This window comes from Hippocampus bargibanti, linkage group LG01, assembly GCF_051943395.1.
Source record: "Hippocampus bargibanti isolate YZ-2025 linkage group LG01, ASM5194339v1, whole genome shotgun sequence".
NCBI lineage: Eukaryota > Metazoa > Chordata > Actinopteri > Syngnathiformes > Syngnathidae > Hippocampus > Hippocampus bargibanti.
The window spans coordinates 33,897,696-34,123,365 of NC_142734.1; the positions used below are offsets into that span (position 1 = coordinate 33,897,696).

At 40.1% G+C, this 225,670-nt stretch overlaps 1 protein-coding gene across 2 annotated transcripts; it reads right to left on the reverse strand.

Annotated features, from left to right (window-relative positions):
- Positions 1–53,581: 53,581 nt before the first annotated feature.
- LOC148904005 (plexin-A1-like) lies at positions 53,582–216,194 on the reverse strand. Of its 2 annotated transcripts, none has more exons than XM_089012558.1 (33): positions 215,982–216,194; positions 190,542–191,838; positions 174,192–174,374; positions 140,836–140,967; positions 126,568–126,668; positions 125,922–126,045; positions 124,551–124,704; positions 124,145–124,244; positions 116,850–116,964; positions 106,675–106,875; positions 99,019–99,115; positions 95,278–95,501; positions 92,157–92,308; positions 91,153–91,273; positions 90,602–90,738; positions 89,160–89,327; positions 86,178–86,271; positions 84,526–84,762; positions 83,036–83,170; positions 76,478–76,712; positions 73,892–74,034; positions 69,083–69,180; positions 68,361–68,519; positions 67,854–67,920; positions 66,301–66,447; positions 65,518–65,677; positions 64,652–64,755; positions 64,471–64,567; positions 62,229–62,419; positions 61,505–61,674; positions 60,598–60,810; positions 58,136–58,286; positions 53,582–57,011 (listed from the first exon to the last, which is right to left on the reverse strand). In XM_089012558.1, exons 2-33 carry the CDS (start codon positions 191,685–191,687, stop codon positions 56,916–56,918), a joined length of 5,652 nt encoding a protein of 1,883 aa, XP_088868684.1. In that variant the 5' UTR covers positions 191,688–191,838; positions 215,982–216,194; the 3' UTR covers positions 53,582–56,915. The 2 variants fall into 2 exon arrangements, with proteins under 2 accessions (XP_088868684.1, XP_088868675.1); XM_089012549.1 differs by having other exon boundaries at positions 73,886–74,034.
- Between the last annotated feature and the right edge of the window lie 9,476 nt (positions 216,195–225,670).

Consider the following 225,670-nt stretch of genomic DNA (forward strand, 5'->3'; position numbering starts at 1 on the left):
TATAGAAGTTATCTGGGGCTATGTGGGTTTCTCACTGGAGAGGCATGCAACTCTCATTTTGCTGATTAAAAAAAAAAAAAAACATCAGCTGAGTTTGTTCATGAAAATTGGATCATCCAATGGAAATGACATGATTTGTTCTCAATCAATATTGTTCCACAGAGAATGATCCATTGATTATCATTGGGTGGTTGAATGGGTTGATGCATGGATGGATGAATGGAGAAATGATGCATAGGTGTGTAGGAAGAGATAAATGTTGGGTGTAAATATTTGAAAGAACACTGATGGATGTCAGATGTTGACTCATTGCATGGATGGTTGGTTAAACTAATGGATCGGTGGGTTTGTGCACGATGCAGGGATGGCTGTTTTGTTGGTCTGCTCATAAGTGACAATCCTCAGATACCTCTGAGATGCTCTCAGCTTGTTAGTGGAACAGATTGCTAATTAAAATCCAATAAATCGGGGAACCAAAGCCAGAACAAGATTTTATGAATTGCCCGGATGCTTTTTCTTTATGTTTCACTGTTTCTCTGTGGCATGCTGGGATGCTTTCATTTGTAATTCACCGTGACCTCGCTTCCAAACACCCTTTTCAAACTCCTCCATTTTCTATCATTTTCATCATCAGCATGACGACTTGCTTTTCCAACATTGTGCTGTAATTGATGTGCCGCCTTCATCGTGCTCCACGCACACACAAGCACACACAAGCACACACAAGCACACACAAGCACACACAAGCACACACAAGCACACACATGGCTTTTGTATTTGTTTTGGCTTCCTTTAGATGCTTTTATGAGTGGATTGTTAATATGTGGTGAAAGCATTCATTTGCAGCCTAACCACAGTGAAAATGGTATGTGGGATGAAGCGACAAGACAGCACTGCCTTGCTTTTGTTTGTCGCCTTCACAGCGAGGGGCGAAAGTGAAATATCACTCAGGTTTCATTTGTTTGAAAGCTCGAACAGGCGTTGAGTGTTTGCAATTAGCTGTCAATTATCAGATTTTCAATTGTTTGGCCATCTGTCCACAAACGGCATCTTCACTCCTTACGCAGGCAGATGCCGACAACACAGTGTTAATTTCATTCAAAGCCCCATTCCAATGAAGTTGGGAAGTTGTGCGAAAAAGTCAATCAAACAGAATATGTTGATTTGCAAATTTTGTTCATTCCATGCACAACAGACGGAACCAGTTGCGTTGCATGTTTGACCCTGACAACGTCCATTGTTTTTACACAAGTATGGGGCTACATTTACCACTTTGTGAGGAGCAATGTAAATAAATAGTCCCAACAATTGCAGGAAACTGTTTCCCAATGTACGATTGCAAGGAATTTGAGGATTTCATCATATGTGGTCCGTCATAACAGCGGCAAGGCCAAAACCCATCATTGCCTTCAATCCCTCAGGTGGCACTGCATCACAATGTAAACGATAATGCCATGGGGGCTCAGAGCTTCAAAAAACTATGTTCATAACGTTTATTCCTGTCGATAATGCGAGTTAAAATTCTGCCATTCAAAGGGCATGTCGTTACATGGCAACACCTAGAAACGTCAGCATATGTCCACGAGCATATCCAAGATGGACTCACACAATGTGAAAAAGTGTATTTTGGTCTGACATGTCCAAATTTCAGTACAAAAATCTATATACATATGTTTTTATTTTTTATTCATTTATGTATTATGCAGTTAATTATGTATTTATCCATGTTTTATTTATTGATTTATTATTAATTATGTATCTATTTATTCATTCTCTTTTTTTTCAGAAGGAAAAAAAAACCAATTAACACTCACTGATGTTTGTATCTGGTCATTTTTTCGGAGTTTCCTGGAAATGTTCGCAGTCTCTCAAAAGCCTTGTTTAGAACAGATTTAGTCGAAATGTTTTTTTTGGTCTGTGTTGCCGTCAATTGAACCGCAGGTCACTGCAAGCATCAGCAGGGTTTCTCCCTCACGAGCGTTGTGAGAAAAATCGTTGCTGTGACAGATGAGCTGTCGTCATTTTTCTCTGCTCTACAGATGTCTGCTTTTGATTTCCGTCTGTTGGCTTTTGTTTCGCTGCCGTAAAGTGAGTCAATTAGCTAACGAGCAGCAAACGAGGAGACAAGACCGATGAAACCTTTGTGTGGCGATGAAATGATAATGGTAATTATGACAATGTCTTTGGTCAACCAACAGGTCAGCGTCAGTAAGAGGCAATTGCAAGGATAACACACACGCAATATAAATATGTATCGACTGGATATATATATACCTGACAGAGAGACAGAGAGAGAGGCAGAGAGGGAGGCACAAAGAGGCAGAGAGAGAGAGAGAGACAGAGAGAGAAAGAGAGAGCAAGTGCGAGAGAGAGAGAGAGAGAGAGAGAGAGAGAGAGATTTTATGGTGCATAAGGGTATTAGGTGTATTAGGTGCACCCCCATTGAATGGTGTATTTTCAAACTTTTCCCGCATATAAGGCACACCAGACTGTAAGGTGCATCTTCAATGAATAACAAAAAGTTTTCCAAATATAAAATAGAAATAGATGAAAGTTTCCAAATATAAAGCACATCACATTATACGGCGCTACACTACAGGGTGGGGTTACACACTATTTCTTCTACTAAGGAAAATGGAGTCGGTGGCTGCTGACAGTTGTTACAAGATTTCCCCATCGTGGGACGAATAAAGCTTTTCTGATTCTGATTCAGATTCGGAAGACCTATTATGGCTCAACATGACGTGCACACCTGCGTATAAGGTGCAGGGTGAACTTTTGAAGAAAATTAAGGCTTTTTTTTCTATGCACCTTATACTCCAGAAAATACGGGGTGTATAAATATGATATACTGTGACAGATTACTCATGTCATTGTATAAGATTTTAAGGGGGAATGACAGTATTGCATTAAGTATTGCAGCATCCTTTGTCATTTTTTTCTGATTTTAAGACTTTCTCGGATGCTTGGTCCTCCATCAAATAAAAATGAATGGAAAACAATTTGTTCTTGATGAAGTATTTTGATAACTGTACATGACATGTTTTTAAATAGTAAATGGGCTTTCTCTTGTGTAGCACCGATGACACAGCTTTAGGAGGTTAAGCAACTATTAAAATGGGTGGGGATCATATCCACAATCTTTGGGTTGGAAGAGGACTGCGCATGCTGCCCACTTGCTTTTAAGTTAGCATATTCACATCTTAACAGTTATGGAAGTTAATAAGAAAAATATGGGGTTGCAATAAGTGAGAACATCTTGATATTAAAAATCAACTAAACATTTTTTGTCACGATCTGGTTGGCGACCAAGGGGTGGCGCTGTCAGCCCCACCTGCACCTGCACAGGTGCTGGTCGTCCCGATCTGTGGCGGACTGGTACGTTCTGGTTGGCGACCAACGGATAGTGCTGTCGGCCCTGCCTGCAGCCGCACAGGTGTTGGTCGTTCCAATCAGTGGCAGTTAAAAGGACTCCCGGCACGATCATTCGGTGTCGGGTCACTGCATTCTGTGTAGTGTGTATGTGTTTGCTGCACCCTGTCAGGTTTGTTTCGTCTTGGCAGATTTTTACTCATGGTTTTCTTTGATACTTTGTACTTTTCTGTTCGGATGACTTTGATGTTTTAGATTTTGTTCCTGCTGACTTTATTTTAATACAATTTGTCAAATATAACTTCCTGCTCCTTCCTGCATGCTTTTTTTGGGATTCACAACCACCATCACCACCTCGCAAACCGTTACATTTTTATTCAGTATTTTTGACCTACTATTATGTACACGGTATGTTATTTCCATGAGCGGGCAATGTCTTTAAAAAATGATTACAACATTGGAGAAAAATTACTGTATGAATGTGTGAAAATGGGCAGCAAAAATTTCCAGATCCAGTCCCTCTGGTGTGGAGAGGATCTCCACACCATGGCAGAAACTCCAGGTTCTATTGCCCCATAAATGATCATCTTCCCCAAATATACTTTGAGGGCAATAACCAACCACCCTCATTATGTTTTATTTACTGCCCATATTACTTCTGAAAAGACACCACTCCTGAGAATCCGCCTGCACTTTCAACGGGCCTTTGTTTTTATTGTGGCCTTTCCCTTTTGAACTCACCTGCCGTGTGATTGACAGCTGAGTTCCCTGCCTCTCACCAAAAGTCAGTTTGGAAAAATACTTGCTTTTAATTTATGCCATTCCCCAATTCTTTCTGTATGTTGGTATGTCTTATGTCTAATTTGGCAGCAATACAGTAGCTAGCAATCTGGTGAATGCTGCAATTTATTATTATTCCTTTTTTTAAGGGAGGGCAGGTAATGCTTTGGTTGACGCACTGGTCAAGCACCGCTCCCAAGGGTGACCTGGCCTTTTTCCTTGAATGATCCACCGCAGGATAATTTCATTCTCCATTGAGCAAGAGGCCACAAGGGAGTAAGGTCCATGTTTAGACCTTTTTACTGCTTTTGATTGACGGACTTCCCTGAGGGTCATTTGGTCGTGGGGTACTAAAGCTGGCTGAACTCATCAAATACGACTAACCTGTTTTAAGGGAGGCTGTGGATGATTGATTGATAGCCTGGGCGTACAGACACACGAGGCAACCATTAACTAGGCAGCTGTGATTTTTTTTTCATAGAATTATTTATTTATGTGATGATTGTTTTACTAATTCATGATACAAAAAAAAAACCCGATAACATTAACCCTATGAGGGACAGCAGTTACTACGGTGGACAGTTTATCATGTGATCAGATTACACGCTGCATGAAATTCATATAGTTGCAGATGCTACAGCACAAACATAATTTCGGAATGGTTCAATGTCATAGGGAAGAAAATATCTTCACCCATCACTCTCAATGTCCATCCGTTTTTATTTTGCAGAAAGATTCGACCTTTAACCTCAAGTCTGGTTTTTATGGAATGAGTAAATGCTTCTCCGGTGCAACTCTTGATTCCTGATTATTGAATGTAACAAGGCAGTGATATTCATGCGAAAAATTAACAAGTCTGCGGGCTCTATTTCTGTAGATTGGCGTACTTGTGCTTGGCCTTAAAACTGCCGCAATTTAGTTTCTGGGCATGGGAGAGTTTTTTATAGCATGTTAGGCAACATGCTGAAATGCTTCGTTCATACGAACAAATATTAACATACACACAGAGCACTTATAATTACAATAGCATTTTAATGGGCATGTGACAGAATTGACATGGGGGGATACTTGGTGTCAGTGCTCGACCATCCCTAAAATGGTGGACAAATAATTATTTTCTTTGAAAGATCATCATTATAGGATGAGAGGGGTAATAATTGCAAAGGATGTCAAACTGAAGGAAATTTTCCACCGAAAGTATTACTTCTGGGTTGAGTGAACGTTGGCACGTCTGGCTGCCGCTGCTCACCCGCAGCAAAGCTTATCCTGTGGCTGTAAAGGGTCCTTGAGAGTTTTGAAATGCATTATTATTTTTCTTATTATTATAAAGTTAATGGGAAATTCTAGCTGCGGCCTATTTCTTTCCGATGTCGCCACTACTGACTTAATTCAACATGCCAGTGCAGGGTTAAAGGCTGTGACACTGGTTGTAGAGACATCGCCCTACATTCTTATAAATCCTTGAAGGCTGGATGCATTATACATGTATGACAATGTTGGAGATGTTGAAAATATGTAAATCAATTTTTTATGACGTAATGTGCATAACAAACACACAGAAGCACAGCCACACACACATAATGACTGTTTCTATTATCAGTGGGACATTTTCCGCTGCTGGTGAAATGACCCTGCTGTCATTCATCTTCATCGCATTCCCTAAGGACAGACCAGGAAAAGATGAGGGAAGAGTGGAGCGAGAAAGAGATGATTAGATACTACAAGGACAATAAATACAGTGTCCAAGACTTTCATTGCGATACAAAAGGTATGGCATTGATTTTGGGTTGGGGAATTAATAAAAGCACTGCCTACACAATATGGCGTTACACGTTCAAGAGTTATGGAGGCAGTTGAGCTCTGGCTTGCAGCGAGTATGTGACAAAATATGGAAAAACAAAAAAGTGGGATGAATTCAAACAAAATTTACTGAAAAACGGCAATTGTCAGTCATACATAACACAGGCGCATCTTGGGGCATTACTGTCACTTTTAATGGAGTCTTTTCTCAAAAAGGTTTATTGTCTTTCTTTTACTCTTATGAACAGTAGTGGTTGCAACAAATCAATTGCAATGTGCTTCATTTTGTGCTGATATATTCCTGATATCCTATAGAATCCGAAATAATGAAAGGAATAATATGCAGCATTGATAACATCATGTTTCTATTGTCAGTGGCTTTGAATCCTTTTGGATGGGAAGTTGAATGAAGAGCGATGACAACAGAAAGCAAGTGACTCAAAAAAGAAAAAAAAAACATGGAATATATTTCATATCGGGCACATGAAATTGTGTCCTTTGAAAAGTCAACATATTCTGAAACTTTTTACACCAAGTAATACCCAAAAGACATTTAAATAAATAAATAAATACAAATGTGACACACAAATGTTACATATACAAATGTAAATGATACATACAAATGTTAAAGGACAACCGACGTCACTTTTTTGTTTTTTAACTGACATCAGAAAAACGTTTTATAGCATCTAAAATACCTAAAACACGGAGTATGATATTTTAGTCGAATGCAAAACACCAATAAAAAATGACTTAAAGTGTCCAAAATCTGCAAAATTGAGCTGCGAATTGGGCATTTTCAGAAAGTCCCGCCCCCTTGTTCGTGACGTCACGCCAAGACGTCTTGTCTTGCTCGACAATCAAAACAATGGCTTCAGATTCAGAGAATATGCTTTCTTGTTCCACATCCAGTGATGAATATGATTCAAATAGTTCCGAAGAGGAAAGCATACATGTTTGCAATCGATTAAAGAATTTATTCGTGCCATTTTGAGGCAACATTAGGGGAAAATCTCTCACTCAAAAAAAGAGGCACAAAATGGCGACCTCCTGTGGCCACCTCCGTTTCCACAGGCTGATAAATTCCTTATATGGCGCTTGGACGTCCTCTTCTGGCCTTCTGGTGGCTTTTGGGTGCAACACGAGGTCCCCAGACCAAACAAGTACAACAAGGACCGCTACAATGCGTCTTTTTTACGGGAAGGGTGGTCCTTTAGTGACGTCACGTACGGACTCGTCACCAACTCAAAAACAAGACTTCCTGAATATTCAGCGCAAATCTTAAAAATCTAGCTACATGTGATGGCATCTTTGTAAAATACGCTCAGTAGAAGTCATTTGAAGCCATTTTACAAATTATGGACACATCTTGTCCGGAGATGTCGGTTGCCCTTTAACATTAATCAGCATCAGAAAGCCTAGATTTTTTTTATCATTTCAAATAATGTACAGCATACCACAACTTTTATATGAGACAAATAATTGTGAACTGATCTTACAAAGACCATTTTGGCTCAAATCCAGTTAGTCTCAACTGCTGGTAGCCAATGACAATGCTGCCACCTATCGCTACTATTGTCACGGCAAACCAGCAAGTCATCCTTCAATCATATTTTTTTTATTGATGTGTATGGTCTGATTGATAAAAGCATAACGTACACATGCGCGGTAAACTATGTGCATTTCCGCTTGTGTTAGTGTATTTTTTTTCATTTCAAATAATGTATGGTGTACTACAACTTTTATACGGGAATTGTAATCATTAATAAGGGCAGTTATTAGCCAAGGTTGACAGGTATGACATGACAACTACAAAGTGAGAAAAGTAAGTCTTTTCTTTTTTGTACGAATAAACAAGGCTCACAAAATGATTGACTTTGTGCAGTCTCTCAGAACAAAGCTTGCACTGAGATATGGCCCTTTGTATCTTATACCACAAGATTATTGCATGCAGCCAATGTCAGTACTGCAAATCCGCACTGGCGATATCTAGGGTGGCTCGAATCCATCCCAAACGACTTTCGGTAAGAGGTGTGCGACTGGTCACCAGCCAAACGCAGATGCTGGAGTGATATTTTTAGATTTCAACACCCATGACTTCTTTTCGGCTCTTGCGTAATCAGGCCGGGCACGCGCATAAGGGTATGAGCCTCTATCTCACCATGTCATACTCACTTACTGGCCGGGGATGAATAATAGCACACAGCCTCCAAGCGGCAGTGGCACACATGAAGCGATAGATATGAAGTGACACGTGTTGAGGGCAGATTCTTGGGAAGCGTTCTTGTATGACATTCAGCGGGCTCATTGTCGTTAATTTATTGACGAAAGGCAGCAGGAGTTTTGCGCGGGCATCTCGAAAGACAACAAATCTAACAAATGGCCAATGTTAATGCCAACAGCTCTCCTAAAATGTGTAACATCTGAGCTGTGAAAAATAAAACAATGGCGCTAACTTAAATCAGAACCCCATACGGAGGTGGGTTGCCTTTTGGATGGTGACAAACCGTGCTTGAAGCTTTGAATCGAGCACAGAAAAATAAATGAAAAATAGGCAAACAAAAGTGAAGAAAAAAAGGTTATTTTACATTTAGAAATTATTCACACCCCTTGAAATGTTATCTCGCACCCATGGAGGGAGCAAAAACACAAAAATTGGGAACAGCTGTGGCATCAGGCAAACGATTAAATGTAGCCACTTTTACTTCTTCAAATAGGAAATGAAATGTACAATTATCGACAATTAACAATATGAAATGAATATGGTGGAGAAAGAATTATGGGAGGCAGTCAACGTTATTTTCTCAGATTGAAATTTTTCAAAAACTCACAACAGAGACTACGATAGTGTTGTTAACAGAACTGTCAAGATGACCAACGCTGAAATTCAGAAACTTATTGTCTCAGCTGAATGCTTGAAACTATGCCCCCTGAAAATATGATGTCATTTCATCTTGCAACTTTATTATGCCTACACATACCTTCATGTCTGAATACAGCCACTTAAAGCCTTCAATGGCTCGAATATATCCCAGTGTGTCAGTGTGGTGCTTTCGGTCAGATGAGATAGCACATGAGCTAACTCACGAGCCAACTCACAAGCTAACACATGAGCTACCTCACCAGCTAACTCACAAGCTTACTCACAAGCTAACCCACAAGCTAACTCATGAGCTTAATATATGAACTTATTCATGAGCTAAATCAGCTTACTCATGAGCTTACTCACAATCTTACTCATGGGCTAACTCACAAGCTAACTCATAAGCTTACTCATGAGCTAACTCGTGAGCAAATAGTGAGCCATAGCTCCTCTACGCCGGAAGCATCAACAATGGTGTCACTTCCGTGCGCTACAGTCACATTCAGTCCGTTACGTTCAGTCAGAACTTGCGTCAAAAAAACACAAATGTTCTGTAAATCTCTCTCTCTCATTCTCACACTCTCACACATACATGCACATATACACGCACGCACACACACGCACTCCTGTATCAATGGTTTTGTGAGGTCCGGATAACTCCACATAAAGGAGTGAGGACCACCGTTGCTGATGTTTAGATAAGAACTAGCGTTACATTTGAACACTAAATGTCACCCCATTTCCCACTTCAAATTCTTTAAAAACAAAGAAATAAAAAGTGGAGTTGAAACTGAAATGACAGCAGGAGCGAGGTTTCTGAATGGGTACATTTAAAGTCCTCACCCCTGTATGGAATTTGGTTAAAATATTGTTTTACTTTTTGTAGTATGAACTTTTTCGTAACCACGCACACACACACACACACACACACACACACACACACACACACACACACACACACACACACACACACACACACACACACACACACACACACACACACACACACACACACACACACACACACACACACACAGACACACACACACACACACATAAACACACACAGTTAGTAAAACGTGTGTGTATCCAAGTGAAATGAAAATACACACCAAAAAAATCTTTTTGGGTGAATTTGTGAGGACCTCTCTGAAATTTTAACAAATGCATCTATGCATCTATATACATATCCTCTAGATTCTGGAGGGTATGTATATAGATGTCTAGAGTCTAGAAGCCTTTAGAATGAAAAACTTGTGAGGACCGGCCAAAAGATCCTCACTTGTCAAAAATGTTCTCACTACGTATGGTATAAAATGTTAGTGGTCCTCACAAGACTAGTCATACACATACACATACACATACATACACACAAAGTATATACAGTACTAGCCTGTTTGCTGTAATACTAGAGCAGCTCATACTAATAGAAACATTTTCCGTGCATGTTTTTAACATATTTGATCAATAAACATTATTTTGATTGTGACACTTACAAAGAGATCTCTGTATTCACGCCACAGCGTGTTCAAGGCTCATTTCTAACATTCAGAACAGTTGAGTTTGGCTAGCCCTGCAAAACTTCGGACAACACTTGGGAAGACTATTGATCCATCACAAAAGTTGCAACCAGACAGAACCTACGCAAACGAAAACATAACCTTGGCGGAGGTAATAAAAAGAAAGCATGTTGCGAGCACAAGCTTTTTGCCTTCAATTCTCAAGGCCTGCATTATTTATCAAATGCATTTCGCATTTTCTTACCCTTGCGAGCGCATCAAAATGGAAGCTGGCTGACCCAAGGAGGCTAATCTCGCCAGTCAATCATCATTTTCACATAATGTCTTAGCCACTTTATATATTGGCTATCTGGTATGACATCAACTGTTAAACAATCCGAAACAAGTTTCCTGACATGATAATCTAGGAGGAGATGAAACATGTCAACACGCATGCACGCTCGCACACACACACAGACACATACATTTGCATCCTATTGAATGATTTTGAAGCCATGGTAGCATCTCATCGAGGAAACCGATTATCTTGGCATCTTGGTGTCTGACCTGGATTTGCAAGGGTTATTAAGGTGAAGTGTGTCCCCTCTCCCCCTCTTTCGCCATCAACACAGGCCATTAATGCAAAGTCATCGCTGAGCCCGCATCTAAATGTTTCATTACCGCAAGACGGGAGATGGCAAAATTTCATCGGCCATCTTTGATTGGCGTGCTCCTTTTCGGGATGCTCGGCAAGCAACGATGGGTGGAAAACATGACAAATTGAAATAAATGAGAGGGGAGAAAAGGTGGTGTGCGATAGCGGCGCCTCCTCTGGAGGAGATGAATGGAGGGAGAGATGATGACTGAGATACAAAGAAAAAGTTGTAGAAATTGGGTCCAAGGAAATAGGGGTGGGCTGAGTCAGGCGAACACAAGGGAGAGAGTGCGGCATTTGATAACGTTAGTTTTAATTTACTATGCCACCAAATGGATGAGTGAGGACACGATGAAATGATTGGAAAATGAGTCCTCAAGTGGCAATCTATGGCATTTTTCTCATAGTGAGCAGTGTATGCGGTTTAAAGGACAACCAACGTCACTTTATTGTTTCTTAACTGACATCAGAAAAACGTTTTATAGCATCTAAAATACCCAAAATGATATTTTTTTGTGCAAAACACCAACAAAAATGACTTAAAGTCTCCAAAATCTGAAAAATTGAGCTGCGAATTGGGCATTTTCAGAAAGTCCCGCCCTCAGTTCGTGACGTCACGCCAAGACATCTTGCATTGCTAGTGAATCAAAACAATGGCTTCAGATTCGGAGAATATGCTTTCTTGTTACACATCCAGTTATGAATATGATTCAAATAGTTCTGAAGAGGAAAGCATGCATGTTTGCAATCGATTAAAGAATTTATTTGTGCCATTTTGAGGCAACATTGGGGTGAAATCTCACACAAAACAAGAGGCACAAAATGGCGACATCCTGTGGCCACCTCCATTTCTACAGGCTGATAAATTCCTTATATGGCGCTCGGACGCCCTCTTCTGGCGGCTTTTGAGTGCAACACGAGGTCCCCAGACCAAACAAGTACAGCAAAATACATTGACGTGATGGAAGGACCGCTACAATGCGTCTTTTTTACGGTCATGGGGCGGTCCTTTAGTGACGTCACGTACGGACTCGTCACCAACTCAAAAACAAGACTTCCTGAATATTCAGCGTGAGTCTTAAAACGTAAAATATAGCTATATGCGGTGGAATCTTTGTAAAATACGCTCAGTAGAAGTCATTTGAAGCCATTTTACAAATTATGGACACAACTTGTCCGGAGACGTCGGTTGTCCTTTAATTTACTCTGCCACCAAATGGATGAGTGAGGACACGATGAAATGATTGAAAAATGAGTCCTCAAGTGGCAATCAATGGCATTTTTCCTCATAGTGAGCAGTGTCTGCGGTTTAAAGAAAGTAATCCAAATTTGGTTTCTTATCCCTTATCAGCATCTCTGATGAATTAGTTTGAGGCGCAGTTGAATTCTCTTTCCACTGGACTGCTTGCCATCCTAATTTTCTGTTGTGTGCATGCTATTTCTTGGCACGCAGACAGGTGGCTCCCCGCGGTGAACAGATATCAGACAACGGCTACTTGGAAGGGAACGTCAGAGAATTAGCCTTTGCGAATATGCATAGCATCACTTCGGTGGACGGGAAGGGAAAGCAACATTATTATTTGTGTGGCTGGCATACATTTGTTAGGATAAGAGCCTTTTTGTTTGAAGATTTTGATTGCGGGAGTTTGGGGAGGCAATCATAGCAATTACAGTGCGTGTGTCCTTAATGAAGCAGTTTGTTTAAAATCTTTTGCTCTCTCATGAAATATACATGCAACAGATTCCCCGTTTGGGTTGCGATGGTTATTTATTCCTTCTACGTGATGAATAATTAAATGTTCTTTTTTTTTTGCTAATGGAACTTTACAAACGATGAAGGTGGGACACTTGTCAGGAGCAGCCACTGTGGTATTTTTTTTGTCGTGAATTATACCTGCTGATGCAGCTAAAAATGCATCAGACGTCCGTCTTCTCATCGAAATAGGAGGCAGAAGAGCCACTTTTAGTGTAGCAGAACATACATTCCAGAAAATGAGTGTCTACTATTAAATTAGTTTACTGTTTGCCATTATTGTCTTCTCAACTCCGGTAAAAGATCATCAAACAACCGCAGCTTACTCAGAACACTGCAACTGACCAGAACAAACAGATCACAACATATTACGGCTGCCCTGAAGGCTTTCTTTGCCCAGCAAGCTATAGAAGAGACCGTAAAGTTCACCTACTGGTTCATTAATTACGGAATGGTTTAGGTCCTGAATACATTGCAGCACAGGTGTCAAGTCAAGGCCCGAGAGCAAAATCTGGCCCGATATATCATTTTATTCGGTCCGCGAAATCAAATTTGTCAAATTCCATGATGCTTGCTAAAGTCCGAACCAAAATTTGAAATTGTTCTGTGTAAATCAGTATAACAGTTATTAATTTTGACTTTAAATTTGAAAACTAGTTATTCATTAATTTTTTGCGCACTCTATATGTAATATGTGGAGGGGATCAAACATTCCAATGGCCTACGCAAATTCATAACGGCCCTCGAGAGGAACCCGTAAATGCAATGTCGCAATGCGGCAAAAAAATGAGTTGGACACCCTTACATTAAAGCAATACAAATGCAATATATACCCAATCGTGGGCTGAGATCAGCAGATCTGGGTCAATTTGTTCAAAGCAGACGGTGAAGCAAAATTTAGCTGTTATGCTGCATCCCAAAAAATAGCTGCAAACAGAAGGGAAGTCAGTTGTAATCGTGAATGTACATAAATCCAGGTTAACAAATATTGGATTGGATTTACCTTCATTTGTCTCACAGTGGAGAAATTTACATTTCACAGCAGCAAAGTTATGAAAGGAAGATGAAAGGAATGAAAGAAGTAAACAAAACTAAATACATGAGCTGCTGGAGAGGGAGCCACTCTCGATGCGCAATCTTGAAGTCAAAAGTACAAAAAAAATGCCACCAGCCCATTCCATCAATGGGCTCATATTAGTCATATAAGCATGTTTCACATTTTTATTCATTTATTCCCGCACTTAATTTTTTAAATGTCTCGAGTCTGTTTGTGAATATGTAAAGCGCATTGAGATACTTTGTTTATGAAATGTCTTCCGACTATAATAAATAAATAAATAATTAAATAAATGCTGAATGTCTTTGCCATGCCTTATTAATGCGACTGGGCCAAGTCTATTTACTGGTAGAAAATTATTAAAAATAAAACATTTTCGGACTCAGATAATTAATAAAACGAAAATTATATAAATTATTTATTCTTTCTGCGCGGCCCGGTACCAAATGACCCATGGACCGGTACCGGTCCGCGGCCCGGGGGTTGCCAGGTGACATTTTCTTTGTATCTGTAATTCATTAATGAAAATAAAATGTCTTCCATTTAACGGTTGTTCCATATGTTTGAAATAGCAATAATCAAGGTCCATCTGAATTTCTGTTTTAATTCCTAAGCATCCAAAAGCAGCTGTTATGAAAGAGCAAAAGCGTCGATGTCGTGACTTTTCGACTGGCGATTTGCAAATAACTATGAGTGTTTCCCATTTTATTGTGTCGCCTCTTACTTATTCCAACCAAGTAGCCTCCAGTGGCACGACTGAATGATGCACTCGGCAGCATGTTAAAGGTTAATGGAGCAAGCCAATGGCTCCACCGTTGCACATCATATTAAAAAACAAACAAACAAAAAAAAACATCTCATCATCACAAGGTTTGCTGTTTCTCAAGGGCAAACTGATCACAAGCAACATTTCAACAGCGGAGTGCGAATAAAAACAACTTATGAAGCTACTTTGTAAACACAGAGACACCCAAGAGATATGCTCTTCAGATTTATATTATTTTGAGGGATAAGTACCCACTACCATCTGTTGAAAAAAAGTTTCAGAACTGTTTTCACATTGTAATATGCTTTCCCTATGAAAGAATGTGAGCGTGAGAGACAATATGACGCTAACCTGCAAGTTCCTCTCCACCGCCTTTCATCCTGTCCGTACCTGCCACCGCAGGGTCAGCCCATTTCATATTATCCTGAATGATTGGCGGCTCTGTCTTTGCGCCACGGTTGAGTGCCTCAGTGTCACATGGAGCCTTATTGGACTGGATCCGGTTTCAAGGGCGAGGTCAAAGGTGAGCGATGACTCGAGAAGGGAGATGTTAGCTTATGATTGGTATATGGGTGACACCTTGACACAACCAGGCAGGCAAAGAAGAGGAAGGAAGCGCTCCCGAAGGTCAAGGTGAAACTTCATTCTTTATTGAATGTGTTACCTTGGTGATGGTATTAATATGCTACACATGCTCTGGATGCCAATTGTGTGTGTGGTTTTGACAGCAAAATATGCAAATTCAGATGATGTCTGAACCTGGGATTTTCTTGGCAAATCTAATTCCATTTTTTTTTTAAGAATAAAGTTGATCTTTATCATGAATTGCTTACATATTTGGTGAACTTTATATTCTCTCGTGGGATTGAACTTCATAATAATAATAATAATAATAATAATATATTGTTTTGCAAATATATTTTTTGTCATTCACGGTGTCCTCAAAAACTATCCTCGGCTCAACTTTATGCTGCATGTCCATAAAAATGGCAGAAGAATTTATGACACATTAAAATAAAAGTGAATTTGTTTTAAATTATTTTTCTCTATATACTGGAGTTACGCTTAGTGCGGACATGTCTTAACTTGCTAGGTTGAGCAAATAAATAAATAAATAAATAAATAAATAAATAAATATGAATATTATACTATATTTAATAATAATAATAATTATTATTACTATTACTACTATTATTATAATTATAATATATAATACTATATAATACATAATACTGATAATAATAATACTGATTGTATTATAATTATTACTATAATAATAATAATAATAATAATAATAATTATTATTATTATTATCATTATAATATTAATAAAAATAATAATAATTATTATAGTAACAATAAAATAAATAATAATAATAATACTTAATATAATATATAAAAAATATATTATAATAATATACTATATAAAAAGATATAAATTTATTATTATTATTATTATTATCATTATTATTTTGTTACGATTATGCTGATTATTATCATTAAAATGCTGATTATATCATTAAAAAATTTTATGACCTGAACAATTCAAAATCATCATTAGAAAGGCACACCACCAAGACTGAGCAATTGTAGCCTGAATAACAACACAAAGCCGGGTTAGAAACAAACTAAAAAAAGTGTATCCAAGAACAAATATATTAATGATCTTACAGTGGATTAAGGACTAAACAAACACCAAAGTAAACGCTGTTCACACTTAACGCCAAGGGACCTCGAGTAGAAAATAATCGCGCGCTAAAGTCGCGATTGGTATGAAGCGTATGTTCACAGTTTACAAGCGAGTGTGCCATCTTTGGAGCGGAGGCATACAGCTGGATGGTGGAATTGTAAAAAAAAAAAAAAACGTGTAAATTAACATGCCGACTGACACCTATGAATGTCATGACAATAAATTCTGCTATGCTACAAACACCTCATTGGTTACAATATATCCTGTCATGTCTGAGACACAGTTTCATTTTTCTTTTCCACAATAAACCGAGAACCATACTAAGATTGTCTTTCATGAATTAAATCGGTGTTTTGCTTATGCAGGATTGCCCGATGGAGTGCCTAGCAAAAACAGTCACCAACATCCCTTAAAGGACAACCGACGTCTCCGGACAAGTTGTGTCCATAATTTGTAAAATGGCTTCAAATGACTTCTACTGAGCGTATTTTACAAAGATTCCACCGCATATAGCTGTATTTTACGTTTTAAGACTCACCCTGATTATTCAGGAAGTTCTGTTTTGGAGTTGGTGACGAGTCCGTACGTGACGTCACTCAAGGAATGCCCCTGAGTGAAAAAAAGACACATTGTAGCAGTCCTTCCATCACGACAATTTATTTTGCTGTACTTTTTGGTCTGAAAACCTTGTGTTGCACACAAAAGCCGCCAGAAGAGGGCGTCCAAGCTCCATATAAGGAATTTATCAGCCTGTGGAAACGGAGGTGGCCATTTTGGGCCATTGTTTTGATTCTCCAACAATGCAAGACGTCTTGGCGTGATGTCACGAACTGGGGGCGGGACTTTCTGAAAACGCCCAATTCGCAGCTCAATTTTTTTGCAGATTTTGGACACTTTAAGTCATTTTTATTGGTGTTTTGCATTTGACTAAAAATATCAGACTGCATGTTTTGGGTATTTTAGATGCTATAAAATGTTTTTCTGATGTCAGTTAGGAAACAAAAAAGTTATGTTGGTTGTCCTTTAATTTTTTTTTCTTCTAATTTTTCTTTTCTGTGTCCGTTCAAGGCACTTTTAATACTTCCTCCATTTGCTCTCCACTCTGATTTGATTTCACCGCACATATCCACTCCAACCCATCCTCATCTTTGTGTTTTTCTGCCTCTTCCCCCGCTGTCCTCCTCTCAATTCCTTCTCTCACCATCATCTGTATGCCTATTCGATCTCACCAGTCAACCTCAGCCCTTCACTAATCAGTGTCTCATCCTTCTTAAAAGCTTCTCATTAGAGTCAGCTAAAAGGAAGACACAATCATCCTTGCTTCCTTTCCACAGTCAATCTCATACATGAGGTCAGGTGCAGCCAAGGGCTCCTCGCTTCAAAATCAAATCCATCGTCACACTAATGACCACTTGGGAGAGAGCAAACAAGTATGATTTGTATTAAAACTGACAGAGCTCATTGTCAAATGTCAAAATCGATAAGAGTTTGTCAACTTTAACGCCACGTTCCCCGTCTTGTAGCTGACTGTGAACAATCCAATTGAGAAGTGACATCGACGACTTTGTGGTGGCACACGAAATCGTGATCTCACAAGACTAAGAATAAATTGTTTGTCAAAGCAAAGCATTGTAGATTTGAAATTAACTTAGGCAGTGTGATAGTAGAGTGGTACCTCTTATTAAAAATGAATTGTCTGTCCTTAGAAGTTTAACTGGAAAATGTTGTAAATTGGGATGCGTTTTCCATGTAAATGATCTAATCCGTTCCAAGCCCCTGAAAATTATTTATTTGCCATAAATTTTGAACCCTGCATTTGCCAGTAATATTTGTTTACGATTTCGAATGTCATCACATACAGTCATCACATACAGTCAAACCTCTGGTGGGTTTTCAACCCAAAATTTAGTGTTTTTTACACCTCGGTTTACAACCGAAAATTGTTTCTCGACCAAACTGAGCACAATTGAATGCTCCCATAAACCCTCCTCCGCTTCTTTATACGTCACTTCCTTGTGTCACGTATTAATTGTGACCGACGCATTATCCTTTTGTGAGGCGTGTTTGCATTGTTTAATCACGATTTAAAAAAAAACAGACATTGATTACATTGATTATCATGGAAAATGTTTTGGTTTTCGACCAAATCGGTCTTCAAACAGATTTCTGGAACGGATTATGGTCGAAAACCGAGGTTTGATTGTATATCTTGTTTTTCCTCCAAGTAAACACCCGCCAGCATACTTGCTAAAACGACAGTAGGTTGTGGTACTGGTAATCTTAATTTTTAGATTTTCTGTTGCTGTGGCAACATTACTCATGTTCAAATAATGGGTACTGCATATTTTACTGGTTTTAAATCAAGGGCTCCTCAAGATATTTTCTGGGGCCATACAGCTAGATTTCAGGTGACTCTTATGTACAGACATTTTGGAAATGATGACCCTTTGATATTTTGACTCAGTTTTTTTCCCTCAATGGCAAAGTTATATATTTTCAGACTTAATCTGCTGAAGAGTTCTTCCAACGCTTGCAAATACTGAGCATAACGGTTAGAAAGCTTATGTTGGGATAATTTATTTGAGACATTTCAGAGGTTTGTTTTGATAGACACAATGGAAATGAAATCAAAGAAAAAGAAATAACTACACTATACAGTGAGACCTCAACTTACAAACACCTTATCTTACAAACGTTTCGTCTTACAAACGTCAAATGTATGAAAATTAAACCTTATAATAAGCACTATTTTCATAATACATACCCACCACGGCTGGCGGAGTGATCTTCGGCGGAAGCACACAAGCGAACAGCACCAGAGGTTAAGTTACCAACAGTCCTTATGGAAGGTGACTCTCCTTCGATAAGCCATCAACAACCATCAAAAAGGTAAATCAAACTTTATTTTACAGCACAGTTTATATCTTTAATTACAGTCCTCATGTAATGCGCCTCTCTTTCCAAACAGCAATTCCCGTTGACCTTCGACCTCCAACGACATACCATCAAGCCATAAATGACCATCACAAATGTAAATAAAGTGACTTTATGATACAATGCAGTGTATTTCTTTACATTACAATAGCACATTTATTATACATAGAATAAGGTATGTTGTGTGTAGTTTTAAGCCTTATTTAGTTGAAAAGTATATTTTATGGAAACCCGGGAACGGATTATTCCCATTTTAATGGTTTCCTATGGGAATTTGTTTTTTGAGATACACATTTTTCACCTTACACACTGTGTCTGGGAACCAATTAAGTTCGTAAGTTGAGGTTTCACTGTATCTCAAAAGTGAAGCCAAAATTTTTATTAACAATTTCAATCCATTATTCATATTTGAGATATTCTTGTTTTTCTATAAATCACTGACATCCACTCATGTGTCCGTGTTACCTAGCAACTGAACAACTCTTCAAAATATCACAATCTTAAAAGACAAAAAAAAAAAAAAACATTCTGCCCTTTTAAGTGTAACGCTAACAAAACATGCCCAAGGCACAAAAATTGTGGCTCAACGGTCCCTCTGTGAGCAGTCGTCTCACGATGAATATGGAACATTTCACATAAATATACCACGAGCGTATACAGTCACATAACACGTATCGCTTCACCCAGGAAATGTCAGCTCACACTGTGATCGATATCTGACAACCTTTTAAAGTTGCATCAGAAATGTTTAGCAGTTGAGTGGCAGCCATATATCATACTCCAAAATGGACTGTGAAATATCAAAGACCCCCCCCCCCCCTACCTTGTGAAGTTGATTTGCATTGAAAGTGTCTACCCCCCGCATTTGCCACCATCGTCTTCTTCTTTTCCTTTCGGCTTTTCCCTTCAAGGGGTCGCCACAGCAAATCAGTGTCCTCCATCTTTAGAGGTTTGATCCGCATGTTTGTTTTGGCCACGCTTTTACGTCGGATGCCCTTCCTGACACAACCCTCTGTATTTATCCGGGCTTGGGACCGGCACAAAAAGACTTATGTCCCTTTGTGGCTACAGAACAAGCAATAGACCTTATTTTATGTATAATAAATGGTATTATATATGAAAGAAATAAACTGTACAGTATAATAAAGTGTTTTTATTGACCTTTGTGATGGTCGTTGATGGCTTGATGGAATGGAGTGGCCGGTTTCATCAGCATTAAACACTTGATGAGGAACGTAGCCTTCTTCTTTCACCATCTTGAGGAATGATCCCTTGGAGGTGCTTTCTCTGTGATAATTTTACCTAGTTCCTCATCAATTGTGTTCTGTTTAGCTGGGTTGATAGCTTATTCAAATTGTAAAAGTGTATGATTAAATTAATTCATTCACTGCCAGACGATTTGAAGGATTGTCTAAAGGACAACCGACGTCACTTTTTTGTTTCCTAACTGACATCAGAAACATGTTTTATAGCATCTAAAATACCCAAAACACGCAGGATGATATTTTTAGTCTAATGCAAAACACAGATAAAAATGACTTAAAGTGTCCAAAATCTGCAAAAAAATTGAGCTGCGAATTGGGCATTTTCACTGTCACAATGTCACTCACATCTACAAAGAAACATCAACCCACAAGGATTTAAAAATATATCATATTAATTATTTTGTATGCATTCCCTGTGCATGTCTGACTTCCTGCTATGGCAACGTTATTGTAGGTTTTGCCCTTGCCTGACCTCGTAGAAGGTGTAGTGACATTTACAGTTCAAGGAAAAAAAAACTCTCGCTCAGTCAAGACAGGTTAGTCAGAATCAATTATACATGTTCTCATTCATTTACGATTGGCTGACGGCCAGTTTAAGGGATAAAATGTGTCATTTGCTTCACCAAATACTATAAATTGTCCATACGGGTGGTGTGAATGTAAGTATGAATGCTTGTCTAGACTGTATGTGCTGCCGACCAACGTCTCCCGCTTCTCCCCCACAGCTCATTCATAGCCCAGAGGAGGGCAAGGGTGATAGAAAATGAATAGAAGGCTATCTCCCACTCACAGAGTGATGGTCCGAGAATATGAAATGCTTTAGGTGGACTACTGCTGTGGCGCACTGCAATGCTTTTCTTTCTTCTGCATGATTCATACTTGTAACTGACAGATGCATCGTGAAATTGCTCAGATTGTCTGTTTCATCGCCGCCACGTCTGCGCGATGATTTGTTGGTAGGGTTAAAAAAGTAGCATGCATCTGACGCCCACATGGCTGCTTCCTCGAGAGCTTGAGTCAGAGGGTTCCGCTGCACATAGCAAAGACAGGACAGGGACTCCATGAGAAAGAATGGTCTTTTCGGCATGATAAGGCACACTTAACAGCATTCAATTACCTCAAAAGCAATTCAATGCCATTATTTTCTGATGCACTTTGATTCATTCATTCATTCATTTTTTCCAAACAGCTTTATCCTCACTAGGACATTTTGAGTTCTATACAGTCATAATGAAGCGAATACAGCTCTGGCAGGCCATAGATTTCATCGCTAGGCCTTCAGTAGTGCTACTTCGGAATCAATCAGCTGCTAGTGTGATGTGATGTTATTAAATGTCAAATAGAGGGTGCAGTTGGCCAGGAAATAACTTATGCGTTGTGTGAATTTTTACTATGTGGATTCATGATGACCTATTTTGCTAGCTTCGGAGATGTCCATCTGTTCTTGAAAAGTCCGTCTTGAAAATGGCTTTAACAGTATATCTGCAACCAAATTCAATTTTTCTCCTCCTCCTTCAGCCATTGTGGGTTGACAAAACTGCTATGAAATCAACACAATATATTTGCTGATGCAGCTTGCTACCGATACAGTATGCTAGCTCTGGCCAGTATGCTCTTCACAAATGACTAGTGACACTATGATTGCCTAGTGACTAGCCAATCATAATTTGCAAAAACGCTGACGTTGCCACCGCCTTCGAGCAGGCCTTCGGTTGCCATCTCCAACTCTGATTGGTTAAAGCAACTGTTTCATCGTCATTGATTTATATGCTCCAGGTACTCCAGAACTGATTGTGAAGGCCACAGATAGATTTCTGACCCTGGTAACAAATGATGGCTGAAATGTGATTGGCTAAATGGTAAAATATGAAAACATCTGGAAGCAGCAAAACAAGGGAAAAGCAATGAAAGGAAGCGTAAAAACATCATGGACAAAATATATTTAACATTAGTATGTGATTCCGATATTTTTAGGCCAGCAGAGAAGGCCTTGTATAACCTGTCGGCCTACCACTGGAATACAGTAATTCCAAAGTCATAGTTAACTACTGACTAATCGAAGGAAGAAGGAGACAAGGAATACTTCTGAGGATATTTCATTCATTATTTTGTTGTCATTTGGATGTTTAAGTTTCATTCTCGTATTTGTGATCAGTGTTCATGGTTCATATGGGAACGATTTTAAAATAGGGAATTCATTACGGGTGCACATTATAATCCAGAACACTTTATGTAGAAAATAAATTATGTGATTTCAAGGGAAATGTTATTCTCATAATTGAATCAGAAATACTTGCATTACTTGCAACTTTTTGGCGTGCAGCTTGCCATTTCAGCTTCCTGGATACTTCATGAAAACTCCTCTGTAATGACAAATGTTGCTTTTGTTTTTACTGAAAATGACACTTTTCCATGATTATCCCATCTGCATGGTTGATATCATAATCTGGAACATTCTATGTGATTTATAGGATATGCAAATTATGTTTCCACCAAGCTGTTCATCTTTGCAGTGTTTCTTAGTTGCTTTGGCACATTTTATTGATCAGAATCTAACTTCTCAGCATTACTTTTGCAATTATTCACAGCATAGTCGTTTCCACACAAAAAAAAGCTGGTTGCAAATTATTATTTTTTATTTCAATTGCTTGAAAGGAGTGGCCTATATTTTTAGAGAAAAAAAAACCCAAAATGAGTCGTGAAATGATCCGGCTTATTCGTTGCAGCTATTGCCTTGAGGTTGCCCCCTTTTATATCCTCACCCCCACCCACAAATCTCCTGAGAGGTTCACATTATTTACTTCTTAGTACTATCCTCACTTCCTGTTGATATATTAAAAGAAGGAGAGTAAGGCAAAATGGCATGGTGATGAAAGAGCAGGAAATGGTGAGATTCAAAGGGAGGGGAGCCATTTAGGTTGTAAAGGAGCGTAACACAAATGGAAGTATTAGAAGCTCTGTGAATGAAAAAGGCACAAAATGTAAAAGCAGAATAGGTATAAATGCATTGTAAAAGCATATGTGTGTAAGTGTGTATATATATATATATGTGTGTGTGTGTGTGTGTGTGTGTGTGTGTGTGTGTGTGTGTGTGTGTGTGTGTGTGTAAACCTGTGAGCGCCCTGGCACAGCATTTGGTCAGCCATACATGGCTAACCGCGTGTATACTCGCAAGCTTGAATGAGTGACATTTAAAGGACAACCGACACCATTTTTTTTTTGTTTCCTAACTGACATCAGGAAAACGTTTTACAGCATCGAAAATATCAAAAACACGCAGGCTGATATTTTTAGTCAAATGCAAAACACCAATAAAAATGACTTAAAGCAGGGGTGTCAAAGTAATTTTTTTGCCGCGGGCCACATTGTAGTTATGGTTTCCTCTCGAGGGCCGTTATGAATTTGGGGAACCCATTAGAATGTTTAAATCCCTTCAAATATTACATATAGAGCACACAGCAAATTAATGAATAACTCATTTTCAAATCTGAAGTCAAGAATAATGACTTTTATTGTGGTTGACATCCAAAAATATGACATTTTGGCTCAGATTTTAGCAATCATCATGGAATTTAACAAGTTTGATTTGGTTTCGCGGGCCGAAAAAAATGATGTGGCGGGCCGGATTTGGCCCGCGGGCCTTGACTTTGACACCTGTGACTTAAAGTGTCCAGAAACGACTTCAAAATGAAACCGGAAATGGCCAGTTTCAGAAGGTCCCGCCCCCTTGTTCGTGACGTCACGCTTTGCCCGAGAATCAAAACAATGGCTTCAGAATCGGAGAAGATGCTTTCTTGTTACTCATCCAGTTATGAATATGATTCAAATAGTTCTGAGAGGAAAGCATAAATGTTTGCAATCGATGAAAGGAGTCCTCCCATGTAAATTCGAGCAGTCAATTACAGTACTATAGCACCCAGAAAATGCAGAAGACGGCGCCCAAGCTCCGTTGGAAATGGGCTGATTTGTCTACTGGGAATTTGTGTCAGCGAATATCAAATAGTTGTCTTGATGCAACACACAATGATTCACCATCGCGTTAATTATGTATTTTCATTGCCTAGTGACTAGCCAATCATAATTTGCAAAAACGCTGACGTTGCCACCGCCTTCGAGCAGGCCTTCGGTTGCCATCTCCAACTCTGATTGGTTAAAGCAACTGTTTCATCGTCATTGATTTATATGCTCCAGGTACTCCAGAACTGATTGTGAAGGCCACAGATAGATTTCTGACCCTGGTAACAAATGATGGCTGAAATGTGATTGGCTAAATGGTAAAATATGAAAACATCTGGAAGCAGCAAAACAAGGGAAAAGCAATGAAAGGAAGCGTAAAAACATCATGGACAAAATATATTTAACATTAGTATGTGATTCCGATATTTTTAGGCCAGCAGAGAAGGCCTTGTATAACCTGTCGGCCTACCACTGGAATACAGTAATTCCAAAGTCATAGTTAACTACTGACTAATCGAAGGAAGAAGGAGACAAGGAATACTTCTGAGGATATTTCATTCATTATTTTGTTGTCATTTGGATGTTTAAGTTTCATTCTCGTATTTGTGATCAGTGTTCATGGTTCATATGGGAACGATTTTAAAATAGGGAATTCATTACGGGTGCACATTATAATCCAGAACACTTTATGTAGAAAATAAATTATGTGATTTCAAGGGAAATGTTATTCTCATAATTGAATCAGAAATACTTGCATTACTTGCAACTTTTTGGCGTGCAGCTTGCCATTTCAGCTTCCTGGATACTTCATGAAAACTCCTCTGTAATGACAAATGTTGCTTTTGTTTTTACTGAAAATGACACTTTTCCATGATGCATCCCATCTGCATGGTTGATATCATAATCTGGAACATTCTATGTGATTTATAGGATATGCAAATTATGTTTCCACCAAGCTGTTCATCTTTGCAGTGTTTCTTAGTTGCTTTGGCACATTTTATTGATCAGAATCTAACTTCTCAGCATTACTTTTGCAATTATTCACAGCATAGTCGTTTCCACACATAAAAAAAAGCTGGTTGCAAATTATTATTTTTTATTTCAATTGCTTGAAAGGAGCGGCCTATATTTTTAGAGAAAAAAAAAACCAAAATGAGTCGTGAAATGATCCGGCTTATTCGTTGCAGCTATTGCCTTGAGGTTGCTCCCTTTTATATCCTCACCCCCACCCACAAATCTCCTGAGAGGTTCACATTATTTACTTCTTAGTACTATCCTCACTTCCTGTTGATATATTAAAAGAAGAAAAGTAAGGCAAAATGGCATGGTGATGAAAGAGCAGGAAATGGTGAGATTCAAAGGGAGGGGAGCCATTTAGGTTCTAAAGGAGCGTAACACAAATGGAAGTATTAGAAGCTCTGTGAATGAAAAAGGCACAAAATGTAAAAGCAGAATAGGTATAAATGCATTGTAAAAGCATATGTGCGTAAGTGTGTATATGTGTGTGTGTGTGTGTGTGTGTGTGTGTGTGTGTGTGTGTGTGTAAACCTGTCAGCGCCCTGGCACAGCATTTGGTCAGCCATACATGGCTAACCGCGTGTATACTCGCAAGCTTGAATGAGTGACATTTAAAGGACAACCGACACCATTTTTTTTGTTTCCTGACTGAGATCAGAAAAACGTTTTACAGCATCGAAAATACCCAAAACACACAGGCTGATATTTTTAGTCAAATGCAAAACACCAATAAAAATGACTTAAAGCAGGGGTGTCAAAGTAATTTTTTTTCCGCGGGCCACATTGTAGTTATGGTTTCCTCTCGAGGGCCGTTATGAATTTGGGGAACCCATTAGAATGTTTAAATCCCTTCAAATATTATATATAGAGCACACAGCAAATTAATGAATAACTCATTTTCAAATCTGAAGTCAAGAATAATGACTTTTATTGTGGTTGACATCCAAAAATATGACATTTTGGCTCAGATTTTAGCAATCATCATGGAATTTAACAAGTTTGATTTGCTTTCGCGGGCCGAAAAAAATGATGTGGCGGGCCGGATTTGGCCCGCGGGCCTTGACTTTGACACCTGTGACCAAAGTGTCCAAAAACGACTTCAAAATGAAACCGGAAATGGCCAGTTTCAGAAGGTGCCGCCCCCTTGTTCGTGACGTCACGCCAAGACGTCATGCCTTGGCCGAGAATCAAAACAATGGCTTCAGAATCGGAGAAGATGCTTTCTTGTTACTCATCCAGTTATGAATATGATTCAAATAGTTCTGAGAGGAAAGCATAAATGTTTGCAATCGATGAAAGGAGTCCTCCCATGTAAATTCGAGCAGTCAATTACAGTACTATAGCACCCAGAAAATGCAGAAGATGGCGCCCAAGCTCCATTGGAAATGGGCTGATTTGTCTACTGGGAATTTGTGTCAGCGAATATCAAATAGTTGTCTTGATGCAACACACAATGATTCACCATCGCGTTAATTATGTATTTTCCTTCTAATTTTGCCATCAACACGGATCAACACGAAGTTTTCAGACCAAACAAAGTACCGCAAAATGCATTGTTTGTCGCTATCTTGGTCAGGGGCGTTCCAAACGTGACGTCACGTCAGGAATCGTCACCAACTCAAAAACAAGACTTCCTGAATATTCAGTGTGAGTCTTAAAACGTAAAATATAGCTATATGCGGTGGAATCTTTGTAAAATACGCCCAGTAGAAGTCATTTGAAGTGATTTTACAAATTATGGACACAACTTGTCCTTTAAATTTGCCCATAAAATGAAAAATTAGGGGTTATTGCAGGGGTGGGCAAACTTTTTGACTCGCGGGCCGCATTGGGTTCTAAAATTTGACAGAAGGGCCGGGCCAGGAGCATTTGGAGGGAGTGTTTGGGCCGGAAATACTCCGAACAAGTTATGTCCATAATTTATAAAATCACTTCAAATTACTTCGACTGAGCGTATTTTACAAAGATTCCACAGCATATAGCTATAGTTTACGTTTTAAGACTTGCGCTGAATATATGAAGTCTTGTTTTCGAGTTGATGACGATCCCCATGTGACGTCACGTTTGGACCGCCCCTGACCGAGAAAGCGACACACAATGCATTTTGGGTACTTTGTTTGGTCTGAAAACTTCGTGTTGATGGCGAAATTAGAAGGAAAACACATAAATAACGCCATGGTGAATCATTGTGTGTTGCACCAAGACAACTATTTGATATTCGCTGACACAAATTCCCAGCTGACAAATCAGCCCATTTCCAACGGAGCTTGGGCGCAATCTTCTGCTTTTTCTGGGTGCTACATTGCTGTCATTGACGGCTCGAATTGATATGGGAGGACTCCTTGAATCAATTGCAAACATTTATGCTTTCCTCTTCAGAAGAACACGAACAAGAAAACATCTTCTCCGAATCTGAAGCCATTGTTTTGATTCTCGAGCAAGGCAAGACGTCTTGGCGTGACGTCACGAACAGAGGGGTGGGACCTTCTCAAACTGACCATTTCCGGATTCATTTTGAAGTCATTTTATTGGTGTTTTTCATTTAAGTAAAAATATCAGCCTGCCTGATTTGGGTATTTTAGATGCTATGAACGTTTTTCTGATGTCAGTGGGAAACAAAACAAAAAAAAAATGGTGCCGGTTGTCCTTAAAATGTAGTATGTACAAACCTCATAGCACAGTAAAAACACTACAACCCAATTTATTAACTGTCTTTCAAATGTGAAAAATATCCCTGATCAGTTAATAAATTTGTCTCAAGGAATATGCAAGATATGGCATTTACAGACTATTTCGCAGATACTTGGAGGAGGAAATGGAAATAAGATTAAAATAACATATGCACTGTGATTTATCAAGATTGCGTCTGTTTTTAAGTTTCCATCGAAGGGGCAAAGAAATCAACATTTATTGAAAAATGGAATCACTTTCAACATTCAAAACATATTATTACACAACGAAATATTCAAGCTCAATAATACCTACTTGTGTTAAATTCCGCAAAATCATAGATGGTTTGTCCTGACCGCGCGCTCAACAAACTCCTCACTGACGCTCTCGCCGTCACGCGCAAACAATACACGAGTACCGTCGCCGAGCACACAAACATAGACTACCTGCAGTTGAAATTTGCATACTCGGCTCGGCAGCCAATCAGAAGCCTGCTTCTTTCTTCCGGACTTTCGCAAGCGTTACAAAGTCGTGCAATTGCATGTCATTTTCCAAAATAGATGCACAGAACCTCAAACTAGAAGAAAGATTCAAAAGAAGCTAACAACATATGTGACGCTACAAAACGTAAATTTACATTAAACCGTGACTGTAAAGTGTACGTGAGACTTATGAAAGGGGCTTAATGGCTCGTAGGAATCAATGCAAACGTTGCATTGTGCACCACGATGACAATCGACTACTGTAGCAAAATTTACAGCCATGCGCATTTGATGTAAATTAAGCAAGGTAGCATTTGAAGTTGGTGCATTCTTGATTAAAAAAAAAACTTTATACTTTGTGACAATGTTTCTTATTGGGATTGGTCTCATTTTGCTTCAAGCTGGGAAAAATGCGGCAGGCAACTTTTCAGTTATCTGCCCTGTTGTTCGCTAGCTTTTTGTCATGAGTTTTAGTCACTGTTTGTACTATAATTTGGGCAAGTTCGGCGGGCCGGATTGAAAAGCCTAACGGGCCGTATGTGGCCCGCGGGCCGTAGTTTGCCCATGCCTGGGTTATTGTCTTTATCCCAATTGAGGTGAATTTATGCAACATTGGAATTTTAAATATACAGAATGTTTTGGTCAAATATTGAACCAAAGTACTCTGTGGATTATTTCTCTTTATCAGTTCTGCTTCAACTTCAGAATAATGTTTTATTTAAATGTTACAAACATAGTTTCTGTTATGCCGGCTGTATTCATCAAAGTCAATCCTTGCCCAGAAAGTGAACATTGACTACAAGGGAGGAATTCAAAGGCAAACATGAACTCATCAAAGTCAACACACTGAGAATATTGTGGAGTCCAGCAAATTGCCTCTGTGTGTGAAATGTATGCTCCCCGAAAAAATTAGCCAATTCCGAGATCAAAATACTTTTTCGCTTCTGTAAATTGGAAATGTTTCCATTGTGAGACAAATAAAGGTTTGCCATTTTATTTTATCATATATATTCCGCCCCTCTAAAATGATTATAAATGTGAGCTGTGTCCAAATTTAATACTTGTCAATCAAAAAAACAACAACTATGTCTTACCCAATCTATTGAAATGCCTGCAGGTGAATGGAGCCTCTTACTAAACAGTCGCTATTGATTAAGTCTTAGCCTTTAAATGGGCTGTTGTAATAGCATTCTTCTTAATGTGATCTGGGAGACACCGCATGCAGCCCCCGCCGCCCCCACTCTCACCTCCTTCAGGATCTCCGTGAATCCACGCTGCGATTTTTGTCTCATGAGGAGTGTTGAAGGTATTCGGCTCTAATAAGAAAAACAAGAACAAAAAATATAATCCAGATATTCTAACCCTAACAAGTCATTTAATGGACAACCGACGTCTCCGGACAAGTTGTGTCCATAATTTGTAAAATCACTTCAAATGACTTCTACTGTGCGTATTTTACAAAGATTCCACCGCATATAGCTTTATTTTACGTTTTAAGACTCACACTGAATATTCAGGAAGTCTTGTTTTTGAGTTGGTGACGAGTCCGTACGTTACGTCACTGAAGGAACGCCCCTGACCGAAAAAAAGACATATTGTAGCAGTCCTTCCACACAATGCATTTTGCGGTACTTTGTTTGGTCTGAAAACTTCGTGTTGATGGCGAAATTAGAAGGAAAACACATAACGCGATGGTGAATCGTTGTTTGTTGCACCAAGACGACTACTTGATATTCGCTGACACAAATTCCCAGCAGACAAATCAGCCCATTTCCAACGGAGCTTTGGTGCCATCTTTTGCATTTTCTGGGAAACTACATGCTATCCCTGACGGCTCGAATTGATATGGGAGGACTCCTTTAATCGATTGCAAACATTTATGCTTTCCTCTTCGGAACTATTTGAATCATATTCATAACTGGATGAGTAACAAGAAAGCATTTTCTCTGAATCTGAAGCCATTGTTTTGATTCTCGAGCATGGCAAGAGGTCACGAACAAGGGGGCGGGACCTTCTCAAACTGGCCATTTCCGGGTTCATTTTGAAGTAGTTTTGGGACACTGTAAGTCATTTTTATTGTTGTTTTTCATTTGACTAAAAATATCAGCTTGTGTGTTTTGGGTATTTTAGATGCTATAAAATGTTTTTTTTTTGTCAGTTAGGAAACAAAAAAAAATGGTGTCGGTCATCCTTTAAAACATCTTTACATTGACATTACTTGGATAGCCTTAAGAGGGGAAACAAAATGATTGCCTTTCAATATTTGTTCACCAGAACAAATATTGGAAAAATATTAGGACATGTTGGGGAAAAAAACTGCTCTGCATTTTTAAATGCAGCCATCACTGACAACAAAATATAATCTTAAAATTAGTCAAACAAAATAATCATTTACTTTAGTCCTCATCCGCTCTGCACTCTACGAAGAGGCCTTCATGTGCATGAGGCAGACACATACAATAAATCAGCAGATGTACATCATTTAGTCTGGCTTTAACTCCACTCTACGTTCCTCGTTAATTTTCTATAAATACACACGTCACAGGGATTACATTTCACCCAAAGCAACAATAGAAGAGAAAATGGACAGCAATTAGCAAATCAATAGCTGTTTCGAGCTCCTGGTTCCTTGGAAGGTGAAACATCATCATTCTCCAAGTGAGGTTGGCAGTGTTGTTTCTTCTTACCACACAGCTATCGTCATTTTTTTTTCTGATTAGCAATACAATTCAACCATCCATGCAAAAGCACTGCGGTGGAAAATGGAACATTGATTTTGTTTGTACCAAGGAACTTCTTAAAGAATATCGGGATGGGTAAAAGTACTGAAATTAATCAAGCAAACAGTAAACACGTGATGGAATAAAGTTTATAATTCACAAAGCGAAGCAATGGATGGTGCTTTTTTTAAGTGGTCTTGGTTTGGCCTGCAAGGCCTATGGTATGTTGGCCTCAGGCGTTGGTTCTTGAGAATGCCGTAGGGCACATAGTGCGATGACACCTCATTCATTTCAACTAATTTGGAGCCACCTGAGTCCGCCCTAACAAGGAGCTTGGGGAACAAGAACTGGATGGAACGGGGATGTAAGGAATGTAAAGTAGACATGGGTGGAATAGAGATAACATGCAAGAAAGAGCAGCTTGGTCAACGGAGAAGCTAATGAAGAGATGTGGTCAAATGTGAAAAGGGGCTTGACGAATGGGAGATGACGCATCGGGGGAAATGAAATACTGCTCAACGCTATTAAAGGGACTGCACCTGTTTATTGCAATGTCATTCAGCTGCAGTGGATGAAGTATATCCTGTTATATATTTGAAAAACTCTGGAGTGTAAACAAAATCAAATGGCTTGGAATATCTCCCCCTACCATGTTTTTTTTTACAACATATCATTTTTAGTGGAAGTTGGAGCCTATTCAAATGGAGTGGGGCCGAAAACCAAAGTAATCCCTGGACTGGGCTACACTTAAAGCCTCTGGACAAGTTGTATCTGTAATTTGTAAAATCACTTCAAATGACTTCTACTGAGCGTATTTTACAAAGATACCACCGCATATAGCTATATTTTACGTTTTAAGACTCACGCTGAATATTCAGGAAGTCTTATTTTTGAGTTGGTGACAAGTTCGTACGTGACGTCACTAAAGGAACGCCCCTGACCGAAAAAAAAAGACACATTGTAGCACTCCTTCCATCACGCCAATGTATTTTGCTGTACTTGTTTGATCTGAAAACCTCGTGTTGCACCCAAAAGCTGCCAGAAGAGGGCGTCCAAGCTCATGCTGAATATTCAGGAAGTCTTGTTTTTGAGTTGGTGAGGTTCCAGAGGGTGAAGAGCAGAGCAGAAAATTGAAGGTTTTGTTGGAGACAAAACTGGCTGGGGGGCGTCAGAGCTGAAGCAGCTGAACGGAGTGACGTGAACATTAGCGTGAAACACCGTGTAACCCCCCTCCTCCAAAGGGAAAAGCAATGTGATGTGGAAAATGGAATTGTAACCCCTGCCCACCATTTTATTTCCAATGATCACATGACACAGACCCAATGTGAACAACCCATGCGTTGATGAAGGTGTTTTCAAGACCCCCCTAAAGTGGAGGGATTATAGAGATTTGCTGTGATTTAGTAGGTGGCAGTTACGAGTTAGGCTCAAATAGGTTTCTGCAAAAGTTTAATTCATGGGCAAGGAGAGGCCTGAATGAGATTGTCGAGTGCAGTCGATGAAGCTCATTTGTTTTTTTTTGTTTTTTGAAGAGGGCAGCCTGCATTGCATTCCTCTTTTCCTGCAATCAGATCTTTGAGCAAAATGGGAATGACGTAATTAGGAAACAGAGGATCGTTCCGTGGCGCCTAATGATATTAATGCATCTATGTAGACGTGCATGTGTATGAGTTGTCAGTTTCATGTGTATGAGTTCAAAGTTTCAGGACTAGCAGTGGATCAGCAATTTAACACACTTTGGTCCAATAGATTCCTGGTTCATCGGACAGAATATACAGTAGTGTACAATCACTTAAAGGACAACCGACATCACTTTTTTGTTTCTTAACTGACATCAGAAAAACGTTTTATAGCATCTAAAATACCCAAAACACGCAGTATGATATTTTTAGTCAAATGCAAAACACCAATAAGAACTACTTCAAATTGAACCCGGAAGTGGCCAGTTTCAGAAGGTCCCGCCCCCTTGTTCGTGGTGTCACGCCAAGACGTCTTGCCTTGCTCGAGAATCAAACAAAGGCTTAAGATTCGCAAAAGATACTTTCTTGTTACTCATCCAGTGATGAATATGATTCAAATAGTTCTGAAGAGGAAAGCATACATGTTTGCAATCGATTTAAAGTGTCCAAAATCTGCAAAAAAAATGAACCCAGAAGTGGCGAGTTTCAGAAGGTCCCGCCCCCTTGTTCGTGATGTCACCCCAAGACATCTTGCCTTGCGAGAGAATCAAAACAATGGCTTCAGATTGTTGAAGACTCAGAGCATGTATGAATGCTCAGATTTAGATGTACACCTCATTATATCAATCCTTAGAATATATTCCTTGTGAGCATTTTTTTTCTTTCAACATTCATCTCTTCTATTATTTTCATTGTTGTGGCTTTATCATCCACTGTGTGCATGAGATGTAAGTCTTGTTTTTAGACTTCTGAAGTTTGTTATTCTCCATTGTCTGTGATTCGTTAATTTTTACCGGTTTATATTTTCCTGATCTTTTCAGTCACAATTGCCAGTTTCAGTTCACCTCTTGGTGGTTTCCTTCGAAATTGATGATCTCATTTGATTGAGAGTCTCCAGCTAGCTTGTTTGAGAGTGCCACGCGTAATTAATTTGTTCTTTTTAGAAGCATTTGGGGCGGGGGGGGGGGGGGGGGGGGCACCGTTGTTACACAATATGCAGTCCTGACTGCCTAATCTCTCCGTCTCTGTTTACTTCTCTGCTGTGATTTGGTCGTCAGCAGGTTGCAGTGACCAGCGGAGCAGAGAAATTGCCTGTTAGCTGGGGGGTCGATTCTTCATCGGGTTCTTGTAAATTGCTTTGTATTGACACCCTGTCAGTAGCAGGGGTCCGCACGCTAAACCCAAGATTGGCCCTGGGGTGAGGTGTGTCTCCCCAAACACCAGCCAAATATCAGCCGCCCTTCTTTAAGAAGTTATAAAGTTGCACTCCATCCGTCCGAGGTTTAGAGGCAAAGTTTGTTGGCTTAAACGACAACCGACGTCTCCGGACAAATTGTGCCCATAATTTGTAAAATGGCTTCAAGTGACTTCTACTGAGTGTATTTTACAAAGATTCCATCGCATATAGCTATATTTTATGTTTTAAGACTCGTGCTGAATATTCAGGAAGTCTTGTTTTTGAGTTGGCGACGAGTTCGTACGTGACGTCACTAAAGGAACGCCCCTAACCAAAAAAAAAAAAAAGACATTGTAGCAGTCCTTCCGTCACGTCAATGTATTTTGCTGTACTTGTTTGGTCTGAAAACCTCGTGTTGCACCCAAAAGCCGCCAGAAGAGGGCGTCCAAGCTCCATGGAAGGAATTTATCCGCCTGTGGGAACAGGCTGATTTATTCCTTACTCTGCCGCCATCTTCTGCATTTTCTGTGACACCACACGTCAATCTTGAGTCAGTAAAAACGAGCCAGAAAACCTTCTTTAATCGATTGCAAACATGTATGCTTTCCTCTTCAGAACTATTTGAATCATATTCATAACTAGATGTGTAACAAGAAAGCATATTCTCCAAATCTGAAGCCATTGTTTTGATTCTCCAGCAATGCAAGACGTCTTGGTGTGACGTCACGAACTGGGGGCGGGACTTTCTGAAAATGCCCAATTCGCAGCTCAATTTTTTTGGCAAATTTTGGACACTTTAAGAGGCATTTTTATTGGTGTTTTGCATTTGAATAAAAATATACTGCGTGTTTTGGGTATTTTAGATGCTATTAAACGTTTTTCTGATGTCAGTTAATTTTAATGTAATTTTTTTGTTCCTTTTTTTTGTAGCAGAAGCCATATAATCTATTTTCGCACCAAACAAGAGTAAATCAGTATATGTACTTTGTGGAAATTGTTTTTGCCAAGATGGTTAGAAATGGTTGATAACCTTATGAGTCACACAAAGAGCTCCTCAGGGGCATGATCACCGTGTTTATTTTAAAGAAATGTTGTCCTGTGGTGACCAAGCAAACAAGACTCTGGAGAGACCCATAAGGGGTAAGAAATGTATTTCCCTCTGTAGTGTACAAAGTGGTGCTATTATTCATGTGGAGTGTTGAAAAATACCTCCCGTGGAGTGTTCTCCGAAAGGGACTCGGCTGGAATCAAATCAATTGTCAGCCTTGTATGGAATCGGAAGGCGGCTGAGAGGTTCAGTGATGATGATGGCGGCCAAGCGTTGAATGTTAAAACTGCCGTAACAGCATGCCGCTACAAAACAAATGCAAATGTGTATACTTACACTTGTCAAACAAACGTGTTTCAATGCTGCAACAAAGTTGGCTTTGATGGGAAAGTGAACAATTTATTTCATGATACGGCTCGGGTTGAACACACAGTAACACATGGCAGATATGATTTCCGCATCAAGGATATCATAATATCACCTTTCTTTTCTCATGAGCACTTTTAAACAGTAATTCATGCATTCATCACACTGAATTACAGTAATGCATTTGACCTTAGAGTTAGCCGATCCTCCATGAAATATCTCCAGTTGGTCCACAATGCCGCTGCTCACCTCTTGACGGGTACCCATAAAAGGGAGCATGTAGCTCTTACTTTGGCATTGCTTCACTGGTTTTCTATGCAATTTAAAGGACAACCGACGTCGTTTTTTTGTTTTTTAGCTAACATCAGAAAAATGTTTTTTTTAGCATCTAAAATACCCAAAACACGTAGTATGATATTTTTAGTCAAAGGCAAAACACCAATAAAAATGACTTAAAGTGTCTCCAAAAATTGAGCTGCGAATTGGGCATTTTCAGAAAGTCCCGCCCCCAGTTCGTGACGTCACGCCAAGACGTCTTGCATTGCTGCAGAATCAAAACAATGGCTTCAGATTTGGAGAAGATGCTTTCTTGTGACACATCCAGTTATGAATATGATTCAAATAGTTCTGAAGAGGAAAGCATATATGTTTGCACTCAATTAAATAATTTATTTGTGCCATTTTGAGGCAACATGGGGGGAAAATCTCTCACCCAAAAAAAGAGGCACAAAATGGCGACATCCTGTGGCCACCTCCATTTACACAGGCTGATAAATTCCTTATGTGGAGCTTGGACGCCCTCTTCTGATGCCTTTTGGGTGCAACACGAGGTCCCCAGTCCAAACAAGTACAGCAAAATACATTGCCGTGATGGAAGGACCGCTACAATGTGTCTTTTTTACGGTGAAGGGCGGTCCTTTAGTGACGTCACGTACGGACTCGTCACCAACTCAAAAACAAGACTTCTTGAATATTCTGCGCGAGTCTTAAAACGTAAAATATAGCTATATGCGGTGGAATCTTTGTAAAATACACTCAGCAGAAGTCATTTGAAGCCATTTTACAAAATTATGGACACAACTTCTCCGGAGACGTCGGTTGTCCTTTAAAGATCTTTTGAAGTACTGTTTTTGCGCTTTTTATTGTCTTTATTAATGTATTGTTTATTTTTGTACGTGTGATACTTGCACCATACACTTTGTATACAGCGGTGCTTGTTTTAAAGTGCTCCAAAAATACAGGCGAGTTTAGAATTAATTGCTATGAAACCAATTTTAAGGTTTTTTTTTCATTCCACTACTTTTGGAAAATTTGGCATTGATATCCGATATCATTGATATATATATATATATATATATATATATTATATTGATATGTATTAGTGTCGGTATCAAAGTAATTTCTGCAGATATAGTATCAAAGTCTGAATTTGTGTATGATGACAACAGTTCAAGTCATCCACAAGACATTAAATGGATATTTCATTCGGATACTCTTTGGAAAAACAACTCAAGTGGGCACAGTTGAAAAAGGAGCAGAAGTCAAGCCAACACAAAAATTGAACCAAGAACAGCTCCTGCCAAGGTAAACACACAGTGCGCAGCATGGAAGCTGCAGATGCAAATAGAAATAGATTAGTGTTGTTTGACATGTATCCCTTCCCATCTGAATGCCATCCTGGAGAATTAACTATCACAATCTGCTCGGAGCCGTTGTGTCACCAGCTGAGAAAAGAGAACATGTTTCCTCCTTTTGAGGAATATAAATTTGCTTCGCCTGCTGTAAAACAAAAACAAAATAAAAACAATTACCTTTCTGTGGAAATTTTGGGAGGGTCTCTTTCAGCTAGGCTGAATCTCTGAAAGATTCACCTTTGTGAAGAAGCCTTGAATCCAAACACATACATGTCTGTCATGTGGTGTGATGTTAGATGACCCCAAAAAAGCAGCCCGGAATGAGAAACAGAGCGGATTGAAAATAAAAAAAAGGCCTGAAAATCCACAAGAAAGAGTTTCAAATAAACCCCCAAAAACCTACGACAGAAAGAAAACAACATAACACAACAATCCAACAAAGACTGACAGGACCCATTACACGAAACAGAAACCAACTGATGAGACAACAAGGAACACCTGAGGACAAGGCAAAAAAGGGCCGAGGGCGCTGATTGGTTGACACAAGGGACCTGATTACAAAAGGTGGACATCAAACCAAAAAAATAAAAGCACCTTTAATTTGAACAGTATTCACTCTGAGTGTATGACTGAAGTGTTTTTGTTGTTTTTATTTTTTGTTTTTCAGAAGGCGAAGCAAAGGCATTGGCTGTCAAACCATATCAATAAACCTGAACCTCATTGATTGGCTATGAAAAGTGAACCAGAGGAAACATGTCCATAAAGCAGCAAGCTAAAATGAGCTGCTTGAGTTGTATTTATTTATTTAGGTACACGATTTGTATTTATTTATTTATTTATTTATTTATTTAGTTTGTGTATGCATGTGTGTGTGTGTGCAAGTGTGCAAGTGTGCATGTGTGCATCTGTGCATGTGTGCAAGTGTGCAAGTGTGCATCTGTGCATGTGTGCAAGTGTGCAAGTGTGCATGTGTGCAAGTGTGCAAGTGTGCAAGTGTGCAAGCCTGCAAGCGTTCATGCGTGCCAGCGTGCATGCGTGCAAGCGTCCATGCGTGCATGGCTGCATGCATGCATGCGTGCATGTCTGCATGCACGCGTGTCTGCATGTCAGCGTGCATGCGTGCATGCCTGCATGCATGCGTGCGTGCATGTCTGCATGTATGCGTGCATGCATGTCTGCATGTATGCATGCTTCCCTGCATGTATGCACGCGTGTATGCATGCATGCCTGCATGTCTGTATGCATGCATGTCTTTATGCACGCATGCATGTCTACATGTATGCATACATGCCCACATGTCTGCATGCATGCATGCATGTCTGCATGCATGCATGTGTGCAAGTGTGCAAGTGTGCAAGTGTGCATTTGTGCAAGTGTGCAAGTGTGCAAGCGTGCATGCGTGCATGTCTGCAGTCATGCGTGCATATCTGCATGTCTGCATGCATGCCTGCATGCATGCGTTCATGTATGTGCATGTATGTATGTATGTATGTATTTATGTATGTTTTTTTTTGTTTATTTATCTATTTATCCTCATCACACATGGCATACAGTCACCTCGACTATACTGGAATTTTAAATCATGAGTATTGCATTAAATTCAGTCTTCGTTTTAAATGCAATCAGAATTTAAAAACTAACAATAGTTTGTGTAGTTAAAGATATTGAACTCAATCTTTTTTTATTCTATGTTCATCTGATGTTTGGTTTTGACTGCGATCACATCTGTCGAGAAGAGGCCTAAATCAGGTCTGAGGATGGACCATGTTTTTTTTCTCATTTTATTATGATGACACATAGCTGAATGATGCCACTTAAGAGCCCAAAAACTAAATTGCTTCACTTGACCCAGGCGATATATGCCTTGGGATGAGTTTTCCGGCCAAGAAATAAATAATTAAAATGATCTATATCTACATATCCTGACCCACAGTTCATGTATCACCCTCATCTTAAAATATGTGGTTTGAAAAAAAAAAAGATTCCATCAACATATGCATAAGTGCTTTCAAATGTTTTCTGTGTACAAGTTAAAGTTGAGATGCAGTGATACAGACAGTTTCACGTATGCTTTCGTTTGTTTTCGTGTAAAACTAAACTCAATCAATAGTCGACATAAGTCAGTGTATCGACTTCATCTGGATGCTAACTTATTCTCCTGCTTGACTTTTCAACTCCTCGTCATATTTCATAAGGCGTGGCGGCTCCAATTGCCTAGAGACCTTCTGTGTTCTGACAGTACCCGAATGGAGACAACACCAAGGTCATGTCGGGGCTGCAAACATGACCGCGGGTGTATCCACCCACTGAGATTCTGGCAAAAAAAAAAGATCATTGCGTGGATGGAGAATAGAAGGAAATTAGACCGAATAGCTGGTAACCTCTCAGACCTCTCTGAGACCTTGAAAACCTAATCAATACTTGGAATTGACTTCATGATCCTAAAAGTGTCAACAGGCATGAAATAGTTAAAGGACAACCGACGCCTCAGGGCAAGTTGTGTCCATAATTTGTAAAATGGCTTCCTTCAAATGACTTCTACTGAGCGTATTTTACAAAGATTCCACCGCATATAGCTATATTATATGTTTTAAGACTCACGCTGAATATTCCGGAAGTCCTGTTTTGGAGTTGGTGACGAGTCCGTACGTGACGTCACTAAAGGAACGCCCCTGACCGAAAAAAGGACACATTGTAGCAGTCCTTCCATCACGCCAATGTATTTTGCTGTTTGGTCTGAAAACTTCGTGTTGCACCAAAAAGAGCCAGAACAGGGCGACCAAGCTCCATATAAGGAATTAATCAGCCTGTTGAAACGGGCTGATTAATTCCTCACAGGAGCTCGGTCGCCATTTTCTGCCTCTTTTTTGGTGATCCATTTCCCTCCAATGTTGCCTCAAAATGGCACGGAATAAATTCTTTAATCGATTGCAAACATATATGCTTTCCTCCTCAGAACTATTTCAATCATATTCATAAGTGGATGAGTAACATAACATATTCTCCGAATCTGAAGCCATTGTTTTGATTCTCCAGCAATGCAAGACGTTTTGGCGTGATGTCAATAGAAGATAAAGGTCCATGCACTTTGTATTTCATCATGCCATTCATTTAGTCATATAATATACTGTGACTGTAATGTGTACTTGAGAGTTTTGAAAGGCGCTTTTTAAATGAAATGTATATTATTATTATTCATAGAAATTGAATTTGATAGATTTGCTCCTCACATTTTTTTTTCTTATTTAGACTCTTGACAAAAAGATGACACTCATTTTGAGCATCTATTTCTCCTTTTTCTCTTGATAACTTGCTGGCAGAATTTGCACACTAAACCAGCCTTGACATTTTGCTCATTATTGAAGTAAAATAATGGATTAACGGCAGATTAAAGATGATTAATGCTTCATAATGGGAAGTAATCTGGCTCCCGCGTGTTTGAATACGTTTTGCTTCCGCACCTCTTTTCGCCGGATGACTCATCCGCCCCAAGTTGTGCATGTTTAAGTATTCATAGGATGTTGGTTTACTGAAATAAAGAAAGACTGGAGTGCCCGTATAAATTCAGAAGTCTTTGACACAAGGTTTTTCATCAGATTGTAGAAATTGAACAACAGAGGGATTAAGGTTTGGACACTTTAAGTCATTTTTATTGGTGTTTTGCATTTGACTAAAAATATCATACTGCGTGTTTTGGGTATTTTAGATGCTATAAAATGTTTTTCAGATGTCAGGAAACTAAAAAGAGGTGTCGGTTGTCCTTTAAAGGGCAACCGACGTCACTTTTTTGTTTCTTAATTAGGAATTGCCACGTCAATGTATTTTTTTTTTCTTTTGAAGCCAGACACAATCCCTCCCCTCCTTCTCCCTCTGGGTGTAAAGGGGAGAAAGAAAAGCAGAAGAGATTTTAATTGCTCTCCTCTCATCCACATCTGCCCCTGCTCATTCATCAGTACAGCTCGCCCTCTACAGAAAGAGGCTGGGGACGTGTATTTTTTTATTTCTATTTTAAGGGTGCCACGGGGAAAATCTCTCATGGGATGGGGTACGCGGACGGTGAATAAAGGGTTGAGGGAGAGGTATTGCCATCATGTCCGCGTTTGAGCGTGAGTATCCTCATGGGGGGGTGAATGGCTTCAAAGCCTTGGGGAGTTTGTGATTGGGAGGGAAATGGGAAATTGGGACTAACCGAATAAGAAGAAGAGGGTGGGTAAAGGTGGGAGGATTGTGAGGCATGAAAGGCACAGAAAGGACAAAAAAAAAAAAAAAATGGAGAAAATTGGACCAATATGAGGAGTTGTTGTTTTTCAAAGTTAGAAGAAACAAACGAGTAGCTGACTGCTCTTAATTGTGTAGCGAGGTTACCGTATTCATTCGAGTATAACGCGAGTATAACGCGCCTAATGCCTAATTTTCAATTAGAAATCGGTATAAAATTTTGTTTCACTTTTTCTCGGCTTGGTAACATTATATTCATTAAAATATGAAGAACACAGAATCGAAACTCTCTGGATCTTGGTAATTGTGCAAAACAGCAATGCTTAACTAACGTTTCAGTGTGGGCGAGGCGAGGAAAGGAAATGAAGCGTAGCTAAAGAAATGGTAATAAACAATTAAAAAAAAAAAAGGAATGCGCGTGATCCGGGTCTTTCCGTTTTTTTTCTTTCCGGTTTTAGAGCGCCATTCCCAAATTTGTTCGGGTTTTGTTTCTGATTCCGTGGGGGTGCTGATAAAGTGCTGGTCAGACCTCTGGCAATGTTTTCCCTCCCACAAAGGGCCATTGCCTGATGTACAGCTGCCCCAATTTCAAGCTCAGATGACTCCAGACCCATATAACTGAGGTATTAACTGTCATGATCTGGTTGGCGACCAACGGGTTGCGCTGTCCGTCCCGCCTGCACCTGCACAGGTGCTGCTCAGTGGCGGACTGACACGTTCGGATTGGCGACCAACGGGTCGCGACGTCAGCCCTGCCTGCAGCCTCGCAGGTGCTGGTCGTTTTAATCAGTGACACTTAAAAGGACTCCCGGCACGACCAACCGGTGTCGGGTCATTGTTTGTGGCATGCTTTGTCTGCAATCGCATGCATTGTATGCTGTGCATGTGTTTGTTTAACCTTGGCGGACTTTTACACTTGGTTTTCTTTTGATACTTTTTTTCTGTTCAGATTATTTTGATGTTTTACATTTTGTTCCTGCTGACCTTTATTTTAATACCTGGCAATCGAGTGGACATATTTTGCACATAATCTGGCAGTGAATGAGTTAATAACTGGTTTTCATTTCTTTATTATAGAGTACCTGGAAAGATAATATTCAGTGAACAATTGTTCCTCCAGGTGAAAAGCACCTATGATGCTTTTCAAGCCAATGCTTCCCCACCTCCCTAGAAGGGAGATGGTGGGAGGGGTAGGGGGTCATCTGCCATGTGGTGATGAATTGATCTGAAGCAGGAGGACACAATGTAGGTCGCGCTCCGGGGGTTGTCGTCCTCTGATGTGTACTTGGATTTATTTGTGCGTATGTGAGTCCCGCTGACTCTTGGGGCTTTGAGGGAGGCTGGGTTGCGGTGACTGCATGGCTGCATTGTGCTTCCCCAGGGGGTGGCCTTATCGTGTGGGCAATGGTGGGTATACCCACCTGCTATCGTATGATGCATGAGGAGATCGTTCCCCTTTCTACACCTGTTCCGGTCGCCATTTCTGGACTTTGTCTAATCCATTTTCAAGCACACAACCAGATACAAGGTGAGGATATTCAGCTCATTTATTAAAGGGCTGCTTGATTAATATATGATCATAAGATAAGCGAGGTGATAAACTGCTTGATTTCAAGGATGACTTTGTTGGATTTGCAAGGTCGCTTAGTTAAATACACAAGACTCCAAAGTTTACTCGCACTCCCCACATACAGTGAGACCTCAACTTACAAACACCTTATCTTACAAGCTTTTCGTCTTACAAACGTCAAATTTATGAAAATTAAACCTTATAATAAGCACTATTTTCATAATACACACCCACCAATTCTGGCAGAGTGATCTTCGGCGGAAGCACATGACCGAACAGCACCAGAGGTTAAGTTACCAACAGTCCTTATGGAAGGTGACTCTCCTTTCATAAGCTATCAACGACCAGCAAAAAGGTAAATAAAACTTTATTTTACAGCACAGTTTATTTCTTTAATTACAGTCCTCATGTAATGCGCCTCTCTTTCCAAACAGCAATTCCCTTTGACCTTCGACCTCCAATGCCATTCCATCAAGCCATAAAAGACCATCACAAATGTAAATAAAGTGACTTTATGATACAATGCAATGTATTTCTTTCATTTCAATACAATAGCACATTTATTATACATAGAATAAGGTATGTTGTGTGTAGTTTTAAGGATTATTTAGTTGAAAAGTATATTTTATGGAAACCCGGGAACAGATTATTCCCATTTTAATGGTTTCCTATGGAATTTCCTTTTTTTTGAGATACACACTTTTCGCCTTACACACTCTGTCTGGGAACCAATTAAGTTCGTAAGTTGAGGTCTCACTGTATCTTTATTTTTCTGTGAATATGACCAGTGGGTTGCACAATTGTTGTGATGGCAAAACAAAGAGACAAATAATGTGTGATTTATTAAAGGTTTTCTCATGTAAAATAATTTGCAAACTTCAACGCTTAGACACAATACATCTGCTTCGTGTAACAAAGAGGGTACAGAAATTGCTTAAGAATGAATGACTCTCTGTGTCGTCATGTTATTAGTTTAGTTTTTTGTTATTTTGACTTCAAGACGGCGCCGCGAGAGTAAATAAAAAGGACTAGGATTACTAAAAAGGCGGATAATGCAAGAAAGGGATTTGAGGGAAAAATAATTTCAAAGATCTTCAATGTATGCAAATATGAATTTCTTATATTGTACCTATTTGTCCTTGTCTTACCTTCCCCTTTTTTGTTTGTAGATAATCATTTTAGGGACAGTCTCGAGGGTTGTTTTAATTGGAAGTTTTTTTCCCGCACCATCAACAGAACCTAAAAACAAAGCAGAAAGAAAAGTCCAACATCCAAACATTGTCTCCAATGGGGATCATGTTTTACATTACCCACGTTTCCCTGGGAAACTGATTTATCTCTTTGAATTTCTTTTTCTGTGCACCATGGGCCTATACAGAGACTAATTACTGAGATGAGCTGTCCAAAAGGTGTGTGTGTGTGTGTGTGTGTGTGTGTGTGTGTGTGTGTGTGTGTGTGTGTGTGTGTGTGTGTGTGTGTGTGTGTGTGTGTGTGTGTGTGTGTGTGTGTGTGTGTGTGTGTGTGTGTGTGTGTGTGTGTGTGTGTGTGTGTGTGTGTGTGTGTGTGTATGCGGCTTGCCTTGGAAGCTGTGCTCAATAACACACTCTTTTCTCCCAGACAAAAAATTGGCATCACAAGCTGACAAGAGCGCTGGTCATCCAGTTAACACAAGAGAGGGGTGCACGCACAAACACACACACACACACACACACACACACACACACACACACACACACACACACACACACACACACACACACACACACAATTGTAGCGTATCCGCAGTGGCAGCTGTTTTGTTCAATAATACATGGAAACTCTTTCATAGCTTCTCTCCACATGCACTATACATTACAGAGGGAGGAGAATAGTTGATAAGGGATTATTCCGAGGCAGCACTTAGGCCGTGGGTGTGTCTGCTTCTCATCCATTGAGCTACACAAAAGATTTTTTTTTACATTTATTTATTTATTTTTAATGTGGATTCTGCAGAACCGCTTCTCACCACACGTTAAACAGACCTTGTCCAAAAAAAAGTAGAGGTACTAAAATAATGATATATTTTTTTCACAACTTTCCAATGGATATTTATAAAATCTTTAACTGGACAATAACCTCATGATTTGAATACAGTGGTGTATAGAATGAACACGAAATAAACAACAGCAAAGGACATTTTAAGTGCTATTCTGCATGTTGGTATTTGTTTATTGGTGTAAAGCAGGGGTGTCAAAGTCATTTTTTGCCGTGGGCCACATTGTAGTTATGGTTTCCTCTCGAGGGCCGTTATGAATTTGGGGAACCTATTAGAATGTTTAAATCCCTTCAAATATTACATATAGAGCACACAGCAAATTAATGAATAACTCGTTTTCAAATCTAAAGTCAAGAATAATGACTTTTATTGTGGTTGAAATCCAAAAATATGAAATTTTGGCTCAGATTTTAGCAATCATCATGGAATTTAACAAGTTTGATTTGCTTTCGCGGGCCGAAAAAAATGATGTTTGGGGCCGGATTTGGCCCGCGGGCCTTGACTTTGACACCTGTGGTGTAAAGTGTCCTTGAGAGTTTTGAAAGGTGCTTAGGAATAAAATGTATTATTATTATTATGATTATTATTATTATTAAATTTGTTTTACTTACTGCTGTATTATAATAAACCAAGAAGCTGATATACAACATTGAAAGGAATGTTTCCTTTTTTGAGTTTATAAATCCATAAATCATAAGTGTGAATATTCTTATTAATTTAAAGCGTAGCGGTTTGATATCCTCTTTCATTTGAGACGTAGGCCTCTGTTATTGACTCCCTGTCATTCACGATTGCCATGTGAGCAGCATATCATGCCCTGGAGCAACCATTACTTTCAAGATTAGAGTATGAATGATTCAAATGGACCAAGGTTGCGCTATTGATTGGAATCAGGAAACTGAAAGGACTTAGTGTTAGATTCAGATGCCTTTATAGATTATTTTTTATTGTTGTGCCTGGTGGGCTACACGCCACTTGAGAAGACCGAAATCAAGCGCTCTGGATGAATCGGCTGCGTATTTCATACATTTGAAATTAGAAAATATATGTCGTGGTTGGTAGTAGCAAATTTTGTTTTCCCAATTAACAAAACACCTCAGGTGGTATCAGCAAGAGCTGGTTAATATAAAGCTTATCATAATTAAGTCGGCAAGAGCCAGACATAATGATACCAGAGAATTTCTAGAAGACAATGGATGCTGGCGAGCGACGCCAGATCACACAATCAAACAAACATCTGTGCACCCGCAAATGAAAGACATGGTTGTTGAACGGTATCTGATGTCCAAAGGTAATTTATGTGAATCATTCAAGCATTAATCGGAATGATTTGATGCACTCAGACAAATCAATGTAACTTTTGTCACAATGCAAATGCTTTGTTGTTTGGGTATGTTGTTCACCATGATAATTACATATTTCTACCTGATTAGTTGATATTATCCTAACTGAAATTGAGTGGTTATGAATAGAAGTGCTCAGAAATGCTAAACCATAATGCACAACCAGGATAGGAAGTCCATACAACCTCCAAATTTATGTTTGAAATCTCCATTTACATTTTTTTTTCCTGCAATCCTGCCAGCTGTTTGTCAGATCCGGAAAGTCTAAGTTTAAAGGACAACCGACGTCACTTTTTTGTTTCTTAACTGACATCAGAAAAAAGTTTTATAGCATCTAAAATACTCAAAACACGCAGCATGATATTTTTATTCAAATGCAAAACACCAATAAAAATGACTTAAAGTGTTCAAAATATGCAAAAAATTGAGCTGCGACTTGGGCATTTTTAGAAAGTCCCGCCCCCAGTTCGCGACGTCACGCCAAAACGTCTTGCCATGCTGGAGAATCAAAACAATGGCTTCAGATTTGGAGATTATGCCTTCTTGTTACACATCCAGTTATAAATATGATTCAAATAGTTCTGAAGAGGAAAGCATACATGTTTGCAATCGATTAAAGTATTTATTCCGTGTCATTTTGAGGCAACATTGAAGGGAAATGTGTCACTGAAAAAGACGCACAAAATGGCGACCTCCTGTGGCCACCTCCGTTTCCACAGGCTGATAAATTCCTTATATGGAGCTTGGGCGCCCTATTCTGGCAGCTTTTGGGTGCAACACGAGGTCCCCAGACCAAACAAGTACAGCAAAATACATTTATGTGATGGAAGGACTGCTACAATGTGTCATTTTTTCGGTCAGGGGCGTTCCTTTAGTGACATCACATATGGACTCGTCACCAACTCAAAAACAAGACTTTCTGAATATTCAGCGCGAGTCTTAAAACGTAAAATATAGCTATATGTGGTGGAATCTTATTAAAATACGCTCAGTAGAAGTCATTTGAAGCCATTTTACAAATTATGGACACAACTTGTCCGGAGACGTCGGTTGTCCTTTAAGGGATGTTGGTGACTGTTTTTCCTAGGCCCTCCATCGGGCAATCCTGCATAAGCAAAGGACACCGATTTAATTCATGAAAGGCAGTCTTAGTAGGGTTTTTACAAATTATGGACACAACTTGTCCACAGGCCTCGGTTGTCCTTTAAGTACAGTAAAGTCTCGTTATATCGATATCGGATATATCGATAGTCCCGGTTATATTGATACTATTTCTATGCACGCACGGAGAAAATTACATGCAAACAGGGTCGGATATATCGATAGTCCCAGTTATATCGATATTTTTTCGGACTCCCTTGAATATCGATATAACGAGACTTTACTGTATGTGTTTTGTTGTCTCTAATCATCATAGTCATTTTGGCCGTTTATCAACATTGACAGTTTTAATTTTCTGGATTTTTTCTAAAAAACTCAAGACATGAACTTCTTGCACAGACATTTCTGAAACATCCCAGGCTAATAACCTATCCTCCCAAACACCAAAAGCCTTGGCATGCTTTCCTCTTTCTTTTTTTAAATTTGATATTTGCTCTTTGCACAGGGCATTGTGTAATCTCAAGGTGTCAGAAAAAGAAAAAGTAAAAAAAAAAATCAAAATAGGTTTTGCCTTGAGCAAACAATGAAGGGGGTCAAAGGTTGAAAAATGCAAATAGCGAACCACCAATCTGGCAGCAAGTAGTGTCAATAAAATTCTTATCGCTGTTAAAATTGTACAAAGAAGAGATCTTATACAACACAATACATTATAATCAACACGAGACATTTTGCTTTCCCCACCAGAAGCATTCAATTTTTTGAGAAATGCGAAGGCCATTCAGGTGTAAACGCTGAAAGTGAATCTGCATTATTGAGTAAATTAGAGAAGCCAATGGTTGTTAAATTTTAGGGGATAGCTTGGTGGACAATGGAAGAATGTGGAGATGGTCCTTGCATGATTTTGTGTGTGTGTGTGTTATTATTGAAGGCAACGAGAGCACGGCAGAGCCTTATCAGCCAACATGGGTCATGAAAAATGCATGGAGGTTGTGGTGTCAGTTTGCTGCGGTGAAACAGCGCAGATGATTTTATTTTATTTTTTTCAGAGCGCTCCATGTCTGCAATAGCACTCCCTCACCCCGCCTTTTGTAAAGACACAACTAACGTCATTCATCTGGCTGTCCTTATCCCAACCCGTATCTTTTTCAACGTTGTATTCCTTTTAGGTGTCACTGAGGGGTTGGCGATACAAAAATACCCATTTTTTTTGGCACATTGTAACACGCACTTACTGTTAAAAGATGAAAGATGAGTTTTTGGAATGTTAAATGTGTGCCGCCGCTCAGCTAAATTTAATTAATCAAATGATAAAATAAATCTCAAATTTACTTTGCCCGGTCGTATAAGGTATTTCACTTATATCATATAAGTTTTGACATTGTACAAGAAAAGTTGTTTCTGATGTTCATAGTTTTGTCTTTCCAGGCAGTTCATCGTTGGTCTACATTGCTATTCATGGTTAAAACATGTCATCATTACTATTTCAGGGAGTAATTTAGCTTTGGGCAAAATTTCAAATCCAAATTGAGCCATTCAGAACGGAAATTCAAGAGAGAGACAATCACCAATGACCAAGACATTGTTGGTCTTGTCAGCTGTGATGTTGTATTTGCGTCTGCTGACTGATATCATCATTGTGACACACACAGGCCCTCAAAGCTTGACCTCAAATGACATTTTGCCCTGATAAAATCTCTTTAAAAGTAATTAGGCTCTGGTAGAGATTGACAAACACGCATCCTTGACACAAGTCATCAAAAACTAAAAAAAAAAAAAAAAAAGTGATTCTTGCCCAAACATAACCGTTTTGTTGATCTATTTGTGTTTATTGTGGAAAGGTGTAAATAAAGCATCCAGTAATGTTGAGCAAACATATACAGTAAAGTCTCGTTATATCGATATCGGATATATCGATAGTCCCGGTTATATCGATACTATTTCTATGCACGCATGGAGAAAATTACATGCAAACAGGGTCGGATATATCGATAGTCCCGGTTATATCGATATTTTTTCGGACTCCCTTGAATATCGATATAACGAGACTTTACTGTACTTTATAGAAGTCCACCTGTCCATCGCAATCAAACACTATCGTTAGCATCACAGACACCACATTCAATATCGTACTGCCACTTTTCCTGATTCATCCATTGAAATGACACAATCTTTTAAAATAAATTCCATCTGGCCCATTTGCAATGTGGGTCATGGCTATTGAAAGAGAACACATAGCTGTACAACTGGATGTCCTCATGTCCGAATCTGTCTGTATAAATTGTGGTGGAAGACCCAAAAAACGCCCAACAAAATGTATCAATAAAACCTTTGTGGTTTTACTGAAAAAAAAAACAAGTCCTGACAACAAGAAGAAGAAGAACCCAAAGTCACAAAACAAAAAGATTATCATTGAAGCAAAAACAGGGTGAATGCAACACAACCAAAAATGAGCAATGATAGGCCCCTAGGTGCGCTGAGCAGGAAGTCCTTTTAAAGGAAATTTGACGACAATGAGAATAAAATCTTAGCGAAAGAACATGGATGGTTTGAAAGGGGAGTAAAATAAGCGATTTTCATAAAACAACTAAATCCTTCTTTAAACCGATGTATGTATGTATGTATGTATGTATGTATGTATGTATGTATGTATGTATGTATGTATGTATGTATGTACGTATTATTTATTATCAGTAACGATATAGAATTGCAGCACCGGGCGCAGCTGACGTTGAGCAAACAGGCAGGTTGAAAGTGAGCGCCATCTTATTTCCCCTGCTGGTCATCATTTATTGAGGCTGCATGAAGACAGAATGAGCAAGCTCTCCGGCAACGGCAAACTTGCTTTCCTGCATTGGCCTTATCTCACTGACAGCCTCTTTCTCTCTCTCTTTTTTTTTCTCATTATCGCTCATCTTTTTACTCCTCTTTGCCCCATGTCATCTTCTCCTCATCGCCGGAGGAACAGAGGGTGTTTTAGCGCAGTTTAATCTCAAACTGAGAGCTAGCAGCATTAGAGCCAAATCCAGCTTGACTTTGTCGTTTATCCTAAGTCGGGACACAGAAAGAGGACAGAGTGAGTGTTTGTGTTGAGCGCGATCAGGTTGATTGAACTGCCAGAAAAGCCCCCAGGCAGAGAAAAGAGGAAAATAAGAGAGAGGGAGAGTGATTTTTTTTTTTACTAGTGCAAGACGAACTGGGTAATCTGATGCCTTGAGATATTAGCTCCATCTCGAGGCAATGCAAAATGATTTAAAGCTGCCACTCTACCGACAAGCAGACACATTTAAATGAAGAGGGAGAAAAGGGGGAACGGTGGGTATCTAATCATGCATGGTCACTCAAAGTCAAAAAGATGAATACAATAAATGCTCATATGCTTTTAAATCTCAGTATGCGGTACGTCCATCACGTGGTCAACAAGTGAAGAAACCTGGCCAAAAGCTGACCTTTAAACACAGAGTAGGCTTGGGAAAAGCAAGACTGATGTGCTTTGCTTTCAGCACAAAGAAACACTGAAGGTTTTATAAAGGGAGTCTGTTTATAAGCTAGATAAGGATTCGTGAACTTCACCAGATCACGCAAACACTTCAAAGAAAAGATTCAGGTCAATAATTTAAAGATGACTCTTAAACCCACAGGTTATGGTATCGTTTGCTCCATAGACAGGAGAACAGTGATACCTGTACTTATGAAATTATTTGGTAGTGGAAAAAATTTCTTCAAGAGGAAAGTTTGCAAGTCAAGACGCGTTTTACATGTAAATGCCCTAATGCGTTCCATAAACCAAAATCCAGACAAAAAATGTTTTATAAAGCATAAAAATAAATCCAATTATGTAACAAATCCATGTTGAATTTACAGTTGACCCAATGAATATCCGGTATTCAAATTTTTTTGTGTCTGCGAATAACATAAATGTGCATTCTCGCTTTGTTTCATCAGGTGCGTCAGGTTTGGCAATCCAAACATGGATATAAGTCCTACAAACTTAAAACTTAAACAAATCACGTTTTTTTAAGGATAGCCTGATTTTTAACTGGTCATTAAGGACAAGAATCGAGGATTATAAAGACAGGTCAGTTCTATTCAGAATACAGACAAGGTGTCTGTGATATCCAGGTCACAGTCTCCCTGGAGATCGGAATCTCTTCCCTTAATATTTTCATAATGGGTTTTTTAATTTTGATTGATGGCCTAGCTGTCAAATCAACTTGTTCCCGAGAGGTTGAGGGCGTTTGAATGTTACATTTTCAAACTGGTAATGGACAGCCTTTGAGAGGGTTGAGGGGAATGCGACTTCATTTGAACGTGATGAGAGTTCACTTTTTGTCAATGGGAATAATTTCAAGAGAGACCCGTGCTTTGGTCAGTGACAATTTTTACATGGACAATGTAAAATGACACCAATTTGAGAACTCTATTCTTAAAACGGCGCTAAATACAATACAGGGAGGGATTTATGACAGCAATGCATGGACATCAAAGTGTTCCTCTTCCGTCTAATAGTCTTCAGTGACCACATTAGCATCACTGTGGGCTAAATAGCTGAGATATCAAATGCAAGCAATATCTTACTGTGCCAGAATATATTACCGCATATGGTACAAGTCTCGCATTGTGTGCCATTTTTCGGAACAAAATGCACTTGAGTGGAACTTTAAACTTATTCAAAGCTCCCAACCAAAAAAAAGGGGGTGGGGGGGGGGTGAACACGAAGGAAGGCTGACGAGTTAATAAGAAATAAGAAACGAGTTAGCAAAAATTATCTAATCTGTCCTTCATGAATGCCTATTTACACACAATAAATCTGCATACTAGAACAAGGCTCTTAGGTGTGAAAGAGCAGCTTGAATTTGATACCCCTGAAAATGTATCAGGTTTTAGTTTAAAATATAATAATAATAATAATCTATTTGTGTGTATCGGACACCCTTTGTTCCTTTTCAATGATATTATTTAATCAAAGTGAAGGCAGCACATGAAGAAAAAAGAACTTAAATGTTAAACTCGTTTGAGGAGAACACAAATGAAGAGGCAATGTTATTTGTTCAATAACCTGTTTGGAATTTGCTTTTAAATATACATGTTAAAGAAGAAGCTTGACTATGGAGTTAGATACAGTACCTAAGCCTTATTTGGATTTCACACGAATAATGAATAGGATGCACTTGTCTAGAGGCATTCGATATTTTTTCAAAATGCGTTCTAATAACAGTTCAATCTGACAGGATGAGGGATGCGTGACGGGAAATAAAGAGGTGAAACATTCTACTTTGTCGGATAAGGCTGGTATACAGAGGCTTATGGTCAATAAAATAGACGAGTGTTCAGATTTTACCCATTAACTTATTCACTGCCAGACGATGTGCAAAAACGTGTCCACTTCAGTGCATGAACCACCAAAACCCGAACAAATTTGGGAATAGTGCTCCACGTCATATTTTCAATTCCCAAATAAATACAGCGATGGCAGTGAATGAGTTAAAAAAACAATTCTGGATGCAACTGTCCAAATCTCTACTTTATATGTTCAAATGAGGAAGAGGGTCAAAGTTAAAGTATGTTCTACATTTGCAAAATTAGCAGGTTGGTCGCAAATAACCAGCTGCATGCAAGCATCGATCAATCATGTCACAATTTTAAATAACCATGTATGTAGAATCATAACTGAAAAATATCGTGTTTACATTATTTCATATATTTATTAAGGTGTGTTAAACTTGAGAAACATCCCAAATCATTAATATATATACAGTAAAGTCTCGTTATATCGATATTCAAGGGAGTCAGAAAAAATATCGATATAACCGGGACTATCGATATATCCGATATCGATATAACGAGACTTTACTGTATATATGAAAAAAATATGACTTGCGTATATACATCAGATGATTGGAAACTCCACAAAATGAGTATATTTGTTTACATTTTCACGAAAGCTGATTTGTTGATGTGTTATTGGAAATTCAAATGTGTAAATCAAATGGCTGTGATAATGCACTTTTGCAAAGGTAGAAAATTCCCAGTTTTATCTCTTCTGTCTCAATCTCTGACAGCTTGAAGTCTTGAACAAGACAAACGATAACTCCGATCTTTTCAGTAAAATACAGCATGAGTGAGGCTTTTGAAGGCTAGCCATTTGCTGCAGGTTCCTGATACACCCACAAATGTGGTTTAGTCCAGATCCCTTGTTTTTTTTGTCTTTTCTTTGCCATAGTGACATAAACTAAATGTGTGGGAAAGCACTGTGGAATAAGAACAGACACCCATTGCAGTATTTCTCATTTTCTTCAAAGTCATTTTAAGAACTGTGCCTTTGATGAAGTTATACATTCAGAGGATTTTTCCATTAGTTCAAAAATTCATCAGACATGGTTGTTGATGCAGTCTAGCACTTGTGCTCTATTTAGCAAAACAATCACAGGATGTACATTGGTCCACTTTACATAAACAATTTTTTTGCAAGCATTTTTTTCCACCAGTAATGATGAGACCAATATATTCTCTGCAAGTTCATCATATTGGAGCAGGGCATATTTCAGCATGTTGTGGAAAACATTCTGCGTTAAAGTTTAATACTCAAAGCTGTGTTTTAAAGGACAACCGACGTCTCCGGACAAGTTGTGTCCATAATTTGTAAAATGGCTTCCTTCAAATGACTTCTACTGAGCGTATTTTACAAAGATTCCACCGCATATAGCTATATTTTACGTTTTAAGACTCGCACTGAATATGCCGGAAGTCTTGTTTTTGAGTTGGTGACGAGTCCTCACGTTACGTCACTGAAGGAACGACCCTGACCGAAAAAAAGGACACATTGTAGCAGTCCTTCCATCACGTCAATGCATTTTGCTGTACTTGTTTGGTATGAAAACTTCGTGTTACACCAAAAAGAGGCAGAAGAGGGCGACAAAGCTCAGTGTAAGGAATTAATCAGCCTGTGGAAACGGCCTGAGAAATTCCTTACACGGTGCATTGTCTCCATTGTCTGCCTCTTTTTGGGTGAGACATTTCCCCCCAATGTTGCCTCAAAATGGTACGGAATAAATTATTTAATCGATTGCAAACATGTATGATTCCCTCTTCAGAACTATTTGAATCATATTCATAACTGGATGAGTAACAAGAAAGCATATTCTCCGAATCTGAAGCCATTGTTTTGATTCTCCAGCAAGGCAAGACGTCTTGGGGTGAAACCACGAACAAGGGGCGGGACCTTCTGATACTGGCCACTTCTGGGTTCATTTTTTTGCAGATTTTGGACACTTTAAGTCATTTTTATTGCCGTTTTGCATTTGAATAAAAATATCATTCTGCGTGTTTTGGGTATTTTACATGCTATAAAACGTTTTTCTGATGTCAGTTAGGAAACAAAAAAGTGATGTCGGTTGTCCTTTAAGTGACGTGGGTTTTCAATTCATGTAAAGTAACAGTTTGAGTCATGACATTGCTTGCTTGATTTTTCGAATTAAATCCCATTGAATTTGAGAGAAGAGGCCTCAAACAGATACTTGCTCGGAAAAATTGAAAAAAAAAAAACAAATTTTGGAACCCTCATGAAACCCCACAAAGCAAGAGAAAAGGCCTTCAGTCTGTTTCCCCCAAAAAAATAAAAAAATAATAAATCAAATCGAATACAATTTAGAAAGCACAAACCACATTCACATTTAAAGAAAGGAGTCTTCATGTTAACATTTTGACTGCAGATTGGAATAGAAGTGAAGCAATTGAGGAGTTTTCAAACTTTTTCTGACCATTGAAACAATTTCCCCCTAACAAAACTATATGAAATGTTACAGATGAGAGGATTTGCCTCACTTTTGCTCAGCAGTTCAGTTTAGCTCAGTTCTGGTAAATCTTGATCAGTCTTGTGTAGGGCTTGGGGCAACAACTGTTTCAGCTACTGACAGTTTTACTGACCCCAACATGTAATGTTTATTGCCGACTTATTCCTGCGACGAGGCGAGAGGTGAAATCAAGCAAACAATTGTCTCTGTTACATTGTTTCAGTCCAGTCTTCAGGATCTTTAAGCATGATTCCGGCATTGGTTGTTTTCTATCAGTCAATCAGCACTTCACCCCTGCCCCCCCCTTACACACACATACACCCCTTCAATGCTACCCACCTCCCAACATGGCTTTGTTGGTTGTGTAAGTGTCATTACAACACAAAAAAAGTCATAAAAGAACTGAACTTAAATGAACCACAGAAGCTTTCAAATGTGTGGCCAACACCTGCAGGATTCCCCCTAAAGGATTTTGACAAAAATTAATGTGGAGTTTCTAACTCCGCCCGCTGCCGTTATCTTGAAAGCATTTATCTATATCTGAGCTATATCGTACATCGCCCCAGAGGCATCTTATTATGGTGTAAACTTGGGACATTGGGCTCACTGTTTGCTGTGTTGTTTTTAAAAGCATGCTGGGACCTTCTGCTTGAGTTTGACTACGTTGTTGGATTGAAAAAACAAATAAAAACAAATACCATAGTGTTTTTTTGGATGAAAATCTCATGAAAGATAAGAAAGTTTTTGCAATTTATATATCTATTTTTCCATGTACCTATTTTTATGTCTGACTATCATGACAACATTTCAAAACACATTTTATCAAAAGAAAAGAAGTCTCTTTGCACGAAACAACATTCAAAGTAAATCATGGCACATAACTTTTTTTTTCTCACATCATCATCAATGTGAATCACCTTTGTTTCTTTTTTCACATTTTCTACATTGAAATATCAAATCCTGTCAAACGTATCTGTACATTAAATTCAAAACATATCTGTCAATTCAAACAACAACATTTGTACTTATGTTTACAGCTATAAATGTGTTCATATATCCTTTGCTCTCTTTTGATTTAGCTTTGTTGTGCAAATTCAGCAGAAACACGAGTGGCACAGCACTAAGGAGATTGGTGGGGATGGAATGAAATGCGACAATGGACTAAAAGCGGGGTTTTAACATGTAAAAAATAAAACAGTTTTGACTATAACGACTCCTTAGCTTTGGAGTTTTTAATCAGTGCCAGAAGAAGAGTTTTCCCACAGCAAAAGTTCATCTTCTTCTTCTGTGTCCACCCTGACGAGGAGTCGTACCGGTTCTGCCTGACCTTAGACCGGAAAATGACAACAAGATGGGAAAAACCCAAATTGGGATCAAGTATCCTGGTTTCTTTTGTTTTACGGCTTAAGCCTGTTGAAGTTGAACCTCAGTCACGTTGCTGATTGCGTCCATAGAAGTCAACCATTGTCTTCTCCGAGAATCTGTTCAATTTGGTTGTTCCAGGCTTGGTTTGCAGCTCAGTTAAAAAAAAGGAATCGATTAATTCCAGCTGTCTCTTCATGACCTTGTAAATTCCTATCATTTGTTGTTTGGCTTCCTCATGTCCAGAAGCGCAAAAATGTCTACAGGAAGGTTTCTTGCCCGGAGATCCAGGCTTAGTGCTCGCTTTTAACCCTCAGCTAGCTAACGCCATGGTGTCAATAACCTGCTCCAACTTGCCGCGTAGCCGCTGTCTTCGGGACTGCTCGTCTTTCTGTAACGCTGACAGGATCTGCACCCAAACGATGAAGGGAGACAAAATAGAGTTGTCATCATCTGACCTTCACAGCTTGTGTTCCATACTTACCCGGATATCAGACAAGTGTAACATTAGCCTACTCGGTGCAGTTGGGGCTGTTGAGAGAAAAGCTTACTTTCCTTACACACATTTTTCTAACCCTATTACTTTTTATCCTTTCAAAAACACTGCATAATCAGAAAATATAAAAAACCTAAAAAATATTTGAAACTGATCTTAGTTCAGGCTGTTGAGGAAAAGGAAACATTTCTTTCGCACATGTTTCTCACCCCATTACTTTTTCTGCATTTAAAAAAGCCACCTGCTCTGAAAATATAGAAAATATAACAAACATTCTTCACCGAAGCATGAGAAAAGCCATGTGCTAATGCTAATTTTAGGCTCTGCTAATAATTACGTTTGAAACTGATGTTAACAACTTGCCCGATGAATAAGGGTGATTTAGGGTGCATATGCGTCATTCTGCATCTACATTCATGTCATTATGTACAACATACTCTTAAAGACATCTCGAGTGGAGATTCAGCTACCTTCATCGTGATAATAGACAGTAATGAAGGGGAGCACATGGTTTGAATGGAGCCAGCTGCAAGCCGGCAAACACAACTACAGTAATACAGCTTCAATAGAGGGGATGGGAAGGAAGGAAGGAGATTAAGGGGAGGCTGCAACTTCTCTCCTCGCAAAACTGTGAAAAAGGGGAGGAAATCATGTATGTAGCTGCCCATCACGGGGTACAGGAGGCGAATACAAGAGTGCTCAAACTGCTGTGACTTACGGGATACTAAATAACGACACAGATATAATAATAATAATAATAATAATAATAATAATAATAATAATAATAATAATAATAATAATAATAATAATAATAATAAATACTTCCCATGGAAAACTATTGCAAACCATTGGCGATTGTAAATATGTGCTATCAAATGCAGTCTTGCGTATCTCAAAATGCCTCCTTTCACCCAATAAATGAGCTATCCGAAGCTTTTAGGGAATAATAAAGTGTTATTTTAACAGGCATTGCATAGCTTGCCCGTATTGTTACACGGAAATGTCTTCAATTGAAATGTATCACGGTGACAACTCACCTCGTCTTTGTATTTGATGATGTAAGAGTAGATCTCGTGGAGAGCAGACATGCTGTTGAACTGGCTGAGGTGCAGGCGAGATTGCTCTGCAAGGTAGGCACTCATGTCCTGATCGCTGATGGCTGGCATACGGGAGATATCGGAGTAATACCTGGAGGATGGGAAAAGCACAGTAAGGGTCTCGTTTTTTTTTTGTTTCTGTGTTTCTCTCTTCACCATATTGAAATATGGCTCCTAATAAATTTAGCACACATGTTCTACAATCTTCACAGAAGGCAGTGTGTGGCAGTGGAGGTGTGGTTTGATGGTAAATTTACTAATATATCCAACCACCCTACCAAACCACCCACCCAGCCAACCCATTCATTCATTCATCCATCCATCCAACCCCATCCATTCATCCGTCCATCCATCCAAATCCACCAAAATCCATCCATCCATCAATGCATCCATCCAAATCACCTAACCGACCCAACCCAACCATCCATCCAAATCACCCAACCCCCCACCCAACCATCCATCCAACAAACCCCATTCATCCATCCATCCAAACCCACCCACAATCCATCCATCAATGCATCCATCCAAACCAATCAAAATCACCCAACCCACTCGACCCAACCATCCATCCATCGACCCATCAATCATCCATATAAACCCACCAAAAATCCATCCATCATGTATACATCCAAACCCATCCAACCCACTCAACCATCCATCCATCAATCCATCCACCTACCCAACCCATCCATTCATCTGACCATCCACCCATACAACCATCCATCCAAACCCACCAAAAATCCATCCATCAATGCATGCATCCAAACCCATCCAACCCACTCAACCATCCATCCATCAATCCATCCACCTACCCAACCCACTCAACCCAACCATCCATCCATCGACCCATCAATCATCCATATAAACCCACCAAAAATCCATCCATCATGTATACATCCAAACCCATCCAAGCCACTCAACCATCCATCCATCAATCCATCCACCTACCCAACCCATCCATTCATCTGACCATCCACCCATACAACCATCCATCCAAACCCACCAAAAATCCATCCATCAATGCATGCATCCAAACCCATCCAACCCACTCAACCATCCATCCATCAATCCATCCACCTACCCAACCCACTCAACCCAACCATCCATCCATCGACCCATCAATCATCCATATAAACCCACCAAAAATCCATCCATCCATGTATACATCCAAACCCATCCACCCATACAACCATCCATCCAAACCCACCAAAAATCCATCCATCAATGCATGCATCCAAACCCATCCATCCATCCATCCATCCAAACCCAACCAAAATCCATCCACCAGAACCCACTCATCAACCCACCCATCCATCGATCCATTTTTTGATCTGCTTATCCCTACAAGGGCCGCGGGTTGCTGGAGCCTATCCTAGCTGTATTCAAGCATCAGGCGAAGTACACCCTGAACGGGTTGCTAGTCAATTGCAGTGCACACATACAGTAGATGAACAACAATCTGCACTCACATTCATACCTTGAAACAAATTAGAGTGCTCCATTAAGCAACATTTTAGAATATTGGACTAAAACGCAGCACCTAGTGAAAACCAACACAGGCACAGGGAAAATATACAAACTGTTTGCAGAATGTGAGTTTTCATGACGTATAGCTCAAGGTCCGATGCATAGCAATAGAAATAGTACAGCTAAAGCCAATTAACCCTCGCCAGCAAGGTCTTATCTCATCTCTGCATGACTCGGCTGTGTGTCTATGCTTTAATGATCTTGTAATTCTGTCATTCTCCTCATAACCATGACCAGCGGTACTGTTAATGTGGGAGCTGGGTAGGTTGGCTTGGTGGTGCTAAAATAATTTAACCATCAGCACAGTACTTCACAATGTCTTGCCTGGAGTTAAGGAGGAAGCAGCCTTGAAAAGCTACTTAGAGATTAATAGACTCACCCATGAAAGGCAACTACAGCAAGCATCAGTGGTGCATAACTTAACTGGAGCTGAGTAACATTTCGATGCTGAATAAAAGATGAAAGGGTGAACCAGGGGCTGTTTTCAGTACGCGGTAAATAATGTCACAGCTGCAACAAATCCTCCCATCACCTGTGTCGTTTTCCATCTCCGCTTGATGAGTATGATCAAGAAGAAAAAAAAAAATCAGAGGGAATTGGCCCTTTGCATATTGTATATTAATGAGCCGGGATGCAAGATGCTGATTTGAAAAGAAGCAAGAAAGCAGAAAATTGTTTTGCGATTTATTCTAGCCGACGCTGTATTCTGACTTCAAGCGACCTGTTTGTACTTCCCCAAACAAACAAGTCCAGATCTTTGACGAATATTTTTCTCTCATCCTCCATGGCTCACATTCAACCTTTCACTTGGGTGGCACATAATTTTATTTTCCATCATTCATACTCGGTTTGACCGAATGCAACTAAAGAGTTACCTTTCTACCCAATTCTTGTAGTTGGGGATGTCTTTAGCGTAGAGGAGCTTGTTGGATGGTGAGTCTTTCCCTAGCTTGTGTTCGGATGTTGAACAGGAGTCCATGAAGGTCTGGGCCACCACAGACAGGCAGGCATCTGTGATGCTGTTCTTTTGGATGTCAAATACAAATTGGGGGTTCTTGATCACATTCACCCAGAATCGCAGAGGGAGACTGCAAGGAGAGAAAAAATGGCCAAAGATGATTTTTATGAGCATTTTCAAATCTTTTCATCCAAAAATAATGACTTTTTTTTCCCTCAAGTGTTTTTATTAAAGGACAACCGACACCACTTTTGTTTCCTAACTGACATCAGAAAAACGTTTTATAGCATCTAAAATACCCAAAACACGCAAGCTGATATTTTTAGTCAAATGCAAAACACCAATAAAAATGACTTAAAGTGTCTAAAAAGTATTTCAATTTGAAACCGGAAGTGGCCAGTTTCAGAAGGTGCCGCCCCCATGTTCGTGGTGTCACGGCAAGACGTCTTGCTTTGCTCGAGAATCAAAACAATGGCTTCAGATTCGGAGAATATGCGTTCTTGTTACTCATCCAGTTATGAATATGATTCAAATAGTTCTGAAGAAGAAAGCATGCATGTTTACTGTTACTGTGGTTTACATGAAATTTGAGTTCAGACTTTAGCATGCATTATGGCACTTGACATGCTTGATTTGCTTTCGCTGGCCGAATAAAATGATGTGGCGGGCCAGATCTGACCCCCAGGCATTGACTTTGACACCGGTGGTGTAGAACATTCACAAAAATGGATCGTGTTGTTTATACACTACATTTTTTTTCATAAAAAATGCAGTCACTGCTGGTTTCGTGAGAAGGTTTTTTTTTAAAAAAAAACAATGTTTACCAGTTGCTTTTCCAGGTGTGTCGTACATCGTAGTCTGTGATGGAGTGTTTGTCTGCCTGTTCATCCAGGAAGTCAAACATGTATTTAATAGCCAGCGGCAAGACACTGCCTCTGTGGGCTGTGCTGAAGATGGTCTCAAAAAGGTCATCCACGAACTTCTGTAACGTGCCCTGAATAAGAAAGAAGAGTCAAAACTCCAATCAGATATGAAAACCGATAATGCATAAAGATGAGATGAGCCTGTGTCATAAAGTTTTACTGCCCATCATGCATGACCAAAGCTTCCATTTCACAACAATACACCATCTTTTTTTTTTTTGAAAGCGGCCTCTCAAACACAACCGTGTGTTTCCTTTTATGAGCATCACAGCCCAGCTTCGATTTGAACACCAAACCAATAAAGTTGAGCAAAAAGAAATTGGCAAATGATTCTCAGAGAATACGAGAATTTTGAAGATGTAATATAAATGATGGTTTGTGGCCTCTGCTGACTTCGGAGACACGTTTCTTCAACCATGAACCAACTTCTCCTTTTTAAAAAATGGAAGTCATTTGATCAGTAAACCCTTTAACTGGCGCTGTCTTCAGTGACACAAGTCCGTTTTAGTGTCTAATTTGTTCCTAATCTGTTGCGGCAGATATATATATATATATAGTTATTGTTTATTGTTTGCTTTGAAAAAAATTGTGTCAAAACACTGTACTCCGCTCAGTCGTCGCTTACTTTTGTAGCCAATAGCCTGGTCAGGTAGATCTCCGACACCATCTTGCTACCCCGGTCGCCCTCCCTTTGGTCCGAATGATCGTGGTTCTTCACCAGATGCCACAATTTAGTTCCACTTTCCAGGTCAGGAGTGATCATGGGTGTTCGGGATCGAAGACTGTCTGGACTACTTGCTGTTCTCAGCATGCTCTCTGGAACCACAAACGCAAGTACACAGGACGCGAGAGACCTTTGATTCATTCCAGTTCATTCTTCTACTTTCATATTTATGCAGAAAGGTTTTAAAGAGAATAGATGACGATTCCCTGATGGGTAGCTTGAACTGCACCCAGAAACGCAGAATGGTTTAGTTTCCTCTTCTTTTTATAGTACGCCACTCTCCCTTCCTCATTGTCTGTCCTCTGTGTGTGTTTTATTATTCATAGCAAGGGTGTCAAAATTGATTAGCGCAAAGCAAGGAGATGCGTATCTGCGACTGTTCTGTTTCGAAAGATAGCGGAGAAGACGGAAATGGAGAGGTGACGTGCACACGGAGAAGATGACAATCTGCAGAGGATGCTGCTGTGATCTTGTATCAGAGACAAAAAAGGATGGGGACAGATGAATGGAAATGTTGGAGATGAGAGGGAAATGTATGTTTCAGAAGTAGGGGGTGAAAAGGAGAGTAATAGCAGGGCAGAGGCTGAAAAGAGAACGATGCTTACTGTGGAGTCCTGTCTGTTGTTCTTTCTGTCAGCAGGGCGCAGGGACTTTAATTCCAAACCCATCACGAGCCACATTTATCCAACGCCCCCCCAGAGCAGAAAGTAAACTCCCCGCCCTCCTACATCATCGCCATTAAATAGAAAATACTTAAGATGTGGGAACATCATTACGCCTGCCATTGAGAATGAATTTTCAGCAGAGGTTTGTTAGTTTATTTAAATTGTGACTCAATGTGAACTCTGGGATACTTTGTTGTGAAATATACGCACAATAAAGAAGTAGGACGTATTAATCTTGACTATTTGCATGAATGATTCTTAATTCTACTATGGAGGTCATTCTGATGAATTGCTTTGTGGACAGGGGGGGCAGTCTAGTTTTTATTTAATGGGATAAAATATGAAATTATAAAAATAGATAATGAAAAATAGATATTTTTCACTCAATGATCTCGTCCATTAAAATGATTTCAGCAGAAAGTGGAGCTCTCACTTCTAATATCACAACTATTTGCAGCCTGGTTGGGCAAACTCCCGTTTACCTTCATGGACTTTGCCAAGTAGTGATAAAGAAGTGAAGCTTTATGAAGCACTTATAAACTAAGCTTCATGAAGCACTTGACACCTCGAGATCAGAGGTCCCCAACCCGCAAGGCAGCGGGCTATTTTTTTACTGGGCCACACAGAAAGTACGCATACATTACATTACTTTCATATTATTCATTTTAAAATCTTTTTTTTTTGTTGAAAATTTACCGGACTCTGTTAAATCTGATGACAGTATAAAGAGAAGCTTCTCTGTCATGTGATAGGTTACTGCTGAAATGGAACTACGGTACTTGCAAAATGAGTAAAACAAAAATAAACTTGTTTGGGAAGTTTCTTTAGGAATGGGAAAAGGACCAACCAGGAAAAGCAAATCTTGTTGAATTTTTAAAAGCTAAAATAGCGACGGGCAGCTACAGTCTTACAGAATATTAGCGGGTATCTGCCGTTTTCTTTTCAAGCTCAATAGAAGATGCTTTCCAATAAGGATTTTTCAGCGTTTTTCTTTCCCAGAAAAGTGCACGAGATGTGAATTGATTTGGAAATCTTTGACGTCAACTCAAATGACTAATCAGGATTTTGTGTGCGCGTTTCAGCTCTAATAGCTACTGTACTTGGAACGTGCTTTCAATTTTACCAGATAGTACTCCATCCCTTCATCTGTTTTTTAAAATAGCTTCTTTTTATCATGGTATTGATGTGGAGCTTCTGTCCGTCACTGGCTGTCACTCATCCTCACACGCTTTCACTTCTTTGTCAGCTAGGTATTGAGGTGTCTTCTTTTATAGCTCTCATTTACAGACCGCTTGGAAATAGCCGTTAAACAGCCTTGGCCTGAGGTGATGGCGTTGGATAAAAAAGGATTGCCATTGACTCAGAGGGGAAAAAAGAAGAATGGAGGCTATGATTGCAGGCATCATAAACAGAGGCAGCCAAGGAGAGAGATGGGTTGAAGTGAGAGATGGCGATCAAGTCAATAAGAAGGCGACTACCGTATCTGCTGAGGCTCTTGGTGAAGGTCGATGAGTTGGAGATGTTATAGGCTGAGTTCTGCTTTGGCACCAGTGCGATCACTGAGCCATCTGTAACCTACACATTAAATGGAAGCACCAAAATGTTATCACTCCTCAAGGCAAACCTGTATTGATGGGTTTTGCTCCACATTTATGCTACCTGATAGTGAGCCAGAGTGTTGAGTCTTTTCCAGTCATTGTCTATTTTTGTTGTGACGTCTTCATCCTGCAGGATAATTCGGGCAATTCGACCTTGGCGCCATTCTTCAGATGGAGGGCATTATATAGTATTGGAGTTAGGACAACATTTCAATGTTGAGTTTTGTGATCAAAACATATAATATTACATGTCTACCTTCATTATGCACACCAGTATGAGGATGTGGGGGTTTTACAGGACAATTCATGGAGGTGCTGCATACATTCGAATGCCAAATATGCCATTATTGAGGCTATAAGTCGAGCATTTTGCATGTAATAAATAACTATGAAATTTGCCATCAAAGTTGGGAAAGTGCATTAACTGAACATTTGAGGTATATTCAAAAAAATTTTTCAAGCATGCAATTGAAAGCTGTAATATATAGCTGTAATATACAGTAAAGTCTCGTTATATCGATATCGGATATATCGATAGTCCCGGTTATATCGATACTATTTCTATGCACGCACTGAGAAAATTACATGCAAACAGGGTCGGATATATCGATAGTCCCGGTTATATCGATATTTTTTCGGACTCCCTTGAATATCGATATAACGAGACTTTACTGTATTTTTGGGTTCTGAAAGCAGCAATCTTTCAATTATTACATTATTCTATCCAAAGGGGAAACAATGTGTCCCTCTAAGTAAACAGATTTTGGCCGAGCTATGATATTACATAAGGTAGGAAACAATTTTCTTGCTTGGGTTTCAGACCTTTATAATTGTGCAGCCTCACCTATGGGATGTTTTTGAGAAAAACAACCAGGAGTGCACATCTCATATTATTACTAAGTGCCTCATTTGCTCTTGTGTGCTTACCCAAATCCATATCGGAAGCCTTGGCTCTGAGAGAGTAGGGGCTGCCCTTGTAGACGGCATCGAGGAGTTTCTCTTTGACCTGAGTGACGGTGTCACAGTTGAGACACTTAACGGTCACCTCCGAGGCATTTTCGTTCTCTGGGTTCACACAGTGCAACGTCTGACAGATTAAAAAAAAACAAAGGAGGGTGGAAACAGTCACATGGACGTATAATAATAATAAAAAAAAAATCAACTTCAAAATCATGCAGATTTTCACTTGATTGGCAGATGACAGAGACGGTTGTTGAGGTGACCATAGATCACCTTATTTAGAATTATAATCGCATTGGTGGACCAGCAAGGTCATGTCACATGTTTGGACTTTGTTTGGAGTTGAGAATTAACTAATTCACTGCCAGACGATGTGCAAAAATATGTGCCAGGGTTTTTGCCATTTTCATTTAAATTGCAGGATCTACATAATATTTAGTTTTAGGACTACATAAACATTAAATACAACATTATAAACCTTGGACTCTTCTTCTTTCATCAGAAAAAAAGAGTTAATTCCCAAGTTATATGGGTCTGAAGTTAGCTGAGCTTGAAATGGGGGCAGCTGTACAAAATACAAAATACATTGATTTATACAGCGCCGAAGCTGTAACAAAGCACTAACGTGAGAAAAAAGGCAAATGCTGTCCCCTCGTTGAAAGGAAAAACATTGCCAGAGGTCTGACCAGCGCTTTATCGGCACCCCCGCAAGAAAAACTTATCGTAGACCGGCGCGTTAAGTTTACTGACCAGCGTTTTGTAGTCAATCTGTTGCCTGATGAGCTTGTCCTCGCTAAGAGAATAACGAGCCTCTCCTGTGATGGCGTCTATCGGCCCTTTCTCCATCTGTTGCTTGATGGCACAGTGAAGCATGAAAAGAGGTTCTCCCGCACACTCCTGGTCAAGGGGAGCACACAGATAAAGAGAGTACATATACGACATAATTAAACTCGCAATAGCAATCTGAAAAAATAACGTTTGTTCAGGAAGCAACATTCAAAGAGTAATGATGACTCATAAATTGTTCAGCCTTTGACCTTCAAATCTGCTTTCAATGACCATTAAAAGGAGGTTTGTTCACAGAATCGCAGAATTTATTTTTTTTTACACGTGAGGGATAAAACCATCTTTTGAATGCATCACGTCACCTAAATGAGAATCCCAATACGACTCAGGTGTCAAAGTCAAGGCCCAGGGACCAAATCTGGCCCCTGTCATGCGCTTAAAGGACAACCGACGCCTCTGGACAAGTTGTGTCCATAATATGTAAAATCGCTTCAAATGACTTCTACTGAGCGTACTTTACAAGGATTCCACCGCATATAGCTATATTTTACGTTTTAAGACTCGCGCTGAATATTCAGTAAGTCTTGTTTTTGAGTTGGTGACAATTCCTGACGTCACGTCACGGAAGGAATGCCCCTGACCGAGAAAGGACACATAATGCATTTTGCGTTACTTTGTTTGTTTTGAAAACTTCGTGTTGATTAGAAGGAAAACACATAAATAACGCAATGGTGAATCGTTGTGTGTTGCACCAAGACAACTATTTGATATTCGCTGACAAAAATTCAGCCCATTTCCACGGAGCCTTGTCGCCATCTTCTGCATTTTTTTTGGGTGCTACATTTCTGTCCTGACGGCTCGAATTGATACGGGAGGACTTCTTTAATCCATTGCAAACATGTATGCTTTCCTCTTCAGAACTATTTGAATCATATTCATAACTGGATGAGTAACAAGAAAGCATCTTCTCCGAATCTGAAGCCACTGTTTTGATTCTCCAGCAATGCAAGCTGTCTTGGTGTGACACCACGAACAAGGGGGGGGGGACCTTCTGAAACTGGCCACTTCCGTGTTCAATTTGAAGTAGTTTTTAGACACTTTAAGTCATTTTAATTGGTGTTTTGCATTTGACTAAAAATACCATCCTGCGCGTTTTGGGTATTTTAGATGCTATAAAACGTTTTTCTGATGTCAGTTAGGAAACAAAACTTTCTTCATTATATATCTCCTTCTGTTTGATGCAATTTTAACGTTTTTTTCACCTGCACTAAAGTTGATTTTTTTCTGCTCACTCCGCATCCATGGGAACATACAATATTTACTGATGGTCTCTGGAGAGACACATTTCACGCTGGGCACAAACAAACAAAAATGATATGGGAATGTTTTAAGGAACTAAATAACAGATGGTGGCCTTGAAGCTATGAGGGTGAAATTAGAGCGCAAATTGCTGAAAGTGCAACAATTTTAATCTACAACACTGAACTGAAGAAAAAAAAGTCAAAAGTTTTCCTTACCTTTAGGAACTTATACAAAAGGAACGTAAACCAATTGGTGAGCATTTTCTCCGCAACAGACTCCGTTCTGTTACACACACACACACGCATAAGAAAAACAACATTTTTATGCAAATAAATACTTTTGTAGCCATAAGCAAAAGGCGTGAAGCATGTTTGTACATGACATTCTTATTTTGGGAGGGCTGTGAAAAGAGGAAATTAAGTTTATCACGACAAAGACACTGTGCAGTAAACAATTAAATAAAACAAATACATTGAAAAACCTAGCAGAGGTGAATGAATGACAATGTATTCATGTCATTTGCTGTAATAAAAAAACATACAATTGGTTGGATATTTACCTTTGGGTTTTATGTATTTATTTGTGTATTTATTTATGTATTTATTTTCACAGGATAATCTCATTTTTGTTCCCTTTCCTCCCCTTTTTCCGCTCCCCACTTCCATTGTCACTACCTATACAATTCATGGTGCTTCGGACGAGTTTCGGTTCGCCTTCCTCACCTTCTGAGAAGCAACTTGGGATGGTTTTTACTCTCTAAATTTCTGTCAATCAGGTCAGACAAAAGCTGCTTGAGGACTCCCGTCGCATACTCCATTTCCCCCTGCAGAGCAGTCATGATCAAGGACGCCACATTCCCTCGATCCCGCATTGAAAATGACCTGGAAATACATTTTGAGTGTGATGTCAATCAAAGCAACTTTATTTATATTGAGCATTTCATACACAAGGGAACTCAACAAATGGCTTTGCGGGTTAATTGATTTCAGCAGTCATTAAGCCTGTAATTCACAACTATTCAAAGAGGAGTCTCTATCCAGTGTACTTCAAATCTTTTCCCCCCCCTGTCCTTGAAAGCAGGCCTTGCTACAATAGGGACCTCATTGTCACGAAATATCCTATTATGTAACCGCAAGAGAAAAATTGTAAGACAGCAAGTCATAAAGTTTAGAAATTATAGACTTGGGTCACAGGTGTGATGGTGGTATTCATGTACCAAAACATTGACTCCTTCTTCTTTTCCTTTCACAACGAATCAGTGTCTTCCATCTTCAGAGGTTTAATTCGTATGTTTGTTTTGGCCAAGCTTTTACGTCGGATGCCCTTCCTGACACAACCCTCTGTCTTTATTAATTCCAACTGTAATCAACTTTGCGCACCGGAGTACTCATTCAAAGAAGAAATATAAAATAAATGAAGAAATAGTAAAAACAAGTCCACAGACCTTTGTGCTTCCAGCGTTCTTATGAATGTCAAAAGGAAGTGCTTCTTTGTGAGCAGTTGGCCAAATAAAGTCAGGGCCTTTTCAACATTTGCCTGCACCTGAGGGAAAAGAAAGAGAGGCTGATTCACGACAGGAATAATAGCAGAAAAGTGCAATGGGAACACACAAGTATTCCTGACATTTCTTTTCCATCACATATTTTTAACAGCAACGGACAAAAGAAATCAAAATTCCGACTGGTAATTGAACATCAAATCAAACCTAAAGGAGTGAGGTGTGTCAAAGTCATTGAATGGAATTTGAACAAACACAAGTTAAGAGAAAACCATAAAAAAGAAAGAAATTGAGTGAGTACTGAGTCCCATTTTTTAATTTTTTTTCAAGCACAGAGTGACGGTAAATGTCTGGCGGTGGTGCTTTTTTTGTGTCCGTGTGAGAAATGATTTTAGCAGACAATTTGACATAATTGCCTTTCTGGCATGGCAGGGGGGAAGGCTCCTGTTTGAAAATTGTCAAGGGAAGAATGGTTGTCAGCACTGTCGAGAAATCTGGACACACTTTGACAGTGGGATTCAAATGACAACAGGTTGGCTGGAGAGAGTTACACATTTCCTTGCCTGAGCAATGCAACTTTATCACGTCAGTCTTGTGGTCTGAAGATTGATATCTCTTTCATCCATCTTTATTCATATATACATTTAGAACAAATATATTCTCTTCCATTACATGGGAGTAGAAGCAATTGACCCGTCACTCCACCTGAGGGCATTGTTTTAACAGAATAGCTTTGACACAAACACACACACACACACACACACACACACACACACACACACACACACACACACACACACACACACACACACACACACACACACACACACACACACACACACACACACACACACACACGCGCACACACACACACACACACACACACACACACACACACACACAAAAAGATACATTGTGGGGACCTCAATATATATATAGTAAGTATTCTCTCATAAGGAATTCTGTCAAATGGAAATTCCTTAATTTAATAAAAAAATAATAAAATTGGATGTATTACTTTTTTTTACCACTAAATGATAGCAAAGATCGATTCCCTACAAGGGAAATTCCGATACCTCGAACACGGAATTACAATCAATACAAAATTGTGGAATTTCATGCTCAATGTATGGAAAAAAAAAGTTGTCCGTTGCACTATTTTTCTTGCCGGGGACGTAGTTGCGGCAACCTGTGCAGAGGATGATTGCAAATCCCCAAGTTATCCACATTAGCTTTCTTTCAAAATTGCGCGTTGTTTAGTGTAGTTAGCAGTTTTATTAGGTCATTCTAGTCAGTAGCAAATTCGATAATCATGGCATCCAAACACAACATAGTCGTTACGAGCGTTGAAGAAAGAGTGAAGTGTATTAAACTGATCGAAGAAGGACATAAAGTGAAACGAATTCAAGAAATACTCTGAGGTGAATGACATCATTACGATGCCAACGACAACGACCCTCCTGCTGACATGAAGCCACCATCCAGCAAAGAAGCTATGGAGATGGTTTCAAAACGACTCCTGTATACAGCATACACACTATCGTAAATTCCCAGAAAAGGAAATTCTGTTAGAAGGAACATTTTGATATGTAGGACCATCTGTTCAAAGCAAATTGCAGTGTGGAGCGAGGATGGAGCGGGTGGAAGAAAGTGTCGAGGGTAATCTGTCACAAAAGAGCATCAACAAAAGTTAAAGGAAAGGTTCATAAGACAGGACTCAGACCAGCCAAGTTGAATGGTTGGTGAAGAGACGGTAGCAATGGGCTAAAGATGGGAGGCAGGGCTGGGGGTCGTAGAGGTGAGATTGCTGACATTCTCTTGTGAAGAGAATGGACGGGATCAACCAGAGGGTCAGCATAGATTGGAATGTTCTGAGACAAATCTGGAGAGGGTAGATTGAAATGGTTTGGACAGAGAAAGGACGTGTTTCAACCAAGGAAGGACACTGGAGATAGATTGGTGGGAGGATGCCCAAAATGTAGCTGCCAGGCAAAGACCTACGAGGATATTTGTGAATGTGTAGAAGGGAGACTTATAGATGCTGTAGCTACAGATAGAGCAGAGGATGCAGAAGACATGGACAGACAGGAGAGAAAAACTAACTGTGGAGACACCGTAAATACAATAGGGTTCAGCCAAAAAATGAAATCAGACTACTGGGCAACATGAATGTTAAGCACTCAACTGTCGAAAACGATCAATATATATTTTTTTTCTGTTATGTCCTCCAAAAATATTTGAGAATGTGCATCAACAACCGTATCAGCTTCCCATGGAGAGGGAAACCAAAAAAAGAAGTGAAAAAGGCATTGAGGCGTAACGTGATTGCACGTGTTTATGTCAGAGATGGTGACACGCTCACTCGTCCCACTGGCTTGTGACTGTCACCACTCAAGCACAACACACTAAACACCCCAAAGATGCCTGTCTGTCACTTACTGGCTACCGCCCACCACCTTCTCGACTGGTCTCTTTGGTCATTCTGTTTTTAATCCCTCACTCTGTTTTATTTTGTGTGTTTTTCCTCTTTCACACGCATAAACACACTGTTTCTACCTCTCATCATCATTTTGGCACCGCATCCTCTCCTGCGATGCGCTATAATGAAGTGTCGATGTCTGTCTGGAGAGCGCTGGATGGGAATCTTGGCACTACTTGCGTAGTCTAAGTATTTACTGTGTGATTTCATAACAACACCCCAAAAACAAGACAAAAAAATGACAACAAACTCAAGTGAGAAGAGAGAAGGTCTGCGCTTATCTGCGAGCCTGTTTGTGTGTATGTCATGGAGGTACGTGTATAAGTATAGCATAGCTGCTGTGTCTGAGGGGAGAGGTACGTCACCCAGAGAAATAAAGCCACTGGCGTTAGTTTCCACGGGCCGCTGGATTACACGCATAACCCACTGGGAAATACAGAGGAAAAGGAAGTCTAAGACATAACCGTAAAGCACGTAAACATTCCCATACACCCCAACTTAATAGGACCATGTCGACTTTCACATTTGGATCGAGGGATTTCGCACCTGTCAAGCTTGTGTACAAAAGTGCTGACAGTTCACCATTCAAGGCCCTGCTTGCGCAAAATGTTTTGCCATATTTCTTATCAATTCAGTAATTGTGGCTGTCACTTCTCACCGCCCCTGCCTCAACCACATTGCTCAAACTTGACATTAGCTAAAATTGGGAGCATGCGCCGACCGTGGTTATTTGGGCGGATGACGGTTCGAGCAACGTGGTTTTAACGTACGTTTTGAAAGAAGTGAAACCAAAAGATATGCACAATGTCACAGTTTAAACTGTTTTCCGACAACGTCAGCATCACTGCTATTCATAACTGTTAGTCTTATAAATTGTCAATTTTATTTCTAAATTGTGGGAGCAATTCACAACTGCACAGCACAAGCAATGACATTATATACTGCATCTGAGACAGGTGTTAATCAGCTACCTTTTTTATTTTCTTTAACTGTTGTCAGCTTTTTTTGGTGTCAAATGTGTAGACACACAGACACATTAACACAGCATAATTTGGAAATACAGTAAAGTCTCGTTATATCGATATTCAAGGGAGTCCGAAAAAATATCGATATAACCGGGACTATCGATATATCCGACCCTGTTTGCATGTAATTTTCTCCGTGCGTGCATAGAAATAGTATCGATATAACCGGGACTATCGATATATCCGATATCGATATAACGAGACTTTACTGTAAAATATTTCAAGTTTAATTTGCTCCGGGGCTCTTCCCACAGTTATGCATTTCAATTTATTCATCAACAGCAAACCAAGTTGCCGAATAGTCCGTTCATGTTACAGTCGAGAATCAAGAAGCCCACATCTGTTAGGAAGACAGAAAATGGAGACGATCGCATGAGCTAAATGACGAAAAACTTTAGAATCTTTTTCACTTGGAGATCCGCCTGGAGAAAATTAATTCTATCAAGAGCTTTCATGCTTTACATGACTGACGTAAATACATTCAGAAATCACTTGAAATTGAAGTGAGTCATTAACTCTGTCAACTCACTTGTCAGGCTTCAGCTGGAGCTCACAGTCGGGCCTTTTCACTTGCATTATCTGTTGTTCTACGTATGTTTGTTTGAATTATCGAAACAGTTGCAAATTCCCAAACGAGCTGGTTTAATTCACAGTTGATTGCGTGATTGTGATTGGAACTCTTCAGCATGCCACATACTACAAACTCTAGTTTACACAATGTGTAAATAGAGAAATTTATGTTTACATGCTAATTACTATTATCATATCATGTTATTTCTTGATTCCGAACGGTGTGACTTGTAATGCACATCAAACCTCAAATTTGACCCTATTCCTCTTACTGCATGATTGTTTCTTTCAAAATATTTATTATGTTTTGATGCTGGAAATCCTCTCTCCCAGCGTTAAACCAAAAATATGGTGCCTGTCTGTCCCGCGAGATCTCACTAATGATGAGATTAGTCGTTTGTGTTCACAGAGGAGACTGAAGGCATTAAGATGAAGGAAAGGATGCATGATTAAGATGAACAAAGTGTGATGTTTCATCTTCGTCAAACCTCAGATATGACCGTCTTTGGTTTATACCACAATTGGATAATAACTCATGTGCACGTCATTTTCATTCCTAAAATAAGTAGCTAAATGATGTAAACTAATATTAGTTCTTCAGTGTAGCAGCCCACAAATTGGTTCCATCCCATGTTAGTATGGTTTTATATGAAGATGAGATGGTGATGTACTGACCCGTACCTCCATCTCCTTGAGCACAGGGTGGTCCTCAATCCCCGGGAACAACACCCTCATGGCGTACGTTCGATAGTCCAAGAAGGGAATTCCGGCGCCATCCAGTTCTTGTGTGAGTTCGTGAATATCAGTCTGGAGTTCGGCAAAAGCTTCAGGGTTGAGTAGGGTGGGGTTTGGACACACAAGATATACATTTTACTGTAGTGGCAAAGTTACCGTATTTTCTGCACTATACGGTGCACCATAATTGAAGGCACACCTTTAATGAATGACATATTTTAAAACCGTTTGCATATTCAAGGCACTTTCTGACAACTCCATTCACTCCCAAAATCAATAAACGACTGTTTTATTATTTTCTCTGGCAAATCATTTGTGTTTTCATGACACATTCACTGCCAGCCATACAAAGATGTGTCCAATCCAGTGTCATGGTTTCTGTCAATTTCACCCAAATTGCAAGACCCACAGAATATTAAGTTTTAGGACGGCATAAACATTCAATTCAGTGTAAGGAACTTCAGACTATTTTCTTTAATCAGAAAAAAAAAAATGAGTCTGTAGTTATCTGAGCTTGTAATGGGGGCGGTTGTACAAAATAATAATAATAATAATAATAATAATAATAATAATAATAATACATTTCTGCCCCGTCGTGGAGGGGAAAAAGATTGCCAGAGATCTGACCAGCGCTTTATCGGCACCCCAACTACCCCAGCAGGAAAAAAACAAAACCTGAACAAATTCGAGAATGGCGCTCCACGTCATATTTTTGATTCTTAAATTCTGGAATGGCAGTGAATGAATAACAAAAGCAGGTTATAACATGTAGTGCAACATATATATCACATAGTGGAGGGGAACATTTCCTCCCTGCGGTAAACAAGTGAAAAACACTGCTATTACCGTAAATTAAATTTTAGTGCGATCACAATATAATAACACACCTAATAGTGCAAAGCAATAGCAGGAACAATAATAACTCAAATAATAACTCTAAATCAGTAGCATAATAATACAATGTTGTTCACACGTTAATGTCCAGATTCACAATATGACCAACCGTAAACACACAAAAGAAACACAGAAAGCTCATTTTGCATTACATATATAAGGCGCACCGGATTATAAGGCGCATGGTAAGCTTTTGAAAAAAAAAAGGCTTTTAAGGGTGCCTTATAGTGCAGAAAATATTGTTAATGCATTGAAAATGTCAACATTGTTACATTTAATTCATGATGAAACTGTATAGATGTTGCGATTGTCTCAAATGATTCCCTTTGGAGTTATTTGCAACCGTATTTGGAAACATCTGCTGGATGGCGAATGCATTTAAACAGCCATGGGCATTACCTTTGGCAATTGTACTTGGATATCGTGAATAAAATGGTCTGCCTTGGTCATTTCTAATGTGTGACGATTTATTCATGTCTGCTCAGATGTTACTTTCACATGGTCAATGTCGCAATGTGCGGTTCTTATAATGGTGAGCTGATGATTGAACTACACGCCCTTCGTCTCGCCTGGGCCAAGTCCGCCTCTTTTATCTGCTACTCCGCCCACACGGCTTTTTGCATTTCTAAAGGACAGCTGGGAGAGCAGACGGCAGGATGGGCTCTTTAGGGTGTTTTTCCCATCGACGTAAATGTTTTTGTACATTTTTAAACACTTATTCCAGATGATGAGTCAGCTTCAACGAGAAGAATGTGAGAAGGGAAGAAGGAAAAAAAAGATGATAGGAGAAGACATGCCAGAAGATATGTGAAATAAGTCGAACCACGTTCCAAGTGGCATAACTACAGTGAGACCGTTTACGTTGCCGCTTATAGTCACTCATTTGACTCAGAGATAAATACACCATTATTTTTATCTGTTTTTCCATGAGGCCATTTTTTTAACCGCTTTATCGTGACGAGGGTCATGGGGCATGGTGGAGCCTTTCCCAGCCGTCTTCGGGCAGTACGTGGGGGATACCCTGAACCGAATTTGAGACAATCATGGGGCAAACATAGAGGAACAACCATTTGACCTCACACTCATACCTAGGTGCAATTTTGAGTGTTGTATCAGCCTGAAATGCACATTTTTTGGAATGTGAGAGGAAACCGAAGCACCCGGAGAAAACCCTCGGTGGCCCGGGGAGAACATGCTAAGGCTGGAGCTGGGATTGAACCCCGTTCCTCACAGTGGTTTACCACTTTACCATTGTGCCGTCATGTTTTTATCAGTCATGAATTTATTTTGGAATTTTGTCATTTGGAAAATTACTGAGACAAATACCCCAGTGGGACAGTTATTACTTTATTGTAGGGTTCATGAAAAGGTTACATTTTAGATATCAATGTTTTATTTTAGGTTTTACTATTGAAAGCCATTCATATCTTCATCCATGAATGTGAAACCTGATTAGCCCATTCAGTGCCTTTATGACCATTATGACGGTTAAAGTTTGACCCAAAGAGACTTGATTTTGTCCATCTCCTCTGCCCCACTCACCAACCAACTGATGATGTTCCACTCTCCGATATAAGGAATCTCATTTGAATTTGATAATTCCATTTTTAGAAAAGCTGCAATATGTATTGCCCCTACCTTCTTTACATTCCAGGGCCACCCTGGACTCCAAGTTGTCCATCTGTAGCTGAAGACGTTTCAAGGTGCGGTCGGCATCTCTTGACTTTCTCTTGTAGGCTATCAGCACGGCGATGATGACCAATAACAGCATCCCACCGCCACCTCCGATGCCGATGATGGCGGGCAGGGTCAGCAAACTATCAGAGTAGATGTGAAGAGTACCCGGGGAGTACTCAAACCCGCCGGCTCGGATCTGAAAATGCACAAAGAGCATCTTTAATGATCGGAATGTAAACAGAAGTTCAAGCGACTGTTCCATATGAGGCGAGCAAACGCTGGAAGCTTCCTTATCAGAATTGACCGTATACGGCGTTACTCCAAGGATCATTTGGGAAAAGCATCTTACTATTTATTTACTTTTCCATGAGTGCATTTTCTGTTACTCTTGGGAGTCGAGTTCATCAAGATGAAAATACGCACAGGAGCAGCCATGAGTTCATCTGACAGGAGCAGATGGTTGGAAGGGAATAGTCGTCGGTCTAAGGAGATCGAAACTTGGTGGTCGGATGAAAGCGAAGTTGGTTGACCCATTTTCTTCCTGAAGAATCATGAAATTTTGATCTCCTCTGTAGTCAGTGTGGAGGCCTATGGTTGACAAGCGCGTACTTGGGGAGCCTTACATCACCTTAATTGCGGTGGAATCTTTTTGCCAGGAACAATTTGAGTTTTGACGTTTTATTTGCCTGCGGCGGATATGCTTCAGGCGGTGGTAGATGAAGATCTCAACAGATGACTTTCGCAGCTTTGTTCATCATCTTTGATGAAAAGGTTTCTTCAGCCGTCATCTGTACTTTTTTGAAAGTGTCGGACGTTTCGCTTCTTTTCCAAGATGCTTCTTCAGCGAACTAAAGTTTTACTGGTAGTATCGGCCCTACATATATATATCCCTAATGTCCAGACATGGTGGCGCCGATCGGCGGGGCTGCAGGGAGTAGTCCTCTGCTCCCCCCTACCTGAGAGTAGGGACCTATCATAGCAGTGTCCGGCGCCGCCATGTCTGGACATTAGGGATATATATAGGGCCAATACTACCAGTAAGACTTTAGTTCGCTGAAGAAGCATCTTGGATAAGAAGCGAAACGACCGACACCGTCAAAAAAGTACAGATGACGGCTGAAGAAACCTTTTCATCGATGGACCACTCCTGTACGACTGAGAGCTTACACAGATGTATTTATCATCCTTGGTATAGAAATAGAAATTCAAAGAACTAATGGTGAACCGCTGAACATTGTTGATAATGGAATGGAGCTCAATGAGAAGGGTCCAGAAAATTGTGTTCATTTGTTTACGGGAAAATCGAGCCATTTTGTATCACTTTTTGAAGGTCACGGTGTGAACTTGATCTTTTAGAAGGTCATTGAATCAAAGCTGGATGTTGCAGACACAATTCATATGCCTCATTAACTAATATACATACGAGATAACGACATAAAGCAATATTGCAGCTGTGTTCTCCCTGGCTCACGCTAAAAATACATATTATAAAGTCAAAACACCAGCAAGAAATATGAGTTAAGACAATGAAGACAACCATGACGTTACTCACACAGTTAAGAAAAAAACATGCACTCACTCACGTTAAAAGTAATCAAACAGAGTCATTAGCTAAATTTAAATACCTCCCCAAGCAGCCGTGGCAATGAAAAAAAGTGAAACACGTCTGTTTTTTTTCCTCAGCACTCCGTAAGTACGTTTGCATTAGAACAGTTTATCTCAGTAAATAAAGAAACACGCAGCATGGGAATCCATCAAATCAAGCGAACCACTGGGGGGGTTGATGCACGACTCAAATGAATAATGATGATACACTTTGAAGTTTGAAAGTGAACTTTCATGTCTAATTAGAAGAAGAAGGAAAAAAAAAAATCAAAGCAGAATGTGTAACATCACTATCTACATGCTATGCTATCTACGTGCAAATCAAATTAAGACAAAGAGAGACACGTGCAACAGCTTGTACATATCGGACAACGCAGACAGTTGAAAAGACCATATAAGGACGAGAATGGCATATGGCATAATCATGGCGCTAAACTTTTAGATCGATGGACCACTTCTGTATGACTGAGCGCTTACACAGAAACTAATTAATGGTTTTGTAAATTTTAAGTAAAAATGCATGCATCCTTTTATTCATAAAAAATACAGTAATGTAGCTTTGATCCAAGGTTAAAGACCTTGTCAATCTTTCAGGGAAGGTAGTTAGTAGTGGGGACTGCTTCTCATGTTACATCATTACACGTTTTAAGACAGGGTTGTCAAAATCCGGTCCTTGAGGGCCTTTGTCTTGCATGTTTTAAAAGTTTCTCTGTTGCAACACACCTGATTCAAGTGATAAGATCAGCAAGCTCATTTTAATCTGGTGTGTTGCAATTGTGAGACTTGGAAAACATGCAGGAGGGCGGCCCTCCAGGACTGAGGGAACAGATAACTCTAATGCGACCTGAGACAAAACGAGCTTGATACCACTGCTTAGGTATCAATGTTTTTATTCACAATCACCATGAAGAACAATTGAAAGTACAATAACAACTACAAATATCAATAAATAAACTGACACATTCATGTCGTGGCTAAGCAAATTCATAGCTCAGAATGGAACTATTTTGGCTATTTTAAGGAGAAATTACAAGATAAATCTTTAACATTTGGATGTTTTTTTTGCCGCACATACATCGAGTAAAAGTGCACCTTCAACAAGGCATACTAAACACGATGAAGAAGGAAAGAGAATATAACAATGACCGCTTTGGTAAGTGAAGCGTTGTCACACACAGCAAAGCAGTGGTTTATTATCAAAGCAGAGGTCGATATGTTTCGTGTTTTACGATCAACCGTGGTTGACGATACTGTAGCTCCTCAGATAATGCGAGTGGCGTGCGAGCGCACGCATCTCAAAGAAGTTGGGCGACACATTTTTAAAGTCAGTGTCTATTTTTACTCATGTGACGGACTGAATAACTGATGGAAGAACGAAAAAGCTGTAGGCCAAAATAACAAACGAGTTTCTTCGAAAAACTCAAGGGAGGCATGCAGCTGCCAACATGCAGCTGAGCGTCGGAACGGACACGCAAATCCTGGCTGACACACACCCACAAACACACACACAAAACATACATTGTGGGGACCTCACTGAATGCCCATTGGGGTCCGCTTCATGTAGGTCATGCTACTTGGGGAACATCTTTGTGCAACAGCTGCGTCCCTCTTCGAAGTATCACATGTGACGCATGCATAAATGTGCACTTTAACACACATGTACACTAGTACTTGCCGGTGCACATAAGCTGATAACAAATGGATGCTTATCTAGCAGAAGTGAAGTAACTGCATTTTTGTAGAGTTACTGTCAAAGGACGGTGAGCCGCAACTGCAACCACAACACCTTTGCATCATTTTTTGATATTTGGCATGACATTTAATGCAAGAGTGTTGCATGCGAGCAGTTTTAATAAGTTGTTCCACCGTGGAGCTGGCTGGTTGATGCCGTTGAGAGGTATCACGATGAATTAAATGGCTCTGCTGTCATTTGGTTCTGGTGGCATATTGGCTATCGCTGGCAAGGAACAAATGTCAAAAAGATAAAGCGACGCCGTTGTGAGAGGACATTGGCTATGAGTTAAAAAAAAGGTCATGGGAGCGCAGAGGGAGGGTGCACTGGAACAAATATTCAGGCATACATGCAAACATATTCAAGCAGGAGCTGTGTCATGTGCCTGAGGTTGACTTTTTCCAGTTTGAGATGTTCTGATTTTAAAAGTCTGCTGCAGTCAGAGCGAATCAGAGAAGAAAATCTGCAGCGTGGTGACAGTTAGGAGCAAGTACCGCTCAGCGCTAGCTCTGGGCTGCGCTTACGACACTTGTTTGTGTTGGCTTTCTGATACTAATGTGATGAAAGTGACATTGACATCATTCACAATGTGGATGCTTGAAAAAAAGGTGCATTTTTGACATACAATGTGTGTGTGTAAAAAAAAAAAGCAGTCCTGACATGACATGAATGTGTGAAAATGAGTTGGCTGTGATTCCTTAGTTATGTCATGTCAAATTGCGAAGACTTCCCAAAAAGTCTTTCTTCTGGAAAAATATTACTACATATTCATACTACGTTTAGCTCTGACTCAGGCTTTTTGCAGTCTTTAAATTTCAAAACCTTACATCATCTCTGATCGACAGCTCACTCACTGTTCGAATCGTCACTGGCTGAATGACATGTCAATCAATACTGACAGCAGCTTGATTGGTCGGTTCTGTCACTGAGTCGTGTGTATTGAACGTTGCTTCCTATTCATTACTCCATGTAGTATGTTTAATCATAAACACCAATTATTATCTTTAGCAGCAGTTTGTTTCCGGTGAGATAGGATTTAGCATCTCGTGAGATTGAGTTCGACCTTTTTGATTTTTTTCCATTAACTTTTTATTTCTGAACAATCTCTTGAAAAAAGACCAACCTTAAAGGACAACCGACGTCACTTTTTTGTTTCTGAACTGACATCAGAAAAACGTTTTATAGCATCTAAAATACCCAAAATATGCAGTATGATATATTTATTCAAATGCAAAACACCAATAAAAATGACTTAAAGTGTCCAAAATCTGAAAAAAATTGAGCTGCGAATTGGACATTTTCAGAAAGTTCCGCCCCCAGTTTGTGACGTCAAGCCAAGACGTCTTGCATTGCTTGAGAATCAAAACAATGGCTTCAGATTCGGAAAATATGCTTTTTTGTTACACCTCCAGTTATGAATATGATTCAAATAGTTCTGAAGAGGAAAGCATACATGTTTGCAATCGATTGAATAATTTATTCTGTGCCATTTTGAGGCAACATTGGGGAGAAACGATCACCAGAAAAGAGGCATGAAATGGCGACCTCCTGTGGCCACCTCCGTTTCCACAGGCTGATAAATTCCTTATATGGAGCTTGGACACCCTCTTCCGTCGGTTTTTGGGTGCAACACAAGGTTTTCAGACCAAACAATACAGCAAAATACATTGACGTGATGGACGGACTGCTACAATGTGTCTTTTTTCCGGTCAGCGGGCGGTCCTTTAGTGACATCACGTACAAAAACAAAACTTCCTGAATATTCAGCGCAAGTCTTAAAATGTAAAATATAGCTATATGCGGTGGAATCTTTTTAAAATACGCTCAGTAGAAGTCATTTGAAGCCATTTTACAAATTATGGACACAACTTGTCCGGAGATGTCGGTTGTCCTTTAAAAGGGACGCTAAGAAAGCAAATTGACAAAAAAAAATAATATATATAGGAAGGTACTGATTTATTAACACTTCTGGCATGTGCCATCACATGCTATCACATTTCTGACAGTGTGTTTAATTGCTTTGTTGTTTTTCAAGAGTTCATCAGGATTATTTTGACGCTTCGATGATAACGAGGAGTGTTAAAAAGTGTGATCGGCAAGCAAACGAGCATTCAGCATTAGCTAATGTGTATTTTATTGTTGTTCTATTTTACAGTTTGTTCATAAATGCTAAAGAACATTGAGGAATTACAACAATATTAAATAACAATATTTCATCATGATGGCAATTTAATCGTGATGCAGACGGTTCATTTAATTTTTTTAAATTGAAAAACAAATCAGATGTTGGCTGGAATCAAATATATTAAGTTCCATAAAACTTCAATATTATAATGTACAGAAATTGTAACTCTTAGAATAGTAATCAAGGCTGGACATTGGACAAATTTGGGCAGGATTAAAAAATATTGATGTTATATCATATTATTTTCTTTATGGACTAAAACTAATACAGATGTGAAATAACAGTACACGGAGAAACTTAACAAGAAGCTGCACCTGCTGTAAAGAACTATTGATGCGTGCAATGTTGATGATGTGAATACGCTTCACTGAATAGCAAGAAATGCATTCTTCGTTTTTACACCTGCAAATAGTGTGAAGGTTCATTCAATGAGACGTGCATCCCCGTTCAGCCCTCATGGATAAAAACATCAAAAGCGTAGCATATCTCTGTGGCTCTTTTCTTCTTTCTGGACCGAGTGAAAGAATGATTTTGCTTGCTTAAAACAAGCCTTCCAAAAGGTCTACCTGATGCTCAGCAACAGGCGAGGGTAGAACCTACAAAGTTAACCCCGTTAATTAAGCATTATATATTTAACAGCAACCTTGGTGTGCCAGCTCAGTGAAGCGGAACTTGGATCTGTCAGACGAAATTGTTGGAGAAAGCCACGTGGGTTTTTTTCCCCATATTTCCACAGTGTGACACGAAGTCCACAGAGTGACATTATGTGCTGAGATTGTCAGATGGGAGTAGCTTCTAAATGCATAAACAAGGATGCGGTCAGTTTGAACATACTTCAGCCTAGAACCAAAAAGGTTCTAGGATACGAGATGGAGGACAGGAAAAGCCTCTTTGTACACATTATGTATTGTTTTCGTTTGTATTTTCTTACTTTTAACACACTGCGGTTGTATCATTTGAAACATTGACCGACTGTGCCTCAGAAAGTTGTACTGACCGTGACTTTATGTTGTCCGGTGAGGTTGGGCCACTCGCACAGTAATTGACTCTCGGACAGGGTTAGAACGCAAGGAGTTTCTCCGATGAGGACCGTGTAGTTCAGACGACTGTTACCCGGGATCAGGTTGCGACCCTAAATGAAAGAAAATATAAATACAATGAAGAGAAAAAATACTCATTCATGACCAATATCCAGTCATTTGTTTTCTTGATTACTTGTCCTAATTCAGGTGAACAAATGAGCTGGAGCCCATTCTAGCTGATTTTGAACATGACCCGGCCCACTACCTGGATTATAAGCCAAATGCAGTCTTCAACGTCAATCCGATGACATGACCAATCGCATGGCACATATAAACCAACATCCATTCACACTCACATGCAGTAGGTATAATTCAGAGTCTGCAATGAGCTAAATATGCACCCTGATGCAGGACTTGTATGTTCCCTTCGTAACAAAAATTGTGGAACATAAGGACTTCATTTTCACTAGGAAGGAAGATGGGAAATTAGCTACAAGTGCAGGAAGATGAATGCAAAACGATATGAAACCTGGCAAGAAACTTCAGGAAAGAGAGCTGAATAGAATCTCGAACCGAAAACCATACGTGGGACTTGAGAGAAGTGAGTGAGAAGTGATGACTTCTGCGTCTCCTGTTGCTTTAGCAGTGTGACACAGAGACAGGTTCCACTTTGTAATCCCAATGTCTCCGCAGGTGTCCGTAACCCACTATGCAACCTTACAAACATCTTCCATTTCACAGAAGAAAAACTCGCAAATGCAGATGCAAGTATTCATATCGACTACCTCACGCATGCAAAATGGATACAAAATCGGGACCTCGGTTGACTTAGTGATATTTTCATGACACACACACACACAAAAAAGTCAGGTGTCTCTGATAAAAGTCAATAATAAAGAAAAATCGGATCTTTTTGATTGTGTTATCCGTAAAGATATGCGACTTTTTGGCTAGCCAAGAATTGCTTTTCATACACGTTTGCTGTAAGCATGATTTAGAAAATGTCGGTGATGATAGATGACAACAGAATTTGACCTAAATTTGACGTCACCTTATATGAATAACAGAACTAAACTGTAAACTAAGGAGGACCTGTGTTTGTAAGATTATGAAAATGTCATTCACATGAAAAATCAACATTTGGGAAATTGCACTGTTTTATGTTTGCATTGTGTTCCCAGCTACAACATTTTAGTTTAGTGTGGGATAAACAGGATTGATTTGAGACAACTTGGGGTCTTTGCAGCTCCTTGGTCAAATGGCCCATCCACCATGACGAAAATTGGAAAGACTTCAAATGGACACTATGTGTGAGGAAAACGGTGGGTGCTGTTGTGGCCACCAGGAACACAGTGTCAACCCAATATAATGGTTTTGTCCCTGATTAAATGAAATATTTCAGGGATGAAACTTGAATGACTATAATGCATTAAAAAGGGAATCTACATCAAGCAGCGTTTTTCACCTTCAGTATCAGCGGAGATGTTGGTTTGAGCTCCATTATCCCTGATAAACTGAGGGGTTCAAACACAGGGTCGGGATAGTAGCTGAACGTCTCATTGACCACCACTAAGGAGTTCACATTGTCCATGTAAAAGCCAATCTCATCCGGATTGGTGCCGGTTTCAGAAAAGCCTAGCTCAGAGTCTGCCACAGATGGAGCGAGGCAGACCATGACTGAGTTGTTGTACACTGTACAGTTCTGTAAACGAGAAAAGCAGAGAGAGGACATACGAAGTTAGTTGAACAATGCTAACATTGATGTACTATTACCTAGAGCACAGGGGTCAAAGTCAAGGCCAGGGTACTAAATCTGACCCAGCACATCATTTTATTTGGCCCGCGAAAGGAAAATCAAGCATGTTAAGGGCCATGATGATGTCCGAAACAAAATTTCAAATTGTCGTATGAAAACCACAATTCCAGCCATTATTATTGGCTTCTAATTTGAAAAATAGTTATTCCTTAATTTGTTATGCACTCTATATTTAATATATGGGGGGGATAAAACATTCTTTCTAATGGCTTCCCTAAATTCATAATGGCCCTGAGTGGAAACCTTTGGTCTAACACAACCCTTTTCGAATAATTTTGACAGCCTCCAATCAATCTCAAAATGGTGTCATCATAACCCCATATGACATTTTAAATGATATTCTTTGACATGATAGCAAAGTGAAGTAGCGTTTGCTAAATTGGCGGAGTGTTTAAGACATCTGACTTATAGTCGAGGGGGACCTGGGTTCGATGATTTCATGCAACAATAATGATAACCTATAACCTGATAACATACAACCTAGAACAACAAAGGTCCATAGTTATATCTTCTGCATGAGATTTCACATTTGAAGAACAAAATTCAGGTCAAATTGAATATAGTGACTGCATGTTCAAATCACCCTACCATGCATATGTTTTGAAATGTGGAAACAGCAGTACCCAAAGAAAATCCTTGCAGGCATGTAGAGAACATGCAAGCTAAACACATGAAGGACCTGCAATCAAACCCCATAACTCCGTAGTGAAAGGGCAACACACTAACCGCTTGACCATCAGGACCCCAATTTATTAATTTCAATCATTATATCACCATTATTAATGGTGTTTCTCTCATTTTGTGACAGAATAATTGCAGGTGCGGCTGTTGTGATAACTTGCATGTTAATAAATTATTCGAGTCTAAAATCATGTCTAACGCTGACCTGAGGTTGAAAGAGAAGAGGACAAGTGATCAACACATTTTCTGACACTTCAAGGAGAAGACCCTGGGGAATGCTGACTGTGCCATGTCAGATTATGCTCGGTTGGAAGTAAATAATGTACGTATAGAGAACTTGAGCAGATATCTGAGCTTGCAAACAGCCTGTGCAAGCACCTACGCTAAGAAGTGGATTTTGATTTATAATTCAAACCTCTGTAAGGCTAGGAGATGAAGTCAATAATTCAAACCACACGGACTTGTTCATATTCAACAATGATCGTGCAGTGAAAGTAGTTTCCCTTATAATGCAGCATCGCCATCGCTTCCCCTCCGCTGATACTCACTCTTTAAAAAAAAAACGAAAAAACTAAAATGGAAAACTCGAGTGGGTGAGAGTTTGTCACAATTATACTTACGTGAAAAGACTCCGCCTGACCATATTTGGCCCTTATTTTAGGTTCCCGGATTGTTGCAAGGTTGGTCCCACTCACTGTTAATAGAGTTCCACCACTGTCGTGATGAAAGAAGACATTGGTACTTTAAAGCAAAAACAACCCTCACTACATCGGAAGAATATATAAAATATTAATGAAAAGGTTTCTTCAGCCGTCATCTGTACTTCTTTGAAGGCGTCGGATGTTTCGCTTCTTATTCAAGATGCTTCTTCAGCGAACGAAGTAGTATAGACCATATATATATATATGTTCCGGGATATATATATATATATATATATATATATATATATATATATATATATATATATATATATATATAGAGAGATATATCCCTACTGTCCAGACATGGCGGTGCCAGACACTGCTATGATAGGTCCCTGCTTTCAAGTTGGGGGGAGCAGAGGACTACTCCCTGCGGCTCCACTGATTGTTCCTGTTGTCCTGACTAACTACTGGCCTGATTGCCCCACTTCCTCCGGTATCATCTCATTAGCATTAAGAAACGTACGACACCTTCAAAGAAGTACAGATGACGGCCGAAGAAACCTTTTCATCGATGGACCACGCCTGTACGACTGAGAGCTTACACAGACGTAATATATAAAATAAGTAGAGAAAAGAAATACAGTAAAGTCTCGTTATATCGATATTCAAGGGAGTCCGGAAAAATATCGATATAACCGGGACTATCGATATATCCGACCCTGTTTGCATGTAATTTTCTCCGTGCGTGCATAGAAATAGTATCGATATAACCGGGACTATCGATATATCCGATATCGATATAACGAGACTTTACTGTATATGTATTCATTCATGCTTTACATTTTTATGAGAAAACCCTGCACATTTTGTAAACATTTTATGTCATGTCAAAGTAAACCATTGACTCGATACCGTTTCCAACAACATTGCTGTGGAATAAAAAAATCATGGAGTGAGTCCCATTATTGATTGATTTTGCTAAATGATCCACTCCTCAGCTGGCAGCTGCCTTAGCTGTAATTTATCTGCTTTACAAACTACACACTCACTTACATCCATCACTTACGTCCCTGCGCTCAATTATAATTGATCATGGATTCAGCTGGTCTACAAGCACTGCCACTTAAGGATGACTCGATCAAATTTAAGATTGGGGTGAAAAATGCTGAGGTTGTATTTGATTCAAGTGTACAATTGAAGACTTTTTGATGGCTCCGAAAAGTCACATGACTTCCTCTAATATGAGCCTCGATGGAAGTGCTCGCTCCAACAAGAGCAGCAATCGTTAAAACTAGAATTCAATTGAAAAAATAAAAAAAAGAGTTTTGCAACCTTCACTGTTCCCTCCGTCTTTGTTTTGGATCCCAGATGAGCACTTGTCATTGACGCAAGTTAAGTGCTCTGTCTTCATCCAAATGGATCATCATCGGACTTGTACGACGACGGTGCTCGAACACTCCCTTTAAATACCTTCCCTCACTTATCACCGCTCGAGCAAAAGTGCCAATTCTCTACTGACACGCAATGCCAGACAATGAGACAGAGATGATCAAATGTGATTTCACGTCTAATCGTCTCATCATCCTTTCTATTTGAACCAAGCTGTGACGGTGACATTGTCGGGACCATGCCAGCGAAATCAAAATATACTGCCATTTTCTGTAAATGTAACGGAAGATGTTTTCATATGTTTGTTTTGGTTCCCCCTTTTTATCTTGACTTCACACACGAGTTTTGAACCATTTTTCCTGTGTTAGACCATAAGTATTTTTTATGTAATTTTCTCAAAATTGCTATCTCCTCGAGCAAAAAAAAATACTCTCCTGTTGGATGTCATTAAATGCTAACCAACCTAAAGCTTAACAACAAATAAGTTACATTATACTACCCAATAAATGTGACTGGTCTGTAGTAAGAGAGACTCATTGCATCATTTTCCCCATCATTTCATGACAATTATCCATCCACCCACCCAACCATCCATTCTGTATGTGAAAACTGCAACCATTGAGAAAAGTGTAAGCTTCATAACATTTATTGAAAGTTACAGCCAGGGCCTTTAGTTTTCAAAACATTGAAAATTATAATGAATTTCAAATGATAGGGTGAGGTAGTTTGCAAAAAAAAAAAATGCTTTCCCAATCCTGTCTCTGCCCTTTTGACAAAGCTTTAATCTTGTTTCACGTGGAGTTTTGAGTAAATGTTTATTTACTTATCAATTTACATTCACCGCAGTACTCCATTCGACGAAGCTATAAAAAGCTGTGCATTAAGATTTAGCTGAGGCGAAAACTTCGAAGCGTGATTGTCGTTAGGCGTAAGCTGACTTTTTAATTAACACTCAGAGTCAAAGCTTGAATGGCAAATTGACGATGACAACCTCACACTCTGCCGTTGATCACTTCCCATGGCCAAATTGGGCTTTATATGATGACAAATCTCTGGAGACACCATCAATTCATCTCCGTCTAAAGCCAGTGTCAACTCTCATCTGGAATTGACATATGCCCCTGTCTAGATGTAATATGCGGGACGGATTCCTTGACTTTGAAAATTAATCTGGCTACTCGGCCAATATAAATGACGGCCGAAAAAGAAAGCAGAGTTTAATTCTTTACCAAAGTGATAATATATCTTGTGGTCTTTAATGACAAAGATAGAACTCAGTTTCTCAGTTTGTTAAGCCAATGTCAGACCGCTTAGTGTTTCTAGGTGTGAATATTAAGCCTGAGAATGCTCACGCCAGTACGCTTATTCTTGTCTGAGCAATAGAGCGTCAGAGAAACTAACAATGTATGTTGCTATGAAATTGTACGGTCAACCAGCCGGAACCATTTGTGATGAAACGATTATGAGTCATGCATTTCTTTGGTGGTCTTTATTGTGATATCAAAATACATATGTGATATGAATCTACTGGAATAAAATGTTGTCGGTTATTCAATGAGACAAGTTTACCTGGCAATGCTCCAGTCAGGTTCAATCCTCAGCACAGTGGGGTCTTCGGTATAATTAAACTTGACCTCTGGGCTTCTGAGCACAGCGTCATCGATGTCCACCAAGACAGGTGCGCTTCCTGGAGCCAGGCCAGCTGGCGTGATGCACACGATCTCATGGGCATTTCTCCTGGATGAACAAATGACTTTGGTTGTTCGGACTCAGATTGACAGTTGTAATATGTCCAAAAGTGCCAGGTCCACAAAATTTAAAAAATGTACAATTAACCTTCTAGAACATAGATTTGAACAAAATATAGGATTTGATATACATATAGGATTCATTGCAGGAAATTATTTGTGTTTCTTACTGCATTCAGTTTTGTCAACAGCAAGAAAAAAGCATACTCAATTGGATTAAAAAAAAATTGAAAATATGTGAAGATAATTTACAAAAATGCACTAATGAGCATAGAGTGGGGTGTATCTTTTCGATCTGTGCATATTAAAAGGCTGCAGCTACGTATGAATGATGCAGACAGCTAGTGTGTATGTGTGTGCATACGGTTTGCGTAGTGTTATGCTTACTATTTATATTGCATTTATCCACACAGTTCTGTCAAGCTACTTAATCAAATATACACGTGGTACTTTTTATGTGTAGGCAGCTTGACATGACTACGCAACAGTAATGCGCTGTAGAGATACTTTGGTGCAGGTATGCATTCAATTAGTTTGAGTTGATTCTCGATCACCTCGGTCAGGGTAAAGCAGACTCGTGGCTGGTGTGCAATACCGTGGTTGTTCAAGGCTGTTCAACTTTTGCAAAATACCTTTTATGTATTCCGTTGTAATGTTGTTTTATTCATAACCTCCATTTACTGTAACATAGAGACTAGATAATATAGAATTCCTTGTTGCATTCTCACCACAGCAACCTTGACAAGAGTATACAAACACAACGGCACAGTTCAGGTCTGATGAAGACAGAATTGCAGTGAAGTGGAATCAGCTGGATTTACTGTGAGGGGAGCGGTCGTGCGACAGTAACGACTGCAGCAACATCAAAGCTTCCACACAGTAGTTGCTTCAACACAGATTAGCAGCATGGTGCTAATCCCGACGTTTGACATGCGTGCCACTGTTATGATATCCCGGAATGCTTTTCTTGCGTGAGATTAAGCAAAAACCTGTGAGTTCAGGCGAAACGTTGCTTCGCGCCTGTAAACACGACACACATCTGCCAACACTGGCACCATGACCGTCTCAATGGTGATGACACCCTTATTTCTCACACATGAACAACTACTTTAAAGCAATTATCACATTTTTTTCCCCATTCCATTTTTTTTCAGTTACATTCCCAAGATTTCCAATCCCAATGTCATTGAGCATCAAACTGTCACACAATGGTAGCAACGAAAGAACAACATATGTAGTTGAGAGCAACACATATAATCTTACCTTTTAAAGTGGCAGGGCTGGGGTCCAATTCTGACAGAAACGGAGCTGCCTGCATTGAGGTAGCTCCCTTCTATAGTGACCCGGGTACCTCCAGATATCGGACCATGGGAAGGCTGGATGCCAGTGAAAAATGGTGTCTGGAGAAGAGGGATATGTAAACAAAGACCTGTATTGTCAGCAGATTATTTTTTTTTCAGATCGACTATAGTCATTCAATGAAGCCCTTTAATGTTATTCACGATATCTACAAATAAAATAAAACAAAAATAAATTTTGGACCTCATCATCGATATTTGATGAACTTTAAGCTCCTAAATTTCTCGACACCAAATTCGTCTAAGCATGCATTTGCCCTGCTAGGACAGAGAAGGTCTATGTTTCGGCTACTTCCAATTATATCCCACACTTTGATAGTTTCAGTTCGGAAAATTTATAGGCAAAACTGTCAAATGGCAAATGTTTCGAGGCTTAAGCACGTTTTCATGACAAATAACAAAGGGCTACATGGTGAAGGTATTTCAATGGTTGATGTTACTATTGTGAGTCCTTACCACAAACGTGAACGGCCTAGGAGAAAGCGCCCTGTAGTCATTAACGCAGTTCCTCACGCACACCTCGACCTGAGCCTCTTGTACTCGGTATCCTGTTGCATCATTCAGCAGACATACTATTCTGATAGTTTGAAGGATGACAGCAAGACGGGAGAATGAGCTCAGAGTGAAATACATCGTTTGTGAACACAATAAAATTATATCAATGAAGACTAACTGCTAACATGAAAACTTTCATTGCGTTAGTCAGGATTTCATTGTCTGAGCCTGTGAGTTAAATGATAATTGAACTGTGCGACTAAAAAAACACAAATACAGAAACATACATGTACATGTAAAAAGGAAGCCGAATGTCACGATGTGAAGGTTAATTGAAAGGAATGTTTTATCCCAAATTTAATCTCCACATCTCCTTTCTGAACAGACTGGGCCAATGAGAGATGTTCAAATTTGCCTGAATGTTATTCCGAAACCATTCAGAAACCCACAGAGGAGTAAATGTCATGATAAAGGGATGGGAAAGTAGGGGAAAGCACATTTATAGGGAGTAATGGAGGGAAACAACAGATGGAATCCTATTATCGTCATACACAAAAATTTGATGTCTCATTGAGTATGTCTCGGTTGTGTCAACTAATAAATTGTTCTGAATTGCATAGGGGAATGCAGGATTCCTTTTGGTCAATTTATGTTTTAGGTTTTCAAAATTATTTTCTTCAGGTACTCTGGAATAACTCCTACATTCCAAAATTATGCATTTTAGGCGGATCAAACTCTAAATAGATGTTTGGGGCAAATGTTCTTGTCTAGTTGTGACTGCCTGGCGACCGGCCGGTCCTATACAAAGCACTTTGTAGATGAAGACAGAGCTCCAGCCCTGCATCGATCTACAGATGGATCCATTGTCTCTTCGAATGTTGTGAAAATGCTGTGACTTATGACAAATGACACCTTTGTGATTGCACCTGAAATTTGACAACGTAGGAGTCTGTCCTCCATTTTACCTCTCGGCACTCAGGTACTCTGTCTCGATGGGGATGCAGGGCACCTTGCCTAACCTGACGCCCATTTGGATGTCTCTAAAGTGTAGACCGAGGTTTTCTCCAAGGATGGTCACTCTAGTCCCCCCTTGTCGGGGTCCTGTATCAGGAAACAACTGGAGAGAGAGAGAGAGAGAGAGAGAGAGAGAGAGAGAGAGAGAGAGAGAGAGAGAGAGAGAGAGAGAGAGAGAGAGAGAGAGAGAGAGAGAGAGAGAGAGAGAGAGAGAGAGAGAGAGAGAGAGAGAGAAATTACATTCAATATATTTCACTCTCATCTCCTAATTCAGTGTTAAAATTAGTCTGATTCGGTCTCTCTCCGATGATGCCCGTGACCTGACATTTCAAGGATGCGTCACATTAATACACCCATGGCCACACATATTAAACCCACTCCAGACTACCCCATCGATCCTCAAGAAGCATTTGCACCATAAATAACTGTAGATACCCGGTAATTGGCGATGCAACGAAGACAGATATTGCTATGTGTTAAATAGAACACTTTCAAAGTAAACCATAGGGAAAAGAAACACGTCAATGACATACACAAAGCCAAAGTCCTGTCTCAGGTCTTCATTTAAAGCAAACACAAAAGGCTGGTGGTGTAATAACCCTCAGTGGTGCTTCCTGAAGCCGTAATGTGATTTATCACGCCAGATCATGACGCGTAACGAGGACAGGTGTGGCACGACAAAACAAATACAGTGACAGATGGATGGTGGCTACCAACAGCACATACATAGATTAACCGGGACCAGGTTGACATCCTTAACAAGCATCACCAGGTAATTATGTTTAATCTGTACATTGCCCTGTGCTTCAGCACTGCTCGGCAGAACTGTGGATTTGTTGATTTTGGCACATGAATTTCATTGCAAATTTTTTGGGGAAATTAAATGATAAAATTTCAGAAAATAAATGATAAAAACATAAAATGTTGATTCAGGACATATAATTTAGATTGGTACCGTGAAACAATTTTATAAGTTACTTGGCATGAAGGATCAGTGCCCAATTAAAATTACATAGTACATGCTGTACCAAATTGAAAACAAAAGCTCCATCATCCGTTAAAGGTCAGCATTTTTTATAAGAATTGATTTTGTTAATTTCTTGTAAAAGTAATGCACTGATTTTATGAGCGAAACATGTTTGGCCTTGGTCTAAAATTAGATATTTTTTAAATTGCAGAAATTTAATAATTTGCAATGGTAGGCCACTGAGCAGTGAATTTAATTGTGAATTTGGTTTATCTCCTATGACCGCACATCAAACTTTAATTTAACTAAACATTTAATCTTTGAAAGGCCAGCAGGGTTCACCTAATTATCCCAGAAATGTCTAAAAACCCGCCAAAAATTCTGAGGACTTCAAATCAAATGACATTTAAAAAGAAACTCAAATAAACATCAGCGGGGCTTTCCCTTCGCAGTGCTAGTTTGATGTAACACCGAGCAACTATACAGCTTCAGTACCAAGGGCAAAGCGAGAGAGCCAACATGTACAGTACTTGTTTTAATAGCCACACATTCAAATAAAGCAGGTTTCATGAAGCCTTTTTGTGACCTCCGGGGCTTCACCAGAGAGAGCTGACGCAATGGCTTGTCAAAGTTGCCCATCCTTGGATCTCTGCAGGTAACCCCTCATCCTTCAAACAATGATGATGATGAAGATCATGATCATGACAGAATTAAGATGCGGCGCTGAATAGAACCAGGTTACATTGGTATTAATGATATCACCACCTCCTCGCCCTTCCCATGCAAAAGTGCATCTTCACTGCATTTTCTGAAGTACTATTATTCATATCATCCATACATTTTCTAATCTGTTTATCCTCGCAAAGTTCTTTGACATGCTGCAGCCTCTCTCAGCTGTGTTTGGGCAGCAAGCGGAGTACACCCTGAATTGGTTGCCAGCCAATCGCAGAACACACACAGAGGCACGACCATCTGCACTCATACTGACCCTTGAGACCGTTTGGACTCTAAAAGGTCTCAAACTCAAGTCCTGGAGGGCTGCTGTCTTGCATGTTTTCCAAATCATCCTGTTGCAACACAGCTGATTCAAATGATTAGATCATCAGCAAGCTCTGTGGAAGCCTGACCTTAAACCTGCTCATTTGAATCAGGTGTGTTGCAACAGGGAGACCCACGCAGGCATGGTGAAAACCTGCAAACGCCACTTCTGCACGGTGAGCATGCCGTGGTGCCTATGAATTATACAATTTTGATATATAAGGTGTGATATGGATTTACAGTGCAAATATGTGTCATAAAACAAAAAAAAAAAGTGTGTCGATGTGGAGGTAAGAACAGTAATACCATTTTTGCCAGAATTTGCTGAAATAAAACCATTGTTCTGCCACAATTAACTCATCCACTGCCAGACGTGCAAAAATGTGTCCATTCCAATGCCAGGGTTTTTGTCATTGTCACTCGAATTCCAGGACCGACAAAATATTGAGTTTTAGGACTACATAAACATTCAATGCAACCTGAGAAACTCTCTTCTTCAATCAGAAAAAAATGTTATTTCCTAAATTATGTGGGTCTGGAGTTATATGAGCTTGAAATGAGGGTGGCTGTCCAGAATACAATGCAATACATATAAATTGGTTTAAATAGCGCTTCAACAACAGCTGATGCTGGAACAAAGCGTCAACTTTGGGGAAAAAAAGGGAAATGCTGTCCACTTGTGGAATGGGAAAACATTGCCAGAGGTCTGGCCAGCGCTTTATGGGCATCCAAGCAAGAAAAAAATGAACTAATTCAGGAATGGTGCTCTACGTCATATTTTAAATTCCTGAATACATTTTTTGTATGGCAGTGAATGAGTTAAGGACATCATAAAAAATAAAACATTAGTACAAAAATGCATTTGTGAAAGGAGAATAATCGTCATACTACTGTTATCACTGAAAAATGATGTGCATCTACCGTATTAGAAGCTTTTCATTCTCATTTAGATCGCTGTACAGTATAAATGGCTTGACACGTTTAGATAATTTTCTCGTCTGAGTCTGTATCAAAATTATTTAGCAAGAAATTGTGCAAAAAGTGGATTACTTTATTTTATTTTTTACCTTGCTGATCTTTGGATGCGTGCATCGGCTGTTACCGGATGCAGCATGCATCCAGCCTCCGCCATCGACCAACTGCAGCGGGAGGTGGGAATTGAAGCCAATCGTACATTCCTGTCTCAGAGAGCATTTCTTTTCCTGGACGCACCAACCGCACTCGAACCGGGGGTCTGCCTTCAGACACATGCCGCAGCTATCCCGCAGTGCTCTGCACTTATACAGGTGCGCTGGATAAAAAAAAAAAAAACAGAAATAAAGACAAGTATGAAAGACAATGACATGATTGTTTGAAAATCGTCAAATTTTACAGTACTGTAAATCATGCTTAAATATACAATAATACGTTTCAACAGAATTCAAATTCAACAGAAACTTGCTAATTGTTGGCAAGCTATCATCTATCTATCTGGCTACTTAGCTATCGATTTAGCTCTCGAGTTATCTAGCTGGCCTGATAGCTACTTTATAGCTATCTAGCTATGTATCTGGTAGTCAATTAGGCATACATGAATTGAAACTGTCTGTCAGTTTGGAACTGAGTTGTCAATTCCATTTTGCCTCAGCGATCTAGTTAGCTTAATAGCTAGCTTGATAGCTAATTTATAGCTATCTAGCTATCTATCTGGCAGTCAATTTGGCATACATGAATTCAAACTGTCTGTCAGTTTGCAAATGAGTAGTCAAATCCATTTTGCCTCATTTGCATCAAGACTCAACTTAACTTCATTGATTAGAGTGTTGACAGATAATCAAATGCTTTGTGATTAATTCTTAATCGAAACTCGTAATCGCACACTTAATTGAATTGATTTGTCATGCCTTGTCAGTAACTCAGATTGTTCTAAGAACCCTCCCGCCCACATACATACCCTAACCCTGCTGGTTTATTAGGCAGGTCCTGGTTTATTTGAAGATGTATGGTGTTGTTGAATGATTAGTTAGCAAAGTAAGACAATACATTTTTTTTCTCCAGATAATGTATTTTAATGGCCAAGGTAAATGTATCATTTTTTGTGTATTAGTGAAATCCGTTCATTCTTCATTCAGTCATTGGAAGTAAAAATGAACACACATTTTTTCACGACTGACTGAGAAGTATCTGATGAAAGGAACTCACCATGTGGATTTGAGTGACACGCCAATCAAATGAACATTTTGTTGTGGTTAAAACAACTGTTTTAAAAGGAATAAAGTGGGTGAAAAAAATCCTTTCACTTCTCGTTGAACACTTCAAAGTAGGCTCCATTCAAACCCATCTGCTGCACCTTTGGCCTTTGCACATGCTAATCTGATTAGCGATTGTTTATCTTAAAAGTAGCATCATGCTAATTAATCTGAGGCAAATGTATGATTTAATTAACATCTTCACTTCACACTAGGGCAAAGCTGGGCAAGCGCCCATAATACTCCTCCTCAAACGGATAATACTGTAACACGGCTTGGATGTTGAAAGAGAAAGTGAGGGGATCAAGTGGCGACAGATTAATGGAAGATGGGGAGAAAACAAAAGCGGAGAAGAGAAGGAGAAGATCTTTATGAAGGACGACTGAAAAACACCCTCCTTCACATCTCAGACTTTTGTTGTGGCGATCACCCTATTGACTGAACCTTGAGTATAGGGACCAGCATAATGTCCACATTCATATTTAAATGCAGTCATGTTTCCTAAAGCATGAATTTATGGGAATGTTGTTGTGTGGCTTCAGATTTCTGACGCGAAAATCATTTAAGCAAGAGATAGATTGAGCGAGAGCAACGGCTCACCTCCAGCCGTCACCAAGACATAAAAATACAGTCTACAGAGCATGCGTATATTGTATTTTTCAATAATACTGAACCATATTTACATTTTTTTGCTTTACAAATGCAAGAGAGTGAGGCTTGTGTGAAAATTGTTGAGTCGCCCTGCTCAGATTAGGTGCAAACACAGCAATGGCTCGTCTTCACCTTCTGGTAAATTGTCAGTATTTTATCTGTGGGGTCCCAACGTTGTATAGTTGATGTCATGGATGGAAGTAAAATGACTTATTTTGATACCGGTGATAAAGATTGACAAACATTTGTATTTGTCAGCTTTAAAATGACAAGAGAAAGATATGGAACGGAAACTGCAGATTAGCATGTTTTTAGTGAAATAATGTAGACACAATTAGGTTATGACCTATAAGCAAGTCATTTGCACATTATCTGCAAGATGAACTGCCTGTCTGACTCGTCAGAAGTAGGCCAGACCGAAGGCATAGGACGCAATCTTAATACTGCTACTGCCCCCCTCTCTCATCTCCAGGGAAAGCAACAAGCGACAAGAAATATTTTTTAGTCTGAATCTGTCTGCAAATTTGAAGAAAATATCCATGTGACACACTTGAGAGCCCGACTTATGTTATCTTGTGTAATGGGACGTTAGAATTCATTAGCCTCTCCAGCGCAATATAATACACTTGAGAAAGAATTCTGAATGCATAATTGTTTTCCACTTCATGCGCAAAGAGTCATTAAATGCCATCCTCCATCCACTTTTTGGATTTTCTTTCTCACATCCTTAATTCTCATCTTCCACGTCTGTTAGTGCTATATATTCATCAAGCTGCTGTCTGTCTACAGTTCATCCTCACACATCATTTATTACACCTCTAGCAGGTTTCTTCATTTGGATATCTGTTTATCTCACATCTACCCGGTTCATTTGGTTGCGATGAATTTTTGCTCTTAAAACAATCCCAACCATTTATCTCATGTTTTTCCACCCCTTTCCGTAACTGAGAGTATGGCAGCGAGTGTGTTCACAAACTCATGGTTCACAGCCAGTTTGATTATTTTTGTGTGTGATTTTTAAGAAAAATATTTTATGATGCACTCAATGAGGCAGTAGGTACCCAAAACGAGAAAAGGGACATTGTTTAACCAAAAGATACAATTAATAGTGAAGTTAGGCACCAAAATATGGTCCACATTAACTAATTCACTGCTATTCCCGAATTGAAAAGCATGATGTGGAGCGCCATTCCCGAATTTGTTTAGGTTTTGTGTTTTTCTAGAGTGTGCCGATAAAGCGCTGGTCAGATCTCTGGCAATGTTTTTCCCTTCCATGGGGCTGAGGGGGTTATCATTTGCCTTTTGTCCATATTAGCGCTTTGTTACAGCTTCAGCTGTTGTTAAAGTGCTATATAAATAAATATCTGTGTATTGTATTGTATTTTGTATAGCCGCCCCCATTTCAAGCTCAGATAACTCCAGACCCCTATAACTTGGGAATTAAGATAAGAAAATCTAAGGTTTCTTACGCTGTATTGAATGGTTATGTAGTCCTAAAACTCAATATTCTGTGGTTATGGAATTTGAGTGAAAATGACAAAAACCCTAGCACTCGACTGGACACATTTTTGCACGCCTCGCAGTGAATGAGTTAAATTAAACCGTCTGCATAACATATGTATAGAAAAAAAAACTAATCTCCAAAATCGCAACACCACAATTATAATCTAAATCCTTAAACCTAATTTAAACCTGGTTGGGAACTCTGGGTTGGTTGAGAGCCATATCTTGCCTGTTTTAGATCCCTCCCTACGCCAATGCACCTGATTCACATGATCAGCGCATCGGAATGTTCTGTAGAAGCCTGAAATGATCATCATCAATTGAATTGGGTGTGTTGGATTAGGTAGAGCTCTGGAGGTAACCTCACCACTACAAAAAATGTATATATATATTAAAATATGAGAGTTGATGCTGTTGGTATTTTACCTTGAATGTTGGACGGATTGTCGATGACAAAGTTTCCATTCCACAGAACGGAAAGGTCAACTGGAAGGTCACTGATGTCACTGCCCTCGTAGTCATACTGATCAACAAAAGATAGACAGACAGAGATGTGTCACCTGCACAGGTGAATCCAAAAACAATTCATTTGTGATTCAGTTCTGGTTTCATGGTGGCAGAGAGATCTGCAGCATTGCTATGCAGAGACTGACCAAAATAGAAACAGTTCTAAAACACACAGACACTCACTGAGGGAAATGACAGAGGTTTTGCAGGATGGGCATCTTGAGAATGTCATGGGAATAGGAGGAAAGGGGCACAGACAACAGCAAAATGAAAGAAGGTGAGGACAAGCATCAAACAGTGGTAAACGTGTGAGAAGCGATTCACACACACTTGATAGAACCGAGCGAGAGAGAAGGGAAAAATGCGATCGGGAGGGAAAGTGTAAAGTGAAATTGGCATTTTCCATTTGCTCACTGACACACTTGATGTGGTCGACCAACACCTTTATGATGCAAACGAAGAGTGTTTCTATCTCCAGCACACCACATCTGTTTTTGTGCTCGTATCCCCTTTGTCCTCCTTATCCAGTTGGGACCCTCACCCGGGATACTCACACGAGCCGGGATGCTTTTATTAGCAATAACGCAATGTCCCTACTGGTTAAATACTTGCTAAATAAATACTGGCAGTCAGCAATGAAACAATCGTAGCCTCAGAGGCCAGGCACCCATTAAAGTTTAAGGGGTTTTCACTTGTCTTTTGTCACCAAAAACACTGGGTGGACTTGTTCTTCAGTCGGCTTGTGCATACCCCGACGGCCCGCCACATCATGCTTTATTCATACGATCACATGCTTTAAAAATGCCAACACAGTCTACACCGCAGCACCATGTCACATTGCAATCACCCACGCTTTAATCGGCTTACTGGGGGCGACTCGTGAAGAAGAAAAAGGCAGTCAAGGTACTGAAAAGCAAGTTTCTGACATGGAGATTTTGGACTCAAGCTGATGATAATTCGTGTGGATGGTCTGAACTTAATCACAATCGGCCCAAAGTGTTTATCACATCGGAAACAGTCATGATGACGGCTTGAAAAGTGTCGTGTTAGTTAACCTTGCCTACCATTTAAACTCCTTTTTGTATATTCAAGATCGATCCCGATAAAAATTGCGTGTCCCTTAAACTCCCGATCCACTTATAAAGCCCGTATTCTGCTATCGGCTATCGATCTGTCACTGAGTAGTGGTTAAGCTTTGATATAGAGTTCTGGTGTCAATTCTGTTCAAAGTCTTCTATTGTTGGGTTCCAGCGAGGAAAAAGTTGCTGTTCTGAACCCCTGATCCTCCCAAATGAGAAGCCCCCTCTGCCTGGCTCTGTGTCCTCCTTCTCCTCCCTTGAGCACCGAGAGCTGCTGGAGATGAGTAATCAAACTCATTACTGGAGCCTCTGGCCAGTGCCTGCATGTCACTGCATGTAATTAATCTACCTGAGCCAAACATACACAGTAGCGGGCCCTCCAGGGGAAAAAAGCAGAGAGGAGAAATGTGGTAAATTCAGGGGAGCTAAGCTCGGGGACTGCTACAGGGTAAATTACTGGCTAAATTACGAATTTGGCATAGAGGACTTTAAAACGATGAGGACAGCAAAAAAGGACAACGGACTGAAAGAGACCTTCCAAAAAAGTGTTGTAAAGGCAGAGGAAGTAGACTGTAGGGAGGAATGTAGTTATGGAGACGTGTGGCAAGGAGAGGGGCAAGAGAGGTTGCTTTGGGATACGCGAAAAAACATGGTGAGCAGAAAAATATTCGTCGGCCTCATTATGGTGACACTGACCCGGCACTCGTTTACTCTCCCACTTCATGAATCGTCTCTATGGATCATATGTCTCTGCATGTGACTGTGTGTGTGTGTCTATTGCATTGAGTGGGGAGAACTGCCATATTTTACCAAAAGCGGAGCAGCTGTGTGGCGAGGGAGGTGGAAACGCTGAGTTTGCGTGCAAGCCCTCAGTAATTAGTCATCTTGGCAGATACCTTGAGAGCGCTTCTCAAATACACTTCAAGTAGTCTTTTTCCTTTTGCGGGACTTTTTTTTTTTTGTTAATTTTTTTTAGCCTCTCTGATTTGACTTTTCGAGCGTCGTACGATTTTGCGATGCAATTGGAATTCTACACCAACACTCACCACTATTTCAGCTTCCGTCAAATAACGATAACATTGTACCTGTAACATCAGCGAAAACATCAGAGGGGCTAACGACCTTATAACGACAGCGTGAACAACAATTTCAGGATTGTATGTCAACTGCTCAATAAAATTATGAAAATACAATTGTTAAAATTACAGATTTTTATACACTGTGATTAGCCCCTGCAATGCAGAGGACAGACCAAATACACATTAAAAAAAGAAGACAAAACAAATGAAATGAAAACAAAACAAATGGAATGAAAACAAAATATCCTGACCCTGTTGTTTTGTGTCTACAGCATGTGACAGAGGATAAAATTCCCTCCAATCATGCACACCTGCTGCCAATGTTTTTATCGATTTAGCCATGTATGTTTGTTATACAGTAAAGTCTCGTTATATCGATATTCAAGGGAGTCCGAAAAAATATCGATATAACCAGGACTATCGATATATCCGACCCTGTTTGCATGTAATTTTCTCAGTGCGTGCATAGAAATAGTATCGATATAACCGGGACTATCGATATATCCGATATCGATATAACGAGACTTTACTGTACCTTATTCTCAAATCTGTCAGATTATTTATCTTTGTTGCTGCTCTTGTTCTTGATCTGTTCATTGTAATTTTTGCTATCTAGTAACCCATTAATCAATATTGATACTATTTTGGCATTGCTCTTTCTGTACTTATTCTGTTTTTCTGTAATTAAGCTCTTGTCATTTTGTTAACAGTATATCACTATCACCTTTGCTTTTTTACAAGTGCTTTTTGCTGATGCATTTTGTTCCGTGTTCCAGCAATTTCTCTTTATACTTTGTCAGTACGTTTTTTCTTGTTTAAAAAATACATTCCTTGTTTCTGATTTTGTTTGTGTCTATGTTTGGGGGATCCAAACACCATTCAGCTCGTCCATTAGCTGCGTCAACACGTCTGAAGACTTATTTTTGCACTCAAATGTTTGGCCACTTATAATACGTTGTCTATACCAGTAAAAATATACACTTAGTTTTCTTTACTGTGCTATCTTTTTATGATGATTTGAATGATTCTGATGAGTGCAGGACACCATAGGAACTATTGGTCTCTCTCTCTCTCTCTCTCTCTCTCTCTCTCTCTCTCTCTCTCTCTCTCTCTCTCTCTCTCTCACATACACACCTGCCGACAAAGTAGGTCTAAGTGCAATAAATCATTTTAAGCAGGTCATTGGTTGTTACTGATACCACAGTCTCCATCGGCTGTGTGATTCGGAAATGGATTGTGTGGAGGATCAGCCGGATGCGTATATACATACGTTGTTGTGCTTTGAAATATCTAAACATGATTTCGGGATCCTTAGTGTGTGTGCAGGTTGGATGTGTGAGTGCCGGAGAGCAAAGCAAGTAACGAAACAATGAAACAGGAAGATTGAATGGACAGGGGAACATTCAGTGCCAGCTAATTTTTGCAATGATTTATTGCATGTGACTCCCACAGACAAAACCTGCTGTGATATATAAACATACACACACACACCTCACCCCCCAGAGAAAACTGAACACAATGGTAACAGTGAGCCGGTGATCAATCATAACAGGTATTATATACCGTCCGTTTAGCCGGCTATAAAACAATATTTCAGTTTATTTTAGCATTTAATGGTCTCACACACCATTGGAATGAAAATGTACAAGTCTCAGAGCACATGCAGTAATTTTATTTGCATGAGTTCAGGACTAGTTTTTTTGGCATTATTATCATGAAAGCATGTAATATTACTTTGTATTTGTGTTATTGTGAAGCGGTAAGAGTGAATGGCAACATATTTTGACTTTATTCCAAAAGAGCCTAATTGCATCATGACTTGGAGTAAAAAAATGGCAGTTATGACAGGAAGAGGAAAGGAAATAAATTAGTAGAAAAACAAAATACAGGAGCAGCTGGAAAGGTGGTGAGTCACGCATTCTTCACCACTGGCTGTACCCTCTTTGTGACATGAAACAGTTCTAGATGAAAGGGGAGAGGATCAAAGCATCTTTTTCAGTGGTGGATCAGGGACGTCATGGTGGAACGTGCACGTCTGCTACAAGCCAAATGTTGAGATTTATCGAAAGAAATTGTGGTATACTGGCATTTATTCATTTCCCAATTAATGCCAGAAATTATGAACATAATCGGTGTCTACACATAAATGGATGTAATTAATCATTAATAATGACTTGAGCTATCCCCAACAAATCTTTTTTCAAATTGATTATGCTCATGATTATTCCACTATTTAGTGATTGGTGAAAAAGGGTCATCTTCATAATAATTTGAATCCTAATCATAATTATAAGGAGCACAGCGGTCGAATGGTGAGCACGTCCGCCTCACAGTTAAGCTTGTATGTTCTCCCCATGCCTGCGTAGGTTTTCTCCGGGTACTTCCTCGAACATTCCCAAACATGCATGATAGGTAAAAGCAACATTCTAAAATTGTCCTTCGGGATGACTGAGAAATCCACACTCAATGCCTTTGTTTATTTTTCCACGTTCTGTGTGTGTGTGTGTGTGTATTCAATTCAATTAACCTCGTCCATCACACTCCTCATTGCTTCATCATCTTTCGCTTCATCTCGTTGCTTCTCTGCCCCGTGTGTTTCCGTCAGCCGACAACAGCGCTGCAATTCATCATTTCATCTACGGCTTCCTTAATTGGATGCTATTACAGTCCCACTCGACGAGGAGCCTCATAAAACCACAGAGCAGAGCTCTCTCGGGGGGCGCACACACACACACCCTACCACACACACACCCATAGACACACACACGAACCCACGAATGTAAGCACAATGTAAACCCTGTGTTGATTAGATTCTTGTACTTTTTTTGTTGCATTCTGCAATCAAATCATTTCTATTCTAAACCTGTGTTACACTGAGGTAGAGTAAACAAATACAGTACTTCAATTTGGAAGATTGCGCAACATGATGTAGCAATGCAAGGCTATCACATCCCTAGAGTAATATGTAAGCGGCTTCCATTTACCATTTTCTCAACTGAGCTGCTTTTGAAATAAAGAAACCAAAACTATGAAAAGAAGAACAAACAGAGGGTAAGTGGTAACAATTATACCTTTAGGTCCTCTAGTATTGTTTTTACACACGCTCCCCAAGTTACAAACGAGATACGTTTGGAACAGTCGTTCGTAAGTTGAATTCGTTCGTAAGTTGCTTTAGTGCTATATTTTGTATGGAATGTATGTTTAAGGCTTACATAAGTATGTTTAAGCTTTATATAAGTATGTTTAAGGCTTGTATAAGTAACCTGTATTGGTTTGTACTGAAAAATAAACTTGAATAAAATATATGCTTGGGTACTGCGACAAACTGGGCAGAGGAAGCTTCACAGCGCCTCATGTCCATGTCGGTCTTAGCGGTGAAAAGAAGCACTCCACGGGAAAAAAATACAAATTCTGACTTACAGCATCTCTGTCCAAACATTTTTCGATATACCTGAAAAAAATGTGTCGCTTTTCGTAACTCGAATGTTCGTAAGTAGGGGAGCGTCTGTATCGTACATAAATAACAAACAAGTGAGCCATTTTTATCTTTAATGTTGTGCCAACATTTCAAATGCTGCTTTCTCCTTTGTTCCTTTTCAATGTGAATAAACATAAAAAGCTCAATGTCACTCAATGCAGTGGACTAAAAGCAATATTTCTTCTTTACATAAACACCAATGTTGTATTAAATCTACTCTTCCAAAATATATATATATATATAAGGGAACTGAAATAATTTTAAAGGACTTAATTGAGCTTGTTACCATCCACCACTCAAGTCAACTAGCATGTGTATGGTGACTGAGGCTGTTTAATAACAAAAATAAAACAATGAGCAAAAATCATTGACAATTGATGTATATGTGTCTAACAAACAACGACTAACATGAATTAGCTTCCAGGAAATATGAATGAATACGTTGAAAAAACAGAAGAGACCGAAATGAGTCTTGATTCTATTTGCCTGATTCATAAACCTTAACATTCATTCTATCAAGTGTGGAAATGATTCAAATTAAGAAAAAAGTAAGTGGCTGAAAATCGGGCACATGTTACTCATCGCAGCAGGGAGGAGTTGAGGGGGTGGGGTTGCCATTCGCTGGGGGAAAAGAGTCTGACAAGCGCAAGAAAAGACAGCTGCCACATTCAGAGCTGAATGTAAAGTCTCGCAATCTGGTATTCAGTGCCTTGGCCCTAATATGTCATAATTGGTGTCAAGTCTGCTTCACACCCCAATTGGAACTCACAAAATCAATTACAAACTTAAAGGGTCTGCTCCATTTGCTTGTAACCTCCGCAACTTTGACTGAAAGTGAAGATGGAGTTACACTTGTAACACTGCAAAGTGGCGAGAGAAAAAAATCAGATGACAAATGACGAAAGAGCTAGTCTTGATTAATCTCAAATGTACAGTTTAGAAGTATTTGTTTGACCAGGTTACAGAATATTCAAAGACCTATCTAACAACCGTGAAAATTTACACAGTTAAAACATCACAAAATATAGAGTGTTAATGTTAGAAAATGTGGATGACAAAAATAAAAAAGGGGGACTATCACTCCAATCCAATCCAATCCATTCAAATACCGTATTTTCTGCAGTACGAATGACCTACTGTATTTTTTTTTCCGTGCACTCCCAATTAATGGTGAAGGTTCACACTTTTTCCAGATATAAGGTGCACTGGAGTATAAGGCACACCTTCAATGAATGTAAAAAGTTTTCCAAATACCGTATAATATACAGTAAACATTTTCCAAATATAAGGCACACCAGATTATAAGGCGATACAGTAGAAGCTAGGGTTACGTATGACTTCTTCTACAGGGGGGAATGGAGTGCTTTCTCTTCAATATTACACCACATATATGGCACATCTGCTTATAAAGTGCCGGGCCATCTTTTGAAGAAAATCAAGGCTTTTGGGTGGGCCTTATACACCGGAAAATACGGTATTTTAAAACTGCTTTCAAATATCGCGGCTCACACCATTTTAAGGTGCATAGAATCAAGGCTACAATTGTGGCTGCGGTTGCGTGACTTGATGTAGGCTAAAGGAAATCCAATACAATACAGCTTTATTCATGGAGCTTTTTCGCAAGCACTGCAGCTGTAAAAAAAGTGGTTTACAGAACATTTAAACTACTACGTACAAGAATATTTATCCATATATATGGGACATCGGATTACCGGGCGGACTATCGGCTTTTTGTAAGCTCTCAGTCGCACAGGAGTGGTCCATCGATGAAAAGGTTTCTTCAGCCGTCAAAGAAGTACAGATGACGGCTGAAGAAACCTTTTCATCACTTTACAGCCAATATTAATCAGGGCAAAATTATTTGGAAACACTCTACATTAAACTGGTTGGGTTCGTGGATAATGATTTTGTTGACGTAAACAGGTGTGTGGTGCCTTACTGTGCTCTTCTGACACTGGATGCTTGTGCTGTTGAACCTCAGGGCCGGGACACTGAGCATGCTGCCTTGAATGTAAAAAATACACTCATAGTTCCTTTGTCCGGATTGCGGCTGGGGCAGGTTCTGTGCCAGGAGCGTGATTGGCCTCATAACTCCAGCAGGGATATAGATCTGAGTGGAGGGCAGGATTTGAGGACACTCCTGGAGATAAGAAAATTAAGAATAAAGAGGTTGAGATGTGACCGGAAGAGTGAGAGGAATTCTCATTGAAGGTAGATATCTGGAACGACAAAGTGTTCTGGATAAAATGTGTTAATAGTAGTGTGACATTCAAACGTGGAGCTGATATAAATATAGAGATACAAAACGTACATCACAAGGGCTTTTATATGTTTGTTAAAATAAGAACATATTTATCTGTCTGTCTGTCATCCATCCATCCATCCATCCATCCATCAGTATAAGGAATACACTTAAAGGAAATGTTATATTTTAAAAATTACACTGAATGAGATTAGACAAAAAAGACCAATATTAGTCATGAAATGTAATGAAACAAAACATTTTTTTCTCTAACATATGATATTGTATTTGTATGAAGAAAAAGTGCCAACATGGAAAGTTTTTTTTAAGAAATCCAAATGTAATGTATATGTACTCTTCATCTTTTTTTGTCCCATGCATTTCAGCATGTGAGTCAATACAAGTACAATTAGAGTACTTTGAGTACTTGCAAATTAGTCAATTATCGCTTTATCATGATCCGTATCATACACTCCTGGACAAAGATCGTAACTCAAAAGTTATTCACTGCCAGACGATGTGCAAAAAGGTATCCACTCCAGTGCCAGGGTTTTTGTCATTTTCACTCATATTACAGGACCCACATAATATTGTGTTTCAGGACTACATAAACATTCAATTCAGTGTAAGAACCTTAGAATCTCTTCTTTCATCGGACAAAGAAATTAATTCCTAAGTTATATGAGTCTGGAGTTGTATGGTTTGAAATGAGAGCGGCTGTACAAAATACAATACACTACATACATCATGACTTATATAGCGCTTTAACGACAGTTGAAGATGAAACAAAGCGCTAATATGGATAAAAGACTTCGTGGAAGGGATGAATATTGCCAGAGGTCTGACCAGCGCTTTATCGGCAACCCCCGCTGGAAAAATCAAAACTCTTTTCCGTTCTACTCAATATTGGCTGTGTTCCAACTAATTTCAAACATATTTAATCGACGTATGGCTTATTGTAACTTTCCTAAAAACGTTATTCCAGCAGATAGCTTGTATTTGATGAAGACTACATGAAAAAGAATAAAAAACAGAAAGAAGAGAACAAATCGATGTGGTAGCTGAAGTGAAGCAGATTGTCAACAAGAACGTCCGACTGTTTGTGTCTGAAGTATTCACAGGTGGTGATACAACAGTGATGGACTCCCGCGATGTCTCAAGGCTCTAATAGAAAGAAAAAAGCGACACAGCACGTGAGTGTGCGTGTGTGTGTGTGGGCACATGTGTGTATTATTGAGCGTATGTGAACAAATACATGAGCTCGATGGTGAAGTATCTAGTTTGAAGGAGCAGCTACTGTTAACGTCGAAGGAACATGTTTGTGCATCTGTTCCAATTACGACACTGGAATCCTGCATGGTAGATACACACACGTACACACAAACACACATTGATGCACAACCAAACAAAAAAAAAATGCCCACTGTTGAGGATTGTGGCGGGTGTTTCATCAGGAGCTGTGACAGGTGTCGGAGCTGAGTTTGCATCAGATCGTGGGGCACTATTACACAATGAGACACACAACAATCTCTGACTGGAGCATTCCTCATGAGAGAAGAATGCTCTGTTCTTTCTCGCCCTCTATGCGTCCCTTCCCTTCTTGCCCTCAAGTGATCTCGATGTTTTATATATATATATATATATATATATATATATATATATATATATATAAAGTCTCGTTATATCGAATATATCGATATTCCCGGTTATATCGATACTATTTCTATGCACGCACGGAGAAAATTACATGCAAACAGGGTCGGATATATCGATAGTCCTGGTTATATCGATATTTTTTCGGACTCCCTTGAATATCGATATAACGAGACTTTACTGTATATATTTTGTTTCCATGGCTGGATGGTGATGAGTCCCTTTGCCTTGCTGCACCGCAAACATTTAACTGATGAGCTATCCCATTGGTTCGGATTCGGGTTTTGACAACTGAAATGTATATTTCACAGTAGCAAAAATTATGAATGGAAGAGGAAAGGAATAAAAAGAAGTAGAAAAACAAGATACAGAAGCTACTGACATCTTGAAGTCAAAACAACAAAAAAACCAAATATATAATATCACAACGCAAATACACAGTCATTCAATCTTAAACATTTTCTGCACCCTCTTTGTTGCATGAAGCAGTTCTAGATGAAAGAGGAGAGCATCAAAACGTCCTTTTCACCAGTGGATCAGGGACGTCATGGTGAAATGTGCACATCGGTTTTGAAAGCAGACATGAAGCTCCATTGACAAAAAGAGAGTGTCTCACATCTCCTGCCCTATGTAAATCCGCTTCAATTCCAAGCCACGACAGTTCCACATATGCAAAGCGCTGATGCTCCTTTCTTCTCATCGCGGGCTCATCAATTTTGATAAACAATAATAATAAATAATGACTAGAGAAAGAAAACAGTAGCCCAAAGGTCCAGCGGTTAGCCCGTCAACCTCACAGTGCACAGGTTCAGGGTTCGATTCCAGCTCCGGCCTTCCTGTGTGGAGTTCTCCCTGTGCCTGTGTGGCTTTTCTCAGGGTACTCCGGTTTCCCCCACATTCATAAGACAAGCATAAGATGAATAGATGGAAGGAAGAATAGAAATAAACTAAAAATTAAACATTAAACAAAAATAAACAACACAAATTAAACGAATAAGTTAGCGAATAAGGCTCTTGACCTTAAAAGGCTCATGATAATATCCAGAAAATAGTTTGAGGTGATAAAGAAAACAAATATATAAATAAAAATGAACTAGTGAGACCAAAATTAAACCTGAGGGTGATCGGAATGTGAGGAGAGGTGAAGCACGGGGGAAGAAGAAGGGAAAAAAAAGCAAGGTTGGTTTCATGGGAGCAATTCACTCATTTATTAAAGTGGGAGATGAGACCTGAGGAGGGCAAGTTGGAGCGCTGTTACATGGGACTCATCCGAATCGGTTTGAGCTAAATTAATTCCCACATGGTCAAACACACACAAACACACGATCACCCCAATACACCCACTTCTATTCCACACCAGAGTTAATCTTGCCCTCTGGCACCATGAAGTGAGTTAGCGCACTCTTCGTTGTAAAACATTCGCCACAGGGCAAAACACTGACAAGTTGCGGAAGGTCAGAATTCAGTTTCGAAACCACACTGATTTTAGTGTCGCCACATAAAATGTGTTATCCATTTTAATTTTATGTTCAGCTAGTTGAAAACTTCATTTCAATCCGGTGAAATGGAGTTTTACTTTGATGCACTACATTGCTAACTTTTTGAAGACATACATTGTCAGTAGAGTTTGATGTTTATGAACCATTAGGAAAAATGCGTTTGTATGTCTTATACTGACACACCGAAAACATAAAGATCATCTGCTTGCTGTCTTTCCATCATACAATAACTTCCTATCAGCAAAAAGAGGTCCTAACCGCAATGATGTCAGAGATGAAGCAAGAACACTGATTGGCTAATGGCTATCACCCAGGAGGCCACCTTCCCGCTGCAACGTTGACACTCTGTGAGTATGATGGATGAGGATATAGCTCTGTGTGTTTGTGTGCATGCTTGCGTGTGTGTGTGTGTGGGTGTGTATGTGTTTCTGTGCATGTATCAAAGGGTCATCAGAGTGAAGAGGGTCCCCACGGATTAGCGTTACAGTCCAATGAACTGTTTCAGAAAATGGGGGACAAGACTCCATCGACCGGTTGGTTCATTTTACAAACACACACATACACACAAACACACACACGCACGCGCACACACACACACAAGTCTAGATAAAGATGAGGATGTTGCTAGGAACCACTAAAAAATGCAAATAGATGAACTGGATGACTTAACTGTAACCTATCGGAGTGAGTTGCAGGTCACGACCACGTTCTTAATAACCCTCGGTGCTTTGCAGCAGTCGTAGTGGAAAAAAATAGAATCTGGGAATCTTAACAAAGTTATTGGTTCTCGTTCATTCTAGCTCTGAGACTCACCACTGCGCATCATTCCAATAAGAAAAGTTTTCATCTCCTTTGCTCAAATGAAGAGATTCCCTTGACTGGTGTCAGGTGTAAAAGGAGGTCAGGCCCCATCGCACCAGATGAGCAGCACTTGCGTTCCATGAAAGACATTTTGAACTTTAAGAACTCTTTTGCAGAGTCTACCCACTCATGGCAAGTCCCTGACGATGGGGGAAAAGGCAGTAAAGCAGCTACGATAAAAACAAAAACAAAACATAAAACGTTGATACCATTGGCGGCTTAAAATTGCGTGCGTAATTGGAAGTCATGACCGACTGCGCCCGTTTCAACAAAGGTGACTTCCCGAACACACATCGCAAAGAAGCAACTTCATTTAAGGATCAATCAGAATGTCAAGAATGAATCATTCCTGTCTCGGCTGATACAGCCTTCTGAATTAAATGATTTCACGCTCGCCGTGAAGGAAGAAAGTAAGTCAGATAAATGACAAGGAATTATTAAGCGGTAATAGAGGAAGGGTAGCCGTGGGTAGTGGTCATGACCCTCAAGTAAGGTTTTCAACTTCTGAATGGTTAAACATGACTCCAACTCATCAACAGTTTTACAGACTCAATTAAGGATTAATGCTGTAATTTATTTATTTATTTAATAACATGGCCGTCTGATTTGTTTTGGATACTTATTTATTTTTGTGTGTTTATTTATTTGTAGTTATGTATTATGTTTGTTTATTTGTTTGTTTGTTTGTTTGCTTGCTTCTGTGTTTGTTTGTTTGCTTGTTTCACTGTTCGCTCTCTCGTTCGTTCATTCATTCATTTTTGTTTATTGTATGTATTTTTATTGACTGATTCAATTTAATTGTTTTTTTGTTTATTTATTATCTATTTGTGTTTATTTATTTGTATTTATTTATGTATAATAACAACAATAACAACAACAACAATAATAATAATAATAATACATTTAATTTATAAGCGCCTTTCAAAACTATGTATGCATGTTTGTTTGCTTGGATGTGTTTGTTTGCTTGCTTGCTTTTTTTGTACGCTCGCTGACTCGTTCATTCATTCTTTCATTTAATTATTCATTTTTATTTGTTTATTTATTTAATTAATTTATTTATTCATTTATTTATTAATTATTATTTATTTATTTGTGTATTTATTTATATATTTGTTTATTTTGCTATTCTTTGTCATATTAGTTTTGACATGTCTAGTCCTCATTTACATTGTGCAAACACATATTTTCTCTCTCAATCTGTAGCGTAATCAAAAAGTAACTCTGAAGTTTGTATGGTCAAGATTATGGGCTAGGAATTGCTCCCTGATTTCCCTTCATGCCCAGATTTTGCCCCATTTGCACCTGTTTGGTCTCTAAAAAAACCTTCACGAGATTTTGAACGATGAAATCAAGTGTGAGTGATTGGCTGAGACATCACCCCAAAGATTTTTGTGACAGCTGATTGCCCAAAGGGGATTTTTTATGGTGCAAGATGCAATCATGTTTTTTTTTTTAGTGAATCTGTAGATCGAATTTCTCCACACTCCTCCCCTTATGTCTTACTAGGGATGCTCCACCTTTCGCTTCTCATCTCATCTGTCTCCCTCCATTAAACACGACGGCGATCAGAGAAGCATCTGGAGATGCACATCTTTACGCTTTAATACACTTTGAATAATTAACGCACGCACACGCACACACACACACACACACACACACACACACACACACACACACACACACACACACACACACACACACACACACACACACACACACACACACACAGTGAGTCTACCATGGGTAGACGGACCCAGAGGGAGCAAGGAAGCTCATTCGATGCCAGCCTCAAACATGGAGGCTCTGAGCTGGGTTTGCCCGGTAATGTGTGGCAGTGTGAGTTCCAGCAGACGCATGCAATGAAAAAAAAAAAGCTTTGGAAGTAATAGACAGAAAGAGACGATGCCCGCTTCTTTCTCAGTGACACGTTGCGGTGAATGGTGGGAACGCTGGCAAAGTACACGATGAGCTGTGAAAAACAACCCCATGCGTACGATCGTACACACAAACTCACGCTTACACACTGTTAGTTGACTGCAGCCGTGAGGCGAGAGAAAAATATGAATGCCGAGCCAGCTCACTCATCACACTGATATATTCTGCAATTAACACAGAGAGCAGCACCGGCACACCTATCTTGTGTTGACCTGCTGTTCATCTGGAAAACAACAATGCCTTCTTCAGATTATCAATGAGGCCACAAGTTCAACTCCCCACGGAGCAGCTACAGTATGTAGTATAGACTGATTTGTATTCTATTTATATTATGGAAACAGGTCAGACTGGTGGGATGAATGTGCCTCGTTTACCAATGCCTGGAGTGAGGGAATAATTTATTCTTGAATTCCATGTATACACTTTTCAAAACAAAAGTGTGCATCAGCAATGTATTCGAAAACTATTAGTTGAAAGTCGAACTTCAGAGTTCTGTGAAGAAACATCAGCGTGGATGAATACAATTTTAGCAGCTGGTAGAATTTTGACCGAAGGAAGTATTGTATGAGTGTTTACATTGTAAAATGTCCTCTTATTTTTTATTCTAAAAACTATATTTTAAATATAGTGAAGTCTCGTTATATCGATATCGGTTATATCGATAGTACTGCTTGTTACGATACTATTTCTATGAACGCAAGGAGAAAATTTACATGCCGCAGGATCGGATATAACGACAGTCCGGTTATATCGATATTTTTTCCGACTCCCGAGATTATCGATATAACGATACTTTACTGTATATTTTTAACTCCTTCACTGCCATTCCCTAATTTAGTCAGTTGGGGGTGTGTGGATCAAGCTCCGGTCAGACCTCCGGCAATGTTTTCCCTCCCATGAGGGGGCAACATTTGCCTTTTGTACAGCCACCCCCATAAACTTTCGACATAAACTTTTTTTTCTGATGAAAGTATAAGGTTTCTTACGCCGCATTGAATATTTATGTAGTTCTAAAACTCAATCTATTGTTGGTCCTGCAATTTGAGTGAAAATGACAAAAACCCTGCGACTGGAGTGGACATATATTTCAGGACATGAGTTTTCGAGTGATGTTCAGCAACAGGCGGAATGTTTTTTTTTTCTTTCTGAAATGTCACAGCTGTGCATTGCAACACTAGGTAAAATATGTTTCAAAAAACACACAAATATATCTCAAGTATACGTGAGAAAAGAGATTTTTTAAAAATCTGTTGGTTGATTTATTTATTTTTCCATGAGCAGGTTCTATCATAAAGGACATTTGATTTGAGTTCCAATAACCTTTGGGGAGAACCCATATGGAAGAAAATGCTAATCGAGGGATTTATTTTTCATTTACCATCGGAGCTATTATGGAAGCATCACCCCATCCGGCCCAAGCCCACCAAGATTTTTATTTTTTCCCCTACATAATTTTTCTCTTGCGTTGACATGCCAGAATGGGAATGCAGTCATAGGAAAGAACCCCCGGGCCCGGTCGGATCCACCAGCTAAATGCTGTAGTCAGTGGAGCAAAGACAATTTGTTTGTTTCTGTGTTTGTTTGTCCGTCTGGTGTTTGCTTTCTCGCTGTTTGTGTTTATGCACATTTGTTGTTGATGGCCTGCTCGAGTGTTTCTCCAACTAGCAATTTTCTGCTTGGTCGCCTCTCATGTGCTTCGCTCTTTATCGGCTGTCACAACACTGTGGATTTATATATATTTACAGATCCAGGAAGAGACATGGAAGAATTAAATTTAAGGGGCCAAACACATTTGTGAAAATAGCAGAGTACAAGTACTAATTTCCTGTGATTTCCATAGATCCCCCTTTTTTTCTCTTCCAACTATGATTTGAAGTCAGTCTGAGCAATATCAACAAATGCTTTTGCGACTCCCAAGCTATGTTGATCAAGCTATGTCAGATTCGGAGAAAATGCTTTCTTGTTACTCATCCAGTTATGAATATAATTCAAATAGTTCTGAAGTGGAAAGCATACATGTTTGCAATCGATTAAAGAATTTATTTCGTGTCATATTCAGGCATCTGGAGAGAAATGTAGCAACCACAAGATGGCAACAAAGCTCCGTGGAAAGGGGCTGATTTTTCTCCTTGGCATTTTTGTCAGCGAATATCAAATAGTTGTTCGGTGTAACACACAACGATTCACCATCGCGTTATTTATGTGTTTTCCTTCTAATTTCGCCATCAACACAGATCAACAGGAAGTTTTCAGACCAAACAAAGTACCGCAAAATGCAGTGAGGTGATGAAAGGACTGCGACAGTATGTCCTTTCTGGCTCAGGGGCATTCCTTCAGTGACGTAGGGTGAGGACTCGTCACCAACTCAAAAACAAGACTTCCGGAATATTCAGTGCGAGTCTTAAAACGTAAAATACACTCAGTAGAAGTCATTTGAAGCCATTTTACAAATTATGGACACAACTTGTCCGGTGCCGTCGATTGTCCTTTAACTGTAAAAATGTTGCGATGGTACGACTATTCCCGTTGCCGCACGAGGATCAGTGTGTGCTTTGCCTCAAACAGGAGAACAAAAAGCATTAAATGAAATGGTTTTTTTTTTCACACAGACCAATTTGACAAGCTGCATGTATTCTCTCCTCTTTTATGTCAGGTCGTGCATAAGAATTCCGCTAACAGTGTGTAACTATGACGATCACTGTCGGTTACATGCCGCGCGCATATGCACCGAGCAAGATTCCAAGTGGCTTGGTAGCCATGGAAACATCTGCATTGAGATAAGCAAAAGGTGGCATTATAACCTCTCGCCAATTTGGCCAATCAGGCTGTCAGGCAAGGCATAGCCAACACAATGGCGAATCCGTGAAAACGGGAGAATCATTCATATGGACAGACGGTGCACGACAAATTACACATGAATTTTGCAGTTGTTGCTTTTGCCAATTGCTTGTGATTGAGGATGTGTTTTGCCTGAAGAACAGACATTAAAATTCATTGAACATTAGGTCAGAACCTGTGTCCCAATGGTGGCACTTCGCGTTTTGTTATCGAGATTAAAGTTAAATTAAAAAGAAGGCATCAACAAAATTGCAATGGCTTTTTCTTTTGTCCTCATCAAGTGGTTTTGGGGAAAATACAACACAGAGGTCCAGTTAACATTTTGGGCACACTTTCAAGTGAAGTAAAGAGCATAATTAGCTTTTGACTGGAACTGTGCACATAAACAAAGAACCTCAACTCATTCACTGCCAGACGATGTGCAAAAATATGTCCACTCCAGGGCCAGGGTTTTTGTCATTTTTACTCAAATTGCAGGACCCACAGAATATTGAGCTTGAGTACTACATAAACATTTAATGCAGCGTAAGAAACTTTAGACTCTCTTCTTTCAGCAGAAAAAACAGTGAATTCCTAAATTATATGGGTCTGTGGGTTATCTGACGTTGAAATGGGGGTGGCTGTACAATAGGAAAATGTTGCTCCCTCGTGGCAGGGAATTGCAAGAGGTCTAACCAGCACTTTATCGGCCCCACAAGAAAATCCAAAACCTGAATAAATTCGGGAATGGCGCCTCACGTCATGCTTTTCAATTTACAAATAAAACTCGGGAATTGCAGTGAATACGCTAAATACTGTAATAATTACGATCATTTCCAGATTATAAATAACAGTTTTTTTGTCATAGTTTGACTGGGGTTGCAATTTATACTGCAGAATCATTAATGTATGAAATTATTAAGCATATCCATCATTCAATGATTAAGCTTGTTATTTTATATTTTATTTCTACTTTAAACTACATTTCTAGATGACGTGTCTATTCTTTGTGTTGTAATGCATCAAATATACCCCCATAATGCGGTTTAAACTGCAATGCGAGTTTGGTGGTGTTAGCTTGATTGTGATGAGGAGACAACACACCTGCGAGGCGTTGACGCGTCCCTCCTGGAAGGAGCAGTCGCTGGCATCCTGTGTGCACATGTGGCGATATTTGCACCAATGACATGGAAACGTTCCATCTACACAGGACAGGCACCTGCACGTGTGACAGAAAGTGGTCAGCCTTGATGGAATAAACGAAACATAAGAATCCACTTTAGAATAGGAAAAATATACATCAAGGAAATCTGGAGATGGAAAAACATATTTTGGCTGAAGATTAATACATGTTTGAAATGTTGCACAAAACGAACATTTTCAATGTGTACTCTGTAAAAATGTGACTTTTTAGCGAGTATTTCCACACCCACCAATGGCCATGGATGGATTTATTTTTTGTTTTTTGTTAGTTTGGCAGCTGTTTTCAGACAGAAACACGGCTTAACTCCTCTGTAGAAGCTGCTCCTTTCACTCCATTTAAATTCAGCGCAAGAGAGGCACACGGTCTACATGGCCCTTGTCCATGCGAGACATTGATGTGTGCAAAGTATGGTCAAACGGAACTGCAAGCAGGCCTCCACTTGCAGATGATGTGAAGTTGACCAAGGCAATCACAAATCACCGCTGTGAAGTAGGCGCTTGGGAGGCCCCTCTCCACCCTGATTATTCATGTCCTTGCGTGGCTACTAGACATCCTTCAATATAGTCAGTGTAAAGTATTTTCCGCATTATAAATTGCACATAAAATCATTCAATTTTTATATGGATCAATATTCTGATTTCTTGGATATCATATTGTAAAGATTTGTTGTGTTGTGAGAACTGCCGCGATCGTGAAAGCTTTATATAAATAAAGATGTATTGTATTGTATTGTATTGTATTGTAACTACAATGTGGCCCGCGGCGAAAACATGAGTGTGACACCCTTGATCAAGTGGATGAATAATGCAACTGCAGCCCCTATTTTAGCTTGTATTTTATGCGCCTCATAATGCGGTGCACCTATCTATGAAAATAACTTTAAAATAGGCCATTCACATAAATCTATGACAGCATATAGAATTATAGAATCAAATAACCTCAATGTACATCAAATAGGTTTGACCAGAGAAGCCACCAAGCGGAGGAAAAAAAGTACAAGCAGCAATAAAATATTTCCTTTAAAGAAGAAAAAGTTGTTGTTGAATGTGCATCCCATATGTGCGGATGTGCATCACAGCAGAAGAAGCGATGACATTGAAATGACAAGTGCAACCGCGGTCTTGCGTCTTACGACTATATCCAGGCTGTCAGCAAGACCAGAGTGGAGGATGAAAGCATCACAGAGAGATACAAACCAGAAGAATCCACTCTTCTCTTCTTATGCTCCATTCTTGGAAGCTTTAAGTGAAATAAGCTGGCAGTCTAAGATAAGCCGTTTACCCCAGAATGCCTGTTGTCTTTCTTTCTCAAAAATCAGGAAGGACAGTGTATAAAAACACATATTCAGAAGCTGATTAGTTGTTGAAAACAAGATCATGGAATCCATTACTCGGCAATGTGAGCAAACTCTTTGCAGGCTCTTTAACTCATTCACTGTCAGACGATGTGCAAAAATATGTCAACTCCAGTGACAGGGTTTTTGTCACTTTCACTCAAATTGCAGGACCCACACAACGTTGAGTTTTAGGACTACATGAATCTTCAGTCCAGCGTAAGAAACCTTAGACTCTCTTCTTTCATCATAAAAAAAGAGTTAATTCAAAAGTTATATGAGTCTGGAATTATCTGTACTTGAAATGGGGGCAGCTGTACAAAACATGCGATGAGGTGAACACAAAGCAAAATTAGAGCAAACCATTTTATAGTTGAAGATACCACTCGACTATAAGCATATTTAAATCCAAATGAAACATCAATCCATCTATTATGCCACCTAACCTCGCCAAGTGCCTGTAAGAGGTGGGTGCACCCCGAACTGGTCACGAGTCAATTGCAGGGTAAATACTGACAAACACCTACTCATATTCATATCTCATATTTGGAGTATTATTTGGGTGAAAAACTAAAGCTGAAGAGAAATTGCAGATTCGGGAGGATACTCACAAGCAGCAAATAAGCTCTCAAGCTCTGACTGAGCTGCAGCTTGAGATACGCAATCGATGGTAAAGGATTAACATAGGGTAGTAGGTGAGAGGTGTGCGGAGGTTATGCTAACAATCTGTTTGTTCAGGGAGCTGGTGAATCAGAACCTCCGCACTATTAACCGTGGGCTTTATTGATCGTCGCTAGTGCCGGTGTGCGGATTGGATGCATGTGCGCACTGTGTGAGGTAGGAGTCAGAGAGAAAATACATAGACTAGGACACATTTTGATGCACAACATGTCACCTGAATTGATAGAACAGGATTCCTCTGAGTCAACGCGAATATTGGCGCCCTCGGGTGAATCTCTCAATGATTTGGACAACTGGCCTGGGCTAAGTATACTGCTACATAAGATCAATAAGCCACCATCCCGCAGTTGCCACCGCTATTCACAAAACCTAAGCAACAGAGTTAAATAAAACATTTTTTCATTATGTACCAGCTCATTTTCTGCCGTGAAAATCAATAATATAAATATTATGAATTGCTTGCACAGCTATCCTATTTGAAATTTCAGAGAAGATACATTTATTTTTCCATACGGATGGTGCCTTCACTGCATGGCCGAGGGCTGGGGTGTCAAACTCTGGTCCTCGAGGGCCGCCTTCCTACATGTTTTCCATGTCTCGTTATTGCAACACATCTGATTCAAGGGACCGGGCTCATGTCAGACTTCCGCAGAGCTTGCTGATGATCTGATCATTAGAATCAGGTGTGTCCATTGAGCCTATTCCCTTGAATCAGGTGCGTTGCAACAGGGAGACTTGGAAAACATGTAGAACGGCGGCCCTCCAGGACCGGATTTTGACACCCCTGGCCTAGGGCATCATGGGCCACCCCCTCATCCGTTCCTGGTCGCAGTACTGTTGAATCTCGTCGCCAAGTATATTTCGGTGCATGACGGCCCGTCAACAACACCTTTTCAACTACCGTTTCAGTCACACCGGATGCTTTACTGCCCTTGTTTATGTATTTTTGCTTTGCTAATTAAATTGGACAAAAACATATTGATTTAGCCGGTTTCATTCGAGCTACTGTGTGTGACTAAATTCACCAATACAAAAACGTTGGTGGAGTTCAAAATTGTCATTGTGCGATATTCGGGTAACTACTTTTCAAAGGAATCATCAGTCACAGTCAAACTACACATTGTCTAATGAGGATCCAAAGAAGTCATTATATGGTGTATTTAGCTCTCAGTTCTTCAGCTACAGTAGAAAATGAGAAGATTCTCAGCGGGGGACTGATACTCATTATAAGATATTATTATTGCATCTTGTCACACCGAAGTCCAAAAGAAGCTAGTATGATGTCTCAAACCCCAGTTTAATTAAAGCAGGTCACACATATTGGAAAATGGAGCGGTAGCAAGAAAGGACGGACTTGATGCGTGTGTCACTGTAGGCAACTGACGGAATAGATGCCCGGGTAAAAACATCATTGAAGTAGACCGAAGCTTGCATCGTTCTCAAGGGACGCGACAAAATTGGATTTTTCTTGATATACTAGGCCATGTTGGGTGGTTTTTGAGTGTGGGGCCCCTCTTTTGACATTCTTTTCACTTTTCAGCCTTTTCATATTCAAATGCAGTGGAACCCAAAGTTTGAAGGGTGGGCTTTTGAACCATTTATTTCGATTAAAGTACGAACCTGAACAAGAAGTTTTGAGGGAACGCGCATTCCGAGTACTTCAGTGACAACAAAGGCCACATGCCTGACTAGTTGTCAAACGTAAGTGTATTTTATTGTTTTTTGAATTTTACATCAAGAGTGGAAAACGTCTTTTTACCACATTTGAGAGGATGTGCATGATCATGGGTGTATCTATGATGCCACTCCTCTGTGAACGACACTGATAAAAATAAGAGTGCTTTGTTTTTCTCTTTTACTTTCAACATTCTGTAATTTGTTGACATGACAATTATCATGGTTGACCTGATGACACACCTGTTGGTCGTCGTGTCATTTTTGTAGGTTTTCTGTTAAAAGGACTCCTAGCCCGACCACGAATTGTCGAGTCATTGTTTCTGCCTCTGTCTTGCCCTCTGTCGGTTAGTGTTTTTAACTGCCATGGATTTTGTTTGTTTTGCTATTATCTTGTTTTTGCAAATGCCAAGGGCTTTTGTTTGTACTTGGAATTTTTGTTGTTTCCAAAACTTTGAGTTTGTTTTTCTCAGTGGTTTGATTAAAACATTTTGTCAAGTTCGCTCTGCTCCTCCCTCTCGGCTACTTTTTTGGGACCCTCTCGCCACCGCGTCCTTGACAATAATTGGATTGGATTGGATTGGATTTGCCTTTATTAGTCTCGCAGTGGAGAAATTTACATTTCACAGCAGCAAAGTTATGAAAGAAATGAAAGTAGAAAAGCAAAATACATAAATGAATCAATCGGTATTGAATCACTTGATGAATTCATCTTAAAATAACTCATTGATATCCCTTTGATGCCAATTAGCCTCATATATATTTTAACATCCTGGCATTATATTTTAATTACATTAATTGAATTTCGTAATTCATATCTATCTAGCTATCCATCCATCCATCTTTTGAAATGTTTTTAGGATTAAAAAGAAAATGAGAGTATTGATTTGTCGTTTAATTCATCTGGTGTCGGTGGCCCCCAAACATATTTGTATTCCATCCCATTTCCCTTTTTTTCAGACAGTTTCTCGAATGGGGAATTTTCCTGCTCTTCCCGGTCTTTGCCCCCATGGTTTTTATCCCCCTCTCTTCCTTTTAAAACATGCAATATTCCTCCTCCCGCATGCCAAATTAAACTACACAAAGCTTCTTGTTAATACAAATGTCTAATATTGTCAAAGGCTGTGTAAATAGCCAGCGGCATCCTTTGCTGTGCCAAACTTAGTGCCTTCTGTCTCTTTGAGGACCTTCTGAATGCCCACCTGTTCATGTGCAATGCATCACACACCGGCGAGTGTGTAGCTGGAGTTTGTCTAGTGTGGAGCCACGTACGAGCCCCGCCGGGTTGCTCTCTAGCCCGTAGGCTGCTCGGCATCTGAGCCTGATGCACGTGTGCGCCCGCCATTGCGCGTCAGATGTTGTGCGTCTGCTTTTGTGAGCCTGCGCGCTCTCATCCTCCTCATGCCCACGGGGAGGGGAACTCCATTATCTACCACCGAGTACTGCGGCCTCTGTGCCAAGCTTCCTACAGGCGAGGTCAAAGATTAAAAGTAGCAAGCTGATACGAGAGGGAGGGAAGCGACTGGAGGGGGGTATAATATGTGGTTTTATGTTACTGCTGCTGCGGGAGTGACTTCACTGGAGGTTAACGATGCCACGGGAGTCCTAAGGGGCGCGGTGTCAACGAAGAAAATGCACATACTGTTGGCTACAAAAAACAACAAAAAGCTCTAACTAAACGGATCAAAGATTCAGCTCGGCCTCACGGCCTGGACGAGAGGCACAGGTGAGCCCTTTCACCAAGCTCACTCCATTATGCTGCACAGGCAGACCAGCTCAAGCTAATTATTGGCCAATTACTATGCAGATATATGCAGGGCCAAGAGCAGAGTGCAGGCAATGAAATAGGCTTGATGAACGAGAGAGGGATGGGAAAAGTGAAGCGTGGGGAGGATGGCTCAGAGGGGTCGTGGTCAGGAAAAGGAGGGATAAGATGACGGAAAGGTGGAAAAGGCAGGGATGAAATCATGGCTATCTGGGGGAAGAACGGATTGAAGGAGAAGAAAGCGTTACCCGTTTCATAGGCTATCTGGGAGCAAGACAGCTGAAAAGGTATGCTTGGGTATGGTACTGCATGGCTTAAAGGACAACCTACGGACAAGTTCTGTCCATAATTTGTAAAATCGCTTCAAATGACTTCTACTGACTGTATTTTATAAAGATTCCAACACATATAGCTATATTTTACGTTTTAAGACTTGCGCTGAATATTCCGGAAGTCTTGTTTTTGAGTTGTGACGAGTCCTCACAGTACGTCACTGAAGAAACGCCCCTGACCGAAAAAAGGACACATTGTAGCAGCCCTTCCATCACGTGAATGCATTTTGCTGTACTGAAAACTTTGTGTAGCACCAAAAAGAGGCAGAAGATGGCGACAAAGCTCCATGTAAGGAATTAATCAGCCTGTGGAAACGGGCTGATTCAGATTATTATAATACAGTTAGACTACCAATGTTGTATTGTATCTCTATAAACAAGTAACAAAAAATGTTATTGATTTATTATTATTATTATTATTATTATTATTATTATTATTATTATTATTATTATTATTATTATTTGCAAGTGCATGTGTGTGCTCACAACATCCCTATTTTCAGGCTTAGCACAAATTTAGCATGATGCACACTCTAAATGTGTTTATGTGTTGGTATTTTGACGGACACATAAGCAGGCATAACCATTCTTCGACCATGTGGCACTGTGTGACTTAAATAAGCTTAACTCCATTCTGCTAGCATGTGTGCTAAAAGCACTTTAGTGTAAATAAGGAAAGTACGAGAAAGTCCACAGTGATATAGCGGCAATACTCCTGTCACCATTTTATTAGTTGTGTCAAAATAGGCTAAACTAACACGGCAATAATAGTATACCACACAAATTCAATATTTCATAGCAGAAAACCAAAATTTTATATTTGGACGAGAGAGGTAAATATAGTTTGAAAATAATAATGAGCATTTTATGGCAACCAAGCTTAACTGCACACACGTCTTAGTTGTGCATAGTTTTCGGATTGATTTATCACTTCACCCATCAGTAGTCTTATCATTGCATGAAATGTAATTAACTCATTGATTGGTAGAAATGGCCTGAATACCAATAATGAATAAGCAGAGGTCACACATTGTTCTATTCACTCGCTATCATGATCCGTTATTTGCAGGCTCTGTTGCTTTCTAGAAAGAATTGCAATGGACTTGGATCAATGTCTTGCACAACACTTTCTTCCTGCACAAATGAGGCCAGACCTCCACCAAGGCTAATAATCCAAGTCATTTCAAAGGTATTCTGATTCTGATTCTGATTCTGATTTCTTGGTTGATTTTTTTTTTTTTTTTGTTTGTTTTTTTGAACACATAAAGGTTGTTTTGCTTTTTCACCACAACATAAGCTTGTTGAATCTGTACGTAGAGATCACCCTGATATGGAGTTTTAGTGTGCACCCATGTTTGATTTCTATGTTCATAAATGCCTTATATTCCAAAAATGTAAACAACAACTTACGATTGGTGGACACTGCAATTGTAGAAGATAAAGTCCACACTGGCAAATGTCTTCCCTGTCTCCTTGGACCTTAGGTACAGTTTTATTACACGCCGGTCACCTACGAGTCAGAGTTAGTGAAATAGCCATGCGTTTTATGACATGTTCAAACAACAATATTATTTTATCACATTTGGCATTTGTACTTCAGTAAGTGCGTGTGAGCTGTTTCATAAACATTTTATTAATGTCAAATCTGAGTCAATATATTTAGAAATGTTAAGTGCCTCATTGAACACTATGTTTCCTTTCCACTTTTGCATAGTTGACATTTTCACAGTGTGTCTCTGCTCCAAAGACTCCAGATGATTCATTCAGATTTCAGTTTACCTCTTTAGATGAAAGAGAGAAACCTTGAGAATGTTACCTTGTTTGTGCGTGATCGGAGCCACCTCTTTTACAGAGGGGGACAAGCAGAAGATCCGACCACCGTAAATGCGTCCTTCTGTTTCGATGTAGTCTTCAAATGAGCAGTTCACACCGGCAGACAGACTGGGCACATTTTGGGTCTGAAGTACCAACTGTGAGAATGAAATTTTGGGGTAAAAATACACATAAACATGCATTGACCAAAATTATCATGGAAGGAACATTTGGCTCTGTATCGACCAAGTCTTGTTGATGTAACCAATTTCCACACAGCTATTTGGTTTTGTAAATAATAAATAAACTCGAGTCTCTGGACTGGCACACACTGAGGGTTTATATTTATTTATTCTATTAGTGATATAGCTATCTAGGTGGCTTGCTATCTATCTATCTATCTATCTATCTATCTATCTATCTATTAGCTAGCAGGCAAGCTTTTCTCTATTACAGTTATTCCGGGTTGTTGGCTATCTATTAGCTATCTACTAGCTGACTAGCAAGCTTTCTGTCTATTGACTTCCGGGTTGAGTGAACGCTGGCGCGTGTGGCTGCCGTTGCTCACCCACAGAAAAACTTCATCGTGTGAATGTAAAGTGATCTTGAGAGTTTTGAAAGGCGCTTATAAATGGAATGTATTATTATTATTATTGTTTATTTATTTATACATTATTACAATTGCTGTATAAAAGTTATAGTACGCCGTACATTATTTGAAATGATTAAAACATGCGAACACAAGCGGAAATGCAGACAGCTTACCGCACATGTGCATGTTATCCTTTTATCAATTCTACCGTACACAGCGATAAAAAAAATATATGATTGAGGATTACTTTTGCTGGTTTGCCATGACAATAGTAATAATCGGCGGCGGCATTGTCAATGGCTACCAATAGTGGAGATAAACTGAATTTGATCCAAAATGGTCTTTGTAAGATGGGTTCATTATTTGTATTTTTTTCCTGTATAAAAGTTGTAGTATGCCGTACATTATTTTAAATTATCAAAAAAAAAAGTATATAAATGGGGAAAACGTATAAGTTGACAGGTATGTGTTACCAATTCACCCAATTTACTGCATTTTCCGCACGATAAGGTTCTTTGGAATAAAAGGTGTATTGTTAATGAATGGTCTATTTTAAAACTGTTTTCAAATATACGGCGCATTAAAAAATAAAAATAAAATGGAGGTGTCATCACTTCACATATAGGGCACAACTACGTGTAAGGCGCAGAGTCATCTTTTGAAGAAAATTCTGACTTTTTGGTGCGCCTTACACAGCGGAACCCTTAATTTTTGTATTAGTTACAATGACCACATTAAAGCCTGTCGCCTGCACAACCCCACAGATAACGCAATACATTATACCTGCACTTCGGACATGGTGACCGAGATGGTGTCGGGTTGGACAGAGAGTCGGACACATTGCTCCACTCTGGTGGTGAAACGCTGCGGTTCCTCCGCCCGTTCGCAGTGATCCTTTCTCGAACATCTTTGAAAGAAAAATGAAAGATGTGCTTATTTTTATATTTGTAGGATATAAGGTGGATGCAGTTGGTTGTGTATTTCATTTTATTTTTGGGCTCCCACCTAATAGATCGATCGGGGACTACAGGGCAATTACGCTGCAAGGAAGCAAAGGGAATGGTTGTCCATAAACGTTCACAAAACAAATTGCATCTCAATGGTTTAGTTACGATCAGCATACTTGCTCTGATATAATATGTTTTGTCATTTCAGGCTTATTTAATTTCCCTGGGTTGGTGACAACATGAATTCAAAATTATTCAGTTTTCTTCTTTTTTTTTTTTTGCGGCATGGGTGGTAAACGACCTCAGAGAAAATGCACATCCATATTACAACCCTATAACTCACGCGTGACCAACAGTGGTGATGAATTAATCAGCAAAGATATACAGTAATAAGACATGCAATGTTGCTTTATGAATACAAACAGGATTGATCAAATGGCATATTACATGAAGGACAACTCAATGTCGATGCGTACACTTACATGTTGTGGAGCACACACCAGCCACAGTGAGGATCCCCTGATCCCAGACAAGCTCCACAGGAAGTGTACTGCTCACAGCTCTCCACGGGTACTCGTGTAACCTGGAAGTAAGATACACACAAACGTGCTTAACTTCCTGATGTAAAACATCCCAAAATTTGACTTTTTTCTATCTAGAAGTAAAAAAGGAAGTGCCCAATAGGGGTCTCTGCCTGTACACTGAGATTAAAAGAAGTCCACTGTGACCATCAGAGATAAATGATTGAGGAGGCGGCTGCTTACAACATCTTACCATTGCATATTTGTAAAGTAAGCTAGAGGGGTAAACCTGCTGACTCCAACTTATGTAAACACACACTGATTAAAATGGTATGCTTACACAGATATCTCCCAGTCATATTATGCAACTAAGGACTTATTTTACACACCAAAGAACATGTATGCGAGACGAACATCAATGAATCTTATGACGCACTTGGTTAAGTGCAGACCTCAACCGAGGTTTACACTACGAAGTGTGTTTTGACTAATATAAAGGTTGTTTATTTATTCATTTTTTGATCAGCCTCGGCGCAACTGAGATTACTACTAAGGCGAGTTTGGGAAATTTGATTAAAGTTCAGTAAAACCCATTGTGAGCTCCGCAGATATACAGTATGTGGTGGAAGGTATTGTATTTCATTCATTCATGTGGCAACGGCGTATGAAGTAAGCGAATCAAGTCTGCTGTGTTCACACCCACAACGACGCAAACTCTCCGTTTCTTCTTCTTACATGGGCCTGCGTAAATTTTAACAATTGGAGTAGCCCATCAAGGTGCACATTTAGTCCGTGAGTCACACCAGACATGCACTGGACACAAATACACAGGGCAGTTTTTTTTACCACATAATCGTACTGCTTGAGGTCACAGTAGCAGGATTTCTTGTATGATATTTTACTCATCTTACTGCTTCAATTACTCTTGTTTGATCCCATCAAGGGTCAGAAAACATCTTCCGCTCAGTGCATTGAACCTTGAAAACCATTTACAATTTCCAAATGCAAATGGTTCAAACATCTGACACATTGATAATGCCGTCCTTTGAACATAACTCACAGCAAGAAGAAAATGTTGGCACAATTCTCACGGACGCCATACAAAACAACAATGCTGTACACCGGACAGCATAGACAGGAGCTCACCGATTACTCGTTTCGTCAAGCAGATCTCAACTGTCTTTCATTCGTGTGTCTGCATGTCTATGATAAGATGGAAGGATGATTTCTGCGAGGATCCCTGACATCTTGGGTCTTAACAAGGACATCATATCAAAGCTGTGTAAAGAGACCTGTCTCCATAAGAGCAGCTAAATAAATGTCCATCGAAAGGACACAGAAGCAGAGACAATGCTTTGGGGGAACTCCATTTCATCAAGTTGTCTTTGCCCTATAACATCTTATTTCAAAATTCACATTGTGTATGACAAAAGTCATCCATAGATCCATTTGGATAGACATATTGTGACCAACAGTCATTTTATTCACAATGCCAAGTGATTTCTGAACAATTACAGGAAGCCCATTTTGTCCCAACACGATTCTGCCAACAAGCACAACGCATCATTTATCAACCGTTCAGTTGCAGCTATGGCGATGTTGCTCTTACTCTGGATGACATTAAGTCTAGCGCAAAATCCAAATCATATAAAAGAAAAACCGACTTGGCACATTTTTAACCATGCTCCCAACTGTTCGATTTTTGATCCAACGGGTCCTCTTTGGAGTCACATTCCGGTCAATATCCCGGTAGACTGAAAATGTGGATTGCTAGCTAGTCACGCGGTTATAAAAGGGAAGGTAAATTATGGCTTTGTAAGAAAATCTATTGAAGTACCCTCACTCCAGATTTCTCTTGCTTGACCCGTTTATAAAAATGGTGGTCACATCATGTTACTATTAGGTGCAGCAATATACTACAAAGTGATTAACAATGGGAGTTATGTTAAAAAAAAGATTTAAAAAAAGAAAAGACAGAAATAATAATTTTCTTTCTTGTTTTAGTCTGTTGGCTTCCTCTCACACAGCTGTGAAAAATATATTGGTAACAGCTATTTGGGAGATTTACTGCATTTCGACACTATTGCCACAATAATGCTTGTCTATTAAGTAACACTGCGGTTGGAATTTGCTGTGAAAGTTAATCTGATGACCGGTAATTGTTCAGTAGACGACTGGAATTTTTAAACCAAAATACGCAAATGTGTCTTGAATTTTGCATTGACAATCATTGAAATCAAACAGATTGTAGTTTCTAAATCTCTGATTTCATTTCATTACATTTATCCCCAAAAAAGGGAACGACTGCAAAAATAAACCTTTTTTTGTGACAAATGGTACATTTTACAAATCATATATTGGGCTTTTTCAAAAATATCCATTGAGAGGTTTTACACAAACAACACATAGCTCAAGTAAATGCCACTAATGCATCTTTCTCATCCACATACTGAAGAGTGTGAGCACAATAGCTTACAGCGGATTCATAGTGACCCGCGCCTGATAACTATTATAATACAACCATTACCAACATGTCCCTTTTCACAGCACACCAAATGGCACCAGATTACTGTCATTACACAAATAGCATGTTAGTATTACAGTCTGATAGAGGCAGAAGAGAGCAACACCCTTCCCCTGCACCCCCCCCCCAAAAAAAAAAATAATAATCAAGCACAATAGCAAAGAAAGAGAATGGAATACAATGAGATTTAGTGACTGCCTGGTGGGTGATGAAATGGTTCTTTCATTGAGTTTGAGAAAATATAACAGGGAAATGGGAAAGTGTGAGCCATGTGTCTTACCAGAGTAAATATGAACCACTATTGCGGAATCAAATATGGCATTTCCATCCCAGGCCTATTTGTTAGAGCAAAGACATTCATTTGCGGATAGCGCAGGAAGGGGAGTGGAAAGAAAATGAGGATTAGAAAATCAGGTAGCCGTGGATATAGAGAATGACACCGGTGGTGCAATGAACGTCCTGCAGCAGTTTGAGACCTGTGATAATTATTTGAAATACAAAACAGCTTTATGTGAGCATCACTTGTTTGGGGTTTTTTTTCAGTGCCAGTAGGGAGGATGGGAAAGAGCAATGAATGCTTGCACCACTGGATGAATGGCGGAGACATATAAGAAAAATACGATTAGGTTGAATGGTGCAGGGCATGGGCTAAAATAAAATTGCCTTATTTGCCGCAAAAAAAAAATGATGAATGGCTTCTGCGAGGTAACAATACCAAGATTTTCATACAAAAAAAAAAAAATGCAACAGATAGGAGACAAATGTCTGTTGTTATTCGCAGTTTTGGGTATTTTATAGCCAGCACATTCAAATAATTGTGTGTGTGTGTTTTTGCGTGTGATGAAGCAATTTTTTTTAACCTATTGTGCTGGAGTAGGTGTTAAGGTGTGCCCCTTGGTAGTGCCACATGAGAGTAAACGAAAGCCCTTCCAATAGTATTGATTGGTTCAATTTAATGTCTCCTTCGAAAATAGCCAAATGGGCCATTCAATTTGAATTCTGCAGCAGTCTCTTGGGGGAAAATGAGGTAAAGCAGGTATAAAATGAAGTAAAACTAAAAAAAAAAAAAAAAATCAATGAATATTAGCACTACATCGGCCCGTCATGGCATGTAGCTGCCATGCCCAATGGTTAGTCCAACACTGGATACTGAAACATAATAATAATAATAATAATAATAATAATAATAATAATAATAATAATAATAGCAATCATTCAGAATTGTCGCTCGAAACATGTACAGCAAAGTAAATCCATCCTAAAAATAGCCAGTAGCCATTTTCACCTGACTGAGTTGTTTTCACTTCCATTCATTTTGGTTTCACAAAACTCACAAAACTGCGAGACAGCATTTTCCAATTCAAAATACCAATTAGCCGGGAGTGCCAAGGGCACCGAGAAAACCTTTTCACATCCTCACATCATTCTGCTCCGTCCTTTTTTTTCTCTTAAATAACTGCAAAGTTGACACAACACTGATGATACTCTTGAGGAATTGGATGCATTTTGGATCGCCGACCTTGAATTGCAGCAAATGCTGAGTGAATTGAATATGAAGCCTCTCTAATGCGGTACCAGGCTTAAAGCATTTCTCCATCGCGCCGTATTGCATGTCTCCATGCGTTTCTGAAGGCGAGTCCAAATCGATAGACTGAGGTGCATCACCATGCCGTTATATCACTGTCTGAGAATCCCCACGGAGGAAGAGGTGACGCCATGAGCTGCCAAGAGGTCGCTTCATGAATAGGTTTTACAAGAAATGAGACGTGACCTTGCTCCTCTTGTTAATTAGTTCACTCGGCTGCAGTCTTTTAGAATCGTGATATCATTTGGCGAGTTTATTCATTGTCAATAAATGTTTTAATATTTTAAACGCATTGGATTGGATTGGATTGGATATGCCTTTATTAGTCTCACAGTGGAGAAATTTACATTTCACAGCAGCAAAGTGATGAAAGGAATGAAAGTAGAAAAACAAAATACATTGCAATAAAATATAGTAGTATGAGGTTAGAATGCAAGGGTAGGGGTGGTCATGTTGAGTCAAAATTGCTTTTTTTTAAAAAACAATTTCCAATGTTTCTCCATGAGGACACATCAAGTGCAATGATGACTGGTAATTACATGAGAAGAGGGTAATTTACACTGGAAATCAATATATTGTAAGCTGTCAGGTTCATGACGAATGGGATGATGTCGTTTAAGGGATCATGCAGAGTCCGAGGAAACGTTGCTGTATCGACAACCTTAACTACTGAAGGCGATTATGATGTGATGAAAAATGCATTTTGTTCAATAGGTAGAACTGGAACATGAAATACAAGAGTGGCTGCAATGGCCAGATTGACTCAAGCCTTTATTCATTCTTTCTGAGGTAAAAATAAAAGTGACTGAATTGACTGAAGGTGACAAGTAAACAATGTTTGAGTATTGTGAAAATGTGTGTGAGACAAAGATAACCATGTATAAATCTCGTATTAGCTCATCAAATATGTTATTCTTCGTCACAAAGCAGGCGCCCTTATGTTATCTCCCCACCGTGCGTGTGTGTGCGCGCGCATGTGTGTGTGTGTGTGTGTGTGTGTGTGTGTGTGTGTGTGTGTGCAAGGGTTGGAAAAGAGAGTCACCTCTAGGACAAAGATAGTCCAATCCAACACTTTTAATTATGTGAGCGAGCGAATATGGGAAAAGGTAAATTGCTCTGTCAAGCTGGGAAATGAGCTTTTTTATGTTTGAGCTCTCATCACTTGGCATTTCTATTATTCAACACAGAGATAGACCGGCTAGAATGAGAAGGAGCGGGGAGAAGGAGGCTGGATGGAAAAAAAAGGATGATTGTCTATACAGCGCTTTGAGATGCTAAAGATTGACCCTTGTGGTAGGCATGATAGGAGCCATTTGTATACGGCCTCACTACAATGAATGAAGTAAGGCAACATTGCGACCATCTACCATTTTAAGGGATTTCAGAGGTCCTTTTAAACACGAAAAATTGAAATTGAAAAAAAATGGAAAGTGTGAGTGCGAGCACGGATGGTTGTTTGTCTATGTTGCTCTGCGATTGCCTGGCCACCAGTTCAGGGTGGACCTTGCCTATGGTCGTAAGAAGACAGAGATAGCACACCCCATGACCCTTGTAGGAACACGCGCAACATAAAAATGGATGGATAGATTTCAGCTGAGTAAGCTTGTAAAGAAAGATAAAGAGTGATTGTTCCCCTTTGACCAGGAATGGAACTTTGGTGTGTGTGTTAGTTTTGGCTGTTCAGCACAATGTACAATAATAAAAGGGGCCTGAATATACAATGCAAATAGGTCTGCTTTTCATTGCGGTGACAAGATTCCCCTTAACCGACGTCCAAATAGTGAACCGGAAAGTTTAAAGCTTAACAGCTGTGAATGGCATACCTTGTCAAGTAATACAGCGATCTGTGAGCAACGCCCTTGCGTTCATATTGTGTTCATTATGAATTATTTATCTTTCACTAAAACGAAACAGGTGTAATATAAAGCTGAAGTTGATAGAATACAACAGTAGAAAAATGAGCGAAGGGAGTCTGAATGTGTTCGGAGAAGACTTGCACGACCCGTGTCTATGCACAGATTTGTTGCGAGAGATATAAGCGACAAATATCAAATAGCCCTTTGTTTGCTTAAATAAAAGGCAAAATCACCATCTGTCGCACTGACATTGCAATTCCGACTGGGCTCTATTTTATTTGATCTCAGACCTGATACAAATTTCCAAGAGAGTATAACTGATTGAAATCTGCATTTTAATACAACCAAATTTTCCTTTTTCATCTATACTGATGACCTGAACAGCAAAAGTCACCATTTTTATCTTCCAAATATGAGATTTTTTTTCTCTGGTCAAGGTGGCAAGATAATATTACAGAATATCCATTCAGACGTGCAGATTAGCTTTTTCAAATGGCATAATAAATGCATCGTTCTTTTGAATGGTAAAGCATCAGATGGGAAAAGAAATGCCAAGTTTTCCTTTTATTTGCGTGGCAGAGTGCATTTTGGAGGTTGGGGTTCGAATTCAGATACCGTCAACAATATTATAGTCACACCGATAAAGGGCACGACCATGAACTCATTGAGTGCCCTCAGATATTAACTATTAATTCTGCGTGTATGTCGATGAGAAGGTTTCTTCAGCCGTCATCTGTACAAAAGTGAAGGTTTCGGACGTTTCGCCTCCTATCCAAGAGGCTTCGTCAGCGAACTAAAGTCTGACTGGTCGTATCGGCCCCCTTTATATATCCCTAATGTCCAGACATGGTGGCACCGGACACAGCTATGATAGGTCCCTACTCTCAGGTTGGGGGGGGGCAAGGGACCTATGAGAGTAGGGACCTATCATAGCTGTGTCCGGTGCCACCATGTCTGGACATTAGGGATATATAAATGGGGCCGATACGACCAGTCAGACTTTAGTTCGCTGACGAAGCCTCTTGGATAGGAGGCGAAACGTCCGAAACCTTCACTTTTGTACAGATGACGGCTGAAGAAACCTTCTCATCGATGGACCACTCCTGTACGACTGAGAGCTTACACAGACGTTCTGCTTGTATGTTTCATTTGATACAATGACAAAATATAGCGAGAGAAACGTTTCTTTCAGGTGCAGATATGATTTTCCGATAACAAGACATAAGGCTGCTATCGGTACTCACCCATCCCGAGGCAAAACCACCGAAATAACATTTGACGATTTCAGTTGCGCTCCTAGCCGGTGAAAGCAAATACTCGTCGGCCTTCGAAAACTGAAATATCGACAACGCATGGGCTTAGCCACCACTGTGTCAAACTCTGGGAATCTTATTTAACACACCAGTCCAAAATCCTCCAAATTAGCAGACCGGATGGTTTTTTTGTAACTTTAATGCCAAATGCATAAAGTTGGCGAGTGAGACTTTGTACTCCAATGGACAGTACTTTCTATAGAACTATAGTGTAGCCCTAAAACAACATAAAGAAAGAATAACAAAAGGACATCCAACAACCGGATAATATTGTTCTCCCTCCATGACAAGTCCACTCACTGCTCCGTTTCTGAGAACGATTGTGAGTATCATCAATGCTCAACCGTTCAGGGGGAACTGCAATTATGTGCATCACAAAGAGATCGCTTTAGCTCTACTCGTTAAGTCCCTTGTCGGAATGGTCAAAGAGAATCGTACATGCGTATATGTATACAGTACTTAACACTTATGCATCATGACACTTACATGAGAGTATCACCGTGGTCCCCATTTTCATGCAGTAATTTATTTATTTTCTTTTTAAACAAGGCTTTTATCCTGTCTTCCACACTGTTGCCGTGCTAACATTCCAGTAAATGCAGTAGACATATCGGTGGTCATGAAAAAGTAAAACACTTGCTGGCTTGAATAATTGAAAAGAACTTTTCTGCTGCCAAGAACCAATCGCTATCATGTAGATAACAGCAAATAAGAGGGAACCTATGGGAAGACTTGGAAGATGAATGACTTGACAACATCGAACACTGCTGAGAGAACTGCTGAGCAATGCAAACTTTGCACGACAGGATGCTTATTGGAAAAGAATTCAATGACAATAGTCAGATTTATAATCTCAACTGTTTGGCTTTTAATCGTTTCATCACATCTGTGTTTTTCGTGCTTCAGAAAAAGTGGAAAAAGTTTGAGCTCACTTAAAGAACCAAGACAAGTACAAGGGAAATCATGCAGGACCCCGCACACCCTGCACACCACATTTTCCAACTACTCTTTTCCGGCAAATGCTACCGATTCAAATGTAACAAATCTAGCACACATTCTAAAATGATTTCCCTCTTGGTATTAACGGCAAAAACAACAACTCAAACCTGGCGTGGCCCTTTGCATTTTTGAGAGCTGGTGCTACAATAAACATAGCAGTTAAAAGGGTCCCTTTTTACTGCTATGTTTATTGTAGCACCAGCTCTCTACATACTTGAATATTTTTTATTGATTGATATTCCCCAGCAGGGACATATTAAAGCACTCAAGGACTTTCTGTGTAGTTGCACACCTAAAATTGTACTACAACTACTGCTACTGTTTTGGATTGCACCATTTTATCTCCGTTGGTACTTTGCATTTTCTCAATGAGTGGTACTACTCCACATTGTTCATCTTACATAATGGAATATTTTTTTGATAGTTGTCTGCAATGTCCTTGTTTATTGTAATTGCTTATTTTAAGATGGCGCCCCCCTGTGTGGCTGCCTCCGCAGCAGCTCTCTCCCTTTCTTGTCTACTTTTTCACTTCTTTACTTTCCCGTTTTTGTTTTGCCTAATCTCGTTCCATAAACCTACAAAGAGGAGATGGGCATCTTTTCTTTTGCTCATCGCCGTTATTTTTTACTTTTTCATCGCTCCTGTGAACGGGGAATCCACGCGCACGCGGAATCCCATTGTTTACAGTCGAGACCAGCTACTAGCGTGGCGGGCTAATAGCGGACTAGCGGCCGCCGCACCAGACATCCCCGATGAATTGAAGAGGAGGAAACGAGGATGTCGGGCCGGGAAAGATCGCCGCAAAAGAACGAGGAAATACCGACACGTTCTCCCGTCCGTCATCATGGGGAACGTGAGATCGCTCCCAAATAAAATGGACGAGCTGGCGGCGCTAACGCGACATCAGAGGGAGTACCGGGAAGCCAGCTTGCTACTCGTCACGGAGACATGGCTTTCGGCAATCACTCCGGACGCCCACGCAGAGTTGGAGGGCTTCCAACTCGTACGAGCGGACAGAAATGAAGGCAGCGGTAAGCAGAAAGGAGGGGGGATTGCTGTATTTGTGAATGACAAATGGTGCAATCCTGGGCACATCACGGTGAAGGAAAAACTTTGCACTCGGGACATCGAGCTGCTAGCCGTTAGCCTCCGGCCGCGTTACCTGCCACGGGAATTCTCACACGTCATAGCCGTGACGACGTACATTCCCCCTACGGCAAATGGCGGCGCTGCCTCCGATGCCCTCATATCTGTTGTAAACAAGCTGCAAACCCAGTCCCCCAACGCCTTGTTTATCATCTCAGGGGACTTCAATCACATTTCCCTGAAATTCTCCCTCCCAACATTCACACAGTATGTAACTTGTGCCACCAGAGACAATAACATATTGGACCTATTTTATTCAAACGCCAAGGATGCATACAAACCCTCCCCCCTCCCCCCTCCCCCCTCTCGGAAGAGCAGACCACAATATGGTTTATCTCCAGCCTGTGTACAAACCCCTTGTCCAGAGGCAACCAGCTGTGACCCGCACGATCAAAAGATGGTCCACAGAAGCTGAAGAAGCTCTGCGGGACTGTTTTGATTCAACCAGGTGGGAGCTCTTTACTGAGATTCATGGGGAAGACATTGACTCACTCACCAACACCATCACAGACTACATTAACTTTTGTGAACAAAACACCGTACCCACCAGGACTGTGCGGTGTTTTGCCAACAACAAACCATGGATTAATCCCGACATAAAAGTCCTCCTGAAGGAGAAGAAAAGGGCTTTTGTGTCGGGCAACAGAGAGGAACTGAAGGCCGTGCAGATCCAACTGAGGAGGAAGATCAGAGAGGGGAAGAAGGCCTACAGGATGAAAATGGAGGAGCAGCTGCAAGCCAGCAATGTCGCTGGTGTCTGGAAGGGCCTGAAAAACATCTCAGGCCACAAAAGCCCAGTGACATTGAACGAAAAAGACAAGGACTGGGCAGATGAACTCAACCGCTTTTTCAATCGGTTTGACAAGACGCCAGCCGCCCCCGGCCCACCGTCAACTTCACCTGTAGCTGCACCTGCACCAACTCTCACTGTGGCCTTACCCTCCCTGCCCCCTCTCACGACCAGCTCTCCACAACCAACATCTGCCCTCCCAACCGTTGCCACACCCTCAGCCGCCACTCTGCCTCCTGGTTCCTGCCTGTCTGTCACAACTGCGCAGGTGAGGAACCAACTGAGGAGGATGCAGGTGAGGAAGGCAGCAGGTCCGGATGACATCAGTTCCCGACTCCTCAAGACCTGCTCCGACCAGCTGTGTGACATTGTCCAGCACTTGTTCAACCTGAGCCTGAAGCTGGGCAGAGTTCCACAGCTGTGGAAAACGTCATGCCTGGTCCCAGTGCCCAAGATTGCCAACCCCAAAGAGCTCAACAGCTACAGACCGGTGGCGCTGACGTCTCACCTGATGAAGACGCTGGAGAGACTCGTCCTCGCCCACCTGCGACCGCTGGCAAGCTCATCGCTGGACCCGCTGCAGTTTGCCTACCAGCCCAGCATCGGTGTGGAGGATGCCATCATCTACCTCCTCCATACGGCGTTGCTGCACCTGGAGAATGCTGGGAGCACGGTGAGGATCACATTCTTCGATTTCTCCAGTGCCTTCAACACCATCCAGCCAAGTCTACTGGGGGACAAACTGCAGCATGCCGGAGTCGACCATCACCTCACATCCTGGATTACAGACTACCTCACAAACAGGCCACAGTACGTGAGGGTAAAGAACTGTGAGTCGGACAGGCTTCTCTGCAGCACCGGAGCGCCGCAGGGAACAGTCCTGGCTCCATTCCTCTTCACCCTCTACACCTCGGACTTCAACTACAACACCCCAACCTGCCACCTTCAGAAGTTCTCTGACGACTCAGCTATTGTCGGCCTCATTACAGAGGGAGACGATAGGGAGTACAGGGGACTGACAAAGGACTTTGTGGACTGGTGCCAGCAGAATCACCTCCAGATCAACACCGGCAAAACCAAGGAGCTGGTGGTGGATTTCTGCAGGAAACAATCGTCACCTGCACCATTGAACATCCAGGGTTCGGACATTGAGAGGGTGACCTCCTACAAGTACCTGGGTGTTACTCTCAACAATAAACTGGACTGGACAACAAACACGGATGCCCTAATCAAAAAGGGACAGAGTCGCCTCTTCCTCCTCAGGAAACTGAGGTCTTTTGGAGTTCAGGGGTCACTCCTAAAGACTTTCTATGACTCTGTGGTGGCATCAGCCATCCACTATGGCATTGTCTGCTGGTCAGGCAGCATCACCACCCGGGACAGAAAAAGACTGGAGCGCTTTGTCAAGCGGGCCAGTTCTGTCGTGGGCTGCTCGCTGGACTCTCTAGAGGAGGTGGGCAACAGACGGACGCTAGCTAAACTAAAAGCTATGACGGACAGCCCCTCCCACCCCCTCCTGCCCATCCTGACAGCTCTGGGTAGCTCCTTTAGCCAGAGACTATTACACCCGCGCTGCAAGAAGGAGAGGTACCGCCGCTCGTTCCTACCGACTGCTGTCAGGCTTCACAATTCCCAATGATCACATGTGAAAAAAAAAAACCAAAAAAACTGGACACCTGTAAATATGGGTTGTTGCAATATATCTAAATGCATTTCTTGATTCTGCACTATGTACAGTCTTGTTTATAGAACGGTTTTTGCACATCTACATTTGCACAGTATACAGTTGACATTTTTATTTTGTTATGCTTAGAATATCTTGTTTTCTATCCTTTCACTCCCACCCCAACCCCATCCCTCTTCAATTGCTGCTGTGGACTGCAAATTTCCCCATTGCGGGACGAATAAAGGTATTCTGATTCTGATTCTGATTATTCTTGCAGTACTCACGTAGCCTGGACTACCGGAGACAAATTTCTTGTGCGTTCTACATACGTGGGCAATAAAGATGATACTCCTCTTGGTGCATGTATGGAGCCTTCTCTTTGTTGTATATAATCACACCTCTCGTCTTTGGTACAGAATAAGCCTCCCTCTGGCCACCTTTGATGGACAGGCTTAATTCTCCCAGTCAGACCCACACTGTCCATTTGTATCAATTAGACTCGATTTCTTCGCTGTGCTCATGCAGACACACAGAAGTCAATTATGTTTAATCTTTGGTAAATTACACGGCACTCACGAGGCAGTTCTGTCGACAGGCCGGGAATGTCTCACTCAAGGTTATCACGGTGCGGTCATTAGCTGTTATGAGATAAGAGTCGTTGCAGGTAAGGGATGAGAAGGTGATGAAAAATAGTGCAAGGCATGGGCTGATACATAATGTTAGGTTACGCTTGAGCTGCTGCGTGTTTCAACATCAGCCATTCGTTCACACCTCACAAAGGCACAAAGGAAAATGAAGGGTTCCTGTCAATGATCACTCGATTTATTTTTACATTATTGGTGAAATATGAAAGAAAATAGAACATATTTACATGCATTTCATGTCCCTTAGTAAAGCACGTATTCTGACCACTGGATATACCATTCTGAATGGGTGTTCACTCTTATCACTTAATAATCTGTTTGAGCTAGGTGAAACGCATTGTGTGGAAAAAAGCTTTTTGTTGCAGTCGGACATGAATGTCAGGATATAAAATAGAACAGAAAATACAGCTTTTTCTTTTGAGATACATTTTCCACTGTTTCCAATTGATGGTTTAAGAAGAGGCCCCTTGTTTTTGGACAGCACAAAAGTGCAGGCTCATCACGACGAGCTTAATTAAAATGACCATCAACAAGTTGTCTGTCGACGGCAAAGATGCAAAGCCTCACGACCGCCGCCTCTGCAGAATCTGCTCCATGTCACATTGACAAGAAATGAAGTGTTTAGATAATTGGGTTGGAGACACAGATGGACAGTGGCATAAGAAGTTTTGTCAGGGAGTCGGCCCTAATGACTTTATCACTGAATACCAGAAGTGACTGATTTCATTGACTAAATTGAATGCTGTGTTTGTCAGGACATTTCGTTTTTTGGGGGGTTTGTTTTGTTTTGTTAATTAACAATATGGAGGTAGCCATAGAAGAGATAGTTTATAGATAACTATCTCTCTTTTTTAAAGAGAAGAAAGAGAATTGTGGAGTCAATCAAACTGAACATTTATATGCATAGCAGCCATTTCTTGATATTTTGGACATTTTTGGCACAAAGCATATACCTCCATATATTGAGCAGATGAGCTTTGCCGCCTGACAGCTCACGTCATTGTTCAATTGCAGAACATTTTAAGTCATAAATTATAAAGTGTCATGTGAACGTATAGCAACTAGGAAAGAATAATATGTTTTAAGGCTTTTGAAAGCAAGATAAATAAAGCAAATCCCAGAGAGTGTTTTGAATGAGACCGGTGTCATTTTCCATTTTGAATGAGTGAGATGAAAAATCAATTAACTGATGTTCGTGTGCGTGTGTGTGTGTGTGTGTGTGTGTGTTCTTGACATTTTTAAGGTCATAACAGCTTTAGACAGCAGTGGGGGAAAATCAATCCTTGAAAGACGAAAAAGAAGCAGAACTTTTACTTGGGCATATCTCAAGTGTGCTGATCAATTATGTTATCGCTTCAATGCTGAACAATTTCTAAAACAACCTTGTTATTTTTAATTATACCAAAGCAAAGACTCCAAACTGTTATCACTGACGTGCATTGTTGTGTTTTTAAAGTTCTGGAAGAGGAGGTGGTCTTTCATGGATTTCAAAGGGAAACATTAAAATCTGGGATACAACAAAAAGTAATTTGACACCCTGGTCTATAATCTCCTCCTATTTGTTGTGGATGTCACTCATCCTTGCTGCATGTTTCACATTGTTCATGAATCATATGCATCGCTGGACTTGTCAACCGCATCCTGAATAACCGACAAACTCGGGTGGATGCTGATTCTTTCAGAGTTTGCGAAGAGTCAGACTTTACCTGTTGATTGCTGAGAGCATACAAGTATTGGTGATCTGGGCTGAAGAGCAAATCTTTCAGGATGGGGCTGCCATCACTCACGACGATGTTTTCGTACAGCAAAGCCGGCTGGGAAACAGAGTTGACGAGGATCTAAGAGAAGTCAAACAGAAAAAAAAATGTCAATTTTCATTTTAACATGCCAACCCGCCAAAAAATTGCAATGCGTCAAGTGGCATAATTGCCTACATTTTCACACAAGCAAAAATATGGCATTCCTTCCCATACTCATGAAATGCGTATATTCATGTTTTTGTCATTTTAAATAAACAACAAAACCATTAAAATTCAACCAAAAACCACGATGAGGTTTAAAAGAAAAACAGTTGAGTGAAATTTCCTGTCATTATTGTTGAGCTATGAGCTGCTAATTTTTGCTAATCAAATCAAAAGTCATATACATAAACAGTGTGACACCAAAATACGTTAACTCATGTCTAAACCTTTCCCAAAGTCTGCAAAAACGTTTCCTTTGCACTCATATCTTCCAATGTTTGACTCTCCAGGTCTCAAAACAATGTGTGTACTTTTTTATCTGTCAAGTCACAAACAGAGTTGCCTTAAAATATAATTTTTTTGTAACAGAAGGTAAGGCTTGTCAACGCAGTGGGAGAGCTTGTTTCAAAAGAGCAGAAATTCACTTTGCAAAAAAGGCAAGTACAATGAAAAATCAGCTTTGTTATGGTTCTCAGTGGGATATTTTATCAAAATAGTCTCAAGATTTTACTCTACAAAGCAAAATGTCAGGTATTTGACTCAGAGTTTACAACAAAATGGAATCAAACGTTTTGCGCTGAGAGCGGCTTGTACATGGAGGCAGGGGGCAAGGAGGTACTCAGTTCACTTCAGTTCTTAAAATAAATCCAATTGAAAGAATTGGAGGAACAATGCTCACATCAATTTACCTGACTTTCAGACATTTGTAAGAGCGATACTATGTAAATGTTTGGCAAAACCGAAGACTCTGAATCGCCGACTGGTAATGTAGGTGATTTTGAAATGTTTTTGGAAGAATCATCCACACAGATTAAAATGCAACACTTTTGCATTTGATGTTATATTCCTCACAGTGTACACGTAACGGCGGTCCACAAACACACAGACACACACTCACACACTGAGGTGCAAATTGTTATTCAGCAAAGCAGGAAAGAAAACCATTAGCATTTGTGAAGATTAGAGTCCACAATTATGTGGGAATGTGAACGGCGACAGACGAGTCGCCCGACAGCTCGGGGCAGAGGGCAGTTGGAGCGAGATTCAGGTCACTTGGCACGGAAGGGATGCAGAGTGGCACAGGTGAGTGTGTACTCTCTCATGTCTTCAAATAGCCTGCAGGTTTCTGCTCCCTTCCCGTGACCTGCCAAGTCGAGTCGGGAGGCTCCATTTCCATCAAACGGTATATTGTCGTTAGAATACCTGCATTTTGTTTCCTAACTGACATCAGAAAAACGTTTTATAGCATCATACCCAAAACACGCAGTATGATATTTTTAGTCAAATGCAAAACACCAATAAAAATGACTTAAAGTGTCTAAAAAGTGCTTCAATTTGAAACCGGAAGTGGCCAGTTTCAGAAGGTCCCGCCCCCTTGTTCGTGGTGTCATGTGAACACCTCAACACTGTTCTTCCACCCTCACACTGTACATGTCCTGAACTGATTCAAGCTACTTCTCTGCCACTCTTGACTTCATCTTTCAGTGCCTTAACGCATCTCTGAGTTCTCATAGGCTGAATTGACAAAGACAAATTCTGCTGAACCTCCCCTGAACTTGTCCATCAACTCCCTAGTGCTCTTCCTCGGTATGAAACAAAACTACTCTCCTCTATCCTGTCCTCTTCCATAACTTCACGGCAATAGTTACCACAATCCTGAACGTCATTTATTTTCTTGAAAATGGGGACCAGCACACATTTCCTCCATTCCTCAGGCATCTTCTCACCTTCGACAATTCTATTTGACAACCTGGTGAAAAACTACCCAACCTACTTAAAATATTCTAACCATCTAATAAACACATTTACATCTCTATCGTTAATCACCCAACTAAGGTACAGTACATAAAGTTTGAAATAATGATATTATAGACGGGAAAAAGCAAATTATGAGAGAACATGCTAGCTGTCCGTCTGTTCAAACGATGCGTCAAACATGTGTGACGCCGGTGCGCAGTAAATCTTCTCGCCTTTCTGCCTTTTATGTTCATAAAAATAATTTCTAAGGTACCTATTTCATATTCAACATTATCAATCGCTAGGCTCGCTCATTGCCTATCATGTGGTGGCACTGACCTCCTATTCCGTCCATCCATTTTCCAGACTTTATCCTCATTGACCTCTTCATTTTCAATTTTTTTTCTTTTCTTTTTTTCCCTCAGATTGGCAGAATGAGAAGAAAATGCTCATTTCTCTGACGCTTTTCATGTAATCTACTTCCATTCTCTTTGTCTGTACGTTTCTCTCCACCTCGACTTGTCACTTGCTCTTTTGCATCCTTAGATGTACCACCTTAGCTGACACACATGAGCGGCCAAGCGGAAATCACTGGACATGTATAGCGCAGTGTAGCAGCTTGTGCACACTCCCCTTGTACGCGTGTGTGTGTGTGCGCGCACACATGTGTGTGTATTTTCCTGTCTTTGCCCTGCAGTGAGTAGTGAAAGTACAACTAAACGAGTTCAATTTGTCAAGAGCAGAAAGGTGCAGCCCTCGAGGGCTAGCGGACAGCTGTCGACAAGGCGACAAGAGAAGGTTTAAAAGGGAAAGGGAAAGAAAAAAAATACATACACACATATACAGTTCACACACACACCAATACTGTCCCATTCGACGCAGTTCATGAGAGCAACTCTAAGAATGGAATGACGCTTCTTCAGTGTGTGTGTGTTGATAAAATGCAGTCATGACCTCGGTGTTGACTCAGCAATTAATGTGCATGTCAGTAAATAAGGGCCACGCCCCCGAGGATGACATGCCATTAATAAAGATGCTATGCTTCAGAATGATCGCTATGTGACCCAAACGACCCACAGATCAAGAAAACAACCTCTCGGTGCGGCCGACGGTTTGTACGTTGACTGAATTTATTTGCCTTTCGTTCTCATTTTCGTGCAAATTGCCACTCTGATTTATTATTGGCTGCAGAGGAAAGGGCAAGAGACTAATGAGGGGGTCTGTCAAAGGCCAGAAGATGAAGGTAGTAACAGACAGACAAATATGATATGTACATGTGAATGGCTGGCAACCAGTTCAGGGTGTCCTTCACCTATTGCCTGATGACAGCCGAGATAGTCTCCATGATTCCCGTGACCTTTTGGCGCATTACAAAATAGATGAAATGATGGACGGATTTTTCACATTGACAGTGAAATCACAATTGAAATGCTAAGGCTTTTAGAAATTATTTCAATTTTAATGAAAAGTATTAGCTAAGACATTAGCTGAAGACAACAAAGTTTTTTTTCTCAAGCTCCGTTTAACTCATTCACTGCCAGAGGATTGCAAAAATGTGTCCCCTACCGTGCCAGTGTTTTTGTCATTGTTACTCAAATTGCAGGATGCACATAATATTCATTTTTGGAACTACATAAACATTCAATACAGTGGTACACACCTTAGACTCTCTTCTTTCATAAAAAAAGAGTGGAGTAACATGAGGTCCAAGTGGGGGCGGTTGTCCAAAAGGAAAATTAAGCCCCCTCATGGGAGGAAAAAAAATTGCCAGAGGTCTTACCAGTGATTTATCGGCAGCAACCGCAAGAAAAAAAAACCAAATCTGAACAAATTTGGGAATGGCGCTCCGCATCTTATTTTCAATTCCCGAATAAATTCGAGGATGGCAGCGAATGAGTTAAGGATACGAGTTTGGCTCAATGGCCAAGAAACAACACCATTTTGTGGCCATCATCATCAGTAAGGTTCTACTTTGCAATAACGCTGCACAGGTTCAAAACGACGTGCTTCGACAAAGCCTCCCATTGATAGGACCAATCGGGGCTCATTTGGGACATCTCGCTCTGCATTCTGCTGTGTTTGGTGTGAAAAGAGCAATTATCCGGCAGTTAGATTACAATCCCTTCCACCCTCTAACGAGTACCGTGTCCCACATCAGTCTGTTGCTTTATTGATGCTTCATATCAGAGGTTCACAATGGTTCAAATGGGGAGAGTCATATTTTGAACTTTCTTTTCTGCTGTTGTCATTTATCTTCAACATTTGTCTCGGCAGTTGCAGGTGGTGAATTACTACACTTGTACATGTAGATGCTCGGGCATTTACACCCGTCATACAGTTTGTCTGTGCAGTCTGCCATCCTACTGTGGATATGTAATTACAAGGGGGATATGATAAGATTTTTTTTTTTAATCCTCCTATGCTGTGGGAGCTCACAGCTAATTATAGAGTCAGCCGAGCTTCAAATTGCCATTTAAACAACCATACGGTGGAAGACAATAACAAAACCCCTTGGTGGTGTCATTGCTGTGCAGTTAAGTGTGACCGCAAAGACGTCTCGCGGTACTCGAAAGAGGCATTAGAACTAACATTTGCACATGTGTGTGTGCATCTGAAACATATTTACAGTTAATCTGTGTATCAGCCGGATTGGTTGGCACGTGCGCTTCACAATGCAGATGTCATGGGTTTGATTCCGGGTCCTCGCTTTCTTGTGTGCAGGCTGTCCAAAATGCGTCCCCTTCATTGTTCTCTTTCCCTGTCCTCTGAAGCCAAAATAAAACTGAGTGAACAGACAGATGAACAACCACCAACACTCACACTCACACCCAAGGACAATTGAGAGAATTCCATTAACTTGAACCTTTTTGGGAATGTAGGAGGAAAATGGAGTACCCTGAGAAAACTCACATAAGCCCAGGTAGATCATGCAAACTCCACACATGGAGGCTGGAACCAGAATCAAACTACTGGACCACCTGGCTGCTGTTGTTGTAAGATTTGGAAGGTAATTGACAGAAAAATGTAGTGGTATGTTACATTCTAAGACATATTATTATTATTATTATTTCTCTCAAAACCACTAATAGAGCTTGCAAAAGCACAATAACTCTTTGTTTTAAGAATGTTATTTTCCCCCTCTACAACATACTGCAGTACACTCATTTTCCAAAATGATCAACACAAACATCTTGCAAAGAGGCTCTTAAAGAAGACTGATGTTGGGAAGCTGTAAAAAAAATGTTGGTGACAAAAGGAACATGTGGAGAGAAAGTCCAAGTAAAGGCTAGAGAAAGGACAAGTAGCGATGTTTATGGCCTATGGCGAAATATGCTTTGACAGAACAGTTGGTGCCAACACACACAGGAATTAAACTTTAAACACACCGAGGGAGCCTGTTGTCCTTTCTTTTCCCCCTAAAACCAAGACGGTTTGCCATGAGAAACGTTGGATACACATTGGAGTGTTATATGTGCACACACGGGACTGTTAGTTAAAATCATCTCCATGAGAGCGACATTTTATGCGTGAAGGCAGTCCTTCTGAATGTCTTCAGGTTTCATAAAAATAACTAATTAAATCGAAAATGCTTTCAAAATACCATTGTTTCATTGTTCCCTTGATCCAAACTGCTTCAGTGTGTATGGCCGTGTGTGTGCGTTCATTATCTTTCATTTGCCCCTGACTAAAAATGTGTTTCCCTCTGGGTAAACATCACCCAGGATGTATGTTTATTAGGCACAATCATAGAAAGAAAATGTGACTGTCGGTAGGGGATAGCCTTATAAGTCATTATTTAAAATAACTAACTAAATACAAATATTTGATAAACAGGCCTTGGTTTCACGACGCAGTATGAGTTAAAAGAGTTAATACTGAAAGCTATTCAGTCAACAACTTTAGCCAGCCCTCCTGGTCATGGAACCGCCGTCCCTGGTGTATTTATTGGAAATATGGTGGGGAAAAAAATCTATACATGTCTGCGAAGTACAAGCGTATTTGTTGGAAGTGGACTGTAAAAAGGTCTGCTGGTCAGGAACAGTTTAAGCCATATTTCCTTAGAGTGCTTAAAACGTGATTGCTGTCTCTTACATTTTTAATCTTAAACTACAATATCGTGGAAATCTGTATTTGTCCACCCTCTTCTCAAAAGTTCAATCTTAAACAATAATGGCATGTCCTGCCAAGTTCAAGACTGTCTCTCTTGGCTAACTTATTTGACTCTCATAAATGAGCAACTGAAACAGTTTTTACCTGATATCTCAGTTTCAAAACCCCACTTAGCCTGGGTTCCAATGAGGACACCACACAATTACAACTATAACCCCACTTACAAATGACATCATACATGATTCTGATAACAAGAAGTCTTGTGCGACTGTATTTATTGATTATTTGATACACCTGAAAAGATTCTGAGGCTTTAGTTGTAGTGGGCTAACCTAGTTTAATAATTACCTGAGTAGTAGAACTCATTGTGTGGCATTTGATAGTTGCACCTCATACTTGAAGAAAGTAAACATTTGTGTTCCACAAGGATCAATGTCGGGCCCCATTTTATTTTCCATTCATGTCAATATTTTAGGTCGGGACGTGGGGCAAAGTATCATATTTATCGAGAAGATACTTCACACGCGTTTTACGTCAATGAGTGAAACTATGACATCCATCAAATCTGCTTTTTGATCATGTGCTGTAATTGCTTGGTATGGACCTCCAAGCCACATGAAATTGAGAATTACTTCACACACCTAACAAATACATTAAAATAAGTTGAGACGATGCGACTGATTTTAACTCATTTACATAATCTGTTTAGTATATTACCAGAATTTAAGTCTATAGTGCTGTTGTGTAGTTTAGTTGTTTGTGTATAGTTTTATTTTGTTCCATGTCTATCACGCTATTATGTGCTGCTTGTCTTGGCCTGGTTTCCCTGTTGGGTTGAGTCAGTGTGACTCAACCCAACATTTTCAAGTTTTCAAGTAACGGTAAAATTAAATAACATTTTGATGAATGTACTTATCCTTTATGTATATGCCCGTTATGACCAAAATTAATCAAATGCATTCATCTCGACCCAACGAATGATGTGTTGTAGGCAAAAAGGTTTGTGAAATATTACACTGTGTCTCCAACAACAAAAAATGTCCCCAATAAGTCATAATTTGAAGTATTATTCTGCAACACCAGGGTGCTATGAAGACTGGTCTCTTAGCTTCCACAAAAAAATATTACCCACTGACTTCCCACCCACATGTTAAAATGTTTCCATTTGAGATATAGTGGACACACGAACAGACAGAATACTTTCCAACTATGTAGTAAAGTTTTACGGTCTCAGAGACTCGAGGCACAACAATGTTTTCTACAGTGTTAACCCTACAGACGAAGAGCCCACTTCTTCTTTTATTTATTTGATTTTACGAATGCACACGGGTGTGAGCAAACTTTAACAACCTAAAAATCTTTATGAAACAAATTCATAGAGAAGCTGAGGCAAGCCATTAGAGAACAGATTTGTGTTGGGGGCAACATAAACTCAGTTTCTGTGGAAATTGATTCCTGTTAATACTGCGGGCATCTGCAACAGTTTATTCTAAGTTTTCTTTTTTTTTTCAATTCACTGCGACATCGTTGCAGATAATGGCTAACTCTAAACTGCAGGAATGGACATAAAGGGAAGATGTACTATTATTACAATACTACAATATTGTTGACGGATAAACTGCATTGATTTTCCCTCATACATTTTTAACACAGTGTACTGTTATTGTTGACACTCAGGACATAGTTGGAATCATGGTGAGTCTCTGTTTCAAGGCTAAATTGTAGCTGAAAATGACACTCATCCAAGTGTTTAGTGTTCACCAACATGCTGTTGATTCTACTTGACTATTGCGATTCATGCTAGCTTAGGTAGCTTCTTTTGCTAGTTTTTTTCGGTGTCACATTTTATTGTTAATGCAGTAAAGTTGTTGAGACTATCGTCCCTATTGAGAATGATGGCAGAAAATGCATGCTAAATCATACGTCTGTCCGCTCTATTGAATTATGTGCCCTGTTTGTGGCCATGCCGCGTACAATATGCTAGGATTGAAATCCTTCGAAACTATCCCAAGTGCTGGACAAAAATTGGCGGGAGTTTGGGAAGTTCACGGTTGATGATTTTTCCAAAACTCAAAATTCAAAATGTTCACAGTGACTTTTGTTGCTCAGTGAGACATTTTAAAACATCTTGCCTGAAAGTCAAAATGTGTCTAATTTTCCATATTTTATGTTGATATTTGACTCTGAAATTGTTCTACCTGTGTATATTGCATTTAAAATTTGGGCCTGCACATGTGGAAACCTGGTGTGGAAGAGTGTCACCCCCTGCTGAAATAGTGTAGACCCAAAAAATTGCAGAATTGAAACGAGACTGGCTGCAATTCAGCCCTCACCGCTTTTCAAAGTGATTGTAATGCTGAATATACAATATATTACCATAATTTATTTCTGTGGTGTTTAAAAAAATGTTTGCACGAGCAGAACAGATCAAGTCAACCCAAGGCCTCTCTCTTATTCTGCCGGCATTCAGCCGATTTGAATGGAAATTTCCGACATGCAATTTCGAGATGTAAAATAAGCCATCACAATTCACCGCAGGTTTGATAAATCACATTTCATGTCTCATTTTATAGCATTCATACTCTCAGACAATCAATCTATCAATTACTCTTCCCAGACACAATAAAACAAACTAGGCCGTATTTTCTTTGGTGGACACATTCCTGGGCGAGGCCTGTTTGTGGATGACCTTCCACATCTGTCAAATAAGTTTGCACCCTGTTTGTCGCTGAATAAAATTGATCAAGGTGGCAGTGACACAAATTGAATTTCCCATCATGTGCTCATGAAACACGAGAATAAATGCGTAATGGAAGGCAAACAGTCTGAATTCGAGAGCCTCTCTGAATGAAGGAGTATTTACTTTGTATAGGAGATACAGTAGACTGTTCCCCCACTCTGTTGTGAATTGTGCACAAATGCCAGATGCAGCGTGGTTTTCTGAAACGAGTACACACCATTGCTCATTTTGACAGCTTTTTATTGGTTGCTGCCACTTCCATGTGAAGCTCTGCAGAATGTTCACGGTCACTCGCTTTCACTGCAGTTAAATGTGTTCTTAGCAGTGTTAATAGGCTTCGAAAAACAATAAAAGCACCATCAACTCCATAATAGCAAAAGACTTTTCGCTTCAATGTGATGTTTTCATAGAACTAAACATTACTGCTCCTAAAATGCTTAACTGGAACATCTAAACAGTATACCGGATTACTACACCACTATTACTGTATGTTACCGACAAAGATGTCAACAATGGGACTTACTCGGTGGAGGAATAGAAAAAACGATGTAAAGAATAAATATTCCCTGCAACATTCGCTCCTTTACGTGTTTTCCAATGTTAAGTGTTTGGGGAAGGCTGAAAAACATATACATAAAAGACACGCTGCACTTAGAGACTGAAAGCTGCGGCGTTGAATGTGCCAGATCGTAAACAAGGAGAAAATGTTTTTTTTAATTTCCTGGGTGGAATGCCAAGTCATTGAGAGGATGAAGCAAACAGGAAACAAAATCCGGGATTTCAGTGACAATGACAAAAACCTTGGCACTGGAGTAGACACATTTATGCACATCTGGCAGTGAATGACTTAATATACACATTAATATAACGGGTGGTTGATTGAAATTTAAAAAACGTCGAGATCCAAATATATTGGTGGTTAAGTGGGTGCGTGGCTGCCTCACAGTGCACACGTACAAGGTTTGGCCTTTCTGGGCGGAATTTGCATGTTTTCCCCATGTGTGGATTTTCTCCGGGTATTCCGGTTTCCACCCACGTTCCAAAAAACATGCATGAGGTACACTCTAAAATGTCCCAAAGTGTGAGTGTGAGAGCATGTCTCTGCGATTGGCTGGCAACCGGTTCAGGGTGTCTCCACCTACTGCCCGTAGACAGCTGGGATGGGCTCTGGCATGCCTTGACCCTTGTGATTACTAAGGAGATGGATGAAAGTGTTCATATATTTTCAACATGGACTATACACAGCTCTAAACCACTGTTGTAAAACTACCCAAAGCTGATTTTGACCCCACTGGTTATTCCATGTGGTTCGTGTCATAACGCAAGTTTCTCGGAAAACAATGAGGCTTCTTAAACTTTGCATATGTGCACACACCACGACAAACACTGCAATAACATGTCGACTTTAATTTGTGCAGTAAGCTTAGAAAGAATGTGGACGCGTGTTGTTGTGAGCGGGCCCCGTAGAATGTGCTGTGCCAGGCACCAGCAGACACCAATCCTGCTTTCAGGATTTGTAATCTCTCCATCACCCCCTCACACACTTTAACTCAACCTTTTCTCCACATTTTACCATGACCAAAAGTATAAACAAGAAGTCCAGAAAACAAGCAGACCAACGTGGAGACAGAGGGAAGAGGGCAGAAGCCAGAACAGGGATGAGATGGAAAGGATCCAGTGGAAACCATGATGTCATGATTAGTGAGGTGCGACCATCCAGCACTTCCACTGGCACCGTGCAGACGCCGGTGGTAAGCACATACATACATGCAAAAAGAAACAATAAAAGGTCTTTTTCCACGTTAAATAATCACAAATGCTAAAGGAAACAATGAGTTTGTTGTCACTTGTTACATCCACTGTGGATGTGTCACGATATCCAGGATGTATCCAGGAAAATTCAAATGATGAAATTTGCAAAATTTGGAATTTGGGCAAAGATCAACAGTTGAGGAACAAAAATCTGATATGACATCACACATATGTTTAGCTTTTTGTTGATGCTATGTATTTATTTATTTTTTCGATCGTGGACAAATCCCCCACGAGCAAAAGAGTTACGACAGCGAGGAAAATTGTGACTACACCTAAGTAACTGGAAATATATAGCAATGTACGACATTAATGCCCCCGCAATTGCTTTGCAAACACTTCAGGGTGTATCTAGCTTACCTCAGTAACGCATTCTACAAGGGTGAGTAGTTTTTCAAAACTCTCAAGGACACTTTACAGTCACAGGATATTTTTTCTGCGGGTGAGCGGCGGTAGCCACACGCGCCAGCGCTCACACAACCCGGAAGTTACTTTATACATCCTTATCTAGGGGAGGCCTTCTGTATTTTTGCCTTGATAAAACGGTGGTGTCGAAAACTAGCATGCCAATACTGCTGGCACTCCCTGCAGGAGCATGCTCATTAATATCAAAAAACCTGAAAATAGCTGAAACCTCCTGCTAACACAAATGCACGCGTGAGCCCAAGGCTCTGCCCAACTTTGAAGCCCGCTGGTATCGCAATTTGTTCATTGGATTCAAATCGGTTCTACTGAAAGACAGATGAGATCATTGCGTTGACCTCCAACTCACAAAACCCACACATCCACTTCAAGACAAAAGGCCTATTTGAGGAAATGACATCATCAGCAGAGGCAGGGTCACAGAGGTCAAGGCTGGCTGTGAGCTGTCTCATCTCGGCAAAGATTACACTCCAGCCAGTGGTTATTATCAATCCTTATGAGGAATTGCAAGCAGGGAAAATGACTTGAGGTGCTCCCATCCGCCCCACCCTTTTCTCTCCCATCACTTGCCCTTAACTGCTCTGGATTGATAGCACAGCCTATTACTGATAGATAGATGGATGGAGAAGATTATGGAACGCTCCATTAGCTTCACTTTATATCGGTGGGCGAGATCTGCCGCGCAGTTGGTTAAATGGGGGAAAATGGTGTCTGGAATAAACCAGGACTCATAGCTGATGGCAGAACAAGACTGCAAGGACTGGCGATGTTGCAGATGAAACTACAGTTCAAAAGCATCATTTCATGAAGCCGTCAAGTTGTTGTGATGGTAGGCGGATCGCAAAATGGATGAAATAACAAACTCATGCCTATGCAGTGATACCTCTGTTTTCGACCATAATCCGTTTCAGAAACCTGTTCGAAAACCCATTTGTTCAAAAACCGAAACAGCACTTTCCATTCAAATCAATGTAAAACATCTTAATCCGTTCAGTCTAGAAAACAACATTTTAACTACAGTAAAGTCTCGTTATATCGATATCGGATATATCGATAGTCCCGGTTATATCGATACTATTTCTATGCACGCACGGAGAAAATTACATGCAAACAGGGTCGGATATATCGATAGTCCCGGTTATATCGATATTGTTTCGGACTCCCTTGAATATCGATATAACGAGACTTTACTGCATTTCACAGCATAAACCGGATAAAAATTTAATAATAGAGCAGGTCATGTGTAAAATTCCATAAAAACAAACCGCAACATTAAGATCTGCATAAAAAGCTCTCTATCTGTCTGCCACGGGGCGTGTTGGCACCTATCCCAGCTGTCTTTGGGCAATCACACGGCAAACTAACTTTTCAAAACATCCTCTGCTTGATTTAAAATCATACTATTCAGGAGATCTTAACCAAATATGTCAGCATTTTTGCAAAAATAAAACAACAACAATATTAATGCGTCGGTCAGGAAGTGACGTATAAGGAAGCGGAGGGTAGTCGAGTGATGCATTCAGATGTTTGGTGGAGAACCAAATTTCGGTTGTATACCGGGGCATAAAAAATATGACATTTTTGGTTGAAAACCGAATGGGATGAGAACCGAGACGTTCAAAAACCGAGGTTTATTTGTGAAAAAAAGAGGAACGTCGGCATGGAGCGCTAACGTGTATTTGGAACAGAGAGTCGCCGCTTGATATTGAAGCGGATTTCCGGAATATTCAGCACGAGTCTTAAAACGTAAAATATAGCTATATGCAGTGGAATCTTTGTAAAATACGGTCAGTAGAAGTCATTTGAAGCCATTTTAAAAATTATGCACACCACTTGTCCGGAGACGTCAGTTGTCCTCTAAAGTGAATACCCCGATAAATATTCATAATGCTTGCAAAGATGTACATGTACAATATGTGTGACTTTACACATACAGTCACACCTCGGTTTTCGAAGGTCCCAGTTCTCGACCAATTTGGTTTCCGACCGAAAATTAATTCTAGACCAAACTGAGTGCACCTGAATGCACCACTTGACTCCCCTGCGCTTCCTTATATGTCACTTCCTTGTGTCGCGTCTTATTGTGACCGACGCATTCATTAACCCACGTGTAGCGTTCCATTTTGAGCAGCCGTGTTTGTATTGTTCAATCACTATGAATAAAAAGAAGACATTGATTACATTAATTAGAATGGGAAATGTTTGTGTTCGGTTTTCTGGAACAGATTATGGTTGAAAACAAAGGTTTGACTGTATCTGTTCCAACCACCCAATCGGATTTTGGAGTATCCTCATGCCAGGTGTCTTTAGTTTAGCTAGCCAATGGATATCTGCCACATTTCAAGGGCTAACCAAAGTTGTTAATGTAAAGCTGTGCTGCCGCGTAGCTTAAGGTTCCTCTCAAGCACCAAATCACACACATACACCTGTCTCTCTTCCAGTGTTCTCATCTGCCTCATTCCCATCCCGCTTCTCGCTGCCACCGTCTCATCCATCCGTCTGCTTTTAATCTCTCCCTCTTTTCCTTGTGTTCTCTCCCAGTCAGCGTTCACTTTTATCCCTCCCTCCAGCTGGCCAAGGCTGAGTGACAGCACAGTTAAATTCTTATTGGCTTCTCCACAGGAGGCAAAGAAGGCATCGTCACTGGAAAGTAGTTTCTGTTTGTAATTGTGCCATAGAAGTTTGCGGAGGGCAACTCTCATAACCTCAATTTGAACCCTTTCTCTCGAAGGGTTGAAGTGACACTTGGTTGTCATGACTGCATTGACAAATGTGGTAACGGAATTCCTTGTCACGAGACATGCTGCTCATGGAGCAGGGGCACGTGTTCCACTCAAATGACCCATTGTCTTGCTCTTCTATAAAATCAATCACAATTAAGGGACATGGTTCTATCAACTGTGCCCGCCATGGTATCTTTATTAGTTAGCATTACAGCCATTGTTATAAAATAGTGAGGGGAATGTTGGGGTTTGAAACAGGGAATTGGAGGTGGAAACATGACAGAAAAATGATGCACAATGCCATTGTCACGCAGAATCAGCTCACAATTGGATTTAGTGCACTTCTAAAAGACTGCGAGCGAAAATCACAATCAGCATTTTGTTATATTGAAATCTGTGACAATCCTAATTGAATTGGAGTGTTTGAGTGCGCGTCATAAAAAGATCAATTTTGATGTTTATGGCACAATGAAGATAAGGAATTAGGAAAGATGACTCGCTGATAGCATAGTGGCTCACTAATCAGAATTTAGTGCAGCCAGTGTGGATTCTGTTGCTATTCAGTGACGCTTTGCAAGTGTGAATGGTTGTCATTCACTATGTATGTGCCACGGGTTGGCCTGCCAATCAAACCGAGCGTTGGTGTGGCTTTTGGGCTTGGCTCCCGCACGAAAAGACCCCTTGAATAAAGTTCAGGAGTCCAGAAAATAGGGCTGGATAATTCAAAGCAAAATACAGCTTTCAATATTGAATCCTCATTTAGTTTGTTTTAGGTTTCTGTAATTAAGCTTATTAAATGTATGAGGCTAATAATACAGGCGTGACATGAAGACCATTCAGACAAGAAGAACAAAAACACGTCTGTTGTTGAAGCTTACGCTATTAACTCGCTAAATATGATTTGTTTTGGTGGAGCAATGTTCCTACACACCAGAAATTTACGTGTCGTTAAGTGAGTCTTCCTGTGCGTGTGCGCATGTGTGCATGTGTGTGTGTGTGCGCCTTTGAAAGCAGCAGGACACCACCCCGCTCTGTCGCAAATTACCTCATTAAATTCCACTGCATTAAAGCCACTTTTATGAATTTCGCATAGTCCTCGGCCCATTGTTCCCCTGCAAATGAGATTAAAGCAACATTTGCCTTTCTCCATGCTTTCAATTATAGTTCTGGAAGGACAGCTCGGGCATGGCGGCTTAATGAGATGAGAGGAAAAGGAAGAGGAGAGAAACCTCATTCTAAGAAGACCACAGGAGTCTATCTTTGTAGTTTACCGTCGATTCTAGCTGGACAAACTATGAGTCATCATTTTATACCGTATTTTACTTTTCTTCTAATCTATGGCATTAAATCAAGCATGTCCCAACAAAGGAATTTCATAAGCTTCAGATCAATCCAGGGCATTAAAACTAGCATGTTGATGCATTGAGGGAATGATGAATACTATTTTGTTGCTTGGTAACCATGATAACTATGGGCAGTAGAACATGTTTATTTTTCATAAAAAAAAATACAAACTTCAGATATTTAATCAAATACCAAAATCCGCTTCAATGTTCTTCAACGTTTCACAGGAGGTTATAAAACCAAAGTCGGCACAAAAGTTGACTTTCGCTAAAGCCCCGTCATGTGTTCAGTGCAAAATAGACGACCACGCTCGCCAGCGGAATGTCATAAGACTCACGTGGCGTGTGGCTAAAGGGGACATGCGGTCTGATCTATCCCACATGAATGATAGACAGCCACAACATTGAATGGAAAGAATGATAATATCAATTCCAAATGATCCATCCGTCTTATTATTTCCATTGCTTATCCGGTTCAGCGTCATTGGATCTCAGCTGAATACACGCGAAACGCATCCGAACTTGGCCAGCCAGTCAAATTCAAACAGCCATTTGGATTGAGTGACAATGTCAGTCTGCGTTTGGAAACAATTAATACAATACAATACAATTCAATACATATTGATTTATATAGCGCCTTAACAACTGCTGAAGTGCCTAACATGGACAACGATGTTGTTAAAGCGCTATATAAATCAATGTGTATTTTATTGTATTATATCATATACAGGAAATAAAACAGTCACAAAGATAGTAGAAAGCACCAGGGAGTAAAATTAAAATAAAGTCTGAATCCATTACAATATTTAATCCCCTCCACATGTTACATATGGAGCGCACATCAAATCAATGAAAAGCTAGTTTTCAAATCTGAAGTAAAAATAATGAATGTTATTGTGGTTTACATGGAATAATTAGACATTTTGGTTCGGATTTTAAGAAGCATCGTGGAAAAAAAAATAGCTTTCTTGGGCCGAATAAAATGATGTGGTGGGCCAAATTTGGCCCCCGGAACTAGACTTTGACACCAGTGACCTAAAGGTTTGAATTACGGCACAGTGGACATTTCGATGAGAAAGATGATCACTCGTTCACAAAGAAGGAAGAAATGTCGGATTTCTTTTGATGTGACAAAGAGCTTGGATGCACTTGCGCTAAAATAAATAAATACATAAATACAAAAGAACAATAAAAAACGTGGCTTCAAAAATGGGCTTTTTGAAATGTTTGAATACACGTTTGAAGCCACACACACACACACACACACACACATACATACAAACACACAGTGTTATCGGGTGAGTCAACATGCACACTCGCCAGCATTGCATTCACAGGAAAGGAACTGGTGGCCAGTCAGCCAGCTGCACTGGGCGAATGGCTTGTGTTGAGCGACTCAAGACTATTGAAGGTCCTCATGAATGCTTGTGTGAACAGGCTTACTCGGCTGATCTGCATGAGAAAAACATGAAGGTCTCACACACACACACACACACACTCATGATTCAATGCTTTGACCTTCACAATGAAACAACACACACACACACACAGAGACCAAGTGACGACCACCTACCCACACACATACGCAATTGAACCCTGCACCTCTCTGCACGATGAGAGAGACTTGCTCAGTAGTCGATCACTTGCACACTGCAAGAACCAAGATACGGGCACAGAAAATCCTCCTGAAGCGTCCGCACCCTTCCCACCATCTTTTCTAGCTACTCCCCTCAGGCAGGCGCAACCGATCCATGTGCACCAAATCCAGCAGACATTTAAACAGCTTCTTAAAGATGATTCTGATTCTGATTCTGATCAGCGTGACCTCGTCCAACAAACAAAATATCCAAAATGTTGGAGCACCTATTTCAAAGTTTTGGATAGCATAATATTCTGCTAAATGAAGTGTTGAATAGGTTCCCATACATCAAACAATGTTAGTTTCTTAATAATTTTAATGATGTGTTTAATCCCAGTATGTTTACATTTACACCACTTTCACAAACACTGCAAATAAAAGGCAACTACCCAGCACTAAACTGCAAGAAAATGGACCGATTACTCCGACGTTTTTCACCCCAAAGGAACAGTTGAACAATGTTCTCTGCCATTTGCGCTTCTGTGAATTCAAACTTAGCTTTATCTGTCACCACTAAATGTCTCTTTTATGTGATGCTCTCAATGCACCTCAACTCAGTTTTCCCCAAATACGTCCAAACAGAGTTGTCATGACGAAAAAAAAAAGAAAGCAAAACATAGTTTTCGTCCCCTTGAAATATTCTGTTTCTATTTCCGGAAGGAGCTGTCGACCCTTTTATCAAAGCCTCTTCTTCGTCCTTTTTATAAACTCCCTTTGCCGACTATTTCAAGGAATGTATGACTGATTGTTCTTCTTCCTTCATGTGTGCGAACAGGAGGAATTTACTGGGTAGAAAACAATGCCAACATTGTGCCATTCAGTGCAAGAGGGAGACAGAACAAACTTGGCTGTTTATGTTGTGTGCAGGGAGGGGCAATAGACCACATTTATTGATTGACGATAGGAAAAATTGGATATCAATTACCGTACTTTCCAGATCATAAATCGCAGTTCTTGTCATAGTTTGCGTAGGATTATTACTATGAAGTGATTTATGTGTAAAATTCTAAACCACGGGTGTCCAATTTATTTTTTGCCACAGGACACATTGTAGTTACGGTTTTCTCTTGAGGGCCGCTATGAATTTGGGGAAACCAATAGAATTCTTAACGTTTAATCCCCCCACATAATATATATATATAGAGCACACAAGAAATTAATGAATAACTAGTTTTCAAATTTGAAGTAAAAAATAATGACTGTTATTGTGTTATACATACGACAATTTGGATTGGATTGGCCTTCATTAGTCTCGCAGTAGAGGAATTTACATTTCACAGCAGCAAAGTTATGAAAGGAATGAAAGTAGAAAAACAAAATAAAGGAGGAGGAGGAGGAATTTGAAATTACGGTTCGGACTTTCGCAAGCATAATGGAACTTGACATGCTTAATTTGCTTTCAAGGGCCGAATAAAAGGATGTGATAGGCCAGATTTGGTCCCCGGGCCTTGAATTTGACACCAGTGTTCTAAACACATAGTATTTTTTTTTTATATTTTTATAGTTTCCCGGGTCTGAAGTAAAGAGGCAGATCGCAGAGGCAGTTAGATGAATGGACGCGGGTGTGGGAGATATTGGATCATTTTAGAAGATCAAACAGATCAGACCAAATTAAAAAATGCCTATTTAAATGGAAAAAAAAACCTGTAAAATTCCTGTATCTCGAAGTTACCTGTGGAACAAAAACTACAATTTATGTATTCATTACTGTATTTTACTGTGCATAAGGCGGAACAGAGTATAATGTGCACCCTTAATGACTGGTTTGTTTTCAAACTTTTTCCATATATAAGGCGCACCGGACTATAAGGCGCTTCAATGAATGAACACAGTTTTCCAAATACAGTAAAGTCTCGTTATATCGATATTCAAGGGAGTCCGAAAAAATATCGATATAACCGGGACTATCGATATATCCGACCCTGTTTGCATGTAATTTTCTCCGTGCGTGCATAGAAATAGTATCGATATAACCGGGACTATCGATATATCCGATATCGATATAACGAGACTTTACTGTATAATACATAAATATAGAAAAGTTTTCCAAATATAAGGCACACCACTTTATAAGTTGGTACAGTGCTAGGGTTACGAACTACTGACAGTAGTTGCGAGACCTGTTGTGGCTCAATATTATTCACATATAAGGTGCACCTGCGTATAAGGCGCTGGGTTATCTTTTGAAGAAAATCACAGCTTTTGGGTGCGGCTTATATATATATATATAATACATATATATTTATATATATATATATATATGGCTATATATATATATATATATATATATATATATATGTACATCAATATCTATTTTGAACTGACTAGGAAATTTTCCGCATCACAATATGTTCACAGACAAACTGTTTTGTGTTATTATATTTTGAAATTTGATGAGTGGAGAATGTTGTGACAAATAGAAATAACAAGCAACTGTATCCATTAAAAGTCGTCATCAATGTATACCCTGATCACAAAAATAGTCATGGGCGGCCCAGAACATTTCACGAGTTGTATCGCTGAATAAGATGTGATGGAACAAAATTGTGACTTCACAGTCTCCTCCTTTCTTGCCTGTGAATGTGTCCAATCTGCGAGGGATTTGATTCTGGCCACAGGGTGCCAAAGAGCAGGGCGAATCAACATGGGTTGGGGCAACAGAAGGTGTATGCCTGTCCATTTGTCCCGCTGCAAATCTACTCCGAGGGGGGTCCAGAGGATTTGTATAATCAGTTTTTTTTTTCCTTCTCTCTCAGGAATCCCTCTCGGTCCCCCACGTCCTTATCCCACTGCAGCTTAGTGGCCCAACTGCTTCCTCGTCGGCCTTTCCCCTCAGCTTCTTTCACCCCTTCATCTCTCAATCTGTGCCTTTATCCCCCGATCTTCCCTCGAGCTTTTTACTGCCACTCAATTCCTCGTTCTCACTCCGGTTTACCATTCATCCCTCTGACCTCATCCTCTTAGACTTATCCTTATCACAACCTTGTACGTTGTAAGCATTGAGCTCAGCGGCTTGGAATTACAAGCCACTCCTCGGGTGGAGTGACGCTCAGTGATACTGATCATCTTCGTTTCATTCATTGTTCAGTGGGTGAGCAGAGTGTGGCACGCATTCCAGGAAACCAATTCCTGATTAAAATCAGCTCTTCAGGTGAACGTTATGGATTTGGAAATGGACATTCAACTTAAGATGGTTAAAGCAGAAGTTAAATAAAACCTTTTTTATTGACTGTGTCACTAGTGAGAGGTTTTTAAGCATTGACCCCTTTAGCTTCATGTGCTATGTAACGCAAGACAGCCGATGTAAATGATGTCAAAATTCCACATTTTTTATTTTAGATAACTTCGATGATGATCTTGCTGAATGTGCAGATATCCAATTCAAATACAGGATGAGACATGGCTTCTCCTCACCTCGCCCAATCCTTCATTAACTGAATTGAGGAAGAGGGGGCTTCTCAGCGGCAAGTCTGTCTTGGTCGCACTTCAATGTGTTTTCACACCCCATGATATATATTTTTGATTTCCAATTGAGAGGTTGATGCTTTTAATGTTGGTGTGTAACATGTAATTTTTGTTGATATGTTAAACCCACAAATAAACAAATAAAAAAAAAAAAAAAACATACCAAAATGATTTCCAGGTGCTCCTTAATATCAAGTGTAGCCGATTCAGAATTATGGTAGTGAAATAAACATGTAACAGCTGCAGTCTATTGATTCTAAAATCTTACTGAAAATGAGAGAAAAGCATGCGTGGTTATATCGCAAAAAAAAATTGTATCTGGTAACTAAAAACACCAGAGCTCACATTTTTCATGTCAAGCTGCTAACTCTATGAAAAAAAATCATGTCTGTTGAGCTTGTACTCGTTTCAATTTGACTTTAACATCACTTCCTCACACTATGTCGGTGTTGTGCGCTATCGGGAAAAGAGAAGAAATCGAGAGCAGCATCTGCCTACGTCAGCCAAATTGTAGCATACCAGCATCGTTGGTTGTAAATGACACCGTACGGATGAAAGAATATTTCAAAACGTGTGTATCCTGTATGCTTGCAAAGAGTTTCAAACAGGCAGTCAGAGGCATTTCTCAAAAGTAAATGTGTTTACTCAACGAAATATCCGGGTTAGTGTCATTAAAAACACTCTTTGCCAGGTGTTTTATGGGGCTGGAATGAATAAAATCCAAAACTCAAGGTGATAGAGCCATAGAAGGCACTTCCATTTTAACTGAGCTACCTCATCTAGTGACATATTGAAAAGCTCTCAAAACACATCTGCTTCGGGCTCAGAGTTCATTGTTTGGGTTTGTTTTGTCTTGTGTTAACTGGATAATGTTCGTTTATATAATTTCACCAAGTAAACGTTTCGAGCCATCTCTGGGAAACGTTACATAAAATAACATAAGCAATGTATCAGAATTGACCTTGCTTTTGCCATCCAAAACATAAACGCTCATTTCATAGAAGATCTAGTAGACCCAGCGTACCGTGTTTAGTCTGCTTCTGGGTTGGTATCCATTTCACAGATTAGCCGGACAAACACAGGACAACCAGTTTCCATGTCACGGGTCATCAAATACTCCCTATGCAAATATTAAGGCCGCTTTGGAATCCCCTAGACTCGCTGAGAGAGAAGGCAAGATAACGGGTAACAATAGGAGGAGAAACAGGAGACATGTTTTGGTGTTCCCGGTGTCAGTCACCAGCCATATAGACTGCACTTCCCTCCCTCTAATCTACCACAGTAGGACCAAAATCTCACTGTCAAAATCTGTTTTCCTGAACACGATGATGAAAGTAAAACATAAAACAAAGGCTAACATTCCGGAAAGTGATATATCAACTGATTAGAAGCATCACCAGATGCGATGCAGCAGTGCAGTGTCAGCTAAATCCCAACATTCACTGGGTTATGATAACAAATTTCGCAAAAGTGTGTACGTATGGCCAACTGGTTATTTTGAATGAAACTAATACAATTTGTAGCAATTCCTAAGATGGCTAAGCGTTGGATCAATAAGTTAGAAACCACCAACAACATTTAGAGAAAGTGTTTATACCCACTATTACAAGGTTCAAGTAATTCTTATCAATTTTTTTGGCCGTTGGTGCATGAACATGTGAAATATAGCTGGAGGCCCCAAATACCTGCCCATTTTACGATAACATCGGTAGTGTTACTTTTTTTAACGCTGATATTTAAAGTGGGCTGAATGAGTAGGATTGGAAAAAAAAATAAAAACAATAACAATTATTGAGGGAATAAGACAATGCAAAAAATTATGCAGCAGTATTAACTCATTCACTGCCAGACCATGTGCAAAAATGTGTCCACTCCAGTGCTTTTTGTCATTTTCACTCAGATTTCAGGACTCACAGACTATTGAGTTTTAGGACTACATAAAGATTCAATACAGCATTAGAAATCCTAGCCACTCTACTTTCATCAGAAAAAAAATGTTAATTCCTAAGTTATATGGGTCTGGAGTTATTTGATCTTGAAATGACGGTGGCTGTAGAAAATATAATACAGTACAATACATACAGATTGATTCATATAGCGCGTTGACAACAGCTGAAACTGTAACAAAGCTCTAAGATGGACAAATATTCCCCCTTGTGGATGGGGAAAAACAGTCACAGAGGTCTGACCAGCACTTTCTCAGCACCCCCGGCAAGAAAAAAACAAAACCCGAACCCATTTGTGAATGGTGCACCACCTTACACTTTTAAATTCTCAAATACATTTAGGAATGGCAGCGAATAAGTTCAGTTTTGAAATGACCCATTTTGTTACAACATCATTAAAACCTGCTCCTAAACGTGCCGCAAAATGGAGGTTATAGGAACTTGTTGCTTGACTAAAAATGACTGCACTTATTAGGCTATGTCACCCCCAGCCCCCCAAAAAAAGAAATCTTCAGCAGACCTTCACATGTCCTAAAAAGTGTCACTATAACTCTGTGATGCCGGCCATCTCGCAGCCATTCCGCTTAGTGACTTTGCATGGCTGATTGAATTAATGTTGCATCTGCTAGTGTTGACATGGGAACCCTGCAGTAATGTTCTGGTGTTGTCTGTTCCTGTTGGGTCGTCCAACTGGGACAGCCAGCCAGTGGAGCCAGGCATTTCTGTGAGTGTGTGTGTGTGTGTGTGTTGACTCCTAAGCCACATGACTCGGTGGGTAATCATGTTTGTAAACGGGTTGATAGGTTCACATTCAACAAATCCACCAAGAATCCACCAAGACAATTTGAAATTATTTAATAAGAATTCATGGACAAAATATAAGTCACATTAGACTGTGATTCACAAAATTTTAGGCCAGCAGAGAATGCCTGGCAGGCCCTGACGGCCCACCACTGTGTTTTATATATCCCAGCATGCACCGCACACTACTTCTTCTACAGGGGGAAATGTTGAGCAGCAATTGAGACCTATTGCGGCTCAATATTACTTCACATATAAGGTGCACCAGATTATTAAGTGATCACACACAAGATGTGTTTCCTGGACATGACAATCCCTTGAACGTAATTACACACATTCTACGCATACCCCCTTGATCATGAATTAGCATGCTTCACAAGACTATATGCATAACGTTGCACAACCAAAAAAAGGATAGAAAGTGCGACACAGTTTTAGATTTTCCATTGAGAAAGACTTATTTGAGAGAGTCCGTGACTATGTCCGTCTAGACCTTGTTTCCTTGGAGTCACGCTCAAGGCATCAAGAGCACACTCATGCATGTGCACACGGGCTCTGAGGGGAATTGTGTGTGTGTGTGTGTGTGTGTGTGTGTGTGTGTGTGTGTGTGTGTGTGTGTGTGTGTGCGTGTGTGTGTGTGTGCCAACAAACATCACGTTTGTAATTAGCCATCGCTCTGCTAGCAGGCTCGCAGTGATGCTTGCTGAATGGCAATGGGGCCAAGTTCATCACAAGGTCAAGAGTTAAGAAATTGTCTACCATGTGTGTTCTAAACAGATATCTGCCGTATAATCCCACACTGATACTATACAGTGTGCACTTGCTGACATATGTTGTCCATCCCACGCACATGTAAATACACACGTGCATTTTAAGATAGTTACAGCATCTGGTCAGTGTCATTGTTGTCACAGAAACAATGATAGCGTATATCGTAGCCATGTAAACACAAAATGTCTGGTTATGTTCGAGTGCGAATGACGTTTTGTAAAATATTTGTCTGCGTCACCACTTCACTTCCCCTTCAGCTGGAATGCTGGCCGGTACCTTATATTACCTCACGATAAAAAAGTTTTCATGAGTCTCCTTTAAGAGAATTCAAGGTGATGTTGAGTGGAATGAGACAGTGACACACCAACGCATTTCGGTTTCTGTCCTCTTGGAAGCCATCGTTATGCAAATGACTTCAGAGCGACGCAATGTGCCGTAATGTGACTTTTTGGCGGTACCACTGAGCAGTAATCATCTTAAGGACGATGAGTGTAGGAATCAAATGAGGTTATTTACTATCCAGCAATCCCTAATCCGATAAATCATCACTTCACTCTCAGGCAGTTCAGAACAAAGATTTTCACAAGAAACAGAAATCACTTTTTTTATGGCTATCAATGACAAATGAACATCTTGAACTTGTGCATTTGAAGAAGTACAAATGTCTTTGTCAAAAGACAAGTTAAGTGTGCAATGCAGCCAGATTATGAGGGAATGGAGTGAGTTGAGGAGGGAGGCAAAGACAGGAAACAATCAATCAAACTTGACCCCTGTTCCTTCTTTTCCTTGCTTTATTAAACCTCCTCTTTGTTGCCCTTTGACCCCACAGTTCCCTGCTCTCCAGGATCATCACAAGAGAAAAAGCTAATTTTGTTTTCCCTTTTCAACCCTGAATAAAAGTTTCTCCCCCCCAAGGCTCACTGACAATATAAAAAAATATAACACTTTTATTTCTCTCTTTTCAGAAGCAAACAACTCATGATGACCGAGCTGGGAGCGACATAGCAAATTGCAGGTTCAATTCAAATAAACCATTGGGGGAAGCGGGGGTGTGGGGGTGCGGTGGAGTGTAGCTATACATACAAACACACGGCTGTCCCCCATGGGCTCTAATAGAGCTTGATGCCAAGTAGTCGAAGTCACATTTCCTCCACTCCGTGATTTGCCGACCAATTTGCGCTTTGCTGTAAAATGTGTTCCCCTTTAGCAGTCTGGAATTAGAATGGCCCTCCAGTGCAACAACACGTAGTGGGCTGACATACAAACACCAAGAATGAACTTAGTAACTCTAAGGAATAAGGAATGGTGCTTAACGTAATCAGTTGTTTTTTTTTTCCAGTCTTCATTCTAAACTGTTCTTAGGAGACACAATGTGACAAAGAAACTGTGACAACAAACAATGCAATGCAAAGCATTAGTTAACCACAAAGTTGCAATGAGTCATCTTAAATTGAGTTACGAATAAAAAATGCTAATTTTCTCAGGTATATCTCAGGTGTAAAAGTCAACTCCAACATTTCTCCACAAAGTCTGAAAAATAATGAGTCATCAGGTTCTTGAAGAACTTAGCCAGCAAAGAGCGCTGACCTCAGCCGAAAGCAAAACCTTTGGGAGAAAGTGGAATGTGGACTGCCGTCCAAACTTCATCGGCTTTCACTTGTGTATAATAACGTCCACAGGGATAAAATTAAATTTGATCCACTGAATGTGGGCGGTTATGTTTGGGTGTCCACAGAGTTCTGGTTCTAAAGTGCACCGGCTCGTAGGCACAAGCGCGGATGCATGCTGTCCAAGAATCTGTTGTCCGTCTGTCTCTCACTCTCCTCCATAATCCCTCTCTCCACATTCTGTCATCTGTCTGGCAGAGTCGGACAAAGAAAGAAACGGGAGATGGAAAAGGAGAGAACGCAAGACTCTTGGCGGCCATGCGGGGACTGCTTGGGCCGATATGGGGGAGCCTTTGTGGATAGCCTTTACGTCTTTAATCCTTCCTACGCCCTTAGTCACATCCATCAGTCTGTCGCTACCCCTCAAACTCATTCGCTAGTAAGATCTGTCACAATCCATGATGCTAAACTTGAACCGTTTGATTAAAATATATCCGCAGACATTGAACCACATTGATAATTACGGGAAGTATATTGGGAATGTAAATGTAATTTGAAATCGCACAAAAAAATGAGCAATTTTGGTCCATTCTAAACGTTGTACGTATACTTTCACTTGTCATGATGAAGTTTCTGATGAATGGCTCGTGCCCTCCTGAATCCGACTGCCTCACTCTGTATTTGTTTTCTCATTTCTTCTGAACCAAATTTGAGATGGGTCATGTTCACGTGGTGGTCTTTTGAAAGCCAGTGATACCCCAGGCCATATTTTTAGGCCCACAATTAGATGTGTGTGAAACTCTAGCTGTACACATTTCACGTTGTCTTTAATGATAGCGGCCACTCAAGACATGAGATGTTCTTTAGTGCAATCACAACTCTGACAAGTGTCGATAATTGATCTCTTCTGGAGAGGCACCAATCAATAATATCCATCGAATCAAGGGCATTCCATTGACTCTGTCTGACTTACCGTATTTTCCACATTATAAGGCACGTTGGACTATAAGTCAATGAATTGACTATTTTAAAATTGTTTTCATATACAGTATTGGGTGCACCACATGATAAGTTACTTAGAATAGAAACGACACTAATAGGTTTTCATTATGTGTGCAGTAGATGGAACTATGCTAAAAGGAATATAATACAATATAGCTTTTTTATATGGAGCTTGCACCACTATGCAGCAGTAACTAAGCACTAAAATAAATAAAACAAAAAAAGTATAAAATAGTATGCGCAATAAATCCGATATTGATCTATATATCTGGCATGTTATTTTAAGGCACACTGTCGGTTTTTGAGAAAGTCAAATGATTTTTAGGTGCACCATATCATGCAGAAAATGCATTAGTTCATAATGGGTGGTTGAATTGATGGATAATATCAAAATGTTCTCTTCAGATAGAAAAAAAAATAGTGACACCTCACACTTGTCATAAAAGACTGCGAAGCACTCCATGTGCGTCTAAAGGTAACAGACGGACTCCGTGTATGTGCAGGAATAAATGAGTAGACAGATGGGGCAGTCTAGAGGAACAGTTGAGGAAGGCTTTATACTGCAGCTGCCCTTTTCTTTTTCCTTCTGCAGCAATCACACTAAGATACACCAAAACCTACATTGGCATCATATTTATTTGGAAATGTGGGTCTGTCAATACGCGTGCGTGTGTGTGTGTGTGTGTGTGTGTGTGTGTGTGTGTGTGTGTGTGTGTGTGCTCGCCTGTGGAGCCTTAGCATCAAGTGGACAGCTCCCACTTTACATGAGGAGAGCGCATCTGTCTGGATTTTGAAAAGACACACAGCAGTGCCGCACACATCAGTTCTCAATGGTTCAATAAGATTTGAAACAAAGAAGATGCACTGTAATGAGAAGTTTTTTTGGAGTTTTGATTTTTTTACTTTTATGTCAACCTAACCATCACCTAGTGTCACACACTGGATTACAAATGCTTTCAAATGATTGCAAGCTTTTCTTTGCGAAAACAAAATATTTTTCTATCACCAGCTTCCCTACAACTGTTAAGTACAATGTCCAACTTAAACTATATTACATTAATTAAATTAAAAATTCATCATAAGGCTCCCATTTGCATCATTCAAATGTAAAAAAAATAACCTGAGGTAGGATTAAGGCCAATGATAAACATACATTTATATATGTTAACTTTTTGGTCACATTTGAATTGTTTTAGTCCGATGTTACTATTAAACAACACATTAAAAGAAACATTGGGTTAAAAACCAAACAAAAAATATGATTCCACAACACCACTGGCAGAGTACAAAAAAACCTTTTAGTTCAATATTGAGCACAATAGATTTTCAACTGGGATCTCAACTTGAATGCAGTGTCAGCCGATTAAAAATGTTGAAGCAACATAACACAAACTGCTGCGTTTCTCTACGTTGCAATGCGGTTTGTTCTAGTATGGATCAAGCCCATTACTCCTGACATCAGCGCAACAGTTGTCCGACTGATCCACTGGATGTTGTTCAACCTCTGCAGAGCCGCGCGTCCGCATATGACCCAACAACACGGCTTCCTCTTGGCCTTTCGACTTTCTTAATTTAGTTTTGTTACTGTGAAATTGTTCTTATTCTCTTTTTCCAGTCAGACTTTATCTCTTCTATGGTATTTTTTGGCATATTTAATTATGTTCAAGCCTCATTTTCAGGGTTTAATGGGGTCTGTTTCATTCCCGCTGAAGTTTAATGTCGTTGTAAACTGTTGTTTGTCAAAGAGGTGCCCTCATGTAACCCGTATCTCACTCAAATTCAGCTGGAGAGGGATAATAGTGAGGATAAACAGTACATTAAATAGGTGGATGGATTGCCTGGATGGATTGGGCATCAGAAAGTACTTCACTTGTTTTATATATTTTAAGAAAGATATGTTTGCACCATTCTGTAAGTTGTAATTGGGAAAACATCAGCAGAAATAGAAATCTGGAAACGAATGGATTTCTAATATGCTTGCACACAGGCATTTAACGTCTTCTCATAACAATAATGCAATTAGCTGCATATTCTCGATTTACCTTTTCCCTGGAGTGGAAAAACAATTGAATAATGCAGATTGCATAGTGAAGCAAATGAACTAATAATAAAGTAGAGTAAACTCCCTTCTATCACGGGGTGATGGACGGGAACAACCGCACTAACCATAGAAAACAGTGGAACTTGAGAAGGTTCCTACAATGTGTTGGCAGTGCATGTTTGTGAAAGCACGGTGCATTCAAATGAGAATTAAATTCAACTGTTAAGCAGTAAGTCAATAACGCCCAGCTCAGCAGTATATCAATGCCTTTGTTTACTTGTAGTCGGCCTCTCGGATGGGCATAGCAAGGGATACAATTACAAAAATAATCAGGTTAGTTTAGTGCTAGCTAGCACTATGACACTACTACTACTATGACATGTGGCATCAAAATCGGCGACAATGAATCTAAAAGTGGATAAAACATTACATTTCCATATTTATTTATTTGGTACTTTGTTTTTCTGTACACCTTTGATGCAGATTCACAGTAGTGTTAATCTTTGTCATCAATGATGATACATTGGTTAGCGGAAGCATCAATTAACTTGAGTTTAGTAACAACCAAAACACATTCATTTTAGGGCCCCGTAGTTGACTTTGAACAAGCGCTCCCCACAGTAACTCGCGACCAAACCCAGAATTTCACATTTATGAACATGAACATAGACACACTCAAGACTAACATAACATGACATATTTGCTACCACCCCTCAACTGCTTTTGACATTAGAATATGAGGCTTGGTGTGTTGATTTGAACCTCATTGAGCAAGCGGTAAACGAATAGTAAAGGTAAAGAAGTCTGTGGAAAACGTCATGTTCGCAGCGAAAAGGTTAAACTGCGACGACTCCCCTTATCTCCCAAAACACCAGGACATCCTCCAACTTATAAAAGATTAATTTGTTCCCAAACATATCCATCCAGCTCTCCGTGCACATCAGTAGCCTCCCATTAACACTGCTCCATATTCTTCCACCGAGACATCTGAGCTAATGCTTCGTTCAAGGACATGGGGGCTAATACATAAGAAGTGATAGCCCACTTGAGAATTAAACCCACAACCACAATGGTGCAGTGGCTGAGTGCAATTAGCCTCTGTCCATGAGGTTGTGAAGGTTTCCTGATTTTAAATCAGTCTATCATGACTAAAGAATATTTAACCTGAAAAATAAGGCTTCATTTTTCCTTTGACTTAACTCTTGTGTTCGAACAGCACAATGAACACAACATTTACTAGGAACTTCCTTGTGAGAATACTTACTGATCAAAATGGATGGGACAAGGATAGTGAAAGGATGAAAGCAATAGGACATTATCCCACTAACCAGTGATTGGAATCAAGGTAGATTTAACATGCTCAGGTGGTGAGCGCATCTGCTCATTACAAGTTTGCACTGGCAAGAGATCTCATAGGTCGCTTCCACTCAAGACACCAACATTGAAAACAGCAGACTTTCAACTCCAAATGATCAATCATCTTCGCCCCGGCTGGCGTTTTTGCCATTTAAGCAGACTGAGCTGCCGTTACACTGCTTCAATCATCGTCTGCCAGTCTAAATGCTATTGCTAATTAGCATTCCCATGCTAAATTACCTCCCATCCCGTGTTCCCTGATTAAGTTTAATCATTCTGACAGCCAGTTTTATAGCTCAGATTGCCCACTAGCTCAAAGTGTATCAGAAGAGATTAGCGAAAGAGAGAGAGAGAAAATTGAAATAGGGAAACTGACACTGCGAGGTTGAGAGGTATACTGCAACACAGTTGACATCATGAATAAGGCATTGCACTTTCAAAAAGATGATACAAGAAAGAGAGCAACTTTCATACAGTTTGATCCTCATACTCAGTCAAATAATGGTATACATGTCATGGTCCACCTCTGATGCCCCCAGTTGTCTAAATAGAGCCCCTGCCGCTTTGTGGCGAAGTGCCAGCATGGAGTCAATCATTTGATTGCCATGGTTACCTAGCCATCAATGTAATCCAGCTTGTCCTGTCATTCAAACCATCTTCCAAGAGAGAAGATAACTTCAGTCCCGGCTCACAGGCAAATGATGAAATGCGGTGAAATTGTTCACAACTCAGCCATTACATACCTTAACAGTGCCCGCTCATCTATTTTACTCTTTCTTATTTGGATCTTGTGTGTGTGTGTGTGTGTGTGTTTTTTTTTTTCTTTCAAATCTGTGAAATACTTCAGGTTGTTGATGTGCAGGGAGTGCCCTCCTCCCCAAGGTAGACCAAAGAGTAGATGAAATGAAGCGGATGATGGGATTTTCAGGGTTTTAGGAAGAGCTAAGGGCTTTTATTCTTCCAAAGATGTTTCTGGCAAACAGCTCGGAAGTCCATAAGTAGTATAATTGTATACTCTCGGAACACTCCCAATATTTTGTCTCCATGCTAAGTGGTGTGCTGTGTTATCAGAAAATTGTTAGAAATTGAGAGGGAAAATGTATCGGGTGGAACAATATGAAACATGAGGGCTAATAGAGCATTGACAATTGTTTTCTTGTACAAATAATTAGGATCCAAACCGATTGTGCAGTCCTGATATTGTGATTTGACCAGTTCTGTCATTTAGCAAAATTCTCCGATGACATCAGCCCACTTTTTTTTCCTCAAGCGCCAAGCCTCCTCATGCAGAAACCCACAATTACTGCCTCCAAGGGACTGCCTTGTTTGAGATTAACGAAGGTGATTATATATTCACAGATTGATCAATAAATGGAGTCAAACGCAGGGTGATTCACGGGAGGAATTGTAGCGTATGCGAAGACATCGATACTCTGTAGCTCTGCATTACAAGAGCCAAGCAGCACAGGTTAACCCCCCAATGAATGGCAATTAAAGCACACACTGTCCAGCCATTGCACTCTCCATCTGCCTCCACCTTGGAATATCCCGCTTTCTTTGTGATCCCATCGAGTCTACTACTAATGCCGACAGCCCAATTGATTTAGACAAAAACCAATTTCTTCAGCCTAAGAGCTATTTCCTTTATTTATCGTTAAAACTACTTGATTTTGTATAACTTGAATTATTGTAATCGGAATCCCGTCTCGCCAGCTCTGCGCTTGTATCGATGATAGACAGCATGGCAGTGCATCCAGCTGTATTGATGTGCGTGAAGACATTGGCAGCAACCACATCCTGCGTCCCTCTCGCACCAAAGCAAAGAAAGGCCTCATATGACAGGAAATAGGGTACTAATGAATGTGACATCATCCAAGATCTGTTGGCCCTTCTAACTGATCATAGACGCACATACACACATACATGTATAAAGACACATAGACACATACCAATGGGGGTCAAGCACAAGGACTAGTGGGCAAGGTTTCAATTGACTCAGCAAAACCCAGAGAGAAAGGAAACACTGTAAGGAAGGAGATGTGTTTGTGCTCGTGTGGGTGAATCAGTTAGTGTGTGATGTGCAAAGCTGATAAATAGCCTGCTTAACGTGTTAAGCGGTGGTTTAGAATGGGCTGTAGTTCACAAATGAAAATGAGTCACAGAATAATGAATAAAAGAAATCGGATGTAATAAGTGGTAAATTGACACTTTTAAATATGGCATGCTTCATTTTTGGCAGTCCAATTTTCAAACTAGGAGTCTGTCTGTATATTGAATGTGTGTTAAATGGCCAAGCACCAAGACCAGGTATCGATATCAAGACAATATGTCGTTATTTCCAGTTATCGGATGCTCACAACGGCGGACGATACAATGACACCCTCTTGTGGCAGTTTTACTATCACAATGGATAATGGAACATTTGAACTACAGTAAAGTCTCGTTATATCGATATTCAAGGGAGTCCGAAAAAATATCGATATAACCGGGACTATCGATATATCCGACCCTGTTTGCATGTAATTTTCTCCGTGCGTGCATAGAAATAGTATCGATATAACCGGGACTATCGATATATCCGATATCGATATAACGAGACTTTACTGTATATCTTTGTTAATCCTCTCACATTCTCATGGTCCACCCATCCATTCATCCATCTGAATTGATATCCTTCTATGACAATCAATTAACTGTATTGTGATAAGCAATGCATTCTGGGAACTGAGTGACTTTACCGTCATAACCCAAAAATGCGAACAATAGGTAGATAGGCTTACTACATGCCTGGCCTTAAGGTTCTTAGAACCATTTCTTTCCAAAAAAAAACAATTCAAAATTATTCCAGCGATGAACAAAGCCCTCAACTTTTCCAATCATACCTTCTTTGGTCTCTAGAGAACATATTTTAACAGATAGCAGCAGTGACATGCTGGCATAATAAAACGTGTCTCATCTCCCCAATGTTTTAAAGTTTCAGGTAACTAACACATTCAACATATTTTTCAAGGTATTGCCAAGGAATGTGACATTAAAGCAGCAGCTCAGCTGGATGGAGGATGAAAAAAAATAATCTGATTGGCACTCACAACGTGATGTCTACTCAGCAGCTATTTGAGCGACATACACACACAATCTTCGTGGCACCTCGCTGTGTGCATGCCAAATATAATGGAAAGTTGTTGCTTGCCTGGGTTTGAAGAGAGCTTTAGCAGCATAAATCACACACACTATGTCACATTTAATAGTTCTGCTTACCTGCGGTGCTCAAAAATATATTTTCAGGATAACAACAATGTGATATTCCTAAATGAAATGTCCACACATCCAAGTGCCACAATTTGCCAACATAACTTGACACAAAGATACCTCATTATCACTTGTTCCACCCACTGCTACTTGTGACATCATCATTTAACGCAATGTCAAAACAGTAATAACAATTTTGGTGCATCTCCAGCATGAAAACATATTCTTTAAAATATGCACTGTGCTACATTGTTGTCCCATTGCCACGCACACAAAGCATTGCTCATTGATTACAGTCAACATTTTTTTTATTTTGGAAATGATGACTAAATGTACCTTTTTAATATGGCCGCCACGTGTGCCCATAAATGCTACGGTGTTTCCACGATAGTCGTAGGCCGCCACTGAAGTCATGCCATCGTCCTTATCCACGTAGAGCGGGACACCCTCGATGGTGGTGGTGCCTCCTAGGGGCTGGTTGAAGTCATGTCCGCAGAAATTATCGTCAATCTGCAATGGCTAGGTTGGGACAAAAAGACAGAGAACCATCAACGACTCCATTAACGCTTTTAATTCCCTTGTCTCGTTAAAATGACATTCATTGTTAAAGATGCGGGAGCCTTTCAGTCTCGTCGGCACTTTTAGTTGGCATTTTATGGAACTGGCGCAAGACGCAGCAGATTTACTGAGGAGCGGTCTGAAATTAATTGGTGTCATCAGTAAAATTCACTTTATCTCAAGTCCTGACAGAGAGTTGAGGGAATTATATTTGGGAGTTCTGTATGGTAGTGGAGGAAGCATAGCCTACATAGCATACTTTTGAGTATTTCAGCGGTCAGTGATGTAAAAATGTCAAAACAAAACAACGAGCCATTAGCAAGAAATCACTTTCTTATGTTGGATTGATTTCTTTGCACAATGCCTTGACAATCCGGGTTCTAATAAAAAACAGGCCAATTTGGCAGCGCATGGAACAAAAGGGCAACTGTGAACACACAATCAAGACATGAGCCAATGAAAGGGAGTAAATTGTAGGTCAAATTAGCATATTATAATCACAGTGGGACAAGTATATGTGCATTGACGGGGAGGTGTGATAGTATGTCACAATTGATTTGCTTGATTGTGCGTGTGCGTGTGTGTGTGTGTGCGTTCTCTTGATATTCGCTTGACTTCGACACAAATAACTTGCAATCAACATGGTGCTTTCATGGAGACGCAAACATAAGAGTGTTTCAATAGAAATTAGATTTACTCTGGTGCTTATAATGGATAAACACATTAACACGTACACGCACACATAACTAAACATAAATCATGACAATATTCAAAGTAGAAAGATGTGAATAATAAACAAAAATATATATGACGATGCTATTTGGTATCAGCAGTAGATTGACGTAATGCACAGGTGTCCACGTCAAGGCCGGGGGGGGGGGGGGCAGATCTGGTTCACCACATCATTTTATTCGGCCCGTGAGAGCAAATGAAACGTGTTACGTTGTTAAGTGCCATGATGCTTGCTAAAGTCTGAACCAACATTTCAAATTGTTGCATGTAAACCACAATAACAATGATTATTCTTGACTTCAGATTTGAAAACTAGTTATTCATTAATTTGTTATGCGTTCTGTATGTAATATGTGTATGAGATCAAATATTCTAATGGCTACCCCAAATTCATCACGGCCCTCGAGAGGAAACCGTAACTGCAATGATGCCCGCGGAAAAAAATGACTGAGACACCCTTGACGTAATGGTTCGAACAGCTGTTTCATAGACGAGATGAGTAAAGGATGAATCTGACTTCCGTCCTTCTTGTGTGGCATTTGACTGTCCACCTTCCATGGTCGTGTTGTTGTTTTTTTCTGAGTATGGAGTCTTCGTGCCATATTCCCAAATCATGCACGTTAGGTTTACTGTATATACGAGTCCAGGTTGCCTCTATATCTGAATTTGAATGATGCTTTTTAGTTTGATCTTATCCTCCTGTGGGTTTAACAATGAGGGTTTAATGTTTAGCAGCTGTGGGGATGAGATGTCCTTTGAGATGTTTCTGTGTTTAAGAAAAGCCTCCTGTAATCTTTCAATCTAAATACATTTGAATCGATTTGTCAGGTATCGAGGACATTCATATTAATGATGTCTATCGTATCAACGCTACTACTCCCTTTTTGTACTACTCCTTATTGTAACATGGAGGGCAGCAGGCTCTTTATCATAATGAGGCATATGTTAAAATCTGCCGGCGACGGTCATAAACAGTGTTTGATACATTGAGGAATATTTGTGAACATGTATCGACGTTCCCCTAAATATGTGTTAAAGTCAAGAGTCTGTAACTCCAAACACGGGCCTTGTTTTGCAAACCTCACAACTGAAGAAGATAAACTATTCGGCACAGATATACAGTATATAAAATCACTTCACCCGGCGCTTACTGAAGCAGGCAGCCAGAGATGTAAACTAATTTGCATTCCCGGTGTCTGTGGTGCTCACACACACACACACACACACACACACACACGCACACACACACACACACACACACACACACACACACACACACACACACACACGAGTGTGATCGCCATCATCATCCCAGCACTTTGGCCAGCATGCTAAGGATGCTAATGGTTTGTTATGTTTAGACTGACTTGCATCATTACCATAGAGTCAACATCTCAGACTGAGGCACGGCAGAGCATTCAGGCATCTCGTGTCTGCAGACAAATGTGGCCTCACACAGACCTGACATCTGTTCACAGTTGTGAGCCGTGTAGACATGGAATTCCTGTAGCCAGCCCGTTCCATCATTAGCCCCCTTCAGTAACTCACAGAGGATGTGATGCATCATTTTAAGCAACCAGGGTCAATTTCATGATTTAAAATCAGATTCTACATGTCATGCGTGTCATGTGTCACAAAATTTCATTTGACTGTGATATCATGGCCTCATCGCAAAGCACTGAATCTACACAAAACTGCCCTGCTTTTTTACCACGAGAGTACAAATAATATACTTGCTAACCTGATTGCAACTGCTTCAATAAAGCATTTATGCTTCTGTACCTTTCACTCCCCAAAGTGGTTCGGTGCTGAGTCCATAATGCACATTGGAACAGCTGTTTTGCTGCATGGATGCGAATAATCAGATGTGTGAAGGCACCAATGGCTTTCATCACAAATGGACGCGAGCGGTGATTTTCAAAACTTCATAGGTTTCCCGCTGTCTGCCACGTTACTCCTAAGATACTAAGACACAACTGGGAGAAATTGTAGGTTGACGTCAAGCTTCCTGATCTAAACCAATACCTTACACACAGGCCAATGAACAAGAAAGAAGCTGTAAAAAAAAGAAGCCAGATTTGAAGGTTTGTGTGAACGTGGCAAGCAAACAAACATAAAAAAAATCTATTAATTTGCTCCCCTGCTTCCCTTTTGTGCAGTTTTTGATGACCGTAATGCATGTTTTGGGAATGTGGTAGGAAACCGAAGTATCTGAGCACATGGAAACTCCACCCAGGAATGCTGGAGCAAGGATCAAAACCAGTATTTTATTTAGCTGTTGTTTTTAGACCCGCCACCCCCAAAAAAACGCATTCCTATGTCAATTATTAAATTTACACAAACAATCAATCGGGTAATAAGTAGACTGAGATATCACGGGGAGGTGGGCCGCTTATCTGTTATGTTGAGGTGTGTATTCTCTTTGTATTCATGTGCAGCTGTCCCTTGTTCCAAGACAAATTTCTCCTCAGGGAGGCTAAGAAAGATAAACCACGAACGTCAAAGTGCTTGTTCGAGAATGTTGCAAAAAGCAGAATAAAATATTATTTCTTATGCATTCATTTATTTATTTATTTATTTATTTACTTGCTCATTTATTTATTTAGTGTTTCATACCACAACATTTATCAGGGCCACCAAAGACATAATTGGAATCATACTTTCAGAATTAATTCAGAAAATTGGAAGGATTCCTTTAAGGTCAGGCGGACCGGTGCCCCAGTGGTTAGTGAATCAACTTCAGAAGTGCAGAAAAGTACCATATTTAGGTGTATAAGGCACACTGGGGTATAAGACAAACCCATCAATGAATGGTATATTTTCGAGCCTTTTCCGTGTATAAGGCACACTGGACTAAAAGGTGCACCTTCAATGAATGAAAAAGGTTTTCCAAATGTAATATATAAAAGTTTTCCAAATATAAGGTATACCACTTTATAGGGCGCTACAGTAGAGGCTGGGGTTACCCAGTACTTCTTCTACAGAAGGAAATTGAGTTGGTGACTGCTGAGAGTAGCTGCGAGATTTGTTGTGCCTCAATATTACTTCACATATAGGGCGCACTTGTGGTTTATGCGCAGGTCATCTTTGGAAGACAATCAAGGCTTTTGGCTGTGGTTTATACACTGGAAAATACTGTAGTTTGACTCTCTGTGTGAAATTTCGTCTCACGTTTCAAAAATATAGTTGAACGTATTATAACAGGAAACCACTTGACCAAAAGATTTTGATAACATTTGCATAAACCTTTTGACTCAGTAGAATAAAGTATGGGTCCAGTGTGATAATCCTTTCACTAGTTCATCAATGTTATTTTTTCCCCACACATAAATGAAAACCACACAAAAACATCCATTTGCCAAAAGTCTTTCTATAATCTGGCGGGTTGGACAATGTTGAGATCAAGGCTGGGGTGGGGGGTTGTACCATCTGCTGCAGGACCCCTTGTCCTTTTTCTCGCCGATTAACGTACTGTAAGACTCTGGCAAGCTTTGTTGAGGTGATATTCATGCTCCAGAATGAATTTGGCACGGCCAAAATGCCTCCCTGATGTGCTGAGATGAGATGACTGATGAGAATCAGCCTGTTCTTGGAAGCAGCGTAGGGGACTGTGAAGACCGGGCAGAAAACAGATTTGACCCTGCCAGCTTCACAGTTCAACATCTATGTAATGTCCTACTGAGCGCACGTGTGAATACAGTGGTCCATTGTTGGAATTTCATGGCAATCAAGAGAGCTAGATCATAAGACTGGACTGGAACCGGTACAACAAAAATATCCGGAGATGACAAGGGAGATTAAATAGATGGTAACCATTCAATCCAAACCAAACGGAATATTTCTCATGGGAATAGCTTGCCAGTTAATCCCTATAGAAAAGGCTACGTAAATTATACAACCGAGTTTTGCATTCACCAGTTGCCAAACCTCAAGCGCTTGTCTAATGTGAATGCCGACACATAGCTGTAATCGTCCTATGTTTTGATTGACCAGACACATTTAACATTTATAACAAGTATTTATGTCGAAATATTTAGGACCAGTTGAACAGAAATTATTCACTTTCATTTGACTTTTATAAAATATTTATTCATCATTATAAAGGTTTTACACATGCGGGTGTCATGTTACTGTTCGGCTTTGTTTTTGTTTTGTTTTCAGCTCCAGTTGGAGTGTCGGGCGGGACCTTTTAGCAGTGCACCTGTGTTTTGTCTCACAATCAAGGGCCTGTGTATTTAAGGACTCAAATTTATGCTAAGGCTTGTTGGATTATTGACCTTGTTAGCTGTTCACGCCCCAGTGGCATATTCAAGAACTCATGTTCTCACTCCAAGTCACCTTTGTCTCGATAGCTTGTGGTTTTGTATTTATCAATTCGTTTTTGACCACTTTTACTTTGGTGTTCTCATTTTTTTTGTAGTGGGGAGGGGGGGATTTTAGGCTAGAAAACTTTAACTTTTCATTTTCAAGCAGCTTTTGTTCTCAATAAGTTTTCCTTCCTTTTTTCGTCTATAGCAATTTTCATTTTATGTTTTGGGGGTCTTTGAATTTTTTTTGTGTGTTTTGAAATCAAAATGTTTGGACATGTATCACTGTTTATCTGAAGTTTTGGGGATCTTCTATCCACCCTGTCTGTGTTTAGACCTTGTCAGCAGGGGATATCATATTTGCAGTCGTAGAACTGACACCCCTAGACCATAAATGCCATTATTTACACGAAAGAACGTAATCATTCATGAACATTGCCAAGAATCAGGAGTAGTCAAGATTGAAAACAGTGTTAATTTTGCTGGTTAAAACAGGCAAACAGTTTTAGTGGAGCTCATTCGATTATACAAATAGGGATATTGTCCGGGTAAGTAAGAAAGAACACACAAACATATTTGGGGTGATGTTTATCTGCACACATAATTCCATTTATATTTACTCACTTTACATTTAATCTGAATTGAACACCAACTTCGCCCAGAGTAGAAGGACATTTCCCATTAAAACTGTCGCGTCCCCAATGTTATGTCACTTGTCCCCATGGGCTGACGGTGCGATTATTATTTCGAGCTCTAGCCGTACATACACAGCATCATTACGCTCACAAACATCTTTGCAGAGGGGTCGAGGGAGGGGGGTGGTGGATTGATACAAGGACAGAGTCCCTGTGTTGTCCTTGCTCAGGACCTTTGCTGTACATAGTCACAGTGTAGCCTCTGGCATCTGTCTCACACACACACACACACACACACACACACACACACACACACACACACACACACACACACACGCACACGCACGCACACACACACACAGAAACCCTTTGCCAAAGTCTTAAATGATGAAGGTGCATTAAGATATAGACTGAGTGTGTGTGAGCAAGGGGAAAGAAGGAGACGAAACATGGGCTAAGACAAAGGGTCAACAGTACGCTTGTTCTACCTAATTAGATTGAATGTGGAAAGAGAGTTTCAATTTACTCCCGTGAGTTGCCTGCAGCATTGACCTTGTTGTAGTTTTCGGAGCAAAATACATCAAATATATTATGGCTATTAATGTGCTTTATCACATTTACACGGCCCGACAAAAAAAAAAAAAAAAAAAAAAAATGGAAGTGGTGCACTTTGCAAAGCATAATGTCAATAAAGAAATGAATATTATTCTGGAAAGTGCACCGTGTAAAGACCTTAAAAAGTTACATGCACTTCAGTTCTTTATGGAACATTTTGGCACAGTTACAGTATACATCTCAGTCCTCTGACATTGTTATTATGCTTAGAATACTTGGTTTTCTTTTCACACCCCCACATCCCTCTTTCAAATTGCTGCTGTGAAATGCAAATTTCCCCATTGTGGGACTATTAAAGGCTTTCTGATTCTGATTCATACAATTCATGATTTTACGAAGATTTCCAAAGTGAAAATGTGCGACTTCAAGTTATTAATTTAATAATTAAACAATGCAATTTTTTACACTTGAATTTCGTCAACTGGCACCACACTCCTACCTGTTCTGAAACTAATATCTGTTCTGTTCCAGATATTGTAGGCAACCTGAAGTGATAGCATCACACACATGAAACAGCTCCCCTGATACAGTATTTCTGTGGATTCAATGGTTACTCTCAATTTGGTGAGCAGAGTCATTGCATGAACTTAGCCGTTTAGATATGAACGTAGAGGTTATTCAACAAAACATCTCCGTCCAAGTTTGGCGCAGTATCCTCACCTGCCCTCATTGTAACACAGTGACCATCAATTGTCTGGTGGCAACGGTTTTGGATGCATAGGATTCTCCTTAATGGCTCCAACATCTTTCACATCCATTATTTTCCTCAACCTGAATTGACTTTCATCAGAGAACAACACTAATTCACACTGGTCCCTTACATATTTAATTATGTGTTTGTATGTCCTTTCTAATATCGACTGTAGACGAGAGTTGAATGCCAAACTTTGGAGAGTTAAGTCAACAACGCACACGCAAACACACACACAATACTCTGGCTCCTGTCCAGCTTAATGCCGTGACCTGGCAATGCAGGCGGAGAACAGAAGTGGTTGGTCTTTGGTTCTCCCAGATGAGCCAATATCTGCTCTTTAATTGGTCGCTAATGAGGGCAGTGTGTGTGTGTGTGTTTGTGTGTGTGTGTGTGTGTGTGCACGTACGTCAATGCAGTCTATGTTTTCACATGTGTGACAGGGCAGGAGGCGCAGCAGGGATGTTAAACATCTGTCTAACAGATGGGGGGCACTTGAAGCTTTGAGCTGCTTAAACACGCTTTTTTTTTAACATCATGTGCGTCCAAGAGAAGTGCGCAAGAGTCACATAGACAAATGTGTATTTTTTCAGAATGGATGTGCATCTGGCAGCCGCGTCATAGCAAGAGAGAGGTTGTCTGCACTAACTACACTGCGGTACACAAAATTGTACATTACGCACATGCTAGCAAGCAGCAGATTCCATTCATTGGTTGATTTTATGAACTAGGCCTTTCTTAAATAAATAAGCAAATAAATAAATAATAATAATAATAATACATTTGATTTATAAGTGGCTTTCAAAAAACGAATAGAGAAATAGATAGATAGGTAAATAGATAGATTATCAAACCACACTGAAGCTAATCGTTAATTTACAGAAACGTGTACAAGCAAATCAAATCTGGAACGCACATGTATACTTCAGGGATGTATCTATGTGGAATACTGCAGGGACATACGGTATGATCTAAATTAAAGCATAAAAGTTATATATAGCCACACATAGTGACTTTGCGTCAAACTTGTATTAACATAACCTTGTTCTGCGTAAATTATGGGAATTGCTTGACTTTTTAATGTGATTAGGGCATGTCAGGCACATGGTTATCAGTGCTAAATTTGCTTAGTTCGCAATATACGGTGATGCTTAAAAGCCTTCTGCCATCACTTGATTTTCTGTATTAAAAAACAACTACGTAATAATGTGAATGTCACCCAGTCAAGTGCAGGTGAAACACATAACTAAGGTAGGAACCATTTTGGTAGACGAAAAAACACCATCTGTTTCATGAAGGACAGATGGTTTAAGCAATTGATGAACATGTCCAATAGTTTCATACCACCTTAAAAGTACCGTATTTTCCACTGTATAAGGTCCACCCAAAAGCCTTGATTTTCTTCAAAAGATGGCCCTGCGCGTTATACGCAGGTGTACCTTTTATGTGAAGTAATATTGAGCCAGAACAGGTCTCGCAACAACTGTCAACAGCCACCTACTTGATCTCCCCTGTAGAAGAAGTCGTGCCTAACCCCAGCATCTACTCTAGCACCTTATAATGTGGCGTGCCTTATATTTGGAGAACTTTTATATATATTAGTTTTTGAGAATGTTTTCATTCATTGGGAGTGCACCTTTTAGTCCGGTGAGCCTTATACATCAGAAAATACGGTAATTATAAATTCTGCGTGTGAATGTGCACTTTGATTGGCTTTGATTGACAACTGGTTCAGGGTAGACTCACACAGGTGCAGGGGTAACACATTCATCTATTCACATTCCAAGTTGTGACAAGTTGATTGGTTCATTTGGTGTGAATGAAATCGAGAGTGTTTAGATGGGGTGGGAGGTGGTAGGGGACTCGCCCAAAGATATTTGTAGAAAAGGCGGAAAATAGAAAGCCACAAGCAGATGCGTGAAAAAGCATTATTGCATTTACTTTGCAGCGTGATGTATTCCATTTCTTGCTCTGGTGCTGCAAGGGTTTACATATTTCACTTGTTTGATTGTTTCACACCATTTTATTCTCTTCAGTCCGTTCAGGGTTTGTTTGAATTTCTCCATTCTTGTGAGTGGGAGGAACTTTCAGTGGATTTGTTACTGTCACATTCGGATTCCAATCACCTTCTGATGACACTGGGTATTTTTTACGGGATTCATTCGGTCGTTAGATCGCCAGTGAATTGACGTGCCTCACCACTGCCAGTGCTCAGGTTAGATTTTGTCTACTGCGCTTACTGTTGTGTAGCCTATCCCCCCACCACCCACACTAGTATTTTATTCCTCAGCATTTATGCCCGTCGCAATTTCGTGTGCCTGTACGTTTATTTCCCGTTTGTGGAGTACAATCGTCTGTTTTCCCCTTGCCCCCCTACTCGCACTTCGGTTATCTTTGTTGTATTTCTCCTGGTCCACATTTGGGACATGTGCCTTTAGTTTGTTTTAGTGTTCTATTGGTGCGGACTTGCCTGTCCTCATTAAACAACCTTTAACGGATCTACTGTCTCTGTCGACTGCTTTGGGAATCCAGCTACTGCTTTTTGTTCCGATGGGACGATACCCTTTCTGCCTCGTTCGGAACGTGACAGTTACGAGTGAAAATGAAAAAGTAACGGGAAACCTGAAAGTATATCATACTCAACACTTATTCTATCAGAAATATGGTTTAACCTTTGGTCAACATATCGAAGAAATACGACCTTATAGAAGTTTTTTTTGGGGCCGCATGACTCTTACCCCCGTTCACAAATGAAGGTCCTTAAAGGCATGCTGGAATGAGTTTGGTGTGAAGGAACTTTAACCTCCAGAATTTCCAACACCTTCAGGTTAAACTACAACAACAACAAAAATGGATCCAGACCCTCTCTGGTGCAGAGGGTAGAAACAGTTCATAACATCTTGTATTACGGCTGCACTTAAACCAAATTATGTACGCCACGCAATGTAACACAAAGCAGATGATCCTCTTCAAGTTGTGCTGCCTGGCCGACCACAGCAAAGTGTAATCTGTGTCATCGTAACTAAAGCCATTCCTGACACCCGTAATCCAATTACAACGGACCACTAAGAGGGATCACCGAAACGTGTGAGCCTCATATGTGTCATCGCAGAGGAGTTCCCATCGCAAGGTTTTACCCACGGGTGCAGCATTGATGCTTTGGAAATGTATGCCTTTGGAAAATACAGTATTTTACTAAGACTGAAACAATGTATTACATTTCTAAATAATAAACAGAAATTCCCTTTTTGTTTCATTCAACTAACGAGAGAAACACTTTGAATAAGTGCTAAGTATCCAAAGGAAGAAAAAAAAAAAAACATCTCTGTGGCTGGTTGTAATGACTCAAAATCAGCCAACAATCTGATGCTTGTGTAAACAAATAATGGCTAATAATACATCCTGTCATGTGCTCCATTTAACAATGAACAGCACTGTGTAGCAGCATTTCTTAGCACTTTTCTTAGTGCTTTTCATGAATCCTGAGAATTGCCGACAAATTAGGAATATTTCACAGGAAACCCACAAATCCATTTTGGGTCCGGAAAAATCAAGAGAAACACACACGTCTTAATGGAAATCATCAGATTGTCTGACGATGTGTTAGTATTTTGGTATATTATAATATCCCAACGAAAAAAACATCTCATTCACTCATTCACTGCCAGACGAAGTGCAAAAAATGTGCAACTCCAGTGCCAGGGTTTTTGTCATTTTCACTCAAATTGCTTGACCCACAAAATATTGAGTGTTAGGACTACATAAACATTCAATCCAATGTTGCAAACCTTAGACTATATTCTTTAATAATATTATTAAGTTTAACTCTAAACTGGAGTTATCTGAGCTTGAAATGGGGGCAGCTGTACAAAAAGCAAATGCTGACCGCTCGTGAGACGGAAAAAAACATTGCCAGAGGTCTGATCGGAGCTTGATCCGCACCGAATAAATTTGGGGATGGTACTTTGCCCAAAACATTTTTTGACAAAAGAATCAGTTTACCTCTCTTCTGACCAAGGTCAAAATAAGAGCTATAACTGGATTACCAAACTTTAACAATCTAAATCGCTTTGGATTAAAAATCACATCCTCAACAAAGGGCCTATTTTACGAAACAGAATACAATGCACTGATGCTTGAAGGGCTAAACTTGGGTTCCACAGATGTCAGATGTCGCCATCCTCGCCTAGGTAGGATGCCAACCCAGAGTATATTCCCCTTGAAATTTTTGTTTTTTAAAACCAAATTTATAATTATGATGATGATTCCACTCACTTATGATCACATTATTGTGAACTATATTTTAAATTCTTTGAATCAAACACTTGGCTTTGCTAGACTTCCATTGACACAGAGCCAATTCTGATCATTGGAGTTCATGAAGTCTTTTGCAATATATTATGCCGTGAATGGATTAGAAACTCTGGATTTTCAAAAAAAATTAATTGGGTTGAATCGTTTATACTGAGCATAATTAATTGTCTGAGCCAGCAGAGGCATTTTAACATGGACATTACTAGTATAGAATATAAGAGACAAATTCTCATGAAGTTGATGTGCCTCATCTTTCAGTGACATAATTCCGTGAAAAGTGACATCATATAAAAAGGGGGAAAAATGTCGGCGTCGAGAAAAGAAGCTAATTCATAACCAGTAACAGTAATTAAATGTGAGAGGTCACAAAGACGGATGGATGCAATTAATTAAATGGAGATCCCCTGTGTGTCATCAAAGTATTACAACTCACTAGAGGAGGTATTATCATTGCCATCTGATGGTAAAACAAAGTGAAAGGTGATTTATGTAGTTATTTATTTTTAAGGAATAACTTTTCAAAAATACATTCAGTGAACAGTCAGTAAGGAATTCCAAGAGCCCTTCAAAAAAGAGACAATGCGACACTGAAATGCTTGAATCTCGGAAGCATAATACAGAATGCATCGCAAGCGTCATTACTACTCACAAGCCTTGTGATGCGGATGGCTGTATTTGTCCTTGAAAATGGAAAGAAAGAGCCTTGTAGCTTTTTGAAGCAAATCATGTGACGACTCAGATCTAGACTAAGGGTAATACAGTGAATTCTTTTTGCAGCTTGGCTGCCCATACAGTTGTGATATGTAAATCCCTTTTAGAGATTTAGCCTTGCTTTTAATAAGTGACAGTGACAAATGTCATTCAAGACCAAAGCACAATCGCTTACCTAAGGTTTCATCATTTCTGTGTCCTAAAAGAGAAAGTAAGTTGTAAAACCAATGTTATTTTTTTTAGACCGCTAAATGGAGAGGCTCTCGACCAAGCGATCACGCTTTTTAATGACGTTATCTTTGCCTCTGAGTGAAAATAGCTTCAAGGCCATTCGACTATGCTGCCAGGAGCTGCTGTATCAATGATTTGTTTGACCTAGTTTTTGATTTTAAAAACGTGGATTGTGAGTGGGAAAATAAAGCAAGTATGACATTGTTCATGGCTTGAAGATGTCCGCATTAGTAGGAGTGTGTTGGTAGAAAATGTGACATAGTGTCACAGCTAGATGTGTGTATTTTGATTTGTTGAATGGCTCCGTATTGTCAATATGCAAACTAGCCAACTATTGAAGTATCACTTGACAGAGTAGAATCACCTGAAAATAACTGTAATATTGTGACATTGAGTTATTGTCCATTCTAAAATGCAAACAGCCCTTAAATGTACAGTAAATGTAGAAAAAGACCGATAAGAATCACAGTAGCACAAACACTTTGTAGAGCCAACACTTTTGCCAACTGATTAACGGTACAAATAAAAGACACTTTGTAGCAAATGTCTTTAAGTAAAGCACATCTCGATCGTATTTGACGGCCGCCGGGTTGAGAAGAGGAAGGAGTTTTGTCTGACTGAGCAAGACCTTGTTGCTCAAAACAGGCCTGCTTATAAAGTTTCCCCGCAACACAATGAATGAGGCAATACGCTTCCAGGCCCGTGGTTTCTTCAAGAAACATTGAAAATGCCTTTAAGATGATAAATTCGTCAAGAGCCGTGTCCCGGTGGAGCGAATGTGCCTGACACGACCTTGATCGATTGCAGGCAAAACGACAGATGGCCATAAAGGACACTCAAGTAACTGTAAACTCATTTGCATAATTGCAAGCACACAAGTAGGATTCAGAATACAAGGCCACATGGCGCAAACACGTTACCACTGGGATTGTGACAGAGATGTTGAATGTTTATTTCCCGATGTCAGTCTCAAACGTAAAAGTAAGCAGCGGAAATATTCTGAATAAAATAAACAAATGTGCCATTTTTAGTGTTGTGGTGAATTTGTCAGTATATGAAAAAAGAGCTTTGAAAAAAAAATTCTGAATTTAAGTAGGAAGGCACTGTCTCACAATTAGCACAGTGTCCTACTTTTCCGAAATGGAATCGATAATATTGGTCCAACCTGCATGTGTGGGTCTCAATTATAGATCAAGCTAAAGTTCACAAGTCCGGGCCTCAGGCGCTCCTATTCAGCCTACATTCCAAATGTCACTCCTCCAACCCACCTGATTCGATTGATCAGCTCATCAGCAAGCTCCGACAGGTGTGATAATGATCCTGCTAATTTGAATCAGGTGTGAAGGAACAGGGAGTCATCTACTACAAAATGGAAAAGGGCTCAAGAGGGCATTCCTGAAGAGTCTAAAGAGTTGAAAATGGCTCTTCTGGAATTGGTTGAACATGTATCCCATTTGGGGGATACCCTGGAAAATGAATTGAGGTATGCCTGAATTGTTTCGTATTCACTGAAAAGGTTTTGTTGAATTGTTGGATGAAAAAAAATCATGTGGATCCCTTTTTAGACTCAACATCCATACATCATTATCTGAACTGATCATCCCCACAACGGTTGCAGGCATGCTGAAGCCTATTCTGGCTGTCTTTGGGCAGAAGGTGGGATACACGCTGAACTAGTTGCTGGCCAATCAAAGGGCACACATACAGTAGAAAATCAACCATTAACATTAGCGGTCACATCGACGGATAATAATGCAAGTATCCCTGTTGTGGGACGATTAAAGGCTTTCTGATTCTGATTTTGATTCTGAATAAGAGTCCTCCATTAACATGTTCCTGGTAGGCGAGAATTAACCAGAGTACCTGGAGAAAACCCACAAAGGCACAGGGAGAGCATGCAAACTCCTCACGGGAAGTCCGGAGCTGGAATCAAACCCGGTACCTCTGCATTGTGAGACTTACATGCTCACCAGTCTACACCGTGCCACTCTTCGAATAGACATTGACTGAATCAATGAAACCGAATAAATTCAACACCATTTCCCCCGTCACTTTCCAATGATTTGCTATCAGGATTTCTGCCTAATAATCATAATAACACAAAGGTACCAGTACTGACACACCTACAGTAGAGAAGTGAGCAAGGGATGATTTATGTGAGACAGATGAGACCCTTGTAAGACACCTGGGACCTCTTCTAATTCGTGTAAAGATTGAATAATATGAGTCATTTCTATTCCTATCTCTTGTGAAGTCTTTACATGCTCACGCACCTATTTTACATTCAGTCCCTCACTCTGTTCTCGACGCAGTACCTCAACAATAATTCAGCAGCGGTAACGTCTTCTCATTTGATATCCCTCTCTATTAACTTCTTTTCGATCTCCATCAGTCCCTATCAATCCGTTCCCCTTCTTTCATTACATCAGCTGTTCCTGGCGCATTGTGTTTTCAGATCACATTCGCGCGCCGGCTTACACATTAAGTCACTCTTTACCTCATCACTCAGTGGAAAGTCAAGATGAGGTCAAAGCCGGTTGGTGAAAAAAAAAGAGGGGGGTGCGGTGCTAGTGGCATGAGGAAGAAGATGCAACAAAAGGAACCAAAGGTGATTTGGTGTTTAAGTTGACAAAATTCAAAACGGTGGAGGTCAAAGAGGTAAAACAAATGTGAAGTGTTGAATGGGAGTGTTGAAATGAAAGAAATATTTGTGGCAAATAATGAGGCTGGATTGGAAGACACTGAAGAGAAAGGGAGGGCAGTGGAGGACAGATAGGATGGGGACAGAGAGGTGGAGAGTAGTTCTGAGATTTATTGCCTGCTGTTACAGAGAATCGACTGCATAACACGAGGTGCGACCGCTTGAATAATTCATGAGGATACAGGGCACTCAAAACGTTCATCTATGTAGAAAGGGGAAGGAGAGCCATGGCCAAATTGCGGATTGTGTGAAATATCCCGAGCAGTGATGACAGAAGAGTTTTTTTTTTGTTTGTTTGTTTGTTTCTACGATTTCCTATAGTAGGCCTGCACTGCACACTTGGAATTCAAGCAATTTATTCAGGGTGGCTATGGAACATGCAACAGGATTTGTAAAAATGAAAATAGTTTGTTTGTCCGTGATAGCTTGAAAGGATATGTACGCAAAAATGAATATTGTTCAGAGTCAATTTCACAAAAGTGTCTGTCAACAACAGCTATCAGCTGTTGGCTAGACTATAAACGGCAGTGTGATGAAAGATTTTCTCGCAGAGGGAGAAAAATGGGGATGATATGGGCTTGAACTATGAAAATCAAGCAAGATGTTAAACTTCTTAAGATCATACAAAGAAAGGTCTGGGTCGCTAGCAATGTAATTAAATAAGTTATCAGTTGGTAATGACTGATTGCACAATACGAGATACAGTTAGAAGTGCCATAAACCATGGGTGTCAAACTCATTTTTTTGCCGCGGGCCACATTGTAGTTACGGTTTCTTCTCGAGGGCCATTATGAATTTGCGTAAACCATTAGAATGTTTCATCTCCTCCACATATTACATATAGAGCACACTAGAAATTAATGAATAACTAGTTTTCAAATTTGAAGTAAAAATAATCACTGTTATTTTGGTTTACTTGGGACAATTTGAAATTTTGGTTGGCACTTGAGAAAGCATCGCATGCTTGATTTGCTTTTGCAAATCAAGCATGCAATGCTTTCTCTGAATAAAATGATGTAGCAGGTAAGATTTGGCCCCCGTGCCTTGACCTTAACACCAGTGCATTAAAACAATAATTAATTTGCTGTGTTCAGAAGTGTGACCACTTAGGTAGTGTATTATGACCTCAAGTGACAGTCACAGGTAAGGTGAGAAAGATTGATCAAACAGGCAGATTACACACACACTTACCGAGTTGATGCAGGACAGCTCCTTGTTGAGCAGCCAGGGCAGGGAAAGTATCCCCACTCCACTATAGCACGACTGAATCCTTATTTTAATCTTTTCCTTGATCTGTCTCATTGTGAACAGACACAAAGCCGTCTCCTTGGGTGGCTTGGCTCTGTTCTTTTGGCCTTGGGCAAATACAGCAAAAAGAACCTCCTGGTGCTCTTGAATACCAAGCGATTGAGCCAAACGGGACCCCGGTCGAGTCAAATAAGCATCCTGGATCAAGCGATACTCCACTCCATCCTTGGTGCAGCCGATAGGGAACTCAATGTAGGAGTAGAACTTGGGATCGTCCATGCAAAGCCTTATGATTTTTGAAGTAAAAAACTGTTCGCTCCCCGCGTCGGGTGAGGTGAGTTTTGTGTCAAGCTGTAAAGTGAGATAATAGACAAACTGCTCGCTGTTGAAGCCATAAATGTAGTAGATGTCAAATGCCGGGAATTTGGACAGTGTGTCTGATGGAATCTTGAGCTGGGAGGACACAAACTCATCCTGGTAGACAAAGCTGAACATGTCCGCATTCTCCTCATTGGACATTAACTTGCGGCTGGACAGTGTTGGAAAGTACTCCGACTTCCCATCAATGGGAGTGCCAACAAAAAGTTTGCCGCCCCCGCCAAAAGCGTCCGGGGGGATGACTACCCCCGACATGGTGCTTGCCTCAGCAACACTGGATAGATAATGCTCCTTACGGTGGTGGGGCTCGCCGAGTTTGAACAGATCATCCAGGCGGAGGAACTGGCAAATTCCCTGGGAAGTACTCCCGCAGGCAATTAAGCGGTTGTGGGCATCATCAAGCAGTAGAAGTTTATTGATATTGGGAGTCTGCACAAGCTCATGGGGGCACGACTGGACACCCGGCGGAGGGTAACAGCGAGGATTGTCCGTCACGGGGCCGGTCAGGTGGCTTCGTAGCTTGGTGAGGTTGCTGGACAGCTTGTAGATCCAGTTGACTGCGCCCAGGTAAATCTCCCCTGATTTATTATGGACCACCAAATGCGTAAGCCCACCTTCTGGTGGGGAGAAAGACTGGAGATGTGATAAGGGTGAAGAGGAGGAGGTCATGGACAGGGGGAGGAGCAGGAGGAAGATGAGAGGTGAGTGCATGACTGTTGTGGGAAAAGAGGCTTTCCCGTCTCTTTGTGCCTCTTTCAGGTGTTTCAGCAATCGGACTGATGGTAGCCCGTTTTCTTGTTTTGCGGCTCTCGTTTTTTTACAACTTCATGGCCTTTTTCTTCCACTGTGACCGCCTCAAGCCCTGAGAAAAGGAAACAAGCACAACTATTGTCAAAGAAGATTACCGGGTGCACTTTTCACACAACTCTGAAGAAAAATAAACTAATAAGTACATCAAATAAATAGATAGGTGTGTAGGTAGGTAAGTCAGTAGGTAGGTAGGTAGGTAGGGAAGTCGGTAGGTAGTTAGGTTGGTAGATAGAACAGACAAGACAAAATAAATAATTTCTGACTCCATCGACTCAAGTCACATTTACACAATCACACAACCTGCTTCAGAACACCCCCACTCACCCCAACTGCAATAGGTAAATAAATTCTTCACCTTCTTCAGTTTAATTATCTTGGAGTCTGAATATTTACAGGGTGTCGACACTGTTGTTAAATTTTGTACTGTGTGATTGATTTTTTTGTGTGTGTATGTGTCTGCCTAAAATGAATGTGTGCAGAGATGTACAGACAACAGTTTTGTTTGAATACATAAATAAATACTATATGAAGATGAACATGAGCCTCATATCTGGAACGGGAAGAATAAACTAGATGTCTATTTTGATTATGTCAGGGAGGTGTATAATCAAGTTGACTGTGGTGAAATTCATTGATCAAACTGTGAGGTCACCATTACGTCAAAATATTGAAGTAGCTCACGCTATGAAATCAGGTTTTACCATTCCGCACTGGATCACGCTGAGCTGAAGAGACCCGTAGTGCTTAGCGGAAAAATCCTGGCGTTAATTTCATGAAGTGCACAAGACAAACGCTTCTTAAGTCGGAACGTCTCTTCTCACTTGCTGCCTCCCTTTCTCTAATTCAACACATTCCTCTGTCTCTCTCGCTCTCTCTCTCTTCCCTTCAGACACTTCACTCTTGTCAATAGCGTCTTTCATCCCTAGCCCGGTCATGATTACAGCGGTCCAGAATACCACGCTGTTGCCAAACCTATCGGGACAATACAGACCCTGTTTAGAGCCCCGTGACACGCACACACCCAGACAAAATGTGAGCAGACTACACATACTTACAGTATGCGGTCGAGGAGCATCTTTTCACAATCACACACTGATCCCACCGACTTCACGGTCTTCTGGCATGAACTAACTCAATCATATGCACATGGGACATTACGACGTGGCACACACACACACAAACACATGTGCACATACACGCAATTATTCACACACACTTACTGATGTGTGACAATTGCCCTCATGCCTCTGCACATTCACAAAAACAGTGAGCACAAGGGAAGACTTAATTTAAAACAGCTATTTTCATCATCTCATATTCGACAAATTCTATAAATAAGTAAAAACAGAGCAAACGTGCAGGAGAAGAAGATGTGAGGAATCGTTTGACAAAACTGGGACAAGAAGATGACGAGGAAAAATGAAATGTTGATGAAGTGGAACAAAACACATTTTTAATTTAAAAGTTGTTCTTTAATGATGATGTCAGGCCAAATGGAAAAGTTTACAGATGTTGGAGATTCATTTCTCACAGAATCAAGTGTGTTTTGGCTTCTGTGTCTGAACCTGTAAATATTATTTCTCCGCTCATGAGGGCATGCTGCAGCTCACCCGACACATTCAGTAAAGCTGCGGAACACTTGAAGTATGTTCATTGCTGATTAATAGCTGCCAGTGAGCCTCTGACCTTCGCCAAACACTTTCGACTAATTTATACAAAGCACTTCTTGAGCACGACGCTCACATCCCTTGCCGACGATCATCACGGCGAACATGATGGAGCACATCCTGCCTTCATCTGATCTTGTTTACCAGATTGTTGCAGCATCTCTTCACATGAGACGATTCAATACGATTGTCGACACATTGAGTACGATTTAATTCCAAGGTGTACCGTACTTTTCATATATAAGGCGCACTGGATTATACAGTGCATTGTCAGCATTTGAAAAAAATAGAAAGCTTTTAAGGGTACCTTAAGAGTGGAAAATATGGTAGTTATTTGAAAATATAAAGATTCACTTTGATTCAGTGGAACTGTAATTCAATTTAAGACATCTAAAACTGTATGCCCCTTTTCGGCAGTACAAATATGCCAGCACCGTTTTTGATTGGGAGGAATGACAGTGCCATTTGACTGTTATCGCTGGACAGCTCTGGGGCGATTGTACTTTTTTGCACCTGTAATGGGCAGCGTTTTCACAGGTGCACTTTGTTCAGCGAATAGGTCGGTTTTCACTGGATTAAAGGACGCTTTAATCCTCTCTTCTTTCATCTCAAACTGCTTCATACAACAAAGAGGGTGCAGAAAGTGCTTACGATTGAATGACTGTCTGTGTCTTTTGTGTTGTGTCACATTTTGTTATTGCATTTTTTGTTGTTGTTTAGACTTCAAGATGGTGCCGCAAGCGTGGCTGCCTTTACAGCAGGTCCTGTATTTTTTCTACTTGTTCTTTTCCTTTTCTCTTACTCTCATCACTTTGCTGCTGTGAAATGTAAATTTCTCCACAGCGAGACTAATAAAGGCTAATGCATCCAAAATAAAGCAACTTTAACACAATTATTAAGACAGTGCTAAAATGTTAACATTCCAAACCTTTCCACTTTCTCTTGACATGTGAAATAAGAAATGTAAAATAAATCAATAAACAAATAAATCAATTCACAAATAAAATAGGAACACAAGTGTGTACTAAAGTATGTGGTTCCACTAGCCGCATGAATGATTATGACTTGGTATTTGTTCATTTTGTCGTGGCTTGGATGTGGAATTCCAACACGGCTTGAACTGTATTTGCCTAAGGGACTACTCTGTTTTTGTGTCTTTCGGAATGTCAAACACGTGAACGTACACTTAAACTGCCAACACATGATTAGCTGCACCAAAAATGTTGTTTAGTTGATATATTTGTTTTGAAACTATCATTGTATATTTGATGCATCACGGGGTACTTGCACAGCTTCTCACTATGATGTAGTAAAAAAAAAAAAAAAACTGGCATATGCCCTGAGTATGAGTCTGATCTATCTTAACACCACGTAACTCGCAACAGATGGTATCAAAGTTAAAGTCACGGCACGGGTCAGATTGGGATAACAAAGAGGATACAGGAAGAAGCACGAGAAGAGTACAGACACTTGAACGTGAGGTGATTTTTATTTGGAATTCATTTTTGGAAAAGACATTCTGACTAGCTGCTAATACAACTGGATGGATTCGACTCACGGCCTCCACGTCTGTCTTTTTGAATTAGATTGGGAACTGATGGGGAATTTGTTGAATAGATCCACAGTCACACAAACTGCCAGCAAAAACAAGGTACATAAGTTGAACATTTGTCCAATATTTGTGACTAAAATACGGATCCATTCATTTTACAGTTTCGGGGGGTTTCATGATCTGAAGCCTTACCGAGCTAGCTGTGGGGCAAAACGTGTATTACATATTATACAGGTTGCTCGTCAATCACAAGGAGCGTTAAGATCGAAACAACCATTAACATTGGGTGAGCATTTACCATATTTTCCGGTGTATAAGGCGCAAGCAAAAGAGTTGATTTTCTTCAAAAGATGACCTTGCGCCTTATACGCAGATGCGCCTTATATGTGAATTAATAGTTCCCCCTGTAGAATAAGTAGTCCGCGGTGCATGCTGCGATATATAAAACGTAACCCTAGCATCTACTGCAGGAGCCTTATAACGTGGGGTGCCTCATATATGGATTTTTTTAAACATGTCATTCATTCATTCATTCATTCATTCATTGTTTGAAGGTGCGCCTTATAGTGCATCTTATAGTCCTGGGAAAAGTTTGAAAACACACCATTCATTGGAGATGCACCTTATACTGCGGTGCGCCTTATACACCGGAAACTACGTACATCATGCTTCCTGAATGGATCTCAGATGAATGAACCACGACACCGCCAATGACTATAAACTGAATTTATCAGTCAAGCTGCTATTTTTATCAACATAATATAGCCAAAAATAATAAACAAAGCAACAGAACTGTGATAAAATAATCTTGGATTGCCAGTTGGCTAGCCGGGTGGTCAAATGATTAGCGCATTGACCTGACAATGCAAAATTGGCCAAAGCAAACTACTGCATTCTCGAACGTAGAAAAGGGAATGTGACATGGACTGCGTGTGTTGATGTGACATGCGCCTACAACACAGTGGTGCGTTTACAGTCACATTCCACCATTGACACGCTGACCCCCTGGACAGCTGCAGGAGGATACAAGCAACGAAATGCACCGGCAGTTAAGGAATACTACCCAAAAATAGTTTTTTTTTTTACATAGAGTGTATATATGACTATAATTTAGTACAACACAGTGTGTTGGCAAAAAATAGAAAAAAGTCATGACATAGTTACTCTCGAGAAACACAAGGCTATGAAACTTGTTTTTATCATGGACAAATTATAGTTATGGTGCCCTCAGGGGACATGTTAGAGTGAAAATGTATACGGCATTTGCTCTGAGCGTAACAGTTTCCCACAAATCAGAGTACTTTAAGTGAAGTAAACATAAAAAAATGTCACCTTCGATCAAATGTAATTTAATTTTCAGAATGTATCTTCTCTGGCCAGATTCAGCGGTGCTCTGTGATTGTTTACGGACTATGTGCGTGTCTTAAGTGCAGGGAATTTACACTTTTTGTGTCTCACTGAATACGTATATTCTGTGTAACAACCCTAATAATCATATTATATAGTTGTCCTTGCATTAGTAGCCCTTATTTTTATGATGGATATATCATTTATAGTCCAACCCAAGTGGAAAAAAAATGGCTTTTTGTTGTCTATGTCTATACACGGAAATCAGAATCAGAATCAGAATCTGTATCGTGTCTGCATGGCCTTGAGTTTGACACGGGCGCTTTAGAAACTACTGGCATATACTGTATACTGCAGATTAGATGACATGCCTACAACAAGTACATAGTCATAAACCTCCCAGACCCATAAAAATGTTCATTTACGCGCATGACGACAGGTGCACGCATTGTTAAGTCCCAGAGAGCCGTGTCGTGGAGCCCTAATCATTTGTAATTTGAGTGAGTCTCCTCGACAATATGCTCATTCTGTCTCCAAGACTTCCGTCAGCACAGGGATTTAAGGATTTTACAAATACTGTACAGTTGAATCCTGATAGATATAGTACGCTTATGTTCACACGCCGTGAAGTCTGGCTAACACGGGCCACGGTTATATGGGCGACAGCTTTTTGACAAGTGAGGGGACTTATAGCAGTCCACTTGTTTTTAATATGTTGAATTGTCTCAATGTCAAAGTGTCACTACAATAGTAGGATTTGCAGCCCCCCCCAAAAAAAACAATTCTCAGTTAACCTATAGGGCCAGAGCTACCAGCCAAATTTTAGTGCGCTGACAAAGCCTCTTGGATGAGAACGTCCGACACCTTCAAAGAATTACAGGTGGCGGCTGAAGAAACATCGATGGACCACTCTTGTATGACAGAGCTTACACAGACGAAACTTTAAGCACTAATTTTCAGCAGTAAGGTACATATTCTTGGCAACCCATCTTTAACTTTCATTAACTTGGCGGCCCATCTTCTTGTCATGTCAGATTTTATTTGTCCTATCAGGTCGCAGCTTTATTGTGTTGCCATGTCAACTTAATCCGCAGACTCAGGAGTGTTGCGTCATGACATCGACGCTAGATTTGTAATGGAGTTTTGTTTTGAAATCAATGAATAAAAATTCCGATTCACCATGTTTTACCTTTGTGCAGGGTTTGAGTGGTAACGGAATGTTTCCATCGTTTGATTGGTTGAGTGAAATATGCAGTTGGTGATTTACTTGTTTCAAACCAGAAAAAAGATTGATTGGTGCCTTTTATATTTTTTTTGCCATTATATCCACAAAAAATAAATACAAAAACAGATCAGAGAAGTTCTAAATGATATTGTAGTAGAGTGGTTTGGAGGATAAGATGAAAACTTAACTGTCTTTATTGTTTTTGCAAAGCTAGTTTATACCCCACACACAGAAATTCCCCTCACAGTGGATCGTGGTCCAAAACAATGCGACAAACTCCAACATGGCGATCTTAACATTGGGAAAAGTATCCATACATTTTCAGCAACGCAGAATATGGCTGATTTGAGAGAGATTATGAGTCCCTCAACACATTCTAAACCCTTAACGGAAAAATATGGCCACGGTATGAATCATTATTGAATGAAGTGCCTACAACTGCAGTGCTAAAACTTGCTGCTATTGACTTTTGAATTAATGTTCGGTTCAATGATGAGTGGCTGATGTTGTTGGTGTCCTTCATCTAAATGTCAATAGCAACTTTCTGAACATGGTAGTGCTTCTGTCCCTTTGTTGGAAGAAAGATTCACATGCACCAACTGGTACTAAAAGGTACTCATCCACTGCTTTTTGATTGTATAAACACGGGCTTGATATTTGGATGGACTTGATATTTGGGCTTATGCTATTCTTTCAGGGGCAATCTTAAAATTCCTCCCAATCGCAACTGTCCACGTATGCGTTTGACAGTGGTCGAAGGCCAAATTACACACCACGTCTGTAGAGAGATTCCTCATGCAAAAACAAAACATATTTCATTGTTGTTGTTGGTTTTTTTGCGGCACTTTCCACATTAAAAAACGATTGTACTGTGCATTAAATGGGTGCTGACAAAGCATTAAAAAAAACGGAATAGCTCCCACGGGTCGTGTGGAAAGGAGTGTGTCTCTGTGTAGAGTCTCGAAAGCACGAACCCTGGAGCTAAAGCCATTTAGTGCTGCTTTAAGTGCTTGAATAGGCCAAAACCACACTTCTTTATCAGGGAATTTGGCGTAGATAATTGAGGCTGACTCCCAACCACTGAACGGCAATTTCGCAGTCTAAGAAAATGAGAGGGAGTGAACAATGAAGGTTAGGGTAGTTGGGTGGGATGGCCAGACCACAGGTGGGGATGATCATGTGGTGCATTAAGAAATCCTACATTTTGGGTTTTTGTATGTTTGAAAATGGAACAAAAAAGGCACAGCATGACACAAGGGCTGAATAAAATTCCCAAATGGCGTCAAAATTAAGTGCCTCCTATGTGGAGGCTTTAGGGATGTATCCCATCCATGTTTATAGGGGCGCTGCATTAGAAGCCTGTTTTATAGCAGCGGCGGCGCTGGCTGTAAAGTGAGCTGTCAGAACAAATGTTCAGCCACCATTAGGAGGGCGAAGACGTAAACACACTAATTTGACAACGGCTGGTCTGCGAGAGAGACATTGGAGCCGAACCGCTTTTAACGACCAATATCTTTCTTGTTTTACGACATCAGATTAAATCACGTGAGCAGGATCGAGACGAGCTATATTGTGATATAAATAGCAATAAAAAAATCATGCGGGCATAAAATGGATGATGTACTGATATGTACTGTACAAGAAGATACAAGTAGCACAAGCTATTTAGTCATCACCTCTGCAGGAGACTTGTTGTCGCTTCTGTTAGAAAGCTATTAAAACATTTAATAAAACTGAATTTATATTCTTGACCCCATTTTGACCTCAGCAGTCTTGTTTGGATGGCATTCAAAAACAAAAAAAAGAGCATTGAAAGAACTTGACATTGCCAAAAATTAAAGGGGAACTCGAGTAAATCTTCATCTGTACTTCTTTGAAGGTGTCAGACGTTTCGCTTCTTATCCAAGAAGCTTCGTCAGCACGCTATAGTCTTACTGGTAGTTTCGGCCCTATATATATCCCTAATGTCCAAACGTGGCGGTGCCGGACTCTGCTATAATTGGTCTCTGCTCTCAGGTTGGGGGGAGCAGAGGACTAATCCCTGCAGCTCCACTGATTACTTCTATTGTCCTGACTGACGACTGGCCTGATTGCCCAATTTGGGTCAATGTGCCTTCTGAATAGCTGGCGACCAGTTAAGGATGTAGCCCACCTCCCATCCAAATCCAGCTGGGAAAAGCTCCAGCTCAAGTGTGATGAAAATGAAGACAAGCACTATTGAAAATGGATGGATTGATGTTTCCTGGCTCCTTGTTTTGATCATGAATTATCAGCCACAAAACGAGGGCCACAAAGAGCTCTATTGAAGCGGGAAATTGAACTTCCTCCAGCACCTACTCTGTCGCTGACCACAAACTATGAGCGGGAAAGTGAAGTTCCCTGCAAGCAAACGATGAACAAAGATTCGCAGTATTGACACAATGTAATAATAATATAATAGGAGCTATTGTCAGCAGGCTCTCATCACAAGTACCTCAGATTAACCCAAAACCACAAGCACAGGTTAACAATTATTAGCGCATCACGCGCAACAGTTTACAAAGCAGAATGTTATTAACCCATGCATAAATAATGATAACATACATCAGGTTTTTTCCTCATGTGTTTAGGCATGAAAAAAAATCTTTCATGTCACCACACATAAATGTCCATTGTGGTTAATTCCAAACTGCGACAATGAGATAAATTATTATAAGAGAAGACAACCTTTGAGTGGATGTTCACTCTATATCCCTGAAGGGGTTCAATTCATTCTCGGTGGGGAAAAAAAAAGTGTCGCAATGCTAACGCGCTTCCGGTGTGTTTAACAATTAACTGCAGGTTAAGTTTTTATGTACCCTTGCGGTGCTTTATGTCGCTATTTCGTTCCAATCTGTCTTCAAAACCTGGATGTCAACAGAGAGCTTTATTCATCATATTCTGCATTCACCTGATTATAAGATCAAATGGCGCTGAGCACATGCATGGCAATGATGTCAACACGCACACAGGCACACACAGGAGATAATGTAACTCATCTTTCAGCAGCCTGAACACAGATGCCAAGTCATATTACACTTGATTAAACAGTGTCGGTCCAATCGGGCCCTTACACACCTACACACGCGCACAAATAAAAATATGTATACCTTGAGGCACGTTGAGGCAAACGCAACACACTCACCCTCACAAATTTGGTCAAAATCTGGTTTTGGGAGCACTACAGGGAGGGATTGTGTGAGGACACGCGTGTGCGTAGGTGTGTGCACGCGCATGTGCGATAATGTCTCTTGGTTTGAATGCGTGTGTCATCTATTCGTATGTCAGAACTACTCTGATGTGACCTTTACACACAGATATTTTCTTCCCGGCCTGCAAGCAACACTGCACAATTACACAATTACACTGGGCTAATGAACAAAGGGCCATGGCACACACAAACACATTCACACACTCACACACACACACCCACACGCTTTCCTTCATGCATATCAACCTCTTCGCAAAGGCTACATTTGCATCTTTAATCTAAATGAAAGTGCTCATTAAAGTTCATGCTGATGTTAAAATCAGATTGACTAAATCCAAAGTGTTTAACCTATCACGCCTCTTCTTCTTACTCGCTGATCTTAAATCCAACCACCTTTGCATTTCTTGGATCTGTGCAAAAGGATATGTACTAATGTAATAATTTCATATTTTCCCAGTCTAATTATAAGAAAGTTATTTCATAGTTACACAAAGTCCTTGTGCCTAAAAAAAGTGACATACTGATAGTACTGTATTGTACAAAAAAAATCATTATTGTGGACTATGACATTCATGTAATAAATATCATCACACCACATGGAAGTTATATATATATATATATATATATATATATATATATATATATATATATATATATATATATATATATATATATATATATATATACACACACACACAGTAAAGTCTCGTTATATCGATATTCAAGGGAGTCCGAAAAAATATCGATATAACCGGGACTATCGATATATCCGACCCTGTTTGCATGTAATTTTCTCCATGCGTGCATAGAAATAGTATCGATATAACCGAGACTATCGATATATCCGATATCGATATAACGAGACTTTACTGTATATATATATATGTATTTTGCGGTGAAACATAAATGACATTTGGTTGACTTGGCAACATTAAAAAAAATAAAAAATCATGTCGTTGACCATCAGTCATTTTGGTCGCAATGTCTTTGATGCGGTTATTTCTCACTATGTTTACTACAAACAAACTTTCATCTATGCACAGCAAATACACAATATAATTACGACATAACACTAAATGAAAAATGTGCCCTTGCCCTGTATTGTAATTCCACTGCTTATAAAAGCTGGGGCGACATAGTTGGAATGTGAAAACAAGGCTGGAGTCATCGAAGAAGACGACGGATTGTTATGGCTCCAACATTTGCAATTGAATGGGATGATGCGGCTTGCTGACTCTGGTTTTGATTAAGTGTTAGCACTGGCAGCATACAAGGCCACTGCCTTGGGGAGGTGAGAGAACTCTTTTTCTGTGTGCGGACGCCCTGCAGTTGAACCTGACCTATGACTTTACTTATGGGCCAAAATATCTGCAAAGATAATGTCCCCACAAGGAATGAACATAGTGTCACCACAGTGTAATCAGAAAAGAATGAAAAAAAAAATCACAATGACATAACTCTGAGTTTGAATGGTTCCTTTTGTTAACTGCGAACATTTCATTCGTTTCCAGAAGGATCAAGGGGACAACTGTAAAATGAATGTTCATTTTTTTAATTATTGAATGAAAACAGATCAATTTGTCTTTCTTTGACATGCTTTGAATGACATCATACTTTTCTTCATGTAATTCAAGCCCTTTTAAATGCAGCCAGATTTGGGTTGTTGGGGGACTAGAGAAATTTCCAACCCAGTTTCCTGGCGGGTGTATGAATCTGCCTAGCTTGCGTTACGATGGCGATGAGGGGTGGAGGTGTTTTGAGTTCCAAATTTGAATTTTAACTTTGAACAATAATACTATAAAATTAATAACAACAACAATCTCAATAATAATAGTGATGATAATAATAACAATAATAATTATTATTATTATTTATATGGACACGTCACACAAGATGGAAAGTTATATGAATGAATGATAACAGCCGAATTGTTCCATCTTTTTCAATATTTTATAATGCCATAATAATATTTTTCCACACATTCCCCAGATTGAACATAGCACTTGTTTGTTATTATTATCATAATCATAATAATAATTGGATTGGATTTGCCTTTATTAGTCTCGCGGTGGAGAAATTTACAGTTCACAGTAGCAAAGTTATGAAAGAAATGAAAGTAGAAAATACTAATAATACATTCACGGGGGGTGCTGGAGCCTATCCCAGCCATCTTTGAGCATTAGGCAGGGGACACCCTGAATTGGTTGCCAACCAATCGCAGGGCACACAGAGACGAACAACCAGTCACACTCGCACTCACACCTAGGGACAATTTAGAGTGTTCATTCAGCCTGCCATGCATGTTTTTGGAACGTGGGAGGAAACCGGAGGACCTGGAGAAAACCCACGCGGACGTGTGTAGAACATGCAAACTCCACAGAGGGAGGCCGGACAGGGTCTTGAACTCACGACCTCTGCACTGTGAAGCCGGCGTGCAAACCACTCAACTACAAGGCCACCTATTATTATTATTATTATAACTGTATTGTTCTTTGTGGCCAAAGAATTAAGCAGCAAAATACACCAGATTGTATCCGCCTCATCGGGGGATGATTTTGTTACATGCTGTCAACAGAAAATGACGTCACAGTGCCCAAGGGGTCAGCCTGCGAACAAATTCAATAAAGAGATGGCCAATGAATGATGGACGTTGTTTACACCTACAATGTTTTGTATGATAATTAAACTTGTAATCATATATTGCTTTATTATAACAATAGAAATTGAATTGTATTAAAATTCCATTGAAGGCATTCACCCACCACTTTCCTGTGGTGTTTTGTGTGTGATGAAACACCATGATAAGACGGACACCCGAGGCTATGAATGCCAAGGTGAGGTTGGAATTAAAGATTTCAGGGAGGCATCAAGGCAATAAATCTTCAAGAGTTCAACTTTGGTCCACCGGAGTCAACAAATGCAGCGGATTCTTATCCACAAACCTTCATCCTTTCAATAACATTCCTTTCTTTAGCCACCTTTCCTTTTCAGGGTCCCTCCTCTGAAGACGTACATCTAAAGGTCAACCAAGATATAGTCAGAATACAAACTGTGCATTGCTGAAGCCAATCAAATTTCCTAATAAGACCGGGAGACACTTATTTTATCATTTATGCATCAGGGTTTGTTAATACAGTAAAGTCTCGTTATAGCGATATTCAAGGGGGTCCGAAAAAATATCGATATAACCAGGACTATCGATATATCCGATATCGATATAACGAGACTTTACTGTATTACTGAATGAAATTGTTCATCTCACCTTTTTTTAAACAGAAATACATGTCCAGCTGTTGTAAAACTCAAGGCAAATGCTAAAAATCAATAATTTAGCTGGGCGGAAGCGGCTGGAACGTGGCCTAGAATTTTGCAGGGGAAAAAGGATATCTGAAATTATGACCTCGCTAAGTTAGCTGTCTTGGTAAATATCGGAGATCAAAGGGAGATCAAATAAAGCCTTCGGACTTGTGGTCAGTCTAACTTCAGGATGTCTTGCACTGTTACAGTTTTCATGAGCATGATCATTGTTGACACTTGGAAAGATTTAGGTCAGGGCTCTTAGGTACTTCCACCTTTTTTGGCAGTGCCTTCATGTAACTCATCCCACAAAACCAGAAGAATCCGATTGGTAAGGCAAGGCATATATTAATATGTCGGTATTATCCGATTCCAGAAAAGCAAGAACAAGACCAAACGAGCACAAATCTGTATTTTGGTAAGTGTTGATGATGAACAGATGGGGAAAAGAAACACACGGGAGGTGCTGCTGATGTCTCCTGGCTTCTGTGGTTCATGCCAAGGGCAAGCAAGAAAACTAATAAATACCACCCCACTGCGAACCACCATCATATGTCATATCAGGCCTGCTGCTGCTGAAGAAATGTTTAGTCACACAAGGTTTCGCTCTGTGTAAAAGTTGGGCCATTAAACGCTTTTCCTTGAGCCATGTGGAGAGGGAGCACCCCTGGGCCTGAAGGTCAAAGGGGCCGTGAGATCATCCATAGGCCTCACGCCAAGAGAAAGACTGAGAATGTCTCTCAGCATGTCAACTCCGAGGCAGCAATCTCATACTGTAAACATGTTGTCAACTTCAACCCGGGAGACAAAACCCCACAGGATGCTGCTGGGACCTTCGCTTCTCATGGCAAGATTGGCAGTGCTCAACAAGTCCTTCTTCACCAGTTATTTTGCTTTCAAGCATTGATATATGTATATGTAGATATAGAAAAGAGAGAGAGAGAGAGAGAGAGAGAGGGACAGAGAGAAAGAGAGAGAGAAAGAGAGAGAGAGAGAGAGAGAGAGAGAGAGAGAGAGAGAGAGAGAGAGAGAGAGAGAGAGAGAGAGAGAGAGAGAAGTAGGGAGAGAGGGGGGGCAGAGAACGACAGACAGAGACGGAGAGAGAGAGATAGAGAGGAGAGCGAGAAAGCGAGACATAGACACAGAGAGAGAGAGAGAGAGAGAGAGAGAGAGAGAGAGAGAGAGAGAGAGAGAGAGAGAGAGAGAGAGAGAGAGAGAGAGAGACAGAGACAGACGGAGAGGGGGAAGGAGACTGAAAGACAGACAGACAGACAGACAGATGGAGGGAGGGAGAGTGAGAAAGAGACAGCGAGAGAGGCAGAGAGTTAGAGAAGGAAGGAGGGAGAGAGAGAGATAGACTGATAAGTAATGGTTCCAATTTGAAGTTTAGTCAGGTCATTAGGTCATTGTGGCAATGTGTTCTATCCCCTTGCTGACTATACTTTCTCTTCGAGACCAAAGAAGGACACTCAAAGTCACGACTTATGGATCGCCTGCTGCCCGAAACCGACTCAAGCCTGTGCAAGATGAGAAAATAGCCAAGAGACCTCCATTGCCTATGACAGATGTTACCCCCGGATTTTGCGACATCTGTCTGAATATGTGCATCCTTAAACGGTGACAGGGTGTAAACAAGTAGACTTAGGCTCACGCATGCTAATGGTGTGGGCCGTGTGTGTGTATGTGAGAGAGCGAGAGAGAGAGAGCAAATGAGCAAGCGGCCGAGTGAAATGAGAAGGAAATCTCCCAAGATTGTGAAAACAAGTCCCATTTGTAGTGATAAAATCAGTTAATCTGGCCGCGTTCAGCATCAGCCCAATTCATTTCCCTAAAGGACTTCTGGAGTAGGGTTGTGCCGATCTTTCGGAATTACACACATACACACACACAAACAGACACACGCATACACACACACAAACAGACACACACACACACACACACACACACACACACACACACACACACACACACACACACACACACACACACACACACACACACACACACACACACACACACAACATGAACTCATTCACTGCCATTCCCGAATTTGTTCAGGTTTTGGTGTTTCTTGCTGGGACTGCCGATGTGACTGTAAAGTGTCCTTGAGAGTTTTGAAAGGTGCTTATAAATACAACCCTGAACTTGAAAAACACCCTACGATTTTCTGTGCTTCAGCAAATGGACGATTGACCAAAAAAACAGATTACCCAATACTGTACATCCTATTCTGTTGAACAATTCGAAAGGACACAGCACTGTGAAGGAGTCATTGTGACATCATCCTTCAACTGCAATTTTTGTGCGATGCCACACAGATGTTCCAGTTTACCACCAAACACTGCAAAGAAAGGTTTTAATCAGGGAGCAAGGAATTTGACCCCCTAACCCCTGCCCATGACCCATTGCAGTCGCTTCTGCCTTATCTGATTGGTCCGTCTGGCACAGTAATCATTTCCAGAACCCAAACAGGGTAGATGAGAATAAAGGGTGGGGAGTAAAAAAACAAGACTTTGCAACTTTGTCAGGCTGTGTGTGATGAAGGTCACACAATCAACATGGAGCCACCATGTTGATGCTTGCTGAATGAATTCAGGCCGACAAGTAGGCTGGAGAAGTTCATCCATTCAGTCATTTTCCATTTTCGCTTATGCTCAAAAGCGTCGCGGGTGTTCCGGAGTCTATCTGTGCTGTCTTAAGGCAGTACCCTGAAACGGTTGTCAGGGCAGACATCAGCAAACAACTGTTTGTGCTCACCTCAGCAGCCCACAATAATTTTGACAGCAAAGGATCGAAGCTTGGGAGGGTTACTTCAGTGGATAGCTGATAATATTATCAAATTACAGGGTGTATAGAATTCAAACTGAATGAATGTAGATCAGGGGTGTCAAACTCTTATTTTGCCGTATGCCATAATGTAGTTATGATTTCCTCGTTATGAATTTGGGTAAATCATTAGAACATTGGTTCTTAACCTGGGTTCGATCGAAACCTAGGGGTTCGGTGAGTCGGTCTCAGGGGTTCGGTGGATCCTCTGCAACAGAGGTCCACCCCTCAGTCTAGACCGCAGTTAGTTGGTACGGTCATAGGAAGAAGGGTTCGGTGAACGAGCATGTGAAACTGGTGGGGTTCGGTGCCTCCAACAAGATTAAGAACCACTGATTTACCCTAATTCATAACGAGGAAAGACATTCTAATGTGTCTCATGTCCTCCACATATTACATACAGAACGCACAAGAAATTAATGAATAACTAGTTTTAAAATGTGAAGTCAAGAATAATGACTGTTATTGTGGTTTACATATAATAAAGGCAAATCCTATCCAATCACAATTTAAATTTTGGTTCAGACTTTAATAAGCATCATGGAATTTCACAAGTTTGATTTGCTTTCGTGGGCCAAATACAATGATGTGGCGGGCTATATTTGGACCCCAGGCCATGACTTTGACACCTGTGCAATAGATCTATTTTCCTAATCTATTTTTAGAGCCCCCAAAATGCATTATTGTTCTACTTTAAAATGGCTCAGGTTGACAAGAGTTGACAACCACAGATTCAGACACTCAGACACAAGGCTGCGTCAACTTCTTTGATTTGTAAGATGTTAAGATGAGAAGATAAACATCTTCCTTACAGTGTTTCTGTCAGGAGGATTGCAATAAAAATGTTCAGCATAAAAGTGACACCAAGTAGTTTTTTGTTTTTGCAGGTGCACGCTTAAGATTGTTTTAAACTATTAGTGTCACGGCCAAAAAACCGTCCCCCGCCCTCAGCCTAACTCATCATTCCCACTTCTATTCACATCGGAAACATACCCAGACTGCATGCACAGCAGTAAAACGGACAATTTTAAATAAAGTAATGAATGGAATTTTAGCTATTCCACAGTAGATCGACACTCCTCAAGAAAAACATTGGTCCGTACTCCTGCAGGAGTCGTTCAAATCCACGAGGAAAAATGAAATGCGTTGAAACAATTCCCTTTCCACCATTTCGTCGGAAGAAAGAATGCTCTTAAAAGCAAACCCGTAGCCCCCAGTGGCTCCAATACAAACCGTTGGACTGAAACACGTTACTGATTGATGTTGATGTTCATTCTTTGTTCATGTTCATTTCTGACCGTCGAGCAAAAGTCCAAGAATCAAAAGAGAATCCAAGTTGTATGCCGAAATCAGCCGCATTAGGCCACACGAGAGCATCCCTTCTGGTGTGTCCTTGTGCAATACACTGAACCCACACGCTCCACTTTTCATGAGCGATGAGACGATGCAACCCACGGTCCGCTAATCCTGTTCCTCAAAGTCAGACACAACCTTACAGTCACCTCTCTTTCTCTCACTCTGTCTTTTGCCACACACACAAACGTTTGACTGAGCACTCAACAAAATGAGGTGAGCCTCAATTTGTGTGTGAGATGATCAGAGGGAGGGTCACTGTTCTCTCTGACTCAGCAGTTATGATACGTTCATTTATTTCCTCCTCAACAGCGAGCCAAGTGGGCCCGTGCCAGGAGGCTTTTCGCAGATGTTTAAAACACAACATGCTCTGCTGCAAAATGAGCGTCCGTCAGCCGGCAGTAGAATGAACAGAACTCATACTCGCTACGTTGGTGCTGATCGAGGCTGTTATGCAATCAAACGGAATAATATCCGGTTATTGGTGTTTTCGTGGTTCTTTGCAGCCAATACGCTTTCGACTTCTATTTAGTGAATGTTAGTGTCCGTCCTTGTTTGTCAATGTGCCGCACTGGGGAATAAGACTTTTGTCTTTAGAATCTACGCTTAATTCACAGAGAGGGTAAAAAAAGGAATTATCAAATAAAACGGATATAAAACAAAGCGAATCTGAGCAATCCCAAAGGCTTATTTGAATTGAGTCACTATTGCTTGCTAACAGACTCACTAAACAATAAATTGATGGAAGCACAACCTTCTTTTTGGAGGTGCCCTCCAACAAGTTGTGATCGTGCCGATCACAACTGGAGAGAGAAAGCACATTTTATTCAGAGATGACTTCATTTGTTCCTCAGTGGATTGTTGATGATCAAGTTGAATTTTTTTCAGATTTTTTTTCTGTTTCTTTTTCACAGTCAGGATTTGACTATGTGTTGAAATTTATAGGTAATGATGAAAGTCAGTGAAAATGTTATGCAAATGCTAAACAATTCATTGAACATAACAGGAACAATATAAAAGAGACAACCGTCCACGCCAACAACCACACCAAAGGACAATTTGGATTGCTGCCATGCAAGTTTTCGGAATTTAGGAAGAAACTGGAATACTCTGGAAAAAAAAACACACATGCGCAGAGAGATCATGCCAACTAGATGAAGGAACTTCAAAGCCGGAATTGAATTGTGCACCTCTGCGGCTCTGTGATTGAGGCTGACGCGCTAAACAATGTTCGTTTCGTAATACTGCAAATGTTTAATTCATTCACTGCCATACGATGTGCCAAAATGTGACCACTCCAGGCCCAAGGTTTTTGTCATTTTCACTCAAATTGCAGGACCCACAGAATATTGAGTTTTAGGACTACATAAACATTCAATGCACCATAAGAAACTTTAGACTCTCTAAAGTTATATGATTAAGGAGTTATCTAGGCTTGAAATTGGGGCGGCTGTACAAAATACAATAGATACAGTAAAGTCTCGTTATATCGATATCGGATATATCGATAGTCCCGGTTATATCGATACTATTTCGGACTCCCTTGAATATCGATATAACGAGACTTTACTGTATATATTTATTGAAATAGCGCTTTTACAACAGGTGAAGCTGTAACCAAGCACTAACATGGACAAAAGGTAAATGCTGCCCCCTCGTGGGAGGGAAAAACATTGCCAGAGGTCTGACCAGAGCTATATCCGCACCTCCGCACAAATTCGGGAATGGCTGTCCACGTCATGCTTTTCAATTTGCGAATTTATTCGGGAATTATGCGTTACAATCATAAAAATGTCCGGCCACGTTATCCGATGTGAACTTCTCCTAAGAACTTTGCCTTCCTGTCCTCACCCAAGCACAACTTGAATAGAAACAAGTACAGTTTTGTGCGGTACTACGTCAACAAAACTCACTCCTCACTGTTTTCCAATCCCCTCCTCTTTGCCTCACTGCTTATGGATTCTGCCCCCCCCCCCACACACACACAACTCGTTTCTTGCACTTTCTCACATTTTTCCTCATCTCTTGCCTCATTTGTTTTTCTCAAGGATGTCTTTTCTTTGACGAACTGATGCATTCTCCAGTCACTTGTTTGGACTCGTGTGCATGAAGCAAAAGAAGGCATGAGAGAAGCACGCAATATGTGTCATGAAAAATTTCCAGATGTGAAATGTTTGTGAAATTCACATGTTGAATGTGTGTTATTGTTCAACATCTCCCCGAATGAAGGCATGTTTTTATATTGAAATATTAAACCTACTAGTAGTTTGTCATAGGGTGTGTACATGCATCCATATCCATCCATTTTCTCATCCATTTGATCCTCTCAAGGGTCGCGGATATGCTGGAGGCTTTCCCAGCTGTCGTCGGGCAGGAGGCGGGGGACACCCTGAACCGGTTGCCAGCCAATCACAGGCCACACAGATACAAACAACTATTTGCACTCACATTCACAACTTGGGACAATTTAGTGTCATTGATGCAGGTTTTCGGAATGTGGTGGGAAACCGGAGCACCCGGAGAAAACCCACACGTGCGCAGGGAGAACAGGCGAACTCTACACAGAAATCGAACCTTGCACCTCTACACTGTGCCACTGACGTGCTAACCAGTCGACCACCGTGCCGCCCTAAGCATTCAACAATGTATCCTAAAAATATTGTACAATGATCTCCTGGTGTTTTTGTTTCCAATCAATATGCATTTGCGCATCTTAAAGGACAACCGACGCCTCCTGACAAGTTGTGTCCATAATTTGTAAAATGGCTTACAATGACTTCTACTGAGGGTATTTTACAAAGATTCCACCGCATTTAGCTATATTTTATGTTTTAAGACTTGCGCTGAATATTCAGGAAGTCTTGTTTTTGAGTTGGTGATGGGTCCGTATGTGACGTCACTAAAGGAACGCCCCTGACCGAAAAAAAAAGACATATTGTAGCAGTCCTTCCATCACATCAATGTATTTTGCTGTATTGTTTGGTCTGAAAACCTTGTGTTGCAGCCAAAAGCCGCCAGAAGAGGGTGTCCAAGCTCCATGTAAGGAATTAATCAGCCTGCGGAAACGGGCTGATTAATTCCTTACACGGCTTTGTCGCCATTTTCTGCCTTTTTTGGGTGCGACATTTCTCATCCCTGATGCCTCAAAATGACACGGAATAAATTCTTTAATCGATTGCAAACGTATGCTTTCTTCTTCAGAACTATTTGAATCATATTCATAACTGGGTGAGTAACAATAAAGCATATTCTGCGCCATTGTTTTGATTCTCGAGCAAGTGACACCACGAACAAGGGGGCGCGACCTTCTGAAACTGGCCACTTCTGGTTTCAAATTGAAGTAATTTTTGGACACTTTAAGTCATTTTTATTGGTGTTTTGCATTTGACTAAAAATATCATACAGCGTGTTTCGGGTATTTTAGATGCTATAAAACGTTTTTCTGATATCAGTTAGGAAACAAAAAAAGTGATGTCGGTTGTCCTTTAAAATTTCATCACTTTCAGCTTCGTTTTTAACCAGGAAAATAAGAGCTGGGAAATGAAGATGAAATATGTGTAGAAAACGGACACCTCTGGAGCCTCAATAAAAACATTTCCTGTCTGACCTCAAATATCTTGGATCAGCTCTCCTTTCAAATAAGTAGGGCCTTGCTATGACAAGAATAAATAAACCCCCCCGTGACTTGATCTTGGATCGGATGTTATTAAACACGAAATAATTTATTTGGGCTTCAATAAAATCTTGACCTAACCTCATGTTATTATGAGTAGGAATGCTGCCTAGACAGAGAAAACAAAAACAAATGAAAACAATTGAACTATAAAAGCATGATGGAAAGAAACTTCAGTGCAGTTCAACAAATTGGAACCACAATGACGGACATGTTGGAAAAATATTGGTGTAAAAAATATGAACATTAACTCATTCACTGCCATTCACAAATTTATTTGGGAATTGAAAATATGACGTAAAGCGCCATTCCTGAATTTATTCCGGTTATGTTTTTTCATGCTTGGGTGCTGATAAAACGCTAGCAATGGTCGCTGGCAAAGTTTTTGCTTTTCCACAAGGGGGCAGCATTTCCCTTTTTTCCATGTTAGCACTTTGTTTCAGCTTTAGCTATTATTAAAGTGCTATATAAACTGATATGTATGTATTGCATTGTATTTTGGACAGCCGCCTTCATTTCAAGCTTATACAACTCCAGACCCATAAAATTTAGGAATTATCTTTTTTCGATTGAAAAAAGGTGTGTAAGGTTTCTTACGCTAAATTGAATGGTTATGTAGTCCTAAAACTCAATATTCTGTGTCGTGTAGGACCAAAAAGAGACACAAAAGGGCGACAAAGATCCATGTAATGAATTAATCAGCCTGTGAAAACGGGCTGATTAATTCCTTACATGGCTTTGCCGCCATGTTCTGCCTTTTTTAGGTGCAACATTTCCCACCCCTGATGCCTCAAAATGACACGAAATAAATAATTTAATCGATTGCAAACATGTATACTTTCTTCTTCAGAACTATTTGAGTCATATTCAAAACTGGATGAGTAACAAGAAAGCATATTCTCCGAATCTGAAGCCATTGTTTTGATTCTCCAGCAAGGCAAGACAAAAACAAAAAAGTAAACAAAAAAGTGACGTCGGTTGGCCTTTAATTGTAAATGTACATTATGACCACTGCCAAATTATTATTTTCTTTGAGGGAAAATACGTTCGCAACCCCAACCCTGCTGTCAATGAAAGGTTGCCAGTATTTCAAAAAATGGATATTCTCATGAACCAGGTTGAAAAAGGGGTTGGGGACCACCACTGTACTAACCACATGCGCAAACGACGACACTGCGCTGATTATTCTGCTGCCTCAACTGTTCAGACTGCAAATCGCAGGCCCAAATTGGTCCTTTGGGACTCGACAGCACAAGCTGTATGCTCTGCAGATGAAAAAAAAGATGCTAAAACGATTTTAATCGCTGACTAAACGATAGCAGGAATGATGCAAACGCACTCACGCACAAGGACGGAAGAGGCACCATGCAGTTGACGCTGCAACGTTCATCTGACTACAGAGCAAGTGTTGATCTGAAAAAGTTTCTCGGCAAGTTCATGGTTTCATCTTGGGAAACGTTTGTGTTTTAGAAATGAGCAAAAAGGTCTCCGAGTACAACATCTCGATTTACAAGAGGAACTACTTCAATCCGGACGTTCTGTTTGATGTGCTTGACCTTTCCTAGCAAAATGATAGCAAGAACTTTAAAAAGCTTCTTTATGCTTTCTTTCTACTTTGTTTTACCCTCACTTATGTTTCCTGTTTATTTCACATTAAAGTAGAGGTTTTGACTTACTGGCACCAGGTAAACATTAAAAATAAATGAATAAATAAATAATACATTTTTCAAAATGTTCAAGGACACTTTACAGTCGTGGGATAAGAACATACATAAATACATACATAAACACATCCATCCATCCATCCATTTTATCAATGACATTTCATTTATTACTGGTGGGTCAATGGTTAAAAAAAATATTTTTTTGTGTTTATATTAGTTCAATAAATAAATAAATAAATAAGTAAAGTCTCGTTATATCGATATCCAAGCCGAACTATTATCGATATTTTTCATGTAATTTTCACCGTGCGTGCATAGAAATCATATAACCGGTTATCGATATATCCGATATCGATTAACATGTTTATATTTTTATGTTTTTTCTTATTATCAGGGGCAAATGATGTCCGCCGATGTTTATAGGGCTTTGAATTAATAAATGATGTCCGACAGTAAGGGCTTTGAAAAATAATAATGGACAGTAATAATAATAATAATAATAATAATATAGATGAATAAATGGTTAGGTTCAGAAACAAGTGGATTTTTTTAGTTCAGCCTCAAAAATAAATTCACGCGCAAAGAAAGCCATCTTTGATTATAATTAGCTAGAAGTCCCGTTCATTGTCAATTCATCCACAAACACACCACACTGAAGCAATTACAATTTGCGCATAAATACTGCAGCCTGTGACATAATTTGGTCATGATTACAAAAAATGTTACAAAGATATAAGTAATTTTTTTTCACCAACCTTCATTGATGAGAGCACCAAAGCTTTTGTCACATGCTGTATAAAACACATTAATTAGGCTTCCCCAAAGCACCGTACTTTGATTTTGTGATTTGCGGACCAGAGACCATATTCTCCAAACCCCTTTCTTGAAATAAAAGCTCAACTGTGAAAGTACCAGGCACACACACTTCTACAAAGGAGTGGGATCAAATTAATAATAAAGACCGCGGGACTAAATTAGGCAATTAGGTTACAGGCTGCCAGAAGCAGACGCAACGTCAGAGTCAGATCCTGACTCATTTTGAACTCGCCGCTGCAAGTATAACGGCGGGGTATCAGCATCACCATGTCACTATGCCACACTTAACTGTATATGTTCAAGTGCTGTTTAGTGTATCCTTGCAAGCAGGCCAAGAATGATGACAAATAATGCGATGCACATATTCTGACCTTTGGGAAGGCTTGGGACTGGCTTGTCTCACCTTCCCTTTCCAAGTTAACAAAAAACAAAGTGACACTACTTCTATTTAGTTCTTTCACATGTGGCCAATTGTTGCATTTGCACAGCGGCCATAACATGAGGTATGGCGTTAAACTTGTTTTGACATGAGCCATTTATTTGTTAACAGCAGACGCACCATTACAGTCATATGCAAATTGGTTTGATGGTTCACATTAAGGAAACAAACTACCCCCCCCCCCCCAAAAAAAAAAAAAAAAAAAACATCTTTTTTTGTGACCGTGGTCAGATTTATTTATTTTTTCCAATTAAAACATCTGGTGACAAAAGATATCCAGAAGCTGAGCTGTGCTGTATTTGATTGCTGACATTAACCTTTTGACATAATGACATTAATTCTGACATTAATTTTTCTTTCATGGTGATTAATGTGTTTCAATGTCAAGGTAAAATTGTAGCATGCTATTGAGCGCTATCTAAAACAATGCGGCAGGAGAGATATGGCCCTCAAGCCTTACTTACTTGAGCTATCGAACCCTTTAAACCATATTGGTGAATTAAAGTCACTGCACTGCATCAGACTTAAGAGTCAAATATTTTATCTATCTTGTGAGAAAGCAATAGATTAGAAACACCTTCAAAGTGATTAAATCGTTGACACTTCACAGAGTAAATCAATACCAGACGCGTGCCTAATGTTGTGGCCAGTGGGTGGTGCGCGCACAGACGAGACTTGACAGCGCAGTGTGAAACGTTTTGAGGAAATCGTTGCAGGTGGGATACCTGAATCATGGACACATTTTGATATTCATAATAATGTAACATTGTGAAGTGTGCGACACACGAGCGCGGACATTGGAGACGGAACCACGCTGTCTTTGAAGGCAACTGCAAATAAACTTGAGCAGCACCACTCGGGTAAGGAAAAGGGTTAGGATGGTTAGGTTTGCACGAGCGTTTTGCGTCCTCGTGTGCGCGCATACGAACCTAATTTTAATGGGATTGGATGGAAAGAGAAGCAGTCACTGACTCAGTCTATTTGTGAAAACCGGACATGATTGAAAACACAAGTGTCAAAACATTTCGAAGAATCCGGAATGGCAGTGGCGCACTTTATATTCACTGTATGAATGGAACAAGCGTGAACAAAAAGTTTCGTACTTACGAGCTCGAACAGTCCTTAAGTGTAGTTTCTGCCTTGAGAAAAACTTGTCAAGAAAAAATGTCATGGGGGCGAAAGAGGTGCAGTCCTTTAAATTCCCGGCCGAGATGTCAGGCGGCGGCGGAATCACCTCCGGTTCGTAAACTCAGCACGGCAGCTTCCTGCGCACAGGAGAGCAGCAGCCAACATGAATGAGAGTGAGGCTGAGTCGGCTCACACATTCAATAATCCAGTGCGAGACGAACAGAGAAATAAAGAGAGAGCGGGAGAGAAAGAGAGAGAGCGAGGCGAGAAACACTAGAGAGTACGAGACAGAGAGAGAAGGGCACCCCGTAGTGGCAAAATTGTGTTACAGCGAATGATCAATCGCCCATCTCCATGTTGCCTCAAAGTGGAAGCATTTGACTCGTCCAATTTATATATTCTGATTTCGATTTATATTTGGCATTAAAAATGGATGGTTTGAATATAAATCACTCATCCGTTTATTTTCCACGGTGCTTGTCCCGCAGTCGCAGGTGAGCTGGAGGCGATCACAGGTGTCTTTTGTCATGATCTGGTTGGCGACCAACGGGTGGCGCTGTCGGCCCCGCCTGCACCTGCACAGGTGCTGGTCGTCCCGATCAGTGGCAGAGCCCACGTTCTGATTAGCGACAAACGCGTAGCGCTGTTGGTCCTGCCTGCAGCTGCGCAGGTGTTGGTCGTTCCAATCAGTGGCAGTTAAAAGGACTCCCGGCACGACCATTCGATGTCAGCATTGTGCAGTGCACTCATTGCATTGTATGCTGTGCATGTGTTTTCTGCACACTGTTCTGATGATTTTTGATATTTTAGATTTTGTTCCTGCTGACTTTATGTATAGAAGCCTTAAACATACTGTACATTCCATACAAAGTATAGCACTTAAACAACTTACGAACGATTTGCACATATGGACGACCGTTTGGAACGTATCTCGTTCGTAAGTTAGGGATCGTCTGTACATATTGATTTATATAGTGCTTTAACAACTGCTGAAGCTGTAATAAAGCGCTTAACATGGACAATTTCCTATACGGTACAGGAAATAAAGCAGTCACATAGATTGTAGAAAGCATTCGGGAGTAAAACTAAGATCAAGGCTGAATCATGCTGAGTTCATGTAATATCAGGGAATTATATATTTATTTGGCTTCACAGGAATAACAGACCTCCAATGGAAAGAATGGATATGATGTGTATACAACAAAACCTTTTTTTTGGCATTTCAACACAAATGGTGCCTCAACACTTGTAGACAGACAATAAGATGATACCCACGTGTAAATTATGGATCCTTTGTGGAAAATGACGACTATATGTATTTGAACAAGAAGTATAAGGGATGAGACTGAATAACGGCATTTTCACGATCGATGTAGAATGATGATTTTAGACTCAAGTGTTTGACAAGGCATCCCAGCACAAAATCAATCAATGACAATAATTTCATGCGGTATTTGTCTTGAACTTATGCCCCCCCCCCCCCCCTGATCGCGCAATGACCTTTGAGGCCGCCGTGTGGATATCATCTTGACAGCTGAGCCCAATTTAGTGATGACTTTGCAGTTTTCCCCCACATTTTGGGAGGGGAGACATAGGATGTGGTAAGTGGGATGATATCCTGCTGCTCACGTTACTGAGCATGTGACCCGTGTGCCTCATTTGAAAACGACTCCGATAGATGCGCTCTGTTTTATTAATTACGAGCAGCACCTTGAAACTTCAATCATAAGAATAATTCCATTTAACCTTCTGATTTGGATTCATGGGCCATTTGTGGTTGCTTCATTTCGATCATTTAAAGAAGCAGAGCCTGGGATTTTTCATGTGACATCGCAGGTAATATCTCATCGTTGCCAACCTTTCCACCCTCGAAAAAATAATAAAGAATAAAATACACAGAGAAGAGCTTGTTCCAGTAAGTCAGAGTCTTAGGGCCCTGCTGCTCACTCTCTATCATGCTCATTCCTTAAGGGAAGTCCCAGTACAATAACGGCTTGTTAATACTGTATGTTCTACAGGCAATACGGTACAACACGGTGTTGTAATATTCACTGCGGGGCATCATAAGAAAAGCTTTTCAATATACGTAATTTATTTTCTCTAAACGAATCGAGTTAATGAAGAAACAAAAATGATTCATACTTGCGACGCATCAAATAATTGTCGTAATGCAGATGATGGGATTTTATATGTAAGTACATTATATATTATCTTAGTACGAAAAAAAAGAGTTCTAAAATGGTGCCACTCTCGCACCATATAAAATAAAATAAAAAATCCAAATCACATTTAATGTGACACAATGCAAAAGAAACAGACTGTCATTCATATATAAGTTTTGAAAGCAATCACGAAACTGTAGATCCATTGACAAAAATCTCTTATCCTATGTACATCCACTTCAATTCCAAGCCGCGACAGTTCCACATACGCATCGGCGCTTTGCGTAAAGGGTTTGGACAACATAAATCAGCTCCGAAATGATATTTCACTAGTCTAAACAGGGCATTGTGATTAACACTGCGCCAGCGGAATGCGACTTAAGCAGCAAAATCCACCTGTTTTTATCCATCTCATGTTGGGTGGCCATTTTGTCACTTGCTGTCGATTGAAAATGACATCACAACCGGCCACACTGTTTTTGAGTTTGATCATGTGATGATTACAGGTTTCCCGTCTCAGCACGATGGGTGACAGAGCCTTCAGCTGCTCTGCCCCCAAACTTTGGAACTCACTTCCTCCCAACATTCGTAACATTGATTCTCTTCCCACCTTCAAGTCCTATCTCAAAACCCACCTATTTAAAATTACATTTTCTGTGTAGCTCTCTCTCTTATTTCTATTTATTTATTTATCTAATTTTATTCATTGCATTCTATTTGTGATTGTATTTTATTTATTATAGTACATATTATAGACCTGAACCCATCACCGTTCCTGATAAAAGCGATGATGTCGGTAAGACAGATAAAAAGCAGGAGCGGATGATTGAAAGAGAACCAAAACATCCAACTATGTTATTTTTGTGTCGCAGCTTAAAGGACAACCGGTTGTCTGAGCTCTTTCTTTGTCCCTGCTCGATCTTTCTCACACATATAACAGAGGTTAGTGAGCGCACGAACATATACGCATGAAAGACCTGACTTCTTTCAAGATCTCCGCTAGCATGTCCGCTTGATGCTTACGTAATTACAGCTCGGCCCTTAATGATCCACAGGGGAAAGCTCCTAATTCGACAGCAAGCTGTGGGCGTTTGCCTTTTGAACACGTGTGTGTTTAAGTATAAGCGTGAATGTTTGTAGGTAGGGTGTTTATTAATGTTCATAAAAACAACGGAGCAACAACACCTGAAAGCACGTCAAGCAAACTACAATAAACTTGAACAAAACGGTTCAAAATGGCAAATATTTTACACAAAACAGCAAACTAAAATCTTATCAAATTAAGGGAAAACTTTAAACGAAATATTTCAAAAGGTGAATTTACGAATACCGAACGAAATGTGTGTGCTTTATCTCACTGTCTCTTTATTACTGGCTGTTAAAAACAATATTATAATAATAAACATATTGAATCAGAATTTTCTGATTCAAGTAAAAACACAATAAAAACAGAAGATATTGCCTGTGTATCGTCACAGAGAAATATTTCGCACCCCTGTTTCAATGTGACGTATGTATATGCAGTCTACATATTACATTATGATCAAGCACACCACTTGTAAACATTAGACCATGTCTGGGAATAAGATGGGAGTTTGGACACTTTGATGCAAGAGCCGATACGACAGGTGGACGAAGCGCTAGCTAGGTGGCAAAGAGCTAAGCAGATGTGCTTCAACAACCAAAAAGAAATTAAAAATATCACAGATGTCATCCTAAAGTTTAACATCTAGTGTTTATTCATTCAACTGGACTACTAAGGAATTGCGCGACTATTTCATATACACCGTTGAATATCGTAACCCAATATTTGACATCAGATAAACCGTAGAAAAGAAAGAGCAGTTTTGAGAGAATATCACTTACTTTTGCAACATAAGATTGTTGTTTAGCTAGAATGAAAACATTTCCACTCCAGTGCAGCAAATACACTGCGTTGTGGAAGCAACACATTAGATCATTATCATGACGTATATATATACAGTGAGACCTCAACTTACAAACACCTTATCTTACAAACTTTTCGTCTTACAAACGTCAAATTTCTGAAAATTAAACCTTATAATAAGCACTATTTTCATAATACACACCCACCACGGCTGGCGGAGTGATCTTCGGCGGAAGCACACAAGCGAACAGCACCAGAGGTTAAGTTACCAACAGTCCTTATGAAAGGTGACTCTCCTTCCATAAGCCATCAACGACCATCAAAAAGGTAAATAAAACTTTATTTTACAGCACAGTTTATTTCTTTAATTACAGTCCTCATGTAATGTGCCTCTCTTTCCAAACAGCAATTCCCTTTGACCTTCGACCTCCAACGCCATTACATCAAGCCATAAATGACCATCACCAATGTAAATAAAGTGACTTTATGATACAATGCAGTGTATTTCTTTTATTACAATACAATAGCACATTTATTATATGTAGAATAAGGTATGTTGTGTGTAGTTTTAAGGCTTATTTAGTTGAAAAGTATATTTTATGGAAACCCGGAAACGGATTATTCCCATTTTAATGGTTTCCTATGGGATTTTTTTTTTAGATACACACTTTTCGCCTTACACACTCTGTCTGGGAACCAATTAAGTTCATAAGTTGAGGTCTCACTGTATTTTTGTTCACGTCAGTGTCGCACCTGTCACCCACTTGAGAATTTATTTGAGGGGAAGCTACTATTTTAGGGGAATAGCTGGGAAAAAATATTTTTAAAAGACACGGTTGATCATAATTGCCTGTATCGAAATAGCTGGTTTGTATTTCCACTGAAATGTTCTTGCGTGTCAAGGCTCAGCATCTGCAATTATTTCTTGGGAAAGGATTCGGATGAACTTTGATACCTCCTCTATCTGCTCCCCTTCGTCTCCCTTTTTTCTTTTTTCTCTCATTCTTTCTGACTTGTGTTCTCTCTTTCTCTAACCTCCCCCCTTCGTTCCTCCCTTCACTTGCTCTGTACCAATTTTGGGGTGGCAAGGCGATGGTTATCTAAATGCAAAGTGATGCTGTAATGGGGATGTTGTAATAGCATGCATCAAGGAGGCATAAATACCTGGCAAGACCCTGTGATGGAGGGAAGGACAGAGGGTGATTCGGAGGCGCGGAGTGTTGGTGACAGAGATAGAATACATGGACACACTGAGAAAGAGAAAATTGGGGATTTTATGCAAAGCAGAAGTCGCTGATGGTGCAGTGGTACACTCACCTGACTGGTGGGTGGGTTGTTCATCTCGATATGTTGCCCTGCGACCGGCTGGCGGCCAGTCCCAGGTGTGGTCTGCCTTCTATCTCGAAGTCAACTGGGATAGGCTCCAGCGACTCCTCGTTACCCATTTTCAGATAAGACGGGATAGATGAAAAAAGATTGATTGAAAAAAGAAGGAGGAATGAAGGGAGGAAGGAATGACAGGTAAACATAATCAAAGAGAAAGGAGAGATAAAAAACAGCAGATGTGATGGAGGTGGGAGACTTCAAGCGAGGAATCGTTACAAAGAAAAGCATTGAGTGTAAGAAATTAACTGGTCGGCCTACAAAATTGTAGAAGGCACACGATCAGCCTTGGAGAAAATTGAATGATTTTAGGTGCGTCTTATAGTGCGGAAAATATGGTAGTTCTGTTTTATATAGACTACCATTTGATAATGATTGGTATGTGGCAGTGTAAATCCTTTACAAAGTGGGCGACGTATAAGCTAACAGGTATTTATATGAAGGAAATGCTAAAGCTTATTTCTTCACTAAACGAGAGACAAAGCACCATTTGATTTCTACCAATACAATTTCACAAAATCTCCCCAGAGGAATGAATATTTTTTCCCACTAGTACGCTTTTTGCCCCAAGCTATTTTTTGGGGAAATAATCCCTTTTCCATTAGTTCTTCCTCCGTTCTAATTCTATATGCCCACCGGAAATATCAATACAGATGGAAGTAGAGAGACAAGTAGAGGAGTGAATGAGTTATTAATTGCTCTGACGTGGATAAGATGTGCGGATCACGGCCGTCCCGGCAACACACTCTCCTCCAATTACATTTCAATTAACAACAGTCAGCCAGGCGTCGCCTCAAGATGCGCCAGCAAGATGATTGCTCTGTCAGTCAAAGCTGCGAGTGGAGCATTTGCAATTTGTAGACACCTGCCGCTTGCTCTATCTTTCAAAATCGCTTTTTGGGTGTCTCTGTCATGAGCAGGGAAAACGTTCAAGTTCTTTTTGACGAAAATTCACTTCATGAGCAGTCAAACAAAATGAATCGCTTAGTGTGGACGAATCCGATCCTGATAAGTTGTGTTCAATTAAAAACAGGATATAATGATTTGAAATACATGATTGATCTATACTGATTTGAAAATACGAGTGATTTAATGTTAGGGTTGATAGATTTTCTTGGTTTTGGCAAAGAATCATTCAATTATGGTTTCAACACGTTCTAAATAACTGGTAGAGTTTTGAAGACTGCTCATTAAACACCTGTTTGGAACAACCCATTGGTGAACAGCTCTTTCCTTTCCCCCGTCTCTCTCTATCTCCACCAATTTTGGAATTGTAAGTTCTATTAAATTCTTGTAATGTCAGCTTTTTTTTTTTACTGCTGGCCTAAAAAATATCACAATCAAACTGATTTTAATTATATTTTGTCCATGAATTCTTACTAAATAATTCCAAATTATCTTTCAGCTTCCTTTCTTTGCTTTTCCTCTGTTGTGCTGCTTCCAGACGTGCCTTATCATATCTAAGCATTTAACCAATCACATTTCAGCCATCATTTGTTACCAGTGTCAGAAATCTACCTGTACGCCTTCACAATGCTTTAACCAATCAGAATTTAAGTTGGCAACCCAAGGCCTGCTTGGAGCCGCTGGAAAGGTTTTCGGAGGTTTTGCGAACTATGATTGCCCAGTCACATGATTGGCTAGTCGCAAGCCAATCATAGTATCACTAGCCGCTAGTGATAAGAGCATACTGGCCAGAGCTCACGCACTGTATCTGTAACGAGCTGCATCAACAAATATATTATTGTGTTGATTTCGTATCGGTTTTGTCAACCCACAATTGCTGAAGGAGGAGAATAAATGGATTTGGTTGCAGATATACTGCTAAAGCCATTTTCCAGACGGAGTTTTCAAGAATAGATGGACATCATTAGGGCTGGACAGCTCCGAAGCTAGCAAAAATAGCAAATAATGTTGCAATTTTATGATCTTGTCATGAATCCACACGTTCATAGTAAAAATTCCCACAGTATAATGACAGTATTTTTTAAGTTTCTCCAAGTCACAAGTTACTTCCTGGCAAACGACATCCTCTCGTGGATGTATAGTCATATCACACCACACTTGCAGCTGATTGATTTAGACGTCGCACTACTGAAGGCCTCGGAGTGACATGCATGACCCGCCACTGCGTACGTATGGCAATGGAAATGAGCTTCAATGGAAATTGGGCTCAGTCCATTTGGTCTTCGAGCTAACTTTTCAAAGTGTGCTTGTAAAAGCTGTCGTCATTTTTAAGTCATTTTTCGAAATTTTTAAGATGACCGTGAGGGTATCAGACAGGGAATGGGGGAAATAAATGAGAGAGACATTTTTGGAATCGGTTGAACAGTCAGTGTTATCTCGAAAAGGTGGGGAATTGCCCCACATTGACAAGCCCCGCCTACGTCCACGGAACAAAAAGCACACAGCTGAGCTTAAGCAAGTAAATATGGAAGCGGCAATGAGAAAAGCCTGAGCATATCTTCCGCTGGCCGAGTGGCTGCGCTTGCTCGCTCGCTTGCTCTCCTGTCTTTATTAAAGAGAACCACATGTAGTGTCGACGCGTCCAAGTATGTAATTCAATTCGCATTTCTCAAACTGTGTTTTTCTTAAAGCCCTTACTATCACGGCAAGCAGGCGGGCCAAGACAGCCCCTGCTTGGCTTGTTGCGAGTATATATTGTTCCAGAAGGGAGTGGAAAAGACTAGAAAGTGCCTTCAGGAGGGTACAGAAAGAAAGTCAGAGGATTTGAGTGTGAACAAGGCGAGGAAGGATTGGGTCAGTCAACTGCAGCGTAACAGAGGGACTTAATTTAGCCGAAAGGCAGTTCAGCTTCTTATGCAATTTAACAAGGACAAGCTTGATTTGCTCTGAGGCCCGCTGCACTTGGATCATATGAAAACTGAACAGTTACACTTGCCGTCTTGTTTTTAAAAGCATAAAGTTAAGATGCAATAAACAACCAAACAAATAAATAAATACATAAATAAATAAAAACAAACAAAAAAACAAACACGTAGATAAATAAATAAACTGATGAATAAGTGTATAAATACATAAATGTATATACAATGATACCTTGGCTAACGAACTTTTCCGCCTACGAACGTGAAATTCACAATAATTTAATCTTACGAACTATTTTTCGGGATACACACAGAGCACAACAGTGAGTGATGTGTCGTTCGCGAATGAGCCCGTTCTCCAAATAAGGAAATAGCAGCAGACTTTTTTTGTCCTCTATTCCCCAACCCCAGTTAAAGCCGCATGTGATTGGTCAAGAACGCAGCAGTGAAGGGGGGGGGGGGGTGTTACAGAAACACAGAGCTGCAAATTAAAATAGATGGCAGACGACAGGGTGGGAAAATTGATAGAAAACACGGTGAAATTTGGACTCGTTTCAACTTTATTGATAGTTCAAAGGTAGAGTGTAGACTGCAAGGTAAAAATATCCCATCAATCAGGCTCCTCAAATAACCCGCACAAGCCATTTGTAGACTTTCTTTTATCTTTTAGCACTCTTTTTTTTCTTTTTGTGTGTGGGCAGCCTTGGATCTGTTTGGACACACAGTTACTAAATATGAGAATAAAAGAACTATTTAGCAGCTACCGAACGTTTGTGTCTCTACATTTTTGAGTGATTGTAGTTTGCGTATGAAAAGATGAACAAAAATTCAGACCTTTCCAACACTATCATGTCGCCTACTGTTAGATCTTTGTTTGAGGAGGTTTCCTCCTGACAGTGAATGCAGCGTCAGGGTCAGCTGACCCAGCCTGCGCCTCGGAGAAAACAATGCATTGTGGCTAAAGCGCTGTGACAGGCTTGCCCTTTTTCCACATGAGCAAGATGAGGGGAAGATGGAAGTATGCTCGGTGGTAGGCGGGGAAGGAGTATGATGGACGCAAATGACGATTGGGACCTAAGGAAATGAGCAAGTCGTACAGTGGAACGACCAAAGTTGTTCGATTTGAAATCTCAGGAAGAACATGCATGTGTTGTTGTGGTTGAAAACCACTACGACTCCAAACGCAACTCAACCAATGAAGATCAGCCACAATTAGAAATGGAGAGGAAGAAGAACCAAAACAATGTCCCAAAAACAACAAAGAAGTTATGGTCTTTGGTCCAGGTGGACCTTGTACGTTCTACCCCGTTTGACCTCGAACCTTCAAGGGCAGCGGCTACCACAGTGAGCATATTGTCCGGTTTCAGGGCGCATGAGATGTTTAAATAGGAGAACGATTTGTAATTA

Bases quoted from the DNA above. Each gene is read 5' to 3' on its own strand.
- LOC148904005 (XM_089012549.1), bottom strand. From the start codon at position 191,687: ATGCACTCACCTCTCATCTTCCTCCTGCTCCTCCCCCTGTCCATGACC. The intron at 83,171-84,525 runs GTGAAAAACGCT...TCTTTCATTTAG, and splicing joins CATCTCCGCTGATACTGAAG to GGTCGCAACCTGATCCCGGG. The intron at 64,568-64,651 runs GTAGCATAAATG...TTTAATGTGTAG, and splicing joins ACACTCTGGCTCACTATCAG to GTTACAGATGGCTCAGTGAT.